The sequence below is a fragment of the Stomoxys calcitrans genome, chromosome 4, assembly GCF_963082655.1.
Source record: "Stomoxys calcitrans chromosome 4, idStoCalc2.1, whole genome shotgun sequence".
Classification (NCBI taxonomy): Eukaryota; Metazoa; Arthropoda; class Insecta; order Diptera; family Muscidae; genus Stomoxys; species Stomoxys calcitrans.
This window is the reverse complement of record NC_081555.1, coordinates 157,768,588-158,050,626: the sequence shown is the minus strand read 5'-3', so window position 1 is coordinate 158,050,626 and position 282,039 is coordinate 157,768,588. Positions and strand designations below refer to the sequence as shown.

Here is a 282,039-nt window from a genome sequence, read left to right as displayed (position 1 = left end):
TTTAAAATTTCAGCGAAATCGGGTATCAAATAAAGCTCTTATGGGATTCAGTCCCCTTATCGGCAGATCGGTCTATATGGCAGCTATATCTAATATAGTACGCTCAGAACCATATTTAAGTCGGATGTTGGGAGGTCTTAACTTACTCACTGTTTCAAATTTCAGCGAAATCGGGTAATCTTATATATAAAAATCAATTTGTGTTTGTTTGTAGATTTGTTTTTTTGTATGTTTGTGTGTTCCTTATAGACCCAGAAACGGCTGAACCGATTTTCTTGATGGTGCATAAAGACGCCGTGGTGAAAATAGGGTACTACATTTTTTGATATCTGAAGGGGAGGGCGGACCCTCCCCCTTACCCTAATTTTCAGATATGCCAGATCTCGGAGATGGGTGGTGCGATTTAAGCGAAATTTTGTGTGCTCTCATATAGTGCCCTGAAAATAAAAATTTGGTATCCAAAATTCGGATGGGGTACCTAGGGGGACTGCCCCACCCTAAAACCTACGAAACATATATTTAGAGCAATCACGACAATATGGGACTCAAATTAAAGGTATTAAGGATAAGAAAACGTATTTGATATTTAATTGCCAGACCAAGTGCTAGGGGGATCATCCCAAGCCCCAAAACACCCTTAAATCGGACATATTCTTGGACCATGGCGATATGGGACTCAAATGAAAGGTATTAACGTGTAGAATACGAATCTGATATCCAAATGTGGGACCACGATTCTGGGGGTCCACCCCTTCCCCAAAATACCCCCCAACCTGGACTTATTTACTGACTATGGGAATATGGGGCTTAGATAAAAGGTATTTGAATGTAGAATACGAATCTGATATCCAAATATGGGACCAAGTGGTTGGGGGCCGCCTCTCACCAAAAACATCCCCCAACGGGGGAAAATTTACGACCATAGCAATGTGAGGCTCAAATGAAAGGTCTTTGGGAGTAAAGCACGAATCTGATATCAATATTCGGGAAAAGTGTCTATGGGGCCACGCCACCCCCACAACACCACCCAAATAGTAAGTTTTTTCTGACTGTTGCAATATGAGGCTGAAATAAGAGGGTTTTTAAAGTGGAACACGAACCCGATATATATTTTCAAGGCCAACCTACTGAGTGGCAGCCCATCCCCCAAAACACCCCCCAAGCCGGTCATGTTTGCCGACTATGGAAATATGAGGCTCAAATTAAAGGTATGTGGGAGTAGACCACGTATCTGATATCAACTGTCTAGCGGACGTCCCACCACCATAAAAACCCCCAAATAGGACGTATTTGCTCACCAAGACAATTTGGGTCTTGAAGAGAGTGGAACTAAATATTCACAGTTTTAAGGGCCAATACCCCAAACCGGACATATTTGCTGACTTTTGCAATATGGAGTTTAAATGAGATTAGAAAACGAATTTAATATCCAATTTTGAGAGCAATGGCTATATGGGGTTCAAATAAATGATATGTAGATATATGAGAATAGAGCACGTTGCTGATATATTTTCCGGGCTTAGTATTTGGGGGACCACCTCAATTCCCAAAAAACCCCTTAATCGGGCATATTTACTGACCATGTCAATGTGGAGCTTAAATGAAAGGAATTGGGGGGTAGAGCAAGAATTGATACCCATTTTCGGGACCAATTTTCTGGGTGTCTACCCCTTTCCCAAAATACCCCACAAACAGCATTTTTTTAGTGACCATCGCAATATGGGGCTCAAATAAAGATATTTGGGAGTAGAATACGAATTTGATATCCAAATGTAGGACCATGTATTTAGGGCATCACCCCATTCCCAAAAACCCCCAAAGTGAAAAAATTTTTCGACCATGCCATTATGTGGCTCAATTGAAAGGTATTTGAGATTAGAAAACGAATTTGATAACCTATTTTGGGGCCATGTGTTTGGGGGCCGCCTCATCCTGTAAACTTCTCTTAAGGCAATGGCAATATGGGGTTTAAATAAATGGTATTTGAGAGAAGAGCACGATGCTGATTTTTTGTCATGGCCAAGTACCTAGGGGACCACCTCTCCCCCGAAAACACCACTAAATTAGACATCATGAGAATATCGGGCTGAAATGAAGTATTTTAAGAATGGAGTACACCTTACATCCAAACTTAAATTCGTAGACCAATAAAGATCATATGAGATTCAGGTAAAGGCACTTATATTGTTAAACTGTTAGTCAAGTTAGCATGGTATTTCACAAACAGATCATATAAAGCAAACATATAAAGTAAAAGAAGGCGCAGCGGAGCAAGCCCGGGTCAGCTAGTATCAGATAAAATTTAATCTCCCGATTTAACTTCTTGAGCGCCCTAAAAGCCCACTTATTTTCCGACTGAGCTGAAATTTTGCACGTAGTGTTCTGTTACATTTCCCACCAATCCTGTCAATTATCGTCCAAATCAGCATATAACCGTATATAGCTCTCATTTAAACCGATCTCCCGATTCGACTTCTTGAGCCCGTGGAAGCCGCAATTGTAGTCCAATTCTGCTGAAACTTTGCACCTTGAGTTCTGTTGAAATTTTCCACGTAGTGTTTCGTTACGAGTTCCAATAATCATGCCAAGTATGGTCTAAATTGGGTTATGATTTAAATTGTCGCCTGATTTGGTAGATATTCGGCGTGTAGAAATGTTTACCATAATCCATGGTAATGGGTCCGCCTGGCCGAAGTTAGAACGCTTTTTCTTGTGATTTCTTCCCTGTTGGGGCGAATTATCAAGTCTTCAATTAACACCTGTTTTCTTTAATTACAGATGCTGTACCACAAAACACTGCATTCGAAGATCAGGCTGCTCTCAAGGAATCTAAAATCGTAGGAGGTTTAACGATATCCATCTATGATGCCTACTATCAAGCATCACTGCGTTTGGTATCGAAGGAGAGAAGCAGAGGTTACGGTTATGGACACCTATGTGGAGGTTCCATTATAACTCAGAGAGTGATATTAACAGCAGCCCACTGTGTAATTGAGTAAGTACATAAATGCATTTTTATTGAATGATTACTGATTAATTTTTTCCCAAAGTGGCAATGTAGATCCCCCCACCGATCGCCGACCTGGAGAATTCCAAGTGGTGGTAGGCACGGCCAGTCTGTATACCAAAGACCAAAATACTTTGCAATACAATGTGCAAGAGATTGCCAAACATACATCGTTTAGTACGGAAACTTTGCACAATGACATAGCCTTGATATTTATAAATGGTTATATTCCATGGACTTGGCCCTCAGCAAAGGCCATCAGTTTAAATACAGTGCAGGTGCCAGAGAATACAAAGTGTACCATAAGTGGTTGGGGTAAAACGGAAACGGTAAGATTGAAAATGTCGCTACTTTTGCTATATTTTTTTAAATTTTTAAATTCTCTTCTTTAGAATCTCATTCCCAGCACTCTGTTGGGTGCCTCGGTTCCTATCATTTCATATGCTGTCTGTTCTAGAGCATATACCAATATACCACTTAGCATGATCTGTGCCGGTTACATGCAGAACGGTGGTGTTGACTCTTGTCAGGGAGATTCCGGTGGCCCCATGGTTTGCAATGGCAAACAGGTTGGCATTGTGTCTTGGGGTGTGGGCTGTGGCATACCCAATAATCCAGGGGTCTATACAAATGTATCGGTTTTCCAGGACTGGATTGTAAATACCAATAGAACTTTTAATTACACATTGTATAGAAATAGTGCCAAAGCTCTAGGGAATTGCTATGCTGTGATTTTCTTGTTACTGAGTACTTTACTTGGCTATAATTTGTTATAGTTTAGAAATAGGAAAGTAATTTTATATTAACTTAACTGTATATATATGTAAATATTCGTTTAATCTATTTATATGAGATATGTATGCTGTGCTGTAAAAAGCCTATTGAAAGTATTGTTCTTGTTGAAAATGAAAGGTGCTAATTTGAGTTTTATGAAACTTTACAGGGTACATAGTTAAGTGTTACAAAATGTTGTTAGAAGAATAAAATTTTTACATGACAATATCAAAATATAATATTTCGAAGGAAACACAAGTCAAAAAAGGCGTTAAGTTCGGCCGGGCCGATCTTTGGATACCCACCACCTCGGGTGTATATGAAAACCCCCTTTTGTCAGCATCCGGTGAAAATTGGATAGCTAAAGCACCCAAATTCGACACGGACATTGAGTGGTCTATTATATTTATATGACACTATTCAATTTTGTAGAATAAAATAGGGATGCCCAAAAAGTAATTGCGGATTTTTTAAAAGAAAGTAAATAAATGCATTTTCAATAAAACTTAGAATGAACTTTAATCAAATATATAATTGCCATTTTGTTCGATAACCTTTTGCCATCTTCCTGGCAAATTTAGTATTCCACGCTCATAGAACTTCTGGCTTTTATCTGCAAAAAACTGAACCAAGTGCGATTTTATAGCCTCATCATTGCCGAAAGTTTTACCATTTAAGGAGTTCTGCAAAGATCGAAATAAATGGTAGTCAGATGGTGCAAGGTCAGGGCTATATGGTGGATGCATCAAAAGTTCCCAGCCAAGCTCACTCAGTTTTTGCCGAGTGACCAAAGATGTGTGCGGTCTAGCGTTGTCCTGGTGGAATATGACACCTTTACGATTGACCAATTCTGGTCGCTTCTCCTTGATGGCTGTATTCAATTTGTCCAATTGTTGACAGTAAACATCCGAATTAATCGTTTGGGTCCTTGGAAGCAGCTCAAAATATACCACACCCTTCCAATCCCACCAAACAGACAGCATAACCTTCTTTTGGTGGATATCAGCCTTTGAAGTGGTTTGAGCTGGTTCACCATAATTGGACCATGATCGTTTTCGACTAACGTTGTTGTAAACAATCCATTTTTCATCTCCAGTTATGAATTCATTGCGTTTAGGGTGCATATCACAAGCGTTGATTTGGTTTGTTAAATGAATTTCTTTCAATACATGTGGTACCCATATTAAAATTGACGCCAAACAAACAAATGTAAACAAAATTTCGCGCACTTTTTTTCTAAAGCTAGCTAAAAGTAACAGCTGATAACTGACAGAAGAAAGAATGCAATTACAGAGTCACAAGCCGTTGAAAAAATTTGTCAACGCCGACTATATGAAAAATCCGCAATTACTTTTTGGGCAACCATATTAGTCTTTTTAGCAGATATATCCAATCATAAACCGATCTGAACCAAATTGAGGTCGGATATCGGGAGGCTCAGAAAAACTCACTGTTTAAAATTTCAGCGAAATCGGGTAATAAATAAAGCTTTTATGGGCTTCAGTCCCCTTATCGGCAGATCGGTCTATATGGCAGCTATATTTAAACATAGTGCGCTCAGAACCATATTTCGGTCGGATGTTGGGAGGTCTTAACCTACTCACTGTTCCCGATTTCAGTGAAATCGGATAAAAAATAAAGCTTTTATATAATTCAGATCCTTTATCGCCAGATCGGTCTATATGGCAGCTATATCTAAATATAGTCCAATCTGAACCATGTTTAGGTCAGATGTGGGGAGGCTCAAAATAACCCACTGTTTTAAATTTCAGCGAAATCGGGTAATAAATGAAGCTTTTATGTCCTTCAGACCCTTTATCGGCAGATCGGTCTATATGGCAGCTATATCTAAATATAGTCCAATCTGAACCATGTTTAGGTCAGATGTGGGGAGGCTCAATATAACCCACTATTTTAAATTTCAGCAAAATCGGGTAATAAATAAAGCTTTTATGGGCTTCAGACCCTTTATCGGGAGATCGGTCTATATGACAGCTATATCTAAATATAGTCCAATCTGAACCATGTTTAGGTCAGCAAAATCGGGTAATAAATCGGTCTATATGACAGCTATATCTAAATATAGTTCGATCTGAACCATATTTGGGTCAGATATCAGGAAACCTTAAACTACTCACTGTTTCAAATTTTAGCGAAATCGGATAAAAAATGAAGCATTTATGGGCATTAGACTCTTTATCGAAAAATCGGTCTAAGTAGCAGCTATATCCAAATATGTTCCGATTTGGCCCGTTCAAGAACCAGCGTGCATCTAAAAGACGTATCTGTGCCAAATTTCAGCTCAATATCTCAATTTTTGAAGGCTGTAGAGTGATTACAACAGACGGACGGACCGATACACGGACATCGTTAAATCGTCTTAGAATTTTACGACGATCCGAAATATATATACTTTGTAGGGTCGGAAATTGATATTTCGATGTGTTGCAAACGGAATGACTAAATGAATATACCCCCTATCCAACGGTGGTGGGTATAAAAATGCATTAAGTAAGGCAAGGCTGAACTATGGATACCCACTGCCTCGAGTATAGCATATGTAAAGAACATTTGGTTAAAATCCGGAGTGATATGCACCATTTATGAACCCTTTGTAGTAGCCTTGGCAGCTACATTGAGATCCCAGTGACTGAGATCTGTTTTCGATAGCCTGAACATAATATTGTTCCGCAGGCGGAGATCTGGGCGATCACTGAGTGCGTGAGGTGGTGTGGTGTTAACGCGACGACGTCAAGTGTGAACATCTGTTAAGAGGCCCCTATTTGAGGCCATAAATGACTCGGGCACTGGGTGGTTTTCAGGGGAGGTCCCATTCGATCATCGTTCGCCCTGGGGTCGTATCAATAAAAAAATCTTTAACAAACAAGACAACACTAACACAAATTTATTCCTAAGTGGGAGGTAGATGGAAACCTCCAGTCGCCCTGACCTACCGTGGTCATTGGCAATCCAGTGGCAACAATTGTCCACCTATGGATTAGCATCGACCTACGCCTTTTCATCCAACCAAACTACTCTGTCTAGATGCAATGGGACTAAATTTTCTCTCCCGTCTCTTTATGGGCACAATAAAATAAAAAGCGGCCTACCTTTTAACAGTCAGATGAAAACTGTGGCGTTTGCGGGAATTAACGTTCAATATGGGTTTCCTAATAGGAGAAATCTCCCTTGGGCTTAACTCAGTCACTTGCACCAAAATAACCGTTGCCCCTTGTCGTCCGGGAGGCTTTATCTGTAAATAACTGGGTTTAAAACACCCTTTAAACTTAAAGCTTACTTTGGTGTATTTACTTATTTCCCACAGTGTTGATTAAACAGCAAAACGACTTACTTTGATACACAAAACACCCACGGGAATATTCTAATGCAACAAAAAAAAAACGTTTTCTTCAATGACCGTTGTTCAAGACTTTATTTAAACAACCAACACTAACCTCGTTTTTTCTACAACTTTGAATTTAAAATTTATTTTTTTCTAAATACACGAATTTTAGGTATGATATCACGCACTTGCCTGAATAACCCTCTTTTATAACCTCGTTCTCACTCAATCATAAAAATTAGCCATCTTGAGTCAATACCCATATTGATTTTATTGCATTAACTCTGGTTTTAGAACATTCCTAACTCTTAACTCACATTTCAATTCTCTTAAATCATTTGTATTTGGAGCGGTTAGTTTATGTAAATGATAACCGCTTTATAGTCGTACAGCCGCCCAACAACAATCGCAGCCAATGTAGTAATTTGCCCTACGCAATGGCAAATGATAAACACACTGGCAACTCTACGCATCAGCTGGGCAAAAACCATCTGTTTACATCATGGCTTTTGGCATAAGATAATCGTTCCATTATTTTTCCGTAAAAATTAATTAATATTCATCTTCTCCTCTAGGTACCGGGAACCCTGCTGCGGTGGCCTGACTGGTGCTGTGATTGCGGGTTCGTAAAACACATCCTCTTGGGTATGGATGTTTTCATAAATCCTGAAATCACTTGTATCAGGTCTGCAATCTTCCAGCAGGTTCCCTTGCGGAGCTGGGGGTTAGCCATCGGCCACATATGAAGAGGCAGCCGCCAGCTCTCCAACAATTGCCCGGGGAAGCCGCCGTGAAATTAACACTGCTTCCTCCAGCCGGTAAGAATGGGATCCAGTAATTGATCATTCCAATGAGAAACAATTAGAACATTAAATAAAAATAAAACTTGCGCATGGCAGACCACACGTGCAACATTGTTGTCGCTGTTGTGTGGTGTGCCCAAGTTAATCCCACCTCCTTCTGTCGCAGGAAGGCATTAGGAGTAGGGAGTGTAACCTGAACGTTTGGGCGCCACGCAGGCGTGAAGGCCTCTATATGGGGGACCTCCACTCAATTTTTTTTTCTCTTAAACACATCATGCGCAAATTGCCCATTTTACTGTCTTTACGGACAATAAACTGATCACCAGGGCAATAACAGCCAAGACAGTTCAACCATCGGCCAGCAGTCGCTCTACAATTCTAATAAGCCAGTGTGGAACTGAAACTCACCATTCGATATTTGCATTGCTCTCATACTTTGAAACGCAGAGCATGGGCAGACCCAATATAGAGTGGGAGAAATGATATGGTTAACTTGTATGTCCAGATGACACGGAATATCCGTGAACAACCATGACCATTCACAATAGATCGTATGCATATTGTTTGATAGTTCCGAGCTATGTTTTTGTATGTCAGCTGTTTAAGCTAAACTCGCTCAAACAAGAGGACTGCTTGGTTAACCCGAAGCCTTTCGCGGCTACGCAGTCCGAGTTAAGAGCGTGGACTACGAACGCTGTGGAACAGAGAAACGTTTGGTAGGACGACGAAAATCCTACGGGGCGATCCGGATCGTGAAAAGACGAGGCTATTACTGAAAGGAAGTAAAAGAAGAAGGTCAGAATAGCTTTCGGTATCATAATTGTTCGAGCTTACTTATGCAAAATCGGTGCGGCAAGTGATAGTTTGTGTAGGGCTTGCGTGGAAGATGATGAGAGTATTTTCTATGCCATTGACCGGTTTTTGCGTCTAACAGATACCGGCATTAAGGTGGGAACAGAATACCAGCCAGAACCAAGGTAGGGGCGTGGCATGGAAAACAATTAAATATTTTGTAAGAAGCACGAATTACCTAACTCAGATTTCCTTTTTCGATGTTACTTTTTTAGCATTTAGAGCGCACAACAAGCCGATTACTGGCATAGGTGTTTGCCCATAGTGGCATAAGGCGGATTAATATCCGCACCCTCTTTTTCGAACCTAACCTAACTTTAGCTAGCAAATAAAAAATCAGCCAAAACAAAAATCAGCTGTTGTTCTGCAAATTTTCATTGGATGTCGTTCACGTACTTTTGATTGCAAATTTTTTAGTAAGAGAGTAAAATGGGTCTTACTGTCCTGCAAATTTTTACTGGAAAGGTACGCGAACAGACCTAATGTCGCTTTTTATCAAAAATTCACAATAGGGCTTACTTCGGCCATATTCTAAACAACTGGCTGCAAGTGTTGTACATGTGGCTGTTTTATGTCACATAAAAAAAACTTTAATAGCGCGGCACATTGTTAACTCTAAACCAAACTCTACACCATCATCGAAGGGCCTACCAGAGACTACTGTGCCAAATTTCACATAAATAAGGTAATAAATTTAAATTAGGAGATCAGTATATGTAGCTTCATCCAAATATAGTCCGATATAGACCATATTCGGACCGAATGTTGAGGGGCCTATGAATTTTTCAGCGGAATCGGTTAAAAGATGTACCTTTTTAGAGCTAGGGCTGGGCAAACTATCGATAATCAAAACATTCGATGTTTTCGATATTTCTAATAATAAATATCGATAATATCCCACAACGAATATTTCAAAAGAAAATGAAAAGTAACAAGTAAAAGCGTGCTAACTTCGGCCGGGCCGAATCTTATATACCCTCTTCCATGGATCGCATCTGTCGAGTTCTTTTCCCGGTATCTCTTTTTAGGCAAACAAAGGATGAAAGAAAAGAATTGCTATAATATTGGAGCTACATCAAGTTATGGTCCGATTCGGAATGTTGGAGACCATAGTAGAAGTTATTGTATAAAATTTCAGCCAATTGGAATAAAAATTGCGACCTTTAGGGGCTTAAGAAGTAAAATAGGGAAATCGGTTTATATGGGAGCTGTGCCAGGTTATAGACCGATTCAGACCATATTTGACACGTATTAAAGATCATGAGATAAGCCATTGTACAAAAATCGGATAAAAATTGCACCCTGGCTCAAGAAGTCAAGACACCAGATCGGTTTTTATGGCAGCTATATCAGGTTATGAACCAGGTTATAGACCGATTCAGACCATATTTGACACGTATTAAAGATCATGAGATAAGCCATTGTACAAAAATCGGATAAAAATTGCACCCTGGCTCAAGAAGTCAAGACACCAGATCGGTTTTTATGGCAGCTATATCAGGTTATGAACCGATTTAAACCATATTTGGCATAGCTATTGGAAGTCATTGCAAAACACGTCATGCCAAATTTCAGCCAAATCGGTTAACAATTGCGCCCTCTTGCGGCTAAATAAATCAAGATCCAAGATCGGTTTATGTGGCAGCTATATCAGATTATGGGCCGTTTAAAAAAAAAAATACTTGGCACTATTGTTGGAAGTCATAACGAAATACCTCAAGCAAAATTTCAGCTAAATTGGATAGGAATTGCGTCCTCTAGTGCCTCAAGAAGTCAAGACCACAGATCGGTTTATATGGCAGCTATATCAAAACATGAACCGATATGGCCCATTTACAATCCCAACCGACCAAGAAGTCGAATAGGAGCTATATCAGGCTGTCAAGTAGTTTCAAATCACTTCTGTAAAATGTTTACGAAATCGGTTAACATTACGCCATAGAGGAGCTCAAGATATCGATAATTTGTATTTGTGCATCATTATGAGCTTTTTAGAATATATAAACGTATGGTGTCTAGGTTAGGTAAAAGGAGACGCGCCTGGTAACCGCTTCATTCGGAGACCTCTGGTCCATTGTGTTCGTCTTAGAAAGAAATGAAAGAGTAAGTCGAAAGTAGGCTGAGAAAGATAACCGAAAAGCAGGCATAAAACCCGAAAAGACTCACAGACTAGAGACTCGCGTTGGCAGCCATCCCAAGTCCTTACAGAAATCCAGAATGACTCGGGGGTCGAAGAACTGTAGAGAGCTTAGTGAAGAGAAGAGGTGTACACCCATAATCTTACGCCTTCTACCCGCCATCGCAGGGCACATGCTCGACCGTCTTCAATTCCTTCTCATCCACCCATGGACTTTCTCCATTTGAGCATGGACTTTCCATTAAGGAAAAGGCGCAAATTTCTCGCATGTATATGAGTGCTGTTCGATTTAAGTTTATGCTCAATCATGAGGGTCCTTCTTTTTATAGCCGAGTCCGAAAGGAGTACCGCAGTGCGACACCTCCTTGGGGAAAAGTTTTTCCATCTGCACAGATCCTGCAGAAATCCTCACCGTCCCAAGCCCATCTGGATATTAGCGACTTGACTTCACTATCAAGACTAACACCAATAACTCAATGTCCCGCATGCCCAGCTCAAGCACAATCGATGTCCTCGTTTCGGAAAACCTCGGCCACAGGGCCTTGGCAATCTCGAATTTCCCAGTGCCAGTCCACTCCAAGTCTGCGCATTCATCTTAGTAGGCATTTAGTGGGAGATTTACCATTGGCGTCGCACTCACAGAGTCCATCCTCGGTCTAAACCTGGCCACCTCCTTTCTCGCCACCTCTTAATGGCCTGGAACATAATCTGACAGCGGCCCCAAAACGTTCGAGACATTTCACGCATCCCTGACAAACTTCGACTTTACAAGACCCGCAGCCGGGGCCTTCAGCGCTGCCTGACTGTCAACATAAATTCTGCCAATCTGAGAGGGTCTGCGCTTCGGACCCAGGATTACATGCAGGGCCCTGAGGATCCCAAAAACCTCAGACTGAATGAATCAGCACCAAGACAGAAGTCTTTGTGATTCCCTTATTCTTAGGAAGTCAACAAAAACCCCTTCCCCAGTGCCCCCATCCAGCTTGGACCCAATCGTTTAAACGGTTGGAACCAAGAAGGGTGGGGCGACTCCATCCCAAAGCTTCCTCCCCGGGTAGACAACCTCCAGATTGTCATCGAAAAAAGATGCGCCCGGCACAGTCAGTCGCGTTGCCAATGCCTCATAGTCGTGCCACGCCCGCGGCTTTCCGCACAACAAACGAAAGACCGAAATCCGAAAAACGCTATAACCCTTAATGTCGCACACTGTACATACAGGTAAGCGCCGCGATAGCCAAGTTGATAGCGTGCTCTAATTGCCAATGCGGTCGTGGGTTCGATTCCCACCAGATGCCTTGGTCTACCGCTGCTGTGGCATTACAATGGACTTAAAATTGTCTAAGTGAGTCTGTGAAGAACCGCCACTCTTGCCTAACCTATCATATAGACAGGTGCAAACGTCTCAGATCAAGTTTCGCATTCACTGCTGCTCTTGGAGCACTCCTCCTCGCCCTCTATTTTAGTGCCGCCACAATACTCTGTACCTTCTCCATTATACCGCGTAGGTCCCACACCAGGCTCCCTTAGGTGTGGATCGGCCAATCCAGTGGACTGTCGCTGGCCTATGGAGGCCACCGTAGCGCAGAGGTTAGCATGTCCGCCTATGGCGCTGAATGCCTGGGTTCGAATCCTGGCGATATCATCAGAAAAAATTTCAACCTTGGTTTTCCCCTCCTAATGCTGGCAACATTTGTGAGGTACTCTGCCATGTAAAACTTCTCTCCAAAGAGATATCGCACTGCGGCACGCTTTCGGACTCGGCTATAAAAAGAAGGGCCCTTATCATTGAGCTTAAACTTTAATCAAACTGCACTCATTGATATGTGAGAAGTTTGTCCCTGTTCCTTAGTGCATTTGTCCCTGGCCTACGTCCCCAACCTACCTTTCGAGTGAGGCATAAGACTAATATTTTGTTACGAACGGAATGACAAAGCTAGTATGCCCCATCCATAGTGAACGGTATTATATAATTACATTTATAATCTGTTATGATTTCAAACTACACTCATTTTAGCAATGCGATCTATGGTAGAAGGTGTATAAAATTTGCTTATTTTTGTACCCACCACCATAAGATAGGGGGTGTATTCATTTTGTCATTCCGATTGCAATATATCGAAATATCCATTTCCGACCCTATTTTATAGGGTATATTTTATAGATTTCAGCGTAAAAATCTAAGACCATCTAGCCATGTCTGTCCGTCTGTCAGTTGAAATCACTCTACAGTCTCTAAAAACAGAGATATTGAGCTGAAACTTTAAGCAGATTCCTTTTTTGTCCATAAGCTGGTTAATTTTGAGGATGGACTATATCGGACTATATATTGATATGGCCCCATATAGACCGATCCGACGATTTAGGGTCATGGGCCCATAAAAGCCACATTTATTATTCGATTTTGCTGAAATTTGGGACAGTGAGTTATGTTAGGCCTTTTAATATTCTTATTTAATTTCGACCAGATCGGTTCAGATTTGGATATAGCTGCCATATAGACCGATCTCTCGATATAAGGTTTTGTTCCCATAAAAGGCGCATTTATAATCTGATTTCGCCGAAATATTGGACAGTGAGTTATGTTAGACCCTTCGACAGCCCTCTTCAATTTGGCCCAGATGGGTCCAAATCTGGATATAGCTGCCATATAGACTGATTGCTCTATTTAAGGGTTTGGGCCCATAAAAGGCGCATTTATTGTCCGATTTCGACGAAATTCGGGACAGTTAGTTATGTTAGGCCCACCGACATCTTTCTGCAATATGGCACAGATCGGTTCAGATTTGGATATAGCTGCCATATAGACCGATCTATTGATTTAAGGTTTTAGGCCCATAAAAGTCGCATTTTTTGTCCGACTTCGTCGAAATTTGGGACAGTGAGTTGTGTTAGGCCTTTCGAGAGCCCTCTTCAATTTGGCCCAGATCGGTCGAGATGTGGATATAGCTGCCATATAGACCGATCTCTCGATTTGAAGTCTTGGTCCCATAAAAGGCGCATTTATTATCCGATTTCCCCGAAATTTGGGACTGTGAGTTGCGTTAGGCTCTTCGACAACTTTCTGCAATTTGGCTCAGATCGGTTCAGATTTGGATATAACTGCCGAAATTTGGGACAGTGAGTTGTGTTAGGCCCTTCGACATCCTTCATCAATTTGGCCTAGATCGGTCCAGAGCTGGATATAGCCGTCATATAGACCGATCTCTCGATTTAAGGTTTTGTGCCCATAAAAGGCACATTTATTATCCAATGTCGCCGAAGTTCGGGACAGTGAGTCGTGTTTAGCACCTCGATATATTTCTGCAATATGGCACAGATCGGTCCAGATTTGGATATAGCTGCAATATAGACCGATTTCTCAATTTAAGGTTTTGAGCCCATAAAAGGCGCATTTATTTTCCGATGTTGCAGAAATTTTGAGACAGTGAGTTGTGTTAGGCCAGTCGACATCCTTCTTCACTTTGACCCAGATCGGTTCAGATTTGGATATAGCTGCCATATAGACCGGTGTCTCGAATTAAGGATTTAGGTCCATAAAAGGCGCATTTATTGTCCGATTTCGCCGAAATTTGGGACAGTGAGTTTTGTTAGGCCCTTCGACAGCCCTCTTCAATTTGGCCCAGATCGGTCCAGATTTGGATATAGCAGCCATAAAGACCGATCTCTCGATTTGAAGTCTTGGTCCCATAAAAGGCACATTTATAATCCGATTTCGCTGAAATTTGACACAGTGACTTATGTTAGGCTTTTCGACATCCGTGTCGTTTACAGTTTAGATTGGTCTGTATTTGGATATAGCTGCCAAAAGGCCCAATATTTTGTTCTACAAAATTGAACAATGACTTGTACTTATATCCGTGTCGAATTTGGTCCAAATCGGACCATATTTATATATAGCTGCTATGGAGGCATAAATTCTGGATTTTTCGACGGATGTGGTTTGCATATGCACCGCAGGTGGTGGTATTCAAAGTTCGGCCCGGCCGAACTTAACGCCTTTTCTTTTTAATTTTTTTCGCTTTCTTTGAATTGATTTAATCGTAGTCATTTAACTTGTATAAATACATTGATGAGTAAGAAAATGGTTTAAAAAAATTTTAATTTGGGTGTTAATATCTCATCGGTGAACGATAAGAAGAAAAAAATGAACGTCAACCGATTTTGTGTCTTTGTACGTATTCAAAATTGACCTCTATTTCACCTTGGTATCTGAAAAAGTTATAGCCTAAATTGATAAAACTTGCCTAGACCTTGTAAGGGCCAGTATTACATTCTCGGAAATATAAACGTAACACCATTAGTAAATAATTGTTATATTGACGCAGTAAAGGGTTATAAATATTCAGGTGGAAAAATCAAAGAATTTCGCTGTCAGCCAATTGCTGCAATCACATTTGTTTTAAGATAAGATTAAGCCATAGATGTTAATGACTCGTGGCGAAAAAAATCCCTCCAAAAGCATGCGGGTATCTCTTTACTGACATCGATTATCTCTGAGCATTAAATGGGAATTCTATTATTATTTATTATGGGAAAGGTTATAAATTAAAAATTTTTAGTTCTTCTTTGGAAGAGAAGCTCTTGCCAATCATTTGCGTTTGAAGCGTTTAAGTGAAAGGTAGTGCATAATGGGCTTTGATAAATTATCATTGTTTTTGGGTTTGACCATTGCCATAGCTGCGATAAGTCGTCATTCAGGTGAGTTAGAGGACTTTTGCTATTAGAGGACTTGGTTACTAATTTAGAGTCTTTTTTTCATCTGTGTATTGCAGTAAGCGCTTCGGGGGATGTGTTAAGATTTTTCAACGAACAGGGTCCTCGCATCATCAATGGCACAGAGGCTACATTAAATGCCACCAAACATCAAGTTTCTGTAAGACGTCGTTTAAATGATGGCTACTTCTATGGTACTGGCCATATTTGTGGTGGTTCTTTGATATCCGAAAATGTGGTTCTATGTGCTGCCCATTGTGTTATAGAGTAAGTAAAACGACTAAGGTTAGATGGAGAAAATTTTACTTGTTATGCAGATAAGTAGCTGTATGGATCACATTGTTGAAGTACTTTGAACCACATATAAAGAGTGATTTTTTTAAGAGCTATAGCAAAGTTTTTCACAAAAAGTTCGGTTTTGATCGGACTATATTTGGGCGTAGCTGCCCTTAGACCGACCACCCGATCTCCAGATATAGGGGTTTGAGGCCATAAAAGATCCATTTATTACCCGAATTCGATGATTTGGCACAGTGTGTTCTGGTAGACCCCTTCCCATTCCTGTCAAATGTGGTTCAGATCGGACAATATTTGTATATCGATCCCCCGATATTTTGTAAAGAGTCTATAAAAGGAGCATTTTTCATCCTATTTCGATGAAATTTTGCACAGCGAGTTTCGGTAAACCTTTTTGTTAAATATCATTCAGATCGGACCATTTTTTGCCATATAGACCGATCTCCCTACCGGGTTGGGTATTTATCCGGTAGAAACCCATCTCTAAACATTCAGAAAATGTATGAAATCTTTATTTGAATCTTAGTACGGTCCATATAATTTAATGTTTGAAGACTATATCATGCCAATGTTGACCAATTTAGGGATACTCTTTCCATCATTTCGGCCTGTATCTCACGAATAAATGCTTCAATGTGGTCTTCCAATGCGTCAGTTGAAGTGGGCTTGTCTGTATATAGTTCATCGAACTCGCCTCTCAATAAGTCCATTGTTACGCGAGCTCTGTGGCACCGTCTTGTTGACACCACATATCATGCGAGTAGAGCTCTTGTATTTTAGAAAAAAAGTGGCGTATCTTCTCACGATAGCGCTCACAATTCACAGTTGCGTTACGATTCGCACCAACTTTGAAGAAGTACGGTCCAATGATGCCACCAGCCCATAAACCGCACCAAACTGTGACTTTTTTTGGATGCATTGGTAGCTCTTGTAATGCTTCTCGCTGATCTTCACTCCAAAATCGACAATTCTGCTTATTTACGTACCCACAAGCCATGGAAGAAGCGCGCGAAGAATTTTCTTAACAGAGTACAAGTGTTGTTCGTTTGTAAGACGATTCATGGTTTAATTACAGACCAAGATGTTTGACAGTGAAACAAAACACGAAACGTGCATGAGCTGTATAAGCCAGTGTTGCCAAAAAGATAATAGTTAAAAAATCACCCTTTACCTATAAGCAGAAACACAAAAATTCTCATCGGTTTTAATACCTACTCTACTCCTGTGAAATGAGTTCAAACAAAAAAATGAAAAAATTAAATAATATAAAATAAATAAAGAAAAAATATATACATATGCAATAAAATTAAAGAAAAAAGAAAATAAAATAAAAAAACAAAATAAATAAAATAAAACTTTTCTAGAGGGAACATAGCCCATCCCCCAGAGACCGAAATCGGGTAATAAATGCAGCTTTTATGGGCTAAAGATCCTTAATCGGCAGATCGGTCTATACGGCAGCAACACTCATAGAACAAATTTGGCTGAAAATAGCAAACACTGTCTGCTGAATATTAGTAGTTTATATTGTGCTGCTTTTGTTGCAGTAGTTCTGCTAATACAGCAGTAGTACCGCAATTTCTGAGTAGTGGTACTACTGCTGTAATAGCAGGCTGCTGTTTAATTTTGAAGGGGATGTAAGAAGAAAAAATAGAACACATATGTAAATGAGTGTCTCAATGGATGTTTATAATCACCACAGAATGTTTACTTTCCATAACCTTTTTAGTTTAAATTAAGATACAAAAGCCCCCATGCCAGTCATGTGCACATTAGTAGAGCAATAACAAAAAATGCGAGTTAGCTCAGCCACATTACGAAATGTATACCAATGAATGGATCAGTTAGCTTCTTTACAGTATTATTTTACAAATTAAAATTATCTCTTCCAATAAAATTTCTAAAAAAAATATTAAACAAGTAAAAAGGCGTTAAGTTTGGTCGGGCGGAACTTTGGATACCCACCACCTCGGGTATATATGTGAACCACCTTTTGTCATGATCCTGTGAACAATGCATAATTTATGCCCCCCATAGCAGCTTTATCGAAATATGGTCCGATTTGGACCAAATTCGACACGGATATTGAGAGGTCCAACAAGTAGAAGTCATTGTTCAATTTTGTAAAACAAAATATTGGTCTTTTTGGTAGCCACAGCCAAATATAGGCCAATCTGAACCATATACTACACGGATGTCGAAAGGCCTAACATAAGTCAGTGTGTAAAATTTAAGCGAAATCGAATTATAAATGTGCCTTTTATGGGCCCAAGACCTTAAATCGAGAGATCGGTCTATATGGTAGCTATATCAAAATCTGGACCGATCTGGGCCAAATTGAAGAGGGCGGACGAAGGGCCTAACACAACGCACTGTCCCAAATGTCGGCGAAATCGGACAATAAATGTGCCTTTTGTGGACAAAAAACCTTAAATCAATGGCAGCTATATTAAAATCTGGACCGATCTGGGCCAAATTGCAGAATGTGGTCGAAGAACCTAACGAAACTCACTGTTCCAAATTTTGGCGAATTGGGACTATAAATGCACCTTTTATGGGCTCAAAACCTTATATCGAGAGATCGGTCTATATGGCAGCTGTATTTAAATCTGAACCGATCTGAGCCAATTTGAAGAAGAATGTTGAAGGGCCTAACGCAACTCACTCTTCCAAATTTCGGCGAAATCGGACAATAAATGCGCCAATTATGGGCCCAAGACCTTAAATCGAGAGATCGGTGTATATGGCAGCTATATCCATATCTGGACCGATCTGGGCCATATTGCGGAAAGATGTCGAGGGGCCCCACACAACTCACTGTCCCAAATTTCGGCGACATCGGAAAATAAATGTGCCTTTTATGAGCCCAAAACCTTAAATCGATAGGTTGGTCTATATGGCAGCTATATCCAAATCTGAACCGATCTGGATCAAATTGGAGAAGGTTGTCGACTGGCCTAACACAACTTACTGTCCCAAATTTTCAACAAAATCGGATAATAAATGTGCTTTTTATGGACCTAAGACCTTAAATCGGCGGATCGGTCTATATGGGGGCTGTATCAAGATATAGTCCGATATAGCCCATCTTCGAACTTTACCTGCTTATGAACAAAAAAAGAATCGTGCAAAGTTTCAGCTCAATATCTCCATTTTTAAAGACTGTAGCGTGAATTTAACAGACAGACGGACGGACATTACTAGATCGTCTTAGATTTTTACGCTGATCAAGATTATATTGGGTTGCCCAAAAAGTAATTGCGGATTTTTTAAAAGAAAGTAAATGCATTTTTAATAAAACTTAGAATGAACTTTAATCAAATATACTTTTTTCACTTTTTTTCTAAAGCAAGCTAAAAGTAACAGCTGATAACTGACAGAAAAAAGAATGTAATTACAGAGTCACAAGCTGTGAAAAAAATTTGTCAACGCCGACTATATGAAAAATCCGCAATTACTTTTTGGGCAACACAATACATACTTTATAGGGTCGAAAATAGATATTTCTATGCGTTGCAAACGGAATGATAAAATGAATATACCCCCATCCTTAGGTGGTGGGTATAACAACATATACACATGTAATAAAATTAGAGAAAAAAGAAAATAAAATAAGCACAGTTGTTAGAAGTCATAACAAAACACCTCATGCTAAATTTCAGTCAAATCGGACGAGAATTGAGCCCTCTAGAGGCACAAGAAGTCAAGACCCCATATCGGTTTTTATGGCAGCTATATATAAAAACATAGACCGATTTAGCACATTTACAATTCCAACCGACCTACAATAATAAAAAGTATTTGTGCAAAATTTCAAGCTAGCTTTACTCATTCGAAAGTTAGCATGCTTTCGACAGACAGACGGACGGACACGACTAGATCGACTTAAAATGTCATGTCGATCAAGAATATATATTCTTTAAGGGGTTTTAAACGCACATTTCGAGGGGTTAAAAACAGAATGACGAAATTAGTATGGTGGAGGGTAACAAAAAATTAATAAAATGTAAAATATTGCAGCGAAAAAATAAGAACTAATATCATAGAATTGTGTTTTATCCTTTAAACTATTGCAACGGAATTCTGTAGCTTTGCATTATCTTTGTCCTCTTTCGTGTTCATCGACGTCTCTATCCTCTGTAGTATACGTTAACTTTCAAGAGTATTCCTCTTATTTTCATTCCTTTCTCTGCCAAGAATTCTGACAGCTTCAAAGTCAATCTTGTGTCCCGTCTCTTTAATGTGTTGTGATAGAGCTGTGCTTTCTCTGCCTTTCTTGGTGTCTGCTTCTTGTTCTACCATTAGTATCTTCAGTTTTCGTCGAGTGGTGCCCACATAACACATATTGCATTTTCCCCGTCTTTGCCAATGCACGTCAATTCGTTGGAGTTTGACTGCTTTGGTCCAGATCGGTCCAGATTTGGATATAGCTGCCATATTGACCGATCTCTCGATTTAAGGATTTGGGCCCATAAAAGGCACATTTATTGTCCGATGTCGCCAAATTTGGGACAATGGATTGTTCATCGGTTCATATTTGGATATAGTTGTCACATTGACCGATCTCTCGATTTAAGGTTTTGGACTCTCCGAAATTTGGGACAGTGAGTTGTATAAGGCCTCTCGATAGCCCTCTTTAATTTGGCCCAGATCAATTCATATTTGGATATAGCTGTCATATAGACCGATTTCTCAATTTAAAGTCTTGGCCCCATAAAAGGCACATTCATAATCCAATTTCGCTGAAATTTGGGACAGTGATTTATGTTACACTATTCGACATCCGTGTCGTATACAGTTCTGAACGGTCTATATTTGGATATTTCTACCAAAGAGACCAATATTTTGATCTACAAAATTGAAGAATGACTAGTACATATTAGACCTCTCAATATCCGTCCAAATCGGACAGTATTTCGATAAAGCTGCTATGGGGGCATAAATTATGACATTTTTCACCCGATTATGACAAAAGGTTGTTTACATATATACCCGAGGTGGTGGGTATCCAACGCCTTTTAACTTGTTCTCTATTAATTTGGGAATATATGCTACACTGTGAAAATAAGTATTTTCCGATTATTTTTCATATCTGTATTTTTTGGGGTGAATTGCATTCTGAATTCGAGTCTTTATAAGTGAAGGTGGAAAATTGTTTAATTTTGATATGGTTTCTATTTTTTCTATATTGCGTATAATGTATTGCTCGTCACTATGGTCTACAACTTTGTTGATAAATTTAGTTGTTCATCATTCGTCTAGAAGCCGTGTATCAGTGTATCAATCTGTAACTATTTTGTTCTCCTGTCTTATAATCTTCATATCCAAGAATGGTATTTCGCCATCTACTTCTCTTTTCAATGTAAATTGAATTTTTATGTGATATGTGTTAAGTAGCCTTAGTATTTCCTGCTCGTTCTGTTTTTTGATTACTCCCAAGAGTAGAGAAGAGAAGTCCACGTATTTCGTTTAAAACTTGATTTCTATATTTAGGCTTTTTAGTTACCCCAACATTTCGTCCAAAAGTGTGTCTAACTATAGTCGATGAGAGGGGGTTTCCCATTGGCATGCCATATGTTTAATGGTAAATAAAATATTGGTTGCCCAAAAAGTAATTGCGGATTTTTTAAAAGAAAGTAAATGCATTTTTAATAAAACTTAGAATGGACTTTAATCAAATATATAATTGCCATTTTGTTCGATAACCTTTTGCCATCTTCCTGGCAAATTTAGTATTCCACGCTCATTGAACTTCTGGCCTTTATCTGCAAAAAACTGAACCAAGTGCGATTTTATAGCCTCATCATTGCCGAAAGTTTTACCATTTAAGGAGTTCTGCAAAGATCGAAATAAATGGTAGTCTGATGGTGCAAGGTTAGGGCTATATGGTGGATGCATCAAAAGTTCCCAGCCAAGCTCACTCAGTTTTTGGCGTGTGACCAAAGATGTGTGCGGTCAAGCGTTGTCCTGGTGGAATATGACACCTTTACGATTGACCAATTCTGGTCGCTTCTCCTTGATGGCTGTATTCAATTTGTCCAATTGTTGACAGTAAACATCCGAATTAATCGTTTGGTTCCTTGGAAGCAGCTCAAGATATACCACACCCTTCCAATCCCACCAAACAGACAGCATAACCTTCTTTTAGTGGATATCAGCCTTTGAAGTGGTTTGAGCTGGTCCACCATGCTTGGACGATGATCGTTTTCGACTAACGTTGTTGTAAACAATCCATTTTTCATCTCCAGTTATGATTCGTTTTAAAAACGGATCGAATTCATTGCGTTTAAGGTGCATATCAAAAGCGTTGATTCGGTTTGTTAAATGAATTTCTTTCAATACATGTGGTACCAAAATATCAAGCTTTTTCACCAGTCCAAGATTTTTATGTGGTAATGAACGGTTGATTTTGGTATATTTAACTTCTCTCCTATCTCACGCTCAGTTACATGACGATCCAATTCGATTAATGCTTTGATTTGGTCATCATCAACATAATTTGGCCGACCTGAACGTGGCTCATCTTTAAGTGAAAAATCTCCAGAACGGAATTTGCGAAACCAATTTTGACACTGCCTTTCTTTTAAGGCTTTATCACCATACACATCTCGTAACTTTTTAGCAACCTGCTCGCGTTTTTTCCTTTACGGAAATAATAAAGAAAAATATGACGAAAATGCTCCTTTGTGGGCTCCATATTAAAATTGACGCCAAACAAAGAAATGTAAATAAAATTTCGCGCACTTTTTTTCTAAAGCAAGCTAAAAGTAACAGCTGATAACTGACAGAAGAAAGAATGCAATTACAGAGTCACAAGCCGTTGAAAAAATTTTTCAACGCCGATTATATGAAAAATCCGCAATTACTTTTTGGGCAACCAATAAAATAAAATAAAACAAGTAAGAAGGCGTTAAGTTCGGCCGGGCCGAACTTTGGATACCCACCACCTCGGGTATATATGTGAACCACATTTAGTCAAAATCCAGTGAAAAATGCATACCTTATGCCCCATAGCAGCTCTATAGATATCATCCGATTTAGACCAAATGCTTATAAGTACAAGTCATTGTTCAACCGAGAGATCGGTCTATATGACAGCTATATCCAAATCTGGACCGATCTGAGCCAAATTGAAGACAAATATCGAAGGGCCCAACACAAGTCATCGAAGGGCCCAACACAAGTCATGCGCTTTTTATGGGCCCAAAACTTTAATCGAGAGATCGGTCTATGTGGCAGCTATATCCAAATCTGAACCGATCATGGCCAAATAGAAGAAAGATGTCGAAGGGCCTAAGGCAAATCACTGTCCCAAATTTCAGCAAAATCGGATAATAAATGTGGCTTATATGGGCCTAAGACCATAAATCGGAGGATCGGTCTATATGGCAGCTATATCCAAATTTGGACCGATCTGGGCCAAATTGACGAAGAATGTTGAAGGGCCTAACACAACTCACTGTGCGAAATTTCATCCAAATTGGACCGATCTGGGCCAAATTGACGAAGAATGTCGAAGGGCTCAACGCAACTCACTGTCCCCAATTTCAGTAAAATCGGATAATAAATGTGGCTTTTATGGGCCTAAGACCATAAATCGGAGGATCGGTCTATATGGCAGCTATATCCAAATTTGAACCGATCTAGGCCAAATTTACGAAGGATGTCGAAGGGCTCAACGCAACTCACTCTCCCAAATTTCAGCAAAATCGGATAATAAATGTGGCTTTTATGGGCATAAGACCATAAATCGGAGGATCGGTCTATATGGCAGCTATATCCAAATCTGGACCGATCTGGGCCAAATTGACGAAGAATGTTGAAGGGCCTAACACAACTCACTGTGCGAAATTTCATCCAAATTGGATATAGAATGCGGCTTTTATGGGCCTAAGACCCTAAATCTGAGGATCGGTCTATATGGCAGCTATATCCAAATCTGGAACGATCTGGGCCAAATTGGCGAAGAATCTTGAAAGGCCTAACACAACTCACTGTGCCAAATTTCAGCAAAATCGGATAATAAATGTGGCTTTTATGGGCCTAAGACCCTAAATCGGCAGATCGGTCTATATGGCAGCTATATCCAAATTTGGACCGATCTGGACCAAATTGACGAAGAAAGTCGAAAGGCTTAACGCAACTCACTGTCCCAAATTTCAGCAAAATCGGATAATAAATGTGGCTTTTATGGGCCTAAGACCATAAATCGGAGGATCGGTCTATATGGCAGCTACATCCAAATCTGGACCGATCTGAGCCAAATTGAAGACAAATATCGAAGGGCCCAACACAAGTCATGCGCTTTTTATGGGCCCAAAACTTTAACCGAGAGATCGGTCTATGTGGCAGCTATATCCAAATCTGAACCGATCATGGCCAAATAGAAGAAAGATGTCGAAGGGCTCAACGCAACTCACTGTTCCCAATTTCAGTAAAATCGGATAATAAATGTGGCTTTTATGGGCCTAAGACCATAAATCGGAGGATCGGTCTATATGGGAGCTATATCCAAATTTGAACCGATCTAGGCCAAATTGACGAAGGTTGTCGAAGGGCTCAACGCAACTCACTGTCCCAAATTTCAGCAAAATCGGATAATAAATGTGGCTTTTATGGGCCTAAGACCATAAATCGGAGGATCGGTCTATATGGCAGCTATATCCAAATCTGGACCGATCTGGGCCAAATTGACGAAGAATGTTGAAGGGCCTAACACAACTCACTGTGCGAAATTTCATCCAAATTGGATATAAAATGCGACTTTTATGGGCCTAAGACCCTAAATCGGCAGATCGGTCTATATGGCAGCTATATCCAAATTTTGACCGATCTGGACCAAATTGACGAAGGAAGTCGAAGGGCTCAACGCAACTCACTGTCCCAAATTTCTGCAAAATCGGATAATAAATGTGGCTTTTATGGGCCTAAGACCATAAATCGGAGGATCGGTCTATATGGCAGCTACATCCAAATCTTGACCGATCTGGGCCAAATTGATGAAGAATGTTGAAGGGCCTAACACAACTCACTGTACGAAATTTCATCCAAATCGGATATAAAATGTGGCTTTTATGGGCCTAAGACCCTAAATCTGAGGATCGGTCTATATGGCAGCTATATCCAAATCTGGAACGATCTGGGCCAAATTGGCGAAGAATCTTGAAGGGCCTAACACAACTCACTGTGCCAAATTTCAGCAAAATCGGATAATAAATGTGGCTTTTATGGGCCTAAGACCCTAAATCGGCAGATCGGTCTATATGGCAGCTATATCCAAATTTTGACCGATCTGGACCAAATTGACGAAGGATGTCGAAGGGTCCAACGCAACTCACTGTCCCAAATTTCTGCAAAATCGGATAATAAATGTGGCTTTTATGGGCCTTAGACCCTAAATCGGCGGATCGGTCTATATGGGGGCTATATCAAGATATAGTCCGATATAGCCCATCTTCGAACTTAACCTGCTTATGGACAAAAAAAGAATCTGTGCAAAATTTCAGCTCAATATCTCAATTTTTAAAGACTAGCGTGATTTCAACAGACAGACGGACAGACGGACGGACATGTCTAGATCGTCTTAGATTTTTACATTGATCAAGAATATATATACTTTATAGGGTCGGAAATGGATATTTCGATGTGTTGCAAACGGAATGACAAAATGAATATACCCCCATCCTTCGGTGGTGGGTATAAAAAAAAAAATAATAAAATAAAATACAAAAATTAAAATAAAATAAAATAAGAATTTGAAAAAAATCAATATAAACGTAACTCTCTTTAGTTAAAAGTCGGGATACTTTTAGAAACAATCGTATTCTGTTGTAACATTTCGCGTTGTAGAGGTTCGCTCCGACTAAACTTAACACATTTAATTTTTTTGGTTTTATTTATTTTTAATTGATTAGTCATTACCCTGCATCAAAATAAAGATAAGTAAGAAAATGTTTAAAACTCGCATTTGTGTATTTCGACGTTAAACATTGACCCTTTTTTTTGCCTAAATAGATAGAGCTTACCTAGACCTTGATAGGGCCAATATTTCATTCTCAGATATGTAAAAGTACCAACATTTGTATATACCTGTTATATTGACTCATAAATATTTAATTGGAAAAATCTGATGTCTGCCAATTGCAGCAATCACATATGTTTTAAGATAAGATTAAGCCATGGGTGTTAGCGGATTGTGACACAGAAAAAAGTCACAACAAAGCATGCGCGTACTGATTATCTTTGAGTATTTAATTGATATTCTATTGTTATTTATTGTAAGAAGTGGAAATGTTCTTATATCATATTCTTTTAGTCATGTATTAGAAAATTTAAAACTAAACATAATGTTGACAATGTCGAATAGCAAAAAGCCCTTGACAATCATTTGTGTTCGAAACGTTTAAGTGGCAGGTTGTCCACAATGGGTCTTAATAAATTATCGTGGATTTTAGGTCTAACCATTGCTGTAGCTACCATAAGTTATTCGGGTGAGTTGGAGGCGTTTATCATTGGGGGACTATAGTATTGATTTCGAGTTTTTCTTTGCAGCATGTGCTTCTGCACCTACAGATATGTTGAGATTTTTCAACGAACAGGGCCCTCGTATAATAAATGGCACTGAGGCTACTTTAAAGGCCACCAAACATCAGGTTTCGGTTAGAAGTCGCTATAAAGATGACATCTTCTATGGTACAGGTCATCTTTGTGGTGCTTCTTTGATATCCGAAAATGTGGTTCTGTCTGCTGGCCACTGTTTTATAGAGTGAGTAGAAGTTTTAGTTTTAGGCAAGAAGGGGTAAATTTAGCCTTAAATGGAGGCTGCAAATAATAAAATAAAGCAAAAAAGTAAAAAAAAATAAAAATAAAGTAAAATAAAATAAAGATAGACAAAAAAAGGTAAAATAAAATAAAAATTAAGAAAATTAAAATTAAATAAGTTAAGAGAATAAACAAGTAAAAGCGTGCTAAGTTCGGCCGGGCCGAATCTTATATACCCTCCACCATGGATCGCATTTGTCGAGTTCTTTCCCGGTATCTCTTCTTAGGCAAAACAGGATAAAAGAAAAGATTTGCTCTGCTATTAGAGCGATATCAAGATATGGTCCGGTTTGGACCACAAATAAATTATATGTTGGAGACCTGTGTAAAATGTCAGCCAATTCGAATAAGAATTGCGCCCTTTGGGGGCTTAAGAAGTAAAATAGAGAGATCGATTTATATGGGAGCTGTATCGGGCTATAGACCGATTCAGATCATAATAAACACGTATGTTGATGGTCATGAGAGGATCCGTAGTACATAATTTCAGGCAAATCGGATAATAATTGCGACCTCTAGAGGCTCAAGAACTCCCAGATCGGTTTATATGACAGCTATATCAGGTTATGGACCGATTTGAACCATACTTGGCACAGTTGTTGGATATCATAACAAAACATGTCGTGCAAAATTTCATTCCAATCGGATAAGAATTACGCACTCTAGAGGCTCAAGAAGTCAAGACCCAAGATCGGTTTATATGGCAGCTATATCAAAACATTGACCGATATGGCCCATTTACAATACCAACTGACTAGTGTAGGTCAGAGAAGAAGTATTTGTGCCAAATTTCAAGCGGCTAGCTTTACTCCTTTGGAAGTTACCGTGCTTTCGACAGACAGACGGACGGACGATTTAAGTTGAGTTTATCAATGATAAGGGACATTTTTTATAGACAAGTCCCAACGGCATACCGCAATGCGATACCTCTTTGGGGAAAATTTTTTATATGACCATGCATGGCATGGTACCTCGCAAATGTCTACAGCATTAAATTTTGTCCGATGTTCTCGGCAGGATTCAGCGTCAATGGCAGGCATAGGCTACAATGGCACGAATCCGATATCCAAATTCAGGGCGAAGTGTCCCAACCCTAAAACGATATTAGAGTGTTAAAGAAGGCAGCGGAGCGAACCCAGTTCGGCTAGTAGCTTCCATATAAACCGATCTCACGATTTGACTTTTTTATCCCCTATAAGCCGCAATTTTTGTCCAATTTGGCTGAAATTTTGCACGTCGCATTTTACTATGACTTCCAACAACTGCGAAAACTGCGATCTAAATCGGTCTATAACCTGATATAGCTGCCTGATGTGGAAGCCGCAATTTTTGTCCGATTTGGCTAAAATTTTGCATATACTGTTTTGTTATGACTTTCAACAACTGTGTGTACGGTCCAAATTGGTCTATAACACGATATAGCTCCCATATAAACCGATCTCCCCATTTGACTTCTTGAACCATTGTATGCCGCACATTTTGCCCGATTTGGCTGAAATTTTGCATGTAGTGTTCTGTTATGATTTCCAACAACTATGCCAAGTACGGCTAAATCAGTCAGATCGGTCCAGATTTGGATATAGCTGTCATATAGACCGATCTTTCGATTTCAGGTTTTGAGGCCATAAAAGGCGCATTTATTGTCCGATGTTGCCGAAATTTGGAACAATAAAATCTTGGGGCCTTCGACATTCTTCTTCAATTTGGCCTAGATCGGCCCGGATTTCGATATAGCTGTCATATAGACCGATTCGCCGATTTAGGGTCTTAGGCTCATTAAAGCCACATTTATTATCCGATTTTGCTGAAATGTGGTACAGTGAGTTATGTTAGGCCCTTCGTCATCCTTCTTCAATTTGGCCCAAATCGGTCCAGATTTGAATATAGCTGCCATATAGACCGATCTCTCGATTTAAGGTCTTGGGCCCATAAAAGGCGCATTTATTGTCCGATATTGCTGAAATTTGTGACAGTGAGTTGTGTTAGAACCTTCGACATCCGCCTTCAATTTGGCTCAGATCGGTCCAGATTTGGATATTGCTGCCATATAAACCGATCGGCCGATTTAGGGTCTTAGGCCCATAAAAGCCACATTTATTATCCGATTTTGCTGAAATTTTTGTCAGTGAGTTGTGTTAGACCATTCGACATTCATCTTCAATTTGGATGCGATCGGTCCAGATTTGGATATACCTGCCATATAGACTGATCTCTCGATTTAAGGCGCCTATAAAAGGCGTATTTACTGTCCAAGTTTTGGACAGTGAGTTGCGTAAGGCCACTTGACATCTTTTTGCAATTTGGCCTAGATCGGTCCAGATTTGGATATAGCTGCCATATAGACCGATTCCTCGATTTAGGGTTTTGGGTTCATAAAAGGCGCATTTATTGTCCGATGTCGCCAATATTTGGGACAGTTAGTTGTGTTAGGCCCTTTGACATTCTTCTTCAATTTGGCTCGGATCGGCCCAGATTTGGATTTAGCTGCCATATAGACCGATCTCTCGATTTAAGGTCTTGGCCCCATAACCCGATTTCGCTGAAATTCGTCATTGTGACTTATGTTAGGCTTTTCGACATCCGTGTCGTTTATGGTTGAGATCGGTCTATATTTGGATATGGCTGCCGAAAGGACCAATACTTTGTTCTACAAAATTAAACAATGACTTGTACTTATTAGACCACTCAATATAGGTGTCGAATTTGGTCCAAATCGGACCATATTTCAATACAGCTGTTATGGGGGCATAAATTATGTATTTTTCACCGGATTATGACGAAAGGTGGTTTACATATATAGCTTAGGTTATAGTTCACATATATAGGGTTTTCCATTAAGAGGTTTTATTTTATTGGGTTGCCCAAAATGTAATTGCGGATTTTTTAAAAGAAAGTAAATGCATTTTTAATAAAACATAGAATGAACTTTAATCAAATATACTTTTTTTACACTTTTTTCTAAATCAAGCTAAAAGTAACAGCTGATAACTGACAGAAGAAAGAATGCAATTACAGAGTCACAAGCTGTGAAAAAATTTGTCTACGCCGACTATATGAAAAATCCGCAATTACTTTTTGGGCAACCAATATTATTCAAGGAAAATTGCCTTTTTTGAGATAAGTGATAGGATGTTTATTTTGTAAAAAAGAGAAAGGTTTGTCGTTAATGAAAAAGAAAATCAGCCAAATGGTCATTATGACCACGCTTTCTACACAACCCAGCAGGTGGTTCAAAATAACACCTCTTGTGGGAACACGCTTTACATATTTCGACCGATTTATACACATAAAGACGTAGTTACTACAATTTTTAGAGCGCACAAAATGCAGTTTACTGTGTAAGGTGTATGTCTATAGTGGCATGGGGCGGAGTAATATCTGCACCCTCTTTTCCAACTAACCTAATCTACCACAATTTTCCACCGATTTACTTAGGTATGGAATGTTTTATAACTCATCCCAAAGCCTCTGCTTTATTTTAACAAAATCGTTTGAAAATAGCATATTTGGTCAAATTTGAGTCATGTCCAATGTCTTAATTTCCTTTTTTTTTCTTTTTATAGTCAATTTGCATACAATGGCACTTATTTGCCAGCGTCTGATTTTATTGTGGTCATGGGTAATTTGAACCGTTTTGAAAAGGATAACAACACTCTGGTATTGGATGTTACAAAAATTGTGAAGTACCGTGATCCCTTCAATGTGACCACATTTGACAATGATTTGGTGTTGCTCATGCTCAACGACACAGTGCCTGCCAACCATTCAACAATTGAACCGATTGTGCTCAATGAAGGACCACTAAAAGAGGGGACATTGTGTCAAGTTACCGGATGGGGTAAGACAGAAGAAGTAAGCATAATTTCTTTTTTACCAATTTAGTCTTTTGAATAATATATTTTTTTTTCTTTGTTAGGGCTATCTCTCCGACTATTTAATGACTGTAGATGTGCCCTATATAAGTTATGATGAGTGTCGCACTAAATCTAATTACTCCACCTCCATACATGAGAATATGCTGTGCGCCGGCTATATGGAGGGCGAGCGTGATGCCTGTCAAGGTGATTCTGGTGGTCCTTTGGTATGTGAAGGCCTTCAGGCTGGCATTGTTTCATGGGGCACTGGCTGCGCTTTGCCTTTAAGACCAGGTGTATACACCGATGTGGCCTATCATAAGCAATGGATTTTGGAAAAAGTGGCCGAGAATAATGGTACCTTGCCGAAGTTTGCAAGGGCAAGTGCTATGACAAATACTAACATTTCATTGTTCCTTGTTTTGTTTATGGTTGCTATAAATGTGATTCTTTCTAAACTTTAAGAACATATGAATTTGTGTAAATATATTTTCGGAAAAACATGCGAACCACAATATTTGAGAAAAATATTGAAATAGAATAAAATAAAAAAAAATTGATAATTACATCTTAAATATAACAAGTAAAAGCGTGCTAAGTTCGGTCGGGCCGAATCTTATATACCCTCCACCATGGTCGCATCTGTCGAGTTCTTTGGGCAGTATCAGTTTTTAGGCATACTAAGTATAATTAATAAGGATGGAATGGCAGCTATATCAAGTTATAGTCCGATTCGGGGCTCAAGAAGCGAAATCGAGAGATCGGTTTATATGGGAGCTGTATCAAGCTATAGATCGATTCTGACCATATTGCATACGTATATTGAAGGCCATGGGAGAAGCCGTTGTACAAAATTTGTGCCAAATCGGATAAGAATTGCGCCCTCTAGAGGCCCAAGAAGTCAAGACCCAAGATCGGTTTATATGGCAGCTATATCCGGTTATGGACCGATTAGGACCATACTTTGCACAGTTGTTGGAAGTGATAAGAAAACACATTGTGCAAAATTTCAGTCAAATCGGAAGAGAATTGCGCCCTCTAGAGGCTTCAGTCAAATCGGATAAGAATTGCGCCCTCTAGAGGCTCAAGAAGTCAAGACCCAGGATCGGTTTATATGGCAGCTATATCAGATTATGGACCGATTTGGCCCATTTACAATACCAACCGATCTCCACAAATAATAAGTATTTGTGCAAAATTTCAAGCGGCTAGCTCTACTCCTTCAAAAGTTAGCGTGCTTTCGACAGACGGACGGACAGACGGACGGACATGGCTACGGACATATATAAACCTGACCTCATAAAATCGGCACTTAGTTATATATATAGCCGCTATATAGGCAATAAATTGGTAATTTTTCATCCGATTTCACCCATTTTTGTGAAGTGTGGTCCAGATTGGACATTTTGAAGATAGCCTACCTATAGACCGACCTCCCGATCTTCCGATATAGGGTACTAACCGAACCGGGCCCACTCTGCTTCTCTGTCTTTAACTTTCCCATATCTTTTAAGGGTGAAGTCGCTTCGCCCTGTATGTGTTTATCGAACTTGTGCCATTGTAGCCTATGTCCGCCAATGACGCTGATCGCCTGCGTTCGAATCCTGGCGAGATCAACCGACCAAATTTATACCGGTAGTTATTGCCTCTTAATACTGTCAATATTTGCGTGATACCATGCCATGAATGGCCATGTACAACATTTTCTCTAAAGAGGTGTCGCACTGCGGCACGCTGTTCGGACTCGGCTACAAAAAAATGATAAGGGACCTTTATCATTGAATTTAAGCACAAATCGAAAAGCACTCATTGATGTGAGAGAAGTTTAAATTAAGAAAAATTTTTACTCTACTCCCAAATGTCTTTCTTTTGAGTCCTTTTTTTCACTACTGGCAAATTTATCCGGTTTAGGGGGTGTTTCGGAGGTGGGGTAGCCAGCTAGACACTTGGCCCTTAAAGAAAATATAAGATTCGTGTTCTACTTTCAAATACATTTTATATGAGCCCCATAATGGCATGATCGGTAAATGAGTTCTGTTTGAGGGTGGGGTGGCCCCCAGGTCTTTGTCTCGAAAATGAGTATCAATGGTTCGAAAACACAATCAATTTCCACATCAAATAGTTTATATATAAGAGGGAGGTATTTTCGGGTGGGGCAGTTCCCCGAACACGTGGCTCTTCAATTGGATATCAATTTCTTTTTTTTCTCTCAAGCACCTTTCATTTGAGTTCTAAATTGTCGTGATTGGTCTATATACAAATTTGGAGGGTTTTGGGCGGCCCTCGAGGCACCCGACCCCAACAATAGAAACCATGTTTTGTTTAGACTGTAAGAGTGAAAAAAAAATCGAACGAATCGCATTACGTTCTCCGAGATCTAGTGTTTTCGAAAATTAGGGTAATGATAAGTGTTTTTTAGGAGAGGGATGGTACCTCAGACATTTTGAATCAAAAATGAATATCAAATTCGTGCTCCACTCACAAATCCCTCTAATGTGAGCTCCATATTGCCATGGCCGGTAAATATGACTTAGAGTTGAACGCAAATTGTAATGTCTCATTCGCAATTTACTCCCAAATACCTCTCATTTGAATGGTACCTCAGACATTTTGTATCAAAAATGAATATCAAATTCGTGCTCCACTCCCAAATCCCTCTAATTTGAGCCCCATATTGCCATGGCCGGTAAATATGACCTAGAGTTGAACGCAAATTGTAATGTCTCATTCGTAATTTACTCCCAAATACCTCTCATTTGAATCCCGCCCCCTTACCCCAAAAACGCTAACGGCTAATATGCCCATTTCGGGGTATTTGGGGGTGAAGCGACCACCCATTACTAAGACCCAATTTGTTATGCTATATTTGTAAACTACTATCGAATACTTTTCATTTGAGACCCAAATTGACATGAACATCGAATATATTTGTTTAGAGCAGTTTTTGGTTTGGGGCAGCCCGCTGGGTACTTAAACCATATATTCGTTTTCTAGTCTCCAATACCTTTCATTTGACACCCATATTGTGCCTATCGGTCCACTTTTGGTTTTGTATAGCTTTTTTGGGGCAAGGGAGCGGGATCGCCCCCATCTGATATCTAAAAATTATATAACCTATGATTCCTTCCAGACAAACTTACACAATCTGTGAAAATTTTAAGAAAATCGTTTCGGCCGTTTTTGATTCTACAGAACAAACAAACAAACAAAGTCTCATAATCAAGACGGGTCATATGCCCATTTGGGGTGTTTTTGGGGGATGGGACCCAATTTTGAATACCATATTCGTATTCTACTCTTCAATACTTTTCGTTTGATACCCATATTATTCTTATCGGTCCACTTTTGATTTTGGGCGGTGTTTTTGGGGTAACGGGGGAGAGTCCGCCCCTTTCCGATATCAATAAATTACGAAGCCTACTCCTTCTTCCCGACCATATTCGTAATCTGGCCCTCTCTATAACTGTAATATTCACCGTTTTGCCCGCTGTCCTTCAGACACAGAATCATTACGCCCTGACTGAATATGCTCTTCTAACTTTAACAGCCAGCGTTGTTTTGTGACACAAGAACCCCTGATCCATTGTTTGTGCATCATATCTACTGTCTCTCAATCACGCCGTGAGTGAATCAAGTCTCTGTGAATGAATCGGCCAGTGTTTTGCACAGTGTTCCTCAAATACAGAAGCCACTGAGTTATTGTTTGTGCACATCTATCGTTCGTCTGCACACCCCTCCCGGTAATGTAGAGTCTCATTCACGACGTAAGTGAATTTTGTCTCTGTGGCCATATTAACCACCGTTTCGCCTAGCATCCCCCAGACACAAAAGCCACTAAGCTTAAACTGAATAACGGCATGAGTGTATCACGTCGCTATGACTCTTGTAGTCAGCGATACTGCCAATGTCCATCAGTTAACACACATTTCCCGCTGACCTAGAGCCTCTGAAACTGGAACAGCTAGACCTTTGCCTAGCATCTCTAAGGCACAAGAACCAATGAGTCATCATTGATAGATTGAGCCAAGCTTCAAAGTGAAAAGAACTACGCTACTAGAAACAAGAAAAAGCGAACTTAATTCGGGCGGATCGAAATTTATATACCCTCCACCATGGATCGCATTTGTCGAGTTCTTTTCCCGGTGTCTCTTTTTAGGCAAACAAAGTATATTGAATAAGAACTGTTATGCTATTGGAGCTATATCAAGTTATAGTCCGATTTGGACCATAAATTAATGCTGAATATTGTGGAACTCATTGTGTAACATTTCAGTTTATTCGGATAAGAATTGCGCCTTGGGGGGGGCTCAAGAAGCAAAATCGGGAGATGGGTTTGTTATGGGAACTACATCAAGCTATTGATCGATTCAGACCATATTGGACACGCATGTTGAAGGTTATAAGAGAAGCCGTTGTACAAAATTTCAGCCAAATAGGATGATATTGGCGACCTTTAGAGGCTCAAGAAGTCAAGATCCCAGATCGGTTTATATGGCAGCTATATCAGGTTATGTACCGAATTGCGGCATACTAAGTTATTGAAGTCATAACGAAACACTTCATGCAAAATTTCAGCCAAATCGGATAGGAATTGCGCCCTCTAAAGGCTCAAGATGTCAAGACTCCAGATCGGTTTATATGACAGCTATATCAGGTTAAGCATTGATTTTACCCGTACTTGGCACAGTTGTGGGAAATTTTAACAAAACACCTCATGCAAAATTTTAGCCAAATCGGATAAAAATTGCGGCCTGTAGTAACTCAAGAAGTCAAGATCCATGATCGGTTTATATAGCATCTATATTAAAACATGGACCGATATGACCCATTTACAATCCCAACCGACCTACACCTCTCAGAAGTATTGGGTTGCCCAAAAAGTAATTGCGGATTTTTCATATAGTCGGCGTTGACAAAATTTTTCACAGCTTGTGACTCTGTAATTGCATTCTTTCTTCTGTCAGTTATCAGCTGTTACTTTTAGCTTGCTTTAGAAAAAAAGTGTAAAAACAGTATATTTGATAAAAGATCATTCTAAGTTTTATTAAAAATGCATTTACATTCTTTTAAAAAACCCGCAATTACTTTTTGGGCAACCCAATATTTGTGCAAAATTTCAAGCGGCTAGCTTTACTCTTTCGAAAGTTAGCGTGCTTTCGGCAGACCATGGCTAGATCGACATAAAATGTCATAACGATCAAGAATATAAATATATACTTAATGGGGTCTGAGACGAGTATTTCGAGGTGTTACAAACGGAACCTCCACCCATCCTGTGGTGGAGGGTATAAAAAGCGTTCTAAGCGTTTTCAAATCTGCGTCATTGACAAACTCTCCCCAGCAACCAGAGGTAAACCCATATTGTTACAATTGATTTGATCCACCCTATGGTTTAACTTTCCCTGCGTTGTTTGGCGAAAAAGAAAGAAAAGCTTAACATTTTCAAATTATAACGGAAATATCACTCTTATACCCAGAAGCTTTTTAAAAGTTTAAATTTGAAAGACTCAAGAACCCAAACTTTTTAACCTTCTCGAAATCTGGAAAAAAAAGCTCGGAATAACTGTGGAATAAAATCACTTCACTGCGATTAGATATTGCCATGGCAGCAGAGAATGAACGATAAGAGCAATAGCGTGGACATGAAATCAAATGGCATGGATCTAAGGCCAATATGGATTGGGCGATTGCGTGATGCGTAAATAAATTTAGCAACATAAACAACTACTTTCGACTTTGTTTACTATTGCTAGATTTGTTTACTATTTTCTACGTTATTTCATGCGCTGGTCGAACTTATCTTGGAAATTCCGGCTAATAAAAAGAGCTGAACACTTTAGTGAGGTGTGTTTTTTTTTTTGCTTTTAGGAGGACAATATCGAATGATTTTGATAATAAATCGAAGGCTGTGCTATTCTTAGGAAATACGAGCGAAAAGATAACAAAAACTTTCAATCTTCTTGAATAAGTTTGCGATAGGCACGTGCGTAAAGGCAAAATTCACCAGAATTTAGTGAATCAAAAAAAGATATTAGAAATAAATTCGTAAACGTTAAGTGGGTTTGTACCTGATAAATATTCAGGCACTTGTAATGGCTTGTTTTGCTACCGATTACGATAATGAGGAATATTTTAGACCCCCCATGAAGGCCCATCAACTTTTGTAGTTGTTATACCACCATAGGATGGGGGTATACTAATTTCGTCATTCTGTTTGTAACTCCTCGAAATATACGTTTAAGACCCCATAAAGTATATATATTCTTGATCGTCATGACATTTTAAGTCGATCTAGCCATGTCCGTCCGTCTGTCTGTCGAAAGCACGCTAACTTTCGAAGAAGGTGCTTGAAATTTTTCACAAATACTTTAGTGTAGGTCGGTTGGGTTGTAAATGGGCCAAATCGGTCCACGTTTTGATATAGCTTCCATATAAATCGATCTTGGGTCTTGACTTCTTGGGGCTCTAGAGGGCGCAATTCTCTTCCCATTTGACTGAAAATTTGCACGTGGTATTTTGGTATCACTTCCAATAACAGTGCCAAGTACGGTTCAAATCGGTTCATAACCTGATATAGCTGCCATATAAACAGATCTTGGAACTTGATTTCTGGGCCGCTAGAGGGCCCAATTCTCATCCGATGTGGGTGAAATTTTGCATGAGGTGTTTTGTTATGACTTCCAACAACTGAGCTTAGTATGACGCAAATCGGTACATAACCTGATATATATGCCATATAAACTGATCTTGGATCTTGACTTTTTAAGCCTCTAGAGGGCGTAGTTATTATCCACCACCATAGGATGGGGGTATACTAATTTTGTCATTCTGTTTGTAACTCCTCGAAATATTCGTCTAAGACCCCATAAAGTATAAATATTCTTGATCGTCATGACATTTTAAGTCGATTTAGCCATGTCTGTCCGTCCGTCCGTCTGTCTGTCATAAGCACGCTAACTTTCGTAGGAGTAAAGCTAGGCGCTTGAAATTTTTCACAAAAAAATTTTTTTAGTGTTGGTCGGTTGGGATTGTAAATGGGCCAAATTGGTCCATATTTTGATATAGCTGTCATATAAACCGATCTTGGGTCTCTAGAGGGCGCAATTTTTATCAGATTTGACGTGGTGTTTTTTTATGACTTCCAATAACTGTGCTAAGTACGGTTAAAATCGGCTGATAACCTAATATAGCTGCCATATAAACCGATCTTGGGTCTTGACTTCTTCAGTTTTTAGAGGGCGCAATTCGTAATCGATTTGGCTGTAATTTTGCACGTGGTGTTTTGTTGTCACTTCCAACCACTGTGCTAAGTATGGTTTAAATCGGTTAATGACCTGGTAAAGCTGTCATATAGACCGATCTTGGATCTTGACTTCTTGAGCCGCTAGGGGGTTCAATTCTCATTCGATGTGGCTGAAATTCTGTATGAGGCGTTTTGTTATGACTTCCAACAACCGTGATTAGTATGGCGCAAAACGGTACATAAACTGATATAGCTGTCATATATACCGATCTTGGATCATGACTTCTTAAGCCTCTAGAGGGCGCAGTTATTATCCAAGTTGGCTGAAATTTTGTACAACGGCTTCTCCCATGAACTTCAACATACATGTGAAATATGGTCTGCCCTGATCTATAGCTTAATACAGCTCCCATATCAACCGTTCTTCCGATTTTGCTTCATGAGCCCCTACAAGACGCAATTCTTATCCGAATGGACTGAAATATTACACAATGACTTCTACAATGTTTAGCATTCAATTCATTTATGATCCGAATCGGACTATATACTGATACAGCTCCAATAGCATAACAGTTTGTATGCATTATTCTTTTTGTGCATAAAACGAGATACCGCGCAAAGAACTCGACAAATTCGATCTACGGTGGAGGGTATATAAGATTCGGCCCGGCTGAACTTAGCACGCTCTTACTTGTTTTATTAAGCTTTTGTGAATAATTTGCCTTTGCCTAGCCAAAGCAAATATAGTTCATGTCAGATTTTACTGCTTACATTCATCTGTAATATTAACATTATGGTAGGGTAGGGTGTACATGGATCCACGGAAAGTTACCAAAGCCATGTATTAAGTAGGCTAATTGTACTACGACAAGCCTGGGAAGGTTAGGTTAGGTTGAATGGTTCGCCCACCGAAAGTGAGTTCACTTGGAGGCCAGTTTGGCCTATTGTGGTACCCTAGAAAAAGAAAGGGAAGAAAAAGGAAAATGTGAGAGCTCCTACTAGAGATTATACTCGAATAAAAAGAAAAAGACAAAAGACACGAGGAGTGGAGAAAACCCGAGCGGGAGGTGAAGAACCGCCCTTCGTTACGCAAGCACGGAGCTACCTACGCCGGAGCCTGTCCAACCCCTCCTTCGGAACCAATCTATTCCCTCAACAAATCTCAGGAGAGATACCAGAGGTACGTTCGCAAGTTCACCCAGATCACAGAAGAAACGGCTCCCCAGAAAGAAAAGCCAACGTTTCCACAGACCCGGACAGGAACATAGTCTCCTCCTCATCCTCATACAGGCAACTCCTACAGAAGTCATTGTGCCGTATCCCCATGGGCGCCGCCATGCGGGCTATGGCACAGTGGCCGGTTATGACCACTGTCAACGTACTCATCGACCTCTTATCGAACGCTAGCAATTCCCTCGTTCTCCTTCGTTCGATGACCGGCCATAGCTCCTTCGCAGTTCGGCAACCACCCACCGGAAGAGACAAAATAAAAATTTACCTTTTAAACTCAGATCCTTCTTCTGTTCCTGTGGTATCACATTGGACGAAAACATTCAAGTGAGTCTGATGGCAGTCTGCCACTTAAACCTAACCTAACTCAGATAGTATTTAAATTATTTTGCAACAATCAAATCGGGAATTGATTGCGGGTTCTATGGTCTCAAGGAAACATATCGGGATATCGGTATTTAAGGGGACCTATATCAGTATATAGGCCGGTTCCATCACGGGTGCTGGAAGTCCTAGCAGAAGTCTTTGTGCCAAATTTCGGCCAAATCAGTTTAACATTGGGGTTTCTAGGGGCTCAAGAAGTTAAATTTGGGCATCGGTTTACTTTATTTTCATTGGATATGACCTAACTTTTGTTCCATTAGTCGAACGTAGAATAGCATTCCAAGCGCCTCGATCTTCTACGTTATTCTAAAATCTCTGACTATTTCGTGGTGTGTCCCACCACTTGATCTTACCATCGAGCTTTTGGTCTCCCCGGCTTGCGTGTACCACAGTACCTTTCTGACAACATGATCTGGCCAACGTAACCATTGAATGAAATTTTGCACGAAGTATTTTGTTATGATATCCAACAACTGTGCTAAGTATGCTTCAAATCGGTCTTTAACCTGGTATAGCTGCCATATAAACCGATCTGGTAACTTGACTTCTTGAGCCACTAAGGGACGCAATTCTTATCCGATTTGGCGGAAATTTTGCATGACGTATTTTATTAAGACTTTCAACAACTGTCCCAAATAAGGTTCAAATCGATTCATAAACTGATATAGCTGCCATATAAACCGATCTGCGATCTTGACTTCTTGAGCCTCTAGAGGTCGCAATTATTATCGGATTTGCCTGAAATTTTGTACGACGTATGGTATCATGAGCGTACGTGTTTATTATAGTCTGACTCGGTCTATAGCCTGATACAGCTCCCAAATAAATTGATCTCTCTATTTTACTTCTTGAGCCCCCAAAGGGCGCAATTCTTATTCGAATTGGCTGACATTTTACACAGGTCTCCAACATATAATTTAAATGTAGTCCGAAACGGACCATGTCTTGATATCGCTCTAATAGCAGAGCAAATCTTATCTTTTATCCTTTTTTTGGCTAAGAAGAGATGCCGGGAAAAGAACTCGACAAATGCGATCCATGGTGGAGGGTATATAAGATTCGGCCCTGCCGAACTTAGCACGCTTTAACTTGTTACTATTCCCTTGTTTCTCATAGCAGTTCTCAGTTTTCGGGGGGCGGGTTACCGGCCCAGCGCCCCAACCGCATGGGGTTTGTGGGATTGCACACATATCCCTCGTTGTGGCGAGCCGCTTGCTCCAAGATCCGATGCTCGCCGCCAGCCGCCCCTAACCTAGGAACAGACGCTGATGTTGGCCATTCATTATTTGAAGGCGTCTTGTCATCTCGAGTATCATTGGCACTCAGTATTTAATTAAGAGCAAGTGCCACCTGAATCCTCACTGAGATTCTCCTCTCGAAAATCGCTGACTGCCCGCGGCCGCATTTGCAGCTACTCCCCATAAAAACGGAGCTTTCCACCATCCGCAACCTGTGGACGCGCCCGGTAGCTTTCAGTTAAGCTTCCAGTGATAACGATGGGCACCACACAAGTCTCCTCACTGAGGAGGAGCCTGTGTGGTGCTCATAGTTATCCCGTATGATGCCCTTAGGGGCTCATAAATTCAAAACTGGGGATTTGTTTATATGGGGTCTATATCCAAATCTGAAACGATATAACCCATGTGCAATCGCCAACGACCTACGATAATCGATAAGAAATATCAGTGCAAAATTTCAAGTGGATACTTTATTCGTTCGAACGCTATCGTGGTTTCGACAGAAGGACGGACGGACATATCTATATCGACTCAGAATGTCAAGGCAATCGCAGATCAATATTTCGAGATGTTATAAAAGGATTGTCTACATAAGTTTACACCTATCCCATGGTGGTGGGTTGTAACTATGGGAAATTCTGTTTACTAATTTCCTTTGTCTCCAGCCAATTTATGACCTTGGGTATGGTAAATTACTATTTATGACTCAATTACATTTTAATTTGCGAGTTCTTTTTTTGATAAGGCAACTGTTTACAAATTTTATTTTTATATGCGGTATATGGATAGTAAATTTTTGCCGGATTTAGATATTACCAATAGACAATGATAAAGTTGGCCAAATAAAACTGTAAACTAAAATTAAGACAAACAAGTACGTAACGTGCTTTTGACCGACAGACAGAGGGGCGGATATGGCTGAATCGACTTAAAATGTCAAACCAGCAAAAATCACAGTTTCCACGAACCGAACAAGGATAATCAAGGGACCGGTGTATATGGGAGCTATACCAGGTTATAGGCCGATTCGAATCGTAGTTGGCACAGTTGTTTGAAATCAACGGAACTCAATATGCAAAATTTCAAAACGGTCATAAATAGCGACTTGAAAGGGCTCAAGAAATCAAATCGGGAGATCGGTTTATATGGGAGCTATAGTGAGCGATTTAAACACAACGTGCAAAATTTTAGCCAAATCGTACGAAATTTGTGGCTTCCAGGGGCCAAGGAGTCAAATCGGGAGATCGGTATATATGGGAGCTACATCAGGTTATAGACCGATTTGGATCGTACATGGCACAGTTATTGAAAGTCGTAAAAGAACACCACGTTCAAAATGTTTGTCAAATCGGACAAAAAGTGTAGTTTGTAAGGGCTCAAGAAGTCATAAGGGGAGATCGGCTTATATGGGAGCTATATCAGGTTATAGACCAATTTGAACCGCACTAGACACAATTGTTGAAAGTCATATCAGAAAACTATTTATGTAAAATTTCAGGCAAATCGGATAAAAATTGCGACTTGTAAGGGCTCAAGAAGTCAAATCGGGAGATCGGTTTATATGGGGGCTATATCAGGTTATGGGCCGATTTGGACTGTACTTGGCAAAATTGTTGAAAGCCATAACGGAACACCAAGTTCAAAATTTCAGCTAAATCGGACAACAATTCCGGCTTATAGGGGATTGCAAACCGGGAGATCGGTTTGACTTCTTGAGCCGATCTCTCGATGGTCTATATCTGAACCGATATTGCCCATTTGCAATCCCCAACGACCTATAACAATATTAATAACTTGGGCAAAGTTTCAAGCAGCTAACTTTACGCGTTCGACCGCTATAGCGACCGCGTAACCACCCCATCCTATGGTGGGGGGTATAAAAAAGACCACCTTTAAAATTTCAGGCATCGGATATTAATTGCTACCTCTAGAGGTTCAAGAACTTCAATCGTGATATTGGTTTATATAGGTGCTTTATTAGTTTATTGACCAAATTATTGGAAGTCATAGTAGAACATTGCTTGCAAAATATCAGTAAAATTGGGCGTTAATCGGTAAATCGGTTTATACGGCATCTATGTCGGGTTATGAACCGATTTGGACCATACCCTGCGCAGTTGTTGGAAGTCACAACAAAACACCAAATGCCAAATCGGATAACAATTGCGACGTTTAGGTACTTAAAATTTCAGGCGCCTAGCTTTTCTCCTTCGAATGTAAGCGAGCGTTCGACAGGCAGACAGACGGATGGACTTAGAATGGCAATACAATCAAGAATTTCTTTACTTCTAGGGTCTCAGATCAATATTTCGATGAGTTACAAACAGAATGACGAACTCAGTACATCCCTATCCGAACCCAGGTGTTCAGCGTCATAGGCGGACATGCTAACCTCTGCGCTACGGTGGCCTCCGATTGCTCTCTCCTCTTTTCTTGTCAAGACGCTGGAGAGGTGCAATGGTGCACTTGGATGTACTGCAACATGGGCTGCTGCCTGGGTGTGAATGCGGGGAAGATGGAACTGGTTCGTTGTTGTTGTAGCAGTGTGTTATAGACAGAGGCGGCAGCCCTTGCCCATGAAGAACTCCATCGAGTCAATCCGGTACGTATAACCGGCTGCCATGGGATTGTGGAACTGGTTCCGTTCACGCGAATGCGAAAGATACCGGTCTTTAGGCTACCCACTCTGCAGAGAATGACTTTACAGTTATCGCAGTCGGCGGAGTTTTTAGGGGTGATTTTGGATAGCAGACTGGACGGGAAAGGTCTTTGCGGGTATCGTGGGGAGTAAGTGGGTTTTAAGGCCCAGACTTATGCATTGGTTGTTCTCGGCGGTGGTGCGGCCAGCTTTGGCCACGTTTGGTGGCCGGTGATGGATTAAACGTCATGATCGCTCTGAGATTTGTGTCTGGGAACCATAGCGACCATTTGGCCATTAAAGTTAATGATGGGTATTAAGCCGTTGTATAGAAATTTTTTAAAAATATTATTTTCAGCAAACTCGGAGAACGGAGAGAAGGATTTTGTATAAACACACAATTTATGTAATACTGAGATGGGTGGGGCGATTTAAGCGTAATTTAGTTTGTTTATAATAACTCAAGAACAGAAATTTGGTATCCTTATTTAGGGTGGGATTTCCAGGTGGGGCGCTCCACCTCCAAAGCCCAATATGACAATATGAGTTTCAAATGAAGGGTAAATGAGACTAGATAACGAATTTGATATATGGGGGTCCACTTCACCCCCAAAAATACCACCATACTGGACGCATTTACCGATCATAACAATATAAGGCTCAAATGTAAGAAATTTGGGAGTAGAGCACTAATATGATATCCACATTGGGGCGAAATATCTGACAGGCCGTACCAGCACCACCAAACAGGATTTGTTTTCCTGGCCGTGCTAATATAGAGCTCAGATAAAATGAGAGAGTGAAAGAAGACGCAGCGGAGCGGTCCCTGTCCCGCTAGCATATTATAAAGGGTGATTTTTTTGAGGTTAGGATTTTCATGCATTAGTATTTGACAGATCACGTGGGATTTCAGACATGGTGTCAAAAAGAAAGATGCTCTGTATGCTTTGACATTTCATCATGAATAGACTTACTAACGAGCAACGCTTGCAAATCATTGAATTTTATTACCAAAATCAGTGTTCGGTTCGAAATGTGTTCATTCACCGTAACGTTGCGTCCAACAGCATCTTTGAAAAAATACGGTCCAATGATTCCACCAGCGTACAAACCACACCAAACAGTGCATTTTTCGGGATGCATGGGCAGTTCTTGAACGGCTTCTGGTTGCTCTTCACTCCAAATGCGGCAATTTTGCTTATTTACGTAGCCATTCAACCAGAAATGAGCCTCATCGCTGAACGGTGAATGAACACATTTCGAACCGAACACTGATTTTGGTAATAAAATTCAATGATTTGCAAGCGTTGCTTGTTAGTAAGTCTATTCATGGTGAAATGTCAAAGCATACTGAGCATCTTTCTCTTTGACACCATGTCTGAAATCCCACGTGATCTGTCAAATACTAATGCATGAAAATCCTAACCTCAAAAAAATCACCCTTTATATAAAATTCAATTTGTGTCTGTTTGTTTGTTAGTTCCATATAGACTCAAAAACGGCTGAACCGATTACCTTGAAATTTTCACAGATTGTGTAGGTTGGTCTGGAAGCAAACATAGGCTATATAATTTTTTGATATCGGAAGGGGGCGGACCCTCCCCCTTAACCCAAAAGTACTGCCCAAAAATAAAAGTGGACCAATCGGGACAATATGGGATTCAAATGAGAAGAGTAGAGTACGAATTTCATAATAAAAGTTGGGTCCAAGTACATGGGGGCCGCCCAGTCCCGAAATCCCTAAAAGTAGGTTTATTTGACGATTATAACAATATGGGACTCAAATGAAAGGTATTTGGGAGTTGATTACGAATATGGTCAGGAAGTAGGAATAGGCTTTATAATTTATTGATAACTAAAGGCGCGGACTCTCCACCGTTACCACCAAAATCACAAGTGGGCCGATAAGGATAAAATGGGTATCAAATGAAAAGTATGCGGGAGTAGATAACGAATCTGGCATACAAATTCATGTCAAAGTATAGGGTTCCACCCCACCCCCACAAAAATGCCCAAAATGGGCACATTAGCCAATCACGGATATATGGGACTGTTAATTCCGTATAGACTGAAAAACGGCAGAACCGATTTTCTCGAAATGTTCGCATATTGTAAAGGTTGGTCTGGAAGGAAACATAGGCTATATAATTTTTCGGTATCGGAAGGACCCTCCTCCTTATCCTAAAAACGCAACCCAAAATCAAAAGTGGACGGATCGGGACAATATAGATTTCAAAAGAAAGGTATTGGAGAGTAGAATACGAATGTGGTATTAAAATTTGAGTCTATGTACCCATCGGGCCGTCCCAACCCCAAAACTCCGACATATTGGGCGTTCATTTCAATATAGGGCTCAAATGAAAGGTATACGGGAGTAGATTTCGAATTTGGCATACAAAATCAGATCGAAGTATTGAGGGTCACGCTACCCCTCAAAAACGTCATTAGACCCATTATGACACTTGGCTGAACCGATTTTCTTCAAATTTTCATAGATTGAGTACGTGTGTCTGGAAGGAAACATAGGCTATATAATTTTTAGATATCGGGTGGAAGCGGACGCTCCTCCTTACCCCAAAAACACCACCCATATCCCAAAGTGGTCCCATGGGCACAATAAGGGTATCAAATGAAAGGAATTACAGACCAGAAAACGAATATGGTATTAAAATTAGGGTCCAAGTACCCAGCGGGCCCCCCCCCCCCCCACAAAACTCCTCTAAACAAATATATTCGAAGTTCATGTCAATATGGGACTCAAATGAAAAGTATTAGGTAGTATGGTTGCCCAAAAAGTAATTGCGGATTTTTTAAAAGAAGTAAATGCATTTTTAACAAAACTTAGAATGAACTTTAATCAAATATACTTTTTTTACACTTTTTTTCTAAAGCAAGCTAAAAGTAACAGCTGATAACTGACAGAAGAAAGAATGCAATTACAGAGTCACAAGCTGTGAAAAAATTTGTCAACGACGACTATTTGAAAAATCCGCAATTACTTTTTGGGCAACCCAATAGCCTACAAATATGGCATAAAAAATTAGGTCCAAGTAATGGGAGGTTGCCCACCCCCAAATACCCACAAATGGGCATATTAGCCATTCATGGCTATATGGGACTCAAATGAATGGTATTAGGGAGTAGATTACGAATATGACATTAAAATTTGTGTTCAAGTCAGGGTGGGGCCTTTCCTACGTCAAATAGGTTAATTGACCCATTTTGACAATATGGGACTCAAATGAAAGGTATTTGAGAGTAGAAAACGAATTTGATATCCAATTTGTTATCTGTTTTCAGTGCAAAGTGCCGGTGGCCGCCCCAGCCCCAAACCACCCTCCAAACGGTTCCTATTTACCGGCCATGGCAATATGGGGCTCAAATTAAAGGGATTTGGAAGCGCAGCACGAATTTGATATCCATATTTGAGACGAAATGTCTGAGGTGCCATCCCTTCCTTAATGAGAATATTACCCTGAGAAAGAACCTTACCACCAAGAATCGAGAAGGGGCAAATTCTCACGCATCAATGAGTGCTATCCGATTCAGGTTTAAACTCAATGATAAGGGACCGATCGGCGTCCCGCAGTGCGACACCTCTTTGGGGAAAATTTTTTAAATGACCATGCATGGCATTGTACCTTGCAATTGTCGCCAACATTAAGAGGGGATAATTACCGCTTTGTCCGATGTTCTGGCCAGGATTCGAATGCGTTAAGAGTCATAGGCTACGAATTCGATATCCGCATTCAGGGCGAAGTATCCCCACTCTCAAAAGATATTAGAGAGTTAAAGAAGGCGCAGCGAAGCGTTTTTCATAAATGTTATAGCTTTTCATAAATTGCTATATATAAAAAGTTTCATTGGGACAAAATTTAAATTTTTTCATGAATATCATGATAAAAGACATTAATATCATGACAATTTTTTTTAGTGTACTTTATCTCAAAGCGTCAAGTGATATGTTATAATTATCCGACTGCTAATGCAAATTTCAATAATTAAATGTGATATTGAAGCCTTAAAAACAAAAACAAAAAATGTCCATATTGATTTCAAATGAACCTTGCATAGAAATTGCCTGTATAATGGGATTATTCATATAATTATTAAATTTATTGGTTTAAATTTCATTTGACTATTGATTTCCATATCACCTGAAATATTCACACGCTGAATATTCTGGCAATAATGACAATATTTAGTATAGATTTAATGGTGTATTCTAGCTTCAAGTATGCAAGTACTCAGTTGGTTTTGTGGTTTAATGTGTTCGAGGCTCTCAATACGTTTATAAATTTTCTTATCATGGAGAAAGAATATCGGAGAGTTGTTTTTTTTTTTCGCTGCGTTTTGTTTTGAAGAACCGCACACAAACAAACGACGATTTGGCATTGGTAATGAAATTCGCAAATCCAACCGTAGCTTCCATAGCTTTCTTTTAAATTGGGACCTTGTGCGAAAGTCAATTGCCGGTGAAGCGTAAGAGCAATTGGAAGTGTTGGCAGGTGTTGGTATTGTGTGGCTTTTCGATTAATTATTGGACTTAATTGAAGTTAAAAGTTTTAAAAATAAAAAAAAATAACAAAAAATTTGTGAAAATGTACAGTCAAGAGGATTTGCGTAAAATATTCAAAATTGTCCTGGTTGTTATGCTGTGCTGTGAGATGCAACCCAGTAAGTTGAAATGAAAAAAGAAAATATTATAAAAAATTGGTGATATTCAAAAATTGAAAACAGTTTGTGGTAATTCTTCAAGACATTACAAATTCTTCAAGACAAAGTGCAATATGGTATTTTATAATATGTAAAGGCGTTTATATATGCAATTTTTAAATGTTAGAAAGAAAGAAGGCAGAAAACTTCTTGAATACACTTTAAAAGGTGATCCAACGTTGTTTATTGCAAATAATAAAACAAAAAGTTTTTGTAGGAATTTTTAATATTTTTTTTTATGAATGAGTGAATGTAAATTTGCCCCTGAACATTCCATTAAGGAACATGGGCAAACTTCTCACACATCAATAAATGCTGTCCGTTTTAAGTTAAAACTCAATGATCAGGGACCTCCTTTTTATAACCGAGTCCAAACGGCTGCATATGACATCTCTTTGGGGAGAAGTTTTTATATGGCATAATAACTCACAAATGTCGCTAGCATAAGATGGGGATAACTAGCGCTGACAAGTTTTTTTAATATTCTTGCCAGGATTTGAATGCCTGGGTTCAGCGTCATGTATTTTTCTTGAATATATAAAGGGATAAAATTTTTTTAAAATTTGGCTTTTTTGTGGAAAATATGACAAAATGTTGTAAAAATCATATTCCCAAAAATTTAAAAAAAAACTCCCCAAAATGGGGAAATATGTTTGTTTTATATATCATATATCATTTTTTAGTAATTTCCTTATTTCTCTGACGTCTGCCATTCAACAGTAGCAAAAGAATTGAAAAAATCGAATTCCCAAAAATTTTACAAAAATCCCCAAAATCCCCTTGCATGGGAAATATGCCTAAAAAATGCAAATTAGTAAAATACTTATACTAATGATGTATTTTTTAGATAGGATTTCTTCAAAATTCTTTGTTTTGTGTGAAAAACTGTGGCAAAATGTTGTAAAAGTAAAATTTGCAAAAATTTCCCCCTCCCTTTAATTTGGGTAATATGTAAGAAAAAATATGATTTTTTAGTATTATCAATATTTTTCGGACATTTGCCATAAAACTGTAACAATATAGTTGTAAAAATCGAATTCCCAAAAATTTTACAAAAATTCCCAAAATCCCCTTAAATTTGGGAAGTTGATTAAAAAATTAAAACTACTGATAGTAGTGATGTATTTTTTTAAAAGGATAAACATGTCTACCAAATTCTTCTTCTTTTGTGTGAAAATTTTATTTGCAACAGTCAAATTCTCTACAATTAAAAAAAATCACCAAATCTCCCTAGAGGCAGACATATGTTTGAAATATTAAGACTTTTAAGGTTTTTCGATATTTCTCTGACGTCTGCCGTTCAACTGTAGCAAAACAATTGAGAAAATCAAATTCCCAAAAATTTTACAAAAATCGCCAAAATCCCCTTGCATGGGAAATATGCTTTAAAAACAATTTAAAAAAAAAAAATACTGATTGTAGTAAAGAATTTTTTAAACTGGATTTCTTGAAAACTCTTCATTTGGTGTGAAAAACTATGGCAAAATGTTGTAAAAATAAAATTTGCAAACATTTTACAAATATTCCCAAACTCCCTTCTATTGAGGTAATATGTTAAAATATTATGATTTTTTTTAGTATTTTCTATATTTCTCTGACATTTGGTATGAAGCTCTGCAAAAGACTTGTAAAAATCTAATTCCCAAAAATTTTACAAAAATTCCCAAAATATCCTTAACTCCGAAAACATGCTTAAAAAGTGAGAATTTTTGTATTTTTTTATATTTCTCGCATATAGTCCAAAATTTTGGCTTATGTTTCTGCATTTTCAAATATCTTTTATATAAGGACAATATTATCCCAAAACGGTCTATTTGTCCCCTTGAGAGTATCTTGGCACTCAACCCTGGCACTTGATTCCAAATTTTGTAATAGCATGTATCTCCGTTATAAAGTCAACAGCTAAACAGGTGTCCCTTTAAATTATAGAAATTTTGAATGGTTTGAAAACAGAAGTCAAATTTTTCGAATAGTACTGAAAACCCTTTTAGGAGAAAGCCGATTGTCGGTGGGATGCTAAGGATTCTGATTTTCCCTTCCCTCACTCTTTTTCCTAAAATGTTATGGAAGGGCGGCAAAAAGCTATAGGAATAGTTATAAAGAATTTCCAACAAGTTTACAAAAATCTCCAAAATCCCCTTAAGTAGGGAAATATATTTGTTAAAATCCGATTTTTTTATTATTTAAGATATTTCTTTGACGTTTGCCATAAAACTGTAGCAAAAGAATTGCAAAAATCTAATTCCCAAAAATTTTGCAAAAATCCCCAAAATCCCCTAAATGGGGAAATTTGCTTCAAAAAGTGAATTTTTGTCTTAAAAACCCTTTGGCAAAACACCTTTGAGTTTCGGTGCTCAATTATCAGTATCCAGTAAATATCGTCATTACATTTGTAAAACTTTGAAATATTGTTTTAAAACCCCTTAAAATACATCCTTATTAACAATAAAACATTATTTAATATTTAACCTATTTCTTTGACGTTTACCATAAAAGTGTAACAAAAAAATTGCAAAAATCCAATTCCCAAAAATTTTACAAAAATCCCCAAAAATGGGGAAATGTGCTTAAAAATGTGTGACTTTTGTGAAATTTCTATATTTCTAGAATTTCTGCTTTAAGAGCACAAATCTTGATTTTAGGTGCCTTGTTTACCTTAATATCGTCATTGTATCTGACGTTTACCCTAAAACTGTAACAAATCAATCTTAAAAATGGAGTTCCTATAAATTTTCAAAAATCTCCAAAATCCCCTAAAAGGGGTAACATGCTCTAAAAAGTGGAATTTATTGTGAATTTTAAATTTATTTACAATTTTTACTTTAAGAGCACAAATCTTCAGTTAAAGTGCCTTGTTATACCCTCCACCATAGGATGGGGGTATACTAATTTCGACATTCTGTTTGTAACTCCTCGAAATATTCGTCTAAAACCCCATAAAGTATACATATTCTAAGACACCAGATAGTATATATCCGTCTGTCCGCCCGTTCGTCTGTCGAAAGCACGCTAACTTTCGAAGGAGTAAAGCTAAGTGATGGAAATTTTCCACAAATACTTCTTATTAGTGTAGGTCGGTTGGGATTGTAAATGGGCCAAATTGATCCATGTTTTGATATAGCTGCCATATAAACCGATCTTGGGTCTTGACTTCTTGAGCCTCTAGAGGGCGCAATTCCTATCCGATTGGAATGAAAATTTTGCACGACGTGTTTTGTCATGATATCCAACAACTGTGCCAAGTATGGTTCAAATCAGTTCATAACCTGATATAGCTGTCATATAAGCCGATCTGGGGACTTGACTTCTTGAGCTTCTAGAGGGCGCAGTTTCTATCCGATTTGGCTGAAATTTTGCATGACTTTGCATTATGACTTTGAACAACTGTGCCAAATAAGGTTCAAATCGGTTCATAACCTGATGTAGCTGCCATATAAACCGATCTGGGATCTTGACTGCTTGAGCCTCCAGAGGTCGCAATTATTATCCTATCATCAACATACGTGTTTATTATGGTCTGAGTGGGTCTATAGCCTGATACAGCTCCCATTTAAATCGATCTATCTATTTTACTTCTTGAACCCCCAAAGGGCGCAATTCTTAGTCGAATTGGCTGAAATTTTTTTTATCCTTTTTTTGCCTAAGAAGAGATGTCGGGAAAAGAACTCGACAAATGCTATCCATGGTGGAGGGTATATAAGATTCGGCCCGGCCGAACATAGCACGCTTTTGCTTTTTTTATCTAATTTAGCTAAAACTTTGCATGTTAAAAATTTCCAATATTCCGATTTGACTTCTGGGTCAAATGTAGGATCCCCCTATATCTCAATTTGAGTTCTTTAGCAGTTGCCAAGTACAGTTCTCCAATTGCATGATATTTTTGTCTTATGTGCTTCTATTCAGACGTTCAACAACTACCAAATTCATTAACAAGTTCGAACTGGATATGTTGCCAACCAAACGTTATCAGCTGATTTCTTGGATCGAAAACAGCTGATATCGATGAATTGGTGATCGAATTTAGCACAAACAAGTTAGCGAATTTGACAGTTAATAAAAAGAGAAATCGTTTGCAGAACTCGCCGAATGCAATTTAAGATGGTGGCTATACAAGATTCGGCCCGGGTGCAATTAAGTAATTTCTTCTCATTGGTTCTTTCTTTTTTACAGTTGAAATAATCACATTATATAACTTTGAGCGGATAAGAATAAAAGCTCAGATTTCGATAACGATATCTGCGATGTTTATTATTCAGCCTACTAAACCCATAGTAACCCAGGGGATAGTATTGACAATTATTCTGATAAGGCCATATCTGTTTTGCACTTTAGAAAGGTATTTGGGAGAAAAAAAACCAAATGTCAATGGCAATGAATGTCACGAAGTCACGATGTCATTATCTACATGTAATGAATTTTGAAAGACTAGCTAAGTTTTTAAGTCGAACATTTTTTGTTCAAATGAGATGATTAGAATTTATGATACTGTGGAACACAAACAAAAAGTACAATAAAAACTGAATAGGTTATTTGAATATATAGAGAAAAACCAAAAATAGAAGACACTTGTATGCCATTTACATTGTGTAGTAACTTTAAAAGATGAACTTTTTTTACTTCAAGAAATATTTCTTCTGTTGTCAAAATCGGTTTTAGGAAAAAGCCGTTTGTCGGTGGGGTGTTATGGATCCTGATATTCCCTTCTCTTACTATTTTCCCTTAAAATGTTATGGGGGAGCGGCAAAAAGCCGTAGGGGTAGTTGTAAAGAATTCCCAGAATGTTTACCAAATTCCCCAAAATTCCCTTAGGTGGGGACATATGATATGATTTAAATACGATTTTTTTTTATTATTTAAGATATTTCTTTGACCATTGTCATCATCCTTCTAAGGTTGAGCTTCTTAAACAAGTATTCCCAGAGTTTGGAAATCATCTAAAAGTAACTGCAAGTAAAAATGGGTTTTCATGTACCCAAATTTGTGGCGGTATTTAATTGATATAGTAGCGAAATTTGAAAATAAATTTGTGTGTTCTTTGCCAATATTGATCCCATTCGCTAGCCATTGTATTGGATCAATCTTCATACCGATTAACATTCATTCAGAGTTTCAGAAAGCAGTAAATAGTCCTATTCCTAAAATTAGCTGTAAAAGGCTCAATAATTTTGTAGTTTCCACCAGTTGCTAATTGGTCTGAAAATTTTATTTCTTTGTTTTGGTAACTATGAGCTTGTTCTATATTTTTATTTTCTATGCAACTCATTTAATCCTCCTCATAAATTGGCAACAATTAAACCTTTATCATTGACTCTTTAATTTTATTATACAAAAATGGATTTTTGAACTTTCCCACCATTTGAAGTAAAGAGGCAACTTCAACTACTTTTATGATCCCGCTTGTGTTTCGATAATGGAAATTTTCCATTGAACTTCAGATAATAGAAATTGGGTTAGCAGCTCTAATCGGTTAAAAACATACTCATAGTTATAAAATCTCAAAACTTCAGTAGTTGACAAAGAAGAAACAAGAACCTGGCAACAAACTCATGAAAGAATCGATTGATGGGCCTGAACACTGACTAAGACTAAATGAACAAAGAATTTTTTTTTTAATAGCAAATAATGCAAAAAAGGTAAACAAATAATAAATTAACTTATCGCCAAGCATTAGAATGAAGAAAAAAAAGGAAGAGAAAACGAAACGAAAAACCAAATCTAAATTTTTAATTAAATCGAGCAAACACTTGAAATGTTGTGGCAAGGGGTGAGGCAGAATTTTTGCAAATATGCATCTATTAAGCGTATCGTATGATATTTTTATTGAAATAGCTATAAACAAGTAAGACTGGTTGTTGCCAACTCAAGGCCCCTTATGACTTCATGGGGGGTTTGTTGTCGTCCATATAAAATAGGGGTTTATCTGTCAATTTGTATAGGCAATGAGAAGATAACAAGGGCGTCATAAAATAGAAAGCCTTTTGCTTTGGGTAATTTGATATTTTTATATGGTTTTTCTCTTTCGTTTTGTTTTGCAGGTGACACCCAATTGGATACCTATGAAGATCGAATTCTATATAATCGCCATGATCTCAATGGCACAGAGGCCTCTTTCAACAATACCAAATATCATGCCTCCATACGTCTAAAGGAAAAGGATCAACATTATGGTGTGGGTCATATGTGTTCGGGAGCCTTGATAGCTCCTTCGGTGGTGTTGACAACAGCGAGTTGTGTTTATAAGTGAGTATAATTGCATAAAAAATAAAACAAATAGTATAAAAATAAATAAAAAATAAGCTTAATAAAATAAAATAAAATAAAATAAAATAAAATAAAATAAAATAAAATAAAATAAAATAAAATAAAATAAAATAAAATAAAATAAAATAAAATAAAATAAAATAAAATAAAATAAAATAAAATAAAATAAAATAAAATAAAATAAAATAAAATAAAATAAAATAAAATAAAATAAAATAAAATAAAATAAAATAAAATAAAATAAAATAAAATAAAATAAAATAAAATAAAATAAAATAAATTAAAATAAAATAAAATAAAATAAAAAAAAATAAAATAAAATAAAATAAAAAAAAATAAAATAAAATAAAATAAAATAAAATAAAATAAACTAAAATAAAATAAAATAAAATAAAATAATATAAAAAATCAAAATAAAATAAAATAAAATAAAATAAAATAAAAAGAAATAAAATAAAATAAAATAAAATAAACTAAAAAATCAAAGTAAAATAAAATAAAATAAAATAAAATAAAATAAAATAAAATAAAATAAAATAAAATAAAAAATCAAAGTAAAATAAAATAAAATAAAATAAAATAAAATAAAATAAAATAAAATAAAATAAAATAAAATAAAATAAAATAAAATAAAATGAAATGAAATGAAATAAAATAAAATAAAATAAAATAAAATAAAATAAAATAAAATAAATTAAAATAAAATAAAATAAAATAAAATAAAATAAAATAAAATAAAATAAAAAATCAAAGTAAAATAAAATAAAATAAAATAAAATAAAATAAAATAAAATAAAATAAAATAAAATAAAATAAAATAAAATAAAATAAAATAAAATAAAATAAAATAAACTAAAATAAAATAAAATAAAATAAAATAAAACAAGTAAGAAGGCGTTAAGTTCGGCCGGGCCGAACCTTGGATACCCACCACCTCGGGTATATATGTGAACCACATTTCGTCAAAATCCAGTGAAAAATGCATACCTTAAGCCCCATAGCAGCTCTATAGATATCATCCGATTTAGACCAAATGCTTATAAATACAGGTCATTGTTCAACCGAGAGATCGGTCTATATGGCAGCTATATCTAAATCTGGACCGATCTGAGCCAAATTGAAGACAAATATCGAAGGGCCCAACACAAGTCATTGTCCCAAATTTCGGCGACATCGGACAATAAATGCGCTTTTTATGAGCCCAAAACTTTAAATCGAGAGATCGGTCTATATGGCAGCTATATCCAAATCTGAACCGATCAGGGCCAAATAGAAGAAAGATATCGAAGGGCCTAAGGCAAATCACTGTCCCAAATTTCAGCAAAATCGGATAATAAATGTGGCTTTTATGGGCCTAAGACCATAAATCGGAGGATCGGTCTATATGGCAGCTATATCCAAATTTAGACCGATCTGGGCCAAATTGACGAAGGATGTCGAAGGGCTCAACGCAACTCACTGTCCCAAATTTCAGCAAAATCGGATAATAAATGTGGCTTTTATGGGCCTAAGACCATAAATCGGAGGATCGGTCTATATGGCAGCTATATCCAAATTTAGACCGATTTGGACCAAATTGACGAAGGATGTCGAAGGGCTTAACGCAACTCACTGTCCCAAATTTCAGCAAAATCGGATAATAAATGTGGCTTTTATGAGCCTAAGACCATAAATCGGAGGATCGGTCTATATGGCAGCTATATCCAAATCTGGACCGATCTGGGCCAAATTGACGAAGAATGTTGAAGGGCCTAACACAACTCACTGTGCCAAATTTCATCCAAATCGGATATAAAATGTGGCTTTTATGGGCCTAAGACCCTAAATCTGAGGATCGGTCTATATGGCAGCTATATCCAAATTTGGACCGATCTGAGCCAAATTGACGAAGGATGTCGAAGGGCCCAACGCAACTCACTGTCGCAAATTTCAGCAAAATCGGATAATAAATGTGGCTTTTATGGGCCTAAGACCCTAAATCGGCGGATCGGTCTATATGGGGGCTATATCAAGATATAGTCCGATATAGCCCATCTTCGAACTTAACCTGCTTATGGACAAAAAAAGAATCTGTGCAAAATTTCAGCTCAATATCTCAATTTTTAAAGACTGTAGCGTGATTTCAACAGACAGACGGACAGACGGACAGACGGACGGACATGTCTAGATCGTCTTAGATTTTCACGCTGATCAAGAATATATATACTTTATAGGGTCGGAAATGGATATTTCGATGTGTTGCAAACGGAATGACAAAATGAATATACCCCCATCCTTCGGTGGTGGGTATAATAAAAAGAAATAAAATAAAATAAAATAAAATAAAATAAAATAAAATAAAATAAAATAAAATAAAATAAAATAAAATAAAATAAAATAAAATAAAATAAAATAAAATAAAATAAAATAAAATAAAATAAACTAAAAAATCAAAGTAAAATAAAATAAAATAAAATAAAATAAAATAAAATAAAATAAACTAAAAAATCAAAGTAAAATAAAATAAAATAAAATAAAATAAAATAAAATAAAATAAAATAAAATAAAATAAAATAAAATAAAATAAAATAAAATAAAATAAAATAAAATAAAATAAAATAAAATAAAATAAAATAAAATAAAATAAAATAAAATAAAATAAAATAAAATAAAATAAAATAAAATAAAATAAAATAAAATAAAATAAAATAAAATAAAATAAAATAAAATAAAATAAAATAAAATAAAATAAAATAAAATAAAATAAAATAAAATAAAATAAAATAAAATAAAATAAAATAAAATAAAATAAAATAAAATAAAATAAAATAAAATAAAATAAAATAAAATAAAATAAAATAAAATAAAATAAAATAAAATAAAATAAAATAAAATAAAATAAAATAAAGTAAAATAAAATAAAATAAAAAATGATATGATATGATTTCATTTAGTACCCCTTTTGACAGCAATTCTTTCTACTTTGATTCCCGTGGCCTGGCCATAAATGGGAACGACTGCTATCTCCCTGTTAAGTTGGCATTCCAAGGTCTACTGTGACCAATAGAATTATAGGGGTTTCAGATAGGCAAATCCATGGGCTTTTTAGAAGAACACATCAAAGTTCGTGGTAAAATATTGTTTCGATGTGTGTTTAGGTGGAATAGTTAGATCGAGTATAAGTGCGAAGTTCGGCCGGGCTGAATCTTAGAAACCCACTACCATGGGGGACACACGTGCATTTTTATATCCTATACCACCTCTGTGGTGCAGGGTGTTATAGCTTTGTGCATTCGTTTGCAACGCTAAGAAGGAGACGAGTTAGACCCATTAATAAATATATCGTTCGGCTTAGAATCACTTCCTGATTCGATTTAGCTATGTCCGTCTGTCTGTCCATTTATTCTTGTAATCGAGGTACAGCTCGTATTTGTTTTCCGACTGTCGCAAATTTTTGCACAAGTCACTTTTTTGGTTCAAAGACGATCGGTCCAGATTTTGATATAGGTCCCATATATATCTTTCATCTGATATATCCTATAAAGACTGTAGAAGCCACAATTTTGGTCCGATATTTACAAAGTTTTGTACGAAATGTGTGAAGAATTTCATAAAAATCGGTTCAGATTTAGATATAGCTCCCATATATATCTTTTATACGATATGGCCTTTGAAGACTATAGAAGCCACAATTTTGGTCCAATCTTTGTTTTATTTAATGTTCCAATACGTTTACGTTTCATAAAAATCAGTTCAGATTTAGATATAGTTCCCATATATATCTTCCATCCGATATGGCCTATTAAGGCTGTAGAAGCCACAATTTTAGTCCGATCTTTACAATATTTTGCATGAGGTGTTTAATTTGACATTCAAATATGGGTAAAAGTTCATAAAAATCGGTTCAGATTTGAATATATTTCCCATATATATCTTCCATACGATATGCCCTCTTAAGACTACAGAAACCACAATTTCGGTTTGATCTTTATAAAAATAAGGTGTTTTTATTGAAATCATAGTACGTGTGGTAAGTTTTATCAAAGTCCGTCCAGATTTAGACATATGTAGCTCCACATATATATCTTTCAATCAATTTAAGGCTCTAGGAGCCACAATTTAGGTCCTATCGTAAGAAAATCTTACAAGGTTCAATTTATCTGCAAAATCATGCAGAATTAAAATCAGACTATATTTCAACATAGGTTTCATGCATTCAAAGTAGTACGCAGACTCGGTGGTGTAGGGTATATAGTCTGCTCCGCCCGACTTTTGCCCTTCCTTGCTGGCTTGTATGTACATCATTTCTGCCAAATCAGGCAAATTGAAACGTCTAAGTGTAGTAGAAGACTAATCCGGAGATCGGTTTATATGGAAACTATATCAGGTTGTTAACCGGACAAAATGACTAAATTAGTATAACCCCATGATAAGGTGATGGGCATAAAAATTTGAATTTTTTTAGCCGTTTTTAAGAGATTTTAAGAAATTTTGCAAGAGATTTTTCCAGTGTTTCTGTTTAGGTTAACCACGTATTGAACATTTTAAAACCGGGTTTTGTTAATTTGAACCGGGTTTGAAGAGTTAAAGTTAGCAAACTCTAAAAATTGGTGTTGGCATATTTCAAAAACAAATTCGATTATTTGTCAATGTTTGCCTAAAACTCATACCAATTGCTTTCAATCAGTTTAGGTTCCATATAAATGGTTTAGGCCTATTAGTATTTTTCAGTAAATAGGGTGTATACCCAAAATAGTTATCAGATATCTGTTTTGCCATTGAATGCACAGAAATTTAAAAAAAAAACATTATTTTTATACTATAACAAATAATATATGTATATAAATAATTCTGTTTTTCAGCTATGATGAAAATAAACCTTATCATCCATCCGAGTTGAAAGTGGTTTTAGGCTCGATGGCACGTTATCAACGCCACGAGCAAACCTTAATATATAGCGTGACACACAGTTATCAACCAGCAACATTCGATGCCGAAAAGCTACGTGACAATTTAGCCATACTGATGTTGGAACGTGACATACCCGCTGTGAATGAACACATCAAACCGATTACCCTGCAACCGTACAACACTAATTGGTATGACAAAGAGAGCGATAAGCAATTTAAGGTTACCACCTGGCTAAAGACACCCGAGGTAAGAGGCATCAACAAAAGAAAGTTTTACATAAACATATTAAAAATATTGTTTTCATTTAATTCCCCCACTAGGGTCTCTTTTTGAATCCCCTCATGTTTTTGGATGCCACTCATGTGGGCGATAAGGAGTGCAAACAACAATATGGTCATCTATATGGACCTGGCATGTTGTGCATGAAGACCTCAACGCCCATGGTTTTAACAGATGTCGGTTCTCCCCTGTTTGTGGACAACAAACTTATGGGTCTGATGAGCTTTACCATGGGCACAGATGACTCTGCGGTCTATACAGACATTACCTATCATTCCAAATGGATTGCTGAACATATTGGCAATGGCCATAATCAAAACAGTTCAGTATGGGGTATGCTGGGATTCCTAACACTCACCTGGATTGCCGTGAGACGTTCCAAATATTTTAAGTTGTAATTATTGTTATTTGTTACGTTACGTCAAAAGTAATTTTGTTAGAAAAAAAGATCTCGTTGAAGAAGAAGAAGAATTTGTTATGTTTGTTAATTTAAGCACCTTAGATGTTAGTAAGAGTACAAAGAATCTGCCAAAAGCTGTTTTCGAGTATAACAGTATTTTTCTTTAGCAAATAAGTTATTGTAGCTAATTTAAATTGGAAAAGATATTCAAAATTTTTTACAGTAAAAAAAAGAGCAACGAATTGCAATTTTACAACTTATAACAATGTGTATGGAGTTTTTATTTGAACTTGAGGGAGTTTTATGTCATGCATGAATTACTAAAGGGCCAAGGGTACGGCCAAACGACTGAATGAATTTTAGGGAAATTGACATCAATCGAATATTTTTGCAGAGATGTGCGGAATATATATGAACATAAATATTTCGAAAAGAAAAGCCACGAAAATGAGCAACTAATTTTTAATAAAAGAAGAAGAAGCAGCAGAAACACAGCCAATTGTTGTTTGTTTTTTTTCTTTAGCGTTCGTTATATGTGTGAATGCAATGTGATATTGTGGGAGCATGAGTTAAGTGAGAGTAAGAGAAGCAACTTGTAGATGTGTGTGAAAAAAAAGTATAATGGACACTATAATGGAGAGGGTGTTGTAGGGGTCTGATGTGTGTGGCCTACTATGCTTGTAAGCAAGCATTTTATCTTTTTTAATTGTTTTGTATATGTATTGCGAGCATGCACAACAAGACAAACAATCTTAGAATTACAGTACAAGTCGTATGGAATATGTAAAGGGGGAAGTGGGTGGGTGTCACTTATGTGTATTTAAATATAAAAGTAACAGTAATGAACGATTCTGTTCAGTCAAAGTAATTGACTGGCTATACTACGAACTCAATAAATGAAATAGTTGGTGGACAGTTTAAAGAAGTAATGGGACGATACAGTATTTTGTAATATGTGATAGGCTCATGTCTTTATTAACTAAAAAAAGTCAATTTCGTTTTGTTTGAATGTCCATACGGACTCAACAATGATGTTACCGATTTTCTTGAAATTTTCGCAGCGAATAATGCTTTTTTGATAAAAAAACGGGATATGCGGGAGGTTGCCTAGTCACCAACAACCCTAAAGTGTATATGTCAAATTTGGGGTTTTTAGGGCTAAAGCAACGAAAGGTGTAATCATGACAAAATTATGTCTCATGTATGGGAGGTATAACGAATCTAATATAAAAATATGGCTTCACGTATCAAGTGCCTGAAGGTCATAACGACATCAAAAACTTCCCATCGTGACAAGGGCCTTAGATAAAAACTATTTCCAAGGCATTTGATAGGGTCTGACACGTTGCACTGATATCAAAGCTTGTCGCATTTTGTGCCGGTAATGGGTTCGTTAGATTTATTTCAAGCTTTCTCAGGCATAACACTACGAGTCATCCTTCTTATTTTTATACCCGCCACCGAAGGATGGAGGTTTATTCATTTTGTCATTCCGTTTGCAACACATCGATATATCCATTTCCGACCCCATAAAGTATGGGTTGCCTAAAAAGTAATTGCGGATTTTTCATATAGTCGGCGTTGACAAATTTTTTCACAGCTTGTGACTCTGTAATTGCATTCTTTCTTCTGTCAGTTATCAGCTGTTACTTTTAGCTTGCTTTAGAAAAAAAGTGTAAAAAAGTATATTTGATTAAAGTTCATTCTAAGTTTTATTAAAAATGCATTTACTTTCTTTTAAAAAATCCGCAATTATTTTTTGGGCAACCCAATATATATATATTCTTGATCAGCGTAAAAATCTAAGACGATCTATCCATGTCTGTCCGTCTGTCCATCTGTCAGTTGAAATCACGCTACAGTCTTTAAAAATAGAGATATTGAGCTGAAACTTTGCACAGTTTATTCTTTTGTCCATAGCAGGTTAAGTTCGAAGATGGGCTATAACGGACTATATCTTGATATAGCCCCCATATAACCGATCCGCCCATTTAGGATCTTAGGCCCATAAAAGCCACATTTATCATCCGATTTTGCTGAAATTTGTGACAGTGAGTTGTGTTAGGCCCTTCGACATCCTTCTTCAATTTGGCTCAGATCGGTCCAGATTTGGATATATTGTAGCTGCCATAGGGACCGATCTCTCGATTTAACACTTTGGGCTAATAAAAGGCGTATTTATTGTCCGATGTCATCGATATTTGGGACAGCTCGACATACTTCTGCAATGTAGCACAGATCGGCCCAGATTTGGATATAGCTGCCATGTAGACCGATCTCTCTATTTAAGGTATTGGGCCCATTAAAGGAGGATTTATTGTCCGATGTCGCGGAAATTTCGGACATTGAGTTGTGTTAGGACCTTCGACATCCTTCTTCAATTTGGCTCAGATCGGTCCAGATTTGAATATAGCTCCTATATAAACCGATCATCCGATGTGGCTAAAATTTAGCACTCTTATGTCTTCTTACAACTATGCCAAGTACGGTCCAAATCGGTCTATAACCTGACATAGCTCCCATATAAATCGATCTCCCGATTTGAGATCGGTTTATACAATAGCTCAATATTTCAAAGTGTTACAAAGTATACCCCATTCCTATGGTGGTGGGTATAAAAAATGCCAGCGAAGTCATAAATGGACACTTAAATAGTACCCTTGTACTAAATTAGTACCCTTGTACTAAAGTAGTACCCCTTGTATTAAAATAGTACCCCTGTACTAAAATAATGCCCTTGTACTAAAATAGTACCCTTGTACTAAAATAGTACTCTTGTATTGAAATATTACCTTTGTACTAAAACAGTACCCTTGTTCTAAAATATTACCCTAGTACTAAAATAATATTATTGTACTAAAATAGTACCTGTACTTAACTAGTTTCCTTTTACTAAAATAGTACTCATGTGCTAAAATATTAACTCTGTACTAAAATAGTACGCTTGTACTTAAAGAATCCCCTTGTACTATAAAAGTACGGTTGTACTAAATAGTATCCTTGTACCAAAATATTACGGTTGTACTAAATAGTATCCTTGTACTAAAATAATAGCCCTGTACTAAAATAGTACCCTTGTACTGAAATATTACCCTTGTACTAAAATAGAAGCCTTGAACTAAAATTGTACCCTAGCACTATTATAGTACCCTTGTACAAAAAAAAAATACCTTTGTACTAAAATAGTACCATTGTACTAAAATAGTACCATTGTACTAAAATAGTACCCTTGTACTAAAGTAGTACCCTTGTACTAAAATAGTATCCTTGAACTTAAATAATACCCTTGTAGTAAAATAATACCTTTGTACTCAAATAGTACCCTTGTACTAAAATAGAAGCCTTGCACTAAAATAGTACACTTGTACTAAAATAGTTCCCTCGTACTTAAGTAGTGTCCTTGTACTAAAATAGTATCTTGCAATAAAACAGTTCCCTTGTACTAAAGTAGTGTCATTGTGGTAAAATAGTACCTTTGCACTAAAATAGTACTCTTGTACTAAAATGGTACTCTTGCACTAAAATATTACCCTTGTACTAAAATACTACCCTTGTACTTGTACAAAAATAGTACCCTTGTACTAAAATAATACCCTAGTACTAAAATAATACCCTTGTACCAAAATAGTACTCTTGTACTGAAATATTACCCTTGTACTGAAATATTACCCCTGTACTAAAATATTACCCTTGCACTAAAATAGTACCCTTGTGCTAAAATAGAACCATTGTACTATAATAGTTGCCTTGTTCTTGTCCCAGGGCGCCGCGGTAGCCGAGTTGGTATCGTGCTTGGATTACCAGTGCAGGAGTCGTGGGTTCGATTCCCGTCAGAATGCCTTGTTCTTGTCCCAAGGCGCCTCTGTAGCCGAGTTGGTATCGTGCTTGGATTACCAGTGCAGGGGTCGTGGGTTCGATTCCTGCCAGAAGCCTTGGACTGTCGATACTGTGGATCACAATGGACTTAAAATTGTCTAAGTGAGTCTGTAAATAACTGCCACTCTTACCTAACCTAAATAGTATCCTTGAGCTAAAATAGTACCATTGTACTAAAATGCTCTTGTACTGAAATATCATCATATCATCATTTTATCATTTCCTGTGTTCATATGTTTAATTCATAGAAATCTTTATTCACAATAATGCCAGAAATTTATATAAAATACTCAACAAGGGGACCATTACCAAAATCGAGCTCTTACTACAGCCAATGGGTGATGAATTAGCCCTATGTGGCAAGACAATGGTATTATTTGGTGTAGTTGTATAATTTGCCATAATGCCACGATCTTGAATTGAAGCAGTATTATTACGGTACCAATCAATATAGTCGGCAACATTGGTATAAACACCAGGATAATCGGGTAGAGCGCAGCCAATGCCAAAGGACACTATACCAACCAATTTATTGTCACACACCAAAGGTCCACCCGAATCACCGATACAAGCATCACGAATACCCTCCAAATAACCGGCACACATCATACCAGGCAGAATTGTGGTATGGCCATAGTTATTAGCGCAGATATTGCGATTGATAATGGGAGCCTCAAGATGTCGCAATTTTCGGGAAAAATGACCCTGGAAATAGTAATAAATAAAAAAAGAGTGTAACAAATTTGAAAAGGTTTGCTGGGTAGCTTTTTACCTTTTCCGTTATACCCCAGCCGCTTACAGTGCAACTGGTGCCCTCTCTCAGATTGGGCTTATCATTTAATGGCATTATCGAAGCTCGTTGGTAGTTCAGAGGAATCGATTCATTGAGAACCATAATGGCTATGTCATCACGATATGTAGATGTATTGAAACGGGGACCTATTATGATGCTACGAACTCCTATTTTAAGACTTCCTGTTTTCTTAAGACGATCGACATTGCCCATAACTACGACAAATTCATTGGGTGCACGGAAGAGTTCCCTTTGTTCACTGGGAAAGAAATTGAAGTCGAAAAAAATTGAGATCATGTTTTCTTAAATGATAAAATGTGATTTAAAATGAATAGGAATTGCTTTCTCTAGAGGAATTCAAATTGGGAGATCGGGTTTTTTCTTCAGGTAGTAGACTGATAAGGTTCGTACTTGTTGTGGTGGGTATAAGAAAGCTATAGAAGGTTATTGTTCACTTACTCCCAAATGCAGTGAGCGGCTGTTAAAACCAGATTACGTGCTACCAAAGTACCACCACACAAATGGCCAGCTCCAAAGAAAATGCTATCGATATACTGATTACGTACAGACACCTGATAGCGAGTACTCTCCCAATCGACCTCAGTGCCACTGATGATGCGTGACTGCCCGCTAGTAGGCAGTGCATTTACTGTCATTAGGAAAAATACCAAGGATAATAACCCCACAAGTCCTTGCTTATAAGTCCTCATAATTTTAAAAATCGGCGATAGAGTTTTTTTGATTTCCGAAGTGAGCACTAGTTCAAGTATTATTGAAAAACTTACTAAAATTTTCATGGCTGAACTTTCCTTTTAAATATCCCAGAGTTGATTGAGAATAACGTCTTGTGATCTTTTCACTTTTTCCACTTATTGCGTACTTGCTACTGTTGCAAATAATTAAAAATCTAAAGTATTTGTTGTAGATTTTTATTTAATATGAACTCGAACTTGATATTGAATCCGATAAGATAAAAGATAGTTTGATGTAATATTTGGTTCCTATTAAAAAATGACTTAAATAAATGGTGATGACATTAGTGGATGCCTTCATTAAAATTTTCAAATACTGGACGCCACAAGTAAAATAAAATAGGCAAGAAAACATCAAGATCGGCTGTGAGGCAGATCAGTCTATATATAATAGACTGTCCCAAACTACATAAGGGTACATTCAAAGGGATCCAGTTTAGGATTTTAGGTCCTAGACTGAATTTTGTTAGCAAAGTTGACATTTTTATGACAATTATGATTTAAACATGAACTGTAATCTTCGCCATTGCCTTGGCTATGATGCAGTGTACGGTGCGACTCAGAATTTCTCCCTGATTCGACTTAGCCATATCCGTCTGTCCGCGTCTGCTTTCTGTGCCGTTTGTCTGTCTGTATTTTTATACCCTCCATCATAGAATGGGGGTATACCAATTTCGTCATTCTGTTTGTAACTACTCGAAATATTTGTCTGAGACCCCATCATCTCATTATTCATATTCTTGATTGTCGTGACATTTTATGTCGATCTAGCCATGTCCGTCCGTCCGTCTGCCTGTCGAAAGCATGCTAACTTTCGAAGGAGTAAAGCTAGCCGCTTGAAATTTCGCACAAATACTTCATATTAGTGTAGGTCGGTTGGGATTGTAAATGGGCCACATCGGTCCATGTTTTAATAGAGCTTCCATATAAACCGATCTTGGGTCTTAACTGCTTGAGCCGCTAGAGGGCGCTATTCTTATCCGATTGGAATGAAATTTGCACGAAGTAGTTTGTTATGATATCCAACAACTGTGCCAAGTATGATTCAAATCGGTGGATAACCTAATATAGCTGCCATATAAACCGACCTGGGGTCTAGATTTCTTGAGCCTCTAGAGGGCGCAGTTCTTATCTGATTGGAATGAAATTTTGCACGCCGTGTTACGCTTCCAACAACAACTGTGCCAAATATCTTATCTGATTGGAATGAATCTTTGCACGACGTGTTTCCCTATGACTTCAAACAACTGCGCCAAGAATGGTTCAAATCGGATGATAACCTGATATAGCCGCCATATAAACCGATCTTGGGTCTTGATTTGTTAAGCCTGTAGAGGTCGCAATTCTTATCCGATTGGAATGAAATTTTCGCGACGTGTTTCGCTATGACTTTCAACAACTGCGCCAAGTATGGTTCAAATCGGATGCTAACCTGATATAGCTGCCATATAAACCGATCTTGGGTCTTGACTTCTTGTCGCAATTCTTATCCGATTGGAATGAAATTTTGCACGACGTGTTTCGCTATGACTTCCAACAACATGTGTGCTAAGTTAGGTTCAAATCGGTTAATAACCTGATATAGCTGTCATATAAACCGATCTTGGGTCTTGACTTCTTGAGCTTCTAGAGGGAGGTCTTGACTTCTTGAGCTTCTAGAGGGCGCAATTCCATTCCGATTTGGCTGTAATTTTGCATTACGCATTTTATGATGACTTTCAAAAACTGTGCCAAATAAGGTTCAAATCGGTTCATAACCTGATATAGCTGACTTATAAACCGATCTGGGATCTTGAATTCTTGAATTGAAGTCGCAATTATTATAAGATTTGCTTGAAATTTGTACTACGGATCCTCTCATGACCATCAACCTACGTGTTTATTATGGAATGAATCGGTCAGTAGCCTGATACAGCTCCCATATAAATCGATCTCTCTATTTTACTTCTTGTCTTTGCCTAAGAAGAGATGCCGGGAAAAGAACTCGACAAATGCCATCCATGGTGGAGGGTTTATAAGAGTCGGTCCGGCCGAACTTAGCACGCTTTTACTTGTTTTATATCCAGCTGGATATAGCATTTGTTACCAAATCATTACGAAGTTTTCCATACATCTCTTTTTATACCCACCTCCGGAGGATGGGGGTATATTCATTTTGTCATTCCGTTTGCAACACATCGAAATATCCGTTTTCGACCCTATAAAGTGTATATATTATTGATCAGCGTAAAAATCTAAGACGATCTAGCCATGTCCGTCCGTCTGTCCATCTGTCTGTTGAAATCACGCTACAGTCTTTAAAAATAGAGCTATTGAGCTGAAACTTTGCACAGATTATTTTTTTTGCCCATAAGCAGGTTAAGTTCGAAGATGGGCTATATCGGACTAAATCTTGATATAGACCGATTCGCCGATTTAGGGTCTTAGGCCGATAAAAGCCATGTTTATTATTCGATTTCGCTGAAATTTGGGACAGTAAGTTGTGTTAGACCCTTCGACATCCTTGCTCAATTTGGCCCAGATCGGTAACGACTTAGATATAGCTGCCATATAGACCGATCCGCTTATTTAGGCGCATAAAAGCCAAATATATAATCCGATTTTGCTGAAATATAGAACAGTAAAAATTCCTTCAAAATCCTTCATAAATTTGGCCCAGATCGGTCCAGATTTGCATATAGCTGCCATATAGACCGATCTCTTGATATAAGGCTTTTGGGCCCACAAAAGGCACATTTATTGTCTGATTTCGCCGAAATTTAGGACAGTGAGTTGTGTTAAACCCTTCGACATCCTTCTTCAATTTGTCCCAGATCCCAAAAATTTGGGACAGTGAGTTGCGTTAGACCCTGAGATATCCTCCGTCAATTTGGCTTAGATTGGTCCAGTTTTGGATATAGCTGCCATATAGACCGATTTCTCGATTTAAGGTTTTAGGCCCATAAAAGGTGCATTTATTGTCCGATGTCGCCGAAATTTGGGACAGTGAGTTGTGTTAGGACCTTCGACATCCTTCTTCAATTTGGCTCAGATCGGTTCAGATTTGGATATAGCTGCCATATAGACCGATCTCTCGATTTAAGGTTTTGGGCCCATAAAAGGTGCATTTATTGTCCGATGTCGCCGCAATTCGGGACAGTGAGTTGTGTTAGGACCTTCGATATCTTTCATCAATTTGGCTCAGATCGGTTCAGATTTGGATATAGCTGCCATATAGACCGATCTCCCGATTTAAGGTTTTGAGCCCATAAAAGGCCCATTTATTGTCCGATTTCGCCGAAATTTGAGACAGTGAGTTGTGTAAGGCTCTTCGACATTTTTCTGCAGCTTGGCCCAAATCGGTCCAGATTTGGATATAGCTGCCACATAGACCGATCTCTCGATTTAAAGTCTTGGCCCCATAAAAGGCGCATTTATAATCCGATTTAATTGAAATTTTGTAGTGACTTATGTTAGGCTTTTCGGCGTCCGTGTCGTATATGGCTTAGGTCGGTTTGTTTTTAGAGATAGCTACTAAAAGATCAATATTTTGTTATACACAATTGAACAATGACTTGTTCTTATTAGTATTTGGTCCAAATCGGATTATATTTCGATATAGCTGCTATGGGGGCTTAAATTATGCATCTTGTTCCGGATTTTGACGAAAGTTGGCTTACGTATATACCCGAGGTGGTGGGTATTCAAATTTCGGCCCGGTCGAACTTAACTCCTTTTTACTTGTTTAATTTAAGAACGTACGCCATGAATTTTGATAAAAATCGGTACAGAATTGGCGAAAGTTCCCATATCATCCTGTTTACATTTATAAGGAGTTAATTACTACAAATTTCAACCGATTTGGGTAAAATTTGGTATAGAATGTTTTGTTTTATATCTGAAAGCCTCTGCTTAATTTCTTCAAAATCGTTTCAAATTTGTGTAAAGCTTCTACAATAATTTTCAACCTATAGTCAGTCACTACAGACCAATAATTTAAATTATATTCTAATGGTTATGGGCATATAAAATGGTACCCGCAGCAGATATTAATATTGTATGTTTCTCGTGCTATAGGAACGGTTTTCGTCAACTGTGCGGTGGCAGATAAACAAGTAAAAGTGGATTTTTAAAATATTTCAAAATATTGTTTATTACATTGAAATATGCATACTCTACTCTTGTATGGTTGGTTGACTTTATTAAATTATTTGAAGCATACTTTTAGGGATATTTCAATATATTGAGCTTTCTAGCTATAAAATTATAGCATTCAACACATGGAAATAAAATTATAATTGCGGGTATATTCGCTTTAGCTTAAATTGTTTACCCTCTTTAAGAGGGAGGTTACTGTTCAAGCCATAACGTTTGCTACACCTCGAAATATATATATTCTTGAACGTCTTGACATTCTGAGTCCGTCCGTCCATCGGTCAAAATCACGATTGTCGTCGAACGAATGACGTGAAATTTAGCATAGATACTACATACATGGGTCATATCGGTTCATATAGTCCTTATATAAACCGATCTAAGCCCTTAGAGGGCGCTGTTGTTATCCGATTTGGTTATAATTTGGCACATTCATTTCTCTTATACATACATACATACGTGCCAAGTATAGTCTTAATCGGTTCATAATCTGATAGAGCTGCCATAAAAACCGATTTATCAGTATAAATTATTGTGCCAATAGAGGGCGCAATTTTTATCCAATTTGGCGAAAATTTTGACTAATCCTATGAGCTCCAATATAAGTGACAAGTATTACCTGAATCGATCCAAAACCTGATATAGCTTCTACCTGATAAATAAGCCGTTCTCCCGATTAAACTTCATGAGCTTCTAAAGGGTGCAATTCTTATACGATTTAGCTAGAGCTTCGCGCTATGATTTCTGCTATGATAACCTAATATAGCTCCCTTACAAATCAAATCGGTCCATAACCTTATCTCCGGTTTGACTTCTTGAGCCTCTAGAGGGCGCCATTATCAATCAGCTTGGTTAGAAGACAAGTAGTGTTTTGTTTGACTTAACTACTGCGGCCCTTGATAGGAGCTATTAAACGATATATTTACTTATAAATTTTTATTTTTGTTCCCTACACCTTAGGATGTGGGTATACTAATTTCGCCATTCTGTTTGTAATACATCAAAATATTGAGACCCGACGAAGCATATATATTATAGGCCGTCTTGACATGCCAAGACAGTATTCGTCCATGTCCGTCGGTCAGTCTTTCTGTCTGTCGCTAACTTTCGAAGTAGTAAAGCTAGGTGCGTGAACATATAAAAAATCTCGAAATTTTTTTAATTAAAAATCTAATTGAAAACAAAAATATTTTCAATTAAAAAAATTAATTGAATCAATGATTTTTGTAATTATTTTGCTTGTCTGTCTGTCTGTCTGTCGAAAGCACTTTAACATTCGAAGGAGTAAAGCTAGGCGCTTTTTATACTTTTTATTAGTGTAGGTTTGTTGGGATTGTAAATGGGCTAAATCGGTCCATGTTTTGATATAGCTGCCATATAAAACAATCTTGGGTCTTGACTTTTTGAGCCTCTAGAGGGCGCAATTCTCGTTCGATTTGACTGAAATTTTGCACATAGAGTTTTGGTATCACTTCCAACAGCTGTGCTAAGTATGATTCAAATTCATAATCAAATTCATAAAATCACAATTCGGTTCATAATCTGGCATAGCTGTCATATAAGCCGATCTTGGATCTTGACTTCATGATCCAAAAGAGGGCGCAATTCTCATCCGGTTTGGCTGAAATTTTGCATGAGGTGTTTGGTTATGACTTCCAATAACTGTCCTAAGTGTGGCGCAAATCGGTATACAACCTGATATAGCTCCCATATAAATCGATCTGTGATCTTGACTTCTTGAGCCTCTAAAGGTCGCAATTAGTATCCGAATTGGCTAAAATTTTGTAAAACGGGTTCTTTTATGATCTTCAACATGCGTGTCGATTATGGTCTGAATCGGTCTATAGCCTGATACAGCTTCCATATGAACCGATCTCCCTATTTTACTTCTCGAGCCCCTAAAGGGAACAATTTTTATTTGAATTGGCTGAAATGAATTGGCTCTAATATCTAAGCAATTCTTTTCTATTATCATTTGTTCGCCTAAAGAGAGATACCGGGAAAGAACTCGGCAAATACGATCCATGGTAGAGGGTATATAATTTATTTTGTATTATATTTTCTTTATTTCATTTCATTTTATTTTATTTAATTCCATTTTATTTTATTTTATTTTACTTTATTTTATTTTATTTTATTTATTTCCATTTTATTTTATTTTATTTTATTTTATTTTATTTTATTTTATTTTATTTTATTTTATTTTATTTTATTTTATTTTATTTTATTTTATTTTATTTTATTTTATTTTATTTTATTTTATTTTATTTTATTTTATTTTATTTTATTTTATTTTATTTTATTTTATTTTTTTATTTTATTTTATTTTATTTTTTTTATTTTATTTTATTTTATTTTATTTTATATTATTTTATTTTATTTTATTTTATTTTATTTTATTTTATTTTATTTTATTTTATTTTATTTTATTTTATTTTATTTTATTTTATTTTATTTTATTTTATTTTATTTTATTTTATTTTATTTTATTTTATTTTATTTTATTTTATTTTATTTTATTTTATTTTATTTTATTTTATTTTATTTTATTTTATTTTATTTTATTTTATTTTATTTTATTTTATTTTATTTTATTTTATTTTATTTTATTTTATTTTATTTTATTTTATTTTATTTTATTTTATTTTATTTTATTTTATTTTATTTTATTTTATTTTATTTTATTGTATTTTATTTTTTTTCACTTTATTTTATTTTATTTAATTTTTTTTTGTTTTTTTTTTTTAATTTTCTCCCACTGTTCGGTCTCAGATGAAACAAAATACAAACATTACGACTTTTAATCGCACACACATCTATCTTGCGCCCCCACAGCACAAACTAGGACATTAATTAAGTGTTAATTAAACATTGAAACCGCAAAATTCGCATTGGCCTGGCCATAATTTTTGGTCATAACAATGCCACAACACCATTAATTGCCAAGAAAATTTGTTTATATTACCCCCAAAGTATGCTTCCCAAATATGGGCAATGGAACACAAAATCACAAAAAAACCATTTGGGAGGCAAAAAAAAAAACACAAATACTGCTTTACTTCCACGATTCAAGTCAAGAAAAGGTCAATTTGGAAATAGATAAAGCACGTTTTGGAAAAAAAAATTAAAAAACAACGCATCTCCATTATGGACTTTGTTGAGTGGCGAAGGTGTTATGTTTGGAGTTGGAGTTAAGTGCAACACCATAAGGCGCCTTATGGCCACTAAAAGAAGCATGTTGAACAAGTGACCTGCTCCAAAATGGGCATTACTAAGAGTAATGTTGCATTTATCAATTCGGAACAATCAAATCTCAGGTTGCCACAAGTTGAAGCAACTAACACCAGTGGTAGGAAAGAAACATATGTTGCACGATGTTATTACTTTGTTTTTTTTTGAGTTTTGGGTAATTAACAATTTGTATTGACTTTATTTTTTTTTTAATGATTTTCAGTTGTAAGTCAGAGTGGGAGGGAGTTAAAAAAACTATTTTTTTATAATTGAATATTTATAGCAAAATGTTAGATAAAACCTTATAATGGCTAAATTTTTGTAACCAACAGTGTGGAAATATTTTAATTTTAAAATAAAACCATTCAACCATGCCTACTCCACTAAGGCTTCCTTTATACTTTTCTTTAATGTAGTATGCAGAACAAGTTTTTATACCCCCACCATAGGATGGGGGTACTAATTTCGTCATTCTGTTTGTAACTATTCGAAATATTCGCCTGAGACCCCATCATCTCATTATTCATATTCTTGATCGTCGTGACATTTTATGTCGATCTAGCCATGTCCGTCAGTCCTTCCGTCTGTCTGTCGAAAGCACGCTAACTTTCGAAGGAGTAAAGCTAGCCGCTTGAAATTTTGCACAAACACTTCTTATTTGTGTAGGTCGGTTGGGATTTTAAATGGGCCATATCGGTCCATGTTTTGATATAGCTGCCATATAAACCGATGTTGGGTCTTGACTTTTTGAGCCTCTAGAGGGCGCAATTTTTATCCGATTGGAATGAAATTTTGCACGACGTGTTTTGTTATAATTTCCAACAACTGCGCCAAGTATGGTTCAAATCGATCCATAACCTGATATAGCTGCCATATAAACCGATCTTGGGTCTTAACTTCTTGAGCCTCTAGAGGGCGCAATTATTTTTCGATTTGGCTGACATTTTTCATGACGTGTTTCGCTAGGACTTCCAACATCTTTGCTATGTTAGGTTCAAATCGGTTCATAGCCTGATATAGCTGACATATAAACCGATATTGAATCTTGACTTCTTGAGCCACTAGAGGGCGCAATTTTTATCCGATTTGGCTGAAATTTTGCATGACGTGTTTTGTTACGACTTCCAACAACTGCATTAAGTATGGTTGAAATCGGCCGATAACCTCATAGATCTGCCACATAAACTGATCTGGGGTCTTGACTTCTTGAGCCACTAGAGGGCGCAATTCTTATCCGATTTGGCTGAAATTTTGCATGACGTGTTTCGTTATGACTTCCAATGACTGTGGCAAATATGGTTCATATCGGTCCATAACCTGATATAGCTGACATTTAAACCGATTTGGGATCTTGCCTTTTTTAGCCTCCAGAGGGCGCTATAGTTTTCTGATTTGGCTGAAATTGTGTACAACGGCTTCTTCCATGACCTTTAAAATATGTGTCAAATATAGTCTGAATAAGTTATAGCCTAATACACCTGCCCTAGAAACCAATCTGCCTATTTTACTTCTTGAGCCCCTAAAGGGCGCAAATTCCCAATCGATTTGGCTGAAATTTTACACAATGACTTCTTCTATGGTCTCTAACATTCTACAGCAATTCTTTTCTTGTATCCATTGTTTGCCTAAAAGGAGATACCGGGAAAGAACTCGACAAATGCGATCCATGGTAGAGGGTATATAAGACTCGGCCCGGCCAAACTTACCACGCTTTTACTTGTTTTGACTTCTTTCAGTGGGTCAGAACCCACTATGCTTTGCCAATGTGGTTGTTTGAGGCCTTTTAAAACAACATTTTTTCCCTTATTTGATTTTAATGAATTTTTTGTCAGTGTATCCTTGTCTCAGCTTTTTTTTTGCCATTTTTTTCCCTTCACTGACATCTCAATTTTCCTCAGTCCAATGACAGAACTTCATTTTGGACATTTGCCATCATTCAAAAAAAAAAAGACATCATCATCTTTAGCATTATCATCATCATCATCGCCTTGGTCGCCCTCAGCAGCATCGTCATAATAATTTTGCCAAAAAAGTCATAAATTTTTCATTTGAAATGCTAATGTTTTTATTTTCCAACCCAAACAAATAAATGCTACAGATAACTTAGGCCATAGACAAGTTCTTTTGAAGTTGGGCGTGTTGCAGGTGACTTAGGTTTTTTTTCCTACACCCGCTGGAAAATTATGATGAATTTTAAAAATAGTTCACTTTGTGCGATTTTATTCTTGGGCGGCTATAATTTATATTCCGAAATAAAAAATGTCAAGAAAAAAATGTATGCCATGGTTGGTGTTTTTGAAAGGGGTGATGGAGGGAAAAAATAGAAAAATAATTAACCTGTCACATTAAAAAAAAATTATGAGTGTCTAGCAATCTTAGTTGGGCTATTTAAAAACACAAGTCATTGATTTAGTAAATGAAAAGAACCATTAGGAAATTTAAAAAAACCATTAAAAATATGGTTAAGTATGGTCAAGGATTTCGGCACTGGGCCACTGTGCAAGATACAAAAAAAATATGGTCAAGGATTGTATAACAGGGCCACTGTGCAAGTTGCACTTAAAAATTGTTATTTGGTTGATGGCATCGGGGCTTTTTTGCTCTGGAAGCTGCGAGCCGCGTTCCTAATCCACTATAGTGATATGGTTTATGTTGTTAGTGGTCTCTTCATAATCTCTATCTTCTCTATTACCGTGTCGGTGGAAGAGTGTGGGGAATATATTCTCCATTGTTCTTCCGTCCATTGCCACTTTCACAATTTTGTGTCCGAGGAATCATTTTAGAGTCTGTCTCCACTGACTTTAACCTTCATTCTTCAAATGTGCTTCGGATGTGGGTTCGATTGCCATCAGAGGCTTTGGTCTGTCGCTACTAGTGTAATTAATATAGCCAAAAATTTCTTTCTTAAAGGAGTGTTAACATGATGATCTAAAATTTGTATACCCGCTACCGAAGGATGGGGGTATATTCATTTTGTCATTCTGTTTGCAACACATCGAAATATCCATTTCCGACCCTATAAAGTATATATATTCTTGATCAGCATAAACATTTAAGATGATCTAGCCAAGTCCGTCCGACCGTCTGTCTGTTGAAATCGCGCTCGTGTCTTAAAAAATAGAGATCTTGAGTTGAAATTTTGCACAGATTCTTCTTTTGTCCATAAGCAGGATAAGTTCGAAGATGGGCTATATCGGACTATATAGCCCCCATATAGACCGATCCGCCGATTTAGGGTCTTAGGCTCTTGCCAAAATTTGGGACAGTGAGTTGTGTTTGGATTTAAGGTTTCGGGCCCATAAATGGCGCAATTATTGCCCGATCTCTCCGAAATTTGAGACCATTAGTTACGTTAGGCCCTTCGACATCCTTCTTCAATTTGGCCCAGATCGGTCCAGATTTGGACATAGCTGTCATATAGACCGATCTCTCGATTAAAGATTTTGAGCCCATAAAAGGTGCATTTATTGTCCGAAATTTTTCGCCGAAATTTGGGAAAGTGAGTTGTGTTAGGTCCTTCGACATTTTTCTGCAACTTGGCCCAGATTGATCCAGATTTGGATATAGCTGATATATAGACCGATCTCTCGATTTAGGGATTTGGGACAATAAAAGGCGCATTTATTGCCCGATTTTGCCACAATTTGGGAGAGTGAGTTGTGTTAGGCTCTTTGACATATTTCTGCAATTTGGCTTAGATCAGTCCAAATTTTAATATAGCTGCCATATAGACCGATCACTCGATTTAAGGTTTTGGGCCCATAAAAGGCGCATTTATTGTCCGATGTCGCCGAAATTAGGGACAGTGATTTGTGTTAAGCCCCTCGAGATACTTCTGCAATATGGCACAGATCGGTCCAGATTTGGATATAGTTGCCATATAGACCGATCGCTCGATTTGAGGTTTTGGGCCCATAAAAGGCGCATTTATTGTCCGATGTCGCCAAAATTGGGGCTGTGATTTGTGTTAAGCCCCTCGAGATACTTCTGCAATATGGCACAGATCGGTCCAGATTTGCATATAGCTGCCATATAGACCGATCTCTCGATTTAAGGTTTTGGGCCCATAAAAGGCGCATTTATTGTCCGATGTCGCCGAAATTTGGGACAGTGAGTTGTGTTAGGCTCTTCGACATCCTTCTTCAATTTGGCCCAGATCATTCTAGATTGGTCCAAATTTGAATATAGCTGCCATATAGACCGATCTCTCGATTAAAGGTTTTGGGCCCATAAAAGGCGTATTTATTGTCCGATGTCGCCGAAATTTGGGACAGTGAGTTGTGTTAAGCCCCTCGACATCATTCTTCAATTTGGTTCAGATCGGTCCAGATTTGAATATAGCTGCCATATAGACCGATCTATGGATTTAAGGTTTTGGGCCCAAAAAAGGCGCATTTATTGTCCGATGTCGCCGAAATTTGTGACAGTGAGTTAAGTAAAGCCCCTCGACATATTTCTGCAATTGGGTTCAGATCGATCAAGATTTGCACATAGCTGCCATATAGACCGATCGCTCGATTTGAGGTTTTGGGCCCAAAAAGGCGAATTTATTGTCCGATGTCGCCGAAACTTGGGACAGTGAGTTAAAGTAATTCCATCGACATTCTTCTTCAATTTGGCTCAGATCGACCCAGATTTGGATATAGCTGCCATACAGACCGATCTCTCGATTTATGGTTTTGGGACCATAAAAAGCTCATTTATTATCCGATGTCGCCGAAATTTGGTACAGTGAGTTAAGTTAAGCCTTTCGACATATTTCTGCAATTTGGCCCATATCGATCAAGATTTGCATATAGCTGCCATATATACCGATCGCTCGATTTAAGGTTTTGGGCCCATAAAAGGCGCATTTATTGTCCGATTTCTCTGAAATTTGACACAGTGACTTTTGTTTGTCTTTTCGACATCCGTGTCGTATTTGGTTCGGTTTGGTTTATCTTTAACAATTTGGTTTAATTGAACAATTACTTGTACTTATTAGTATTTGGTCCAAATCGGAACATATTTCGATAAAGCTGCTATGGGGCATAAGGTATGCATTTTTCACCGGATTTTGACGAAAGGTGGTTTGCTTATATACCCGAGGTGGTGGGTATCCAAAGTTCGGCACGGCACCTTTTATATGTTTTTTTTAATATTTTTAAAATTCTCTATACCTTACCATGGACTGACTGTATTAATAAATTCTTTTAGTAAATGCCATCCGGCAAAGAATTAATACCCACCTCAAAAGAAGAGAAAAACAAGCAAAAGCAAGTTCGGCCGGGTTGAATCTTGGGAAGGCACCACCATGGGTTCTGCTAAAATATGGGAGCTATATCTAGTTATGAACTGAATTGGACCATTCTTCGTACAGTTGTTGGGAGTCATAACAGAACACTTTATGCAAAATTTCAGCCAAATCGGATAAAAATCGCTGCTTGTTAGGCCTTAAGAAGTCAAATCGGGAGATCGGTTTATTTGGGAGCTACATCAGGTTATAGACCGATTCGGACCGTACTTAACACAGGGTTTGGAAGTCATAACAGCACATCACGGGCATCAACCATCAACCAAATCGGACAATAATTGCGGCTTCCAGGGGCTCAAGAAGTAAAATCAGGACATCGGTTTATATGGGCCCTATGTCAGGTTAAAGACCGACTCGGACCGTACTTAACACAGGGTTTGGAAGTCATAACAGAACATTATGTTCAAAATTTCAGCCAAATCGTATGAAAATTTGGGCTTTCAGGGGCTTAAGAAGTCAAATCGGGAGATTGGTTTATATGGGAGCTATATCCAAAACTGAATGGCCCATTTGCAATCCCCAATGACCTATATCAATATTAAGTATCTATGCAATATTTCAAACGGCTAGCTCTGATCGTTCGACAGCTATCGTGATTTCGACATACGGATGGACAGCCGGACATGGCTAGTTCGAATCAGAATTTTGAAACGATCAAGAATATATACACTCTATGGGGTCTTAGACGAATATTTCAAGGTATTACAAACGAAATGACTACATTAGTATAGCCCCATCCTATGGTGTTGGGTATAAAAAATTAGAAACAAAACAAATTGGAAAATGATAAAATGCTGACATAGACCTCAGGGCCCCATGTTTTGATTTGCCAAAAGACAATCGTGTCAACACTCTTGTTTGGAGGTAATTCCACATGAAATGCCGACAAACAGATTAGATGTAGCATACACACACACACACCCAAACATATAGCTTTTAGAACGCCCATCATAGGAACTTAAACATAAAGAAGGAAAAGCAATGCCATGCATATATGCTCGTATTTCACTCCGATATCCATGGAGATCAACCGTCCATCCGGTTAACCAACCACAGGGGATTCGGGTCTAGCAGCTAGTCGAATGTCAACTACAAATGTGATATGCCAAGTAAAACAAATACGAATGTCATCAGAAGTTCCCATTTTCATAAAAATAAAGAAAAACCCTAAACAAAATCGACCAAATCAAAATCTAAGAGACTCTTTCTACTATAATTATATTGGAAAATTTCTTTACGAAATCTTTGGATAAAGACTCTGTTCTGGTAGAATACTCAGCAGACGCAATTAATTTATCCAAAATATGCATGCTATTGGTCTTGGGTTGGCCGGCCATTTCTCCTTTCCATGGAGGGAGTGTTTTGTGCTTAACATCAAATAGATTCCCTTTAGTTAAAAACGCACCATAATTTATGGACTATAATGGGGAAGCATGCCATCGGTGGTCTAGCGACTAACGGCCCTGCCTCTACATCAACGGCCTGTTTGTCTCGTGAATAGGTCTACTTTTGTTGTTTGTTGTCGTCCGAAAAGAAGAGGGCCAAAACGCCCACACTTAATTCGCCATAAAACGAGTTCTGCTTTTGATACAATTTATTATAAAATAGAAATTATTTAAATATTTCCTTGAGCAAGGGAGATTTGTTTCCCGCTAGAGGTTTTCTCTTTTGTTTCGATTTGAATTTATTAACGATCAAAAATTTAAAAATATTTAATAAATTAAAGTTTAATTGACAGGAAAAACCAAAAGTCGAGTAAAATTGGATAAAAATAAAATAAAACAGAATTAAATAAAATGAATTAAAATAAAATGAAATAAAATAAAAAAACAAAATAAAATAAATAAAACTAAACAAGTAAAAGCGTGCTAAGTTCGACCGGGCCGAACCCGAACCCACCACCATGGATTCCTCAAAAAAATATATACAAAATAAATTTAGTTGAAGGCCATAATTTTATGCTACACTTCTGTCAAAGCAGCAAAAATTAGAGCTTCTAGGAACCGGATGAAAGAGAGACTGGTTTACATGGGAGCTATATCAGGTTATAGACTGATTTGGACCGTACTTAGCAAAGTTTTTAAAAGTCGTAACAAGACATCAGCTTGTAAGGACTCAAGAAGTCAAATCGTGAGATCGGTTCATATGGGAGCTTTATCCGGTTATAGACCGATTTGGGCCGTACTTGGGACAGTTGTTGAGAGTCATGACGGAGCACTACAAGCAAAATTTCAGCCAAATTGGACAAAAATTGCTGCTTGTAAGGGTTCAAGAAGTCAAATCGAGAGATCGGTTTATATGGGAGCTATATCAGGTTATGAACCAATTTAAACCGTACTTAACACAGTTCTTGAAAGTCCTGACAGAGCACTACATGCAAAATTTCAGACAAATCGGACAAAAATTGCGGCTTTTAAGGGCTCAAGAAGTCAAATCAGAAGATCGGTTTATAGGGGAGCTATATCAGGATGTAGACCGATTTCAAACGTACTAAATACAATTGTTGAAAGTCATAACAAAACACCACATGCGAAATTTTAGACAAATCGGACAAAAATTGCGGCTTGTAAAGGCTAAAGAAGTTAAATCGGAAGATCGGTTTATAGGGGAGCTATATCAGGTTATGGACCGATTTGAACCGTACCAGGTACAGCGGTTGGAAAGCCTTTCAGGACACTATCTGCAAAATTTTAGCTAATTCAGGAGAAAATTGTTGCTTTCAGGGGCGCAAGAGGTCAAATTGGGAGATCGGTTTGTAGGGGAGCTAAATATATCAGGTTATAGATCGATTTGAACCGTACCTGGTACAGTGGTTGGAAAGCCTTTCAGGACACTATCTGCAAAATTTTAGCCAAATCTGACAAAAATTGCGGCTTTCAGGGGCTCAAGAAATCAAATCGGGAGATCGGTTTATATTGCAGCTCTTTGACACCATGTCTGAAATCCCACGTGATCTGTCAAATACTAATGCATGAAAATCCTAACCTCAAAAAAAATCACCCTTTATATACAAATCTGAACCGATATGGCCCAACTCTTAACCGATCTATGCGAAATTTCAAGCGGCTAGCTTTACACGATTTTCTTGAAATGTTCACAGTTGGTGGGCCCTTCCCCTTCCATAATTTCCAAAAACGTCAGACCTCGAAAATGTGTTGTGAGATTGAAGCGAAATTTTGTTTAGGTATCCAAATTTGGTGTGGGGAAACGCCCCACCCCTAAAACCCGCAAACGTGGCATATAGACAAATTATGACAATATGGGACTCAAATGAAAGGTATTTGGGAGTAGAAAACGAATTTGGTATTCAATATTTAGGCAAAGTGTTTGCGGCGCCGCCCCACCCCAAAAACTCTTCCAAACTCTTTCAAAACGGACATGTTAACCGACCATGGCAATATGGGCCTTAAATGAAAGGTATTTTGAGGTAGAACACGAATCTGATATTCACCATCGAGACCAAGGGTCAGGGGGGCGCCCCACCTTAATAAGCCCCTAAATAGGACTTGTTTACCGACCATGACGATATAGAGATAAAAAAGATAGTAGAGGGTGAAAGAAGGCACAGCGTAGCGGGCCCGGCTCAGTAGTATAAATACTAGTATACAATAATATGCATCAGTCTGCCATACTGTATCTAAGACACGCTTCACCAACATGTCGCCTACAGTGTTTAATAGTTTAGCATCCTATTGCAAGCATTTTTCAAGAGATAGACCAAGACCAAACCGTGCAAAGCACGTTAAAACGCATGAAGTTCGTCCAGGTCGAACTTTGCTTTGCCACCACCTTGGATTTATACTTTAACTACATTTCGTTAGAACCCTGCGAAAATGCACCATTTATGAGACCATTGCATATACATCGAAATATGGTCCTACCTCGACCAAACCCGACACGGACTTCGGGGGGTCTGATAGAACGGACTGTAGCAAATTTCAGCTTAATCGGGCAATAAATACGCAATTTATTCGTAAATACTATCCATCAACAAGACCTTTAATCGGAAGATCTGTCTATATTTGGTCTATATCCAAATATGATCCGATTTTAACTGTACTCGTCACTGTACCGTATTGAACGTCAGCGGGTATTAAATACGCATTGGCACAGTGTATGGCAAATTTTGCCCATGAAGTTTCACTAAGGAACAGGGGTAAACTTCTCACATATCAATGAGTGCAGTCCGATTCAAATTTTAAACTCAATGATAAGGGTCCTCCTTTTTATTGTCGAGACCGAACGGCGTGCCGCGGTGCGAAACCTATTGGGAGAGAAGTTTTTTCATGGCATAGTTCTTCACAAATGTTACCAGCATTAGGAGTCTCGCCAAGATTAGGGGTCTCGCAAAGATTCGAACCCAGGTGTTCAGCGTCATAGGAGGACATGCTAACCTTTGCGCTACGGCGGCCTCGACAGTGAGTGTGTTAACCGAGTGCTAACAGTGAGTGTGTTAGCACTCGGCTTTTGTAGACCTACGACCTTACATTGTAGGATAGCACAGATGTCGAGGGGAACACTCTATTCCAATTTTTGAGGGAAATGTGGCAATAAATGCCGCTTCTTTGGGGCTAATGGTCTATTAATCGTCAGTCCATCTCCGACCTGCTTATGGTAAAAAATATTCGTGAAATTTTTTGAGTTTATTTCAAAAGAAAGTTACTCATAATGGAATTCAAACATAATAGTGTAACCAGAAAGTCACAATCGGTTATTGATGGCGAACTGGAGCACCTCAAAATGAACAAAATGTTTTTGTATCGCACCATAATTTCATATATGGGGGCCACCGCAGCGCATGTCAGCTTATGACACAGAACGCTTAGGTTCGAATACTGGCGAGAATATTAAGAAAAACTTTAAGCGGTTGTTTTCCATTTTAATGATGGCGAGGTACTATGCCATACATTAAAGCCATTTAAAAACTTCTCCCCAAAAGGGTGTCGCACTGAGGCACGCCGTTCGGACTCGACTATAAAAGAGAAGGCTCTTTTCATTGAGCCCAAACTTGAAACGGACAGCTCTCATTGAAATGCAAGAAGTTTGCCCTTTTCCTTAATGGAATGTTCATGGGGAAATTTGGATTTTTTTTTTTGGCATAATTTGAGAATATAAGTAGTGGCAGCGGAGAAAAAGCCTATCACTACAAAGAAAATACATGCGGCGGAAAGGACAGCTAATATGAAAGGTGTCAGACTTGTGTTTGTTATTATTTGATTTAAGTACGACTTATGAATGTATGGCCCTTGAAGCCTCCATACCTAATAATCCACACCATATTAGGTGTGGAACTAATATGGCCGTAGAGTTATTCTAACCAAATGCAGAAACGCTTCCATTGCAAAAATCTCCGATCATTGAAAGAGAAATAAACGAAAAATTTTGAAATTAAATAATTTTCGCCCTAACAGGTAAAAGATTTGAAAAAATTACTTTTTACTCAAAATAATATGGTCGTTTGAATTGGTAACACTTCGTGTCAACAACTCTGAAAGATTCATACTGGCCGAAATTACAATACATAACTTGTCTTTTTTAGGTTAAGTTAGGTTAGGTTAAAAAGAAGGCTATATTGACTTCATTCCATTAATAGCCTCGTCTTCTCACGATGTGGATCCCCCCATTTGATTTTCGCCGTCCTACCGACCGTTTCGTTGTTCCACAGGGTTGCATGTGCATTTGTCGCCCACGCTCTTAACTCGGACTGCGTCGACCCAAAAGGCTTCGGGTTAACCAAGTTTATTGAAGGCAGTCCTCTGGCCTTCACCGCCTACCCTTCGTCTGCCCTTTCATTACACCTTACTCCGTTATGGCCCGGCACCCAAACGATGTGGATTTTGCCTTCCTCAGAGATGGCGTTAATCTCCTTCTTACACTGCAAGACTGTTCGTGACCTTACCGTCCTGGTTGTTATTGCTCTCATGGTAATTTTACTGTCCGTAAAGATGACCAGACTCGACGTCCTCACGTTAGCACCACACCACCTCACACATTCCGTGATCGCCCAGATATCCGCCTGCGGAACCGTATTATGATCAGGCTGTCTAAAACAGATCTCAGTCCCTGGGTTCTCAATGTAGACCCCCAGACCCATGATAATATGATCTTCCAGATGGCAGATGGATGTATCCGTCAATCCAAGACTTTGCCAGTGTCTGCAGTGCTTCACACTTGACCTCAACGTTCATCTCAGGTATCCGATCGATAACCTCTTCCTTTCCTTCCAGCCTTTCCTATCTTCGCCTCGATGGTATGAGCTGCTTCCATCCTCAATCCATGCTCCCATCGCCTTAAGTCTCATAGGCGCAGTGGCTGCCTCACACTTAATCTGTATGTCAAAGGATGGGATATCTAGAATAGTCTCCAGTGCCCTAGTGGACGTGGTCCTTTTCACTCCACCTACGCCAAGACAACGTGTTCTCTGAACCTGTTGTATGGTCCTTATGTTGCACTTTTTCTCCACACCAGTCCACCAAACTACTGAGGCGTAAGTAATTTTTGCTCTAATCACACTCCTGTAGAGCCAGTGGACTATCCTCGAATTCAGACCCCATTTCGAGCCTACGGTCGTCTACATAGTGCCTAAAATCTGTGAGCCTTCTCAGTACGCTCCTGAATGTGACTCTTCCAATTCAGTCCAATTCCTGTCCAAGATCATACCTAAATATTTGACCTTGTCAGATATCGAAATCGTTTCATAGAGGAAAGGGGGTGCGTTAAATTGGCTCACCTTCGTCTTCCTCGTGAACAGGCATAGTTCAGTCTTCTGAACTATGCCTGGGTCTGGCCCAGTCATATGCCATATGCAAGACCCTTTCAGCCCTTCTGCATAGCTCGTTCGGATCCTTACTCCGTTGAAGTATTATAACATCGTCAGCGTAGCAGACATGTTCAAATCCCTACTCAGTTCGCATCCGTAATAGGTCATTTATGGTGGTCATCCATAGGAGTGGTGATAAAATGTCCCCTGTAGCATGCCTTGTGCCACTTCTCCCTTATATTTATGTCATGGGACACACAATTTATCCACCTGTTCCTTAGCATATGGTTTATCCAGTCACTAAAGACCGGGTCCATCCGGCACTGGTCTAAAGTTTGGATCAGTGTGTCGGTCCGCACATTGTTAAAAGCCCCCTCGATGTCAATGCATACCGCCAGTGTGTATGTTTTGACATCGTGCAGGGCAGTCTCAACCGATCTTCTCTTGACATAACCATGCTGTTTGTATTTGAGCAGTTCGCTGGATGTCCTACTCTTAATTATGATATCCACAATACGTGACATGGTTGTGAGTAGAAAGGACGTAAGGTTTATAGGTCTGTAGGTCTCGCTGGGCTTGGGTATTAATACCACCCTTGTCTCCTGCCAGGGTTTTGGAGTCCCAGACACGTTGTGAAAATATTGCCCAGATGGGGCGTCAGATAGTCTGCCTCCTTCTGTAGTAACGGCTGATATATTCCATCAGGTCCGGATGACTTAAATGGTTTGAAGCTCTTAAATGATTCCTTCACCATTAATTCCGTAATTATATTTGTCTTTTTTTAATTTTTGTGTATTTTTTTTTATATTTTTCCCTGGAAACTCTGTGTTCTGTTCGAAACAACCTCAAAATGTTTGGCTGTTCTAGCAACATGTTTCCATGTTTCAGCAACATTGCGTAGTCAAGACACTAACCAAAATGATTTGGTTAAAATGCAACTCACCTATCAAAACGCAAGCAATGTGTTGGGCATTTCCTGTTGAGCCGAACACGAATGCGGCAGCACAAAAACACGAAGGCGGCAGCACATAAACAAACGGTCAACCCTTTTCACTTAAAACATATGCGAAATTGTAAACAAACCACGAAAGGAAATTCACACACGCACACACAAATAGTCAAACGACAGCACTGCTCTCAGTAAGCAGCGACGTTCGCACATGTGGCAGGCAGCATAGAAGCCAAGCAACATTGATGACAAATCGTTGTTGTGTCTGGCATACGGTGGCATTCAGTGATAAAACGCGAATGAAGCAACAACGTGGTAACGTGGTTGCGGACGGAAACGTGGTTCTTTTCGATTTCTCGCGTTATTGGACATCCAGGAAAACTTACAAAATAAACAATCAAAAAAAATTCCCAACGCCAATGAATCATTTTGTTGTGAGGAAAATGAGCACGCATGGTGAAGTGAGAGGACAATGTAGAAAGTGTAAATGATGAGATGAGAGCCCCGCAACAGTTGTTGTGGTGTGAGATATTTTTGCTGTAAAGTGCAAAAGAAGAAGAAGAAAAATAGAGCAAGCACAAGAAGAGGCGAATCTTCTGCTATGCTTGGCCCCCCTCATCTCATTTAGGGAAGTGAGTGCCAAGTGAGTGTGCGAGTGCGTGTGTTTGTAAGGCCCCCTTAACTTTAGTGTGTGCGTCTGGGGAGACAGAGCATTGAGTGCTCATTGGGGATCAGTGGCGGACAAAGTGTATCATTGTGAAATATCGAGTGGCCACGTGAAGACACAACGTATTCGTGTCGATCGGTCGAATTGGTTTTTGGAAAATTCTTATTGGAAACGGTAAAAGGCCTAGAAAAGTAGCGGATAAACGAACAAGCCCAACAGTAACAACTTGAAAATTATGTGACGTTAAAAATTAATCGAGCGTAACACTATTAAAAGAAGAAGAAGAACAAGAAAATTAAACAACAACAACAAACGAAAAAAAAAACCAAAAGAATTAAATGTTGCAATACAAAAATTGAGAAGCTAATCTAACTGCTACAGTTTGCTTTGGGAAAATTCCAAACGGTTTGTAGCAAAGTGCAAGTGAGTGTGAGCGAATTTAGGGGGATCAACTGGGAAACTACACAAATTTATACATTTTTTGAGTTGAAATTTTTGATTTTCTTACAAACTTTCAGTGTCTACGTAATTTAAAAAATTATATTTTTTTTAATTTATTTTAAATAGCTGAAAAATATAAAAGAACCCCATATCTTTGGTTTTGTGTTCGTAGACATTGCTAAAAGCGTGTGCCAGTTCGTCCGCACGCATGTCTGTCCGTCCGTCCATTTGACTAACGTTCTGTCAGTTAGTAGCAGGCCCAAAGTGCTTTCAGATGAGTGACTGTGGAAGTGTGTTTTGTGTCGTTGCTGCAGTCAATGCCGCCGCTGCCATCCACTAAGTTCATACGGCTTGTCTCGCGTTTCTGTGTGTGTTTTTTTTAGTGAGGGATTTTACATACGACCCATCTCCCCCCTCCCCCTATAGCACAGCCCCAACAGCAGCCAAAATATCATCATAGCCTAAGGCAACAACTACAACAAAATCACAACAAAATATAACAGCAGACAGTTGTAGTAGCAGCAACAGCAGAAATACGGCTATCGACAAAATTTTCATCAACCAGAAAAACAAAAAAACAGAAAAACTCATCCTCTTCACCGCCTCAACAACAGAAAAATTGTCATCGTTCAGCCAAGCGACAACAACAACAAGAAGAAAAAAAATTAAAAGAAAATCAAGAGAAATATTTAAAAATAACTGCAGTTTTTATAAAAACCGAAACGAAACAAAAACCAAAACAGAGCAACACAACAACAACAACCACAGCGAAAATAAAATAACAACAACTATAAAAGCCATGTAGAGATTTTCTTTCCTCTTCTTGGGGCTGCTAGCATATGAGAGGAAAACAAAGTTTGTGTTACATGTAAAAAAAGGCTGAAAACCAAGTTATGAGAAAAAAATAAATAAAAAATTTTTAAAAATTTAAATTTTTTTTTCAAATTCTTCAAAAATTCAAATTACAGTGCCTAAAAAAATGTTGCAAATTTTGAAAATATAATTTATTTTGTAATATTTATACCAAGAGTGAGTTTTAACTTCAAAGAAAAGAAATTTTTCGATTTGAAACTTATTTTTCACAATGAAGCTGTGGAAAACCAAAAAACCCATCAGCTGTGTTTCGGGCCGCAGCGGAGCTCTAAAGAACGATGAAAAACATGACTCCACCAATGGTGCTATGCAATTGGCTCCTATGTTGTCCGGTAAGTTCTCAGTAGTTGTATAACTTTTTGTTATTAAAATTAAATTTATAAAAATTTATACTCTATTTTTTATTTAAATTAAAGTTTTTTAAAATAGTTAAATTTTAAAGAATGCAATAAAAAAATTTTATGACTTTTAAACTCTTGGGGTTTAGTTTCACTTAATTCAAGACAAAAAAAATTGTTTAGTTCGGCCGGGCCCAACTTTGGATACCCACCACCTCGGGTATATATATAAACCACCTTTCGTCATAATCCGGTAATAAATGCATAGGCCAAATTCGACACGGATTTGTAGAACAAAATATTGGTCTTTCTGGTAGCCATATCAAAATATAGATCAATCTGAACCATATACGACACGGATGTCGAAAAACCTAACATAAGTCACAGTGTCAAATTTCAGTGAAATCGGATTAAAAATATGATTTTATGGGGCTAAGACTTTAAATCAAAAGATCGGTCTATATGGCAGCTATATCCAAATCTAGACCGATCTGGGTCAAATTGAAGAGGGCTTCCGAAGGGCCTAACACAACTCACTGTTCCAAGTTTTGGCGAAATTGGACAATAAATGCGCCTTGTATGGGCCCAAAACCTTAAATCGAGAGATCGGTCTATATGGCAGCTATATCCAAATCTGAACCGATCTGTGCTATATTGCTGATATATGTCGAGGGGTCTAAGCTAACTCACTGTCCCAAATTTTGGCGAAATCCTACAATAAAAGCGACTTTTATTGCCTAAAAACCTTAAAGCGAGAGATCGGTCTATATGGCAGCTATATCCAAATTTGAACCGATCTGAGCCAAATTGCAGAGAGATGTCGAGGGGCCTAACTTAACTCACTGTCCCAAATTTCGGTGAAATCTGACAATAAATGCGTCTTTTATGGGTGCAAAACCTTAAATCGAGAGATCGGTCTATATGGCAGCTATATTCAAATCTGAAATTGAACTGGGATGTCGACTGGACTAACACAACTCACTGTCTCAAATTTTAGCAAAATCGGATAATAAATGTGGCTTTTATTGGCCAAAGACCCTAAATCTTCGGATAGGTATGTATGGAGGCTATATCAAGATATTGTCCGATATAGCCAATCTTCGAACTTAACCTGCTTATGGACAAAAAAATCTGTGCAAAGTTTTAGCGTTATTTGTTTAAAGACTGTGGCGTGATTTCACAGACAGATGGGCAGACGGACGGACATGGCTAGATCGTCCTAGATTTTTACGCTGATCCAGAATATATATACTTTATAGGGTCGAAAATGGATATTTCGATGTGTTGCAAACGGAATGACAAAATAAATATACCCGCATACATCGGTGGTGTTTATTGACATTTGTTTTAAATCTCTGGATATCAAAGGTGGGAAAAACAATAGCCGAAAGTCCACATACGAACGGTTCGGGCAAAATAAGAATTCTCTCTATAATGCATTGTGCGGTCCTCTGGCCAATCAATTACCAACGTGTGTGAGTCCTGGAGTGTCTAATATCCCTGACAAACATCTTTACATCGGGAATAAGAAGACGAATATTAGACGAAGAAACACCATGAAAATACCGATCGAACAGCGCTAAACAATCCACATTGCGACGATGTTCAAGGAGGGCAATAGAGTTGGATACCCTACTCTCCCCAATCAACGCCATCGCTCTCCTCTGTATAGTAGCTCCAGGGATGATTTTGAAGCTCCAGCCCATGCATGTAAGTTGTACTCCATTTTCGGCCTTATGAAAGTGCTGTAGATGTTAAGAAGATCAGATGGAGTGTAGTAATTCTTACACCCTTTTAAGGAAGCCTATACACTTGAATGCTTCTTTCGACACTTCAAATACATGTTTAGCCGAACGGTCATTACTTTGTATTTTCATGCTCTGAACATCTAGAGCTTCCGCTTGCTCAATGGATCAGCGAATCGTTTGTGTGACAACAAGCAGCTCTGAGTGCATTAAAATCTAATCGATTCATTCGACCCCACTCAGAAATGGCCAGCAAATCCTTGCAGAGTATATCATCCATAACCCGCCTCTTGTTCTGAATCTCTCGAAGACTCGACCTGTGGTCGAATGACAGAGTTTAATGTCAACCGCAAAAGAGTAAATCGGATTGGTTATATACTGTAGTTGTCAGACCTATAATGTTATATGGTGTTGTGGTCTGGTGGACGGCGCTTCAAAAGTCCACCTACTGCTCAATATTTAACCGTATCCAAAGGATGGTTTGTTTGTGCAACAATACCGCACTGAGGGCGACACCATCTGATGCACTGAACTTAATGCTACATCTTATGCCTCTGGACATTGTGGCTACACAAATTGCAGCGACCACTGCCGTCAGGTTAGGGGAGCTTTCTCATTGGTCATGTGGCGGTTACGGACACTGTGTTATCCTTGGTACAATATTCGATGTTCAAGGCAGTGTGGATTACACTCTAACTGAGCCGCTTTTTGATAAAAAGTACTGTACCACTATTCCTGATAGAACCGATTGGAAACTACGATATCCCTGGTAACAGAAGTTACTTAGACTTCTATACGGATGGTTCCAAACTAAACGACCAGGTGGGCGTTGGGGTGTACTCTAAAGATCTAGAACTGGTCATATCGAAAAGAGTATCTCACCACTGCAGTGTGCATCAGGCGGAGATCCTTACAATTAAGGAAGTGGTGGAATGGACATATAATGTCAAATATCTTCTCAGATAGCCTGGCACCCATTAAATCCCTGGAGAACGTATTTCTGAACACAAAAACCGCCCTCGACTGTCGCAGATTTTGTCAACGAGATGGCTGAACAGTTCAAATTTCGCCTGTTCTGGGTGCAGGGCCTCAGAGATATCCCAGGGAATTGTAAAGCGGAAGATCTTGTGAGACTAGGAACTACCCTACACATTCCGGGGATACTGGAATCTGTGGGTAGCCTCTAGCGACATGTATGCTAAGTTGGACCAGTCCCGAAGGACAACAAATCATAGATGGCCACAAAGAGAGGGCTGTGACCATTCCAAACCTATGTGGCCTAATCTAGACTTGAAGAGGTCTACCGCTTTGCCGTCATCGGCTAGAACAAACGTTTCAGTCATTGTGTCCGTCATGACAGGTCACTGTCTGATCGGAAAACATGCTGACAGACTGAAGGTTGCCAGCAACTATTTTTGCAGAAGCTGTGAGGACATCGAGGAAGAAGAGACTATAGAACACCTTCTGTGTGTGTGTCCCGCACTAGCAGTCGGAAGGAGTTCCACTTTAGGTTCTTATTCCTTTGAGAACCTGTCTGATTTATCGGATGTGAACATTCGCAAGTTATTGGGCTTTTTAAAGCGATCTGGAGGGTTCAACGGTAGGAACTAGAAGGCATCTTACTTCTTCTGTTCCTGTGGTATCACAATGGACGAAAACGTCTGAGTGAGTCTGATGACAGATTCCACTTAAACCTTACCTAACCTAGACCCCTCGAAATCCGTTCCCAGTTAAGATCGGACAGTATTTGAATATAGTTCCCGTATAGAACGATCCCCGATTTAAGATCTTATCTCATTGTGAAATTTGTGCAAGACCCTTCGATATCCATCCAGAGTAATCATTGGTCACCCGATTTCGCTGAAATTTGCCACAGGGAGTTATGCTAGACTAGTCGATATCTGTGCCGATTGTGGTGAAGATCGGACCCTAATTGGATATAACCCCCATTAAAGACGATCCCCCGATTTAAGGGCTTGGGCTAATAAAAGGCGCATGTACTGCCATATATCGCTGAATCCATCCCCGTTCTTCCTTCTAGCGAAGGAAGCTATATTATGGCTATATTTGAATATAGCAGCCATATAGACCGATCTTCCGATTTAAGTTTTTGGACCCATAAACGGCGCATTTATTAACCATATTGAACGTGTTTCGGGAAGCGTCATTCTGCAGACTCTTTATAGAACCTACACCACCACTGTGGTACAGGGTATTATAACTCATTGAGCATTTATTTGTAACACCCAGAAGGATGAGAGATAGACCCATTGATAAGTATGCCGATCGACTCAGAATTACTTTCTGATTCGATTTAGCTATGTCTGTCCAAGTTAATTTGTGTACAAACTACAGGTCGCAATTTTCATCCGATCGTCCTCAAATTTGGCACAGGCATTTTCTTGGGCCTAGAGACGAAGCCTATTGGATATTGGAAAAATTCGGTTCAGATTTGGATATGGCTCCCATATATATTTTTGTCCTATTTGGACTAATATTGCAATTATGTGGTCATTTCTTAACCGATTCCATCGAAATTTGGCAGGAAGGATTTTTTCTTGACTCTAAACATTACTTCATAGAAATCGGTTCAGATGTCGATATAGCCGCCATATCTGTATATCGCCCGATTTTTAATTCTAGAGCCCCTGTAAGCGCATTTATTGATCAATCATGCCAAAATTTTGTGTAATGCTTTCTTCGACGACTCCTTCAATATCTGTAGAGTTTGATCGAAATCGGTTCAGCTCCCATATATATGTTCGTCCAATTTTGAGAAAAATTGCAATAAAATGCCCATTTTTTAACCGATTCTCTCGAAATTTGTCAGAAAGGATTTTCTTATGACTTTTAATATAATCGGGGAATTTCATAGAAATCGGTCCAGATTTAGAGATAGCTGCCGCATATGTATATCGCTCGATTTTCACTTCTTGAGCCACTGAAAGCGCATTTATTGATCAATCATGCCCAGATTTTGTGCAATGCTTTCTTCGACGACAGCTACAATATCTATAGAGCTTGGTCGAAATCGGTTCAGATTTAGATATAGCTCCCATATATATGTTCGTCTGATTTTGAGAAAAATTACAATAAAATGCTCATTTGTTTACCGATTCTCTCGAGATTTGCCAGAAAGGATTTCCTTATGACTGTTAGAATTACTGTTGAATTTCAAAGAAATCGGTTCAGATTTAGATATAGCTGCCATATATGTTTGCCGCCCGATTTTCACTTCTTGAGCCTCTGAAAGCGCATTTATTGCACAATCTTTTCAAAATTTTGTACAATGCTTTCTTCGACGGCTTCTACAATATCTATTGAGTTTGGTCGAAATTGGTTCAGATTTAGACATAGCTTCCATCTATATGTTCGTCCGATTTTGAGAAAAATTGCAATAAAATGGTAATTTGTTTACCGATTCTCTCGAGATTTGTCAGAAAGGATTTTTCTTATGACTTTTAGTACTACCGATGAATGTGATAGAAATCGGTTCAGATTTAGATATAGCTTCTATATATGTATATCGCCCGATTTTCACTTCTAGAGCCACTATAAGCGCATTTATTGACCAATCTTGCAAAAATTTTTCACATCGCTTTCCTGGACGACTACCTCAATATCTAAAACGTTTGGTCGAAATCTCTTCCGATATAGATAAAGCTCCCATATAAATGTTCGTCAGATTTTGGGTAATTTGAAATAATGTTGTCATTTGCTAACCATAGTGATTACAGTTTGAACATTGAATTGAATTGTTTTATAACAAATCTGAAGACATCTCCTCAGGTCCATCAAAATTGTTTCAGAATTATATATAACTTCCACTTTGAACTTATAGGGTAGGTATAGGGTATTATACAGTCGGTACCGCCCGACTTTGGCCTTTCCTTACTGGTTCCTTCACAAATTCACCCCTATTATAGACAAAGTTATTCTTCTAAAGCTTGCTGGACATACCCAAGCAATATTACAATACTTCACTAATGTACATCGTATTGCCAAATAACAAAGTGCAAGATTGATTTATTTAATAATTTAAATGAGACGTATTAAAAATTTTTCTTTTTAATGTCATACTCATATACTTAAACTCATATTTAAATGTTATGCACATACTATCCAATGGAATCCCATTGTAATGTCAATGTATGTGTTTAATTCCTACATGGCAGGAGAACAAAAACTTTTTTTAGAAAAGAAAATTTAATTAAATTCTTAATTGCGCGTACGAATGCCATAAATTCATTAAATGCAATTCACACATACGCAATAATCTTTAGCACATTTCATTTGCTACTCACACTCTCGTATAAATGCGAGAAAAACTGCAAGACTGCTCATATAACAGGCGAACACTTGAATTCATGACATAAAGCCAGGCCACCATTAAAACGTGATGCGGTCTACCCTGAAAACACATCCACTTTGAGCGATAAGCACATACACACGCACACACACTTATCCCTGGATCAACACACATTTGAACACTTCATACGCAATGCGTGCCCAATACAAAACCATTAAGAAAGTACGTTGTTGTTGCCATCTTTTCTTAAAATTTGTAACGAAAATTCATCATTAACTCTTACTCTCTCTCTCACATACACACACACACCAACACAAGCCACCCAACTCATCCACTCAAAATCAGGAAGTTAAGAAATGCAAGTGCATATTGCATTCTTTTCGCTAAATTAAACGACATTCCTCATTTGGTGGATGGCGGCCAGTGTTCCCGCAACGACTCTATGATAGACCATCGTTTTTCTATGTTCCTTTGAAACTTTGTTGTGATGATGACGACGACGACAATGACGTTACAGACCAAAAAGAATCTCTTTTTGATTTTAATCAAATTGTTATCGTCTATTTTTGTTTCCTATTACATTGGGTAGCGCTGGCTATAGTAAAGACGAGGGGTGCATGCTAAGTAGCTGGAAAAAAGTTTTGTCTACATTTTTGGGGAAGCTAATTGGTCTGAAAAAGCTTTTATTGTTGTCTACATAACATAATTCATAATTGATAATTGTTTCTCTGTTGATTGAAAGTAGTCAGCTATTATAATTTAACAGATTTTAAAAGACCTTTTTGCTTTCTATGCACTTTTAAAATAAATATATTGTATTGGGTAGCTGACACGTAGTGTTACCAATTCAAGCAACAAAATTTTTTTGGTATGAAAATATTCTATTCAAGGTCTTGGGCTCATCAAAGCCATACTTTTTAATTGATTTAGTTGAAATTTAGCACAGTGAGCTTTTACAACATTCATGCTCAATATGGTCAGATCGGTGTATATTCAGTTATAGCTGCCTGATCTCCTGATTTAGAATTTTGAACCCATAAAGAAGCATTGATTATCCGATTTAGCTAAAATTTGGAACAATGAGTTCGGTTATGCCTCTCGATATTTGTACCGAGTATGGTAAAGATTGGTCTATATGTTGGTATATCGGTCTTACAACCCGATCTCTAGATTTAAGGTCTTTAGCTCATAAAAGGCGCATTTATTAACTGAGCACGCTCTTACTTGTTCATATTAAATTTATAATTTTTATACCCTCCACCATAAGATGTGGGGTATACTAATTTCGTCATTCTGATTGTAACTACTTGATTCTTGATCGTCGTGAAAATGTATGTCGATCTAGCCACGTCCGTCCGTCTGTCTGTCGAAAGCACTCTAACTTCCGAAGGAGTAAAGCTAGCCGCTTGAAATTTTGCACAAATACTTCTTATTAGTGTAGGTCGGTTGGTATTGTAAATGGGCTATATCGGTCCATGTTTAGATACAGCTGCCATATAAACCGATCTTGGGTCTTGACTTCTTGAGCCTCTAGAGTGCGCAATTCTTATCCGATTGGAATGTAATTTTTCACCACGTGTTTTGTTATAATATCCAACAACTGTGCCAAGTATGGTTCAAATCGGTTCATAACCTGATATAGTTACCATATAAACCGATCTTGGGTCTTGACTTCTAGAGCCTCTAGAGTGCGCAATTCTTATTCGATTTGCCTGAAATTTTGTACGACGGATTCTCTCATGACCATCAACATATGTGTTTATTATGGTCTGAATCGGTCTATATCCCGATACAGCTCCCATATAAATCGATCTCTCTATTTTACTTCTTGAGCCCCCAAAGGATGCAATTCTTATTCGAATTGGCTGACATTTTACACAGGTCTCCAACATATATTTAATTGTGGTCCAAACCGGACCATATCTTGATATCGCTCTAATAGCAGAGCAAATCTTTTCTTATATCCCGTTTTGCCTAAGAAGAGATGCCGGGAAAAAAGACTCGACAAATGCGATCCATGGTGGAGGGTATATAAGATTCGGCCCGGCCGAACTGAGCACGCTTTTACTTGTTTTATATGTGAACTTCGAATGTTTGTTCTTTGCCGCAATCTGCTATAGGTTTTTTTTTTTGAAATCCCATCATTTTCTTGTTAATTCTCCACATGAAATTGCATCACCATCATGAAATAGAAAAGGGAAGTCGGTTTTCATTAGACCACCATTAGAGGCAAAGTTAAATCAAGTTGAGGGGTTTGTTTCTTACTCGCCTCTGACTCCTGTTTGTTTTACTCTTCGTCATTTTGGTTGGTGTTCCCAAGTACTTACTCGTGCACACTGTGCCACATTGGGTGTCATTTCGAATTTAATTTAAATTTATGGCCATTTATAGGCTTTGGGCTTTTGCTTGCTCGTACTACTGCAAGCTTTGTGATGTACTCGTTCGCTCATCAGAGTTGATTGTCTTTATGGGATTGTTTATGACCCCCGGCTCGTGTATGAGTCGAGGCGATTTCAAGTGAATTGCGTCAAGCAATGCAGCAAAGCTATCAACATCATCCGCATCCCAGTTGCCTCCAACTCTACGAATGAAACCATCCATCCCTCCCAGAGTATTAACATTTCTATTAATGGGCCATTTGTCTGTGCCATGTCATTAGACGTACCGAGCAAATCCAACAAAGACGGCGAATGCAAGCAACTGATATTGAAATTTATATGTCTCAGATTTGTCCCAATCATAATTTACATGACATTTTGCTTTGTTGTGGTGGTGTGCGTTTGGTGGGATGGTAGTGGTGTTTATTGAAGACGGACGGACCTACGAAATGCCCCAAATGGTTAAGATTAATGGGCTTTTGTGTGCGTGTGTGATTTGTAAACGCGTTACGCATGCCAATTGTCATATTAAGGCAATTTGATTTGAATTTGATGATGTAAGTAATTTGGTTTGAAAATGCTAAAATAAGAAGGAAAAGCACAGGGAAATAATTAATAAACAGTTTTGGGAAAACTATATGCATTGGTATATAAATATAGCAAATTTTAGCAGATCACACTGTAGACCGAGTCCAAAATAAAATCCCAATTTGCTATAATAAAAATGGATATCAATGTTGTTAGTATACCTTCAAAAATATTGCAAATATAAAATTCCAAAAATAGTTATAGCATCTCATATGATGCCAGGAATTTGGAATTTGTATCCGCATACAATCACCCATATGAATTTTGGTTATAAAAATGCACACGGGAAAGAAATTCAAAATGAAATTCACAAACGTTTTGTGGGTAATTTGTTTTAATTGGGTAACCAAGTGTCGTAGTTGCCATCGTTGTCGCCTTCATATGTGAAATAAATTGTTTTTGTTTCCCATTTTACAACAACAAAACACCCACCAAAAATAAGAGCTCACGCAAAGTAAATCTAACCGGACACAGTGTGGCGACAATTTTCATGTTATCTGGTCATTTTCGGTTGGGCGATGGACAATGACAATTTATTTGTAAGTTTAAATTTAATTAATCATACAACATGGTGTATTGCGAAAGTCAAAAGTGTGACATTTGTTGTGATATATGACCCATGACGAAGGTCCTTGGGTGACTGACTGAGCTACATGGTAATTGGAATTTTAGGATAATTTAATGATGCAGAGAAGAAAAATGGAAAAACAAGAACGACAGTGGGAAAGGGAAAATATTAAACAAGTAAAAAGGCGTTAAGTTCGGCCGGGCCGAACTTTGGATACCCACCACCTCGGGAGTATATGTAAACCACCTTTTATCAAAATTCGGTGAAAATTGCATATCATTGTTTAATTGTGTATAACAAAATATTGGTCTTTTTAGTTGTTATATCTAAAAATAAACCGATCTGAACTATAAACGTCACGGATGTCGAAAAGCATAACATAAGTCAGTGTGTCAAATTTCAGTGCCATCGGATTAAAAATGCGCCTTTTATGGGGCCAAGAATTTAAATCGAGAGATCGGTCTATATGGCAGCTATATGCAAATCTTGATTGATCTAGACCAAATTGCAGAAATATGTGGAGGGGCTTAACTTAACTCTTTGTCCCAAATTTCGACAAAATCGGACAGCAAATGTTTTATGGCCCCAAAACCTAAAACCGAGAGATCGGTCTATATGGCAGCTATATCCAAATCTGGGCCGATCTAAGCCAAATTGACGAAGAATGTCGAAGGGCTCAACGCAACTCACTGTCCCAAATTTCAGCAAAATCAGATAATAAATGTGGCTTTTATGGGCCTAAGACCCTAAATTGGAGGATCGGTCTATATGGCAGCTATATCCAAATCTGAACCGATATGAACCATATTGACGGAAGATGTCGAAGGGCCTTAGATAACTCACTATCCCGAATTTCAGCAAAATCAAATAATAAATGTGGCTTTTATGGGCCTAAGACCCTAAATTGGAGGATCGGTCTATATGGCAGCTATATCCAAATCTGAACCGATCTGAGAACCTATATCTGGGCCAAATTGACGGAGGATATCGAAGGGCATAACACAACTCACTGTCCCAAATTTCAGCAAAATCGGATGATAAATGTGGCTTTTATTGGCCTAAGACCCTAAATCGGCGGATCGGTCTATATGGGGGCTATATCAAGATATAGTCCGATTTAGCCCATCTTCGAACTTAACCTGCTTATGGACAAAGAAAGAGTTTGTGCAAAGTTTCAGCTCAATATCTCTATTTTTGAAGACTGTAGCGTGATTTCAACAGACAGACGGACAGACGGACGGACATGTCTAGATCGTCTTAGAATTTACGCTGATCAAGAATATATATACTTTATTGGGTCGGAAATGGATATTTCGATGTGTTGCAAACGGAAGGACAAAATGAATATACCCCCATCCGTCGGTGGTGTGTAAAAAAAAAAGATTGAAATAAAAGATGAAAAATAACTATAAAATAAAATAAAATAAAATAAAGTAAAATAAAATAAAATAAAATAAAATAAAATAAAATAAAATAAAATAAAATAAAATAAAATAAAATAAAATAAAATAAAATAAAATAAAATAAAATAAAATAAAATAAAATAAAATAAAATAAAATAAAATAAAATAAAATAAAATAAAATAAAATAAAATAAAATAAAATAAAATAAAATAAAATAAAATAAAATAAAATAAAATAAAATAAAATAAAATAAAATAAAATAAAATAAAATAAAATAAAATAAAATAAAATAAAATAAAATAAAATAAAATAAAATAAAATAAAATAAAATTAAATAAAATAAAATAAAATAAAATAAAATAAAATAAAATAAAATAAAATAAAATAAAATAAAATAAAATAAAATAAAATAAAATAAAATAAAATAAAATAAAATAAAATAAAATAAAATAAAATAAAATAAAATAAAATAAAATAAAATAAAATAAAATAAAATAAAATAAAATAAAATAAAATAAAATAAAATAAAATAAAATAAAATAAAATAAAATAAAATAAAATAAAATAAAATAAAATAAAATAAAATAAAATAAAATGAAATGAAATAAAATGAAATGAAATAAAATAAAATAAAATAAAATAAAATAAAATAAAATAAAATAAAATAAAATAAAATAAAATAAAATAAAATAAAATAAAACAAAATAAAATAATATAAAATAAAATAAAATAAAATTATATAAAATAAAATAAAATAAATTTCAAATTTTCAAATCGGATTAGAATTGTGCCCTCTAGTGGCTTAAGAAGTCAAGATCCAAGATCAGTTTATATGATAGCTGTATCAAAATATGACTGATATGATCCATTTACAATCCCTACCTACACTTATAAAATGTATTTGTGCAAAATTTCAAGCGGCTAGCTTTACTCCTTCGAAAGTTAGCGTGCTTTCGACACACAGACGGACGGACATGGCTAGATCGACTTAAAATGTCATGACGATCAAGAATGTATACACTTTATGGGGTCTTAGACGAATATTTCGAGGAGTTAAAAACAGAACGACGAAATTAGTATACCCCCATCCTATGGTGGAGGGTATTAAAATCCGAAGATCGATTTATATAGAAGCAATATCGATGCACAGACCAAATAAAACCAATGTTAATAAAGACAGTTGGAAGTCGTGAGAGAAATCATTGTACAACAAGTTAGTCTAATCGGATGTAAATTGCGCCTTCTATAGGCGCAATCTTTCTTAAAGGCTACATTCAGCGTCGGATTGCTTATTTTTGTTTAGTTTTGCAAAAAAAAAAAATAACATTTGCGATTGTATCCATTGGAAAAAATATAAATCGATATTCAGTCAAACAATTTAATATCGATATTTTGCCAGCTCTTGCTCTTACGTAGAGTAAACTGTCCATCGGGGCATTAACTACCAGTACGGTAAGTTCACGAACAGTCTTGGAGTGTAAGAAGGAGTATGACGCCCTCTATGAGAATGGCACAATCCGCATTGATTAGGTGCCGGGTCTTAGCGGAGTAAGGGGGAATGAAAGAGCACACGAAATAGCAATCTGCGACTCCATAAAATACCTATATTCTTCACCATCACGACATTCTGAATCGATATAGCCATGTCCGTCCGTCCCTCTGGCGAAATTAACCTTCGAACGAAGGAAGACATTCTCCTGAAATATTGCACAGATAATTGCAGATGTAGGCCGTTGGGGAATGTAAACATGTTATAGCCTCCATATAAACGGATTCTCAAGTTTGACGTTTTTAGCCCCTAGAAGCTTACTTTTTTGTCCGATTTAATGTCTGAGTTTTTTGTTGTAACCTACAACATTCATGGTAGGTATGGTCCAACTAGGTATATAATCCGATATTTTTCTTTAGGAATGGCGAATTTCGCTCGTAGTGTTGTGTTATGACTTCCAACAGGTTTGCGTACTTTTAGGTTAGGTTAGGTGTAAGTGTCAGTCTGTCATCAGACCCACTTAGACTGTTTCGTCCATTGTGATACCACAGGGACAGAAGAAGGAAAATTGGTTCTAGTTTCTAGCGTTGAACCATCCAGATCGCTTTACATCAGCTAAATCAGACAGGTTCCCAAAGAAATGAGAACCTAAAGTGGAACTCCTTCTGACTGCTAGTGTGGAACACATATACAGAAGGTGTGCTATAGTCTTTTCTTCTTCGATGTCCTCACAGCTTCTGCAAAAGTCGTTGCTTTCAACCTTTAGTCTGTCAGCATGTTTTCCGATTAGATAGTGAACTGTCATGACGGACACAATGACTGAGACGTCTGCTCCAGCCAGTGACAGCAAAGCGGTAGACCTCTTCAAGTCTAGATTAGGCCACAAAGGTTTGGAATGCTCACAGCCCCATCTTTGTGACTATGTATTATTCGTTGTTCTTCGGGCCTGGTCCTGAAAACTTGGCTTACACGTCGCTAAAGGCATACCCACAGATTCTAGTTTCTCTGGAATGTGTAAGGTAGTTCCTAGTCCCGCAAGCTCGCCCGCTTTACAATTCCCTGGGTTATCTCTGTGGCCCGGCCTCCGGGACAGGTGAATTTTGAACTGTTGAACCATCTCGTTGAGAGATCTGCGATAGTCGAGGGCGGTTTTTGTGTTCAGAAATACGTTCTCCAGGATTTCATGGCTGCCAGGCTGTCTGAGAAGATATTTATACCAATCGGCGTAATGACGTTATATTTTAGCCATTTCACCACTTCCTTAATTGCAGGGATCTCCGCTTGATACACATTGCCGTGGTCGGGTAATCTTTTTGATATGACCATTTCTAGATCTTTAGAGTACACCCCAAAGCCCACCAGTTCGTTTAGTTTGGAGCCATCCGTATAGAAGTCTATGTAACTGCAATTACCAGGGATATCGTAGTTCCAATCGATTGACAAAGCTCTCCTGGGCGTCTAGTTTGAAACCATCCGTAGGGGATATCGTTGTTCCAGTTTGTTCTATCAGGAATATTGGTACAGTACTTTTTATCAAAAATCGGTTCAGGTAGGGTGTAATCCACACTGCCTGGAACATCGGATATTGTGTCAAGGATAAAACAGTGTCCGTAGCCACCACATGATCAAAGAGAAAGCTCTCTTAACCTCATGGCAGTGGTCGCAGCAATTTGTCTGGCCACAATGTCCAGAAGCATTAGATGTAGCATTCAATTCAGTGCATCAGATGGTGTCGTCTTCAGTGCGGATGTGATCCACAAACAAACCATCATTTGGAGTCGGTTGATTATTGAAGTGGCGTCCACCAGATCACAACACCATATAGCATTATAGGTCTGACATTGCGCACAGTTAACCTTGCCCAAATAAATAGTTCCCATATATATATCAAAATTCCGATTAGATTTCTATGGCCCCTAGAAGCTTCCATAGTTGCCTGATTTGGAAAAAAGTTTTGTAGGTAAAGTGAACATATGCCCTTCAACCAAGTTCATTTGCAGACATTTTTAGCAGAATCCATGGCGGTGGGTTCCTAAAAGTGGATCCATCAAAATTGGTTCAGAATTAGATATACCTCCCACTCTGTACTTATAGGGTAGGTGTAGGGTATTATAAAGTCGGCACCGTCCGACTTTTGCCTTTTATTGCTGGTTTCGTAATACTGATGTGCTACTATCCATATTTATTTGCATACTATTCTTATTCCCATCCTTGGCGTAATTTATAATGTTTTTCAATAAAGTGGCGCCTTTTCAAATTCCTATTGAACTACGTAATATGAAGCTGAAAGCAAAAAATGGCTTCTTTGGCAAGTCAATAAAACCAACATAGCATGCAATTAATCACTTCATTGGACAGAAAAAACAATGCATGTCTCCCATAAAAACACAAAAAGAACAAATAAAAATATTCAAGTGCACTACTGCAGTACTCTGAATATAAAAACATTTATGACTCCATAATGACAGATTTCTCAAAAGAACATGACAAAAATGTTACCGATCACCATGAAGTAAGAAAAATAAAAAAATCCCACTCTTGTACAAGGACTTCACACATAACATGCCAGTTCAAAGAGCCTCCAGAGATGGGAAATTATCTTCACGATGACAAAGGGTAATTAAAACATTGAGTTATGCGAACATCAACACAAACAAATTGTTAAACAACCAAAGGGAGAGTGAGAGAGAAAGAGAGCGGTATGATACAAGTAAATTTTATGGTTTTAATGACATTTCCTTGAAATGTAGTATAGGCAACAGCACTTCGTTATAATAAAATCTCAATTAATTTAAATGTTGAGAGCACATCATGTATAAATCCTCAGTGGAGGAGTTGAGTATTTTATGACATTGGTATGATGATCATACTCGTAGTTAAACAAACACCAGACAGACACAAGGGAAGACAAGGGATTTCATTGACATACCATTTCGATGGAGTTCAAATGTTGTGTAGCTGAGAAAACAATTGACATCTGGCCTCTGCATTGGTGCAATACATTCGTTTCGACTACTTCTACCATTGCGGTAATGGTGAGTGAAGACACCATACCAACTCACCCAGCTGAGTTTCAAACGTGTAGGAGTTGACATATAGTTAATACTTTGTTCAATACTTTCTCATGTGTACATATGTTGCATGTTTGGACTAAAGGCAGATTTAACTTCTTTTTACTATGTAAAAGTGTTTTTGTGCGGTAGTAGTATTGGGATGGCTGCCCTTATCTGTCAATTTAGATAAATAGAATATTGCATTACAAATGTATCAAGTATTTGTGAACTCTTTGACAATTGCTACCAGAGATTACGAGGATAAGACAATAAGTGGGGATTATATTTATGATATGTTTTTTCAGCTGTGAATTTTGTATTCTAGCACTAGCGGCTATTTGCCGTTAACAATACCTTTAAATTTTGGACATGTGATTTGTAAGAAGAACGGGCATATGACAATATGAGGATCAAATGAAAGGTACTTAGAAGTAGTATACGCATCGAATAAACAAAATGTATCCACGATTGTCTGGGGGGCTGTCACACCTCCAAAATCACCCCAAATCATACATGCAGATCCAACGGGGCAATATGCAATTCAAATGAAAAGTCTTCCGAAGTATGTGAACTACAAATCATTACTAATAATGGATATTGCAACAAAAACAAGTAAAAGCGTGCTAAGTTCGGCCGGGCCGAATCTTATATACCCTCCACCATGGATCGCATTTGTCGAGTTCTTTTCCCGGCATCTCTTTTTAGGCAAAAAAAGGATATAAGAAAAGATTTGCTTTGCTATTAGAGCGATATCAAGAGATGATCCGGTTTGGACCACAATTAAATTATATATTGAAGACCTGTCTAAAACGTCAGGCAATTCGAATAAGAATTGCACCCTCTAGAGGCTCAAGAAGTAAAATAGAGAGATTGATTTATATGGGAGCTGTATCGGGCTATAGACCGATTCAGACCATAATAAACACGTATGTTTATGGTCATGAGAGAATCCGTTGTACAAAATTTCATTCCAATCGGATAATAGGCTCAAGAAGTCAAGATCCCAGATCGGTTTATATGACAGCTATATCAGGTTATGAACCGACTTGTTCTTTATTTGACATAGTTGTTGAAAGTAACAATAAAAAACGTCTTGCGAAATTTCAGCCAAATCGGATAGGAATTGCGCCCTCTAGAAGCTCAAGAAGTCAAGTCCCCAGATCTGTTTATATGACAGCTATATCAGGTTATGAACCGATGTGAACCATATTTGGCACAGTTGTTGGATATCATAACGAAATACTACGTGCCAAAATTCATTCAAATTGGATAAGAATTGCGCCCTCTAGAGGCTCAAGAAGTCAAAATCCAAGATCGGTTTATATGGCAGCTATATCAAAACATGGAGCGATATGGCCCATTTACAATACCAACCGACCTACACTAATAAGAAGTATTTGTGCAAAATTTCAAGCGGCTAGCTTTACTCCTTCGGAAGTTAGCGTGCTTTCGACAGACAGACGGACGAATGGACGGACGGACATGGCCGGATTTCGCTTTTGGGACGAGCTCAATGATAGGAGATTTTTGCAATGGAAATGGAAAGTCAGAGATCACAACTTACACCAACCACTGACGAATGCGTTTCGTCATTTGGTTAGAGTAACTTATATTAGGTTTGGAGGTTTCAAGGGCCATACGATGGTAGGTCGTACTTATATCGAATATACCGCGAAAACGTGTCTACGATGTAAGCACGACTCTAACACATGTCTGACACCTTTCACATTAGCTGTTCTTTTCCACTGCATATATTTTCTTTGTAGTGATAAACCTTTTCTCTATACAGCTACTTAGCTTCCATGGCATACTCATGACATTTGTCTGCATCTTTTGGAAGTTGTATTGATGGCTACTCGCTGCTGCTCCGTGTGCCCAGGTTCAAATCCCTGTCGGACTCTGTCTAAATTTTATTTTCAAGTTATTTTGCCTGTTAGGGTGAAGATCATTTAATTTCACAATTTTTCATTTGCTTCTCTTTCGAGACGAACTCAATGATTGAAGATTTTTGCAATGGAAAAGCCGGAGATCATAACAAACATCAACCACTGTGGGAAGCATTTCGTCAGTTTATTTTTGATCGTCATAAAACAGTAAGACCATGCAACGATGTTCCTGTGTCTGTCCGTCCGTCTGTTTTAATCACGCTACAGCTTTCAAAAATTGAGATATTGAGCTGAAATTTGGTCTTACGCCCATAACTGCTGTATTTAATATCCGATATTGCTGAAATTCGAACCAGCGAGTTGTTTTAAGCCTCCCATCATCCGACCTCAATATGATACCAATAGGATCATATTTAGATAGAGCTGTCATATAGAACTATCCTCTCGACGGACGAAGATTACACTATACAAGAAACTGATACCACCTGTGCTGTTATATGGTTCTGAAGCATGGGTACTTGTGAAAGCAGATGAGGCAGTGCTTGGAGTATTTGAGAGAAAGATTCTTCGTTAAATATATGGACCAGTTTGCGTAAATGGAGAATATAGGCGACGTATGAACCACGAGCTGTATGACGACGATAGTATAGTTACACGCATCAAAATACGTCTGCGTTGGCTAGGTCATGTTGTCAGAATGGATGAAGAAGCTCCAGCAAAGAAGTCTTTTGAAGGCAAACACGGTGGTACACGCAAACCGGGAAGACCAAAAGCCCGATGGAAAAATCAAGTTGTGGGAGACACCTCCAAACTTGGTGTCCGAGGTTTTAGAATGAGCGCAGAAGATCGAGGCGCTTGGAACGCTATTCTACGTTCGGCTAGCGGAACAAATATTCTGTCATAGCCATTTAAAGTAAAGTATAGACCGATCTTTAAATTTAGGGTTTTAATTCCATAAAAAGCGGGTTTATTGCCTGACTTCGATGAATTTTTTGTCCTCTATAAGAGTTGTCGGGATTTGAATTAAAGATGATGTAGATTAGCTCATATTTGGATATCATTAGAGATATAATAGTGGAGTTATAATAAACTAGGATGATTAATATCTTGTGGTGGGTATTCAAAGTTCTTAACATGTTTTTTCTAGTTTTTCAATCTAGTCATAAGGTTGTCATCTTTAGATAATCTTAACAAATATTATTACAACAATATCATGTCAAAACATCATGAGGAAAGCAAAAAAAAAAACAATCAATCTATCGTTACATACTCGCTTACATCAAACTTGAGAACTTCTTTGTTTTTTTCCAAACAAAATTTTCCTTGTTTTGGTCATTCATTACTTAATTCATTCAATTCCATCAAGAATCATCCACAACGATTGTTGTTTTTATTTTTATTTTGTAATTATTGTGACATTTCCAATGAATGTTCGTTCGTTCGATTTTGCTCTCAGCTCGATTAGAAGTGATCAATAGTTCAATTTGGATTTTCAGTTTGCTTCAATAACAGCCAATATCTCGTAATAAAAGTCAGTGGAACGAAGAAAAAAAGCTGGAGGAGGAGGAAAACCACAACGCCCACTCAAAACAAATGGCAGCATGACTTCTTTAGCTACTATGCGTTAGCGTTATTATAGGAAGCCAAGAGCGATATTTTTAAATGTGTGCCAAGTATGCCATTTAATTGAGGGACAAATGTCGTCTTATTTTTGCTTCTTCTTTTTTTTTAAAGAAATACTACAACAGTTTTATGGGAAAATATTTTGTGTAATTATTTTTTTTTATAAAAATCATTGAAAAAAGGCGACTATTTCAAATATTTCTGGGAGTAAGAAATACTTTTGGGAGAAGCCATTTGATGACATTTCGATGATATATGGGAATTTCATAAAATTTCTGTGTGAATTTTAATGGAATCACTTTAGAATTCTCAATTAATACAATAATGTCAAAGACAAAAACTGTGATCATACAAGCAGAACCAAATGTATATTCAATAGGCTTATTTGGCAATGAATTGAAGAAGAAATATTTGCTCTCGAACACTGCAAGAAGTACCTCGGATTTATAAGTTTAAGAAGTATCTCGGGCTTATAAGTGCAGTAAATTGTTTAGAAGCCATTGGGGCTTTAAGATTTAAACGGCAGAACTACCAAATTCGCACTTTATATATTGACAGGCAGATCAAAACTTCCATATTGTGAAAAACGTTTCATTTAAAGAGAAGGAACAAGAAATACAACATTTAATCCTCCCATTAAATGTCCAAAATATAGGGAAATGAAAATGCATAAATGCTTGGCCATGCCCTCAATGAATCAAAATCAAAGAACATCTTCAACCCAATGAGCAAGTACACAACCAACAACCATTAATCCAAACGGCAAAAACAATTTTTGATGAAAATACTAGCATTTTAAATATTTGAAGGATTTTTCACACATCATTAAGAAGCGAGTGAAAGAACATGAATGCGATCACAGCAGCACTAGCATAATGAAAAATGGGATATTCAAAAATTTAAACAGTCACAAATTAAACTTCGAAGAGAAATTATTAGTCGAGTCGAAGTGAAGTCAAACGACAGAAATCTGTTCCCTAGGGCGCTAGCAGAGAGACGAAGTGTGAGAACGGAATGTCAGCCGGAAAAAGCATTTACCCTTAAATGTATAGAAAAACAATATGAGCTGAAAGCAGAAGTGAAAAATCTCATAATCGTAAAAGTTTACATTGCCAACAACATCATCATCATCCTCATAAGCATCGACAAAAATTTAAATCCTTTGGCTAGGAAAAGATTTCATCAACACCCTGTCAAATGCTTTACCATTCTTTCTCTGGGGGGAGTGGGAGAAACAATTGTTGAGGCATACTGCAAGCAGGAACAGTAGAAACAATTCATGGCATAGCTTCCTGAAGATATAAGGGTGTTACGAAAAAAAAAAAAAATTTGTAAATTAATCAAAAATCGAAATCTATAAAAAAATTATGTGAGTAGTAGGGGACAGTAGGAATTCGAGTAAAACAAATTTCATAAATTAGGCATATTGAAAAGCAAGAAAGCTTTTTACTTCATATGATGTTTATTAAAATATAAAGAATTTCAATATTCAAAGATTTTGAAAATTATTTTACGTTATCATTTTTTCCCAAAAGGGGAAGAGTCGAGCTAATTTGACCAAGGCAAAGAATATCACAAGAAATGAAGGATTTTTATGTCATACAAGCTGGACCGGGCCCGCTCCGCTGCTTCCATTTTTACTTTATATGGAACAAAATTTTTCTTGGAAAACATTTTTTTCGACAATTAAAGAGCTTTTAGTGAAATACCATGCTACGAAAATAGTATATCGCTTGACAAACAATATAAGTGACAATATAAGTGCGTTTATCTGAATCCCATATGATCTTTATCGGTCTACGAATTTAAGTTTGGATGTAAGGTGTACTCCATTCTAAAAAAATACTTTATTTCAGTCCGATATTCTCATGATGTCTGATTCAGGGGTATTTTCGGGTGTGAGGCGATTCCCCAGACACTTGGCCCTGAAAAAATATCAGTATCGTGCTCTTCTTCAAATACCATTTGCAATCTCTACATTGCCATTGATTTTGAGGGGAAGTTTACAGGATGAGGCGTCCCCCAAACACATGGTCCCAAAATTGGTTATCAAATTCGTTTGATAATCTTAAATACCATTCATTTGAGCCACATATTGGCATGGTCGAAAAATGTTTACCCTTTGGGGGTGTTTTGGGGAAGAGGTGATGCCCTAAATACATGGTCCTACATTTTGGATATCCAATTCGTATTATACTCCCAAATACCTTTAATTGAGCCCCATATTGCTATGGCCAGTAAAAAATAGCTGTTTGTGGGGTATTTGGGGAGAGGGGTAGACCCCCAGAAAATTGGTCCCGAAAGTGGGTATCAATTCTTACTCTGCCCCCAATACCTTTCATTTAAGCCTCACATTGACATGGTCTGTTTAATATGCCTGATTTAGGGGTGTTTTGGGGAGTGGGGTGGTCCCCCAATCACTAAGCCCTTAAAATATATCAGCAACGTGCTCTATTCTCATATATTTGAACCCCATATTGCCAATGGCCTAAAAATTGGATATCAAATTCGGTTTTCTAATCTCCAATTCCATTCAATTAAACCCCTTATTGAAAAAACCAGCAAATATGTTCGGTTTGAGGTATGAGCCCTAAAAACTTTGATTATCGAGCTTCATAGTCTTGCAGACCCAAATTGTCTTGGTGAGCAAATATTTGCTACTTGGGGGTTGTTATGGTGGTGGGATGTCCCCTAGACAGTTGGTGCCGAATGTTGATGTCAGATTCATGTTCTACTCCCAAATACCCTTCATTTGAGCTCCATTTTTCCATAGCCGGCCAACATGACCGGTTTGGGGGGTGTTTTGGAGGATGGGGCGGCAGCTCAGTGATTTGGCTTTGAAAATATATTGGGTTGCCCAAAAAGTAATTGCGGATTTTTCATATATTCGGCGTTGACAAATTTTTTCATAGCTTGTGACTCTGTAATTGCATTCTTTCTTCTGTCAGTTATCAGCTGTTACTTTTAGCTTGCTTTAGAAAAAAGTGTAAAAAAGTATATTTGATTAAAGTTCATTCTAAGTTTTATTAAAAATGCATTTACTTTCTTTTAAAAAATCCGCAATTACTTTTTGGGCAACCCAATACATCAGATTCGTGTTCTATTCTTAAATACCTCTTATTTGAGGGTGTTGTTATGGGGGTGGGGTGGCTCCATAGACACTTTTTCCGAACATTTATATCTCATATGCTTCGTGCTTTACTTCCAGAGACAGAGACCTTTCATTTGAGCCCCATATTGCTATGGTCGTAAATTTGTCCTCTTTGGGGTATGTTCTCGGGTATGGGCGGCCCCCCCAAACACTTGGCCCCTCATCTGGATATCAGATTCGTATTCTACACTCAAATACCTTTTATTTAAGCCCCATATTTCCATGGTCAGTAAATATGTCCAGTTTGGGGGGTGTTTTGGGGAAGTGGTGGACCCCCAGAATGTTTGTTTCAAATTTGGATATCAGATTCGTATTTTATTCGAAAATACCTTTCATTTGAGCCCCATATTGCCATGGTCGATAAATATGTCCGATTTAGGGATGTTTTTGGGGGTTGGGGTGGTCCCCCAAACACTTGGTCCGACAATTGGATATCAGATACGTTTTCTAATCTTAAATACCTTTCATTTGAGTCCCATATTGTCGTGATTGGTTTATATATATATATATTTGGTTGGGTTTGGGGTGGGGCGGCCCCCCTAGATACCCCATCCTAAATTTGAATACCAAATTTTTGTTTGTAGGTCACTATTAGAGAGCACAGAAAATTTCGTTTAAATCGCACCACCCATCTCCGAGATCTGGCGATTCTGAAAATTAGGGTAAGGGGGAGGGTCCGCTCCCCCTTCAGATATTAAAAGATATAGTACCCTATTTTCACCATCAGTGAAAATTTCAAGTGAATCGGTTCAGTCAATTCCCGATTCATTCCCTTAGTCAAATTAGCTCGACTCTTTCCCCTTTTTGGGAAAAAATAACAACGTAAAATAATTAATTCATTGACCAGCCATCCCAGGCACAAAAATAAATAGATTTTAGCATAATTTTTAATAATTTTAGTACTGGGGCTTGATGTACATTACTGGTACATCCTTTTATCCATATGCAAATACAATCACAATATTTACTTCACTTTACACCACTCAGTAACATTTTTGAGCCTACAAAATGTGTGCTGGATGGATTACATGGATGCTTGTATATCAGCATGGTTGAATGTTGTTCACAATAACAACAACAACAACAAATGTTCAAATAAACAAACACTTTGGCGGTTTGGCAGCATGAGCATCAACATCAGCATCGGCAATGTCGGCAACACCACCAGCCTCAACTGCAACATATCCCTTATGTGCATAAGCAATAATAATCATAACAATAACAAAAAACCAAAAACCAAAAATAATGCAACCAAAAGCTAGGCAAGTGCATCATTTCGTCATAGGCTGTAAGCTGTGACAGCAGCATCAAAAAGGCGGATAGGCCCTGCCATGCATTTCATACATCTCAGAAAAGGAGAACCCTTAGGAACGAACAACTGTAAAAGCAATTGCCTGTACAAATGAGGGAAATATCATTGGGACCAACAATAGCAGCAGCAATACTGGCAGCAACAACATCGACTGCAGTCATCAGAAGGCCTAAAACAAACTGCAGAAGCATCATTAACAACGCAAATAAAGAAAGCAACAACAAGGCCCAAGAAGCAGCAGCAGCAGCAGTAGGAAAACAACAACAGTCAACCACAACAAGACATCGACAATTTAAATGTCATAACAACAACAATCAGAATGTCACTATATCGCTGTGCGATATGATGGTGATGGTAGGGAGATTTTATGGTAATGTTAGGAAAAGAATTTAATAAACAGTGGGCTAATACATATGGGAGAAAAAGGACGCAATGATGTATAATGAGGCATATATGATGGATTTTGGGAAAATTAGTGTTCCTACTGTTTCCATCTACTAATATATGTATAATTTTTTTGAAATTTGAAGTGGATACCGCCATTTTAGAAGATTGGAAAATTAAGTAAAACATTGTGTCTATGTCCTATGAAATTCCTCTCGAAAAGAAATGTAAGTAGTTGGGAACAGTAGGAATTTATTCAAATGAATTCTGACAAATTGAGAGGATTGTAAAATGCCCAAAGTCATGGAGCTGTATGATTTAAACTAAATATATATCAACATAAAAGGTTTTTCTGCTTGACAACAATTCCTGACAGATAAATGAGTTTGACTGGTAAAGGCCTGTAGGAATTTAATATTTCGAAATTACTTTACATTTAAATGATAATGGAAAATTTAAAATATAAATATTCTCCATTTGGGTAAACCATAGCAGCAACTGTTATTATGTATGTTTTGGATGGCAAACATTCCAACTGTCCCCAACTACTATAAAATATTCAATTTCAAACATTTCAGGGGTATTCCAAACAAATTGGACTGAATGAAAAGTGACCACAAACAATTTACATAGTTTATTTGATATTCCTTTAGAAAAATAATAGAAGTAGTAGGAAACAGTAGGAATTTAATCGTATGAAATCTGACAAATGAAGAAGATTAAAGTCTTCAAGTTGAATACTTTAACCAAAGTGCATACTAACTACAAAAACTAAAGTTCCCATAAACATTCCATTAAGAAACGGGGGACGTTTGGTTGAATGAAGTCAACCAAAATCTGATAAATATGAAGTATGAGTAGTTGGGAACATTAGGAGTTTGGACAACCTTATTCTGATTTGAAAAGAAAGTTACTTTACATTTAAATTGTACATAAAAGTTTTTAAATATAAATATTCTACAAATGGGTATACCACCGTAACATTTGTTATTATGGATTTATAGAGTTTCAAACATTCGTACTGTCCTCATCTACTACTAAACATCAAATTTAAAATATTTCAGGGTGACAGAAAACAAATATGACTGATTTAAAAGTGATAACAAACCATTTTCATCTATTATTTGATTATACCCTACACCACTACGGTGGTACAGGGTATTATAACTTAGTGAATTAGTTTGTAACACCCAAAATATAAGTTTACCGATCGACTCAGAATCACTTTCTGATTCGATTTAGCTATGTCCTTCTGTCTGTCAGTCAGTCTGTCCATGTTAATTTATGTGCAAAGTACAGATCGCAGTTTTCATCCGATCGTCTTCAAATTTGGTATAAATCTGTTTAACCAATCTTGCCAAAATTACACAACGCTTTTCTTGACGAATATCTGAAAAGTTTGCTCGATATCGGTTTAGAATTAGATATAACTCCCATATATATGTTTGTCCGATTTTGGGTAATTTGCCGTAATGTTGTCATTTGTCAACCGTAGTTTTTATAGTTTGAACATATTTGTCCGCGAGGTCCATAAAGTTGGTTCAGATTTAGATATAGGGCCCACATTGTACTTATAGGGTATAGGGTATTATACAGTGGGCACCGCCCGACTTTCTTTAGAAAAATATTTGAAGTAGTTGGGAACAGCAGGAGCTTAGTCGAACAAAATCTGATACATTGAAAAACACCACAAGCCTAAAAGTCGAATACCGAACCAAATTAAATATGAAAACAAAAATTCTTTCCTACTTCAAAATGATACATTATAAGAAAACGAGTTTGAGTAGTTGGGTCAAGAAAAAATACTTAACTTTCAATTCTACAAATGGGTATTCCACAGCTTCATATTTTTTATGGATTTTTTGATTGCAAATATTTCTCTTCGGCTTCTTTACCTCTTGTGGGGTTTTGTCCCTTTAATCAATTTCGTTGGTGGTCTTGCTTCTACAGCTTTATCCTTCTTCTTGCCGGGCTATCATTGATAGGACTCGTTGCGCTCCTCTTATTCTGCACCGTCCAAAGCGTAGGCACGTCATTTGATGTCGTAGAAGTTTCTGCTATTCTTGGTCCTCCGCGGTTATATAGTTTTTGTGGTTGCTTGCTATGATGCCCAAGAGTTCCTCGATCCCTGACATACAATTTTGGACATCCCTGCTGATATTTTTTGCATTTTCCGAGCGCTCTTTCCCCTAATAGTTGCATCTTCAATATGAATACTGGTCTAGAACTGGTCCTGCTTTTGCGTTACTCTCTTCTGGTATGCAGTCTAACGCCATACCTGTTACTTCTCTTTTTTATAGCCTCCTCCTTTCTAATACCACGAAATATTCGTCTATTTTATATATAGCTGCCGTATAAACCGATCTTGGATCTTGACTTCATGAGCTATTAGAGAGCGCAATTCTCATCCGTTTTGGCTAAAATTTGGCATGACGTGTTTTGTTATGACTTCCAGCAACTGTGCTAAGTATGGATCAAATCGGTCGATAATCTGATATAGCTGTCATATAAACCGATCTGGGGATTCTAGAGCCACTAGAAGGTGAAATTACCATCCGATTTGACTGAAATTTGGCATGACGTGTTTTGTTATGGCTTCCAACAACTGTGCTAAGAATGGTTTAAATCGGTTCATAACCTGATATAGCTGTCATATAAAGCGATCTGGGGTCTTGACTTCTTGAGCCTCTAAAAGACGCAATTCTTATCGGCTTTGGCTGAAATTTGGCATGACGTGTTTCGTTATGACTTCCAAACACTGTGCCTAGCATGGTTCAAATCGGTTAATAACCTGATATAGCTGTCATATTATTCGATCTGGGATCTTGACTTCTTGAGCCTATAGAGAACCTAATTGTCATCCGATTTGGCTGAAATTTTGTACAACGGCTTCTCCCATGACCTTCAACATACGTGTCAAATATGGTCTAAATGAATCTATAGCCTGATACAACTCCCATATAAACCGATCTCCCTACTTTGCTTCGTGAGCCCCTATAGGGCGCAATTCTTATTCGAATTGACTGAAATTTTACACAATGACTTCTACCATGGTCTTCGCCATTTAATTCAATTATGGTCCAAATAGGACCATAATAGCATATCAATTCTTATCTTTTATCCTTTGTTTACCTAAAAAGAGATACCGGGAAAAGAACTCGACAAATGCGATCCATGGTGAAGGGTATATAAGATTCGGCACGGCCGAACTTAGCACGCTTTTACTTGATTGCTCTCGAAACTGGACCGGAAGGCTCCTTGAGTATTTACCGGTGATCGGAGTACTTTCGATCTCCTTTCAAATATCGACTCCATCTCTCCAGCTGCTGTGTTGATTGGTGTCTCCGTTTGATTGTGTCCCAACTTAGAGACACTAACGGAGTCCGAAAATGTAATCGACCTTAATGTTGACTCCAAGGTTGCCTTTGCAAGCATGAGGTTGACGCAAAACCTTATGAGTAGTTGGGTTCAGAGCCAGATCGAGCAATAATCTGGATATCGTATCCACAGAACCTTCATTACCAACATAATGGTCACGAGGCACAGAGCGTTCTCTAAGCCCTGCCAGGGGTTTAGCGGGACAGTGGCAGTGGGGGCCACGCTATGTCATGGGAGCTATCACTCCTTTCAATTCAGCTAACAGAATACCGCAGCTGTTAGCCCCTAGTATCTGTCCAAATAAAAATCATATTCCAGTGTAAGTGCCAAGGTCACTCCCTAGACTGTACTCCCAAATCCCTTTACTTTGAACCCCATATTGCCATGGTCGGTAAGTATGAACCATTCGGAGGGTGTTTTGGGGCTGGGAAGTCCACCGGCACTTTGCCCTGAAAATAGATATCAAATTCCTTCTTTACTCCCAAATACCGTTGATTTGAGCTCTATATTGCTATAGTCGGAAATAAAGTTCAGTTTAAGGGGTGATTTAGGGCGTACCCCCAAAATTGGATATCATTTGAGTCCCATATTGCCAGAATGGGTCAATTAATCTATTGGACGTATTTTAAGGAGGAAAAGAGCCACATTAACTTGAAGGTTAATTGTAATGTCATATTTTTAATCTACTCCCAAATATCTTTCATTAGAATCCAATATAGAAATGGTCGGCTGATATGCCCATTTGGGGGTATTTCGGGGTGAGACGACCTCCCATTACTTGGACCTAATTCTTTATGCCATATTTGTAATCTACTGCAGGCTACTTTTCATTTGAATCCCATATTGATAGGAACTTGGAATATATCTGATTAGAGGAGTTTTGGGGTCAGGGCGGCCCGGCCCGCTGGGTACTTGGAACCAAAATTAAAACGTTATTCATTTTCTAGTCTCGCATACCTTTCATTTGATACCCATATTGTGCCCATCAGTCCTCTTTTGGTTTTGGGGGGCGTTTTGGTGTAAGAAGGAGGGTCAGCCACCATCGGATATCTAAAAATTATTTAACCTATGTTTCCAAACAAACCGAGTCTCATATAGTCATGATAGGTCATATGCCCATTTGGGGAGTTTTTTGGGGGGTGGGGTGACCCCCTACACTTCCATCTGATTTTGTATGCCAGATTCGTAATCTACTCCCGAATACCTTTCATTTAAGAACCATATTGATATGGACGACCAACTTGTCTGCTTTTAGACATTTTGGGGTTAGGGCGACTTCCTGGGAACTTGGACCCAATTTTAAATATCATATTCATATTCTACTCTTCAATACCTTTCATATGATATCCATATTGTCTTTATCGGTCCACTTGTGATTTTGGGTGGTATTTTTGGGGTAACGGGGAGGGTCCGCCCCCTTCCGATATCAACAAATTATAAAGCACATATCTTCTTCCTGACCATATTCGTACTCTACTTCTGAATACATTTCATTTGAGTCCCATATTGTCATGATCGTACAAAAAACCTATTTTAGGGGGGTTTGGGGTTGGGGCGGCCCCCCGGTTACCTGGACCCAATTTTTAATATGAAATTCGTACTCTACTCCTGAATACCTTTCATTTGAGTATCGTATTGTCCCGATCGGTCCACTTTTATTTTTGGGTAGTACTTTTGGGGTATGGGGGAGGGTCCGCCCCCCCCTCCCGATATCAAAAAATTATATAGCCTATGTTTCCTTCTAGACCAACCTTCAAAATCTGTAAAAATGTCAAGGTAATCGGTACAGCCGTTTTTGAGTCTATAAGGAACAAACAAAACAACCCGATAAACAAACAAACACAAATTCAATTTTATATGTATTGGTTGCCCAAAAAGTAATTGCGGATTTTTTAAAAGAAAGTAAATGCATTTTTAATAAAACTTAGAATGAACTTTAATCAAATATACTTTTTTTACACTTTTTTTTCTAAAGTAAGCTAAAAGTAACAGCTGATAACTGACAGAAGAAAGAATGCAATTACTGAGTCACAAGCTGTGAACAAATTTGTCAACGCCGACTATAAGAAAAATCCGCAATTACTTTTTGGGCAACCCAATATTCTGAAACTATTAAAAATATCTTTTCCATTTACCCACTGTCCGCCTCTTCCATTTCATAAATGTCAAGCATTTTGAGCAGCAACATTAATGCCAAATCCAGTCGTCGCCCTTAGACGATGTCAGATTTCTGGATTTTCTTCTGCTTCTGTTTATTCGCCTTGCCCTTAATGTTTGTTAAGGGAGTATGGCCTATCCCCTATCTACCAATTAAACTCAATGACACCTTTTACATCCTAATGCTGCTCAACTCCTTAACAGTATGCAACAATTTTGTTCTTTCCATTTGAGATATCATTAATTTTGTTATTCTAGAATTCCGACCATTAAGCCCTCTTTTGCTGTTGTAGAGTAATTTTCAAAAATATCCAAACGAAGGGAAAAAAATTTAACCAAACAAAAGTGAAATTCCTTTATTTCCTCATCTTGGCCTTCTATTTCCCGAAAAGTTGTCGACAAAAAGGGGCTTGCATGGGTGGGTAGCGGAGTCCATGACTATGTCTATTTTTCTCTTTTCGTTTACTTAAATGAGCAGTCCCATTTGAATAAGACCATGATTTCAGTGTTCCCGAAAAAAAAAAAAAATTGGTAGCCAACGTAAATGACAACCATACTAAATACTAAAAATATCTTTGGATTGTCATTTGTTTTGGCCCATTATTTCATGGATAAGACTTTGTCTTTAGGGATTACAATTGTCGAGAGCTCCTGCAGCGGTAGAGACGCCAAAGGAGTTTGGGTTTTGTGTTGCACCAGACTGTATGCGTCATTGTAATTATTATTGCTGTGCAAATTTTTATTTAAATTTCTGTGGACACGTGTTAATTAAAGATGCAATAACAACAGTCAGTCAGGCAGATAGGCAGCCAGAATGCCATCCACCCCACCAGCTAGCCACAGTCAGACCAGCCAACAAAACCAACCACAAAAAGGCAGAGGACATGGTTGCTTAGCTCTTGAGAATTTACAACCATATGGGGGTTTCCATAATATGCCAAACTTGTTTGAAAAACTCGCACTCATTCTACGGCAATATGGGCCATAATATACTACCAAAAATACCACAAAAATCTGTAATTGTTTTTTTTAACAGCTTTTTGCAGTATCATAAAAAGCCTTAGTTACAAAATGAGGATAAATGTTTCACGATGCCTTCGCATTACCAAATGCAAATTTGCCCATGAACACTCCATTGAGGAAACGGGGGCAAATCTCTCACAAATCATTGAGAGCTGCCCAATTCAATTTTAAGCTCAATGATAAGGGACCTCCTTTTTATAACCGAGTCCGAATGTCGTGCCGCAGAGCGTTACCTCTTTGGGGAGAAGTTTTTACATGGCAAAGTACCTCACAAATGTCGCCAGCATTAGGAGGTGATAACCACCGCTGAAAAACTTTCTGATGGTCGTGCCAGGATTCGAACTTAGGCGTTCAGCATCATAGGCGGACATACTTAACTCTGCGCTACGGTGGCCTCCTGCCATCATATAATAGGTAAAAAAATGTCTTCGTTTTTTTTTTGCTTTTCTCACAAATTTTCAAAATTGGCACTAGTGTCTGATGCATTGCAGGTATGCCTTGTTGCTGTGATAACATTTTATTGCGTGGTGGTTGTTTCGGCATTGCAGTCTCTGACATTCTTTGTTGTTTTTGTTGTCTTTATCTGATGTTGCGTTGATGATCGCGTATCGCATTTGTTTTCGACAGATGTCATTAATAGAGAAAATTTGACTTTTGCAGGCCTTTACTATATGAAATTTGCAGGCCGTTTACTATATATGTATACCATGTTTAAGATTTATTTCTCCAAAAGAGTTTATTGTATAACTAGAGCACAGTTTAAGCATCTTTTGCTAACACTTTCTTACCTTTCTTACAGAGGCCTTCAGTTTCGATGTGTTAATGATATTGTGCTATAATGTGCCTATGTAGTAGATGCGGACAGTAGGAATTTCTTTCTTTCCTTTCCCCAAATGGAAATCACTATAAAAATGTTTCTTTCTTAGAAATTTCATCTTTCAACAAATTAGTGCAATAGTTTTTAGAAACAAAACTTAATTTAAAAATAATACAAACTACCATACAAAAATAAGAATGCTGGAAATCTTCTCAGAAATGTTGCTGTAAGGAATATGGGCAGAAAAACATGCAGCAAACATGCAAACTCCCAACGACACTGTCAATTAGTAAAATTTTCATTGCATTTAAAAACTAAATTAATAAACGCATCAAGTTGTTAGTCATTGGAAATTATTTCGAATGACTCAAGTCAAAATATTTTGTGAAGAATATCAAACAAAATATTTGAGTTCACATAAGTGAAAGGGCAGATGAATATACATAAGCAGATGATTTTTCTGATTTTTTTGATTTTTTGTTGTTTTTGTTGAAAATGCCACCTAAATAAATATTGATCCTTTGCATGGCTACAAAGTCACAAGCAATCGTTTAACCCCAGTCAATGATTGACATGTACACTTTGTTCCTAAAATTGACACTTTTTCTCAGAGCCTTAAAAATAGACCATCATCATCATCATCATCATGGTAGTTGCAGTGGAGTTTTTCCTTTATGATAATGCATTGCATTGACTATCAACACCAAATATTTTGGAGGCATAAAAATAAATGCGTCGTTAAACCACTCTACTCCACTTCACTTTTCCATCAGCAACAGCAGCAGGAGGAAGTAGGAACATGTCTGCATATGAAAAGGCAATTTGTCATTGGCCTTAGCCCAGCCAGCCTTAGAGTAGAGGTACTTTGGCTGGGCAAACCAAACCAAACCAAAATTAAATGAAATGAAATGCTTTGGTTCGTGTATTAATAGGCGTTTCAGGGATTCGTTAGGCCCAATTTCATTTTGGAGGGCTTATCCTCAAATGAATCAATAATTAATAATCCAAAAGAGCCCAGCGACGACGGACGGCCACTCGCAGACCCTCAAAAAAAAAAAAAAAACACCCCTATTTTTAACATGGATGCAGTACTCTCCATTCCCATTCAAATGGTAAGCCAGACAGTATGATAAGGGTTTTTGGCTCATGGTGATGGTGAAGGCGATGATGGCTCTGACGTTTGGCAAGTAAAGGAGCGTAGAGCTCTTTAAACTGCTGCTGCTGCTGCTGGCAACAACTCATTAGGAATTCAGACAAAATGTTATGTTTATTAAATTATGAAAATTAAAGAGCGTTAAATTTGATCAGATAACACACAAATTTATTTAGACGAGACACAAATAATATCATCAAATATTTGATGATGATAAAAACAAACAACAGCTATGATTGCAGTAGCCCCCCCTTGGATGATTATCATTTGATCATGACATTTGCCTTTTAGAAAAGGGGTTACTTTGATGAATCTAAAGTTGAATGACCTTTTGCAGAGGTCTGCTTTAGTAATATTGGTTTGCTTTGTGGGAATCACAAAAAGGGGAAAATAAATGTGTGGCACTATGTAACATTAAATGCCATTCTGGTCTTCATTCTTCATTCTTCATGTATGAAAAGTATAAAAACATTCGCACATGATAAAATTTTCCATGTGAACTTCTGCTATGACCCCTTCGGTGTTGCCAATGTAACTTTTCCTCAAAGGTATAAATCGTTCAGGGAACTTTACGATTGTTGCATTGCCAACATATCCGTTGCATAGTGTCATCTGGTTAATGTTCAAAATTTCCATATCATATCCATAACATCACAATCATCTTGTGTGCTTTCATATAATTCCAACTCTTTGTCCATTTCTTTGAGTTCAATGGGAAAAACGCTTACACTTTATGTTAACAAAGGCCGAGTGACTTGTCCATAGTGACTGTTTTAAGGGAAGAAGTCAGCGGGCGGCTATCGGGCCCGATCCCCCCTCCCCATACATACTTATTAATGTTTTGTAGTTCTAATATGGGGCCCATCCTAAGTCCCTAATTGCTTTTCTTTAAATCTATCCCTTCTTCGCTTAGTTTTTCATTTTAAGTTTCGCTTTCAAATCGGTAACCATATTCATCCTTCCATTTTAGATTGTCTCTTTGTCTTTCCCATCACTGCTGCTGTCTGCAAAATACTTTGTATTCTCTTTTTTTGCCAGCTGACGTCATTCTTCTTTTTGAACCATGGAAATCTAGAAGATGGTGTTATTGATGTTCCTGCTACTACGCTTTGACTCCGGCGTTTTGGTGCATTTTCACATTTCATTCACTTGATATCGCCTCAAATCAGTTGACTTAACAATTTGCAACCATAGCATTAAGGCATAATGCAAAACAAGGAAAGGGAAACCACACTCAAACTCACATACCTATGTGCACACACAGACAATAGGAATTGGCAAAACGAGCCGTTTGGCATTCGTACTTGGAGCATACTGTCAGAGATCAAGAAGTGCGTTAACATTTCATTGTGCGACTTTGATGTCGTAGATGTAAGAAAAAAAAAACAATAAAATACACTGAAAGAAATACAATAAAAAATTACAAAAAAAAAATAAATAAAATGAAAAAATAAAATAAAATAAAACAATATTAAAATAAAATAAAATAAAATAAAATAAAATAAAATAAAATAAAATAAAATAAAATAAAATAAAATAAAATAAAATAAAATAAAATAAAATAAAATAAAATAAAATAACATAAAATAAAATAATATAAAATAAAATAAAATAAAAAAAATAAAACAAAATAAAATATAATAAAATAAAAAAAAATTAAATAAAATAAAATAAAATAAAATAAAATAAAATAAAATAAAATAAAATAAAATAAAATAAAGTAAAATAAAATAAAATAAAATAAAATAAAATAAAATAAAATAAAATAAAATAAAATAAAATAAAATAAAATAAAATAAAATAAAATAAAATAAAATAAAATAAAATATAATAAAATAAAATAAAATAAAATAAAATAAAATAAAATAAAATAAAATAAAATGAAAAAAGATAAAATAAAATAAAACCAAATAAAATAAAAAAAAATTAAAATAAAATAAAATAAAATAAAATAAAATAAAATAAAATAAAATAAAATAAAATAAAATAAAACAAAATTAAAATAAAATAAAAAAGATAAAATAAAATAAAACCAAATAAAATAAAATAAAACAAAATAAAATAAAATAAAAATAAAATAAAATAAAATAAAATAAAACAAAATTAAAATAAAATAAAATAAAATAAAATAAAATAAAATAAAATAAAATAAAATAAAATAAAATAAAATAAAATAAAATAAAATGAAATAAAATAAAATTAAAACAAGTAAAAAGGCGTTAAGTTCGGCCGGGCCGAACTTTGGATACCCACCACCTCGGGAATATATGTAAACCACCTTTCATCAAAATTCGGTGGAAATTTCATACCTTATGTCCCATATCAGTTATATCAAAATATGTTCCGATTTGGACCAAATACTAAAAGTACACTAGCTATATCTAAAAATAAACCGATAAGGCGAACCATATACGACACGGATGTCGAAAAGCCTAACATAAGTCACTGTGTCAAATTTCAGTGAAATCGGATTATAAATACGCCTTTTATGGGGCCAAGACCTTAAATCGCGATATCGGTCTATATGGCAGCTATATTCAAATCTCGACCGATCTGGGCAAAATTGAAGAAGGACTTCGTAGAGCCTAACCAAACTCACTGTCTCAAATTTCAGCGACATCGGACAATAAATGCGTCTTTTATGGCCCCAAAACCTAAAACGTAGATATCGGTCAATATGGCAGCTATATCCAAATCTGAACCGATCTGTACGATATTGCAGAAGTATGTCAAGGGGTTTAACTTAAATCACTGTCCCAAATTTTGGCGACATCGGATAATATATAAGCATTTTATGGGCCCAAAACCATAAATCAAGAAATCGGTCTATATGTCAGCTATATCCAAATCTGAACCGATCTGGGCCAAATTGAAGAAAAATGTCGAAAGGCATAACACAACTCACTGTCCCAAATTTCAGCAAGATCGGATAATAAATGTGGCTTTTATGGGACTTAGACCCTAAATTGGATGATGGGTCTATATGGCAGCTATATCCAAATCTGGACCGATCTGAGCCAAATTCACGGAGGATGTCGAAGGGCCTAACACAACTCACTGTCCCAAATTTCAGCAAAATCGGATAATAAATGTGGCTTTTATGGGCCTAAGACCCTAAATTGGCATATCGGTCTATATGGCAGCTATATCCAAATCTGGACCGATCTGAGCCAAATTGACGGAGGATGTTGAGGGGCCTAACGCAACTCACTGTCCCAAGTTTCAGCGAAATCGGATAATAAATGTGGCTTTTATGGGACTTAGACCCTAAATCGGATGATCGGTCTATATGGCAGCTATATCCAAATCTGGACCGATCTGAGCCAAATTGACAGAGGATGTCGAAGGGCCTAACACAACTCACTGTCCCAAATTTCAGCAAAATCGGATAATAAATGTGGCTTTTATGGGCCTAAGACCCTAAATCGGCTGATCGGTCTATATGGGGGCTATATCAAGATATAGTCCGATATAGCCCATCTTCGAACTTAACCTGCTTATGGACAAAAAAAGAATCTGTGCAAAGTTTCAGCTCAATATCTCTATTTTTAAAGGCTGTAGCGTGATTTCAACAGACAGACGGACAGACGGACAGACGGACGGACATGTCTAGATCGTCTTAGATTTTTACGCTGATCAAGAATATATATACTTTATAGGGTCGGAAATGGATATTTCGATGTGTTGCAAACGGAATGACAAAATGAATATACCCCCATCCTTCGGTGGTGGGTATAAAAATAATAAAATAAAATAAAATAAAAAAAATAAAATAAAGTAAAATAAATAAAATAAAATAAAGTAAAATAAAAAAAAAAATAAAATAAAATAAAAAAAGAAATAAATAAAGTCGGATATATTGAGGCTCAGAAAAACTCACTGTTTAAAATTTCAACGAAATCGGGTAATAAATAAAGCTTTTATGGGCTTCAGTCCATTTATCGGCAGATCGGTCCATATCACAGCTACATCTAAATATAGTCCGATCAGAACCATATTGAGGTCGGAAGTTGGGAGGTCTTAACCTACCCACTGTTTCAAATTTCAGTGAAATCGGGTAATAAATTAAGCTTTTGTTGGCTTCAGACCCCATGCCGGCATATCGGTCTATATGGTAGCTATATCTAAATATAGTCCGATCTTAACCATATTTATGTCGGGTGTCAGGAGACTAAAAATAACTCACTGTTTCAAATTTTAGCGAAATCGGTTAAAAAATAAAGCTTTTATGGGCTTCAGACCCTTTATCGGCAGATCGGTCTATATGACAGCTATATCTAAGTATAGTCCGATCTGTACCATATTTGGGTCGGATGTTAGAGGGCTTAAAATAACCCACTGTCTAAAATTTCAGCGAAATCGGGTAATAAATAAAGCTTTTATAGCCTTTAGACACTTTATCGGGAGATCAGTCTATATGACAGCTATATCCAAATATACTCCGATCTGAACCATATTTGAGTCTGTTGTCGGAAAGCTTAAAAACCCACCAGTTTAAAAATCAGCGAAATCGGGTAATAAATAAAGCTTTTATGGCCTTCAGACCCTTTATCGGGAGATCGGTCTATATGACAGCTATATCCAAATATAGTACGATCTGAACCATATCTAGGTCAGATGTCGAGAGGCTTAAAATAACCCACTGTTTAAAATTTCAACGAAATCGGGTAATAAATAAAGCTTTTATGAGCTTCAGTCCCCTTATCTGCAGATCGGTCTATATGCCAGCTATATCTAAATATGGTCCGATCTTATCCATATTCAAGTCAGATGTTGGGAAGTTTGAAATAACTCATTGTTGCAAATTTCAGCGAAATGTGTAATAAATAAAGTTTTATGGCCTTCAGACTCTTTATCGGGAGATCGGTATATGGTAGCTATATCTAAATATAGCCCGATCTGAACCATATTTTTCGGGAAGCCTTAAACTACTCACTAATTCAAATTTCAGCAAAGTCGTATGAAAAATAAAGTTTTTATGGGCATTAGACCCTTTATCGGAAAATCGTTCTATATAGTAGCCATATCCAAATATAGTCCGATTTTGTCCGTTCAAGAACTTAGCCAGCGTGCATCAAAAAGACGTATCTGTGCCAAATTTCAGCTCAATATCTCAATTTTTGAAGCCTGTAGAGTGATTACAACAGACGGACGGACAGACACACGGACATCGTTAAATCGTTCTAGAATTTTACGACGATCCGAAATATATATACTTTGTAGGGTCGGAAATTGATATTTCAATGTGTTGCAAACGGATACTCCCTATCCTACGGTGGTGGGTACAAAAATGAAATGAAATAAGTAAAACCATGATAAGTTCGGCCGGGCCGAATATTGGAAACCCACCACCATGGACTCTGCTAAAATTTTATACAATCTAAATTTAGTTGAAGGGCATAATTTTATTCTACATACCAAACCTCTGTCAAACCAGCAAAAATAAAAGCATCTAGGTCGAAAATCGGTTTACATGGTACCTTTATCTGGTTATAGACCGATTTGGACCGTACTAAGCACAGTTATTGGAAGTCATAACGGAACACCACATGCAAAATTTCAGTCAAATCGGACAATACTTGCGGCTTCCAGGGTCTCTAGAAGTCAAATCGGGACATCGATTTATATGGGAGCTGTATCTAAATCTCAACCGATATGGCCCATTTGAAATCTTCATCGACCTACATCGATATTATTTATCTGTGCAAAATCTTAAGCGGCTAGCTGTACGCGTTCGACCGCTATCGTGATTTCGACAGACGGACGGACGGACAAGGGTAGATCGACTCAGAATCTCGAGACGCTCAAGAATATATATATTTTATGGGGTCTTAGACTAATATTTCGAGGTGTTACAAACGGAATGACTGGATTAGTATACCCTCTTCCTATGATGGTGGCTATAACAAGTAAAAGCGTGCCAAGTTTTGCCGGGCCGAATCTTATATACCGCATCGAATTTTTCAAGTTCTTTGAATGACTTTTCAATCATATATGAGCTAGATAAAGTTATTGTTCAATATAAACCGTACTTGCGATGGCTTTTAAAGGTTATAAAAAAAAATACCACATCCAAAATTTTAGGTAAATCAAGTAAGAATTGCACCCCCCCAGTCGCTCAGAGTGTCATGTTAAGAGATCGGTTTATATGGCAGCTATATCAGGTTATCAATCGATTTGGAAGTCAAACCAAAACGACGTATGCAAAATTTCAACCAAATTTAATGAGAACTGCACCCTCTTCAAGCTCAAGAAGTCTAATCGCGGGATCGGTTTGTGTGGCGGCTATATTAGGTAGTCGACTGATTTAGACGCAGCTGTCGACTGATTTAGACGCAGTATAACCAAAACGATATGTGGAAAATTTCAGCCAAATCGGACAAGAATTGCGCCCTTTAGAAGCTTAAGAAATCTAATCGGGAAATCGGTTTATAAAGGGTTATATTTTAAGAGCTATCAGAAAGCTCTTCTTTATTTGAATCAAATTTTGGCACACTCTTGCCAACATTTCGGGGGGAATCTCACGAATAAATGCTTCAATGTTATTTTTCCAATGTGTCAATTGATGTGGGCTTGTCTGCATAGACATGAGCTGTAATATAGCCCTACAAAAAAAAGGCGTCAAATCGCACGAAAAAATAGGCGTTAAATCGCACGATCTAGGCGGCCAATTGACCGGCCCCGAACGTAAAATAAAATGTTCACCGATCTCGCGTCTCAATAAGTCTCTTGTTACGTGTCCTCTTCTAATTGCCTTTGCCTCGGAAAGCTTCGCGGGTTGCAAGGTTCAAAACAAAAGTATTGGGTTGCCCAAAAAGTAATTGCGGATTTTTCATATAGTCGGCGTTGAAAAATTTTTTCACAGCTTGTGACTCTGTAATTGCATTCTTTCTTCTGTCAGTTATCAGCTGTTACTTTTAGTTTGCTTTAGAAAAAAAGTGTAAAAAAGTATATTTGATTAAAGTTCATTCTAAGTTTTATTAAAAATGCATTTACTTTCTTTTAAAAAATCCGCAATTACTTTTTGGGCAACCAATAGTTTCATAAACGTATTTAACAATTTTATTTAATTCAGACTTTAAATTTACTTATAAATTTAATCAGTGAATCGTTTAAAGAGACCAGGCAAGTACAACAAAACACAGCAGCCGCGAATCAATCAGTTAACGTGAGGTTCAGAATAGAATGCCGCCATTCCCAAAAGTACCGGTTGTCTTTGATGGTAAATTGTGAATGAGTTAGTGTAATTCAAATGTCTGGGATTTATGGCTGTATCGTACCAGGTGACTCCCTGTACACTACAACTATGGTGCCTGGGATGTATGGCCGTTGGGAACCAGTAGCATCCCTCTGCCTACGAGTGTCTGGGTTCTATGGCTGTATAAAACCAGTAGATTCCCTGTACACTACCACTTGAGTGGAGTTAGGCTGCGTTTGTGTGGCTGCCACTGAAGCTGTCGCATACTTGCAGTGGCTGTCCACACACGACGGCCCAAGCCCAACTGAGGTGGTGGTGATCTCTCGAAGAGTAGAACATGCTATTGATTCATAAGTATCTGTGATGACGGAGTATGAGTATCTGTGATGTCGGAGTATGAGTATCTGCGATGTCGGAGTATGAGTATCTGTGATGTCGGAGTATGAGTATCTGTGATGTAAGAGTGTATAGCCAAACATTGTTGTAGTGATGGTATGAGTAAGTTTAATTGAGTATCATCTCTCAGTATAAGAGAGTTAGATATTATTGCATAAAACAGGGTTTGAGGCAGCCATTGCCATTTGCTAGACAGGTAATTGGTGGTTGTTGAGTGTTGTTGTAATTACCAGCTAGTGAGTATAAAATGAGATGAAATATAATTAAATGGAATTAATATAAATGTAATTCATATAAATGGAAATAATGTATAATTCATATAAATGCAAAAAGTAGAAATAGATAAATAATGATGAATACATGTAACGATAGTTTCGTTACACTGTGTGGCATGTCTTGTTGGAACCATATTTCATGCAAGTCAAGCTCTTGCATTTTGGGCAAAAAAAGTTGGATATCTTCGCACAATAGCGCTCACCATTCACAGTTACGTTACGATCATCATTGAAGAAGTATGGTCCAATGTTACCACCAGCACATAAACCGCACCAAACTGTAACTTTTTCTGGATGCATTGTTAGCTCTGGCATGCTTCTGCCTGATCTTCAATCTAAAATCTAAAATTCTGCTAATTTTCGTACCCATTTAGCCAAAAATAAGCTTCGTCGCTGAAGAAAAAGAAGCGTGCGATGAACTTTCTTAACAGAGCACGCGTTGTTCGTTTGTAACACGATTCATGGTTAAATTACAGAACAAACTGAAGATGTTTGACAGTGCAACAAAACACGAAACATACGTAAGCTGTTTAAACCAGTGTTGCCAAAAATATAAAAGCTAAACAATCACCCTTTATGGCAGCTATGTCAGATTATGAATGGATTTGAACTATACTTAGCACGGTTGCTGGTAGTCAAACCAAAACGAAATGTGCAAAATTTCAGTCAAATCGGCTGAAGAAGTCAAGACTCAAGATTGGCGTATATGGCAGCTATAGCAAAACATGTGAGAAGTTTGCCCCTCTTTCTTAGTTTCTTAGTGAAATGTTCATGGGCAAAATTTGCATATCAAAACAAAGACTTACTTGCCCAAAAAGTAATTGCGGATTTTTTAAAAGAAAGTAAATGCATTTTTAATAAATCTTAGAATGAACTTTAATCAAATATACTTTTTTACACTTTTTTTCTAAAGCAAACTAAAAGTAACAGCTGATAACTGACAGAAGAAAGAAAGCAATTACAGAGTCACAAGCTGTGAAAAAATTTGTCAACGCCGACTATATGAAAAATCCGCAATTACTTTTTGGGCAACCCAATACAATCCCAACCGACCTACACTAAAAAGAAGTAATTGTGCAAAATTACTCATTCGAAAGTTAGCGTGCTTTCGAAAGACAGACGGACGGGCAGATGAACGGACATTCGTTATGGAGTCTTAGACGCATGGTGTTACAAACGGAATAACGAAATTAGTATACTCCCATCCTGTGAGGAGGGTAAAATAAATTTCAAGCAAATTTTTTAGGTAGTGCGCCTTTTAGGGACTCAAGTGATCAAATCGGGAGATCGATTTATATATGAGGACTATATCAGTTTATAGATCCGTTTGGACCACACATTGCACGTATCTTAAAGGTCATAAAGGAACACCAAGTGCAATATTTCATCAAATCTCGAAAAAATTCGCACTCGTGAGGTTCAAATTGGGAGCTCGGTTAATATAGGAGCTATGTCACATTTTAACCATCTTTGGTATAGCACTTGAAGATTAAAGAAAAGATATTTGTGCCAAATATAAGGCCAATCTGATAACATTTTCGATCTCTAGACGCGCTTAAAATTTTAAATCGCAAGATAAGTTTAAGTTTATGTGGAGCTTTGTAAGGAGAACTTTAATACCAAAAACTTTTCTCTCACTGCATGACGCTAATGTCTATGACATTAGCGAAAAAGGAAATAAAAATACAAAAACCTCCCACTTCCATTATTAAAATGCCACCGATAAAACTGCACCAGTCGCCCAGTCTAATATAAATTACACTCACACATACACATGCACACTTGTACACACAACATCCAAAGGCATAATTCATTTTCATTTCATCTCCGTTTTTATGCGTTTATTGAAAATCCTATACCATCATCATGATTACAACGGGTGATACTGCAAAAACTCTTCTCCACATTGGTGGCGATGACTTGTTGACTTTGTGGTATTTGACTTAATATGGCGACGCGTCTACGATTACCCATTCAGGCTGGCTACCGACCGACCGACCGACACACAGAGCCCATTGGGGAGTAAAGACAAGCAGAACAACAAAGAAAAAAAAAGAGGCAGCAAAGCAATAAAAACTCCAAATGCATGCAATCGCATTTCTTAAAGGGATTATTATGCGAAAACTGTGAAATTTGGTATGAAATGAAGAAAAATAAAAAAAAAACAACCATAAAAACACCATAAGATGCTGTTCGCTGGAGTTTTCTTCATAAATCAATTTTAGCAAAAAAAAAAAATGCCAGAAACTGAACTACAAGGAAATGCCGCCACTATTGTCACTAGTCTATATTGTCCTTACATTACTTGTACAACTATGTGCCATTCGTATGACAATGATAACTTTTCAGAGTTGTCGGCTCACGGAGCACTTGCGTTGGGCCCCAAAAACGGTTGAAATTATGGTTGAACTATAGTTGAAGTTGAATGGGAGATTAACCCTAAAAAAGTCATTTGTTTAAATTAATTTGCGAAAGGACAACAATGGGACATACCAGCACAACCTACCACATAGCATTACATGACATAATTGTTAACAATGCGCCCATGCTCTGCTTAGCCCCTGCCCTTGCAAAAAGAAGCAGGAGGGCTAACCTCATCCATCCGTTTTTTTTCCACGCCACATGCATTCATTCATCCTGTCTTTACTTTGAGTCAAGCATAAAAGGAGTTCATTTTTTTGAGTTAATTTCTAAGGAGGGCATTACACAAAGTGCCATGGCAAAAAAAGGGCTAATTTATAAATGAGTGTGGAGGGGGTCAAAGGTTTTGGGGAAATGTAATGATGTAAGTGGTATTTTATGCAAAAATAAATAAAAACGAGTGAAGTTAAGGCAGTGACGAATTTTTTATACACTTCTCCAACGGACATCAATGAAATATAGACTAAAGAAAAATTAAAAAAAAAAAACTAAATCCAATGACATTTTCCTTAATCAATGAAATATAGACTAAAGAAAAATTAAAAAAAAACTAAATCCAATGACATTTTCCTTAAAGGTCTCTATATTAAGCACGTATTTCATAGTGAAAATCAACTAACCTAAAATTTATTGGTTTATAAAAAAGTTATTATGAAAAATATTGATTTTTCACAGTGAAAATCAAACTAAATGAATTTTTTTTAAGATGAAGTTTTTAAAGATTTCTAAAGTACATTTTGTTATAATACTTCCGAGACACGTGAAATAAATTTGCAGTTCCTAGCTAGATATTTATCGGTTTATTGTAGAAAAGCAATCACCATATTTACATATAGGGATTCTTCAAATAAAGATTCTTCAAAGAGCGTGCTAAGTTCGGCCAGGCCGAATCTTTTAACCTCCCACCATGTATCGCATTTGTCGAGTTCTTTGCCCGGCATCTCTATTTAGCCATACATAATAATGGAATAATGGAAAATAATTGTTATGCTATTGGTGATATATCTGGTTATAATCCGATTCGTACCATAAGTAAATTGAATGTTGAAGACTATAGTAGAAGTCATTGGGTAATATTTCAGTCCATTTGGACAAGAATTGCGCCTTGTAGGGGCACAAGGAGTCTATTCGGGGGATCGATATATATTGGAGTTGTATCAGGCTATAGATTGATTAAGACCATATTGGACACGTATGTTGAAGGTTATGGGAGAAACCGTTGTACAAAATTTTAGCCAAATCGCATAAGAATTGCGCCCTCTAGAGGCTTTAGAAGTCAAGATCCCAGATCGGCAGCTGTATCTGGTTATAAAACGATTTCAACCATACTTAGCACAGTTGTTGGAAGTATTAAAAAAATCCTTCATGCTAAATTTCAGACAAATCAGATGAGAATTGCGCCCTCTAGAGGCTCAAGAAGTCAAAACCCAAAATCGGTTTATATGGCAGCTATATCAGGTTATGAACCGGGTTATGAACCGATTTGAACCATATTTATCGCAGTTGTTGGAAGTCATAACAAACAACTTAGTACTAAATTTCAGACAAATCGGATGAGAATTGCGACCTCTAGTGGCTCAAGAAGTCAAAACCCGAGATCGGGGTATATGGCAACTTTATCAGGTTATGGACCGATTTCAACCATACTTAACACGGTTGTTGGAAGACATAACAAACAACTTCATGCTAAATTTCAGACAAATCGGATGAGAATTGCGCCCTCTAGAGGCTCAAGAAGTCAAAACCCAAGATCGGTTTATATGGCAGCTATATCAGGTTATCAACCGATTTGAACCATATTTATCGCAGTTGTTGGAAGTCATAACAAACAACTTTGTGCTAAATTTCAGCCAAATCGGATAAGAATTGCGCCCTCTATTGGCTCAAGAAGTCGAGACCCAAGATTGGTTTATATGGCAGCTATATCGGTTTCGAACCGATTTGAACCATATTTATCGCATTTGTTGGAAGTCATAACAAACAACTTCATGCTAAATTTCAGCCAAATCGGATGAGAATTGCGTCCTCTATTGATCAAGAAGTCAAGATCCAAGATCTGTTTGCCTGACAGCTATATCAGGTTATGGACCGATTTCAACCATACTTAGATCAGTTGTTGGAAGTGATACCGAAACACTACTTGCTTAATCTCAACCAAATCGGATAAGAATTGCGCCCTCTATTGGCTCAAGAAGTCGAGACCCAAGATTGGTTTATATGGCAGCTATATCGGTTTCGAACCGATTTGAACCATATTTATCGCATTTGTTGGAAGTCATAACAAACAACTTCATGCTAAATTTCAGCCAAATCGGATGAGAATTGCGTCCTCTATTGATCAAGAAGTCAAGATCCAAGATCTGTTTGCCTGACAGCTATATCAGGTTATGGACCGATTTCAACCATACTTAGATCAGTTGTTGGAAGTGATACCGAAACACTACTTGCTTAATCTCAACCAAATCGGATAAGAATTGCGCCCTCTATTGGCTCAAGAAGTCAAGATCCAAGATCGGTTTGCATGGCAGCTATATCAGGTTATAATCCGATTTAAATCATATTTAGCACAGTTGTTGGAAGTCATGACATACAACTTAGTGGAAAATTTCAGCCGAATCGGATGAGAATTGCGCCCTCTATTGGCTCAAGAAGTCAAGATCCAAGATCGGTTTGCATGGCAGCTATATCAGGTTATATGCCGATTAAAACCATATTTGGCACAGTTGTTGGAAGTGATACCAAAACACCACGTGCATAATCTCAACCAAATCGGATAACAATTGCGCCATCTATTGGCTCAAGAAATCAAGACCCAAGATCGGTTTATATGGCAGCTATATCAGGTTATAGACCGATTTAAACCATATTTGGCACAGTTGTTGAAAGTCATAACATACAACTTCGTAGTACATTTCAGCTGAATAGGATGAGAATTGCGACGTCTATTAGTTCAAGATGTCAAGATCCAAGATCGGTTTGCATGGCAGCTATATCAGGTTATAGACCGATTTAAACCATATGTGGCACAGTTGTTGGAAGTCATAACATACAACTTCGTGGAAAATTTCAGCCAAATCAGATGAGAATTGCGCCTTCTATTGGAGGCCTTTCTACTCTTATGATAGGGGTTTATATCAAGATTTAGTTCGAGAAAGCCTATCTTGAAAATTAAGCTGCCTATGGTAGAAAAAAATCGATTTAACGAGGTTACAACACAAACTGGTACTGGACGAACAAGTTATGTGGTCTTACAATTTTACGAATTTCGATGTATACAAACGGAATGACAACATGTATATCCTCATCCTTCCGAATGTGATACCCAAATTTGTAGTCAAGCAACCAGGCGGTACGTCCCACCTCAAAACCCTCGAAACGGATATGAATACCGATTTGTACAACATGGGTCTTAAATGAAAAGTCTATTCAGAGAAATAAGTTTGCTGATATAAGCAAAAACTGGCTGCTGACATTAACATTAAAATTTTTTTACCTTTGAAGGAAAAAATTTCAAATATTTGAACTTCAAGACAATAGTTATGGCATTTTCTACATACATATCAGTATACATTGGTGGCAAAAATAAAAAAGTGATTTTATAAGATATTTTATCTGCTGAGGAAATTAAAAGCAAGTAATAACTTGCTTGGTTCGGCCGCGCCGAATTCGATCCAGACATAGTTATTTTGGCATTTCAGGAAGGGAATAAGATTTAGGCATACGAGGAGTACAACTCCGGCCGTATGCGGGACTAATCAAAGGTACCAGCAAAAAACCCACCCTGCATCATCCCGGTGGATAAATTCTAACTCGAAACAGCTTTCGCATTACTTCGAGGTGGACCCCATATCTGGTGATTATCGATATCACCTCCGTTGCGTCTGGGTCCAGACCTCCGCATTTATACTCTACGCTAAATACTGCGCAGGAAACCGATTGATCTTCGTAATATTTGTTCGTTGTCGCCTCCCAATTCCTCTCTTTCTCCAGGATCCTCTGGACTTTTGTTCCAACGTCGCCAATCGCTGTTTTCAGTTTCCTGAGTTCAAGACAAAATTTCAATGATATTTACTTCACCGTCAAAAAATTCAATGAAATTCTCTCCAACGGCAAAATGCCGAAAGACTGCTTTATACACCCTACTTTTTATGTTACTCACTAACCGTTTTGTCTTCACTTGCAATGGTTTCAATGTTCATCCGCCAGTTTTGTTTCTAGGCTTTTATTCCAATGCCTCCTTCGTTATTTGCAATCATAAATTATCATCATTTAGAGTTGAAGTTAAATGTTTCATTACGTATGTTGATGGGCAAACTACCAAACAATTCCTTAGGCTCAACTTGAGGTTCATGTACACCCGTGGGGATACAGATAAGCCTCAATGGGCGTAGTTAAAAGCAAGCAAATTTCGAGAGAATCGGAATATTGCATTATTACAGCAATGGCAGCTGTCTGTAGTAGTCCGCATCTCTAGGTCGAAAAACGTGTCTGTACCAAATTTTGAGACGATCGGATGAAAAGTGCTAACTGTACTTTGTAAACAAATTAACATGGAGAGACGGTCAGACAGACAGATGGACATAGCTAAATCGATTCAGAAAGTGATTCTGAGTCGATCGGTATACTTATCAATGGCTCTATTCCTCCTACTTCTGGGTGTTACAAACAAATGCATTAAGTAAAAATACCCTGTACCACAAATGTGGTGTAGGGTATAAAAAGAACGCTAAGTTCGGCCGGGACGAATCTTTTATATCCTCTACGCTTGTCATGTTTTTTGCCCGGAATCTTTTTATAGGCAAACAAATCTATAAGCTCAAGAAGTCAAACCAGAAGATCTGTTTATATGGCAGCTTTATCTAAACATGCACTGATTTAGCCCATTTACAATCACAACCCACCTAGACTTATAGGAAGTATTTGTGCAAAATTTTATTTAATTCTTCCTAGGTTAGCGTGCTTTCGATAGACAGATAAGCGCATAAACGGAAGGACAGACAGGCGGAGACTTTGAATATCGAGACGATCGGGAATACATACTTTGTTGGGTCTCAGATCAATATTTCGATGTCTTGCAAACGGAATGGCAAAATAAATAAACCCTCGGTGGGAGTTATAACAAGTAAAAAGGATACCCACCACCTCGGGTATATATGTAAACCCCATTTCGTTACAATCCGGTGAAAATTGGATAACTTAAGCACCCAAATTCGGTACGGACATTGAATGGTCTAATATAAAATGTCACTATTATAAACCGATATGAACCATGTTAAGGTCGGATGTTATTACCCATCGTATTTGGGTAATAAATAAAGTTTAATGGGCTTCAGTTTCATTATTGGAGGATCGGTCTAAATGGCAGCTACATCTAAATATAGTCCGATCTGAACCATATTTAGGTCGGGTGTCAGGAGTCTAAAAATAACTCACTGATTCAAATTTTAGCAAAATCGGTTAAAAAATAAAGCTTTTATGGGCTTCAGATCCTTTATCGGCAGATCGGTCTATATGGCAGCTATATCTAAATATTGATCGATCTCATCCATATTTAGGTCAGATGTCGGAAGGCTTAAAGTAACCCACTGTTGCAAATTTCAGCGAAATCGGGTAATAAATAAACTTTTATAGCCTTCAGACCCTTTATCGGGAGATCGGGCTATGTGGCAGCTATATCTAAACATAGTCCGATCTGCACCATATTTGGGTCGGATGTTGGAAGGCTTAAAACTGCGCACTATTCCTTACTTCAGCAAAATCGGCTAATAAATAAAGCTTTCATGGGCTTCAGACCCTTTATCGGGAGATCGGTCTATAGGGCATCTAATTATATCTAAACATTGACCGATCTTTAAAATTTCAGCAAAATCGAATGAAAACTAAAGTTTTTATGGGCATTAGACTCTTAATCGGTCTATATAACAGCTATATTCAAATATGGTCCGATTTGGCCCGTTCAAGAACTTAACCAGCGTATATCAAAAAGACGTATCAGTGCCAAATTTCAGCTCAATATCTCAATTTTTGAAGGCTGTAGAGTAATTACAACAGATCGACTTTTACGACGATCCGGAATATATATACTTTGTAGGGTCGAAAATTGATATTTCGATGTGTTGCAAATGGAATGACTAAATGAGTATACCCCCTATCCTGTGGGTATAAAAATTCATAGAGAAAGCTCTTTATGACCTATTGTCCTTTTTTTGCATTTAGGAGGCCAACGCAGCGCAAAGGTAAGCATGTTCGCATATGAGGATGAACGCCTGGCTTCGAATCCTGGTGAGAACATCAGAAAAAATGTTCCCCTCCTAATGTTGGTAACATTTGTAAGGCACCGTACCATTTGTTACCGCAGCCATGTAAAAACTTCCTGCCAAGAGGTATCACACTGCGGCACGCCGTTCAAACTCGGCTATAAAAAGAAAGTCCCTTATCATTCAGCTCAAACTTGAATAGGACAGCACTCATTTATATGTGAGAAGATTGTCTCTGTATGTTAAAGAAATGTTCATGGTCAAAATTTTTAGTCTGTCTTTTTTTTGTATACCCACCACCGTAGAATGAAGGGTATACTAACTTAGTCGTTCTGTTTGTAACACCTCGAAATATTGATTTACGACCCTATAAAACAGATATATGTAGATAGATTCTTGATCATCTTGACATTCTATGTCGATCTTGACATTTCCTTTCATCAGTCCCTTCCTTCCTTCCTTTTGAAGTCACGATAGCAGTAGAACGAATTAAATATATTCTCTTTACATTTTGCACAGATATTTCATATTGATCTTGGGCATTGCAAATGGGCCACATCGGTTCAGATTTAGATGTAGCCCCCATATAAACCAATCTCTGCTTTTGACTTCGTGAGCCTTTAGAGACCTCACTTTTCATCCAATTTTGCTGGAACTTGGCACAAAGACCTTTGTTGTGCAGAGCATGGTTCGAATCGGTCCATAAATTGCTATGACCCCTATATAAAATTATACCCGGATTCGTTTTCTAGGGGCTCACCCCAAGAGGCATTATTTTTGTCCGATTTAGCTGAAGTGTTTTACGCAATATAAGTTTATACTCCCCAACACCCACACCAAAACACGCTTAGATAGGACCATACATAGATATAGCCGTCATTTAAAACAATCTCCTGATTTTATTTTTTTAAACCCTAGAACACTCAATTTTTGTTGGATTTGGTTGAAATTTTACCATATAATATTGCTGAAATTTTGCACGGTGTGTTTTGTTACGACTTTCAATAGTGATAACAAGTATTGTCAAAATTGGTCCTGATTGGTTTGCAAATTTGGACTGTAGTGTTCTGTTACGTCTGTGTCACGTACAGTTTAAATCATTCTGTAAACTGATATAGCTCCCCAATAAAGCAAACCCCCGATTCAATATTCGACCGACTTTGTACGTAAAGTACACATGTACTGTTCAACTTATCCGTGGTGGTGGCTTTCTCAGATTCGGCCCGGCCGAACTTAGCACGCTTTTACTTGTTCTTAGTTATTTTTGTCATCATGTCAAGAACTATACTCACCACCATGAGTCGTATATCATTATAGAGGGTCTATAAGCTTGGCCTCAGCCAAACTTAAAGCAACTGACTGCACTACGTGTTTCTCTAGTGCTACCTGTCATTTGGAGATATACCACAACTGGACTGCATTTGAATATGAATGTATTGTGCCAGTTTGTTTTGGAGGGGGGCTTTATATTATCTTGATGACATTCTTGTAAGGAACTACACTTGAGTTAATTTAATTGGTTTTTCTTGTCTTGCGTGTGTTAATGTGTTCCCAAAAGCGCAAGCTTTTGCTGCAAATGTACATGGACACCAGCAACAATGGTTGCCTCAAAAATGTAAAAGAAAAACAATATGCAATGCCTTTTGGGGGTGTAAGAAGAGGCAAAATGGACAGTCAACAATGTTGGTGGGGGCACCAGAACTGTTCTTACATTTCCAAGTCCATGTAAAATGTTGCAACATTTTTAGTTGCTTTATGCTTGCATGAGTTGGGGAGGGGGATATGCAAGTTTTTTGCTAAAGTCCCTATTTTGGTTTATTTGGGGATAACTCACACCACCAGTGTGTGGTATTATTGGTCTCGCGGAAACAGGTCATGGTGTGGTGCTTTCTGGTTTTTATTGATTTTCTCTTTTCCATCCATTTAAAAGAGTGAATAAAAATTTGTTGTTCTGTCGAAAATTTTTGACATATTTTCACACCATGTTAAATGATGTTAAACATCAACGGGCGAAAAAGAGTCCATTAAAATATCATGTCGTAAAAAGATTTTATGAAAAACATGATTTTTTCTATATAATTTTTTTTTCTTTTGCCTTTGGGGGGAAGAATAAAATAAAAACATCAAGGAGATACGAGTTTGTATGTATGGGGAAGGGGGAAATACTATATATTCTTAAATGTTTATGACATGTTTATGTATGGAATGTATGAGGAAACTTTTAAAAAAATCTGTTGTCTTATACGGATTACTTTTATTTTGGCCGCCAACAACTGAAAGCAATGATGGAAAGAGCTCTTTGTTCAAGGATTTGTCTACTTCAAGGCAATTGTTTGTTTGGTGATCCCGTATATGGGGCAAGCCAATATAAGGAATATGTATTTTTGTTAAAACAACCGTAGGAACTGAAGAGTTCAAGTATATGATAACAACTTAAAAGGCCATTCAGAGCTTATTAAAAATTATTTCTCAAATGGTTCAAGTCCTTAAATTTAGTTTCATATCAAATCTTTGAAGTAAAACCAAAATTTTTTCAGCATAAAGTGTATGTGACTTCCATACCGGCCAAAATTAGTGGACTTTTACTTAACTTGTCTTAGACTTCTGAACGTCAATGTCGGTGGGAAAGACGTTAGCCGGAAGTCGATTCTACATACGAATGGTTCGGGCGAAAAATTAATTTTTTCGGTAATGCAAGATTCGGCCGACTGGTCAATCAATTACAAACGGGTGTGAGTTTCTGGCAAGTCTTGTATTCCTGCTGAAAATCCTAACGTCAGGGATAACAAGACAAATATCCCCGGAACACACGCCATGAATATAACGATAGAGCAATACAACGCTACCCACATTCCGACGATGTTCAAGAGAAGCCATAGAGTTGGATACCCTACTGTCCCCAATCAACACCAACGCTCTCCGTTGAACCCGGTCAAGTAGCTCCAAGGATGATTTTAGAGCTCCTGCCCATATATGAGAGTTATATTCCATCCTCGGCCTGATGTAGATAGTATAGATATTGAGAAGATCAGAAGAGGTGAAATATTTCTTGCACCGCTTAAAAAACCCCAAACACTTGAATGCTTCTTTCGACACTTCGAATACGTGTTTTGACCGACCGACATCACATTGTATGCACTTCATGCCCAGAACATCAAGAGCATCTGACTGTTCAATATCTTTACCGTCGATAGATATCGACAATTGCAGGGGGTCAGTGAATCGCTTGTGAGACAAGAAACATCACTGCGTTTTCTGTGCGTTAAAGTCTACTCTGTTCATTCTACCCCACTCGGAAATGGCCAACAAATCCTGGGAGAGTGTCTCATCCATAATGCGCCTCCTGACCACAATTTCTTGAGGACTGGGCCTATGGTCGAATGAATATGAATGACACAGACTACTGTCATCGGTAAATGAGTAAACTGGATTCGAAGTCTGACCCAATAGATAGTCAATGAAAATAAGAACAAGTAAAAGCGTGCTAAGTTCGGCCGGGCCGAATCTTATATACCCTCCACCATGGATCGCATTTGTAGAGTTCTTTTCCCGGCATCTCTTCTTAGGCAAAAAAGGAAATAAGAAAAGAGTTGCTCTGCTATTAGAGCGATATCAAGATATGGTCCGGTTCGGACCACAATTAAATTATATGTTGGAGACCTGTGTAAAATTTCAGCCAATTCGTATAAAAATTGCTCCCATTGGGGGCTCAAGAAGTAAAATAGAGAGAGATCGATTTATATGGGAGCTGTATCGGGCTATAGACCGATTCAGACCATAATAAACACGTATGTTGATGGTCATGAGAGTATCCGTCGTACAAAATTTCAGGCAAATCGGATAATAATTGCGACCTCTAGAGGCTCAAGAAGTCAAGATCCCAGATCGGTTTATATGGCAGCTATATCGGGTTATGACCCGATTTGAACCCTATTTGACACAGTTGTTGAAAGTAAGAATAAAATAAGTCATGCAAAATTTCAGCCAAATCGGAAAGGAATTGCGCCCTCTAGAGGCTCAAGAAGTCAAGACCCAAGATCGGTTTATACGGCAGCTATATCAGGTTATAGACCGATTTGAACCATACTTGGTATAGTTGTTGGATATAATAACAAAACACGTCGTGGAAAATTTCATTTCAATCAGATAAGAATTGCGCACTCTAGTGGCTCAAGAAGTCAAGACCCAAGATCGGTTTATACGGCAGCTATATCAGGTTATAGACCGATTTGAACCATACTAGGCACAGTTGTTGGATGTCATAGCAAAACACGTCGTGCAAAATTTCATTCAAATCGAATAAGAATTGCGCACTCTAGAGACTCAAAAAGTCAAGACCCAAGATCGGTTTATATGGCAGCTATATCAGGTTATGGACCGATTTGAACTATACTTGGCACAGTTTGTTGGATATCATAGCAAAACACGTCGTGCAAAATTTCATTCCAATCGGATAAGAATTGCGCCCTCTAGAGGCTCAAGAAGTCAAGACCCAAGATCGGTTTATATGGCAGCTATATCAAAACATAGACCGATATGACCCATTTACAATACCAACCGACCTACACTACTAAGAAGTATTTGTGCAAAATTTCAAGCGGCTAGCTTTACTCCTTCGGAAGTTAGAGTGCTTTCGACGGACAGTCGGACGGACGGACAGACGGACGGACAGGCGGACAGACGGACGGACGGACGGACGGACGGACAGGCGGACGGACATGGCTATATCGACATAAAATGTCGCGACGATCAAGAATATATATACCTTATGGGGTCTCAGACGAATATTTCGAGTAGTTACAAACAGAATGACGAAATTAGTATACCCCCCATCTTATGGTGGTGGGTATAAAAAGGGAGGGGGAAGGGACAGAGCCTTGTGGCATACCTGCAGTCAATGTATACTCATCTGATGAGAACCCATCTACAACAACTCGTATAGTGCGATCTCTTAAAAGGCTCGATATAAATCGAACCAAGTTATTACAGACTCCAAAAGCGACAAGCTTTGATAAAAGTGCACCGTGTCAGACCCTATCCAAATGCCTTGGAGATATCTAGAGCCACGACCTTACTCCCACCAAATTGGTGGATAGAGCGACTCCATCATTCTGACAAAAATGCCATTAGATCTCCCGTAGAGCGATTTCTGGGAAAACCATACTGTCTGTCTGTCTGTTGTCAGGACTGTAAGTATCTGACAAGATGATTGTTAACCATACTCTCCATAACCTTGGAGAGCGCAGATCATATCGCAATTGGCCGGTAATTCGCAGGGTTCTTCGCCCCACCTTACTTGGGGATGGGTTGAACGTTCACAACCTTCCAACGCGCCGAGAAATCTCCCGCACGGTAAGCAAGGTTGAAAAGGTTGAGTAGTGGACGAGCAAGCGTCGAGGAACACTTACAAAGGACAAGTGTTGATATGCTGTCCGGGCTTGGAGATTTAGGACCCTTTCAACTCCACGTATTCGAAAGAATATCTGAGGCATCGAACTAGGTACACTATCAATCACGGGGAGTGGTTGATTGCTAAACGGCAAGAAAGAATTTCCTGCAAACATCTCAGCCAGTAGATTAGCCTTATCAACCGGATCAGTAAACACCTGATCATCCTTAACAAGAGTTGTGATTACCGATGGGTTGCCCTTTACTCTTTTTACGAATGACCAAAAGCTCTTGCTTCCCCTCGGAGAAGCAATAACTTTAGCACGAAGACGCTGTTCGTAAAGAAACTCTTCGTGTCTAAGTACTCTGGCACACGAAGTTCTTGCCTGTTTGCGCAGCTTTTCGGTATTGACACTTATCAACCGAGTCAGTGAATACCTGATCATCCTTAAAAAAAGTTATGATTGCCGATGGCTTGCCCTTTACTCTTTTTACGAATGACCAAAAGCTCTTGCTCCACTCGGAGAAACCATAACATTGGCGCGAAGACGCTGTTCGTGAAGAAACTTTTCGTGTCTAAGTACTCTGGCACACGAAGTTCTTGCCTGTTTGCGCAGCTTTTCGGTATTGACACTTATCAATCGGGCCAGTGAACACCTGATCATCCTTAACAAGATTTGGAATTGCCGATGGGTTGCCCTTTACTCTTTTTACGAATGACCAAAAGCTCTTGCTTCCCCTCGGAGAAGCAATAACTTTGGCACGAAGACGCTGTTCGTAAAGAAACTTTTCGTGTCTAAGTACTCTGGCACACTAAGTTCTTGGGCAGCATTTCGGTATTGACATTTTTGTTCAGACGCCAAGTTCTAAATGCATCCTCTTTTCATCTGACGGCGTCTCTGCATGTTCGGCTAAACCAAATTTTATCTTTTGGTTTAACCGATTTAAGAATTTAGTCGGAATGAACGGAATCTCATTCCTATTAATATTACTTTCTGCACCATTTCGGCAGCAGCATTTACGTCACACCATTTAGAAAACAAAGTTTCCAATTAAAATGCTGGAAAAATTCGTTGAGCTCAGCCCAACGTGCTCGTTCGTATACACAAATTTACCGCTTCGGGGCTGGGGAAGAGGCGGAGCGAAGAGCAGAATACGAAAAGGACGCTGAAATGGTGCAGTGATCGGAATTACCATTAACTTCATACTTCTCAGGGTGCGAAGTTAAGAATAGGTCAAGAGTGTTATGTTGGTGCCCTTCGACACATGAAATGTGTGTCGGTTCATTCAATAGTTGCGTATTGACCCTCCGGAGTCGTATGTCCCGAATAAGAGAGCCAAGAGAATTATGAACATTGAAATCGCCAGCAACAACGATTTCACTGTCCGGAAAATCCTCTAAAATTGTAGTAATTGAGTCAGAAAGGGAGTCAAAGCCGCTTAAGGAAACCTCCCTTTTCGAGTTTGGACTTCTATGTATAAGCCCTAAGTAAAGTACGTGTGTTCCAATCCTAAATTTAATCCAAATGGTATTAACCGGATCTTGTGAGTCCAAGTGTTGCTGCTTATGGAACACTATATCATTACGTACATATAGCACAAGGCCTCTGTGGGAGATAAAAAGAGATGGAGTGTAAAACCCTGGAATGTGAAAATCCTGTGGATCAGAATCCTCATCCACCTGGGTTTCATATCAAGCGAGGACATCAGGTCGATGATAATGAACATGGGAATATACCGCGAAAATGTTCGAACGTAACCCTCGTATGTTGGCAAAATGTATTCTAAACCCACCAAACGTTGTGTCAATCAGAAATATTAAACGTTGTCAGTTTATCGTTACATGTTTTAAACCCCCTCTAATATATCTTCAATGTCTATTCTCATCAATTGAAAAAGTTTATCTGTGTTAGTATCATTTCCGTTTCTATGCATTGCAGTTCAATGCTTAGGAAGACAATGTATTTGAGTGCTAAAATGAAAGGGAGAGACAGAGAAAGAGAGAGGGAATGAGAGAGAGAGAGAGAGAGTCAATGCAAACAAGGCAGATCATATCTAATTTATGGTGAACAGTTGTATATTTTCAATTTGCATTTGCCATTTCATTATTTCTCTGTATGAGTGGGTGTGTGTGTGTATGTGCTTGTGCACTTTTCAAATGCGCCTTCCGTTTTATGGCGAATCATGAGATTCGTTGGTAATTTTGCTATTTTTATAAAGTCTCTCCCAAAAGGGATTTATGTTGCAATGAAATTCTATGATGATACGCCTATTTTAACCAATTAAACATGAAAAGCAAAGAGGGGAGTCATAAAACTCCATTGCCATTGTGGCTGTAAAAAGCGTCTGCCTGATGATTAAATAGTTCACTTATGCCATTAACACATTCTCCCGCCACACATTAAGGATACGCAATCACAACAACCACAAAGACCTCTAAGCAAAGATAAACGGCAGACAGTCAGGAAGACAAAGGATAGACTCGGGTAATAAAGAACAGCTGAAATTAGCTATGATGTTAGGACTTCTCTACAACGTTGATTTTATTTCTGGAGGCTAATGTGTCTTTTTGTGTAATTTGGCAAAGGCTTGTCTGATTTGCATAAAATTTCATATAAATTTAATTTAATGTCATACTGTTGATAATGGAGTTAGAGAGAGAGGGAGAGAGAGAGAGAGAGTGAGTTGAGGAAGGTTGATATGACAAATTCATTAGAAATGTGAGTATTACTTGAGAGATTTATGGTTAAATCGTGACTTATGACTTATGGTTAACCTTGTTCTACTAACATGGTTGGTTACAGTATAAGGTTTCATAAGCATATGGATGTAAGATTAGGAGGCAATATGAAAATATCACTATGAGAATTTCATAAGGAAAAGGGGCAAACTTCTCACATATCAATGAGTCCGATCTGATTCATGTTTAATTTCAATGATGGGGGATCTCCCTTTCCTACCGAGCTCGAATGGCTTGCCGCAATGCGACACATATTTGAGGAGGAGTTTTTACATGGCTTCTATGCATAACTTGGCATGGTATCTCAAATGTCGCCAGCATTAGGAGGGAATAACCACCGCCGCAAATTTTTTCTATTGTTCAGCTTCATAGGCGTACATGATAACCTCTGAGCTATGGTGGCCTCCTTGAAAATTTGAGTTTATTCACATAAAACAAGTAAATACCTATTAAGTTCGGCTCGACCCAATACCCTGGATATATTCATCATCCTATTTTATTATAACTCCACTGCCAGCCATATCAATAGTTATATCCAAATATAGGCTGGCTTGCATCATTTTTGATTGAGGAGCCAGAAGTCAGGCAATAAATCCAACTTTTATGGGACTTAGACCCTGAATTGGAGGATCGGTCTACACGGCAACTATATCGAAATAGTGTCAGATCTTGACCATTTTCTACTCGGATGACGGGATGCTTAAAACAGCTTACAGTTTCAAATGTCAGCGAAATCGGATAATAAATGGGGCTTTTATAGGTCCCAAAAACAAAAATTACTTTTTTAAAACGCATACCCTCCATTTTTTCCTAGTAAGCAAAACAAAAAAAAAATCACGGCGATCGATTAACGATAACCAGTAGCGTCACAACGCACAGTGGTAGTACATCGAAAAAAATAGAGAACGGGTAGAGATAACTCCTTGAATTTTGGAACATTTAGATCTGAAGTGCTAGCGTGCAAGACTTCAAGGCCTTAGATTGTTTGGACGCCTTTTGGCGGGCCCATAAAGTTGGTCACCTCGGAATTTCGAAAATTTGTTGAGGCAGCCAAACCTTCCTTTTCAAAAAAATTTTTGAATAGTGCTCAAAAATCGCTTCAAAAAAATCCACTTGAGGTTTAAAATACCTCCACTGGTTGCGGGATATACGAATTTTAAAGCAACAAGCATCCACATCTGATTATTCAGTTAAAAGTAATACAGTTTAGAAGTCAAAAAATGTGAAAAAGTGAATGTTTTGCATTTTTTGGTAAAAAAAAGTATTGGGTTGCCCAAAAAGTAATTGCGGATTTTTTAAAAAAAAGTAAATGCATTTTTAATAAAACTTAGAATGAACTTTAATCCAATACACTTTTTACACTTTTTTTCTAATGCAAGCTAAAAGTAACAGCTGATAACTGACAGAAGAAAGAATGCAATTACAGAGTCACAAACCGTTGAAAAAATTTGTCAACGCCGACTATATGAAAAATCCGCAATTACTTTTTGGGCAACCCAATATTTTCATTGATTAGTCTTTATTGAAAAGCGTGCTAAAATACCTTAATTTTTCTACCCACCACCATAGAATGGGGGTAGCTAATCTAGTCATTCGGTTTGTAACACCTCGAAATATACGTCTAAGACCCCATAAGTATATATATATTTGATCCGATTGCCTCGACTTTCTGAGTCGAACTAGCCATGTCCGTTTGTCCGTCTGTATAAATCACGATAGCGTTCGAACGCGTAAAGCTAGCCGTTTGAAATTTTCAACAGATACTTAATTTTGACGTAGGTCGTTGGGGATTGCAAATGGGCCATATCGGTTTAGATTTAGATATAGCTCCCATATAAACCAATCTCTCGATTTGACGCCTTGAGCTCCTGGAAGCCGCAAATTTTCCGACTTGTCTAAAATTTTGCACGTAGTGTTCTGTTATGACTTCCACCAACTGTGCCAAGCACGGTCCAAATCGGTCTACAACTTGATATAGCACCCATATAAACCGATCTCCCGATTTGACTTCTTGAGCCCTTACAAGCCGCGATTTTTGTGCGAATTGGCTGAAATTTTGCATGTGGTGTTCTGTTATGACTTCCAATAACTGTGCCAAATACGGTCCAAAACAGTCTACAACCTGATATTGCGCCCATATAAATCGATTTCCAGATTTTACTACTTGAGTCCTTACAAGCCGCAATTTTTTTCCGATTTGTCTGAATTATTTTATTTATTAAATTTTTTTGTATAAATTTTTAGCAGAATCCATGGTGGTGGGATCCCAAGATTCGGCCCGGCCGAACTTAGCACGCTTTTATTTTTCAATATCTCACTGTTTACAATTTCAGCGTAATCGGGTAATAAGTGGGGCTTTTGTGGGCTTAAGACGCTGAATCAGCAGATCGGTCCTTATGGCGGCTAGGTCGAAATAAAGTCCGACTTAGCCCGTTCAAGAACGTATCCTTATGTTAGACACGAGAAGCGCAGGTGCGATAAGACATGTCGTGTGTCAAGGAACACCTGATCGCAATTCAACCTCAAGCCCACAGAGTCTGTGATCACTCTAGATCGATGGAATCTGTTAATAATTATTGCGGTGTTGACTGGCCACTGGTCTGTGTCTGTCTGAACCTTCCATACAAATACCGCTGCCGTAGCTGTAGCCGTGCCCTGCGCTGGGATGATGAAACATAGACTTAGATCCCCAACAGTTCCTTTAAGGCATCTATTATATATTGGGTTGCCCAAAATAAAAATGAAATTTTTGCGGCTTTTGTTAGTTTGTTTGTCTGTTCCGATTTTCATGAAATTTTCACAGATGGTAGAGTTTGAGCCCCCAGTGAAAATAGGGTACCACATTTATTGATATCCGAAGACCGGGCGGACCCTCCCCCATACCCCCATTTTCAAATACGCCAAATTGATTTTAACAAAATTTTGCATGCCTCCTTATGGCACCTCAAAAACACTAAATTGGTATAAAATTTTCAAGTCAAATTACCAGAGGGACGCCCCATCCCAAAACACACCCGAACGGACATGTTTACCGATTGGGACAAAATGGGTATCAAATGAAAGGTACTTAAGAGTAGAGTACGAACTTGGCATTTAAATGTCACCCTCAGTATCTAAGGGTCCCCCACACCCAACAGGACACTTTTACCGCTTTGAACAAAAGCCCGTCCCTCCATCCGTCTGTCTGACGAAAGCACGCTAACTTTCGAAGGAGTAAAGATAGCCGCTTGAAATTTTGCACAAATACTTCTTATTAGTGTAGGTCGGTTGGGATTGTAAATGGGCCAAATCGGTCCATGTTTTGATATAGCTGCCATATAAACCGATCTTGGGTCTTGACTTCTTGAGCCTCTAGATGGCGCAATTCTTATCCGATTGGAATGAAATTTTGCATGACGTGTTTTGTTATGATATCCAACAACTGTGGCAATGGTTCAAATCGGTTCATAACCTGATATAGCTGCCATATAAACCGATCTTGGGTTTTGACTTCTTAAGCTTCTAGAGAGCGCAATTTCTATCCGATTTGGCTGAAATTTTGCATGACGTATTTTATTCTTACTTTCAACAACTGTGTCAAATAAGGTTCAAATCGGTTTATAACCTGATATAGCTGCCATATAAACCGATCTTGGGTCTTGACTTCTTGAGCTTCTACAGGGCGCAATTCCTATCCCATTTGGCTGAAATTTTGCATGACGTATTTTATTCTTACTTTCGACAACTGTGTCAAATAAGGTTCAAATTGGTTCATTACCTGATATAGCTGCCATATAAACCGATCTTGGGTCTTGACTTCTTGAGCCTCTAGAGGTCGCAATTATTATCCGATTTGCCTGAAATTTTGTACGACGGATCCTCTCATGACCATCAACAAACGTGTTTATTATGGTCTGAATCGGTCTATAGCCCGATACAGCTCCCATATAAATCGGTCGCTCTATTTTACTTCTTGAGCCCCCAGAGGGCGCAATTTTTATTCGAATTGGCTGACCATTAACACAGGTCTCCAACAAATAATTTAATTGTGGTTCAAACCGGAGCATATCTTGATATCGCTCTAATAGCAGAGCAAATCTTTTCTTATATCTTTTTTTGCTTAAGAAAAGGAAAAGAACTCCACAAGGTGGATGGTATATAAAATTCGGCCCGGCCGAACTTAGCACGCTTTTACTTGTTTTTGCTTGCTTTACTTATTTCTCCCTTCAATATCAAATTGAAAGATGTTTTCTAATTGGATGAAGTGTTTTAACTCAAATAACGACTTTGCTGTAGCCTATGCTGGTTTCATGTTTACTTTACTTTACTTGATGATATGCTTTGTGGGCAGGATTTGAAAACTCCCTTGTATATCAGTTTTAAGGAGTGGAAAACTCATTCACACATCTTCATTAACACCCCTTCTAAATGTATATCTAATTAACTACCAAACTAAAAAAAAAAGTAAAAAATATTTGAACAAAAGTGATTTGTGTTATAAGGCCATAGTCTTTCAATCAACAGCTGTCAACTTAACAAAAAAAGAAAAGAATGAGCTCCTCAAAGATTTGATTGATTAGTTCATAATTCACCCTTATAAAGAAAGGCCACACAGCAGGGCAAGCATTAACAAATTTAACTAATTATGATTGAAAGGGGGCAGCTTCAGAAAAAAAAAAAACACAATTGGAGAGATACAACATTCTCAACTTGAAGGTCGTTATCATATTGAAAAGAAAAACAGATATTCAATAAATTATCAACAAATAATCTGGCCCATACATCTCCCTCAGGCAATGAGAGATTTATAATTGTTATAAATAATCTCTCAATTGAATTTGAAAAAGAAAAAAATTTTTTTGGCAATAGGGTTTTCATTGATTAACATTTCCCCACTTGTTTAAACACCCAAATTTACAGTTACAAATTGGCCTCTAGACTATTTTGTTAGTCAGCCAAGCCATATTTAGAATAGTTTCCAACATTTTTATTCATAAATTGATTGATTTGGTCTTGCATTTGTTCGGCTAGCGTAAACTAACATAGACATCATGCAATTAATTTGATTGAATTGAATTTATAGGGCAGTCATTCAACCAACCGAACGACCGTCCGGCGGACCCACTAACCAATCTACCATCCTCACTGAATCATCATCATCATCATCATCTGACATGCCAAGATGAAAATGAAAGCGAAATCGAAATCGAAAAATGAACAAGTCCATCGACACAAACAAACATGACAGAGTGTAATAAATTTTTAAACCCCGTATAAAGAATACAATGATGTAGGAAAAATCGAGGCACGAAAATGGGGTAAGAAAAACAATTTTACAATTTTAATGAATGAAAACTCAGCTAACTAAGAACAATTGGTGGCATGAAACGCAGAACAAAAGAGAATCCATAAAAAAATAATAAGATACACGCTATAAGATAAACACATATTTCGTATTTTTTTTTTTCTTAATAAATATTTTGTGTTTTTAAATTTCTGCAAATATTTGCAATGGAGGCAAACAAATTGTTTACAATTTTTTGCTGCTTTGGAAAGAATTTTCTTAATTTTTTCCTCCAATATAATGGCATAGCATTATTTCGTCAGAGAAGCACATGCTAGGCTGTTTGTCTGCCCGACTGCTTGACTATAAGGAAAAATTTCATAGTTTATATATTTTGTTTTGCACCGGAATAAGATGTATGCAAGTACTTGGAGATTATGAAGAATTCATACCACAAATATGCCATGCATACCTGTTGTACATAGAATATAGGGAGTGATGAGTACGATAATATGGGTTAAATTTTAGAAAAAAAGGAACTAATAAGAAATCTGTAATAAATACAAAGAGACATCATAAGAAGTTTAACTTAAAACAAGTAAAAAGGCGTAAATTTCAGCCGTGCCGAACTTTGAATACCCACCACCTCGGGTATATATGTTAACCAACTTTCGTCACAACCCTGTGAAAAATGCATACCTTATGCCCCATAGCAGCTCTATCGAAATCTGTTCCAATATGGACCAAATATTGGGTTGCCTAAAAAGTAATTGCGGATTTTTAAATTAAAGTAAATGCATTTTTAATAAAACTTAGAATGAACTTTAATCAAATATATAATTGCCATTTTGTTCGATAACCTTTTGCCATCTTCCTGACAAATTTAGTATTCCACGCTTATAGAACTTCTGGCCTTTATCTGCAAAAAACTGAACCAAGTGCGATTTTATAACCTCATCATTGCCGAAAGTTTTACCATTTAAGGAGTTCTGCAAAGATCGAAATAAATGGTAGTCTGATGGGGCAAGGTCAGGGCTATATGGTGGATGCATCAAAAGTTCCCAGCCAAGCTCACTCAGTTTTTGGCGAGTGACCAAAGATGTGTGCGGTCTAGTGTTGTCCTGGTGGAATATGACACCTTTACGATTGACCAATTCTGGTCGCTTCTCCTTGATGGCTGTATTCAGTTTGTCCAATTGTTGTCCAGTAAACATCCGAGTAAATCGTTTGGTTCCTTGGAAGCAGCTCAAAATATACCACACCCTTCCAATCCCACCAAACAGACAGCATAACCTTCTTTTGGTGGATATCAGCCTTTGAAGTGGTTTGAGCTGGTTCACCATGCTTGGACCATGGTCGTTTTCGACTAACGTTGTTGTAAACAATCCATTTTTCATCTCCAGTTATGATTCGTTTTAAAAACGGATCGAATTCATTGCATTTAAGGTGCATATCACAAGCGTTGATTCGGTTTGTTAAATGAATTTCTTTCAATACATGTGGTACCCAAATATCAAGCTTTTTCACCAGTCCAAGACTTTTTATGTGATAATGAACGGTTGATTTTGGAATATTTAACTTCTCTCATATCTTACGCTCAGTTACATGACGATCCAATTCGATTAATGCTTAAATTTTGCTTAAAATTTGTCAACGCCGACTATATGAAAAATCAGCAATTACTTTTTGGGCAACACAATATTTATAAGTACAAGTCCTTGTTCAATTGCGTATAACAAAATATTGGTCTTTTAAGGAGCTACATCTAACAAGTAAACGAGTGCTAAGTTCGGCCGGGCCGTATCTTATATACCCTCCACCATGGATCGCATTTGTCGAGCTCTTTCCATGGTATCTCTTTTTAGGCAAACAAAGGATGAAAGAATATTGAATATTGGAGACCATAGCAGAAGTCATTGTGAAATGTTCAGCCAAATCTAGTAAGAATTGCGCACTTAAGGGGCTGAAGAAGTAAAATACCGTTCCTCAGTAGGAATATGAAAGAATCTCTCCTAACCATTTAATACCAAACGAGGTTTCAGACAAGGAGGCAGCCTATCGTGTGATCTCTTTAATATCCTGCTAGAGAAGATTATACGAGATGAAGATGTGAGTAGATATGGCACACTAATCACAAGAGAGCATATGCTACTCGCCTATGCCGACGATATCGATATCGATAGGTCTGTCATCGGAAGTAGTAACTGCAGCCTTTGAAAGAATCGAAAGAGAGTCAGTGAGAATGGGTCTGGCAGTAAATGGAGATAAGACGAAATGGATGGTTTCAACTTCCAAAAAGCCTTGCACAACCGAGCAGATAAAGAACATGGAGAAAATTGGGAACCACAACTTTGAGATAGTCAGTAACGTTATCTACCTCGGCACCGCCGTAACCGAAACGAATGATACCAGTTTTGAGATAAAGCGAAGAATAATACTGGCAAACAGATGCTACTTTGGACTAAGTAAGCAGTTTAGAAGGAAGGTCACCTCTCGACAGACGAAGACTACACTTTACAAGACACTGATACTACCCGTGCTGTTATATGGTTCTGAAGCATGGGTACTTGTGAAAACAGATGAGGCAGTGCTTGGAGTATTTGAGAGAAAGATTCTTCGTAAAATATATGGAGCAGTTTGCGTTAACGGAGAATATAGGCGACATATGAACCACGAGCTGTATGAGCTGTATAACGACGATAGCATAGTTACACGCATTAAAATACAACGGTTGCGTTGGCTAGGTCATGTTGTCAGAATGGATGAAGAAGCTCCAGCAAAGAAGTCTTTTAAAGCAAACACGGTGGTACACGCAAACCGGGAAGACCAAAAGCCCGATGGAAAGATCAAGTTGTGGGAGACACCTCGAAACTTGATGTCAGAGATTTTAGAATGAGCGCAGAAGATCGAGGCGCTTGGAACGCTATTTAACGTTCGGCTAGTAGAACAAATATTCTGTCATCGCCAATTAAAGTAAGTAAAGTAAAAATAGGGAGATCGGTTTATAGGGGAGCTGTATTAGGCTATAAGCAGACTCATACCATATTCAACAAGTATGTTAAAGGTCATGGGAAAAGCCGTTGTACAAAATTTCAGCCAAATCGGAAAATACATGCTCCTCTTAGAGGCTCAAGAAGTCAAGATCCCATATCGGTATATTTGGCAGCTATATCATGTTATGGACCGATTTAAACTATTCTCAGCACAGTTGTTGAGAGTTATAGCGAAACACCTCATACAAAATTTCAGCCAAATCGGATAGCTATTGCGTCCTCTAGTGGCTCAAGATATCAAGACCCCAGATCGGTTTATATGGCAGCTATATCAGGTTACGGACCGATTTCAACCATACTCAGCACAGCAAAATTTCAACCAAATCAAATAAGAATTGTGCCCTCTAGCGGCTCAAGAAATCAAGATACCAGATCGGTTTATATGGCAGCTACAATATATCAGGTTATGAACCGATTTGAACTATTCTCAACACAGTTATTGTAAGTCACAACAAAACACGTCGTGCAAAATTTCAGCCAAATCGGATAGGAATTGCGCACTCTAGACGTTCAAGAAATCAAGACCCCAGATCGGTTTACATGGCAGCTATATCAGATTATGGACCGATTTCAACCATACTCAGCATTGTTGTTAGAGGTCATAATTAAACACCTCATGAAAAATCAAATCGGATAACAACTGTGCCCTCTAGCGGCTCAAGAAATCAAGATCCCAGATCGGTTTATATGGTAGCTTTATCAAAACGTGGACCGATATAGCCCATTTACAATCCCAACCGACCTACACTAATTAGAAGTATTTGTGCAAAATTTCAAGCGGTTTGCTTTACTCCTTCAAAAGTTAGCGTGCTTTCGACAGACAGACGGACGGACATGACTAGTTCGACTTAAAATGTCATGACGATCAAGAATATATATATTTAATGGGGTCTTAGACGAATGTTTCGAAGAGTTACAAACATAATGACGAAATTAGTATACCCCTATCCTATGGTGGAGGGTATAATAAACCGATCTGAACCATATACGACACGAATGTCGAAAAGCCTAACATAAGTCACAGTGTCAAATTTCAGTGAAATCGGATTATAAATACGCATTTTTTGCGGCCAAGACTTCAAATCGAGATATCGGTCTATATGACAGCTATATCCAAATCTGGACCGATCTCAGCCATATTAAAGAAAAATGTCGAAGGGCCTAACACAACTCACTGTCCCAATTTTCGGTGAAATCGGCCAATAATTGCGCCTTTTATGGGCCCAAAATGTTAAATCGAGAGATCGGTCTATATGGCAGCTATATCCAAATCTGAACCCATCTGGGCCAAATTGCAGAAAGATGTCGGGGGGCCTAACACAACTCACGTTCTCATATTTTGGCAAAATCGGACAATAAATGCGCCTTTTAATGGCGCAAGACCTTAAATCGGCGGATCGGTCTATATGGCAGCTATATCCAAGTCCGGACCTATCTGAGCTATATTAAAGAAAAATGTTGAAGAGCCTAACACAATTCACTGTCCCAAATTTGGGCGACATCGGACGATAAATGCGCCTTTTATGGGCCCAAAACCTTAAATAGAAAAACCTTAAAGCTAGACCGATCTGAGCCAAATTGAAGAAGGATGCCGAACAGACTAACACAACTCACTGTCCCAAATTTTGCCGATATCGGACAATAAATACGCCTACTCTAAGCCCAAAACCTTAAATTGAGAGATCGGTCTTTATGGCAGCTATATTTAAATCTGGACCCGTCTGAGCCAAATTGAAGAAACATGTCGAAAAACCTAGCACAACTCACTGTCCCAAATTTCGATGAAATCGGAAAATAAATGCGCCTTTTATCAGCCTAAGACCTTAAATCGAGAGATCGATCTATATGGCAGCTATATACAAATCTGAACCGATCTGAGCCAAATTGAAGAGTAATGTGGAAGGGCCCAACACAACTCACTGTCCCAAATTTCAGCAAAATCGGATAATAAATGTGGCTTTTATGGGCCTATGACCCTAAATCGGTGGATCGGTCCATATGACAGCTATATCTAAATCCGAACCGATTTGTGCCATATTGTAGAAAGATGTCAAGGGGCTTAACTTAACGAACTGTCTCAAATTTCGGCGACATCGGACAATAAATGCGCCTTTTATCGGCCCAAAACCATAATCGAGAGATCGGTCTATATGACAGCTATATCCAAATCTGGACCGATCTTGGCCAAATTAAAAAGGATGTCGAAAAATCTTACAACTCACTGTCCCAAATTTCAGCAAAATCGGGTATAAAAATGTGGCTTTTATGGGCCTAAGACCCTAAATCGGAGGATCTGTCTATATGGCAGCTATATCAAGATATAGTCCCATATAGCCCATCTTCGAACTTAACCTGCTTATGGACAAAACAAAAGAGTCTGTGCAAAGTTTTAGTTCAATATCTCAATTTTTAAAGACTGTATAAAGATTTCAGCAGACAAACGGACGGACATGGCTAGATGGTCTTAGATTTTTACGCTGATCAAGAATATATATACTTTATAGGGTCAGAAATGGATATTTCGATGCGTTGCAAATGGAATGAAAAAATTAATATACCCCCATCCTTCGGTGGTGGGTTTAAAAATTATGAAATTAATCATATTTTGTCAAGATTTTTGTCATTGATTTTTTCCTTACTTCCCTTTTCTCACGACATCATTTTTTCGCCCTTCAATATATTGGGTTGCCCAAAAAGTAATTACGGATTTTTCATATAGTCTGCGTTGACAAATTTTTTCACAGCTTGTGACTCTGTAATTGCATTCTTTCTTCTGTCAGTTATCAGCTGTTACTTTTAGCTTGCTTTAGAAAAAAAAAACGTAAAAAAAGTATATTTGATTAAAGTTCATTCTAAGTTTTATTAAAAATGCATTTACTTTCTTTTTAAAAATCCGCAATTACTTTTTGGGCAACACAATATTCCAAAAAATATTCCACAAAATAAAATTTTGGCAAAGAAAAAAAATCATATTTTTCCACAAACAACATTTTCAAAGTTCAAGACAAGGTCACGACATATTACAGAGAATGTTTGGCCCTTATACACAATATTTCCCTAATTATTTATTAATTCGCTTATTTCCATAAGCATAAGCGATAATTACTTTGAATGTTTGAAAAAACTATGCGGCACCCCTTTAATGTTGTATGCGATGTAGGGTTTTTTGACAATCCATTCGGCTTACCCTAATTATTAAACTTTTCGCCGTCATTTTCTTGAGTTCATTTAAAAACTTTTGAAATAGAAAAAATAAGAATCGTTTTTCAAACAAACTCGTAAACATTGAACGTTCACATTTGTAATGCAAAAGTTCGAGTATTGCCCGCGAAGACAGCAAGCGGATGCTTTAATGAGGCGGAACACCACAGCAAAAAACAGAAACCCGAAGGAAAAAAGCGGGCAAAAACTAAGCAGCTGATGAATGGCATGGCATGGCAGCTACCAACCCAAGGAAACTAGAACCAAATAACACTCTACTGAACTCTTTAGAGACAACATTGTATGTCTTGCTGTCCACAAGACTTGGTGGTTTCTTGCCTCTCTCTCCCTCTCACCGTTGGTAATTACCAGGAAAATATGATTTGAACTCTACTACAACTATCTACTTTAACTGCCTGTCACTACTAGCCCAGCATATTGAATGACTTCCAAAAATTATCATATAAGCAGAGAGCGAAAACACAGCCTATGTTTGTGAGTATGTTTTTGTTAAAAAAAAACTCTGACAAACTTCGCCCTTCCTTCGGCCTTTCGTAAAAAATCTTGTTTTGCTTTGGTTCTTTGGGTATATACACCCAAAATTTTGAGATTTGTTAAAACACTCTCGTGTGCTGCTCTTTAGGGGCTATGTCATTATGGTACTCCTATAGTGAAAGAGAGAGAGAGAGAGAGAGAGAGAGAGAGAGAGAGAGGATGAACGACAGCATAATGTTTATGTTTATTCAAATATTTCATCGCGGCCTAAGTATAGTATTGCCAAATTAAACGCAAAACAACTTAACACGTGAGTTAATACAACAAGGAAAAGATTAAAAATTTGGTAATTAAAGAAAAGTTAGACGATTTTTTACTAAGGCAACATTTTAGTGAAATTTTATCTAAAATAAAAACAATATAAAAGTGAAATTTTGTTGTATACCAGAAACCACAATGGAGGTCGGGTGGGAAACACAAACAACCAGCATGCACAGACGTGATTGCGGCCGAAAAAGACAAAAGTATTCTAGAGCTTAAAGCAGGGGTGCAACAAAGGCAAAGCATACCCAATATACATAAGGTGGTGAAAAAAGCAATCGGGAGCGCCATTAGCAAAATCAAAAGAAAGAAATGGGATCAACTAAAAGAAGATCTTAACAAAGACTGCTGATGAACTGGACACAAAGTCGTAATGAAATGCGTCAACATGGAGAGGTATGATAAAACAATGTTGAATATTGCAATCACTCTATTTCCTTAACACGATGCTAGAGCAGAAGACATAAACAATGGAGTAGTCGCAAAAACTCCTTCACACCAGAGGTGTACACGTGAGTCGTCGAGTCACATGATTTGTAAGTGAGATCAAAATCCAATATGTGATCGTGCGTATTGAATTGAAATTCGTCGTACGTGAGTGAAGTTCTGCTCACGACACTAATCACGATCCTCGGAACAATCTCTACTCCGAGGACACTCACGAGACACTGTGGAGAAAATCACGACTAACCCCTAAAAATATCTAAACAAGTAAAAAGGCATTTAGTTCGGCCGGGCCGAACTTTGGATACCCATCACCTCGGGTATATATGTAAACCCTCTTTCATCACAATCCGGTGAATATTGAATAACTAATACACCCATAGTAGCTTTATCGAAATATGGTCCGATTTGGACCAAATTCGATACGGATATTGAGAGGTCTAATAAGTACAAGTCAATGTTCAATTTTGAAGAACAAAATATTGGTCTTTTTGGTAGCCATATCCAAATATAGATCGATCTAATGTCGAAAAGCCCAACATAAATCACTGTCCCAAATTTCAGCGAAATCGGGGGGGTCCAAAACCTTAAATCGAGATATCGGTCTTTATGGCAGCTGTATGCAAATCTGAACCGATCAGTGCCATATTGCAGAAGGATGATGAGGGGCTTATCACGACTCACTGTTCCAAATTTCGGAGACATCGGACAATAAATGCGCCTTTTATGGGCCGAAAACCTTAAATCGAGAGATCTGTCTATATGGCAGCTATATCCAAATCTGAAGCGATCTAAGCCAAATTGAAGAAGAATATTGAATCATCACTGTCCCAAATTTCAGCAATATCGGTTAATAAATGTGGTTTTTATGAGCCTAAGACCCTAAATAGGCGGATCTGTCTATATGGGGGCTGTGTCGAGATATATTCCGATATAGCCCATTTTCGAATTTAATTTGCTTATGAACAAAAAATAATCTTTGCAAAGTTTAAGCTCAATATCTCTTTTTTTAGAGACAAAAAATGCAAATTTTTGCCCATGAACATTCCATTAAGGAAAAGGGGCAAACTTCTCACGTATCAATGAGTGCAGTCCGATTCAAGCTTAAGCTCAATGAAAAAGGGGCCTCCTTTTTATAGCCGAGTCCGAACGGCGTGACACAGTGCGACATACTGTGTCACGCCGTTCTGGTCTCGCCAGGTTTCGAACTTAGGCGTGGCCTATTTTTTAAGACTATAGCGTGATTTCAATAGACAGACGGGCACACGGACGGACATCGTTTTAGATTTTTACGCTGATCAAGAATATATATACTTTATAGGGTCGGAAATGGATATTTCGATGTGTTGCAAACGGAATGACTGAACTAATATACCCCCATCCTTCGGTGGTGGGTATAAAAACACTGTCACATCTGTCTATAGATGCATACAAATGAAAGGAGACAAATAAAAAGGCATAAAGTTTGGACGGGCCGAACTTTGGATACCCACCACCTCTGGTGTATATATAAACCCAGTTTCGCCACAATCTGGTGAAAATTGGATAAATTATGCACCCAGATTCGGCATGGACATTGAATAAAGCTTTCATGAGCTTCAGACCATTAACCGGTATATCGGTTTATATGGCAGCTATATCTAAATACTGTCCGATCTTTACCATATTTGGGACGGGTGGCCTAAAACAACACACTATTTCAAATTTCAGCGAAATCGGATAAAAAATAAGGTTTTCATGGGCTTCAGACCATTTATCGGGAGATCGGTCTATATGGAAGCTATACCTAAATATTGTCCAATACAAACCATATTTGGGACGGACGTCGGAAAAACTAAGACTATCCACTTTTTCAAATTTCAGAGAAATCGGGTAATAAATACAGTTTTAATGGGCTTCAGACCCTTTATCGGCAGATCTGAACCATATTTAGGTCCTATGTTGGGTGACCTAAAGCTACTCTTTATCTGGTGATTGGTCTATATGGCAGCTATATCTTAATATAGTCCGATCTGTACCATTTTTGAGTCAGATGTCGGGAGGCTTAAAGTAACTCACTGTTGCAAATTTCAGCGAAATCGGGTAATAAATAAAGCTTTTATGGTCTTCAGACCCTTTATTGGGAGATTGGTCTATATGGCAGCTATATCTAAATGTAGTCCAATCTGAACCATATTTGGGTCAGTTATCGAGAAGCCTTAAACTACACACTGTTTCAAATTTTAGCAAAATCGGATGAAAAATAATAATATGGGCATTAGACCCTTTATCGAAAATTCGGTCTATATAGCAGCTATATCCAAATATGGTCCGATTTGACACGTTCGAGAACTTAGCCAGCGTGCATCAAATAGACGTATCTGTGCCAAATTTCAGCTCAATATCTCAATTTTTGCAGCCTCTAGAGTGATTGCATCAGACGGACGGACAGACACACGGACATCGTTAAATTAGAATATTACGACGATCCGAAATATATATACTTTGTAGGCTCGGTAATTAATATTTCGATGTGTTGAAAACGGAATGACTAAATGAATATATCCCCTATCCTACGGTGGTGGGTATAAAAATAAGTGATTGTGTAGGGGTGAAACATTTTATACATAAGTATACGAAGTCGTGATTTTTCTCGTGAGTCGTGAGTGTATCGAGAGTCTTGAGTATCTCATGAGTCGTGAGTATCTCATGACTCGTGAGTGCCTCGTGAGTCGTGATTTTCTCGTGCGTCAGCGAGCCTGAGTAAAATGTTTGTCTCGTGAGCGACATAAGGCGAGGTGAGTGTGCGTGAGTAACACTTTTTTCACTTTATGCACTTTTGAGCGTAAAAATTCACTCACGTAATAAGTGGCATTGCAGACTGGCTTTCCTATATATGACACACGATTCAGGAATGCCACCTTCAAGTCATAGGTTGCTTGTTGAAGCCGCTTCTGCATTCCAAAGTTAAGTGGCCTGGTGTAGACTTCAAGAGGTCTACCGCTTTACTGTCGCTGGCTAGAACGACAGTCTGATCAGAAAACATCGTGACGAACTAAAGGTTGCCAGTAACGAATTTTACCGAAGCTGTGAGGAAGTCGAGATAGAAGAGACTATGGAACACCTGCTGTGTGTTTGTGCGAGTCCCTCACTGGCAGTCGGAAGGAGTTCCACTTTAGGTTCTTATTTCTTTGAGAACTTGTCTGATTTAGCGAATGTGAACATTCGTAAGTTGTTGGTCTTTTTAAAGCGATCTGCAGGGTCCAACTTTAGGAACTAGAAGGTATTTTTATTCTTCTATTCCTGTGGTATCACAATGGAGGAAAAAGTCTACGTAGGTCTGATCTGCCATCAGACTTACTTAGACGTCTTCGTCTACTTCCACTGCCACTTAAACCTAACCTAACCTATCTGAGAGACCGATTGTTCTTCTATGCCTCCACCTATGGTATAAGAAGGTATGAAGTAACGTTGGGAACTGCCAACAGTTATAAACTTGGGCCCGACCTCTGGAACGTTATTTTCGAAGAAATACTGAGGTTGGAAATGTCTGAAAACACATTTGTGATAGGATATCCTAATGATAATTGCAGCTTTCAACACAGCTAAAAATAGGGATGAGGCTCTACGCAGAGTTCAGCAGGCCATGATCAGAATAAGGCACTGGTTAAAATGCAAAAGACTACGCTACTCCTGCTCAGCAGAAAACATATCCCCAAAGAGATAGCTATGCGGATCGATGACGTCGTCGTACACAGGAGAAGGATAAGACAGAAATGAGGAAATTTTTAAAATGTTTATACCCACCACCATAGGATGAGGGTATACTAATCTAGGCATTCCTTCTGTAACACCTCGAAATATTGGTATGCGACCCCATCAAATATATATATGTTCTTGATCGTCTAGACATTCTGAGTCGCTCTAGTCCTATTGTTCTTCCTATTTGACTTCTTAAGCTGCTGAAAAATGAAATTTTTATCCAATTTGGCTGAAATTTTTCATGCACTGTTTTGTGAAGACTTCCAAGAACTGTGCCACAGTATGGTCCAAATCTGTCTATAACCTGATAAAGCTCCCATATAAACCGATCTCCCGATTTGACTTCTTAAGCCCTTACAAGTCGCAATTTTTGTCCGATTTGGCTGAATTTTTGCGTGTATTGTTTTAATTACAGGTTGGTTGGTATTGTAAATGGGTCAAATTGGTCCATGTTTTGATATAGCTGCCATATAACCCGATCTGGGGTCTTGATTTCTTGAGCCTCTAGAGGACGCAATTCTCGTCCGATTTGACTGAAATTTTGCACGTAGTGTTTTGGTAGCACTTCCAACAACTACGCTAAGTATAGTTTTAATCGGTACATGTTTTGATATGACTGCCATATAAACCGATCTTGGGTCTTGACTTCTTGAGCCTCTAGAGGGCGCAATTCTCATCCGATTTTGTTGAAGTTTTGCATGTAGTATTTTGGTAGCACTTTCAACAACTGTGCTTAGTATGATTCAAATCGGTTCATAATCTGGTATAGCTGTCATATAAACCGATTTTGGATTTTGACTTCTTGAGCCTCTAGAGCGCGCAATTCTCATCCGATTTGGTTGAAATTTTGCATGAGGTGTTTTGTTATGACTTCTAATGACTGTGCTAAGTATGGCTTAAATCGGTCCATGTTTTGATATAGCTGCATATAATCCGATCTTGGGTCTTGACTTCTTGAGCCTCTGGAGGGCGCAATTCTTATCCGATTTGAACGAAATTTTGCACGTGGTGTTTCAGTATCACTTCCAACAACTGCGCTTAGTATGGTTTTAATCGTTCCATGTTTTGATATAGCTGCCATATAAACCAATCTTGGGTCTTGACTTCTTGGGCCTCTAGAGGGCCAAATTCTCATCCGATTAAACTGAAATTTTGCACGTGGTGTTTTTGTATTACTTCCAATAACTGTGCCGAGTACGATTCAAATCGGTCCATAATCTGGTATAGCTGTCATATAAACCGATCTTGGATCTTGACTTCTTGAGCCTCTAGAGGGCGCAATTTTCATCCGATTCTGCTGAAATTTTGTACAACGGCTTCCCTCATGATCTTCAACACAAGTGTCCAATATGGTCTGAATCGATCAATAGCTTGATACAGCTCCCATATAAATCTATCTCCCGATTTTGCTTCTTGAGCCCCTACAAGAAACAATTCTTATCTGAATGAACTGAAATATTACACAACGACTTCTACGATGTTCAGCATTCATTTATGGTCCGAATCGGACTATAATTTGCTATTGCTCCTATAGCATAACAGTTCTTATTCTATATTCTTTTTTGCCTAAAAAGAGAACTCGACAAATGCGACCAATGGTGGGGGATATAAAGGGTGATTTTTTTGAGGTTAGGATTTTCATGAATTAGTATTTGACAGATCACGTGGGATTTCAGACATGGTGTCAAAGAGAAAGATGCTCAGTATGCTTTGACATATCATCATGAATAGACTTACTAACGAGCAACGCTTGCAAATCATTGAATTTTATTACCAAAATCAGTGTTCGGTTCGAAATGTGTTTATTCATCGTAACGTTGCGTCCAACAGCATCTTTGAAAAAATACGGTCCAATGATTCCACCAGCGTACAAACCACACCAAACAGTGCATTTTTCGGGATGCATGGGCAGTTCTTGAACGGCTTCTGGTTGCTCTTCACTCCAAATGCGGCAATTTTGCTTATTTACGTAGCCATTCAAAATTCAATGATTTGCAAGCGTTGCTCGTTAGTAAGTCTATTCATGATGAAATGTCAAAGCATACTGAGCATCTTTCTCTTTGACACCATGTCTGAAATCCCACGTGATCTGTCAAATACTAATGCATGAAAATCCTAACCTCAAAAAAATCACCCTTTATGATTGCCTAAAAGGAGATACCGCCCATAAAACTCGACAAATGCGACCAATGGTGGGGGGTATATAAGATTCGGCCCGTCCGAACCTAGCAAGCTCTTACTTGTTCTTATTTCATCCTTTCCCACTTTTTTTTGTACTCCCCCTCGTATACAAATGTTGCTCCCACTCGGAGGAACTTAATATAAAACTACTGCCCACTTCAAGTTGTTTTGTATTAGCTTTTTGTTTTGCGTCAAATGATTGAAGCACATGCAATCTATGATGGGCGGGGGGCAAATTTGTTATGTTCTGATATTCCCACTAATATGTGGCTTCTTCTTTCTGCGCACTGTTTTTGGTTAAAAGAAAACATAAACATAAAAAGTTGGAAATAGTAATTCGAATACAGACATTATTCCATACCCTAATAAGCCTAATGGAAAATAGTGGCACTCAATTCACATTAAACATACAGTTTCAATTCAATTTTGTGTAGAAAAGTCTAATAAGGCATTGTTGTAGTTTAACAAATTGGCATAAAACATTTGCCAATGCCTCGCTGTCACAGAAAAGGCCAATGGATCACGCTAATGTTTGAAAACAAAATTTAAAAATTGAATTTGTTTTCAGCCTACTATCAAGAGACAAGCGCCCCAGAGACACTCTGATTTCCAAAATGATTAATTTCGTACAAATTAAAATATTTTTATTTACAAAATCCAGAACTGACAGTTTTGAAATGCCTTGGCAGTTGCCGCTCACTTTTAGTTTCGTTTTCTATTTTTTCTAATTGGCCGGCCGGCGGCCATTTGTGGGGATATGTGCCCGTCTGGCGGTTTTGCTTAGAAATGTTTTTGAAGGTCGTTTGTAAATTCGATTTGAGTGGATATTAAACAGAGCCTGTTGTTCATTTATAAATCAACGTTTTTTTGCATGGGGGTTTTCTCTTGAGGAAAACAACATCCATATCAAATTGAAAGCGCTGCTGTGTGTGGGGTATGTGAATTAGATGCCATGAAGGGTATGTAAGTGGTGGTGTGCCAAAATCAAAATATTTGTTGAATACATTATAGTTTTGATATTTTCAAGTACATTTTGTATGAAAATATTTAAAAATATACATATTTGGTTTTGTTTTAATCCTCTTAAATATCGAGTGATATATAAAACAGAACCAATTTGAATTTTTATTGTGATGTAAAGAAAATTAACATAAAATGCCACGTCGAATCTTATATGCATGACCTCCAACAGGCATTGCATACAGTTAGTATTTTGACGATATTTTATATCGCATATACAATATGTATAATTGCATAGTATGCGGATATTTTGATATACTGATTCCGTTTACAAAATTTCGAAATATTGCTCTGCTACCGCCATCTACAGAGTGGTCGAACAAATGAAGATTTTCGCCTTAAATTTCTGATGAAATTTCGATATAATTGTCATATTAATCGATACTCCTATGGTTGTCAAAGCCTAATGACCAAAGATTTCTTGCAATTGAAAGGGAAAAGCCAGAGATCACAACACACCTACCACTGTGGGACGCGTTTCGTTATGGTTTAGGGGACTTATTCAAAAACATTAAGTGTGGAGGCTTCAAGGGCCATACATTGCTAAGTTGTGGCTTTATCGAACTAGCATACCGGTGGTCTGCTTCGCCACCCCCGTTTTTGATATCCCCTTTTTATACCCACCAGCGAAGGATGGGGGTATATTCATTTTGTCATTCCGTTTGCAACACATCGAAATATCCATTTCCGACCCTATAAAGTATATATATTCTTGATCAGCGTAAAAATCTAAGACGATCTAGCCATGTCCGTCCGTCTGTCTGTTGAAATCACGCTACAGTCTTTAAAAATAGAGATATTGAGCTGAAATTTTGCACAGCTTCTTTTTTTGTCTATAAGCTGGTTAAGTTCGAAGATGGGCTATATCGGAATATATCGTGATATAGCCCCCATATATACCGATCCGCCGATTTAGGGTCTTAGACCCATAAATCCACATTTATTATCCGATTTTGTTGGAATTTGGTACAGTGAGTTGTGTTAGGCCCTTCGACATCCTTTTCCAATTTGGCTCAAATCGGTTCAGATTTGGATATAGCTGCCATATAGACCGATCCTCCGGTTTAGGGTCTTAGGCCCACAAAAGCCACATTTATTATCCGATTTTGATGAAATTTGGGACAGTGAATTGTGTAAGGCCCATCGACATCCTTCGTTAATTTGGCTCAGATCGGTCTAGATTTGGATATAGCTGCCATATAGACCGATCCTCCGGTTTAGGGTCTTAGGGCCACAAAAGCCACATTTATTATCCGATTTTGCTAAAATTTGGTATAGTGAGTTGTCTTAGGCCCTTTGATATGTTTCTTTAATTTGGTCCAGATCTGTTCAGATTTGGATATAGCTGCCATATAGACCGATCCTCCGGTTTAGGGTCTTAGGCCCACAAAAGCCACATTTATTATCCGATTTTGATGAAATTTGGGACAGTGAATTGTGTAAGGCCCATCGACATCCTTCGTTAATTTGGATCTGATCGGTCTAGATTTGGATATAGCTGCCATATAGACCGATCCTCCGGTTTAGGGTCTTAGGGCCACAAAAGCCACATTTATTATCCGATTTTGATCAAATTTGGGACAGTGAATTGTGTAAGGCCCATCGACATCCTTCGTTAATTTGGCTTAGATCGGTCCAGATTTGGATATAGCTGCCATATATATCGATCCTCCGATTTATGACGTAAGGCCTATAATAGCCACATTCATTATCCGATTTTGCTGAAATTTGGGACAGTGAGTTGTGTTAGGCCCTTTGACATATTTCTTCAATTTGGTCCAGATCGGTTCAAATTTGGATATAGCTGCCATATATACCGATTTCTTGATTTATGGTTTTGGCCCCATAAAATGCTCATTTATTGCCCGATGTCGCCGAAATTTGGAACAGTGAGTTAAGTTATGCCCCTTGACATACTTCTGCAATATCGCACAGATCGGTTCAGATTTGGATATAGCTGCCATATAGACCAATATCTAGGTTTTAGGTTTTGGGGCCATAAAAGACGCATTTATTGTCCGATGTCGCTGAAATTTGAGACAGTGAGTTTGATTAGGCTCTTCGACGTCCTTCTTCAATTTTGCACAGATCGATCCAGATTTGAATATAGCTGCCATATAGACCGATCTCTGGATTTAAGGTTTAGGGCCCATAAAAGAGGCATTTATTGTCCGATTTCGCCGAAATTTAGGACAGTGTTTAGTGTTAGGCTCTTCGACATGTTTATGCAACTTGGCCCAAATCGGTCCAGATTTGGATATAGCTGCCATGTAGACCGATATCTCGATTTAAAGTCTTGGCCCCATAATCCGATTTCACTGAAATTTGACACAGTGATTTATGTTCGGCTTTTCGACATCCGTGTCGTATATAGTTCAGATCTGTATGAGGTATATGAGTATAAGGTAGAAAATTTTCACCGAATTTTGATGAAAGGTGGTTTACATATATACCCGAGGTGGTGGGTATCGAAAGTTCGGCCCGGCCGAACTTAACGCCTTTTTACTTGTTAGTGTACGGTTTAGAAAAACCCAAGTAGTCACCCAGTTTGTATGGTTATCAAGACTTGCAATAACTGCGTGTAAAATTTCAGAAATCTGTACACGGAAAAAAATATCTAATATCTCTTAGAAAAAACCAACTACCAAATTTGTATGTGAAATTTCGAAGCATTGAATCAAAGACATTACTTGTTGAAGTACGTTAGCAAGACTCTACAAGAGACTTGACAGACAAAATTATTGACATTTTGTTGACTTTCAACAATTTCTTTAGTTGAGGTAGTTGTAAAAATATGCAACTACCATGCCATTCATTACTTCCAAATCCGGCAAAGAGTGCCTTTCATCAACAAATTTTTAGTTTGGGTCGTTGAGATTTAAAACAAATTGTTGCAGGAAAATTAACAACTTTCGTTGTTGTTTTTTCGACCAAAGTTGTTTATTTTTCAAAATTATGTTTACCTGTGTACCATTCCGTATAGAAAGTACCAAAGAGTATCAAGAATAATAATACATCGGAAAATCATTAAGTCGCCTAATATATTTTGCCAAGGTATAAATGAATCACAATTTTCATCGCTTTAGCTCAATTCGTAGAGAAAGTACAATTTTGTATGGTTTAGTACCTAATGTACGATTTTGAAAAAGAAAAAATTTAGTCACTTAAAATTTATAGTCAAGGTGCACTTATATCCTAATTTTAAAGGCTTTAGCTCACTCCGTTAAGAAAGTACCATTTTGTACGTTCGGGAACCTAAATATGCGAATAAACCAGTAAGCAAAGCAAAAGTCGGGCGGAGCCGACAATATAATACCTTACACCTACCCTGCAATTATAAATTCGGGCAATATATAAATATATATGTATATGAGAGCTATATCTATAACTGAACCGAGTTTTAAACAGATCATTTGAAAATTGTTGTTACTAAGGCAATATAAGTGCAAATCCGGCGATAAATATGTATGGGTGCCAAATTTGAACCGATTTTCATGAAATCTCACATATATGTTAAGATCAGTAACAAAATAATATGTGCTAAATTTTGTGCAGATCGGTTATAAATTGTGTTTATTACAGCCTTATAAGTGCAAATCGGGCGATACATATATATGGGAGCTATATCCAAATATGAACCTATTTTTGTGAAATCTCGCAGATATCTTATGATCAGTTGCAAAACAATATGTGCCAAATTTTGTGCAGATCGGTTGAAAGTTTTTTAGCTTCTACGGCCATATTAAGTGCAAATCGGCCGATACATATATATGGGAGCTATATCTAATGGGAGCTATATCTAATGGGAGCTAAAGCTGAACCGATTTTGATGCACTTTTGCAGATATGTTAAGATCAGTAATAATCCAGCCCAAGTCAAATTTTGTGCAGATCGGTTGAAAATTATAGCAACTACTGCTATTTAAGTGCAAATCGGGCGATACATATGTATGGCAGCAATATCTAAATCTGAACAGATTTTGATGATATTGCAGATATGTAAAAATCATCAAGAAAACAGTCCGCGCCAAATTCTGTGCAGATCGGTTGACAATTTTAGTTACTACGGCCATTTTAGTGCAAATCGGGCGATACATATATATTTGGGAGCTACAACTAAATCTGAACCGATTTTTAACAAAATCAATAACGTTCGTCTTTGAGCCAAAAAAGTGATATGTGCAAAATTTCGTAATGATTGAACAACAAATACGACCTGCACTTTGATTACAAGAAAATATGGACTCACAGACGGACATGGCTAAATCGAAACCGAAACTGATTCTGAGTCGATCGGTATATATGTCAATGGGTCTAGTTCTTCTCCTTCTTAGCGTTGCAAACAAATGCAGAAACTTATAATACCCTGTACCACAGTGGTGGTGTAGGGTATAAAAATATCTTCTAGTTCCCCAATATTTTCTTTCAAAGTACTAATTTTTGTCAAGACTGCGACAATGTTTGTCGAATTGTTTGATTTTAGCAATCCCCGTTTACTATAGGCGAAGCTATTTCGTACTATTTTGTACTTCTTGGCACCAAAATGTACGAATTTTGAATGGATTCAGCTTAGCCACCCATCATATATTTTCTAGTTGTACCTACATGCCCAAATTCAGGATTCTAGCTCTATCTATAAAGAAAGTGCCAAATGGAACCAATTTTGGTACCAAAATATGAGAATGGTGAAAAGTTCAATTAGCCACCTATCACATATATTTCTTAGTTGTACCTACAGCCCAAAGTTCAGACCCCTAGTCCCATCTGTAAAGAAAGTACAAAATGGTACCAATTTTGATACCAAAATGTACGAATTGTGAATAAATCATTAGGTCATCCCTCATATATTTCTTAGATGTACCTACCTGTAAAAAAGCATACATTTAGCTCCATCTGAACAATTCTGGTATCCAAATGTCCGAATTTTTTATAGATCATTTAGTCATCCATTATGTAATTCCTTCTGGTACCTACATGCCGAATTTCAGACCTCTAGCTCCATCTGAACAGAAAGTACAAAATGGTACTAATTTTGGTACCAAAATGTACGAATTTTTGAATAGATCATTTAGTTACCCATTGTGTATTTCCTTCTTGTACTTACATACCAAATTTCAGACCTCTAGCTCCGTCTTTAATAAAAGTACCATATGGTATTAATTTTGGTACCAAAATGTGCGAAGAGTGAAAACGATCATTTGGCCATGCATCATATATTTCTTAGTAGTACCTACATACCCAAGGTCAGACCTGTAGCTCCATCTGAACAGAAAATACGGAATGGTACTAATTTTGGTACCAAAATTTACGAATTGTGAATAAATCATTTGGTCATCCCTCATATATTTCTTAGATGTACCTACATGTAAAAATTCATACCTCTAGCTCCATCTGAACAGAAAGTACCAAATGGTACCAATTTTGGTACCAAAATGTACGAATTTTGAATAGATCATTTAGTCACCCATCATATATTTCTTAGTTGTACCTGCAATTTCAGACCTCTAGCTCCATCTGTAATGAAAGTACCAAATGGTACCAATTGCGGTACTAAAACGTACGTTTTGCACAAGAATCTTCTTGGTCCTAGAGACAAGCCTATTGAAATTGGAAAAAATCGATTCAAATTTGGATATAGCTCCCATATATATGTTCGTACGATTTGGATTAAAACTGCATTTATAGCGTCATTTGTAAACCGATTCCCACGAAATTTTGCACAAGTGATTCTCTTATAAGTTTAGTGACATTTTTGGTGAATTTCATAGAAATTAGTTTAGATTTAGATATAGCTGCTATATATATATGTTCGTCCGATTTGGACTAGTATTGCAATAATTTGGCACAAAGGATTCTCTTATGACTCCCGATATTGCGATTGAATCATTTCAGAAGTTTGTCCGAAATCGGTTCAGATTTAGATATAGCTCCCATACATATGATCGTCCGATTTTGAGAAAAATTGCAATCAAATGCTCATTTGTTAACCGATTTTTCTCGAAATTGGGCAGGGGGGATTTTCTCTTGACTTTCGACATTATTGGTGAATTTCATAGAAATCGGTCCTGATTTAGATATAGCTGCCATATTTGTATATCGCCCGATTTTCACTTCTAGAGTCAATCCTACTAAAATTTTCACTTCTATGACCAATATTACCAAAATTGTACACAACCCTTTCCTCGATGCATACAGCAATATCGGTTCAGATTAGCATGTAGCTCCCATATATATGTTTGTCCGATTTTCGGTCATTTGAAATAATGTTGCCATTTGTCAACCGTAGTTATTGCAGTTTGAACATATTTGCTTTGCTCGAAATTTGATACAGGTTGTTTAATAACCCCTCTGAAAATATTTGCCGGGGTCCATCAAAATTGGTTCAGAATAAGATATAGCTCCCTTTTGGCACTTTTGCCTTTCCTTACTGGTTTAGTGCCAACTTTTTTCAAAATTTTTCCTTTAATATATTTTTTGGAGAATATTTCATTCATAGAAATCATTTGTTTGTTTTTTAGGAAAACTTTAGTATCTTTTATTAACTTGTTTTTTGATCTAAAAGATGGCCTATTTCTCTTACGATTGTTATATTGTATTTTTCTCCCCATAAGAAAAATAATTTTTCAACCAAATACAATTTCAAAGACTTTTTGTCTAATTTGCCATAACCATTTAGAGAATTCATAGTCTAATTCGAATAATAAAACAAATGCGAAATGGTTTTATTTAATTTATTCAACACCCTCTTGAGTTGCAAATGCAAACCATCTAAAAAAGAAAACAAAACACAACAAAAAAGACAAACGCCAGCCGCAACAAAAAAGCGACGAAACATCAAAGAAACGCCCGTATTCAGGCATATGTGGCATATTACACTGAACACTGATGGAAGGGACGGACATAAATGCGCATGGACGCCTGGCATTTGTCGACTTTGTTTTTCGTCAATTTGCATGCCAAGGCATTCTTTTTTTTTTTCATAAAAAAGTATAAAACAAATTTTTAAGTTTTGTTGTGCTTAACATTGAGTTTTTACGCCGGCTTTAGCTGCTTGCAAAACGTATGTATGTCCATATTCTTGGGTTATCCCACTTGCACACACACACACTTGGAACAACAGAAGCAGTGGCATGATACTCTCTCCCCCCTATACAATGCATGACCAATTTTCGGTTGGTATAATTTCCATGAAGATCTTTTGATGATAGCCAAATAGTCCAAACAACCAAACCAAAAACTGAGTGAGAGAGCTATCCATCTATTCGTTGCGAAAACTATTGGACAAAATATTCACCGAGTTGCAACCACCACCGCTGCATGGTTTTGCATATATTATCCACGCACAGCGGGTGGACTTTACCCATTGCACTGCTTAGACGGGGGATTTTTTTTTTGTTTTGGTTTAACTGCGGCCCAGTTTGACCAAGTAGCAGAAGCAGCAGCAGTAACTAAACTGCAAGTTGCAGCATAAGTGTCAGCTGCAAATTGTGCTATAGCAAATGTTTCATATGCTGCACTTTTTGCTGCAGCAACATTAGGGGTAATCACTTTAAAAAGTAATATGAAAACAAGAAAGTCTTCGATACCTTTGTTATAAAATAAAATACAGGGAACGTCAATTGTAGAGCAAATAAGTTTGCTTCCCTTTATACATTGGAAAAAAGTGCTGAAAATCAAGATACATTTGTCCAAGTGCGGATATTCTCGAAAACAGTTTTTTATACCCATCACCGAAGGGTGGGGGTATATTCATTTTGGCATTTCGTTTGCAACACATCGAAATATCCATTTCCGACCCTATAAAGTATATATATTCTTGATCAGCGTAAAAATCTAAGACGATCTAGCCATGTCCGCCCGTCTGTCCGTCCGTTTGTCTGTTCAAATCACGCTACAGTCTTTAAAAATAGAGATAGTGAGCTGAAACTTTGCACAGATCCTTTTTTGTCCATAAGCAGACAAAGTTCGAAGCTGGGCTATATCGGACTATATCTTGATAGACCGATCGGCTGATTTAGGGTCTTTGGCCCATTACAGCCACATTTATTATCCGATTTTGCTGAAATTTGGGACAATAAGTTCTGTTATGTCTTTCGACATTTTTCTTCAATTCGGCTCAGATCGGTCCAGATTTGGATATAGCTGTCATAAAAACCAATACGCCGATTAAGGGTCTTTGGCCCATAAAAACCACAATTATTATATGATTTTGCTAAAATTAGGGACAGTGAGTTTTATTAGGCCCTTCAATATTCTTCGTTTTGGCCCAGATCGATCCAGATTTTGATATAGCTGCCATATAGGCCGATCTTTCGATTTATGGTTATGGGGCCATAAAAAGCGCATTTAATGTCCGATGTCGCCGAAATTTGGGACAGTGAGTTTATTTAATCCCCCTCGATATACTTCTGCAATATGGCATAGATCGGTCCAGATTTGGATATAGCTGCCATATAGAACGATATCTCGATTTAAAGTTGTCGGCCCATAAAAGGCGCATTTATTATCCGATGTCGCCCAAATTTAAGGCAGTGAGTTGAGTAAGACCCTTCAACATACTTCTTCAATTTGGACCAGATCGGTTCAGATTTGGACGTAGCTGCCATATAGACCGATCCGCCGATTTAGGGTGTTAGGCCCATAAAAAGGGCATTTATTACCCGATTTTGCTGAAATTTGGGACAGTGAGTTGTGTAATGCCCTTCGATATCTTTCTCCAATTTGGCACAGATCGGTCCAGATTTCAATATAGCTGCCATATAGACCGATCTCTTGATTTAAGCTTTTGGGCCCATAAAAGGGCCCGTTGTCGCCGAAATTTGAGACAATGCGTTAAGTAAATCCCCCCGACATATTTCTGCAATTTGATCTAGATCGAACAAAATTTGCATATAGCTGCCATATAGGCCGATCTCTCGATTAAGGGTCTTGGACCCATAAAAGGCGCATTTATTGTCCGATGTCGTCAAAATTCTGGGACAGTGAGTTGTGATAGGCACTTCGACATTTTTCTGTAACTTAGCCCAAATCGGTCCAGATTCGGATATAGCTGCCATATATACCGATATCTTGATTTAAAGCCTTTTCCTCATAAAACCTCATAATTTTTCACCGATTTTGACACAGTGACTTATGTTAGGCTTTATGTTTAGATATAGCCATTGTAGCGCAGAGGTTCGCATGTCCGCCTATGACGCTGAACGCCTGGGTTCGAAACCTAGCGAGGCCTTCTGAAAAAATTTTCAGCGGTGGTTTTCCCCTCCTTATGCTGGCAACATTTGTGAGGTACTATGCCATGTAAAAACTTCTCTCTAAAGAGGTGTCGCACTGCGGCACCCCGTTCGGACTCGGCTATAAAAAGGAAGCCCCTTATAATTGAGCTCAAACTTATGTGAGATAGATATGTGAGAAGTTTGCCCCTGTTCCTAAGTGGAATATTCACGGGCAAAATTTGCATTTACTAAAAAGGCCAATATTTTGTTATGCTCAATTGAACAATGACTTGTTCTTATTAGTATTTGGTCCAAATCGGAATATATTTCGATAAAGCTACTATGGGGCATAAGGTATGCGTTTTTCACCGGCTTTTGACGAAAGGTGTACTTCTCATGTCTTTAATTACTAATGTTTGATTAAAAAAAAACATAAAACAATTTTTTCAGTGAGTACCCCTATTAAAATTTACTTTTGTTATTTCTGCAAACCATCCATCCTTTGTTGTTCTTTTGTAAATAGGGAATGGTTTCATTTGTCTGTCATTTTTGTGGAAATAAATCAATCATTTTCCTTGTTATATTCAATTTAAAGAAAACCAGGAACTCGGCGAAGATGTGTTGAGAGACAACCACCAAAGACAAGACACTTGGTTTATTTGCCATAAGATAAATGGGAAGGTATATAAACAATGTGAATTGCTGTTATAATTTTTTTTTGGTTGATTTATTAAGGCATTCTTTTAATGGTTAAAATCTTAGGGCCTTATTCACAAAAGTTAATGTAGATATGAAATAGGTTTATTTGACAGTTCTATAAAGGAAATCTGTCAAATAAACCTATGTATTTGAAATCTACATTAAGTTTTGTGAATAAGGCTGTTAATTTTATTTATTTATTTAATTAAATTTAAATTAATTTTAAAACTCAAAATGTTATAACTAATTTAATTATAACATTCTGAGTTTCAAAACTTTTTGTTATAATATCGATATATAATTTTCATAGCTTGTTGTTATATTTAAAAATTGATTTTATTGTCCACTCATATCTCCTACGTGTTAACTTCTTTGTGAGAAAAGTTATGATTTCCTTGTTGTTAAAGAAAACCAGGAACTTTGCCAATGATTGTTGACTAAAGTACTGTATACAAGGATTTTTTGTTTTATGCATTGCGAAAAATCGGGAAACAATAAACAATATTCGCACTGCTGTTTTCAATCAATCAATTTTTAAGAAATTTCTTAAAAGTCAACGCTCTGGCTTTAAGTTGTTTTTTATAGACTTAGAACGGCTAAATTGAATTGAATCACATTAAAATATGATGGCCTTCAATTGAACTCACCTTGATAGTGGGCTAACCAATAAACCTATCTCTTCTCCAAGGACAATATTTAGATGATATTTTCTTTAAAAGAAATTTCAGCTAATTTTATACTCTACACCAGGTGGATATACTAATTTCATCATTCTGATTGCAACTTCTTGATCGCCATGACATTATAAGTCGATCTAGCCATGTCAGTCGAAAGCACCCTAAATTTCGAAGGAGTAAGGCTAGCCGCTTGAAAATTTACACAAATATTTCTTATCAGTGCAGGTCAGTTGGGATTGTAAATGGGCCATATCGCCCATGTTTTGATAAAGCTGCCATACAAACCATTCTTGGGTCTTGACTTCTTGAACCACTGTATGGCGCAATTCCTTTTCGATTTGGCTGAAATTTTGCATGATGTGTTCTGTTATGCTTTCCAACAACTTTGCTAAGTATGATTGAAATCGGCCCATAACCTGATATAGCTGTCATAAAAACCGATCTGGGGTCTTAAATTCTTGAGCCTCTAGAGGACGCAATTTCTATCCGATTTGGCTGAAATTTGGCATTGCGTGTTTCGTTATGACTTCCAACAACTTTGTCAAGTCTGGTTCAAATCATTACATAATCTGATATAGCTGCCATATAAACCGATCTTAAATCTTGACTTCTTCAGCCTCTAGAGGGCGCAATTCTTATCCGACTTAACTGACGTATTTTGCTATGACTTTCAATAACGTGCCAAATATGGTTTAAATCGGTAAATAACTTCATATAGCTGCCATATAAGCCGATCTGGGATCTTAACTTCTTGAGCCTCAAGAGGGCGCAGTTATTATCCGATTTGGCTGAAGTTTTGTACAACGTGACCTCCAACATACATGTCAAATATGGTCTGAATGGTTTTATATCATGTTACGGACCATAATTGAATAGTATATTGGAGACCATAGTAGAAGTCATTGTGTAAAATTTCAGACAAATCGAATAAGTATGCGCCCTTTAGGGACTCAAGAAGTAAAATAGGGAGACCGGTTTATATGGGAGCTATATCAGGTTATAAACTGATTTGGACCGTACTTGGCACAGTTGTTGGAAGTCATAACACAACACTACATTTGCAAAATTTCAGCCATATCCGGCAAAAAATTGCGGTTTAGAAGGGCTCAAGTAGTATTGGGTTGCCCAAAAAGTAATTGCGGATTTTTCATATAGTTGGCGTTGACAAATTTTTTCACAGCTTGTGACTCTGTAATTGCATTCTTTCTTCTGTCAGTTATCAGCTGTTACTTTTAGCTTGCTTTAGAAAAAAAGTGTAAAAAAAGTGTATTTGATTAAAGTTCATTCTAAGATTTATTAAAAATGCATTTACTTTCTTTTAAAAAATCCGCAATTACTTTTTGGGCAACTCAATATAATCGGCAGATAGATTGTTAGAAGTCGTAACAGAACACCGCATGGAAAATTTTAGCCAAAACGGACAACAATTGCGGCTCCCAGGTGCTCAAGAAGTCAAGTCGTGAGACCGGTTTATATGGAAGCTACATCTAAATCTGAACCGATATGGTCCATTTGTAGAGATGGGCGATGGGTAAATACCCAAAAGGAATTTACCCGGTAAATTGGGTAAACACTCGGGTATTTACCCATTTATTACCAAAAGCTGGATATTAATAATTTTGCAGATATCTTGGGTATAAACACATTTTGCAAACAAATTTTGATGGTCTCGTATTATTTGTATATATTCATGATCTTCTGGTCTCATTAAATCGGATTTTATATATAGACCGATCTCGAGACATAAAGTCTTGAGGCAATAAATTGGTAATTTTTCATCCGATTTCGATGAAATTTGGCACAGTGAGTTCTGGTAGACCCCTTCCCATTTCTATGAAGTGCTATTCAGATAGGACTTTATTTGGATACAGTTGCCCTATAGACGACCGACCGATATCCTGATATTGGGTATTGAGGCCATAAAAGATCCATTTTTTACCCAAATTGGATGAAATTTGTCATAGTGTGTTTCGGTAGACCCTTTTCCATTTCTGTCAAATGTGTTCCAGATCGGACCCTATTTGGATATAGCTGCTATATAGACCGATCTCCCTATATAGGGTAATGAGCCAATAAAAGGAGCATTTTTCATCCTATTCCGATGAAATTTGGCACAGCGAGTTTTGGTACCCCTCTAAATCGTTTTGTTGAATATCGTCCAGATCGGACCATATTTGGATATAGATGCAATATAGACCGATAGTATTGAGCCCATAAAAGCAGTATTTTTCCTCCCATTTTGATGAATTTTGAAACATTGCGTTTTGATAGACCCATACACCTTTGTGTCGAACATCATCCAGATTGGACCATATTTGGATACAGCTGGAATGAAAAATTGTCCTTTCATAGGCTCGTATAAACCGATCTCCAGATTTGATTTCTTGAGCCCCTGGAAGCCCCAATTTTTGTCAGACTTGGCTGAAATTTTGATTGTGATATTTCGTTATGCCTTGCAACAACTGTGCCAAGTACGGTTCACATCGGTCTATAACCTGATATAGCTCCCATTTAAACCGATCTTCCGATTTGACTTCTTCAAGTCCTTACAAGCCGCAATTTATGGCCGATTTTGCCAAAATGCGGTGTTCTGCTACGACTTCCAACAACTGTGCCAAATACGGTCCAAATTGGTCCATAACCTGATATAGCTCCCATGTAAACCGGTCTCTCGATCATCATTGTTCGGTTCCAAGAAGCTTTAATTTTTGCTGAATTGACAGAAGTTTGGTATGTAGAATAAAAGTGTGCCCTTCAACTAAATTAAATTTGTATGAATTTTTAGCATAATCCATGGTGGTGGGTTCCCAAGACTCGGCACGGCTGATCTTAGCACGCTTTAATTTGTTTTCATACCCTACACCACTACTGTGAAATAGGGTATTATAACTTAGTGCATTTATTTGTAACACCCAGATGGAAGGGATATAGACCCATTGATAAATATACCGATCGACTCAGAATCACTTTCCAATTCGATTTAGCTATGCCCGTCTGTCTGTCCGTTTGTTCATGTTAATTTGTGTACAAACTACAGGTCGCAGTTTTCAACCGATCGTCTTCAAATTTGGTACAGGCATGTTCTTCGGCTTAGAGTCGAAGCCTATTGAATTTGGAAAAATCGGTTCAGATTTAGATATAGCTCCCATATATATGTTCGTCCGATTAGCAGTAATAATGCAATTAACTGGTCATTTGTTAACCGAAACTTTCGAAATTTGGCAGGAGGTTGAATTTTATACAAATCGGTTCAGATTCAGATATAGCTCTCACATACATATATCGCCCGATGTTCACTCCTAGAGCCATTGCAAGCGCATTTATTGGCCAATCTTCCCAAAACTTTGTACAACGCTTTCCCCGACGACTTCCACAATATCTTTAAAGTTTACTCGAAATCGGTTCAGATTTAGATATAGCTTCCATATATATGTTTGTCCGATTTGCAGAACTAATGCAATAAAATGGTCATTTGTTAACCGATTCGATCTCGATTTGGCAGAAAGGATTTTCTAATTACTCTCGCCATTACTGGTGAATTTTATAGAAATCGGCTCAAATTTAGATATAGCTCTCATGTATATATATCGCCCGATTTTCACTTCTAGAGCCACTGCAAGCGCATTTATTCACCAATCTTCCTAATAGTTTGTACTACGCTTTCTTTGAGGCCTTCTACAATATTTAGAAAGTTTGCTCGAAATCGGTTCAGATTTAGATATAGCACCCATATAGATGTTCGTCCGATTTGCAATAATAATGCAATAAAATGGTAATTTGTGAACCGATTCATTCGAAATTTGGCAAGAGGGATTTTCTTATGACTCTTAATTATACTGTTGAATTTCATACAAATCGGTTCAGATTCAGATATAGCACTCACATACATATATCGCTCGATTTTCACTCCTAGAGCCACTGCAAACGCATTTATAGACCAATCTTCCCAAAACTTTGTACAACACTTTCCTCGACGACTTCCACAATATCTTTAAAGTTTGCTCGAAATCGGTTCAGTTATATTTAGCTCCCATATATATGTTCGTACGATTTTGAGAAATATTGCAATAAAGTGCGCATTTGTTAACCGATTCTCTAGAAATTCAGCTGGAAAATTTTCTTATGATTCTCACTGACATTGCCGATGTTCACTTGGATGGTCATTAATTGTACAATTTCCTAATTATTTTCCATTTTTGTCAAAACTAATTTTTTTGTATGTCATATACGTCGGAGTTTCCATTCCAACAGACCATCTCTGCTGCCAACCCTTTTCTAATTTTCCCATTAATGCATTTCCATACATTCTTGTGTTTTCTCAGATCCCTACAAAAGAACCATAAGAACAACACAGTTTCCTAGTTAAGGCTTTGTTGTGGCTTTTCTTGGCCATATCGTTAACGGCATGGCGTTTAAAATCCTTTTTAACACCTCATAAAATCAGGGAATATCAAAAGCAAACAAACAACAAACAAACAACTTTTGTTGGCAGTGGTTTTCTCTGGCATAACAAACATGAAACGGACATAAAAACTATTTTTACGAGCCAATATGGTAATCAAATTGAATGCTCTGCTGCTGTAAGGCATAACTATAAAATTGTACTAAAATAGGGGAAAAGTCGTCCAATTTTAAAGGAAACTCCATTTAATTTGAGTAATAAGCATATTTTTTCGGGCTAGACTATAAAAAAGGGTTATAAAAGAAATATTTTTAATAATTTTATTATATAGAAATTTTTAAAAGAGAAGAAGCGAAGATTTTGTGGCATTCCCCTGCGTCCCCACATATGTCCAATTGACCTACTTCCTAAAGACTTAATGCAGTTATGTTGTGTTTCTTTTTTTCTCTCTGTATATGTTAGAGTGTATTTGTATTTTAGTTTAAGTAATTTTTTGTACTTTGTTTTAGTTTATAATAAAAATTCCTTTGACCCCCCCCCCCAGTATGTATTGTGCTGTTCCATTAAATATTCATTTAATTCATGTGTGTTTATTTTAATTTTTGTTCTGTGTTTCTTTTTCTTTGTTTCATTTATTCATTTTGTTGGTGTTGGATTTGCAGTCGATCGTGCCATGAGTCCTGCCCAATCAGAAGACTCGGGACTGGCGCCCGACAGGGGCACCACATATGCCACCATAACATTGCCACGTGATAATACCACAAATATGGGAATAACATTAGCAGGTGAGTTGATTTGTAGTTAGCACAAAAGAAAAATTGTAGAAAATATAAAAGTATATTAGGAATAATGGGGAACTAGTCCACCCAGACACGCTGCGCTGTGCCCTTTTTTACAATACAATATAAAATCATCAATGTGTATTTGCTCATATCAGAAAACTTTTATCTCTTGGTTAAAAACCAAATATTCTCAAGCCTTCATAAGTTCTTCTGGGTCTACATTCTTTTGTACCTAATCGAAAACCACTTATCGAATTCGCATTCTTCCCTCATATAAATACTTTCCATTTACGCTCCATATTGCATATTGAAGCCAATATTGTCATTATTAGGTTATACATCCGTTAAGCCCTTTTGGGGTCAAGGCCTTCTGTAACATGAATCTATATATTAATGTTTGGTTTGTACTATAGTTCTAAAGCCATTGCAATTTAGTGCTAGCTTATCATGATCGTTGGTCTTAGAGGCTGGGATAACTTCCAGAGACACTTGACGCCATCTTGACGCTACCCCTTGCATTTGAGACACCATATTGCTTTGATCTCGTCTTTAGTCGCATTACCCCCAAACAACCAACCCCAAAGCTGACATGTACACTTTGAGTATGTTAGTGGAAAGGCGACCTCATACATATCTCGTTTTTCCATCTTAGAATCATTATTCACTGCAAATATTTCAAGAAAATACATTACGTCTTTGTTGACGTTGCAACGTTGTTTTTTATTCCCACCACCATAGGATGGGGGTATACAAATCTAGTCATTCCGTTTGTAATACCTCGAAATATTGATCTGGGACCCCATAAAGTATATATATATTCTGGATCGTCTCGACTTTCTAATTCGATCTGGCCATGTCCGTCCGTTAGTCTGTCGAAATCACGATGGCGATAGAGCTGGCAAACTATCGATTATCGCAACATTCGATATTTTCGATAGTTTTAATAATAAATATCGATAGTATCGATACTATCGTTAATTTCCCATCACCTATACTTTAAACGAAAATGAGAAGCAAAAATCAGGAGATTGATTAAAATAGAAGCTATATCAATGCACAGACCAAATAAAACCAAGGTTAATAAAGTCAGTTGGAAGATATGAGAAAAATAATTGTACAAAATGTTAGTCTAATCGGATGAAAATTGCGCCCTCTATAGGCGCAATGTATGTTAAAAGATGCATTCAATGTCGGATTGCTAATTTTTGTTTAGTTTTGCAAAAAAACTAACGTTTACGATTGTATCCATAGCTATTGGGTTGCCCAAAAAGTAATTGCGGATTTTTTAAAAGAATTTAAATGCATTTTTAATAAAACTTAGAATGAACTTTAATCAAATATACTTTTTTTTCACGTACTGTTTTGTTATGATTTCCAACATCTGTGCTTAGTACGGTTAAGATCGGTCAGGAACCTGATATAGCATATAAACCGATTTCCCAATATGACTTCTTGAGCCCTTACAAGCCGCAATTTTTGTCAATTTTGGCTGAAATTTTGCACACAGTGTTCTGTTATGACTCTCAACATCTGCGCAAAGTACGGTCCAAATTGGTCTATAACAAGATATAGCTCCCATATTTTAGCAGTATCCATGGTGGTGGGTTCCCAAGATTCGGCCCGGCAGAATGTTTTATGTTTATTTATGTTTTTAAATAATATAGATATGAGCCCATTATATAATGCAAAATACGGCATCCTCTGCCCTTCGTCTTTAAACTGTCCATCAACTATATCGTTCATTGAGTGAATAGGAAAGACACACAATTACTTACTTTAACTGATCAGAATCGTTCATAATCGCTCGGAAAACATATGCAAACAACAACAAGTAACAGCGTGCAAAGTTCGGCCGGGTCGAATCTTATATACCCTCCACCATGGATCGCATTTGTCGAATTCTATGCGCGGTATCTCTTTTTAGGCAAACAGAGAATATTGAATAAGAACTGTTATGCTATTGGAGTTATATCTAGTTATAGTCCGATTCGGACAATAAATGAATGCTGAACATTGTAGAAGTCATTGTGTATTATTATACCCACCACCGAAGGATGGGGGTATATTCATTTTGTCATTCTGTTTGCAACACATCGAAATATCCATTTCCGACCCTATAAAGTATATATATTCTTGATCAGCGTAAAAATCTAAGACGATCTAGACATGTCCGTCCGTCTGTCTGTTGAAATCACGTTACAGCCTTTAAAAATTGAGATATTGAGCTGAAACTTTGCACAGATTCTTTTTTTTGTCCATAAGCAGGTTAAGTTCGAAGATGGGCTATATCGGACTATATCTTGATATAGCCTCCATATAGACCGATCGGCCGATTTAGGGTCTTAGGCCCATAAAAGCCACATTTATTATCCGATTTTGCTGTAATTTGGAACAGTGAGTTATGTTAGGCCCTTCGACATCCTCCGTCAATTTGGTTCAGATCGGTCTAGATTTGGATATAGCCTCCATATAGACCGATCGGCCGATTTAGGGTCTTAGGCCCATAAAAGCCACATTTATTATCCGATTTTGCTGTAATTTGGAACAGTGAGTTATGTTAGGCCCTTCGACATCGTCCGTCAATTTGGCTCAGATCGGTCCAGATTTGGATATAGCTGCCATATAGACCGATCCTCCGATTTAGGGTCTTAGGCCCATAAAAGCCACATTTATTATCCGATTTTGCTGTAATTTGGAACAGTGAGTTATGTTAGGCCCTTCGACATCCTCCGTCAATATGGCTCAGATCGGTTCAGATTTGGATATAGCTGCCATATAGACCGATCCTCAAATTTAGGGTCTTAGGCCCATAAAAGCCACATTTATTAGCCGATTTTGCTATGATTTGATACAGCGAGTTGTGTTAGGCCCTACAACGTCCTTCGTCAATTTGGCTCAAATCGGTTCACATTTGGATATAGCTGCCATATAGACCGATCCTCCGATTTAGGCTTATATGCCCATAAAAGCTACATTTATTATCCGATTTTGCTGAAATTTGGGACAGTGCGTTGTCTTAGGCTCTCCGACGTCTTCTGTGAATTTGGCTCAGATCGGTCCAGATTTGGATATAGCTGCCATATAGACCGATCCTCCGATTTGGGGTCTTAGGCCCATAAAACACGCATTTATTGTCCGATGTCGCCGAAATTTGGGGATAATGAGTTGAGTTAAGCCCCTTGATATACTTCTGCATTATCGCACTGATCGGTCCAGATTTGGATATAGCTGTCATATAGACCGATCTCTCGGTTTTAGGTTTTGGGGCCATAAAAAGCGCATTTATTGTCCGATGTTGCCGAAATTTGGAACAAAGAGTTAAGTTAAGCCCCTCCACATATTTCTGCTATGGGACATAAGTTATGAGTTTTGCACCGGATTTTGACGAAAGGTGGTTTACATATATAGCCGAGGTGGTGGGTATCCAAAGTTCGACCCGGCCGAACTTAACGCCTTTTTACTTGTTTCAATTCATTCGGTTAAGAATTGCGCCTTGTATGTGCTCAAGAAGCAAAATCGGGAGATCGGTTTTTATGGAAGCTGTATCAAGCTATTGATCAATTCAGACCATATTAAACACGTATGTTGAAGGTTGTACACAATTTCAGCCAAATCAGATGAAAATTGCGTCCTCTAGAGGCTCAAGAAGTCAAGATCCCAGATTGGTTTATATGACAGCTATACCAGACTATGAAACGATTTGAACCATACTGAACACAGTGGTTGGTAGTGATACCAAAGCACAATGTGCAAAATTTCAGTCAAATCGGAAGAGAATTGGGCCCTCTTGAGGTTCAAGAAGTCAAGACCCATGATCGGTTTATATGGTAGCTATATCAGGTTATGGACCGATTTGAACCATACTTGCCACAATTGTTGGCTATCATAACAAAACACGTAATGCCAATTTCATTAAAATCCATTCAGCCCTTTGGCTGTTATATGTAACGCAAAATCGCGTTTGTAAAATCTTGGCCGTTTAATAATATATATGAGAAAATAAAAATTTCATTTCAAAAGTAAAATTGCATAAAAATTCAAATAAAATGTTTAAGATTTTTGGATTTTAAGGGCTCAAGAAGTCAAATAGTCTTCAAATATATAACTTAAAAATCTATGATATTGTTGTTGTAGCATTGTGTTGTGTGTTCTATCTTTCGTTTGCTTTATTCTGCTGATTATCATGATATAGGAAACCTGCGACTAAGGTTGGGAGCGTTCAGAGGGATATGGGTATGAGTCGAGTCGATGTCAATATCACTGTTGAAAAATTTAAAATTTTATGTTTATAGTAAAATATATTTAGAAAAACATTAAAAACTTGAGGGTGTAGTTGTATCCTAAAAAAGAAAATCGATAATATTGTACTATACTCAAAATAGTGATTAATGATTTTTCCTAGCAATTAGACAAATCATCAAAGCAAACAATAACAATTAATTTGCACATTTTACACGGTTGATAAAACAAAATTAGCCACCAAAGTGGTAGTGACAAACCAATTTGGGGATTTGTTTGCAAAAAACACTGTGCAAAATTTCCAAAACCACAAACCAGCAGTGATTTCATATGTTTCCAATTCATTACGAATGACTTTTATGGTTGGCGTTTTGTTTTTGTTCGCTTTTCAGTTTCAAAACATTTCAATTTAATGTGCACGTATTAAATCAAAAGAATTTCATCTATTTTCGTTGTTAATTAATGCGTGTTTCCTTTGAATTGTAAATTAAATCATCATCAACGTTGTGCTCGTAGGTAGTCGTCGTAGTTGTCGTTGTATAGTCGTCATCATCAACATAAACTTAGGGGATCAATATACAGACAGACGGACGGACGGACAGACGGACTGGCAAACATATGTGCAAGAGTTCTGAATTCCATTTTGGCCCATGTCTGAAATGCTTCATTAAACAAAATTATAACAAATTTATGGGACACACACAAATGTGATCGAAAGTTTCTTTTTTGTTTTGTTTTTGTTTTGTTTTAGGTGAAATGCAAAACAAAAGTAATTAGCGATTGTTTAAAACGGCAACAATTAATTCCCAACCAAATCATCTTAAAAGTTTTCTATAAGGCATACAAAATTTATTTTTTTTTTATTTGGTAGCACAATGATTTATTGTATATTTTAATTTATTAGTTAGCATGTTTTACATATCTTCCTTATCAATAGTTCTGCACAGGTTGCTTGCATTTGTCTTGGTTTGCATAAATTATGGCAATTTTTACCTCTTGGGCGTAAAATTTTTTCGTCTGCATTGAGGGGCGCAAAGAAAATTTGTAAATGTTTACCAAGAAAACAAAAATATTTTCACTTTGCTCTGAGACCGTGTGTCGGTGGAAAGCCACCATTGACTTTTTGTAAAATGTCCACAAAAAGTAAAACCAAAAGAAAAAGGTAACGAATATTTTAGTATGAATCTTTTTTAAAATCGTTTATCAAACACAACAATGTTTGGCATAAAGTTCAAAAGGGCATTGAAGCCTCACCAAATTGGTCCTGCGATAACATAGAATGTACATTGGACTGTCCCATGCTATAAAGGGGAATTAGTTTTTCCAAAAAGAGAAACTTACACCCTACATTTTGGTTTCCATTGATAGCAGAATGCTAAATGCAAATTTTGCCCATGAACATTCCACTAAGGAACAGGCGCACACTTCTCCATATCAATGAGTGCAGTCCGATTCAAATTTAAGCTCAATGATAAGGGGCCTCATTTTTATAGCCGATTCCGAACGGCGTGCCGCAGTGCGACACCTCTTTGGAAAGAAGTTTTACATGGCATAGTACCTCACAAATGTTGCCAGCATTAGGAGGGAAAAACCACCGCCGAAAATTTTTTCTAATGGTCTGGCCAAGATTTGAACCCATGCGTTTAGCGTCATAGGCGAACATGATAAATTTTAGTTGAAGAGCATATTCTACATACCAAACTTCTGTTAAAGCAGGAAAAATTAAAGCTCTAGGAACCGAACAAGGATGATCGAGAGACCGGATAACACGGGAGCTATATCAGGATCTTGACCGATTTGAACCGTACTAAACACATTTATGACTTCTAACATAAAAGAACACTATGTTCCAAATTTCAGCCAAATCGGACAAAAATTGCGGCTTCCAGTGGCTCAAGAAGTCAAATCGGGAGATCAGTTTAAATTCGAGCTATATCACGTTCTTGGACGATTTTGATTTTACTTGGCACATTTGTTGGAAGTTATAACAGAACACTATGTGCAATATATCAGCCAAATCCGACAAAAATTGCAGCTTCCAGGGGCTCAAGAAGTGAAATCGGGAGATCGGATTATATGAGAGCTATACCAGGTTCTTGACCGATTTGAACCGTATTAGACACTAATGTTAGAAGTCAGAACAGAAAACTATGTGCAAATCACCCAAATCGGACAAAAATTACGGCTCAAGAAGTCAAATCGGGAGATCGGTTTATATGGGAGCTATACCAGGTTCTTGACCGATTTGTACCGTACTTGGTACTCTTGTTAGAAGTTATAAAACAAACAGTATGTGCAAAATTTCAGCCAAATCGGACAAAAATGGCGGCTTCCAGGGGCTCAAGAAGTCAAATCGGGAGATCGGTTTATATGGAAGCTATATCCGGTTCTTGACCGATTTGGACCGAATTAGACTCAAATGTTGGAAATCATAACGGAATACTATGTGCAAAATTTTAGCCAAATCGGATGAAAATTAAGGCTTCCAGGGGCTCAAGAAGTCAAATCGGTAGATTGTTTTATATGGCAGCTATATCAGGTTCTTGGCCGATTTGGACCTTACTTGGCACAGTTGTTGGAAGTTATAACAGAACACTTTGTGCTAAATTTCAACCAAATCGGACAAAAATTACGGCTTCCAGGGGCTCTAGAAGTCAAATTGGAAGATATGGGAGCTATATCCAAATCTGAATGGATATGGCCCATTTGCAATCCCCACCGACCTTCTTGAATACTAAGTATCTGTGCAAAATTTCAAGCGGCTAGCATCACGCGTTCGACCGCTATCGTGATTTCAACTGACGGACGGACGGGCGGACCTGGCTAGATCGACTCAGAATGTCGAGAGGATCAAGAATATATATACTTTATGGGGTCCTGGATCAATATTTCGAGGTGTTACAAATGGAATGACTAGGTTAGTATACCCCCATCCTATGGTGGTGGGTATAACAAACGGAATGACTAGGTTAGTATACCCCCATCCTATGGTGGTGGATATAACAAGTAAAGCGTACTAAGTTCGGCAGGGCCGAATCTTGTCCACCGTGGACCCCGTTTGTCAATTTCTTCGCCCAGTATCTCTTTAAAAGCAAACACAGGATAATGGATACAGAATGTCATATTATTAAAGCTATAACAGGTTATGGGCCGATCCGGGTCATACTTGGTTTGAATATTGGAGACCATAGTGGAAGTCATTGAGCAAAATTTCAGCCAAATGGGATTAGAATTGCGCCCCATATGGGCTGGAAAAAAAATCTGGAGATCGGTTTATATAGGAGCTGTATAAGGTTATGGGCCGATTCAGATCAGATTTGGCAAGTATGTTGAAGGTCATAAGAGAAGTCATTGCGCCTTCTAGAGGCTCATGAAATCAAATCTGAAGATCGGTTTATATGAGAGCTATATCAGGTTATGAATCGATTTGGACCACAATTGACAAGGTTGTTGGAAGTCATAACAGAACGATACGTGCAAAATTTCAGGCAAAACGCAATACTTGCTTCCTCTAGAGGCTTAAGAAGTCAAGATCCGAGATCAGTCTATATGGGAGCCATACAGGGTTGCTTTTTCAGGGGCGCAACAAAAGTAGGCCGGTCTCTGTGGCAGTCGTACAGGGTTGCGTTTTTAGGGGCGCAACAAAAGTAGTCCCTATCGGCCTACTTTTGTTGCGATGCCAAACGATGCCATATTTTTTTGCCGCTTTTTTGACATTTCTCTTCAGTAAGGTTTGCCATTTCATGATCGAAAGACATGCGAGCCAATAACGCGTCGAAATTATTAAAATTTACTACCGAAATGCGGAGTCATTGGTCTGATCGAAAAATCATCTTCAGCGATGAGGCTCAGAAGCAGTTAGGAAAGGCAAAATTCGGGCGGATACGAGTATATAATACCCTTCACCACAAATTTTTGTGGCTTCCACAGCCTTAATAAGCCATATCTGATGAAAGATATATATTGGAGCTATATCTAAATCTGGACCGATTTTTTTCAAAATCAATAGCATTCGTCCTTGAACCAAAAAAGTAGTTTGTGCAAAATTTTGTGACAGGTGGACAACAAATGCGACCTGTACTTTGATTACAAGAATACATGGACAGACGGATAGACGGACATAGCTACATCCATTCAGGAAGTGATTCTTAGCGTCGCATACAAATGCACAAAGTTATAATACCCTATACTACAATGGTGGTGTAGGGTATTAAAAGTCACAGTTAAGTGCGGTATATGGGCTGGTGGCATCATTGGACCGTACTTCTTCAAAGATGATGACAATCGTACCGTAACTGATATCCAATTTTTTTTGCTCAAAGTGCAAGAGCTTAACTTGTACGACATGTGGTTTCAACAGGACGGTGCCACATGCTACACAGTACGCGTAACAATGGTATTATTAAGGACGAGTTGGGTGATCAGTTTATTTCACGTTCGGCACCGATCAATTGGCCACCTAGATCTATATCTAGATTATTTTTTGTGGGGCTATGTTAAAGCTCATGTCTATACAGACAAGCCCGCCTCAATTCACGCATTGGAAGACAACATTAAAGCATTTATTCTTGAGATTTCGGCCCAAATGTTTTAAAGAGTATGCTAAATTGGACTAAGCGGAAGGACCATTGAGGCGTAGTCACGGTCAAAATTTGTATGAAATAATCTTCAAAAATTAAATTATATGGACCGTACTATGAATTCAAATAAAGATTTCATGCATTTTTCTGAATTTTATGCGTTTTTTTTTTGAAAAACTTCACCTTTTACATGAAAAAAAATCACCTTTTACATACCTTACGGGGCTCAGACGAATATTCCGAGGTCTTACAAACGGAATGAAGAAATTTATATGCCCCCATCTTATGGTGGAGGGTATAAGAAAGATGCGGATATTAATCTTCCCCTATGGGCATAGAGCTAAGTCAGAAATCGGCTTGTTGAGCGCTCTAAATACTAAAAAGTTACCTCGAAAAAGAAAATCTAACTCAAGAATTTTGTGTAGGACGACCGTTTCGCTGTTCCAGAGTGTTACCTATGCGTTCGTCTCCCACGCACTTGCACTTGCTTACAGTAGGTCGCCCCGGTAGGCGAATCGGTATCCTACTCGGATTACCAGCGTAGAGGTCATGGGTTTGATTCCCATCTGGAACTGGTCTTTCGCTACTGTGGTATGACAATGAACTAAAATAGTTTAGGCGAGTCTGTTTAGAAAATAGACAGCCACTCTAACCTTAGTAGAATTAATGCCTACTACTATAGCTCTCTCGGTTCTTCATTATTCCTTTACAATGTCGTCCTTTGACATCGGTTCTTCATTATTCCTTTACAACGAGAGAACCCTCTATGTTGCAGGTCGCGAAGGGCTGTTTTAATAAACCTGCCCTTGCTGTTTTCATGGGTATCACCGTAGCGCAGAAGTTAGCATGTCCGCCTACTACGCTGAACGCTTGGGTTCAAATTCTGGTGAGACCATTAGAAAACAAGTAAGAGCGTGCTAAGTTCGGCCGGGCCGAATCGTATATACCCTCCACCATGGATCGCATCTGTCGTGTTCTTTGCGCAGTATCTCTTTTTAGGCAAACAAAGAATAATGAAATGGACGGAGGAGGAGATGGAGCTACATCAAGTCCGATTCGTGGCTTAAGAAGCAAAATCGGGAGATCGGTTTATATGGGAGCTGTGTCAAGCTATAGATCGATTCAGACCATAATGCACACGTATGTAGAAGGCCATGGGAGAAGCCGTTGTACAAAATCTGTTCCAAATCGGATGAGAATTGCGCTCTCTAGAGGCTCAAAAACTCAAGATCCCAGATCGGTTTATATGGCAGCTATATCAGTGTATGGACCGATTTGGACCATACTTCGCATAAATGTTGGAAGTAATACCAAGACTCCAGGGGCAAATTACAGCCACATCGGATAGGAATTGCGCCTTCTAAAAGCTCAAGAAGTCAAAACCCAAGATCGGTTTATATGGCAGCTATATCAGGTTATGGACCGATTTGAACCATACTTCGCACAGTTGTTGGAAGTGATATCAAAACACTATGTGCAAAATTTCAGTCAAATCGGATGAGAACTGCGCCCTCTAGAGGCTCAAGAAGTCAAGACCCAAGATCGGTTTATATAACAGCTATATCAGGTTACGAATCGATTTGAACTATACTTCGCACAGTTATTGGTAGTGATATCAAATCACGATGTGCAAAATTTGTCAAATCGGATGAGAATTGCGCCCTCTAGAGGCTCAAGAAGTCAAGACCTAATATCGGTTTATATGGCAGCTATATCAGGTTATGGACCGATTTGGACCATACTTCGCACAGTTATTGGAAGTTATATCAAAACACTATTTGCATGTTCAGTCAAATCGGATGAGAACTGCGCCCTCTAGAGGCTCAAGAAGTCAAGACCCAAGATCGGTTTATATGGCAGCTATATCAGGTTATGGACCGATTTGAACCATACTTAGCATAGTTGTTGGAAGTGATATTAAAACACCACGTGCAAATTTTCAGTCAAATCGGATAGGAATTGCGCTCTCTAGAGGCTCAAGAACTCACGATCCCAGATCGGTTTATATGGCAGCTATATCAAAACATGGACCGATTTGGACCATACTTCGCACAGTTGTTGGAAGTGATAATAAAACACTACGTGCAAAATGTCAGTCATATCGGATGAGAACTGCGCCCGCTAGAGGCTCAAGAAGTCAAGACCCAAGATCGGTTTATTTGGCAGCTATATCAGGTTATGAACCGATTTGGACTATACTTTGCACAGTTGTTGGAAGTGATATCAAAACACTATATGCAAAATTTCAGTCAAATTGGATGAGAATTGCTCCCTCTAGAGGCTCAAGAAGTCAAGACACAAGATCTGTTTATATAGCAGCTGTATCAGGTAATGGACCAATTTAAACCATACTTCTCACAGTTGTTGGAAGTGATATCAAAACACTATGTGCAAAATTTCAGTCAAATTGGATGAGAACTGCGCCCTCTAGAGGCTCAAGAATTCAAGACCCAAGATCGGTTTATATGGCAGCTATATCAGGTTATGGACCGATTTAAACCATATTTCGCACAGTTGTTGGAATTGATTTCAAAACACTATGAGCATAATTTCAGTAAAATCGGATGAGAACTGCGCCCTCTACAGGCTCAAGAAGTCAAGACCCAAGATCGGTTTATATGGCAGCTATATCAAAACATGGATCAATTTGACCCATTTACAATCCCAACCGACCTACGCTAATAAGAAGTATTTGTGCAAAATTTCAAGCGGCTAGCTTTACTCCTTCCAAAGTTAGCGTGGTTTCGACAGACAGAAGGACGGACGGATAGACAGACAAACGGACAGACGGACGGACATGGCTAGTTCGACTTAAAATGTCACTACGATCAAGAATATATTTAATTTTTGGGATCTTAGACGCATATTTCGAGGTGTTACAAACAGAATGACGAAATTAGTATACCCCCCATCCTATGGTGGAGGTATAAAAATTTCAGTGTTTGCCTGAGTTTGGCTTATGGTTTAAACGGTCTGTCAGATTCTTTTAAAAATATCTCGAATTTACCTCTTGAGTCCCTCAAAACCTGGGTTTTTAGCTCCGATTTGTAAGCTACATTTTCACTACGATTACCTTCAATCCTTGAGGTTAGAGATATGAATTTTAAGGTCTGCACAGGGTACTGCTCTTTTTTTTCTTGAAATTTTTTTAAACATTACTCTATGACCGACCCTCACCAGCGATGCCTTTTGATGTGCCCATTCATTTGTTTTATATCAAACACAGGAAATGACAGCTGTCAATTGTTGTTTATCTCGTTTTAAAAAGAGGGGAAAATCGCCTATCAACAGAGCCAAGAAGAGGCCAGCAGAAAGGCGACTGATCGACAGTGAATACGCACATCAACTCAATGATTTTGCAAGTTTTCTGGCTTTTAGTAAAACCAAATGTCTTAAATTTTCTTTATGGCCAACTTACGTAGTCATCCCTCTGGTCTTTGGTTGCAACGTCTGTGGTCTTCCCAACAGACACAGTATCATCTTTCCCGAAACTGAACTGAAGCAACCTACAACAAATGTTTGTTTTGCAACTTTGTTGTTTACTAATTTCATAGATTTTGGCTGATGTCGTTGGTTTTGGTGGTCGCTTCCAATTTGTATGAAGGCTTTTTTGGTTTTTTTTTTTTTGAAAAATTGGACAATTTTCAAATCAAATTGAGGCCATACAAACGAGTGCCATTCAACCCTTTCGCTTGAGGGGATCTTCTCTACTTCTAACCAAAACAGAAACAACAACAAAAAGAACTAAACGCACCAACATAGTTTTTGACACTTCCGTCAACGCTTCTTTGTCAAACGTTTTGACTGCTGCCGCTCAGCACGAATTTCCGTTAAAGTTTGGCATTCGATGTTGGCTGGTTGCTTCGCTGGCGAGTTGTTCCAAGTACAAAGTGTTTATTGTCTGGCAAACGCATGCTGCTAAGTTTTCCATTTTTCCCCCCAACCCCAAACATTTTCCTCTTCTTTTTTTTTTGAATTTTCGATAGTGTCGTTTTTCGTTACGTTTGATTTCGTGACGCAATAGCGCGTGTCTAGAGTTTTTCCTGTTTCCTCTGTGGCATGGGGAAAGAGTAGGAAAATCTGTTTTTTCCATATTAAAAAGAGGGCAGCCGTTGTTTTGAAATATGCGTTTTTTTTTGTTGGAACATGATTTTATCAACAAATTATAAAAACATCATGCACTTGTAGTTTGTAGACTGCTCTGGGTTTCTAGAGATTACATTTTCAAGTGCAATGGATTTTGAGAGGTTTGGAAAATGTTCCATTTCAATTGACCTACCTTCATGACCCTGAATTCGGTTTTCATATTTTTTTTTTTTTTTTTTTTTGGAAGTAGATTTTTATTGGTTTTTGTTTTTTGAAGTAAAGACAGCCTTGAATAGTTCATATCTTAATTTGTTTAAAAATTCTGATAAATGAAAACTTCAGAAAACACTCTCTCATAAAGTGCTAATGATTATTATAATTTAAAAAAAAATATCTCACTTTTAATTTTATTTCCCAATAATCATAAAATATGTTTAAATATTAACATCAAAAATATCTGAGTGTCTTTAATTACTTCCGACTAACACGTGTTTTCAAAAAATGTGCTCATCATTTCAGAGGGATTCAAATGAGGTTATAAATTTAGGGCTACATGAAGAATGATACCCAACCAGATTTTTATTTCAATGATTAGAAACTTCCTTTTCATAACCATGTTTGTGCATCATGCCCTATACACCTGCAAGAGTGCTATTCGTGGGATTCGTTTGGGGGTTTCAAACTCATGTCATGCGTTGGCTGTAATTGCAATTGACGGACTTAAAATGCTATATGGTGTTGTGATCTGGTGGACGCCACTTCAACTGATACAATGAACTTTAAGCCTTTGAATATTGTGACTAGACAAATTGCTGGTACCAATTACATTCAGATTAAGGGATCTCTATCTTTACTCTGGCAGCAACTAGGAGCATGTGTCACACATTGCCTTAGACACTGAAAGAGTGGACTGGAGCTACAATATTCATGATAATAAAAGGTAAAATGCAAATTTGCCCGTGAACATTGCCTGTAATATTTCCAGATTAGAGAACAGAAAAAAAAAACAAGTAAGAGCGTGCTAAGTTCGGCCGGGCCGAATCTTATATACCCTCCACCATGGATCGCATTTGTCGAGTTCTTTTCCTGGCATCTCTTCTTTGGCAAAAAAAGGATAAAAGAAAAGTTTTGCTCTGCTATTAGAGCGATATCAACGTATGGTCCGGTTCGGACCACAATTAAATTATTGGGTTGCCCAAAAAGTAATTGCGGATTTTTTAAAAGAAATTAAATGCATTTTTAATAAAACTTAGAATGAACTTTAATCAAATATTCTTTTTTTACAATTTTTTTCTAAAGCAAGCTAAAAGTAACTGACAGAAGAAACAATGCAATTACATAGTCACAAGCTGTGAAAAAATTTGTCAACGCCGACTATATGAAAAATCCGCAATTACTTTTTGGGCAACCAAATATATGTTGAAGACCTGTGTAAAATGTCACCCAATTCGAATAAGAATTGCGCCCTTTGGGGGCTCACGAAGTAAACTAGAGAGATCGATTTATATGGGAGCTGTATCAGGCTATAGACCGATTCAGACCATAATATACACGTATGTTGATGGTCGTGAGAGGATCCGTCGTCCAAAATTCCAGGCAAATCGGATAATAATTGCGACCTCTAGAGGCTCAAGAATTCAAGACCTAAGTTCGTCAGAAGACCTAAGAAGTCAAGATCCCAGATCGGTTAATAGGGCAGCTATATCAGGTTATTGAACGTTTTGTTATTGTTTTGCGAAACAAGTCGTGCAAAATTTCATTCAAATCGGATGAAGAATTGCGCCCTCTAGAGGCTCAAGAATTCAAGACCTAAGGTCGGTTTATATGGCAGCTATATCAGGTTATGAACCGATTTGAACCATACTTGGCAGAGTTGTTGGATAGCATAACAAAACACGTCGTGCAAAAGTTCATTCGAATCGGATAAGAATTGCGCCCTCTAGAGGCTCAAGAAGTCAAGATTCCCGATCGGTTTATATGGCAGCTATATCAGGTTATGAACCGTTTTGAACCTTTTTTGGCACAGTTGTTAAAAGTCATAACAAAATACGTCGTGCAAAAATGCAGACAAATCGGATATGAATAGCGCCCTCTAGAAGCTCATAAACCAGATCGGTTTATATGACAGCTATATCAGGTTGTGAACCGATTTGAATCGTACTTGGTACAGTTGTTGGATATCACAACAAAATACTTCGTGCAAAATTTCATTCACATCGGATAAAAACTGCGCCCTCTAGTGGCTCAAGAAGTAAAGATTCAAGATCGGTTTATATGGCAGCTATATCAGGTTATTGACCGATGTGTACCTAATTTAGCACAGTTGTTGGAAGTCATAGCGGAACACGTCGTGCAAAATTTCATCCAAATCGGATAGGAATTGCGCCTTCTAGAAGCTCAAGAAGTCAAAACCCAAGATCGGTTTATATGACAGCTGTATCAGGTTATGGACCAATTTGAACCATTCTTGGCATAGTTGTTGGAAGTCGTAGCGAATCACGTCGTGCAAAATTTCATTCCAATCGGATAAGAATTGCGCCCTCTATTGGCTCAAGAAGTCAAGACCCCAGATCGGTTTATATGGCAGCCATATCAAAGCATGCACCGATATGGCACATTTACAATTCCAACCGACCTAAATTAATAGGATATATTTGTGCAAAATTTCAATCGTCTAGCTTTACGCCTTCGAAAGTTAGTGTGCTTTCGACAGACGGACGGACAGATAGACGGAAATGGCTAGATCACAAATTGTGTGGGATCCAACGCGAACAAATTTTTTGACAGTCAAATGTTCATGCAATGTTGAATATATGCTGGTTCCACTAATGCCTAAGGTTGTCTCAATCTCACGATAGGTCACATTACGATCTTGCAATTTCCGTTGGGGTACAGCATCAATGGTTTTTGGAACAACAACTGATTTTGGACGACCTCCACGAAATTCGTTTTAGAGTGATCTGCGACCTCGGTTGAATTCAATATACCATCGCTCAACACTGCTCCTTGATGGAGCTTCATCGCCAAAAATTGAATGCACTGTTGTTGAGCTAATCCACGTCGAATGTTGTAAAAAAAAATCGCACAAAAATCTTCACGATTTAATTTCAGATGAATCTTTGAAGTTACTGTAAACAACACAAATAGCGCTCGTATGTCAAAACGTTCTGAGTGCGTATAACCTCAAAAATATCAAGCTTTACGACAGAGCTGTCAGTTGGCAGATTGCAAACAAGGGTTGCCCAATTCTTACCATCGATGCCAAGACGTACACAATGGCGTTTGTCGATTGGCTGACATCGAGGGAGATTTTAGCAATGTGCGGACCGATATACTGATCCTATCCCTGCACCACTACCGGGTGGACCTGCTCCTTAGAAACTGCATAAACCATATGCTAAGGAACAGGTGGAACGTCACAGGCGGGCATTTTATCACCACTCCTATGGGTGACCACCATAAATTACCTATTATAGATGCTGACTGAGCAGGGATTTGAATCCGTATGCTATGCAGTCGATATTGTAATACTTCTAAAGGGTAAGGTACCGAACCATCTATGCAGAAGGGCCGAAAGAAAGCAGATTGCATACGGCTAGGCTAGACTTAGGGGTCTCAATGTTAACCCAGAGAAGACAGAAATCTGCCTCTACACGTGGAAGATGAAGGTGGGCCAATTTAAGGCACCAAGTTTCTCCAATAGACAGATTTTGATATCTGACAAGATCAAATACTTAGAAGTGATCTTGGATAGGAAACTGAATTGTATGTGTCATATTCAGCAGCATAACGAGAAGGCTCAAAGATGTTGGGCACTATGTAGGAGGGCCGTACACTCATAGAAATTTGTTAGTTAAAACAGCAAAAATATTTGCTGAAACAGCAGAAAATCTGCTGAAAATGGGACAGTAGTAATTTTTTGCTAAAACAGCAAACATTTCCTGCTGTTTTCAAATTTCGAAAAGTTAAACAAAGCTTGAAAATGTCTTAAATATTTAAAAAATGTTGTATTCCATCTTATTTTTCAATTTTACAAGCACATAACTATAATTTTTTCAAATTTTCTACAATATGCTCATTTTTGATTGAAATTAAATAACAGCAGGCAAAAAAACAACAACTTTTTAATATATGCTTTTGAACAAAAAATTTGCGACCAAAATTGGCAATTTTTTTTAAAATTTTTTTTCAAAGTTCAAAAATTTTGAATGGATTTATTTAAAAGTTCAAAATTTTTAATTTAATATCAGCAGACAGTGATTGCTGAAATCAGCAGACTAATTTTTCTGGGTGTAGGTTCCAAACGGGGGTCTGAATCTGGGGATAGTCTAGTGTCTTTACAGGAGTGTGAATATACCAATACTTACTCACGCCTAAGTAGTTTGGAGCACTGCGATGAGGACCACAACTCGTGATCCACTGGAGATTATTCAAGACATACAAAGACATAGACATCCAAATTAAGTATGAGGCAGCCTCTTCGGCTATGAGACTTAAAGCGAGAGGATATTGGATAGAAGATAGAAGCATGTCACGCCTTTGCTATATAATAGAGGCGACTATAGTAAACCTGGATGGAATAGAAGGACTTTCCGATTGGTCTTGGATTGACGGAACTCTGGTATTATCATCTGGGAGCTCATGCTACACAGTTGGATCAAAGCTAAAAGACAAAGTGAGCCTGGTGTCTCATTGAGAACTCAGGGACTCAGATCTGTTTTCGACTGCCTGGCGCAGATCTGGGCGATGTGGTGTAGTGTTATCACGAGGACGTCGAGATTGAACATCTTGACAGACAGTAAGCTGGCCATAAGGGCATTATTAACAAGGACAGTAAGATCACGAACAGTCTTGGAGTGTAAGAAGCAGTTTAACGCCATCTCTGAGGATGGCACAATCCATCGTCTGCTCTTTCTGGAATGAAATAGCAGACGATTTGGCAGTGAAGACCTGAGGACTGTCGTTATAAACTTGGGTAACTCAAAGCCTTCAGGTAGACTCATTCCAAATGAAAGCTTGGGTCACGATGGGAGCTACATCGAAAACTGAATCGATTTTTACCAAAGTTCATATCTTATGTGTTAGGCTAAAAAAGTGATATGTGAAAATTTTAGTGATTGATTGTATAAAATATGCGGCCTCCACCTTGATCACAAAAGAAGAACAAACCAACAAACGACATAAAAAGAAACCACGGATATAGCCAAGGATTTTCCAGACTAGGCGCAGCAAGCTCTATTTTAATTTTAGACCTAAGGTTTCTTTTGCAAATTTTTTTAGTATTCGTTGTAGATTTCCATTTAGAAAACCATTTGGTGGTTCCTTGTTTTGATCCACTGAAATTGATCCACCCTAATATACCTAACTAACAAGGAGAATATGTACTAAAAAAAATCAAGTTACTGCAGCATGTACCATGCACCCCCTTCCATTATGGCTAGCACTGCGTTTCGACCAAAGTTTCGTTGCAACTTGTAATAGTAAATGCATAAAGAACATAAGAAGTTGTTTTATGGCACCATATCCATGTTGTCTGTTAAACAACATGAATTTGGCATCAAATTTGTATTTTTATACCCTCCACCATAGGATGGGGGTATACAAATTTCGTCATTCTGTTTGTAACACCTCGAAATATGTGTCTAAGACCCCATAAAGTATATTTATTCTTGATCGTAAAGCTAGCCGCTTGAAATTTTGCACAAATACTTTTTATTAGTGTAGGTCGGATGGTATTGTAAATTGGCCAAATCGGTCCATGTTTTGATATAGCTGCCATATAAACCGATCTTGGGTCATGACTTCTTGAGCCTCTAGAGGGCGCAATTCTCGTCCGATTTAACTCAAATTTTGCACGTAGTGTTTTGGTAGCACTTCCAACAACTACGCTAAGTATGATTTTAATCGGTTCATGTTTTGATATAGCTGCCATATAAACCGATCTTGGGTCTTGACTTCTTGAGCCTCTAGAGGGCGCAATTCTCGTCCGATTTAACTGAAATTTTGAATAATTACGCTAAGTATGGTTTTAATCGGTCCATGCTTTGATATAGCTCTCATATAACCCGATCTTGGGTCTTGACTTCTGGAGTCAATACAGCGCGCAATTCTCATCCGATTTGACTGAAATTTTGCATGAGGTGTTTTGTTATGACTTCCAATAACTGTGATAAGTATGGCGTAAATCAGTACAGAACCTGATGTAGCTGTCATATAAATCGATCTGGGATCTTGACTTCTTGAGCCTGTAGAGGACGCAATTCTCATCCGATTTGGCTGAAAATTTTTTTTGTACAACGGCTTCTCTCATGACCTTCAATATACGTGTCTGATATGATCTGAATCGATCAATAGCTTGATACAGCTCCCATATAAACCTATCTCCCGATTTTGCTTCTTGAGCCCCTACAAGGCGCAATTCTTATCCGAATGAACTGAAATATTACACAATGGCTTCTACAATGTTCAGCATTCATTTATGGTCCAAATCGGATTATATCTTGATATTGCTCCAATAGCATAACAGTTCTTATTCAATATTCTATGTTTGTCTAAAAAGAGATACCGCGCATTGAACTCGACAAATGCGACCAATGGTGGGGAGTATATAAGATTCGGTCCGGCCCGGCCCGGCCGAACTTAGCATGCTCTTACTTGTTTCCTATTATTTTTTACTAGATGATGTGTTATGCTTCGCTAAGTTTGCTCTTATATAGACCATAGTAAAGAATTTGTTTCATAAGGGCGATATAAAAATGGGATGGATGAAGAAACATTTAGTATTTACCATGAAGCAGGGATACAACATTGGTCCTAAATTTGTCATCTTAACCGGTGATGTAGCTGCAACTATTATATGCCAATTGATGCTACACAACTCCTTATTTTTTTGCAATGTGATACTACAAAACCCCTTTAACAAAAACCAAACTCCCACTTCTCTGTTAATAAAATATAATCCATCTACGCAACAATTCCTTTGTATTGTTTGCTCTGTTCCAAACTGTCACCATAAATCATTGCAGATGATCATAAAACACAGTTTTCCACAATGTACAGTCCTAAAGCATCCCCATTAAATCGTTATAATCTTATTTTGTGTTTTTTGTTCAAAGGAGAAAAAGTTAATGACAAATATAATAAAAAAATAATTAAGCTCAATATTAACAAACGATTTTGATATAGTTTTATATGACGCAGAAGGCCAGTCATATGACAGATTATTGGGATATATGGGGTATGTACAAACTTTATATTTCGGCAAATATTAAAAGAATTGTGAAATCTCAATAAAACCATATATCAAAGTATTTACATTTTTTCGTAGTAGATTTGCACGTATTAGAAAAAATTGAAACATTAGAAAAATGTTTATGGAACAAAACGTGTTGAACGTATAAACTTAAGTTTTTCAAAAGTTGATACAGGGAAATTTTTAATTAAAAATGTAACTTCAAAAAAATAAACAAGGACTGCTGATATAAGCACATTTCTAACTTTTTCTGTTTTTGAAAAATTACGTATTTTTTTTATTATATTTTATTTTATTCAATTTGTTTTATATTTCATTTTATTTTATGCCATCAGATGGTTTGTTAAATGCTTGTTCTACATGGTTTTCCATGTTTCATACCCTCCATATCCAGCATCTTTCCTAATCGCTAAGGTAGTGGAGCAAAGAATATCTTTAACATATTTTCCACCATTTTCAAAAGTAAATTATCGCATGTGAATGTTGTTTTCCTTTGGCCCGACTGACATAATTATGATATTTTAATTTGGCAATAAATTAGTCAACCAACCCTTGGCGCGAGACGAGCAAGAAAAACAAATACGACAAAAATCATAGCCATGGTGATGAAAAACATTCAAATATTCATAATTTAACGTTGTCGTCCGTCAGCATGGCAGAAAAAAATCAACAAAACAGCGAAAAACGCCAAATAAATGTGAATTATACAATGTATGCTATATACTACAAAGAATAGACCAAAATGTCTAGACATGGGCTAGTGTTTACAGACATACACTTGGAGAACTTAAACATTTTTATAATTTTGAAGCTTTCAATTTGTATACCCTAAACCACCAGTGTGGTGTTTGTGGGGTATTTTGGGGAAGGGGTAGACCCCCAGAAAATTTGTCCCGAAAGTGGGTATCAATTCTTGCTCTACCCACAATTCCCTTTCATTTAAGCCCCACATTTAGGAGTGTTTTGGGCAGTGGGATGGTCTCCCAAACACTGAAAATACATCATCAACGTGCTCTATTCTCTTATATTTGAACCCCATATTGCCATTAGCCTCAACATTGGATATCAAATTAGTTTTCAAATCTCAAATACCATTCACTTGAACCCCTTATCGAAAAAGACAGCAAATGTGTCCGGTTTGGGGTATGAGCCCTAGAAACTATGAATATCCTGCTCTACCGTCTTGAAGACCCAAATTGTCCAGGTGAGCGAAATACGTCCTACTTGAGGGTTGTTATGGTGGTGGGACGTCCCCTAGATCAGATTCAAGGTCTATTCCCAAATACCCTTCATTTTTTCATAGTCGACAAACATGTCCGGTTTGGGGAGTGTTTTTGGTTATGGGGCGGCCACTCAGTGACTTGGCCTTCAAAATATATATCACATTCGTGTTCTACTCAAAAATACCTCTTATTTGGGTCTCATATTGCAATATCAGCAAATACTTCATATTTGGGTGGTGTTGTGGGGGTGGGGTGGCCCCATAGACACTTTTCCCGAACATTGATATCAGATTCGTGCTTTACTTTCAAAGACCTTTCATTTGAGTCCCATATTGCTATGGTCATAAATTTTTCTTCTTTGGGGTATATTCTCGGGGATGGGCGGTCCCCCAAACACTTGGTACCACATTTGAATATCAGACTCGTATTCTACACTCAAATGCCTTTTATTTAAGCCCCATTTTGCCATGGTCAGTAAGCCCCATTTGCCATGGTCAGGTTGGGGTGGTCCCCCAAACACTTGGTCCGACAATTGGATATCAGATACGTTTTCTAATCTTAAATACCTTGCATTTGAGTCCCATATTGTGGTGATTGGTGTATATATATATATATTTGGTAGGTTTTGGGGTGGGGAGACCCCCTAGGTACCCCATCCGAAATTTGGATACCAAATTTTTATTTTTAAGGTACTATATGAGAGCACACAACATTTCTCTTAAATCGCATCACCCATCTCCGAGATCTGGCGTTTCTGAAAATTAGGGTAAGGGGGAGGGTCCGCCCCCTTCAGATATCAAAAAATTTAGTACCCTATTTCGATCCGGCTGAACTTAATGTATTTTTGATACCCTCTGCAAAGGATGGGGCAATATTAATTTCGCCATTTCGTTTGTAACACCTCGAATAATTGATCTGCGGCCCCATATCTGACATTCTGAGACGACAAAGGTGTTGCACTGCGGCACGCTGTCATATAAATTGATTTCCCAATTATACTTCTTGAGCCCCATAGAGGGCGCAATTGTTATCCGATTTGGCTAAAATTTTTTGCACCACGACTTCTTCTGCGACCTTCATGGTATGCATCGATTCATAAGCTTATTTCCTTTCCATATATACCGATCTCCCGATATTACTTCTTGAACCCCTATAGGGCACAATTCTTATTCGATTTGGCTGAAATTTGCACAAAGACTTCTACTATGGGATATTCGAACGATTAGGTACTAAAAAGTACTAAAAAGTGCGAAATGGTACATATTTGCCCAGTGCGAACGGAAAGGACTAGAATTATTTTCTTGGGCTCAAACTAAAGAGGGTCTCAAAAACAAGTTTTGTTAAATTTTGGGAAATCGTACCGGAAGTGAGAGAAATAGTACGTTTAGTACCGCAATTGGTACTATTACGTAATTTCTTTGTAAATTGAACTAGAGCTCTGAATTTTGAAACTTAGATACACTATGACAACTTTAATTGGGTGACAATAAGTGTTTTTGGAAATTTGTACATTTAGGTACTAAAAAGTACCAAAAAAGTACGAAATGGATGAACTGTGTTCAGGGCCGATGGATAGAGGTAAAATTTTGAAATTTGATTTAAAAGACAGAAAAGATGACAGAAAAGAAAAAATGGAAAAATAGTACTGGTAACGGGAAAAAACGTTTAGTACCCCAATTGGTACCATTTGGTACTTTCTTTACAGATGGAGCTAGAAGTTTGATATATAGCAAGCCGGTACAACTAGGAAATGTATGGTGATAGGTGACTATGATCTTTTTACTATTCGTAAATTTTGGTACCAAAATTGGTACCATTTGGTACTTTCTTTACAGATAAGGCTAGAGGTCTAAAACTTGGCATGTAGGCAAAACTTAGAAATATGCAATGGGTGACTAAATGATTTTTTCACAATTCGAACATTTTGGTACCAAAAATTGGTACTATTTTGTTGCCCAAAAAGTAGTTGCGGATTTTTTAAAAGAAAGTAAATGCATTTTTAATAAAACTTAGGATGAACTTTAATCAAATATACTTTTTTACACTTTTTTTCTAAAGCAAGCTAAAAGTAACAGCTAATAAATGACAGAAGAAAGAATGCAATTACAGAGTCACAAAGTGCGAAAAAAATTTTCAACGCCGACTATATGAAAAATCCGCAATTACTTTTTGGGCAACCCAATATTTGGTACCTTCTTGACAGATTGAGCTTGAGATACGAAATTTGACATGTAGGCACAACTATGATAGATGTGATGGGAGACTAAATGTTCTATTAAAAATTCGTACATTTTGGTACGATTTGGTACTTTCTGTTCGGATGTAGGTACAACAGAGATATATGTGATGGGTGGCTAAATGAGTCCCTCTCATATTTTGATACCAAAATTGGTTCCACTTTGTACTTTCTTCATAGATGGAGCTAGAGGTTGGAAATTTGGAATGTAGGTACAACTAAGAATGTAGGTACAACTAAATGATCTGTTAAAAATCATACATTTTGGTACCAAAATTGGTACCATTTGGCACTTTCTTTACAGATGAAGCTGGAGGTCTAAATTTTGGCATGTAGGTAAAACTTAGAAATATATGATGGGCGACTAAATGATCTTTTCACAATTCGAACATTTTGGTATCAAAATCGGTACTATTTGGTACTTTCTTGACAGGTGGAGCTTGAGATACGAAATTTGCCATGTAGGTACAACTATGATATACAATATATGATGACAAAATTGTTCACAGCTTGTGACTCTGTAATTGCATTCTTTCTTCAGTCAGTTATCAGCTGTTACTTTTAGCTTGCTTTAGAAAAAAAGTGTAAAAAAAGTATATTTGATTAAAGTTCATTTTAAGTTTTATTAAAAATGCATTTACTTTCTATTAAAAAATCCGCAATTACTTTTTGGGCAACCCAATATATTAGGCAACTTAATGATTTATTACAAAACTTCATAATCTTTTAAACTGAGTGACTACATAAGTTTTTGCAAGACTTGCACTAAAAAGGGGGGTGTCGAAAACGGGGGTAGCGAAGCGGACCCTCGGGATGCTTGTATTGGATATTTGATCACGAGTCTGAAAATCTCCAAATATTATTATACTATATTTGAATGTTGGTAGAAATTTTGAGGTTTTTAGTTTTGTTTATGCTTTTATCCAACAATTGTTTCTTTTTTTCAATTTCTAATACAAAACGTCCAAATAAATATTTTCTTTGTAATTAAACTAACAGACTGTATCCAAAAATTAGGCAAACATTCAAGAAAATTGGCACTTGCACAGAAAATTATTCGTCATATGAAATTAATACACATTTCATTCGTCAAGAGGAGTATATACGAAATGTTCCCCTTAACCTAAGGTGGTCTTTGCAATTTCATGCATTTTTTTTATTAGTGGCCATTAGCTCTTTCAAATGTCTGGTGCAAAAATATTAGGGTGGCTAAGCACATTCATATTGGCAAAAGGGGTAATTTCAATTTCAGTTGCAAGTTTCTTCTTTGCTTAAAAACGAATTAGTCACTGAACTGACTCACGTTCAATGTTTTTCTAAATCACCCTTAATCTCCTTGTGTGTCTGTAACAAATCCTATACTAAATTCAAAATGCCATGCCTACTCCCACACATTACCGCAACATCATAGCGCCAGACCACAATGTAACGGAAGTGAAAATCTGTCGACGCTGTACAAATGATGAACGAAAAGTAAGCAAGAAAAAAAGTATTTTTTTACAAAACAACAAAAAAAAAAATATTATTTGGCATCAGTTTTGATTGGATTTTTTGTTTAAGAAAAACTTTTGGGACGCATCGAGTATGTTACATTTTTAATTGTATAAATTGAAATTGTACCCAAGCTGCAGCTATTCAAGGGAAAACAAAAACATGCAGCAACGAGACATAGACGCCATTACAATTTAAACAGTATTCCAGAATATAGCGCTCATGTACTTGAGGAGTGGAATAACTCAAAATATGCAATTTTTGAGTTGATTGTTTATAAATAAGTTTCCTATCATGGTTTGGCTAGTTTAAAAATTTCATATTGATATCGAAAATATTTGTTTAAATTTTCTTTGTTCATTTGCGTTTTCTGCAAAAATCGTTTTATTTGGGTTATGCCACTCTAGACATGTTCTTAAACTTACTAAGCAAGAATAGCAACCCTAGTGCACTCACTTCTGCAAGCACTCTTTTCTTCCGCCCATAGTTTTTGTGCTTCCGATTTTGCGTTTATTTACATTTCTTATTGTTTATTTTAGTCTGTAAGTTGTTGTTGGTATAAAATTCCTTATTAATGGGCCTCTGCTTTGTTTTGTTTATTTTTTCCCCCTTTTACAGAACGCAACGACCTTTCGTATCCACCTGTTATCGCAACGCTCAGTCCATTGGGTCATGCTGCGGATTTCCTAGCGCCCGGCGATCGTCTACATCAAATCGATGGCATCTCCACCATTGGCCTTACGAATCAGCACATCATGAGCATGCTGTGTGGCGGTGGCTCAGCAGATGGTCCTGCAGTTGTTGAAATTGAATATTCCCTGCCCGAATACAGTGAGTAGTTGTAGTAGTAGAAGTAGTAAAGCGAATCGAACAACATTTTCTATACTCCTGTGTCGTTTTGTTGCCAGCATGGGGTTAATAGATGTAAATAATATACATGTTGACAAAATAAATGAAATTGAATTGATTATTTTTTGATATTAAGAAATGTTGAGGGAGATTGGTACAATATTGTATCTAAACATTGGGATTACGGCAACATTTGTTGCTGTTATTACTTTAGCACCATATGTTGATAGCGTAACTTTAGCAACATTTGCACATGAATGCATGGACAGCCACATGTTGAAACACTGTGGAACGATAGTATACAGCAATTATAGTCAAATTAAATAAAGTGAATATTTTCTTCTGTATAGACTCAAAAACGATTTATTAGATTTTCCTAGAACTATCACGCAATATAGATTCAAGCACCCGGTAAATAAAAGAGTCCTTTATGTTTCTGATATGTGAAGGTGGGGGCGGACTGTCCCTTTACCCTAATGTTTGCCCCGATTTTAGAGAAATTATGTCTGCAATGTTAGGGCAACTGATAAACATTAATTTACTAAAAAAAATTTAAGTCGATCCACTCGGGGAGAACACCCCATTCCCAAATCTACCCCAAAGTAATATTAGCCGCTTGGAACAATGTGGGTATCTGATAAAAAAATTTGCCCTTCAATGTCAGGAGGTCTGCCCCAACCCAAAAACATCACTTGGGTGTATGATTTCTAACTCATAGGGATGATATTTGACAATCTGACCCAAGTCTGAATGTAAAAAAAGTTATGTTTGCCAATCGGAAAATATGGGACTCAAACGAAAGGTCATTCTATGCTAACACTGGTACTCGGTCGAGGACCTGCGTTATTTGTCATAAAAATGTTAATTATATATTTTCCCCAGAGTTGTCAACGTTGGATGCAACCGTGGTGAGATGGGGAGACGGTGGAGCATACCTGGCATCACTTTTTCTGCCTTTCGACTATCCGACACCTCCACCCACGTCGGAGCTGCAACGAGAGAAAAGCTGGTGAGAAAAGCTGGTGAGAAAAGCAATACAGACAGGAAACGAGGTACTAGGTACCACGAGGTACCACCACATTTCGTGGGGTAGTACCAACACTTATAAGCGGGACCAAGCCGAGTTCTTGAATACTAAAGACCTAATAACACTTAATATTGGTAACACCGCTACCTTTGTTGATAGGATTAGGGAAGAAGTATGAGATATGACGATATGTTCGGAAAATCTTATCGATGAGGGATTGGAGGGGACTCAGGATTGGAGGGTCTCCATGGAATACTCTTTCTCCGACCATCGCTACATTAGGTTTAGTATAGCACAGCCAGCGCCCAATCCGATAAGCTTCCGAAATAAGTTTAAACCCAACTAGACAAAATTCGGAAGGCTACTCAGAAGAAGACTTGGCCAAGATAATTTAGATTGTCCAAGCATAAAAGACATTGACGAAAATGTCAACAGGATTACGACTACGCTGATGGGGTCCTTCGAAGATAGTTGTACTCTTCGCAAAAGGAAATCAGCCCAAGAAAACCCCTGGATGAACGGAGAGATTCGCAATATTGGAAAATAGGTCCGAAGACTTTTTAACAGAGCTCGTCGTAAAAACGAGGAAGTTTATTGGGATGTGTATTACACACGGCTGAAGGAATGCAGTAAAATTAACAGAGCGGCAAATCGTGCCTCCTGGAAGCTTTTCTGCGAACAGGTTGATAGCGTTAATGATGCCGCCAAGATAAAAAAGTTTCTCTCAAAAACCCATGTTCAAACTGAAACTTTAGTAGACGACATTGGAGTGAGAGCAGAGACAACGGAGGACATGTTGAGGCTTTGATGAAAACTCATTTTCCACAGGATACGACGGGACTCACTGAGACATCGGAATCTTGGAATAATGACGTTGATCGAAGGTTTATAATTACGGAATTTATGGTAAAGGAATCCTTGAGGAGCATCAAACCATTTAAGTCACCCGGACCTGATGGAATACAGTAAGAGGCAGACTATCTGGCACCTCATCTGGACAATATTTCCACAGCATGCCTAAGACATGCATATATTCCGAAAGCCTGGCAGAAGGCAAGGGTGGTGTTTATACCGAAGTCCGGCAAGGCAAGTTATGCGACACCAAAGGCCTACAGACCCATAAGCCTTACGTCCTTTCTACTCAAAACCATGGAACGTATTGTGGACACCATGATAAAGAGTAGGACATCCAGCGAACTGCTCAAATACAAACAGCATGCAAGCGATGAGGACCACGCCCACTAGAGTACTGGAGACTATTCTAGATATCCGACCCATTGACATACAGATTAAGTATTAGGCAGCCACTGCGGCTATGAGAGTTAAGGGGATGGGAGAATGGATATAGGATGGGACCAGTCATACCATCGCGGTATAATCGAGACGACGATAGGAAACCTGAAAGGAAGGGAAGAGGTTTCCGATCGGATACCTGAGATGAACCTTGAAGTCGAGTGCGAGCCACTGTTGCCATCGGCTCAGTCTTGGATTGACGGTACCATAGTATTGCCATCTGGAAGATCATATTACACGGATAGATCAAAGCTAGAGGACAGTCTGGGCCATTGAAAACACAGGGACTGAGATCTGTTTTAGACTGCCTTACCATAATGTGGTAAAATCCGCATCATTTGGGTGCCGGGCCATAACGGAGTAAGGGGAAATGAAAGGGCAGACAATTTGGCGGTGAAGGCCAGAGGACTGCCGTCAATGAACTTGGTTAACTTGAAGCTATTCGGGTCGACGCAATCCAAGTTAAGGGATTGGGCGACGAATGCGCATGCAACATTGTGGAACAGCGAAGCAGTCTGTAGGACGGCGAAAATCCTATGGAGGGATCCAGATCGTGAGATGACAAGGCAATTACTGAAAGCAAGTAAGAAGCAGGTCAGTATAGCTATAGGTATCATAACGGGACACATAGGACTTCGAGCTCACTTATGTAAAATCGGTGCGGCAAGTGATAGCATGTGCGGAGCATGCGGGGAAGATGATGAAACGTTGGAGCATTTCCTTTGTCATTGCCCGGTTTTCGCGTCTAACAGATACCGGCACTTAGGTTGGGACACAATACCAGATATGAACCAACTTAGGGGAGTGGTATTGGAAACAACTAAGGATTTTGTAAGTCGCATGAAATTCCTAACTTAAAATTTTCTTTTTAGAGGTTACTTTATACTTTGTAGAACGCACAACAAACTGATAACTGGCTTAGGTGTATGTGCCACTATGGCATGGGGAGGATTAATATCTGCACCCTCTTTTTAACCTTACCTAGCCTAACCTAAACGAAAGGTTTGACGACAGCGTACGAATCTGATATTATGATTCGAAGCCAAGATTCAAGTTCGAAGTTCGGTATATCATTTTTCGTTTGGGTCTTTATTGCTGGGGCCTTATTTCATACCGCCTAATAAAGAGATAGGTATGCCCCCAATGAAAAAGAACATCAGCCAAATGGCCATCGTTTACAGGACCCTGGAAAAAACTTTAAATTTATACGATTTACTATCTTGAACATAAAAAGCTTTTGATATAGCTGCTATAGGTTCATAAATGATGCATTGCTCAAGTAATTTTGACGAAATGTTGTTTATACATATTTAAGCGACTTGGTGGGTATCCAAAATTTAGCCCCGCCGAACTTAATGTCTTTTTTACATGTTTTTATTGTTGTGCTTAGAGTCCTTAGTTTGCTTCGTTTATGTGTTCAGGAATTGGATGTTTCTTTTGATTAACGTTCCCATTTTTTCTGAAATTCTTTTGTTACAGGTTATGAGCCTGACAACACCGACGGATGTCAGAATCGTAAGTTTAGAACCAAAACAAGCATTTCAATGCTATCAAGCTGTCCTTCATTTTGCCATACATTTTCAGAATTTGTTCGCTTGTAAGCCCGAGACAAATCGGAACCATATGATCTAATATGAGTTATTTTCATCCATTGCAATTAAAAGTATTATTTTTATTTACAAAAACTCCATCTTTGCTAAAAATCAGACACATTTTGAATATATTTGATACATATTATCCATCAAAAATTCATTCCATCACTCCGTTTGTAACACATCGCAATATTCATAGCTGACTTCAAAAAATGTGCTTAAGACGATTGAGCGATATCCTTGCGTCTGCCGGTCAATCCGTCTGTTAAAATCATGCTACATAATTTCCAAATTCAAAAATTTAGCAGGAAAGTTCTTTAACGGGCCAAATGATTAATGATCCTGATCTCATAAAAGACATTTTTTTTATACCCTCCACCATAGGATGGGGGTATACTTATTTCGTAATTTTGTTTGTAACTACTCGAAATATTCGTCTGAGACCCCATAAAGTATATATATTCTTGATCGTCGCGACATTTTATGTCGATCTAGCCATGTTCGTCCGTCCGTCCGTCTGTCTGTCGAAAGCACGCTAACTTCCGAAGGAGTAAAGCTAGCCGCTTGAAATTTTGCACAAATACTTCTTATTAGTGTAGGTCGGTTGGTATTGTAAATGGGCCATATAGGTCCATGTTTTGATATAGCTGCCATATAAACCGATCTTGGGTCTTGACTTCTTGAGCCTCTAGAGTACGCAATTCTTATCCGATTGGAATGAAATTTTACCAGACGTGTTTTATTATGATATCCAACAACTGTGCCAAGTATGGTTTAAATCGGTCCATAACCTGATATAGCTGCCATATAAACCGATCTTGGGTCTTGACTTTTTGAGCCTCTAGAGTGCGCAATTCTTATCCGATTGGAATGAAATTTTGCACGACGTGTTTTGTTATAATATCCAACAACTGTGCCGAGTATGATATAGCTGATATAGCTGCCATATAAACCGATCTTTGGTCTTGACTTCTTGAGCCTCTAGAGGACGCAATTCTCATCCGATTTGGCTGAAATTTTGTACAACGGCTTCTCTCATGAGCTTCAACATACGTGTTGGTAATATGGTCTTAATCGATCAATAGCTTGATACTGCTCCCATATAAACCGATCTCCCGATTTTGCTTCTTGAGCCCATACAAGGCCCAATTCTTATCCGAATGAACTGAATTATTACACAATGACTTCTACAATGTTCAGCATTCATTTATGGTCCGAATCGGACTATAACTTCATATAGCTCCAATAGCATAACAGTTCTTACTCAATATTCTTTGTCTACCTAAAAAGAGATACCGCGCATAGAACTCGACAAATGTGATCTATGGTGGAGGGTATATAAGATTCGGCCCGGCCGAACTTGGCACGCTCTTACTTGTTATTTGCATTAGTTTGAAACAAAATCGACCTTGTAGCCTGCGAAACGATGATAAGTGTTGGTCGGTTTCTCTTGGGTTATTAGCAGGATTTGGTGCAGTTTTACCAGATATAAAGCTGCATTTACTGAACCCAATTATCCCGTTGTCTTTAGTTCTGCTGGCAACTCATCGGCTACAGCTGCCTTTCGTTCTTCTAGATTTTTCCTACTCTAAGATTCATATATATGTAGCTCCCACGTAAACCGATCTCCCGATTAGACTTCATGAGCACCTGGAAGCCGCAATTTTTGCCCGATTTGGATGAAATTTTGCATTCAATGTTCTGTTATGACTTCCGGTAGCTGTGCCAAGTACGGTCTGAATCGGTCTATAACCTGATATAGCTCCCATATAAACCGATCTCCAGATATGACTTCTTGATCCCTTACAAGCCGCAATTTTAACCCAATTTGGCCGAAAATTTTCGTGTAATGTTCTGTTATGACTTCCAACGATTGTGCCAAGTATGGTACAAATCGGTCTATAATCGGATTAGAATTCTTGAGCGCTTACAAGCCGCAATTTTTGTCCGATTTTGGTAGAAATTTGGCATGTAGTGTTCTCTTATGACTTCCAACATCTGTGCCATATACGGTTCAAATCGGTCTATAACCTGATATAGCCCCCATATAAACCGATCTCCTGATTTGACTTCTTGAGCCCCTGGAAGCAGCAATTTTTGTCCGATTTGGCTGAAATTTTGTATACTGTGTTCTGTTATGACTTCCATCAACTGTGCCAAATACGTTCCAAATCAGTCTATAACCTAATATGGTTCCCATGTAAACCGGTTTCCTGATCATTTATGTTTGCTTCCTAGAAGCTTTATTTTTTGCTGGTTTGACAGAGGTTCGGTACGTAGAAAAAAAATTTTAGCAGAATCCATGGTGGTGGGTTCTCAAGATTCCGCCCGGTCAAACATAGCACGCTTTTACTTGATTTTTTTCGCACGAAATTTTATTACATACAATTTTTTCGCACGAAATTTTATTACATACAATTTTTTTCAATTTCAATACAGTGATAAAACGTGTAATCGTGATTCAAAGTTAAAATTTTTCTCGCAAAAAAAACACAGATTTTTTGCATTGAAATTTTTAGGTTGAAAAATTTTCACACGAATAATTTTGGACATTTCGATTATTATATTATTGCCATTTTTAGACCGAATACAGTTTTTTCCACATATGATTATTTTTTCGTATGAATTTTTTCGCATGAAATGTTTTCATATGAAATATTTTTGTGCTTGAAAATGTTCACCACAAAATCCTAGATGAAGGCGTGCTATGTCCTTTCACGTAAGTTTTTCATCAGCGGGCTTCGTCAAATGGATCGTGGTGCTTTACATACCAACCCCATTATAATAACTTTATCCAAAGAATAGCTCTGCAAAGAACTCTTAAAAGTAAGGCATTCTCTGTGATGTTGCTAAGAACCAGTTGACCGGTTACCCGTATCGCTATTTCTGATTCGCCATAAGTCTTCATCAGCGGGCTTCGTCAAATGGATCATGGTGCTTTATATACCAACCCCAACTACAACTTTATTCAAAGAATAGTCCAGCAGATCTCTTAAAAGTAAGGCTTTCTGTGTGATGGTGCTAGGAGCCAGTTGACCGATTCTGATTCACCATGAATCTTCATCACTGGGCTTCGTCAAATGGATCATGGTGCTTTACACACCAACCCAATTAGAGTAGGTTATAGAGCACACATATGAATTTGAATAGGGCTCTTAAAGACAATTTGCTCCACAAGCGCAATAGAAGACAAGTATAATCTTACAAACCTACTCTTATTGGGTTGGTATGTAAAGCACCATAATCCATTTGACAAAGCCCGCTGATGAAGATTCATGGCGATTCAGAACTCGCGATATGAGAAGCCGATCAAATGTTTCTTAGCAACATCACACAGCCTGCATTGCTTTTATGAGTTCTTTGCTGAGCTATTTTTATACCCACCACTGAAGGATGGGAGTGTATTCATTTTGTCATTCCGTATAAAGTATATATATTCTTGATCAGCGGAAAAAATCTAAGATGATCTAGCTATGTCCGTCCTTCTGTCTGTTGAAATCACGCTACAGTCTTGAAAAATAGAGATATTGAGCTGAAACTTTGCACAGATTCTTTTTTTGTCCTTAGGCAGATTAAGTTCGAAGATGGGCTATATCGGACTAGATCTTGATATAGCCCCCATATAGACCGATCCGCCAAAATAGGGTTTTAGGCCCATAAAAGCCACATTTATTGGGTTGCTCAAAAAGTAATTGCGGATTTTTCATATAGTCGGCGTTGACAAATTTTTTCACAGCTTGTGACTCTGTAATTGCATTCTTTCTTCTGTCAGTTATAAGCTGTTACTTTTAGCTTGCTTTAGAAAAAAAGTGTAGAAAAAGTATATTTGATTAAAGTTCATTCTAAGTTGTAATAAAAATGCATTTACTTTCTTTTAAAAAATCCGCAATTACTTTTTGGGCAACTCAATATTATCCGATTTTGCTGAAATTTCGGACAGTGAGTTGTGTTATGCAAATTGCAAATTTTGCCCATCGACATTCCACTAAGGAACAGGGGCAAATTTCTCACATATCAATGAGAGCAGTCCGATTCAAGTTTTTAAGCTCAATGATAAGGGGCCTCCTTTTTATAGCTGAGTCCGAAAGGCGTACCGCAGTGCGACACCTCTTTGGAGAGAAGTTTTACATGGCATAGTACCTCACAAATGTTGCCAGCATTAGGAGGGGAAAACCACCGCTGAAAATTGTTTCTGATGGTCTTGCCAATTTTCGAACCCAGGCGTTCAGCGTCGTAGGCGAACATGCTAACCTCTGCGCTACGGTGGCCTCCTGCGAGTTGTGTTAGGCCCTCAAAATACTACTTCAATTTGGCTCAGTTCGATCCAGATTTGGATATAGCTGCCATATGGACCGATCTCTCGATTTAAGGTTTTGAAGCCATAAAAGGCGCATTTATTGTCCGTTATCGCCAAAATTTTAGACAGTGAGTTGTGTTAGGACATTCGGCACCCTTCTTCAATATGGTCCAGATGGGTCCAGATTTGGATATAGCTGCCATATAAACCGATCTCTCGATTTAAGGTTTTGGGCCCATAAAAGGCGCATTTATTGTCCAATGTCGCCGAAATTCGGGTTAGTGAGTCGTGTTAAGCCCCCCGATATACTTCTGCAATATGGCTCAGATCGGTCCAGATTTGGATATAGCTGCCATATAGACCGATCTCTCGATTTAAGGTTTTGGGGCCATAAAAGGCGCATTTATTGTCCGATTTCGCCCACATTTGGCACAGTGAGTTGTGTTAGGCTCTTCGACATTTTGCTGCAACTTGGCCCAAATCGTTCCAGATTTAGATATAGCTGCCATATAGACCGATGTCTCGATTTAAAATCTTGACCCCATAAAAGGCACATTTCTAATCCGATTTTACTGAAATTTGACACAGTTACATCTTTTTGACATCGTACAAGGTTCAGATCGGTTTATTTTTAGATACAGCTACAAAAGAGACCAATGTTTTTTTATACACAATTGAATTGAATGGCTTGTACTTTTTAGTATTCGGTCCAAATCGGAACATATTTCGATACAGCTGCTATGGGGCATAAGGTACAGCGGTCAAAAAAAGTATTCATCATTAGCAAAATTGATAATAAATTCACTTATTTTGGGTAATTGAAGAAAATTTAAAGTAAACAAATAATGCAGTTTTATGCAATAGTTTATTTTTCATAATATGTTTTAAAATAAATTTAAAAAATAAATTTAATTAGCGCAAAAAATGCAATTTTATATAATAACACCAAAAACAGAACAAAAAAAGTATTCATCATTGATGTGCTATCATCAAAGTCAAATTCAAATATTATTTGGGAATCCCCCTTTTCTGTTTTATTTAGTAAAGGAGGCTTTGCCCTTGACAGCAAATATTTAATTTCATTGAAAATATAGTTTTTGTCAAAATGGGTCGTAAGCAAAACGAGGTTTCTGATGAGGTAAAAGTTTTGATAATAAAACACCACAGGAATGGTTTAACTCAAAAAACTATCAGTGAAATATTAAATAGACCACGATCTACTATACAATCCATCATCAGAAAGTGGACAGAAACGAAAACTGTTGACAATAAACCAAGATCTGGTCGACCAAAAGCACTTTCAGTTGGAGATGTGCGTTGGCTAGTGCGGCAAGTTCAGAAAACTCCGAAGACAAATGCGACCATTCTTCGTAAAAACACTATGGAATATTTAGGGAAGGAAGTTACTACACAAACAATTCGAAATACACTCAAAAGGCATAGTTACAGAGGAAGAACTGCACGTAAGAAGCCCTTTATAAATAAAATAAACCGAGTGAAAAGGCTAAACTTCGCAAAAATGTATGTAAAACAGCCCGAATCATTTTGGAAAACAGTCATTTTTGCAGACGAGAGCAAGTTTAATCTTTTTGGGTGCGATGGAAAGGTCATAGTGTACAGAAAACCAAATACAGAGCTTGAAGAACGAAACACAGTTGCTACTGTAAAACATGGTGGAGGTGGTTTAATGGTTTGGGGGTGTATGGCGGCTTCAGGAGCGGGAAATCTTGAAATTATTAATGGAGTAATGGATCATAAGTATTACATTGACATTTTAAAGAGGAATTTAAAAGATAGTGCTGTAAAACTTGGGCTTGGTAATAACTTTCAATATTATCAAGATAATGACCCCAAACATTCTGCTTTAAATACCAAGATGTGGATGCTGTATAACTGCCCCAAAGTCATTAAAACTCCTCCTCAAAGTCCCGACTTGAACCCAATTGAACATCTTTGGGAACATCTCGAACGCAAATTGAGAACGCGCAATTTTTCGAGCAAGAGTCAAATGCAACAGGTGATAATGGAGGAATGGACTAATATAGACCAAAATATAACCGCTAAATTAGTCCAATCGATGTCAAACCGTTTAAAAGAAGTTATAAGACGCGGTGGTCGAATAACAAAGTATTAATTTTTTTAAATTATGTTATTTATTTTTTGTTTTTTTGCAATGATGAATACTTTTTTTGTTTAATTTTTTGTGTTCAGCTGTAAAATGGCCCTTTTTGTTCCAATAAATACTATTTTTTTCTTTAAAAACAATGAAATTGTGTACATATATATCACACAAGCACTACTGCATCATTAGTTTAATATGTTTTTATTCCAATTGTCTTTTGTAGACTTATTAAAAAAAAAACATTGAATGATGAATACTTTTTTTGACCGCTGTATGTATTTTTCACAGGATTTTGACGAAAGGTGTTTTACATATATACCCGAGGTGGTATGTATCTAAAGTTCGGCCGGGCCGAACTTAACGCCTTTTTAATTGTTTGAGTAGAAAGAATTGAACAAAATGGCCTACAGCCGAAAAATATCCTGCAATGGAATCTCAATAAGATTTTGACATTAAAAATGTTTTTCCAAAATATATGGAACATTTTCCAAAAAGTTTATATCAACGCTTTCATACTGCCTTAAACCACAATCTATAACATTTGTTTTTCTTAATCGTTTCTTTCTTTCATGTTGTTTTTGTCCCCATTATGGAATTTAAAATTTATTTGGTGCATTATGTTTATGGTGGTCTTATGATAAATGCTACCAATGCTACTGTTGCTGTGGTTGTTGCCTCCGCTGCCTATCTATGATGATTGACCCTTTTCGTCGGATTTGGACTATACACAAAAACATAACTCTTGCATTCATATTTTACATGTTTTTCGTTCGATAATACAACGCGTGCTGCGGGTGCTATGCTGCCACATGCCATTGGGTCTCATCTTTCAACACTCTTCAATGCACTCTATCAACCAATGAAATACAAATGTAACACCTCGACGTCGTCAAACAACAAATGGAACATGGGTCAAAACCACCATCATCGTCATCATCATCAATGGCAACAATGCCTCAACAGTTTCCCAAAATAGTTTATGTGTTACATCAAAGTTGGCTCAAATAACAGTGGAACGGGAAAGCGGTTGTCTGGGTCTAACACTGCGCGGAGGTGGAGATTATCCGCTGATTGTGACACATGTGCGGCCACATGGACCCGTATATAAAACGGGCAGGATAAAGCCAGGAGATCGCTTGCTAAGAGTGGACAATGTAAGTGTGTGATTTAGTTTTATGAGCATGTTATTAAGAAGGATAAACATTTCTAAACTATTTTCAAGAGGAATGTATTTGGTAATCCAGAAGGAATGGTTTGTAATAGGAAACAAGCAACTGGCGCCCAACGTGGTGCCATAATGAAAAACTTTAGTTTTAATTATGTTTTTATTGATGCCTTAAACCATCTTTTAATGGTTATTTCAGGTTTCACTTATTGGCAAAACCTTGGCCGAGGCACAACAAATCATAAAATGTGGTGGCCACATTTCGGGTTATACAAATCTCACCATCGAATATGATGTCTCGGTGGTGCAGAGTGTAGAATTTTCAATGGGCCCATTGCTAATCGAAATCGAGAGACCCATGAATGACAAATTGGGATTGGTGTTGTGTAATTATAATTCAGCCGCTGCTGGTCTGGCGGATCATACGAAAATCGATGAGGTCAGTCAGGCAGGTGTCTATATAGCCAGTATTTTGCCAGCGAGCATAGCGGATCGGTAAGTTGAAGTTGAAAGAATAAATTAAAACTAAAAATAAATTCCCTTTCAATCTTAGTCTTATTTAATGAACAAAATTCTAATTTTCTTTTCTCTTCTTTCCCTTTCACAACTCTTTTTTTTTAAGATGCGGTGCTCTTTCAGTTGGCGACCAAGTACTTTCCATAGATGATATCAACATAGAAAATTCTTCGTATACACCGGATGAGGTTATGACCATCTTGGATACCAGTTCAGGAAGGGGATATACACAAATGCAAATAATGCCCGCCCATGCACTGGCGCGAAGAGGTAAGATATCATAGACATGAAGAAGGGCACATATGCGGGTGGCACTTTTGCCAGCCAAAACCCCAATTCTGTTTTTCGAGTGCCATTTTCTATGATCCAAATGAAATTTATGTGGCGCCAGAAAATACGCCACTACTGTACGTTTTTATGTTAATATTTCTCTTAATGGCAATATATTGAATTGCCAATTGGCAGTGTTTTTTCCTCCTGCTGTGCTATGGGACAAATTTGTATTCCTTGTGTTGTTCGCCAAGTGCGATCTTGTAGACGAGGGTCATCCTGAGTAATGTATGTTATTTTCTTTTCTTCGATGTTTTGTGAATGTCATTTCTGTTCATTGATATTTTAACGTGAACAACATACGCACTGAGTAAAATCATATTTTTAAACACATGTGTAAAGGGTGTTGTTGTCAGCGACGTACAAAAAGCGGAAGAAAAATTTTGAAAAGCGTAAAAATTATTACAAGAAGTCAAATCGGCAGATCGGTTTATATGGAAGCTATATCAGGTTATGGAACGATTCAAACCGTACTTGGCACACTTGTTGGAAGTCATAACAGAACACTATATGCAAAATTTCAGCCAAATCGGGCAAAAAGTGCGGCTTGAAAGGGCTCAATAAGTCAAATAGGGAGATCGGTTTATATGGGAGCTATATCAGGTTATGGACCGATTCAAACCGTACTTGGCACACTCGTTGGAAGTCATAACAGAACACTACATGCTAAATTTTAGCCATATCGGGCAAAAATTGCGGGTTGTAAGGGTTAATAAGTCAAATCTGGAGATCGGTTTATATGGGAGCTATATCAGGTCATAGACCGATTCGGACTGTATTTGGCACACTTATTGGAAGTCATATCAGAACACTATGTGCTAAATTTCAGCCAAATCGGGCATAAAGTGCGGCTTGTAAGGGCTCAAGAAATCAAATCGGGATATCGGTTTATATGGGAGCTATATCAGGTTATGGACCGATTCAAACCGTACATGGCACACTCGTTGGAAGTCATAACAGAACAATATATCCAAAATATCAGCCAAATCGGACAAAAATTGGGGCTTGTAAGGGCTCAAGAAGTCAAATCGGGAAATCGGTTTATATGGGACCTATATCAGGTTATGGACCGATTCAAACCGTACTTGGCACACTTGTTGGAAGTCATAACAGAACATGTGCTATGTGCTACATTTCAGCCAGTAAGTAATCGGGCAAAAATGAGGCTTGTAAGGGCTCAAGAAGCCAAATCGGGAGATCGGTTTATATGGCAGTTATATCTAAATCTGAACCGATATGGCCAATTTGCAATCCCCAACGATCTACTTCAAAATAAAGTATCGGAGCAAAATTTCAAGCGCTAGTTTTTCGTGTTCGACCACTATCGTGAATTCGGCAGACGGCGTGGATCGACTCAGAACGTCGAGACAATACAAAAATACAAATTTTGTCCATGAATATTCCCCTAAGGAACAAGGGCAAACATCTCACATATCAATGAGTGCAGTCCGATTCAAGTTTTAAGCTCAATGATAAGGGGCCTCCTTTTTATAGCGGAGTCCGAACGGCATGCTGCAGTGCGACACCTCTTTGGAGAGGAGTTTTACATGGCATAGTACCTCACAAATGTTGCCAGAATTAGGAGGGGAAAACCACCGCTGAACATTTTTTTTGATAATCTCGCCTGGATTCGAACCCAGGCGTTCAGCGTCATAGGCGGACATGCTAACCTCTGTGCTACGATGGCTTCACGTCGAGACAATCAATAATATTGGGTTGCCCAAAAAGTAATTGCGGATTTTAAATATAGTCGGCGTTGACAAATTTTTTCAACGGCTTGTGACTCTGTAATTGCATTCTTTCTTCTGTCAGTTATCAGCTGTTACTTTTAGCTTGCTTTAGAAAAAAGTGTAAAAAAGTATATTTGATTAAAGTTCATTCTAAGTTTTATTAAAACTGCATTTACTTTCTTTTAAAAAATCCGCAATTACTTTTTGGGCAACCCAATATTTATACTTTATGGGTCTTAGACGAATATTTCGAGGTGTTACAAACGGAATGGCTAGATGAGTATACCCCCATCCTATGGTGGTCACCGGTATCTCACGAAGAAATGCTTCAATGTTGTCTTCCAATGTCTTAACATAGCCCCACGAATAGGGCGTTAAATCGCACGATCTAGGCGGCCAGTTGACCGGTCCCGAAAGTGAAATAAAATGTTCACCGAACTCGCCTCTCAATAAGTCAATGGTTGCGCATGCTGTATGGCATGCAGTACCGTCTTGTTGAGACCAAATGTAATGCATGCAAAGCTCTTGCATTTTGGGCAAAAAAAAAAATCGGATATCATCCCACGGTAGCGTTCACCATTCACAGTTACGTTACTATTCACATCATCTTTGAAGAAGTACGGTCCAATGATGCCACCAGCCTATAAACCGCACCAAACTGTGACTGTGATAGCTCTTGCAATGCTTCCGGCTGAACTTCACTCCAAAATCGACAATTCAACTGATTTACGTATGCTACGGTGGAGGGTATAAAAAAATTAACAGCGGAAGAATAGTTCACGAGGAAAAAAAATTCATAGTACAAAATTTCAGCCAAAATCCGATAAGAATTGCGTTCTCTAGAGCCTCAAAAAGTCAAATCGGGAAGTCGGTTTATATGGGAGCTATATCATGTTTAAGTAGATTAAAGAAGCAGTTGAGCAAAATTTCAGCAAAATCGGATAAGTATTGGGCTCTCTACTACTTCTAAATTTTCCATGAAGTTTCCATTAAGGAACAGGGGATACTTCTCCCATATCAATGAGTGCAGCCCGATTAAGTTTTAAACTCAATCTTAAGGGATCCCCTTTTTTATGCCGCGTCCGAAATGTTTTCAGCACAGCGACACCACTTGGTAGAGAAGTTTTAACATGGCAGGATACCTTACAAATGAGCATTAGTAAGGGGTAACCACCACTAAGTAAGGGGTAACCACCACAAATGAGCATTAGTAAGCGGTAACCACTACTGAGTAAGGGGTAACCACCACTGAGTAAGGGGTAACCACCACGGCTGGGTTTGAACCCAGGCGTTCGGCTTCATAGGCAGACATACTTATCTTTGCGCCACGGTTGCGTCCGCGCCCTCTAGAAGTTCAATAAGTAAAATCCGAGGATAGGTTTAAATGGGAGCTATATATAAATATGGACCGATATGGCCCATTTACAATCCCAACCGACCTACACTAATAGAGAGTATTTATGAAAAATTTCAAGCATCTAGCTTTACTCCTTCGTGCTTTCCAAAGACAGACGGACGGACATGGCTGGATCGACTTAAAACAAGTAAAAGCGTGCTAAGATCGGTCGGGCCTAATCTTGGGAGTCATAACAGAACACCGCATGCAATTTCAGCCAAATCGGACAAAAATTGCGGCTTCAAAGATCAAGAAGTCAAATCGAGAGATCGGTTATATATGGGAGCTATATCAGATTATTCACCGATTTGGACCATACTCGGCACAGTTGTTAAAAGTCATAACAGAACACAATGAGCAAAATTTCAGCCAAATCGGCTGATTTCCACGTATTGGCAATATTTGGAATAATGGGTAGTTTTTTATCCCCTCTGTCCCCCCTGTGTAAAGGTCGATACCACGAAAATACTTTCGGAGATACATTTGCATATAGTTCGCAATGCAATTTCTTTATCGACTCATCTTCATTCATAACGAGACAGATTTTAAAGCAATCATTTTGGGGTAATGCACGCCGTCATATTATCTATAGCGCCGTACTCGTTAACTGTTCCCAGTAAGGTAAGAAAGAAAGCATTGGCTTTGTCCTTTGCGGTTATCGTAATAGCACAGACCCCTGCTTGAAAGGCTACACAGTTGTCTGACAATTTTCCGTTTCACTCTACATCTTAGAGCCAGCAGACAAGACCAATATCTCATCATCCTCGTCCACAGTGCACACCGACCACTCTTTCCAGTCAGTTAAGCAAATTCCAGAGATACCCACGAATCAGTCTCGATGTCAGGTAGTCGTAGATCTGTCTCAACTTTCCCCCTGGACAGATCGATTTTCTGAAACTATCTGTCCATAACCGTCCAACCATATCCCTCCATATCTGCAACCTTGGCTACACACTTCCTAACGTAGAACTTAATAGGCTGCATATTCAGTATGACTTCCAAACCTAGCTTGGGTATAGACCTCTGTGTGCCATTATGTGAGAAATTTGCTCCTGTTGCTTAATGAAATGTTCATGGGCAAATTTCCATTTGTGTCTGTATACTAGTCTACCAGCCATGTGCCTCATGGATCAGCATTGGTCTCGCTATGGCCGTGAACATCGAGCAAATCCTCTTCGGGTTAATTCTTCACTTTCTACCGCACATTCTCCTGCAACAGTGGAAGACTAAAAGTTCTTTTCTCCCTTGCATCCGACATTCTAACTACATCAAGTGTAGATTATAGTCCTCTTCAGCTATATATCCTATTTCATCCACTTTGAGAAAACACTTTCAGTCTCTGATTAAAAACTCTCATTTTCCATGTAACTGGGACGCTCCCATTAAACTATGGGTTGCCCAAAAAGTAATTGCGGATTTTTCATATAGTCGGCGTTGACAAAATTTTTCACCGGCTTGTGACTCTGTAATTGCATTCTTTCTTCTGTCAGTTATCAGCTGTTATTTTTAGCTTGATTTAGAAAAAAAGTGTAAAAAAAAGTATATTTGAATAAAGTTCATTTTAAGTTTTATTAAAAATGCATTTACTGCCTTTTAAAAAATCTGCAATTACTTTTTGGGCAACCAATATTTGGAGACCCTTTTGTCAATCATTTTGTACCAGGACTTACCAGTTCCATATACTTGACTTCCTCGTATGTAGATCCATTTTCCCTTTGGCCCTGAAGTCTTCCCAGAGACCATCTGGTCGTTTCCTTGTCAATTTCGCCTAAGAATTGTCTTAAATTTTTACCCATAAGATATTGAAGGTTACTCAAATATCCATCACTCCCTCTAGCATCCCTTTACACTAAAGATTATCAACGATTTTCACTAATGATTTTTGCATGTTGCTCCACATAAATTGTGATTGTATTTGAGGGGGCTCTTCTGTGATTGTGCCACCAACGAATTTTACTCAAACAAAATAAAAAACGAAATTCCAAGGCAAAAATCAACGACAAACAAATCTCAAGAAAAAGGAAGCAAACAAATGAACGCTGAAGAAATATTGACAGCATCATTATCATCGCCAGACAAGCGGTGGTAATATCTGCAGCATCATTGCCATCACATCATAATCTAGTGGCGGTGGTAGCATGAATAACAACAACAACATACGCCAAAGAAAAACAATCATAAATGGCCATAATGGAGATATACGGCAAAGAGCAAATGTACGACCCATTGTGCATGATGTTGATGGCTTTACAAAAGCGATGGCCATAAATGCAAACACACACTAGTGAACATTATTGGACATAAGCCCGGTGACTTGAAAATAATGTGGAAATGGGTAAATGTGACCATCACTGAATATTTGCCCACTTTTTACAATCACATGGGGTTATTGCATATGTGTAAGTGTGCCCATCACTGCTTTAGACCATAGACACTTTTCATGTTCGACCCCCGCATACTTGGGAGACTCTTGTCAATATCTGGCAGTGCCATTATGGCCATGTTTCGTCCGTCCGCTAGTCTGCAGTCGACCGTTTGTCAAATGACATTTGTCGATCATAAACAAATACACTGAAAGAATAGGGCGCAAAGGCTTTAAAGAATGAGAAGATATTATCATCTTTTTAAGTTCATAACAGCTGCTTCTTTAGTATGATATATAAAAAGATTTTTTTTTGAACGAATGGGATTTTCCTTATTCGTAAGTTTGGTTATATGTATTTTTTGTGTATTATCCGAAAGTGCCAGGCTATGGGAGTCGGGAAGTCCTTAAAGTGTTCGTTTTTTTTTTTTTTATGGCCTTAACAAGAAATTTATTTGTGAAAACGACAACATCATCCAGCCACGGCGTTGAATTTTTATACCCACTACCGAAGGATGGGGGCATATTCATTTTGTCATTCCGTTTGCAACATATCGAAATATCCATTTCCGACCTTATAAAGTGTATAAATTCTTGATCAGCGTAAAAATCTGGGACCATCTAGCCATGTCCGTCCGTCTGTCTGTTAAAATCACTGTACAATCTTAAAAAATAGAGATATTGAGTTGAAACTTTGCACAAAATCTTTTTTTGTCCATAAGCAGGTTAAGTTCGAAGATATGCTAAAACGGACTATATCTTGATATAGCCCCCATATAGACCGATCAGACGATTTAGGGTCTTACGCCCATAAAAGCCACATTTATTGTCCGATTTTGCTGAAATTTGGGATAGTGAATTGTGTTAGGCCCTTCGACATTTTTCACCAATTTGGCTCAGATCGGTCCAGAGTTGGATATAACTGTCATATAGACCGATCAGCCGATTTAGGGTCTTAGGCCCATAAAAGCCACATTTATTGTCCGATTTTGCTGAAATTTAAGACAGTGAGTTGTGTTAGGCCCTTCGACATCTTTCTTCAATTTGGCCTAGATCGGTCCAGGTTTTGATATAGCTGCCATATAGACCCATCCTCCGATTTTGGGTCTTACACCCATAAAAGCCACATTTATTATCCGATTTTGCTGAAATTTGGAACAGTGAGTTGTGTTAAGTATTTCGACATCATTCTTCAATTTGGCCAGATCGGTCTAGGTTTAGATATAGCTGTCATATAGGCCGATCTCCCGATTTAGGGTTTTGGGCCCATAAAAGGCGTATTTATTGTCCGATTTTGCTGAAATTGAGGACAGTGAATTGTGTTAGGCCCTTCGACATCTTTCTTCAATTTGGCACAGATCGGTCCGGATTTGAATATAGCTGTCATATAGACCGATCTGCCGATTTAGGGTCTTAGGCCCATAAAAGCCACATTTATTGTCCGATTTTGCTGAAATTTGGGACAGTGAGTTGTGTTAGGCCCTTCGACATCCTTCATCAATTTGGCCCAGATCGGTCAAGATTTGGATATTGCTGTCATATAGATCGGTCTCTCAATTTAATGTTTTGAGCCCATAAAAGGCGCATTTATTATCAGATTTTGCTGAAATTCGGGTCAGTGAGTCATGTTAAGCTCCCCGATATACTTCTGCAATATGGCACAGATCGGTTCTGATTTGGATATAGCTGCCATATGGACCGATCGGCCGATTTAGGGTCTTAGACCCATAAAAGCCACATTTAGTATCCGATTTTGCTGAAATTTGGGACAGCGAGTGGTGTTGGACCCTTCGAGATCCTTCATCAATTTGCCTCAGATCGGTCAAGATTTGGATATAGCTGCCATATAGACCGATCCTCCGATTTAGGGTCTTAGGCCCATAAAAGCCACATTTATTGTCCGATTTTGCTGAAATTTGGGACAGTGAGTTGTGTTAGGCCCTTCGACATCTTTCTTCAATTTGGCCTAGATCGGTCCAGATTTGGATATAGCTGCCATATAGACCGATCCTCCGATTTAGTGTCTTAGGCCCATAAAAGCCACATTTATTATCCGATTTTGCTGAAATTGGGGACAGTGAGTTATGTTAGGCCCTTCGATATCCTACTTCAATTTGGCCCAGATCGGTCTAGATTTGGATATAGCTGCCATATAGACCGATCTCTCGATTTAAGGTTTTGGGCCCATAAAAGGCCCATTTATTTTCCAATGTCGCCGAAATTCGGGTCAGTGAGTCGTGTTAAGCCCCTCGACATATTTCTGCAATATGGTACAGATCGGTCCAGATTTGGATATAGCTGCCATATAGACCGAATTCTCGATTTAAGGTTTTGAGCCCATAAAAGGCGCATTTATTGTCCGATGTCGCCGAAATTTGGGACAGTGAGTTGTGTTAAGCCCCTCGACATACTTTTGCAATATGGCACAGGTCGGTCCAGATTTAGATATAGCTGCCATATAGACCGATCTCTCGATTTAAGGTTTTGAGCCCATAAAAGGGGCATTTATTCGCTGATTTTCGCTGAAATTCGGGACCGTGAGTTGAGTTAGGTTCTTCGACATTTATCTGCAATTTGGCCCAGATCGGTCCAGATTTGGATATTGATGCCATATAGACCGATATCTCGATTTAAAGTATTAGCCCAATAAACGGCCCAATTTGGAATCCGATTTCACTGAAATTTGACACAGTGACTTATGTTAGGCTTTTCGACATCCGTGTCGTATATGGTACAGATCGGTTTTTTTTAGATATAGCTACTGAAAAGATCAAAATTTTATTTTACACAGTTGAACAATGACTTGTACTTATTAGTATTTGGTCCAAATCGGAACATATTTCGATATAGCTGCTATGGGGGATGAGGTATGCCGTTTTCACCGGATTTTGACGAAAGGTGGTTTACATATATACCCGAGGTGGTGGGTATCCCAAGTTCGGCCCGGCCTTTTACTTGTATGATTTTATTTTTGCCCTATTCATCTTTGTATTGGATATTCACCTACAATTCCATCATTTTACAATTAGTTCTTAAGCACTCCCACCACCATAGGATGCGGTTATGAAGGGTGATTTTTTTGAGGTTAGGATTTTCATGCATTAGTATTTGACAGATCACGTGGGATTTCAGACATGGTGTCAAAGAGAAAGATGCTCAGTATGCTTTGACATTTCATCATGAATAGACTTACTAACGAGCAACGCTTGCAAATCATTGAATTTTATTACCAAAATCAGTGTTCGGTTCGAAATGTGTTCATTAATCTAATCATTCCGTTTGTAGCACCTCGAAATATTTATCTAAGACCCTTATTAAGTATATATATTATTGATCGTATCGACGTTCTGAGTCGATCTAGCCATGTCCGTCCATCCGTCTGTCGAAATCAGGATAGCGGTCGAGTGCGTAAAGCTAACCGCTTGAAATTTTCCACACATGCTTATTATTGATATAGGTCATTGGGAATAGCAAATGGGTCATATCGGTTGAGATTTAGATATAGCTTCCGTATAAACCGATTTCCCGATTTGACTTCTTGAGCCCCTGAAAGCCGCAATTTTGTGTCCGATTTGGCTGAAGCCATGTCCGTCCGTCCGTCCATCCGTCTGTCGAAATCGCGATAGCGGTCGAATGCGTAAAGCCAGCCGCTTGAAATTTTACACAGATACTTAATATTGTTGCAGGTCATTGGGGATTGCAAATGAGCCATATCGGTTCAGATTTAGATATAGCTCCCATACAAATCGGTCTACCGATTTGACTTCTTGAGTCCCTGGAAGCCACAATTTTTTACCGATTTGGCTAAAAATTTGCATGTAGTGTTCTCTAATGATTTCCAACAACTGTACCAAGTACAGTCCAAATCGGTTTATAACCTGTTATAGCTCCCATATAAACCGACCGTCTTCTTTGACATATTATGTTCATCTTCAAGTCTTCTGATTCCTTATAAATGCAGATTTTTTTCCTTTGGTAACCGATCCTGTTTGATCTTTGGCATCTTCTGGCGTCTCTCCTGGGCTATCCACACCTTTCTTCGTATCTTTGAAATGCTTTGATGAATAATGGAGTGAAAAGTGGATATATGGTTTCTTAAATTACTTGCGTTGACAAACTAATTAAATTAAAATGTCATTTCGAAAAAAAACTTCTCCTCTTTTTAAAGACACATACATAGATAAGAGAATTCCTTTAAACAACCCCAACAAAATCCTATGTTGAAGGAAATTATTAATTTTATGCCTAAAAAAGGAAAAAAAGAAGCAACCCATGTCCATAGGTAGACACACAGCGCATACAAATTTAAACACAATATCATATTTTTGTGGTAAAATAGTGACACACACAATCACCAATCGCAAGTGACAAATACAAATGTCAAACTTCAAAGTGTCAGTGAGAGCATGAAAATCAATGACTATCAATGGCATGGGGAAAAGGCAGTCCCCCGATCAAAAAAAAAAAAAACGATTGATTTAAATGAATTTGAACTTTAAATGAAGTGACAAAATTAAAAATTATAAAATTTCTATTCAAGTGAATGACATTTCTAGCCTCAAGTTGCCTGCCTCCAACTCACACCTCCTCCACCTCACATTTCCACCACCACTTGGCACCACATTCTCTCCCTCTTCCCAAAGCAACGACAACAGACGGCTGCATTAGTCTCACTCAGCCCTCATTTGGCTTCTTCTTTATTTTCATAAAGAAGCCTTCGGATATTTCTGTATATTTAGGCAGTATTTATTGGCTGACATTTATTCCATTTTGAGATTTATTTTCTAAGATGATCGAACAGCCGAATGAACCAAACGGACCGGCAAATGTGAACAGCTTTCAATGTTTTCTTGAATCATGTCACTTTGGGATTGATGCACTGTGGTGGGAAAATGAAGTGGAAGCTTTCACAAACTTAATTTGAGAAAAACAATTTCTTAAAATTTTATTATAATCGGATTTCATTAAATCCGATGTTCGTTTTTTATACCCTCCACCATAGGATGGTAGTATACTAATTTCGTCATACCGTTTGTAACTCCTCGAAATATTAGTCGAAGACCCCATAATGTATATATATTCTTGATCGTCATTACATTTTAAGTCGATCTAGCCATGTCCGTCCGTCTGTCTGTCGGCAGCACGCTAATTTTCGAAGGAGTAAAGCTAGCCGATTGAAAGTCTGCATAAATACTTCTTATTGCTGAAGGTCGGTAGGAATTGTAAATGGGGCATATCGGTGCATGTTTTGATATAGCTGCCATATAAACCGATCTTGGATCTTTACTTCTTGAGCCACTAGAGGGCGCAATTCTTATCCGATTTGGCTGTACAACTGTGCTACGTATATTTGAAATCAGTGCATAACCTGATATAGCTGCCATATAAACCGATCTTGATTTCTTGAGCCACTAAAGGCCTCAATTCTATCCGATTTGGCTAAAATTTTGCATGATGTGCTTCGTTATGACTTTGAAATCGGTGCATAACCTGAAATAGCACCCATATAAACCGACCTTGGATCTTGACTTCGTGAGCCACTAGAGGGCGCATTTCTTATCCGTTTTGGCTGAAATTTAGCATGGAGAGTTTTGTTATGATTTCCAACAACTGTGCCAAGTATAGTTTAAATCGGTCCATAAACTGATATAGATGCCATTAAACGGATCTTGGATCTTGACTTCTTGAGCCTCAAGAGGGCGCAATTAATATCCGATTTGGCTGAAAGTTTGTACAACGGCTTCTCCCATGACCTACAACATACATGTCAAACATGATCTGAATCGGTCTATAACCTTATACAGCTCCCATGTTAACCGTTCTCCCTATTTTACTTCTTGAGCCCTTAAAGCGCGCAATTCTTATTCGAACTGGGTGAACGAACCGATGGCTTTGGGCAGGCTCATCCTCCTGCAAAGAAAATCTGGTAACTGACACAGATAGTGTGCTGAGGATATGGAAAGAACATTTTACCCAACTGCTAGTGTCCGACGATGGCGGCGAAGAGGATAACATAGAACCAATCCCTGATGATGGTATAGAATGTTTACCTCCTAGTCGGACTGAAGTCCAGGTTGCAGTGATCCGACTGAAGAACAACAAGGCAGCAGGAGTCAACGGGTTACCACCTGAACTATTTAAGACCGGAGGCGATACGCTGATAAGGCGTATGCATCAGCTTGTCTGCGCAATCTGACTAGAAGAACGCATACCCAATGATAAGGCCACCTCTCGACAGACGAAGATTACACTATACAAGATGCTGATACTACCCGTGTTATTAAATGGTTCTGAGGCATGGGTACATGTACTTGCAGTGTTTGCCAGAAAGATTCTTCGAAAAATATATGGACCAGTTTGCGTTAATGGAGAATATAGGCGTCGCATGATTCCTACCAAAATTGGTAGGTTTTCTTGTCTTGATAGGTTGGTATGCTGACATAAATTTTTGGTAGGTTTTTCCAAGTTCATTACTATAAAAATCGTCGATGATAACCCAAAGTTCGATTCTGTGTAATCGTTAAGTGTGCAGAACAAAACCATGGATGGATGCCGAGGGGCCAAATACTGTAACAAGGGGTCTAACTGCTTCAAATTTCAGTAAAACGCCGCAAGTTCTGATATTGACTGCAATTAGTACAAATGTCAAGGGATTTCTTCAAAATTTCCTAAATTATGGGTAAGAAATTCAGCTTTAGGCCAAATACCGTAACAAGGGGTCTAACTGCTTCAAATTTCAGTAAAACGCCGTAAGTTCCGATATTGACTGTATTTGGTACAAATGTTAAGTGATTTCTTAAAAATTTCATAAATTCTGGGTAGAAAATTCAGCTTTTGTGCTTTGAATGCCTTCAATCGAAAAGGCATGCTGCATACAAATATGGTCAGATCTAGTCCATACTCAGATGTTAAGGGGTCCATGTAGCTCACTGCAATAGCAAAAATGGATAGTAAAGCGAATTTTTTATTGCATTATTACTGCAAATCGGACGAGAATATAAATATGAGAGCTATGTCTAAATCTGAACCGATTTCGAGCAAACTTTATAGACATTGTGGAAGTCGTCGAGGAAAGTGTTGCACAAAATTTTGGGAAGATTGGTCCATAAATGAGCTTGCAGTGATGTAGGAGTGGAAATCAGGAGATATAGATATATAAGAGCTATATCTAAATCTGAACCGGTTTCCATGAAATTCACCAGTATTGTCGACAGTCATTAGAAAATCCTTTCTGCCAAATTTCGAGAAAATCGAGTAACAAATGACCATTTTATTTCATTATTACTGCAAATCGAACGGACATATATATGGCGGCTTTATCCATATCTGAAACGATTTTTTTCAATTCCAATAGGCTTCGTCTCTAGGCCAAAAACATGTCCATACCAAATTTTAAGACGATTGGATGAAAATTGCTATTTGCAATTTGTTCACAAATTAACATGGACAAAAGGACAGACAGACAGACAGACGGACGGGCAAACAGACAGACGGACTTAGCTAAATCGAATCAGAAAGTGATTCTGAGTCGATCGGTATACTTATCAATATGTCTATCTCTCTTTCTTTTGGGTGTTACAAACTAATTCACCAAGTTATAATACCCTGTACCACAGTAGTGGTGTAGGGTATAATTGAGGTAAAAGGATTTAAAAACAAGTAAAAAGGCGATAAGTTCGTCCCGGCCAAACATTGGATACCCACCACCACGGATATATATGTAAATCACCTTTCCTCATAATCCGGTTAAAAATGCATCATTTATGCCCCCAAAGCAGATATATCGAAATATGGTCCGATTTGCCCAAATTCGGCGCGGACATTGAGTGGTTTAATAAGGGCAAGTCATTGTTTAATTTTGTAGAACAAAATATTTGTCTTTTTGGTAGCTATATCCAAATATAGTCCGATCTGAAACATATAGGACACGAATGTCGAAAAGCCTAACATAAGTCACTGTGTCAAATTTCATTGAAAACGGATAATAAATGCGCCATTTATGTGGCCAAGACTTTGAATCGAGAGATCGGTCTATATGGCAGCTAAAATCAAAGGGCCTAACACAACTCACTGTCCTGAATTTCGACGAAATCGGGCAATAAATGCGTCTTTTATGGACCCAAGACCTTAAATCGGGATATCGGTCTATATGGCAGCTATATTAAAATCTGAACCGATCGGGGCCAAATTGGAGAAGGATGTCGAAGGCGTTAACTTAACTCACTGTCCAAATTCCGGTGACATCGGACAATAAATGCACATTTTATGGGCCCAAAGCCTTAAATCGAGAGATCGGTCTATATGGCAGCTATATCGAAATCTGAACCGATCGGGGCTAAATTGGAGAAGGATGTCGAAGGCGTTAACTTAACTCACTGTCCAAATTCCGGTGACATCGGACAATAAATGCACATTTTATGGGCCCAAAGCCTTAAATCGAGAGATCGGTCTATATGGCAGCTATATCGAAATCTGAACCGATCGGGGCCAAATTGGAGAAGGATGTCGAAGGCGTTAACTTAACTCGCTGTCCAAATTCCGGCGAAATCGGACAATAAATGCACATTTTATGGGCCCAAAGCCATAAGTCGAGAGATCGCTCCATATGGCAGCTATATCCAGATCTGGACCAAATTGTAGAATAACGTCGAAGGGCCTAACAAAACTCACTGTCCTAAATTTCGACGAAATCGGGCAATAAATGCGTCTTTTATGGGCCCAAGACCTTAAATCGGGATATCGGTCTATATGGCAGCTATATTAAAATCTGAACCAATTGGAAGGATGTCGAAGGCGTTAACTTAACTCACTGTCCAAATTCCGGTGACATCGGACAATAAATGCACATTTTATGGGCACAAAGCCTTAAATCGAGAGATCGGTCTATATGGCAGCTATCTCGAAATCTGGACCGATCTGGGCCAAATTGAAGTTGGATATCAAAGGGCCTGACACAACTCACTATCCCAAATTTTGGCGAAATCGGACAATAAATGCTCCTTTTATGGGTCCAAAGCCTTAAATAGAGAGATCGGTCTATTTTCGAAATATTTTTTGCGACCGGATTTTCCATAACAATTTTTTGAATTTGAAGTTTTTTTCGTACTCTCTTTTGTACTGAACCACTGTGCCATGTTGACTTTGTTGCTCTTGCCGATGTGAAAGCCCTTTGGAAAAACATAAATTTTCCCTAAAAACATGTGAAGCGAAAAAACTAATCAAATAAGGGGATTCGGAAGCTTTAGACAGGAAAGTAAAACAAAAAAAAAAAACAACCGGAGGGGATACCATCAACACACTCAGGGAGGGGCATACATGCATATGGATATATGGACAGACAGACGGACAAACTCACCAACGAAAAATACTAAAAATACTTCATTTCTTATTGATGACGAGAACGAAAACAGAAGCGAATGTGTGGCGTTGCGTTTCAGCATCCAAATGTTCCATTGGCAGCTCTAGTAGGAAAATGTCTTTTCCGTTTTCTCCAAATCCTCTATGTACTGTGTGTGCTTTTGGTTTTTAATTTTTCTTTGAATTTTCTTTCAGGCCACGGCACTTTGAATAGTCCCAAATACGGTTTCAACACTTTGGAGTCACGCAAATCTCGCCAGCGTCAACGTTTTACACGCAAAAGTTCTCTGCCCCTGGAATCGGGAGGAGGAGGCGGAGGCGCGGCGGCCACAAACAGTACAGCAAGTGCCGCTGGCAGCAGTGGCAGTGTCAGCGGTCCCAGCAGCAGTGTTAGTGGCAGCAGTCTGGGGGCCAGTGCCACCACAAGCAGCAGCACCACTTCCGGCCTACATCATTCGTCGAGCATGGGCATTTGCCGTGCCGAAACATTTCCGGTGCTGTTGGATTGCAGCATGGGTTCTGGTTTGGTTTTGGGATCGCAGACACCTTGCGGTCGGGCCGTTACGATAGCAAAACTATTCCCCGACTCGGTGGCCGATCGGTGTGGCTGCATCCAAAAGGGTGATCGCATAGTGGCCATTAATAAAATGTACAATCTGGAGGTGCAGACCATGCGCCAGCTATTGGGCGACATGGGTCCTAGGCCACCACACAGTCCTGCAAATTGGTTGGAGCTGGAAATTGAATTCGATATGCCAGACACGGTGGTGCCCTCTAGCGGGGTTTTCAATGTCAAGGTATTGCGCGTGGGCAAAGCTGGTCTGGGCCTAAGTGTAAGCGGTTCTAGTCATGGAGGCTTTGTTATATCCGATGTTAAGCCAGGAAGTCCAGCACATCGCACGGGGTCTCTGCGTACGGGGGACATACTTTTGGCCATCGACAATCATCAAGTGCAACATTTCAATGTGGACTCTCTCTTAAAAGATGGCTCTCAGGGCGATTTTTCCACACTGACTGTAAAACGGGTCATGCTACCGGATTTCCTTTTTGATGCCCAGCAAAAGATACCCAACCATATATACAGCAACTGTCCCAGCAGTCCCACCGGGGATCATGATCTGTACAGCAGTGCCTATGTGGCCAATAAGTATAACGAAATGAAATACAACAATGATTGTTTATCCATGAAATCCACCACACCGCAGCCTGAATATTTTCGGGGACCTACATTGGAGGATAATACCTTGACCTCAGTGCAGATAAGACATCATTTGGCCGCACCTAATTGGGCCAACGTTGGGACAATGGGGCGTTCCTTTAATCAAAATACGCAAAGTTTGACAACAGAGTTGCCAGAGGATGAAAATAACTACAATGACTTTGGGGGCTACGATTTGGACAGATATGCCAGGTAGGGTTTTGAATTCCAGAAGAGCTGTTCTCAATTTATTTTCCTGGTATTTTCAGTGTTGATTGTGCCACTCTACCACCGCCCATGGAAAATAAGGTCTATGGCTCTGCGGCCAGTTCGCAAAGCAGTAAAAGTAGTGGCAGCTTACATCAGATTATATTCACCGTCCGTCTGGAACCCAAGGGAGGACTTTTGGGCATAACGTTAGCCGGCAGTGAGGACATTTCCAAACCGATAACGATAAGTGGCATAGTGGAAGGTAAGCAAGGTAGACACTACTGAAATAAAGGAAATAAAAAAAATTAAATAAATTTTCAAAATTAAGTCAAAATTTGATTAAAAGGAATTTTTGGAAAATTTTATTAAACCATTAACGCCCAAAAAATTTTTTAAATTTTTGTTACCCCAAATTCAATTATTAACGGTCAAAAAACTCATCTGAAAACTGATAAAAAATGTTTTCCATTAGTCGAAGTATAAAATTCGACAAAAGAATTGGATTTATGTCACTCAATGACTAAGTAGTCAAGACAAGAAAAAAACTTTGGTGAAAAAATAACAAAATAGTGTTTGAAAATTCGTACATTGGGTTACTATGGGTTAAAATTGTAAGATTTTCCAAAAATTCATTTTATAAGAATTTCTTATCTAAATTAAAGCAAACAAGTAAAAGCGTACTAAGTTCGGCCGGGCCGAATCTTATATACCCTCCACCATGGATCGCATTTGTCGAGTTCTTTTCCCGGCATCTCTTCTTAGGCAAAAAAAAGGATATAAGAAAAGATTTGCTCTGCTATTAGAGCGATATCAACATATGGTCCGGTTTGGACCACAATTAAATTATATTTATGTTGGAGACCTGTGTAAAATATCAGCCAATTCGAATAAGAATTGCGCCCTTTGTGGGCTCAAGAAGTAAAATAGAGAGATCGATTTATATGGGAGCTATATCAGGCTATAAACCGATTCAGACCATAATAAACACGTATGTTAATGGTCATGAGAGAATCCGTCGTACAAAATTTCAGGCAAATCGGATAATAATTGCAACCTCTAGAGGCTCAAGAAGTCAAGATCCCAGATCGGTTTATATGGCAGCTATATCAGGTTATGAACCGATTTGAACCATATTTGGCACAGTTGTTGGATATCATAACAAAATACTACGTGCCAAAATTCATTCAAATTGGATAAGAATTGCGCCCTCTAGAGGCTCAAGAAGTCAAGACCCAAGATCGGTTTATATGACAGCTATATCAGGTTATGGACCGATTTGAACCATACTTGGCACAGTTGTTGGATATCGTAACAAAACACGTCGTGCAAAATTTCATTCCAATCGGATAAGAATTGCGCACTCTAGAGGCTCAAGAAGTCAAGACCCAAGATCGGTTTATATGGCAGCTATATCAAAACATGGACCGATATGGCCCATTTACAATACCAACCGACCTACACTAATAAGAAGTATTTGTGCAAAATTTCAAGCGCCTAGCTTAACTCCTTCGGAAGTTAGCGTGCTTTCGACAGACAGACGGACGGACATGGCTAGATCGACATAAAATTTCACGACGATCAAGAATATATATACTTTATGGGGTCTCAGACGAATATTTCGAGTAGTTACAAACAGAATGACGAAATTAGTATACCCCCCATCTTATGGTGGAGGGTATAAAAATGTCTTGCAAGTTAAATTTAAAAATTTTTTTCTTTAAATTTATTAAAAAATTCCACCAATTACAGTTCACTTAAAATTTTCTTAAAAACCTATGGATTTTTTTTAATTTTCGTTAAAATCAACCTAATTTTTCTCCTTTTCTCCCCTAGGTGGCATTGCCCACAAAAACGGTCAAATTCTCATAGGAGATCAGCTGCTGGCTATCAACGCCGAATCCGTACAAGGAATGCCCCTATCACATGCCACAAATCTTCTTCAAAACCTGGGTGATGTGGTCGATTTGAAAATTCTACGTGCCCATGATGTGCAGAATAGTTTCGGTTCAGCAACCACGGATTCCAACAATTTGCCCCAACCTCAGGCCATATATGCCAAAGTTCAACGGAGACCCCGAAGTCCTTCGAGCAACACAGATAATGGCTCAACAAGTGGCAAAGCGGAAAAACAAAGGGTTTTCCATGTTACCCTGTTCAAAGATAAAGTATACGATGATTATGGATTTTCAGTGTCGGATGGTCTCTACGAACGTGGTGTGTTTATAAATCGCATACGTTCGGGTGGGCCGGCAGATAAATGCGGAATGTTGAAACCATTCGATAGAATAATGCAGGTGCGTAAAATGAGTTATGACATTACTATTTAAGATTACTGTACGTTGAAGGTGTTTCATACCCTTCACTCTATACCATCCACCACATTCGTCTTTGATTTAAGACCCTATTCTTATATAGGGTCTCTAGACTCAAAAACGACAGATCCGAGTTTCTTGAAATTTTTGCTATTTGTGTAGGTTATTCAAAAAGGTAACAAAGGCTATGTAATTTTTCGATATCTGAAAAGGGGGAATGCTCTCCATTACCCCCGAAACACCAACCAAACGTAAAATTATGGAGTACAAATCGGATATCCAAATTTGCCTCCAAGTTTCAAGAAAAATTTGGACCCAAACGAAAATGATCTTCGCCCATACAGGCAAACAGAAGTTCGGCCGGACCGAATCTTATATATCCTCCACCATGGATCGCATTTGTCGAATTCTTTTCCCGGCATCTCTTCTTAGGCAAAAAAGGATATAAGAAAAGAGTTGCTCTGCTATTAAAACGATATCAAGATATGGTCCGGTTCGGACCACAATTAAATTATATGTTGGAGACCTGTGTAAAATTTCAGCCAATTCGTATAAGAATTGGGCCCATTAGGGCTCACGAAGTAAAATAGAGAGAACGATTTATATGGGATCTGTATCGGGCTATAGACCGATTCAGACCATAATAAATACGTTTGTTGATGGTCATGAGAGGATCCGTCGTACAAAATTTCAGGCATATCGGATAATAATTGCGACCTCTAGGGGTCAAGAACTCAAGATCCCAGATCGGTTTATATGGCAGCTATATCAGGTTATGAACCGATTTGAACCTTATTTGACACAGTTGTTGAAAGTAAAAATAAAATACGTCATGCAAAATTTCAGCCAAATCGGATAGGAATTGCGCCCTCTAAAAGCTCAAGAAGTCAAATCCCCAGATCCGTTTATATGACAGCTATATCAGGTTATGGACCGATTTCAACCATACTTAGCACAGTTGTTGGATATCATAACAAAACACGTCGTGCAAAATTTCATTTCAATCGGATAAGAATTGTGCCCTCTAGAGGCTCAAGAAGTCAAGACCCAAGATCGGTTTATATGGCAGCTATATCAGGTTATGGACCAATTTAAACCATACTTGGCACAGTTGTTGGGTATCATAACAAAACACGTCGTGCGAAATTCCATTCCATTCGGATAAGAATTGTGCCCTCTAGAGGCTCAAGAAGTCAAGACCCAAGATCGGTTTATATGGCAGCTATATCAGGTTATGGACCAATTTAAACCATACTTGGCACAGTTGTTGGGTATCATAACAAAACACGTCGTGCGAAATTCCATTCCATTCGGATAAGAATTGCGCCCTCTAGAGGCTCAAGAAATCAAGACCCAAGATCGGTTTATATGGCAGCTATATCAGGTTATGGGCCGATTTGAACCATACCTGGCACAGTTGTTGGATATAATAACAAAACACGTCGTGCAAAATTTCATTCTGATCGGATAAGAATTGCGCACGCTAGAGGCTCAAGAAGTCAAGACCCAAGATCGGATTATATGGCAGCTATATCAAAACATGGACCGATATGGCCCATTTACAATACCAACCGACCTACACTAATAAGAAAATATTTGTGCAAAATTTCAAGCGGCTAGCTTTACTCTTTCGACAGACAGACGGACGGACATGGCTAGATCGACATAAAATGTCACGACGATCAAGAATATATATTCTTTATGGGGTCTCAGACGAATATTTCGAGTAGTTACAAACAGAATGACGAAATTAGTATACCCCCCATCTTATGGTGGAGGGTATAACAAAGTTCGGCTGATCCAGACAGTGGTTTGAAAGAAATCCTCGACATTCGGGCAACAATGAACGGTTGCCGTCAACTTTGCTTTCGAAACAATCAACACAACTTCTGAACGATTCACAAAACCTTGTGCATACCCTGAACCTACAATAAAATACACATGCAGTGGAAAATGGCACAGCCTGTAGGACAATGTGTCGAGCTTGGTTACTAACGCAATTTCTTCGAGATAAATATAACCTACGAATACACCACCTTTAAAGCTCCTGCTATACCTACAGATTTCTGATGAAGACCCCTCTTATCAAAGGGTCGAAACGTGCCACAAAACCCATCATGAAAAGTAGAACAAACGGGGAAATTTAGGAGTCGAAAGATTGTTATTTTAGAGCATAATACGAATATGATATCCCAATTTGGCGCCAGAGGTAGATAGAGTGCAGTAGAGTAGAGAAGAGTACAAAACATTATAGCGCACTGCAGTAGACTATTTGAAGGTATTGTACAGTACAGTAGACTACAAAAGAGTAGAGTAGAGTTTAGTATAGTACAGTACAGAACTGTATTGTATTGCAGAACACAACAGAAGAATATTGTACTGTGCAGTAGAGTAGAGTAGAGTAGAGTAGAGTAGAGTAGAGTAGAGTAGAGTAGAGTAGAGTAGAGTAGAGTAGAGTAGAGTAGAGTAGAGTAGAGTAGAGTAGAGTAGAGTAGAGTAGAGTAGAGTAGAGTAGAGTAGAGTAGAGTAGAGTAGAGTAGAGTAGAGTAGAGTAGAGTAGAGTAGAGTAGAGTAGAGTAGAGTAGAGTAGAGTAGAGTAGAGTAGAGTAGAGTAGAGTAGAGTAGAGTAGAGTAGAGTAGAGTAGAGTAGAGTAGAGTAGAGTAGAGTAGAGTAGAGTAGAGTAGAGTAGAGTAGAGTAGAGTAGAGTAGAGTAGAGTAGAGTAGAGTAGAGTAGAGTAGAGTAGAGTAGAGTAGAGTAGAGTAGAGTAGAGTAGAGTAGAGTAGAGTAGAGTAGAGTAGAGTAGAGTAGAGTAGAGTAGAGTAGAGTAGAGTAGAGTAGAGTAGAGTAGAGTAGAGTAGAGTAGAGTAGAGTAGAGTAGAGTAGAGTAGAGTAGAGTAGAGTAGAGTAGAGTAGAGTAGAGTAGAGTAGAGTAGAGTAGAGTAGAGTAGAGTAGAGTAGAGTAGAGTAGAGTAGAGTAGAGTAGAGTAGAGTAGAGTAGAGTAGAGTAGAGTAGAGTAGAGTAGAGTAGAGTAGAGTAGAGTAGAGTAGAGTAGAGTAGAGTAGAGTAGAGTAGAGTAGAGTAGAGTAGAGTAGAGTAGAGTAGAGTAGAGTAGAGTAGAGTAGAGTAGAGTAGAGTAGAGTAGAGTAGAGTAGAGTAGAGTAGAGTAGAGTAGAGTAGAGTAGAGTAGAGTAGAGTAGAGTAGAGTAGAGTAGAGTAGAGTAGAGTAGAGTAGAGTAGAGTAGAGTAGAGTAGAGTAGAGTAGAGTAGAGTAGAGTAGAGTAGAGTAGAGTAGAGTAGAGTAGAGTAGAGTAGAGTAGAGTAGAGTAGAGTAGAGTAGAGTAGAGTAGAGTAGAGTAGAGTAGAGTAGAGTAGAGTAGAGTAGAGTAGAGTAGAGTAGAGTAGAGTAGAGTAGAGTAGAGTAGAGTAGAGTAGAGTAGAGTAGAGTAGAGTAGAGTAGAGTAGAGTAGAGTAGAGTAGAGTAGAGTAGAGTAGAGTAGAGTAGAGTAGAGTAGAGTAGAGTAGAGTAGAGTAGAGTAGAGTAGAGTAGAGTAGAGTAGAGTAGAGTAGAGTAGAGTAGAGTAGAGTAGAGTAGAGTAGAGTAGAGTAGAGTAGAGTAGAGTAGAGTAGAGTAGAGTAGAGTAGAGTAGAGTAGAGTAGAGTAGAGTAGAGTAGAGTAGAGTAGAGTAGAGTAGAGTAGAGTAGAGTAGAGTAGAGTAGAGTAGAGTAGAGTAGAGTAGAGTAGAGTAGAGTAGAGTAGAGTAGAGTAGAGTAGAGTAGAGTAGAGTAGAGTAGAGTAGAGTAGAGTAGAGTAGAGTAGAGTAGAGTAGAGTAGAGTAGAGTAGAGTAGAGTAGAGTAGAGTAGAGTAGAGTAGAGTAGAGTAGAGTAGAGTAGAGTAGAGTAGAGTAGAGTAGAGTAGAGTAGAGTAGAGTAGAGTAGAGTAGAGTAGAGTAGAGTAGAGTAGAGTAGAGTAGAGTAGAGTAGAGTAGAGTAGAGTAGAGTAGAGTAGAGTAGAGTAGAGTAGAGTAGAGTAGAGTAGAGTAGAGTAGAGTAGAGTAGAGTAGAGTAGAGTAGAGTAGAGTAGAGTAGAGTAGAGTAGAGTAGAGTAGAGTAGAGTAGAGTAGAGTAGAGTAGAGTAGAGTAGAGTAGAGTAGAGTAGAGTAGAGTAGAGTAGAGTAGAGTAGAGTAGAGTAGAGTAGAGTAGAGTAGAGTAGAGTAGAGTAGAGTAGAGTAGAGTAGAGTAGAGTAGAGTAGAGTAGAGTAGAGTAGAGTAGAGTAGAGTAGAGTAGAGTAGAGTAGAGTAGAGTAGAGTAGAGTAGAGTAGAGTAGAGTAGAGTAGAGTAGAGTAGAGTAGAGTAGAGTAGAGTAGAGTAGAGTAGAGTAGAGTAGAGTAGAGTAGAGTAGAGTAGAGTAGAGTAGAGTAGAGTAGAGTAGAGTAGAGTAGAGTAGAGTAGAGTAGAGTAGAGTAGAGTAGAGTAGAGTAGAGTAGAGTAGAGTAGAGTAGAGTAGAGTAGAGTAGAGTAGAGTAGAGTAGAGTAGAGTAGAGTAGAGTAGAGTAGAGTAGAGTAGAGTAGAGTAGAGTAGAGTAGAGTAGAGTAGAGTAGAGTAGAGTAGAGTAGAGTAGAGTAGAGTAGAGTAGAGTAGAGTAGAGTAGAGTAGAGTAGAGTAGAGTAGAGTAGAGTAGAGTAGAGTAGAGTAGAGTAGAGTAGAGTAGAGTAGAGTAGAGTAGAGTAGAGTAGAGTAGAGTAGAGTAGAGTAGAGTAGAGTAGAGTAGAGTAGAGTAGAGTAGAGTAGAGTAGAGTAGAGTAGAGTAGAGTAGAGTAGAGTAGAGTAGAGTAGAGTAGAGTAGAGTAGAGTAGAGTAGAGTAGAGTAGAGTAGAGTAGAGTAGAGTAGAGTAGAGTAGAGTAGAGTAGAGTAGAGTAGAGTAGAGTAGAGTAGAGTAGAGTAGAGTAGAGTAGAGTAGAGTAGAGTAGAGTAGAGTAGAGTAGAGTAGAGTAGAGTAGAGTAGAGTAGAGTAGAGTAGAGTAGAGTAGAGTAGAGTAGAGTAGAGTAGAGTAGAGTAGAGTAGAGTAGAGTAGAGTAGAGTAGAGTAGAGTAGAGTAGAGTAGAGTAGAGTAGAGTAGAGTAGAGTAGAGTAGAGTAGAGTAGAGTAGAGTAGAGTAGAGTAGAGTAGAGTAGAGTAGAGTAGAGTAGAGTAGAGTAGAGTAGAGTAGAGTAGAGTAGAGTAGAGTAGAGTAGAGTAGAGTAGAGTAGAGTAGAGTAGAGTAGAGTAGAGTAGAGTAGAGTAGAGTAGAGTAGAGTAGAGTAGAGTAGAGTAGAGTAGAGTAGAGTAGAGTAGAGTAGAGTAGAGTAGAGTAGAGTAGAGTAGAGTAGAGTAGAGTAGAGTAGAGTAGAGTAGAGTAGAGTAGAGTAGAGTAGAGTAGAGTAGAGTAGAGTAGAGTAGAGTAGAGTAGAGTAGAGTAGAGTAGAGTAGAGTAGAGTAGAGTAGAGTAGAGTAGAGTAGAGTAGAGTAGAGTAGAGTAGAGTAGAGTAGAGTAGAGTAGAGTAGAGTAGAGTAGAGTAGAGTAGAGTAGAGTAGAGTAGAGTAGAGTAGAGTAGAGTAGAGTAGAGTAGAGTAGAGTAGAGTAGAGTAGAGTAGAGTAGAGTAGAGTAGAGTAGAGTAGAGTAGAGTAGAGTAGAGTAGAGTAGAGTAGAGTAGAGTAGAGTAGAGTAGAGTAGAGTAGAGTAGAGTAGAGTAGAGTAGAGTAGAGTAGAGTAGAGTAGAGTAGAGTAGAGTAGAGTAGAGTAGAGTAGAGTAGAGTAGAGTAGAGTAGAGTAGAGTAGAGTAGAGTAGAGTAGAGTAGAGTAGAGTAGAGTAGAGTAGAGTAGAGTAGAGTAGAGTAGAGTAGAGTAGAGTAGAGTAGAGTAGAGTAGAGTAGAGTAGAGTAGAGTAGAGTAGAGTAGAGTAGAGTAGAGTAGAGTAGAGTAGAGTAGAGTAGAGTAGAGTAGAGTAGAGTAGAGTAGAGTAGAGTAGAGTAGAGTAGAGTAGAGTAGAGTAGAGTAGAGTAGAGTAGAGTAGAGTAGAGTAGAGTAGAGTAGAGTAGAGTAGAGTAGAGTAGAGTAGAGTAGAGTAGAGTAGAGTAGAGTAGAGTAGAGTAGAGTAGAGTAGAGTAGAGTAGAGTAGAGTAGAGTAAAGTAGAGTAGAGTAGAGTAGAGTAAAGTAGAGTAGAGTAGAGTAGAGTAGTAGTAGCTATAGAGGGCACAATTCTTATCCGATTTGGCTGACATTTTGTATGGAATGTTTTGCTAAACCTTCCAACTCCAACTGTGCTAAGTATGGTCCAAATCGGTTCATTACCTTATATAGCAGCCATATAAACCGATCTTATATTTTGACTTCTTGAGTCTCTACAATGCGCAATTATTATTGAATATGGCTGAAATTTTGCATGAAGTGTTTTGTTTCAACTATCAACTACAATACGTCAAGTTTGATCGAAATCTTTCCATAACCTGATATGGCTCCCATATAAAGTAATCCCCGGTTATAATTCTTGAGCACCTAGAGTGCCACTGTTCTCCAGAGGTAAGAATATCCGCCTATAACGCTCAACACCTGTGCTCAAATCCTGGCGAGAACATTAGAAACAAGTAGAAGCGTGTTAAATTCGGTCGGGCCGAATCTTTTATACCCTCCACCATGGATCCCATTTGTCGAGTTCTTTTCCCGATTTCTCTTTTTTGGCTAACATATGATAAAAGGAAAAAATTGCTATGATATTGGAGCCATAATTGAACTGAATGTTGTAGATTCACCCTTAAGGGGTTCAAGAAGTAAAATATGGAGATCGTTTTATATGGGAGCTGTATCAGGCTATAGACCGATTCAGACCATAATTGACATATATGTTGAAGTTTATGAGAGAAGTCGTTGTACCAAATCGGTACAGCCAAATCGGATAATAATTGCGACCTATAGATACTCAAGATCCCAAATCGGTTTATATGGCAGCTGTATCAGGTTATGGACCAATTAAAACCACATTTGGCACAGTTGTTGAAAGTCATATCGAAACACTTCTGCCAAAATTTCAGCCAAATCGGATAAGAATTGCGCTCTATAGTGACTCAAGAAGTCAAGATTCAAGATCGGTTTATATGGCAGCTATATCAGGTTATGAACCGATTTTAACCATACTTAGCATAGTTGTTGGAAGTCAAACGAAACACCTCATGCAAAATTCCAGCCAAATCGGTTTAGAATTGCAAATGGACATGACTAGATCGACTTCATGATCAATGACATGACGATCAAGAATTTATATACTTTGTGGGGTCTCAGAAGAATATTTCGAGGAGTTACAAACAGAATGATGAAACTAGTATACCCCCATTCTATGGTGGAGGGTATAAAAATGTTAATCGATGGTTATCTCCTTATGGCTATCTTAATGCTGGCGACATTTGAGAAGTACTATGCCGTGTTAGAAACTTCTTCGCAATGAGGTGTCGCACTGCGGCACGCCGTTCGGACTCAGCTATAAAAAGGGGGCCCCTTATCATTGAGCTTAAAAATTTGAGTCGGATGTCACTCAGTAATACGTGAGGAGTTTGCTTGAGATCCTTAGTGGAATGTTTTGAAGTTCCGTCCCTGCCGAACTTGACATACTTTAAATGTTATACTATATAATTTATTTCTGATGTTTATTCCCAATTTATTTCAGATAATTGTTTTATTAAATATACTTATAGGTTTTATATTTAATATTTGTTTTTTTTTATAATATTTCAGGTTAACGATATGAAAACACAAGATTTCGATTGTTGCCTTACCGTGCCTTTGATAGCTGCTGCTGGCGACAAAATTGAAATGATTATTCAACGGACCGAATAAAGAACGAGCTTAAATTGAAGACGGCAGCGGCAGTGCCTTTTTAGCAATAGAATTAAAAATGAGAATTTACATCCATTCATAAATATTATTTATTGGGTATACAGAACAAATGTGAAGAAGAACTTTATAATTATAAGTAATATATTAATATAAGCCATCCCCATATATTAAAATGGACTAACCAAATAATTGATTGAATAAAAGTGAGTGATTAAAATATTTATTGAATCAATGGAACAGTTATACAATAAGATACAGCCATAGTATGATTGAATTAAAATGGGGAAAAGTAATTCTAAGACAATTAAAATATTTTATTGTTGCGATAAATGAAGAAATGACTATTCAATTTTTTTTAAACTTCATAAACTACTGACAGTTATATAAAAAAGTTCCAGAATTATTAAGCCTGTTTTGGGTTTCGAAAATGCAATGGGTTTCGAAAATGCAATAAGGAAGCTTGCTATATCTATATTTACAATACTATCACTCAATCTATTATATAAAAATGAAATTGTTGCGCTTCGTTTGTTTGTCTGTTCCGTATAGACTCAAAAACGGCTGAAGCGATTTTTATGAAATTTTCACAGATGGCAGAATTTGGGCCCCCGGAGAAAATAGCGTACTACATCTTCATACCCACCACCGAAGGATGGGGGTTTTGTCATTCCGTTTGCAACACATCGAAATATCCATTTCCGACCCTATAAGGTATATATATTTTTGATCAGCGTAAAAATCTAAGACGCTCTAGACATGTCCGTCCGTCTGTCTGTTGAAATCACGCTAGAGTCTTCAAAAATAGAGATATTGAGCTGACACTTTGCACAGATTCTTTTTTTGTCTATGAGCAGGTTAAGTTCGAAGATGGGCTATATCGGACTGTATCTTGATATAGCCCCCATATAAACCGATCCACCGATTGAGGGTCTTAGGCCAATAAAAGACACATTTATTATCCGATTTTGCTGAAATCGGATAATTTGCTTGGGACAGTAAGTTGTGTTAGGCCCTTCGACATCCTTCTCCAATTTAGCCCAGATCAGTGAAGATTTGGATATAGTTGCCATTCAGACCGATCCTCCGATTTAGGGTCTTAGGCCCATAAAAGCCACATTTATTATCTGATTTTGCTGAAATTTGGGACAGTGAGTTTTGTTAGGTCGTTCGTTAATTTGGCCCGGATCGGTCCAGATTTCATTATGGCTGCCATATAGACCGATCCTCCGATTTAGGGTCTTAGACCCATAAAAGCCACATTTATTTTCCGATTTTGTTGAAATTTGGGACAGTGAGTTGTGTTAGGTCCTTCGACATGCTTCGTCAATTTGGCACAGATCGGTTCAGATTTGGATATAGCTGCCATATAGACCGATCCTCCGATTTAGGGTCTTAGGCCCATAAAAGCCACATTTATTATCTGATTTTGCTGAAATTTGGGACAGTGATTTGTGTTAAGCCATTAGACTCATTTCTTCAATTTGGCCTTGATCGGATCAGATTTGGATATAGCTGGCACATAGACCGACCTCGATTTAAGGTTTTGGGCCATAAAAGGTGCATTTATTGTCCGATGTCGCCGAAATTTGGGACAGTAAGTTCAACATCTCTCTTTAATTTCACTCAGATCGGACCAGATTTATATATAGCTGCCATATAGACCGATTTCTCGATTTTTGTCTTGGGCCCATAAAAGACGCATTTATTGTACGATGTCGCCGAAATTTGGGACAGTGAGTTGTGTTAGGCCCTTCGATATCCTTCTTCAATTTCACTCAGATCGGTCCAGAATATAGCTGCCATATAGACCGATCTCCCAATTTAAAGTTTTGAGCCCATAAAAGTCACATTTATTATCCGATTTTGCCGAAAATTGGGACAGAGAGTTAAGATAAGCCCCTCCACATATTTTTGCAATTCGCTCTAGATCGATCAAGATTTTCATATAGCTGCCATATAGACCGATAACTCGATTTGAAGTCTTGGCCCCAAAAAACGCCGCATTTATAGTCCGATTTAACTAAAATTTGACACAGTGACTTATGATAGGCTTTACGACATCAATGTTGTACATGGTTCAGATCGGTTTATTTTTAGACCAATATTTTGTTATACACAAGTGAACAATGACTCGTACTTATTAGTATTTGGTCCAAATCGGAACATGTTTCGATATAACTTCTATGGGGCATAAGGTATGCAATTTTCACCGGATGAAAGGTGGCTTACATATATACCCGAGGTGGTGGGTATCCAAAGATCGGCCCGGTCGAACTTAACGCCTTTTTACTTGTTTGATATGTGGACGGGTGGGCGGACCCTCCCCCATACCTCAATTTTCAAAAACGCGAGATCTCGGAGATGCTTGCCCGGTTTCAGCAAAATTTTGTATGCCACCTTATGATATCCCAAAATTTTTTTTCCTTGATGTCTGAGGGGCCTACCCACAAAAAAAAAATTAATTAGTGAGGATCTGAAAGAGACCCGTTGCCCTGAGTATCTTGATAGCCTTCAAAATGCTTGATATTATAGGGCCAAACAAAATTGTGCTCTAGCACGTTGCTAATATTACTTCAGGGTCCGTTCCTTGAACTCCTTCTTTCAAACTATACTATGGCAATTGATAGTAGAAAACGAATTTGATATCAATTTTTGAGGCCAAGTATTTTGGGGTCGTCCCACCCCATATACACCCCCCTTAACCAATGGTAATTGGGGCTCTAATAAATGAAATTTGAGAGTAGAGCACTATGCTGATATTTTATCATGGCTTAGTGCGTGGGTGACCGCCATAAACTACATACCCCTCAAAATGGACAAATTTGTATCTGTATGGCAAAAAGGTACTCAAATCTGGTATCTGTTTAATGTCCAAGTGCTACAGGGACCTCTCATCTCACAAACTCCCCCTGAACCACACATATAACGACTATAGCAATATGTAGCTCAAATGTGTTTCTTGGGAGTAGAGTATAAATCTGATATACACTTTCGCGGCAAAGGGTTTGGCAACGGTAATCCACCACCAAAACCAAGAGAATTAAGAAGAAGACCTAACATCCAAGCTTTAATGGGCGAACCCCCTTCCCCCCATTTCCATATTTTCAAAAGCGCCAGATTTCGGAGATCGACGGGGAGATTTTCGCGGAATTTAGTACGTTTATAAAAACTCAAAAACAGAAATTTGATATACTTATTGCTTGCCCAAAAAGTAATTGCGGATTTTTTAAAAGAAAGTAAATGCATTTTTAATAAAACTTAGAATGGACTTTAATCAAATATACTTTTTTTGCACTTTTTTTCCAAAGCAAGCTAAAAGTAACAGCTGATAACTGATAGAAGAAAGAATGCAATTACAGAGTCACAAGCTGTGAAAAAATTTGTCAACGCCGACTATATGAAAAATCCGCAATTACTTTTTGGGCAACCCAATATTTAAGGTGCTATGTCTAGGGCGGCCGCTCCACCCACAAAGCCCGCCAAATTAAAATTTAAACCAATAATGACAATATTAGGCTCAAATAAAATATATTTGAGACTAGAGCATGAACCTGATATTGGGTTGCCCAAAAAGTAATTGCGGATTTTTCATATAGTCGGCGTTGACAAATTTTTTCACAGCTTGTGACTCTGTAATTGCATACTTTCTTCTGTCAGTTATCAGCTGTTAATTTTAAGTTTAAGTTGCTTTAGAAAAAAAGTGTAAAAAAGTATATTTGATTAAAGTTCATTATAAGTTTTATTAAAAATGCATTTACTTTCTTTTAAAAAATCCGCAATTACTTTTTGGGCAACCCAATACATGTGGATTCACCTCACCACAAAAAACACCCCTCAACCAAACAATTTTACCGACCATAGCAATATAAGGCTCAAATGAGAGAAATTGAGAGTAGAGCACCAATATGATATCCACATTCGGGCGAAATATCTGAAACTAGTACGGCCTAGCACCCCCAAACAGGATTTTTTCCTGACCGTGGCAGTATAGGGCTCAGATGAAATAAGAGAGTGAAAGAAGGCGCAGCGGGCCCTGTCCAGCTAGTACACTATATATTAAGAGGAACCGCAAGTGATATACAACCATAAAAAAAAGATAACTTAATATAGGCAAAATTTGTTTTTTTGCGTTTTGCGAATTCGAAAGCGAACAGGCTAGTTTATTTGGAAAAACAATTTCCCCAATTTTAAATGTAACAAAAAAAAATATTTTTTTTTTCTTAAATAAAATATATAAAGCTCAGTCTTTAAAGATTTCGGTAAACTGAAATAAATTTTTGTATCTTGATTTTCTTGTGTCAATTAAGTTTTTAATTATCTTAGAATTAGTATTTCCCTTTCAAACTAAACACAAAAAATAAAAACGCACACTTAAATGCCAAATATTTTACTTAAAAGTATACATACATAGTATAAAAAGAATTTTGTAATAGATTTAGAAAATTTATCCCTATCAAAATGTTGTACACTACACCATCAGAGTCTTAGGCATTCTCTGTCTAAGGAAGTCCCCCCACTCACTCGATAGGACGCGATTGCCCCAAAGGGATTTATTTCCATATTGATTAAAATAGTTTTTTTTTTTCCATATGATAATAACTATATTATTTGAATACATTAAGTTTTAACATGGTTTTTATTAATGTTAATCTAATCATAACATACACACACGACCACACAAAACATACAAGTATACAACAAATAACAACAACAACAAAATACATAAGCATACGTACATTAGTATATGTGACAATAACTATAATTTGTAAATGAGCTGAATATAAGAAAGTGCTTTGATTTCACTTCTCTCGATATGTAAAAGTAAAATCGATTATCGGTTTTAAACTTAAACTGTATCACAATTTTATTTTTTGCCAAATATTCTTTATTTACATCATTTAAAAAACTATTTAATAAGGTGTTTCTACGTTTTGGGTTCACCTGGAAATATGTATATGTTAGCACCTAAACCAAAACAAAAAAAAATATTTCAAGATGCTAAAATAAAAAAAAATGTGTTTTATTTGCTTTAATTTTTACTTTATACAAAAATAAAAAAAAAATAGATTAGTTAACCAAAAGAATGCGTCTTATTTATATCAATACATAAATATAACGGGAATATATGGCCGGATTTCTGTGCCTCGTAAATCCGCAAATTGGAACAGTGACCTACTCCATTATGCATTTTCGAGTATTAAGTAAAAAGGCATTAAGTTCGGCCGGGCCGAACTTTAGATACCCACCACCTCGGGTATATATGTAAGCCCCTTTCGTCACAATCTGGTGAAAATCGGATAACTAATACACCCAAATTCCGCACGGACATTGAGTGGTCTAATAAATATAAGTCACTGTTGAATTTTGTATTTCAAATTTCAACAAAATCGGGTAATAAATAAAGCTTTTATGAGCTTCAGACCCTTAACCCGCATATCGGCCTATACGACAGCTATATCTAAATACAATCCTATTTTTACCATATTTAGGTGGGATGGCGGGTGGCCTAAAACTACTCACTGTTTCAAATTTCAGTGAAATTGGATAAAAATTAAAGCTTTTAAGGGCTTCAGACCCTTTATCGGGAGATCGGTCTATATGGCAGCTATATCTAAATATAGTCCGATCTGAACCATATTTGGGTCGGATGTTAACAGGCCTAAAACTACCCACTGTTCCAAATTTCAGCGAAATCGGATAAAAAATAAAGCTTTTATTGGCAGAACGGTCTATATGGCAGCTATATCTAAATATGGTCCGATATGAAGCATATTTGGTTCCTATACTAGAAGGCCTAAAACTACTCAATGCTTAAAATTTCAGTGAAGTCGGTTAAAAAATAAAGCTTTTATGGGCTTCAGACCCTTTATCGGCAGATCGGTGTATATGGCAGCTATATCTAAATATAGTCCGATCTGAACCATACTTGAGTCAGATGTCGGGAGGATTAAAAAAACCAACTGTTTAAAATTTCAACGAAATAAGTCAATAATTAAACTATTATTGGCTTTAGACCCTTTATCGGCAGATCGGTGTATACGACAGCTATATCGAAATATAGTCTGATCTAAACCATATTTGGGTCAGATGTTGGTAGGCCTTAAGCTTCTCACTGTTTTAAGTTTTAGCGAAATCGGATAAAAACTAAAACTTTAATGGGCTTCAGACCCTTTATCGGCAGATCGGTCTATATGGCAGCTATATCTAAATATAGTCCGACCTCAACCATTTTAAGCTCGGATATCGGGAGGCTCAAAACAACTCACTATTTCAAATTTCAACAAAATCGGTTAAAAAATAAAGCTTTTATAGGCTTCAGACCCTTTATCGGGAGATCTATATGGCAGCTATATATAAATGGGGACCGATCTGAACCATATTTGGATTAAATGTTGGGAGGCCTAAAGCTACTTACTATTTCAAATTTCAGCGAAATCGGATAAAAAATAAAACATTTATTGGCATTAGACTCTTTATCGACGGATCGGTCCATATAGCAGCTATATCCAAATATGATTCGATTTGGCCCGTTCAAGAACTTAATCAGCATGCATCAAAAAGCCGTCAATATGACAAATTTCAGCTCAATATCTCAATTTTTGAATGCTGTAGAGTGATTACAACAGACGGCCGGATAGACGGACAGACACACGGACATCGTTAAATCGTCTAAGAACTTTACGACTATCCAAAATATATATACTTTGTAGGTTCAGAAATTGATATTTCGATGTGTTGCAAACGGAATGACTGAATGAACATACCCCCATCCTTCGGTGGTGGGTATAAAAATGTGGGAATCTATTCTGAATTTTGCAGAATAAGTAAAACAACGTGAAAAAATAAAAAAATGTTCACCTTTGTTAGTTTTAAGGTTTTTGTTTTTCTGATAAGACGGTGTTTGAAAAATACTACCATTGCGTTGAAGGTAACATCAACCATTGTTATCCCTTACAAATTTAAATGCGGAGAAACCTGACGACCCTCACTGAATTGTTATAAAGTTCTCTTTCTATTCTCTCAATAAAACAATCAAATCATTTACATAATTCTAATTGCGAAATTTTCCGAAATTTATTATACCCACCCCCTTAGGATGGGTGGCATACTAATGTAGTCATTCCATTTGTAACACCTTTCTGGATCGTCTCGACATTCTAAGTCGATCTTGCCATGTCCGTCCGTCCGTCTGTCGAAATCACGAAAGCGGCCGAACGCGTAAAGCTAGCCGCTTAAAATTTTGCACAGATATTTAATATTGATGTAGGTCATTGGGGATTGCATATAGACCATTTCGGTTCAAATTAGGATATTGCCCCATATAAACCGATCTCCCGATATGACTTCCTGAGCCCCTGGAAGCCGCAATTGTTGTCCGATTTGGCTGAAATTTTGCTTTGCGTGGTGTTCTTTTGCAACTTGCAACATCTGTGCAAAATGCGGTCTAAATCGGTCTACAACCTGGTATAGCTCCCATAAAAACCGATCTCCCGATTTGACTTCTTGAATCTCTACAAGCCCCAATTGTTGTCCGATTTGGCTGAAATTTTGCACATTGAGTTTTGCTATGACTTTTAACGTCTGTGCCAAGTTCGGTCCAAAACCTTATATAGCTCCCAAATAAACCGCTCTTCCGATTTGACTTCTTGAGTCCTTACAAGCCGCAATTTCTGTCCGATTTAGCTGAAATTTTGCATATAGTGTTGCGTTCCTCCAATAACTGTGCTATGTACGGTCCAAATCGGTCTACAACCTGGTATAGCTCCCATATAAAGCGGTTTATGGATTAGACTTGTTCGGTTCCTAGAAGCTTTAATCTTTGCTGGTTTCACAGAAGTTTGGTTTTTTTTTATTTAAGTCTATAAATAATAAATACCCTTATAGACTAATAACAATATATTTACAAATGTATTAACCTAAGAATTTAAATATAATACAATTTTCCTTCTAAATTTTCTCGATTTTCAGATAGGTCTATTATATCTTTCAGTTGATTAAATTGATAACATAGGTGACGAAAAGTATCATTATTGGCATAATTAGTTCTATAATAAGAAATTTTTAAAATATCTGATATGTCTGTAGAATAAAATGATGCCCTTTCAGCTAAAATTATTTTGTTTAAATTTTTAGCAGAATCCATGGTGGTGGGTTCCCAAGATTCGGCCCGGCCGAACTTAGCACGCTTTTACCTGTTCAATATCGTTATATTTAGTTTCTTATAACTGATAGTAGGCATTTATTTGTATTATTGTTTGTTCTTGCGGCATTTAAGAAATTCCAGTAAGTACTTGCGTCAATCCAGAATGCGATTTAACAGATAATGGTGACGACAAGTATGCAACGCAAAATGCATTTTGAAAACAAAAATATTGATTTCGAATTTTCACACAAAGCAATTAACCTGAGTTGCAAAAACAAAAAACAATGCGGAATGCGCCTATTAAAACGTTTTGTTGAACTCGGCCACATTGATTTTTTTTCAAGCGTTAATTTTTTTTTCTTTTTTAATTGGGGTGCTGAAGGCCGTCACATGGAGATGTGGACTTTGCTCAATACAATTTTTGTTGTTGTTTTTTAAGAGATTATTTTACAAACCGAGTAGGTGTTTATTCAAAGGCTATCAATCTGTGAGAAGCTATACTTAATAAACACTAAGCTGCCGGTTTTGCGAGAATGTCATGTTTGAGCAAGAAATGATTAAGGCAGTTTAAAATTGGCCACAGGGGTTTAGATGGTGTTGTTATTATCCATTTAACTGTAAATGACACTCACTTATTCCCCATGTTTGAGGAACTCCTTCCCAATATTCATATGTTACAATAACAATTAAGTCACCTTAATTTAGCACAACACGAAAGCTGTTAAGCATAACTACTAATTTTACCCCTAAGGCTCCCCATATAACCAGAACACACTATCTACTTTACACATAAACGACTCCTACAAACAATCCACCGCCCCACCCTCTCTATAAAACGATCTTCACTCACTTATTCACACATGTCGTTACATCCACATTTGTATGTACATGTGTGTATACATATATGTACATACAAATTCTAACCTCCTCACCCAACTCCATGTATTTATTAACCACCCACCATTGCTTCAATATTTAGACATTGCTCTCTTTCTCACTGATTTAAACAGTATGAATTGGCATGCTATTTCTCACTTATAAGCTCTTTCTTTCTCTTTTACTTTATGCAATCATATTAAAACTTAAACCAAATCATCTATGGACAACAACAACAACATGCCCCATTACATATATGTATTTTGTACTATACTTGTGGGCGTACTTTATGTATTTTGTACACTGTAAATGAACTCTCTTATTCTAACTCTCTGACTTTATCCTAGATTTACTACCATTCGTAGGCATAACGGATTTCTCGAAGATTTTTTATCCACACAACATGAATTGTTGTTGGGAATCTAACAATGGGGTCAGCAGTAAAGTCTCGCTAAGCCAGTTAATACGTTGTATGTGTGTGCCATTTAATACGTTTAAAAAACTGCTCCTAGAATCATCTATTTATCTATTCTATCTAATCTATATATATATATAAAAATTAATTTGTGTTTGTTTGTATGTTTGTGGGTTTGTAAATTTGTTTGTTCCGTATAGACTAAAAAACGGCTTAACCAATTTCTTTCAAATTTGAACAGATTGTGGGGGTGGTCCGGAAGGAGCAATAGGCTATATAATTTTTTGATATCTCAAGGGGGCGGACTCTCCCCCTTACCACAAAAGTACCACCCATGAATAAAAGTGGACCGATTAGGGCGATATGGGACTCAAACGATAGATATTCGGGATTAGAATACAAATTTAATATCAAAATTTGGGTCCCCTTCAAATAGGCATATTGGACGATAATGACAATATGGGACTCGAATGAAAGGTATTCGGGAGTAGATTACGAATATGGTCAGGAAGGAGGAATAGGCTATATAATTTGTTGATATTGGAAGGGGGCGGACCCTCCCCGTTACCCCATAAACACCACCCAAAATCAAGGTTGACAGATCGGGACAATATGGGTATCACAGGAAAGATATTGGAGAGTAGAATTCGAATATGGTATTTTAAGTCCAGGGGCCACTCCAACCTCAAAAGTTCCCTAAACATACATATTGGACGGACATATCAATATGGGACTCAAGTGAAATATATTCAGGAGTTGATTACGAATATGAAATAAAAAATTATGTCTAAGTATTGGCGGGTGGCCCCATCCCCAAAATGCCCCCCAAGTGGGAATTTTATTCGATCATAGGTATATATAGGACTCAAATGAAGGGTATTTGAGAGTGGATTACGAATATGACATTAAACTTTGTGTCCACGAATCTTGGTGGCGCTTTACCTCCAAAAATCGGCTCCAATAGATTATTTGACGCATTTAATCAATGAGGGATCAAATGATAAATATTTTTGAGTAGAGTGCGTTATTTAAATATGTGCTGGAGTGTGGCGTACAACCCTCATACAGACACCTTCTACCAAATGGATGTATCCATCAATCATGACAATATGGGGTTAAATTAAAGGCATAAGGTTGTGGACTACGAATCTGATATATTCATTCTGCTCATATATCTAGCGGACCACCTCACCCCAAAACTGTCAATCAATCATAATGATCTAACAGAACACTGTGTGATTTAATTAATGTGTGGGCACACAAATAAATGTAGGCCGCCACACTCCAAAAATTATAATGTTCGCCGTGATAGGAGGAGTTGCAAACTTTAAGATTGCAACTATTTTTAGTTCATCGATAGGCAAGACCAAACGACATGCTGCTGGGCAACACTATTTTGTTCAAAAGTTTTACTTCGTTTAATAGTAAGAACTATCTCCACAGCACCAAATAGTAGTAGCACTAACATTTAAGTTAGCGCCATCTACTGGCTGTTTTTAAATGGATTTAGTTGATCCAACTGAAAAATGCCAGTAAAATTGCAAATTTTGCCCATGAACATTCCACTAAGGAACAGGGGCAAAAAAGACAGTAAATGGCTCTAATTTGGAAAAGCCAACATGAACAGAAAGAGGTCAGAGTGGTGAAAATTAATCATATAGCATTTATCTTCGTTATGACTTCGTTGCGATTGTTTGCGGTATTATTTTTTAACTTTCTCACTCTAAGACGGGTCTTAAAAATTATACGCGAAATTTTGTTGGCACACTTACATTAACCTAAAATCAAAAATTTTATATCAGAATCTGAGTGAGGTGCCTAAGAGAGCCGCCCACATCCAAAACCCGCCAAACGGATTTATAGACCAATCACTTCAGTATGAGTATCAAATTAAAGGTATTTGAGAGTAGAAATCGAATCTGATATCCGATTGTGGGGCTAAGTGTGGGGCTCAAATCGGACATATTTACCGACCATGGCAGTCGAAATTGACTTACTTTTCTCCAACATAGCATTATCGGGCGAAGCAGAGCGGGCCGGGTTCAGCTAAAATCGGACATATTTACCGACCATGGCAGTATGGAACTTAAATGAAAGGTCTTTGGTAGTAGAGCTCGAAATTGATTTACTTTTCTCCAACATAGCATTATCGGGCGAAGCAGAGCGGGCCGGGCTCAGCTAGTTAAAAATAAAATTGCAGTAAAGTGTTATAAAATGCAAACTGATAACGCATTCTATCACTATTTCATTGGGGGAGGTTATAATGCGATTTGTTTACACTTATTATAAATAATTGTGTAGATTATTTATCTTTTTTTTAGAACTAATTGCAAGTTAAAAATAGATTTACCTTATGATTATTTACGCACCCAACTATCTCAAATATCGCTGTCGGTGTTTTTTGTTTTTTGTTTTTTTTTTTTTTTTGTCAAAGGTTGTGTTCTGTGCAACGTGCTGTCTTATTATGCATTTAAGCAAGAAAAACGCATTATTGATAAGAACAGATTTATTGGAGCGGCTTTATTGACTCCTTGATCACCTATACTACAATCCATTGACGTCAATAGACACAAGACAAGTTGTTAATAATACTACTGTTTTCATTGGTTCATGGTACTGCACAGTTCCATATGTGATACACAGACAAAAAATACATAAAGATTAAGGGCATCAAAATCTTGAGATTACGAGGCACAGTGTACAAAACTCATGTAACAGATTATACAATAATGTTGAGATAATGTGCATAAAAAACAAGAATTTTACTAAAAATGGATTAATCATGTGGCAATCTAAGGCAAAATTAAAATTATTCTAGGGTTTCCAAGGACCTTTTTGTTTTTGAGACTTCATTCGACTCCACACCAAATCTTTTTTTTTTTTTTTTTTAATTGGCTATGACAGAATATTTGTTCCACTAGCCGAACGTACAATAGAATAGCGTTCCAAGGGGCTCGATCTTCTGCGCTCATTCTAAAATCTCGAACACCAAGTTTCGAGGTGTCTCCCACAACTTGATCTTTTCATCGGGCTTTTGGTCTTCCCGGTTTGCGTGTACCACCGTGTTTGCCTTCAAAAGACTTCTTTGCTGGAACTTCTTCATCCATTGCGACAACATGACCTAGCCAACGCAGCCGTTGTATTTTGATGGGTGTAACTATGCTATCGTCGTCATTAGCTACAAATAGGCGGTTGAAGGGAAAACCTTCACTATGTGCCTCTATTCGTTAACTGCTTATGATTTTCTTGGGTTTGTGCTTACTCCAAGAGCAATCCAAATTTAAAAAAAATTTAAAAAGTTTCACAAAAATCGACAATACTGCATTTTTTTACTCTCTTTTACACAAATGTTTCCTTTTTTTAACCCTTCTTACAATTATTTTACGCTTTTTGCTGCTAAAATGTTGACATCCCTGGACATAATCTCTCATTTCCAGAGTTGCTGTCTTTGATTTTAATCCTATCTGGTGTGTTTCAGATGTAAATACAAATTTGCTCATGAACATTCCACTAAGGAACAGGGTCAATCTTTTCACATATCAATGAGTGCAGTCCGATTTAAGTTTAAGCTCAATGATAAGGGGCCTTCTTCTTATAGCCGGGTTCTCGCCGCTGTGCGACACTTCTTTGGAGAAAAGTTTTACATGGCATAGTACCTCACAAATGTTGCCAGCATTAGGAGGGGAAAACCACCGCTGAAATTTTTTCTGATGGTCTCGCCAGGATTCGAACCCAGGGATATTCATCTTCAGATGTTCTTGATAAAGTGTCAGTGCCAAGTTGTTCTAAATAGACATTGATATCATGATATTGGGTTGCCCAAAAAGTAATTGCGGATTTTTCATATAGTCGGCGTTGACAAATTCAAATTTCAAATTTCACAGCTTGTGACTCTGTAATTGCATTCTTTCTTCTGTCAGTTATCAGCTGTAACTTATAGCTTGCTTTAGAAAAAAAGTGTAAAAAAGTATATTTGATTAAAGTTCATTCTAATTAAAAATGCATTTACTTTCTTTTAAAAAACCCGCAATTACTTTTTGGGAAACCCAATATATATTTGGTGAAGAAAAAACTTTCATAAAAAGGGCCAAATGATCCGTCAAAAATTTTTGGTGTATCCATAGCCTACTCCTACACCTACTACTCCATTCTTTTTCCATCTCTACTTCCATTCCCAAACACTGTGTTTATTTTGTTTTTGTTTATGGCTTTAATAAAAAATTTCTAACAATCTTCGAGGTCAGACACTGTGACACTTTCTTTCTCCAAGACTGATTTTTTGGACTGTTGGACTTTGTTCCCCCATACTTTGGTATTAAGTTCAAAAAAACAATAACAAAGATGAGTTTTTCCTTTCAAAGAACAATTAATGGCACATTCATAAAGATGAATGGCGCACGCTGTCCGATTTCAAGCAATGATGAACTTCGAATTTTGAGTGATCATTTTTAATAAGTCCCAAAAAATCACATCAACTATGAAAGAAAAAATGTTAATCATTGCGCAGACTTACATAATTCATTTAGATTACTATTGAGACTATAGTTAAGATGAAATGACTACAAAAACAAAGAAACGCACTGCTCATTGGGTAGAATACCCCCAAAAATTTGACATAATTCTCTATATTTGATAAGATTGATTTCAAATAGTTTTCACATGTGGGACTCAGCTCTCTGCTTGGGAAGGCCGACTTATGGTTTGTGTGTGAGGTCGACCCGATGGCACACACACGAGTCCCTGAAGCGGTAGTCATTGATATTTAATCGGATTTGTTGGTCAATGATCTAGTTGAAAATGAAATGCAGCTAAGTCTGCAATAGATGGAGGGGATATACAATATGTGGAAAGAAGCTTTTTAAAAAATAATTCTCATGAAAGCTAGAAAGGTGCTATTAGAGCCAATTTTAAGCTCATCTGAATGATGATGATTTTACCCTATCATGCATCAGCCATGATAAGTATCATAACTGGAAAGTTAAATTCGTTGTGGAATTTTAAGAATTCATGTATCCACTTTTAAACAAAACAGTTTAAAGCCAAGTTTGTAAACAATTATATTAATATGGGAGTTATATCGATGTGTGGTCCCACATGAATCATTTTTATATCCACCAACGAAGTATGGGGGTATATTTATATATTCAGTAGTACCCACTTCCAACCCTATAAGGTGTATATATTCTTAATCGTCCCAAAAATCTAAGACGATCTGGCCATGTCCGTCCGTCTGTCTGTTGAAATCACGCTACAGTCTTTCAAAATAGAGGTATTGAGGTGAAACTTTGCACAGATTGTTTTTTGTTTTTGTCCATAGACAGGATAAGTTCGGTCTATATCTTGATACGATATATCCCCCATTTAGACCGATCTGCTTATTTAAGGTTTTTCTCCAATTAAAGCTAAATTTTTTATCCGATTTTGCTGAAATTTAGGACAGTGAGTTGTGTTAGGCCTCTCGACATTCACACGGCTCAGACTGATCAGATTTGGATATAGCTGCCATACACTACGATGGCTCGATTTTAGGTCTTGGACCCATAAAAGGCGGAATTTATTGTCCGATTTTTCTGAAATTTGGTTTACTGAGTTGTGTTAGCCTCTTTCACATCCTTGTTCAATACAGCCAAGATTGGTCCAGATTTGGATAAAGCTGCTATATATACCGATCTGGGGTCTTGATTTCTTGAGCCACTAGAGGGTGCAATTATTATCCGATTTGGCTGAAAATTCGCATGAGTTGTTTTGTTATGACTTTCAACTGATGTGCTTAGAATAGTTCAAATCGGTCCATATCCTGGTATTGCTGCCATATAAACCGATCGGAGGTCTTGATATCTTGCGCCACTAGGGGGCACAATTATTATCCGATTTGGCTGAAATGTTGCACGATGTTGTTTGTTATGACTTTCAACAACTGTGCTAAGTATGCTTCATATCGGTTCATAACCTGATATAGCTGCCATATAAACCGATCTGGGGTCTTAACTTCTTGAGCCACCAGAGGGCGAAATTATTATCTGATTTAGCTGAAATTTTGCATGAGATGTTTTGTTATGACTTTCAACAACTGTGCTTAGAATAGTTCAAATCGGTCCATCACCTGATATAGCGGCCATATAAACCTATATGAGATCTTGACTTCTTGAGCCTCTAAAGGGTGCAAGTATTATCCGATTTGGCTGAAATTTTGTACAATGGCTTCTTCATTACCTTAAACATACGTGTTGAATATGGTTTAAATCGGTTTAAAGCCTAATACAGCTCCCCTATAAACCGATCTCCCTATTTTATTTCTTCAGCCCCTAAAGTGCGCTATTCATACTAGATTTGGCTGAAATTTTACACAATGACTTCTATCATGATCTCCAATATTCAATTCAATTATGGTCCGAAATGAACCATAACTTGATATTGTTCCAATAACATAGCAATTCTTTTCGTTTATCCTTTGTTTGTCTAAAAAGAGTTACTGTGGAAAGAGCTCGACAAATGCGATCTATGGTGGAGGGTATATATTGGGTTGCCCAAAAAGTATTTTTTTAAAAGAAAGTAAATGCATTTTTAATAAAACTTAGAATGAACTTTAATCAAATATACTTTTTTTACACTTCTTTTCTAAAGCAAGCTAAAAGTAACAGCTGATAACTGACAGAAGAAAGAGTGCAATTACAGAGTCACAAGCTGTGAAAAAATTTGTCAACGCCGACTATATGAAAAATCCGCAATTACTTTTTGGGCAACCCAATAAGATTCGGCCCGCCTGAACTTAGCACGCTTTTACTTGTTTTACTCTTTATACCCATCACCATACCCAATAAAGTATATATTCTTAATCGTCTAGACGTTCTGAGTTGATCTAGCCATGTCCGTCTGTCGAAATCACGATAGAGGTGGAAATTTTGCACAGGTACTAAAAATCGGTGAAGGTCGTTGGGGATTGCGAATGGGCCATATCGGTTCAGAAATAGATATAGCTCCCATATACACCGATCGCCCGATTAGACTTCTTGATTTTTTTGCATTGTATGTGGATTTTGTCCGATTGCATGTAGTGTTTTTTAATGACTTCCAATTTCTGTGCTAAGTAAGTACGGTTAAAATCGGTCTATAACCTGATATAGCTCCCATATAAACCGATCTCCCAATATTACTTCTTGAGCCCCTGGAAGCCGCAATTTTTGTTCGATTCGGCGGAAATTTTGCATTTAGTGTTCCGCTATGACTTCCAATAACTGTGCCAAGTACGGTCCACATCGGTCTATAATTTCATATAGCCCCCATTTAAACCGATCGCCCGATTTGATTCCTTCAGCCCTTACAAGCTGCAATTTTTGTCCGATTTGGGTGAAATTTTGCATGTAATGATTATTATGATTTGTGATTTCCAATAACTGTGTCAAGTACGGTACAAATCGGTCTATAACCCGATATAGCCCTCATATAAACCGATCGCCCGATTTGACTTCTTGAGCCCTTAAAAGCCGCAAATACGTTCTACACCAGTCTATAACCTGATATAGCTTCCATGTAAACCCGTTTCTCGATTATCCTTGTTCGGTTCCTAGAAGCTTTAACTTTTGCTGGTTTGACAGAAGTTTGGTATGTAGAATAAAATTATGCCCTACAACAAATTTTATTTTGTATAAATTTTAAGCGGAATCCATGGTGGTGGGTTCCCAAGATTCGGCACGGCCAAACTTAGCACGCCTTTACTTGTTTTATTTTATTCAGATTTTGAGAGCCTACAAGAGTTTACCCCATAAAATCCATTGCCAAACTATTCAAAATGAACGTTGAACCCTATATTATCCCCAATATCAATATCCTCTACCTCTTATACTTCAGTGTTTTAAAAACCCTCTAAAAACTTTATTTCAATTATTTACACCATTCTTCTCAGTGTAACGCTTGACGCACATTTATTACAAAACACACTTGCCATTTTATAACGTGTGGCAAAAGTGTTGTTACAGTAACATCTGTAATGACAACAAATACCAGCGGTGGTAACCTGCAGGTGATGAGAAATCAAAACACCAAGATCACATAAACAAACAATCCCTCAATTACAAACATTACACAAAACGAGGAGGCTTTAGCGTAGCCTATACATTAAACCGCTTAAAGGCGGCAAAACTATCAATAGTTGAGGCAAAAACAAAAACACATTCCCATCTACTGATAAGGCCCCCACAATAATACTACTGATGACGATTTGGAGTCAAGGGAGAGCTAAGAGAGGTTTATTATGTTTACTCGTTAAATCTGTGTACTTTAAACCTTCTCTTTGAATGAATAGCTTTGGCTTAATGGAAGAAAAAAAAACCGAAAGAGTGCAAATAAAATAAAATAAAGAGAAGGACTGTGGTTTTAATTAACACAAGAGACTAACATAATAAACCGTTTGGGGGGCTTGCTTTGGTGGGCAATAACAAAAAACGCAATGCAGCTGATATGAACGTGAGACTCGCAGAGTACTACAGAGTAGGCGAGAGTGTGTGGTGGGCATGGAATCAGTATAAAATTCCTTGAAGCCCGTGTATAAATCTCAGTATAGCGGTGCATTTAAAGAAAGAAGGTTGTAAAAAACAGAAAAAAAGCAACCAAGAAAACAAACCAAAGTACTAATAAAAAAAAAGAAGAATAAATGACAAGATATACGCCAAAGAATTTTTATTACAATAAATTATTTTTTAAAATGAAAAAAGTGTGCGCTAATAAAAGCTGTTAAAAGTTACAAGTGAAAGAAGTTCAGAAAAAACAACTCAAGACAAGTTCTTTAAAAACCAAAAGAAACACTTAACGACTTTTTGTAAATATTTAATTAAACACAAACCAAGGAATTCGTGGCCAAGAAATTAAAAAAAAAAAATATCCCGCCACATTGAAATCACAGATTCCAACAGCTCGCAATGTATGTTGCAAATTCCACTGGTGGTCTGATGTTGCAGACCATGCTGTATTTGGCCAATCACACAAATAGAGCGGCCATGGATACTCTAATCGATTTACCCCCCTCCACCAAAGCAGGTGAGTGAGTGTTCGTTTATCTTTAATTGTTTAAACAGAAATCTCCCAACCATAATTGTGTTGAAACCCATCTCGAATGTTCCTTCCAAAAGAAAACCAACCTTGTAAGGTGGCAAAAAGAGCAGCCAAGATGAAGAAAAAAAAATTCTAGAAGATTACATTTTGCATTCGCCACTAACTATGAGGCAATGCAACGTGAATGAACAAAATTGGCACACTTGCTATCAGCACTCCATGTGCTAACAACCGGCGTTTTTTTTTGTGCTTTTCTAAATGCTCTGTCTGTCTGCGTTATTTGTGGCTGCATTTCGTTGAGGTTTATAATCTGAAACGTGTGCCTTTGTTATTCTGTGCGATTGCATTTGATTTATTTTGTGGTTTTCTCCTCAATTCCAAGGTATTATCTGTTCAGTTTTATTTGGCTGGGGGATTAGGGAGAATGATTATTGCCTCGGCTATCAACACTGCACTGTAATCAGAGTTTATGGCAAACATGGGGAAACCCGATGTTGCACTTGGTAATAAAGCGACAAATACAAATTTTTATAGAAAAATTTTTAATTATTTACTTTTATTATTTTTTCTCATAAACACTCATTCAAGTGAATGATGATTCATGCATGTGCTTTAAAATAAAAGTGAAATTTATCAATTATGTTTTCGGGGAGTCATAAAAGATCAATCTATCGCCCTAAACTTTTTTCAAGTCATTCACTTACAAGAAGACATGACTCATTGCTTGTTTCCTTAGTAAAAGACAAAAATAAAAATAAATGGTTTAAAACGTTAAAAGTCGTTACGATTGATTGGTTCGAATGCCCGCCACTTAGTTTACATAAATAGTCATGGACAAATAAAAATCGGGTCACTAAAAGTTGTTGCTCATAACAACTAGAAACGTGCAAAGTGCGGCCAGGGCCGAACCTTGAGAACCCACTACCATGGACACCACTGAAAATTTACACAAAAGAAACAAGTTAAAGAGCACATGTGTACTCTGGGGTCGGGCGGAACCCCTGATTTTTGGTCCTAATGTTAATTATAGATTAATCTGCTATCAAAATCCTTTCAATTGAGTTATTTGAGTAAGGTTTAAGATCGGTGCAATTAGTCTCAAAACGTAATTCGTATTCTACTTCCAAATATATTTCATTTGAGCCCCATGTTGTCCCATCCTGTATGTTAGTTTGTTTTTTTTTTTAAGTAGGGGATTCCCCCCAGCTAGTTTACCCCCAATTTGGGTATCGTATTTGTGGCCTAATGAAAAAGTCACTTAAATCGTGTCAACATTCGCTGACATATGACACTTGTTACAACTAAGTTAAGGGGAAGGGTCCGCTCCCCTTTTCGATATTGAAAAATTATAATGTCTTATATTCAGAAACAGATTGGTACTGGAATTTGTACGCGTGCTTTATTTGCCAGCAGAAGAAAGCGAGAGAGGGCGCATATTGAGAGAATATACATTGAGAGCATGCATTTTTCAATTGCAAATTTTTCACACAGCAGAAATTTGCAGCATGGAACAGCTGTTTTTATACCCACCACCGAAGGATGGGGCTATAATCATTTTGTCATTCCGTTTGCAACACATCGAAATATCCATTTCCGACCCTATAAAGTATATAAATTCTTGATCGTCGTAAAAATCAAAGCGATCTAGCCATATCCGCCCGTCTGTTCTTCTGTCTGTTGAAATCACGCTACAGTCCTTAAAAATAGAGATATTTAGCTGAAACTTTGCTCACTTTCTTTTTTGCCCATAAGCAGGTTAAGTTCGAAGATGGACTATATCGGACTGAATCTTGATAGACCGATCCGCCGATTTAAGGGCGTAGGCCCATAAAAGACACATTTATTATCCGATTTTGCTGAAATTTGGGACAATGAGTTGTGTTAGACCCTTCTTCAATTTGGCTCAGATCGGTCCAGATTTGAATATAACTGCCATAAAGACCGATCTCTTGATTTAAGGTCATAGACCCAAAAAAGGCGCATTTATTGTCCGATTTTGTCAAAATTTGGGACAGTGAGTTATTTTGGGCCCTCTGATATCCCTCCTCAATTTGGCAATTTGGATATAGCTGCCATATGAATCGATCTCTCGATAAAAGACGAATTTATTGTCCGATTTCTCCGAAATTTAGGACAGTGAGTTGTTTTAGGCTCTTTGACATATTTCTGCAATTTAGCCCAGATCGGTCCAGATTTGGATATAGCTTCCATATAGACTGATCTCTCGATTTAAAGTCTTAGTCCCATAAAATGCACAATTATAATCCGATTTCGCTGAAATTTGACACAGTGACTTATGTTAGGCTTTCGACATTCGTGTCGTTTATGGTTCAGAACGGCCTATATTTGGAAATGGCTACCAAAAAGACAAATATTTTTTTCTACAAAATTTAACAATGACTTGTACTTATTGGAACACTCAATGTCCGTGTCGAATTTAGTCCAAACCGGACCATATTGCGATAAGGTTGCTATGGGGGCATCAATTATGCATTTTTCACCGGACTATGACGAAAGGTGGTTTATATATATACTTGTGGTGGTGGGTATCCACCATTTAACGCCTTTTTACTTTTTTTTTTTTAAACGAGTTGTTTAATTCAAATAAGTAGAAAAAGCGAGTAAAGGCTTTTCTTACTCTCCTGCAAATTTTTAGTGGTAAAGTACGCTAACAGACCTATTATTTTCAGACCATACTACGTTTTTGGGTGTAAATGGGACAAACCAATAAACAAACTTTCTTCGTCTTATCAGCAATAGCGACACACCAACACTCTTGTAGGAGTCGAACCCAAGACTCGCGCATGAATAAGTTGTTTTTGAAACATAGTCTCCGGAGTGTCTCGGTACAGTTCTTAAATGGGCCAAATCAAACAATATTTAGATAAAGATCCTTTATGAACCACCGTAGGGTAGAGGTTAGCATGTCCGCCTATGATGCTGAACGCCTAAGTTCGAATCTTGGCGAGAACATCATGAAAATTTTCAGCGGTGGTTATCTCCTCCTAATGCTGGCGACATTTGTGAGGTACTGTACCATTTGGTATGGCAGCCATGTAAAAAGTTCTTCGCAAAGAGGTGTCACATTGCGGCACGCCGATCGGACTCGGCTATAAAATGGAGGTCCCTTATCATTGAGCTTAAAAACTTGAATCGAACAGCACTCATTGAGATGTGAGAAGTTTGCCCCTGTTCCTTAATGAAATGTTCATGGGCAAATTTGCATTTGCATCCTTTATAAACCGATCTTAAGCTTATATCAGAAAATTGTCCACTCAAATGCGTACAAATTTCGAACATAGTCAACATTTATTTGTCACCATATGGTATTTGCAATACTTTAGTCCATATAACACAAATTAAACTTCACTCTTGAAGAAGAAGGAAGAGAGATTGATGCCACTCATTCAATGTTCACATGCTTCTGGTTAGTTGTTTTTCTAGTACATGTTTTTCTAAAAATTAAAATTAACAGAATGAAAAACCACAATTTAAAACTTAACGTGTTACAAAACACGTTTATTGGTGTGTGGTTTGGCAAAGTTTTGGTTATAATTGAATGTCAATTTTTGGTGGGTTTTTCCAAAATATACATAACTCAGAAGTATTTAACTTCCCGACATTTCTGTGTGTTCGTTAAGAATGCAGAATAAAACCATCGACGTCAATGGGCCAAATACTGTTTTCCAGGGTTCTCACTGCTTCAAATTCTCTCTCTTCCAAATTTCGTAAATTCTGGGTAAGAAATGCGGCTTTTGAGTGTTCATGCCTTCAATCGGAAAACAGGGCTATATGGCAACTGCATACAGATCTGGTCCATACTTAAATGTTGAGGGGTCCACGCAACTCACTTTAACGGCGAAAATGGGTATTATTAGTATGAATTTCTGGGTTCAAACTATTAAATCGCGTTTGTTTATTAAAATCGGGGCAATAATACGACATTTATGAATTCAAGATTTTTTATCGGGAGTTCAGTATAAAGGATGCTACATCTTTGAGCTTGAGACTGTAGAGTGATTTCAACAAACAGACGGACGAACAAGTCTGGATCGTTTATGAATATAACTACGATCTGGTATGTATACCTTAGGGGGTTGAAAATGTATAACTTGATGTGTTACAAGCAGAATGGCCAACTCTCCGGTGGCATGTAGAAAAACATACACCACATTTTTGGCTTGTTGTAGAAAATTTGGTGGGTTTTGTTCGGGTCTGGTAGGATTTTTCTTAAGTTTTGGTAGGAAATAATTTTCTTGAGTGGCAATACTAGTTGTAATCATGCAAAAGATTTTGTTTTATAAACGCTGATGTTTGATGATCAAAAATTAACCAGGACAATTTTTCAACTTCCTAAAAGTAGGTTTTAGCATATTTCTTGAGTAATATAACTTAAAATGTTTGTATATCATTAGACATATTAAATATATTAGTTGTCTGTAATCTGATTGAGTTCAAATTAAATAGTCATTAAATGGTATAGATATTCTTTAGGGAAGAAGAAAATTCTTCAGGAAAGAAGAATGTTCTTCAGGGAAGGAGAAAATTGTTAAATTGTTTTTAAAAGATTTGCCATTTTCAAATGTACCAGAGAGAACATATTGTAATCATGCAAAAGATTTCCTTTTTTAAACGCTGATGTTTCATGATCAATAATTAACCTGGACAATTTTTCAACTTCCTAAAAGTAGTTTTAAGAAAATTTCTTGAGTAATATAACTTAAAATGCTTGTTTATCCTTAGACATATTAAATATATTGGTTGTCAGTAATCTGATTTCATTACATTTTGTTAATTTGTTATAATGGTACAGAAAAACTTCTTCTCTTTAATTCTTCTGTATTTCCTTCAGTGTGGGGTAGATTTAATAAATCAAATTGAGTTCAAATTAAATATTCATTAAATGGTCTAGATCTTCTTCAGGGAACATTATATGCAAATTCAGTAATCAGAAATACATCTACCATGCCCATACTTTCGATGCCTTTGGTATTACCTTAAATGTCTGCATCTACTTTGGTTTGATATGTTTTTAGTGATAGCATATCACAGAATATATGGAAAATATTCTTCCCCTCCATTTGATCCTAATCTAGTCCCAGGTTTTCTTTTTAATAATCAAATAACCATTTTCTGATTACTGATACATCAACCTCATGACCTTAAACTTAACCGCATAAACTCATGTACTTTTTCTCATGCCTCTTCGTTCAATTAATGTTTTGCCCCAATCATTTCATAGATTCAATTTCTTATTTATTGTCCAAGGTCAGTAAATACAAAACTCTCTTAGGAGATATTGATCAATTGTTGCAAATGGAGGGAATTAATCACATTTTTGCTATGCAATCATAAAACTGACCATTATGACCTTATTAAAATAAATGATGCATTTTCTTGACAACAATGTTCCAATTTGCACATGGAGACCCCAAACGAGTTTTTTTTTATACCCTCCACCATAAGATGGGGGGTATACTAATTTCGTCATTCTGTTTGTAACTACTCGAAATATTCGTCTGAGACCCCATAAAGTATATATATTCTTGATCGTCGTGACGTTTTATGTCGATCTAGCCATGTCCGTCCGTCTGTCCGTCCGTCTGTCCGTCCGTCCGTCCGTCCGTCCGTCCGTCCGTCCGTCCGTCCGTCCGTCTGTCTGTCGAAAGCACGCTAACTTCCGAAGGAGTAAAGCTAGCCGCTTGAAATTTTGCACAAATACTTCTTATTAGTGTAGGTCGGTTGGTATTGTAAATGGGCCATATCGGTCCATGTTTTGATATAGCTGCCATATAAACCGATCTTGGGTCTTGACTTCTTGAGCCTCTAGAGTGCGCAATTCTTATCCGATTGGGATGAAATTTTGCACGACGTGTTTTGTTGTTATATTCAACAACTGTGCCAAGTATGGTTCAAATCGGTCCATAACCTGATATAGCTGCCATATAAACCGATCTTGGGTCTTGACTTCCTGAGCATCTAGAGTGCGCAATTCTTATCCGATTGGAATGAAATTTTGCACGATGTGTTTTGTTATGATATCCAACAACTGTGCCAAGTATGGTTTACATCGGTCCATAACCTGATATACCTGCCATATAAACCGATCTTGGGTCTTGACTTCTTGAGCCTCTAGAGTGCGCAATTCTTATCCGATTTGAATGAAATTTTGCACGACGTGTTTTGCTGCGATATCCAATAACTGTGCTAAGTATGGTTTACATCGGTCCATAGCCTGATATAGCTTCAATATAAACCGATCTTGGGTCTTGACTTCTTGAGCCTCTAGAGGGCGCAATTCTTATCCGATTGGAATGAAATTTTGCACTACGTGTTTTGTTATGATATCCAATAACTGTGCCAAGTGTGGTTCAAATCGGTCTATAACCTGATATAGCTGCCATATAAACCGATATTGGGTCCTGACTTCTTGAGCCTCTAGAGGGCGCAATTCTCATCCGACTAGACTGAAATTTTGCACATAGTGTTTTAGTATCACTTCTAACAACTGTGCTAAGTATGGTTTAATTCAAGCCATTACCTGGTATAGCTGTCATATAAACCGATCTTGGGTCTTGACTTCTTGAGGCTCTAGAGTGCGCAATTCTTATCCGATTAAAATGAAATTTTGCACCACGTGTATTGTTATGATATCCAACAACTGTGCCAAGTATGAGTCAAATCGGTCCATAACCTGATGTAGCTGCCATATAAACCGATCTTGGGTCTTGACTTCTTGGGCCTCTAGAGAGCGCAATTCTTATCCGATTTGCCTGAAATTTTGTACGACGGATCCTCTCATGACCATCAACATACGTGTTTATTATGGTCTGAATCGGTTTATAGCCCGATACAGCTCCCATATAAATCGATCTCTCTATTTTACTTTCCAACATATAATTTAATTGTGGTCTAAACCGGATCATATCTTGAGCTCTAATAGCAGATTTTTCTTTCTTTCTTTTCTTATATAATTTTTTGCCTAAGAAGAGATGCCGGGAAAAGAACTGACAAATGCGATCCATGGTGGAGGGTATATAAGATTCGGCCCGGCCGAACTTAGCACGCTTTTACTTGTTTTTTATTTAACATTGTTACGAGGCGGGCAATTTAATTAAAATACAAACATATGTACATAAATTGTAAAGCATTTAAATAAACTTGGCAACAAATATGACAAAGCAAAACCATAATACCAATGAAGCGAAACGCAAGCCCCCAACATTACTTTCCACAGCCTAAGGAAATCATAAACACAAATCTCACATAAATCCTAAGCAAAAACAAAGCAAATACGTCAAAGTGGGATTATCAATGACCTCTTATGGGAAATGTACTTGAAGGGTTCAATCCATGAAGATTACGAACACATATTTAAATAATTTCACAGATAATAATGGTATTTGTTATTTCTTCTATAGAAGAAAATAGAGAGAGAGAGGGAGAGAGAGAGAGAAATTTGTTATTATGTATTGATTACTTTAACTACAGATAAGATTATTGTTTTTGAAGCCTGGCTCTTATATTCTTGGAATTTTTTTGTTTTTCTTCTTTAAGATGTGAATGAAGTCAAGTGCTATGGTGTCTATGGCTGTTTCCCGCTAAATGGTCCCTGGCATACCAAAACCCGTCCCATCAATGCACATCCCCAGAAACCCTCTCAGATAGAGCCTCACTTTACTTTGTATACAACGCGCGCATTCGATGACCCTAAGTATATTGACTTAAATGATCCGGAAGCTATACGTTATATGGGCATAAATCCGAATGGAAAATTATATATCATAGCACATGGTTATTTGGAGGCAGGAGATATACCATGGGTAAGTTTAAACATAGATTTAATTTAAATAATAAAAACAAATAAAAGGGCAATAGGTTCGGCAGTGTCTAGAAGTATAAATCATTGGAAGGGTTTGTCAAATTCTTTGAACACTTTCTATTTATAAGCAGATGCTAAAGATTGTAGCCTAAAGAGATAGATTAGAGATTCTCAAAGGTCGTTATATGTCATATCGGTCTATATGAGAGCCATATTAAGTTTTAGCTCGATTTGGATCATATTTTACATAGTTATTACAAAACATAACAGAATTCTTGTCATGAAAAATATCAGGTTAAGAATCTGAATCTCCAAAAGTTTGATCGGTTTATATGAAAGCTTGATCAGGTTACAGAATGATTTGCAACATACTTGACACGAATGTTAAGAGTCCTAACAGAAGTCATCATGTTCCCACTAGCAGTTAAACAAGTTAGACGGTGAGATAGATTTATATCTGGATATCTCTGCCCAAGTTATACACCTAGTATACTGTTACTCAACATAGGTTTTTGTTTAATGAGTTTATTCTGACCTTGTTAAAAAAGAATGAATTATTATCAATACGCCTAAGGAGAGTGTCTTGATCGAAACAAAACAATTAAAAGCGTGCTAAGTTCGGCCGGGCCGAATCTTGGGAATCCACCACCATTTATTCCGCCAAAATATGGGAGCTATATCTAGTTATAGACCGAATTGGACCGTACTTGGCGCAGTTGTTGGAAGTCATAACAGAACATCACATGCAAAATTTCGAGACGATCAAGAATATATATACTTTATGGGGTCTTAGATCAATATTTCATGGTGTTACAAACGGAATTACTAGATTAGTATACCCTCATCCTATGGTGGTGGGTATAAAAACTGGAGGGGAATACGATTAATGTACATGGTTATCAAAGTAATAGCTCACATTTTGAACAAGATGATATCACATGCTAATTAGAAGGGAATTACTAGTGTACAAGTTGGTTTCCGGCCACAAATGTCCAGTATTGACCAAGCTGACAGCTTAAGGTTTATTGTAGAACCGTAAATAATAATTAAATATGGAGTGCGTTGGCCTGTAAAGCCACAAATACCCCTTATAAAGTGCCCATATTCAAACGTTACCTCCACGATAGGATGGGGATATACTAACTTCATCATTCTCTTTGTAACACCTCGAAATATGCGTCTGAGACCCCATAAAGTATATATATATTCTTGATCGTCATGTAGTTTTAAGGCGATCTAGCCATGTCCGTCCGTATTTCTGTCGAAACCACCCAAACTTTTGAAGGAGTGAAGCTAGCCGCTTGAAATTTTGCACAAATACTTTATATTAGTGTAGGTCGGTTGGGATTGTAAATGGGCCAAATCGGTCAATGTTGTGATATAGTTTCCATATAAACCGATCTTGGGTCTTGACTTCTTGAGCCTCTAGAAGGGGCATTTCTCGTCCGATTTTATTGTAGTTGTGCACGTAGTGTTTTTGTAGCACTTCCAACAACAACGCCAAGTATGGTTTAAATCGGTCCATAACCTGATATAGCTGCCATATAAATTCTTATCCAATTGGAATGAAATTTTGCACGACGTGTTTTCTTATGATATTCAACATCTGTGCCAAATATGGTTCAAATCGGTTCATAATCTGGTATAGCTGTCATATAAACCGATCTTGGATCTTGACTTCTTGACCTTCTAGAGGGCGCAATTCTTATCCGATTTTATTGAAATTTTTCCCGTAGTGTTTTGGTATCACTTCCAATAACAACGCTAAGTATGGTTTAAATCGGTCCATAACCTGATATAGCTGCCATATAGACCGATCTTGGGTCTTGACTTCTTGAGCCTCTAGAGGGCGCAATTCTCGTCTGATATAACTGAAATTTTGCACGTAGGGTTTTGGTATTACTTTCAATAACTGTGCTGAGTATGATTCAAATCGGTTCATAATCTGGTATAGCTGTCATATAAACCGATCTTGGATCTTGACTTCTTGAGCCAATTGAGCGCGCAATTCTCATTCGATTTGGCTGAAATTTCGCATGAGGTGTTTTGTTATGACTTCCAATAACTGTGCTTAGTATGGCGTAAATCGATGTAGAACCTGATATGGCTGCCATATAAACCGATCTGGGATCTTGACTTCTTGAACCTCTAGAGGGCGAAATTCTCATCCGATTTGGCTGAAATTTTGTACAACGGCTTCTCTCATGACCTTCAATATACGTGTCTAATATGGTCCGAATCGATCAATAGCTTGATACAGCTCCCATATAAACCTATCTCCCGATTTTGCTTCTTGAGCCCCTACAAGGCGCAATTCTTATCCCAATGAACTGAAATATTACACAATGACTTCTACAATGTTCAGGTATAGCTCCAATAGCATAACAGTTCTTATTCAATATTCTATGTTTGTCTAAAAAGAGATGCCGCGCATAGAACTCGACAAATGCGATCTATGGTGGAGGGTATATAAGATTCGGCCCGGCCGAACTTAGCACGCTCTTACTTGTTTAATATTAGGGTAATAAGAAGTGCTTTCTAGGGAAGACATTTTGACTCAAATATGGATATTAAATTCGTGCTCCACTCCCAAACCCCTTTAATTTGAGCCCGACCATGGCAAGTATGAACCGTTTGGAAGGTGCTTTGGGGCTGGGGCGGCCACCGGCACTTTGCCCTGAAAATAGATATCAGATTCATTCTTTACTCCCAAATATCGTTGGTTTGAGCCCCATATTGCTATAGTCGGAAATAAAGTTCAGTTTAGGAGGTGATTTAGGGCGTACCCCCAAACATTTGGCTTTAAAATTGGATATTAAATTCATTTTCTACTCTCAAATACCTTTCATTGGAGTCCCATATTGCCATAATGGGTCAATTAACCTATTCGATGTATTTTTAGGAGGAAAAGCGCCACCTAGACTTGAACGCAAATTTTAATATCCTATTCGTAATCTACTTCCAAATATCTTTAATTTGAATCCCATATAGCCATGGCCGGCTGATATGCCCATTTAGGGATATTTGGGGAATGGGGCGACCTCCCATTACTTGGACCTAATTTTTTATGCCATATTTGTAATCTAGTTCCGAATACCTTTCATTTGAGTCATGTATTAATAGGAACGACGAATATATCTGTTTGGAACAGTTTTAGGGCTGGGGCGGCCCGCTTGGTACTTGGACCCAAAATTTAATACAATATTCGTTTTCTAGTCTCCAATACCTTTCATTTCATACCCATATTATGCCTATCATTCCACTTTTGGTTTTGGTTGGCGTTTTTGGGATAAGGGGAGGGTCCCCCACCATCCGATACCTAAAAATTTTATAACCTATGTTTCCTTCCACAAAACCCTACACAATCTGTGAACATTTTAAGAAAATCTCATCCGTTTTTGATTCTACGGATCAAACAAACAAACCGAGTCTCATATAGCCATGATGGGTCATATGCCCATTTGGTGCGTTTTTGGGGGATGGGGTGACCCCCTACTCTTCGATCATATTTTGATTACCAGATTCATAATCTATTCCCGAATATCTTTCATTTGAGCCCCATATTAATATGGACGTTCAATTTGTCCGCTTTTAGACGTTTTGGGGTTAGGGCGACTTCTTGGGTACTTGGACCCAATTTTTAAAACCATATTCGTATTCTACTCTTCAATAAGTTTCATTTGATATCCATTTTACCTTATCGGTCCACTTTTGATTTTGGTTGGGGTTTTTTGGGGAAACGGGGGAGGGTCCGCCCCCTTCCGATATCAACAAATTATAAAGGCTTTTCCTTCTTCCTGACTATATTCGCAATTTTCTGTCAAATACCTTCCATTTGAGTCCCATATTGTCCTGATCGGTACAGTTTTATTTTTGGGTAGTACTTTTGGGTTAAGGGGACGGGTTCCCCCCTTACATTTTATTTTAATAGATGTATATTTTATTTTTTTTTAATTCTATTAATTCATTAAATATTTTTTTTTTTTTTGTTTCTTTTAAATTTTCTTTGCAGATGATTGAAATGGGCAAAACTCTGCTGCAGCATGAACCCGAAGGCCAAGCTGCTGTTGTACTCATCGATTGGGGTGGTGGTTCAAGTCCACCATACATTCAAGCTGTGGCCAATATACGTCTAGTGGGTGCCATCGCAGCCCATGTCATTCATATGATCTACGAAGAGTTGGGCATGGACAATTTACATAAGGTGCATTTTATTGGTCATTCATTGGGCTCCCACTTGGCCGGCTATGCTGGAACGCATTTGCAAAAGGATTTCGGTTTGAAATTGGCTCGCATCACTGGCTTGGATCCTGCGGCCCCTCTATTCGGCGAGACCGATCACATAGTTCGTTTGGATCGTAGCGATGCTCATTTTGTGGATGTCATACACACCGACGCCTATGTGGTGGCTGGCCTGGGTCTTTATCAGCGCATTGGTCACTTAGATTTCTATCCCAATGGGGGTATATCTATGCCTGGTTGTGATATGAAGCTACAGGACTATATGCGCAACCGAGATAATACTCTGTTCCAGAATATGCAGGAGTATTTGGGCTGCAATCATTTGAGGAGCTATCAATATTTTACAGAGAGCATAGGCAGCAAATGTCCGTTTATGGGCATTACCTGTGATTCTTTTGAGGTATGTACAAAGATATTGGAATTTTAAACAATTTTTAGAACCTTTAGTTTTTTTGTTAATTTTTAGAGCTTTAAAGAGGGCAAATGTTCCAGATGCAATGAAAACGACAAACATTGCTTTAGAATGGGTTTCCATAGCTATGAGGATTATCGTCCTATGGTTAAGGCACGCAAATTGGATCTCAAAAAGCCTCCTGTACTTTATCTGATGACCAGTGACAAGGCTCCCTTCTGTCGTAAGTATATAACAAAAATTTCTTTGAAAATTTGTATATCTAATTTTTTCCAAATTTTCTCAAATTTCAGGTAATCACTACAAAATCACTGTACGCGTTTCCGGCCACGACCAGAGTACCACCCATGGTGGTGAAATTGGCACTCTATCTTTGAGATTACATAGCAAGAGCAAAAAACATGAGACAGAGACCATGCAATTTTCACCAGAGCCCAAATTCTTTGAGCCTGGTTATGAATACTCCAGCATGGTGGTGGGCCATCACATTAAGGATCCCGTCTACGCCAGTGTCTTTTGGGAATATCAGACGAGCTTATTCAATCCCTTGACATGGCGTCTGCTCACATCGCCGCGTATATTTATTTCGTACATAATCATAGAATCATTGGAATCACCTCATGTTTATCTCAAGCTATGTCCCATCAATGAATCATCTGCTGTTATAGCTGGAAGTGAAAATATAATGCAAGAACAGTATTGTCAACATGCCTCCTCCTCACACACACCTAAGACGATAAAATAGGGAAACAGAGGACATAGCCTGCCCAAAAACAGGGCTAAAAGGAATTTTAGTCCTTATATGTAAACAACGAATAATACCTGCCACTTTAGTATAAGAAAACCCATCAAAAACTCAGTATCTTGAAGTGAGAAAGTTTGGTTGTGCAAAGCCAAATTGATCAAAATTCAAAATTTCAACTCAAACACAGACTGACACAGAGATGAAATAACGACAGCAACGACATAGGGTGACTCCAAATTATGTATTAATAGAAAAGTAACATCTAGCCAAGCCACAAACCCAGAGGGAGATTTTTAAGGGAATTATTGATAAATAACCCAACCGAAATTTCCCCTTATTGACTTTGACCAAGCCACAAACCTAAGTACGTTTAAAAGGAAATTTTAAATTTGAAATTTCCCCTTATTGACTCTAATGGTTTGTGTATTGGCTACATTTACTGGGTTTTGGTCGTTATTAAGTCTTTTGGTTCCGTTATTGTAATTGGAAAAAATTAACGGTATTTATTAATTGGTTTATTTTTTACTCCAAAAAGTATACTACGAAACTAAGCAATGCATATTTATCCTTTTCATGGGATAACCCACAAAACACAGGGTGAGTTATGGTTTTGCAATGCAACAAAATTTTTAATTAAAATATATAATTTATTTGTTTACTATTTTATTCAATAATATAAATGTTGCATTGCATTGCTATTCCCACCAATGGTTTTTGGGGCATTTGTAAATAATTTCAGTACAAAAGAAAGAAATCATCACTAAGCTAATATTTATTTAATATTTATTATTCATTTTGAAATCTAAAGTCAAGCTTTTAAATTCAAATTTTAAATATATTTAGATATTATCATCCTTATGGATTGTTTAATCAAATAACTTAATCGAGTACCAATTAACCAAGAGTACTTAAGAATTTTTTGTTCTTACGAAAAGTTGGTTTTGCTTTTTTCGCATTTTGAGAGCTTTGATTTTAGTTGCATTTGGATGAACAGTAAAAAAGTTGCTTATTAACAACTATATGAATCAGATTGGAAGTAAATTGGATTTCTCATAGCTAAAATTTAATTATAATTATATTGTAATATTTATGAACCATTGTATTTATATACATATATATAAAAAACATAAAGAAAACTATACAACACTAATATAAGAAAACAAAGCAAATAAATACTATATAAATAATAATTGTTTTTGATTTTATTTTTATTTAAAAAACACACAATTGACAATTATCCGCAGATAATTAAACAATTACTAAAAAAAAAATTCCAAACATGTAAAGTCTTAATGATTGGTTTTTTTCAAACCTTTGAAGTGGTGGGTTTTTTAAACCGGAGAAATTACCGATTTTTCAAGGCGGTGAAATGACAAATTTTTTTGCATCAGTGAAATGACCAACCAATGAAATGACCGTTTCAAAATTATTGGTCCCTAGGTATAACATGCCTATACAAAAATAACGGGTAATATGGATAGTCAGGGGACCAGTCACTGGTCACTGGAAGCTGGTGAAATGAACAGTTTGCGACCGATTCAACGTCCTGCAGGGTGGTTCAGAATTGGATACATGTGCTGGAGTGCTTAATATTTCCAAGCCCATGAGCTGATGTTCTTGTTCGCGTACACAAATATGTGCAATAGAGTGTGTGTATTTACCCGCCACTGCTTAAGTTCATTCCGCTTCCCGATTAATCTAATATTGTGTTATTTTAGGCATTGGGAAGCTTGGAAACTCTGTGTGCGGAAAAAAAATAAATTCAAAAATTCGTCATGTATGGCAAAATATAATGACTCTCGCTTAAAAGTGTCAAAGTTGAAAATTCTTTTACTTTTCCGTGTTGTTTTTGTGGGATTTGTTTGCAGAGTTGCATTTTTTAACTCAAAGCTCAACGCGCTCATTCTGTTTTAGCCTTAAGTGTGCGGGGAAAAAAATAAATTCCTAAATTCCGCAGCCCGATTAAGCTAATATTTTCTTATTTTGAGCATTGTTTTCTTTATTTCGATCGTGTTTACACTTGATGTTGTCAAATTAGACTGTTGACACTTGAAATAAGTATACTTAGTGTGGGCGTACTTGAATTTTACAAGTACGAATTCAAGATTAAAATAAGAATTTTAAGATTAATTTTGGGACAGCCAAAATCCCTTTAATGGACACGAAGGCCTCAAGTCAAATTAATGGTAATTTCGATTGTTAATGAGCTGTAGCATTTTGTGTTCGTTTGTCTAAAAAAATTTAAACTTACCACTGGATGTTTTCGTTTGTAATGGTGTTGCCTACAGGAAGTGCAAAAATGTTGCATTTCCTGCACCGTTTCAAGTCTACGGTGTAGAATGCAGTATATTTAAAATAGCTGTTATCATTTCATTGGTATCTACATCAAAATAGCGGCGTACACTGAATAACAAGCATATTCATGAACGCCAATATTTAAGTAGACTGTGTGTAACTTTACTCATGAAACAGCTGAGTTCGGCCACGGCGAACTTTGAATACCTACCACCAAGAATATAGTCTATTACAACTCCACTACCATATCCTAAGTCAAATCCAAATATGGACTAGTCTGGATCATATTTAACTCGGGTCACGAGAACTCTAATACAAGTCACACTTTCAGCGAAATCCAACAAAAAATACGCTTTTTATGGAATTAAGACCCTAAAATGGAACATCAGATTATATGGCTGCTGTATCTAAATATACTGAGATATGGACCATATTCGGGTCGGCGGACGGAAATCTTAATACAACTAACTGTCAAATCAAATTCCATCGAAATCGGATAAAAAATGCTTCTCTAATGGGCTTTAGACCCTATGTCGACAGATCGGTCTATATGGCAGTAATAACTAAATATGGTCCGATGGGGACCAAATTCGGGTTTGAAGAAGGTAGGCTTAAAACAATTCACTATTTTAAATTTCAGCAAAATCGGGGCACGGACATCGTTAAATCGCCTTAGAATTTTACTAAGATCAAAATCTTGTATACTTTGTATAGTCGGAAATGAATATTTCCACATGTGCAAACGGAATGACTATGGTGGTGCCTATGAAAATCACAAGATTTTTGAAAATCCAGAACGAGTTGTGCGGACTAATGCACATAAACTCCCCACTGCCTTTTGGAATAGAATCCAATTTCAAGCTCTAATGACAACAAACTTCAGCTCTTTATAAATTTTTGCCAAAGTCATTCATTATGGCCCCGTTTAGATCATCTATGGTATTTCTCTACATAAGGGTGTTTCCACCTCCGCTATTAAATAGCTTAAAAATACTTGCACGGCCTCATTCATTCATTTATTGGCTCAGCGAATTTGATGTCTCCATTGTTTTGCTCCCCCTTCTTCAGAAGACACACTCGCACTCATTCACATACATAGACTCAGCCAGATGCCATGGGCAAAAACACCCCCGTCCTATTCATTTCCCATTGTATTTTTCCAAAAAGGAAGACTTTATTTTGACTTTTTCCTCCCCAACCAGGTATCATCATAAATTATTGCCCTCCGACTATGTCCCTATGTTCTGATGTTCTATTTATGGGGATTTTTGCTTTCCTCACTAATCCCAAAGATTTAAAATGTTTTTGATGATGACAAATAAATTTTGTTAAGCACCATGCCCCAGTATCACTGATGTGGCGGCTACCGAAGAGTTTGGTGAAAAGTGAAAGCCATCATAAATTCTGAATGCACTCGCTGCGATGACACCAGCTAAGAAGTATTAGCAGCAAGAATTGATTTGGTTCAGGGCAAATGGATTGCATAGTTCATGCAAAAGACTAAATTGACAATGTATTGTTAGTTGGTTGGTCAGTATAGTGGGAAAATGCCTTAGAAACGAAATAAAGTGGAAAATACCATGGCAGCATGTAATCTATTAGTCGAATGTTTTGAAATCAATACGCTTTGCGTTCCAGGGAAAAGTTGCAACATTTTTTTTTGTTGAAAATTGGAAAGAAGATATGCAGAGAAATGCCATCAGATGGGTAATAAATTTATTTAGGGAAAATTTTTTCCATAACTTTGGTTTTACAAAGAAGTACCATCTGATAAGCTATTGGGTTGCCCAAAAAGTAATTGCGGATTTTTTAAAAGAAAGTAAATGCATTTTTAATAAAACTTAGAATGAACTTTAATCAAATATACTTTTTTTACACTTTTTTCTAAAGCAAGCTAAAAGTAACAGCTGATAACTGACAGAAGAAAGAATGCAATTACAGAGTCACAAGACGTTGAAAAAAATTTGTCAACGCCGACTATATAACAAATCCGCAATTACTTTTTGGGCAACCCAATATAAATTTTTTAATTTAGAATTATTTTAATAGGCGTAGCATCACTTCGCCCAAAACGACAAATGTCATATCGCCCCAAAGATGTCACAAAGCCCAAAAACGATTTCTTGGAATGACAGAAAGCCCAAATGAATGTCTCAAATTTAAAATTTTTGATTTGGATGTTATGACATTTTAAAATTTTAATATGTCATAATATCCTAAAAGACCTATGGTACTAAGCCCAACTTTACTAATGCCATAACACCCAAATCGAGAAAATGCCATAACATCCAAAAAAAATCCATTGGATTTTTGGGCTTTATAGGTTAGGTTAGTTTAAAGTGGCAGTCTGCCATCAGACTCACTTAGACTTTTTCGTCAATTGTGATACCACACGAACAGAAGAAGAAAGATGCCTTCTATTGTAGTTCCTTTCGTTGATCCATCTATTGTAGATCGCTTTAAAAAGCCCAATAACTTGGGAATATTCACATCCGCTATGTTAGGTTAGGTTGAAAAGAGAGTGCGGATAATAATCTGCCCATGCTACTGTGGGCATACACCTAAGCCAGTAATCGGCTTGTTGTGATCTCTACAAATTAAAAAGTAACCTCGAAAAAGAAAATGTTAAGTTAGGAACTCCGTGCTTCTTAAAAAATCCCTAATTGTTTTCCCTACCACTCCCCTATTTTGGTTCATGTCTGGTATTGTGTCCCCCACCTAAGTAGGAGGTGC

General features: G+C 37.8%; 6 protein-coding genes across 12 annotated transcripts; 5 read left to right on the top strand and 1 right to left on the bottom strand.

Moving 5' to 3' along the window:
- The first annotated feature begins 15,488 nt into the window (after positions 1-15,488).
- On the top strand, positions 15,489-31,116 carry LOC106081588 (trypsin eta). Its single transcript, XM_013243652.2, has 4 exons — positions 15,489-15,614; positions 15,689-15,896; positions 30,311-30,599; positions 30,664-31,116. The coding sequence occupies exons 1-4, from the start codon at positions 15,545-15,547 to the stop codon at positions 31,063-31,065; spliced, it is 969 nt and encodes a 322-aa protein (XP_013099106.2). The 5' UTR covers positions 15,489-15,544; the 3' UTR covers positions 31,066-31,116.
- Positions 26,022-26,700, top strand: LOC131997361 (lectizyme-like). Its single transcript, XM_059368270.1, has 2 exons — positions 26,022-26,416; positions 26,478-26,700. Exons 1-2 carry the CDS (start codon positions 26,350-26,352, stop codon positions 26,693-26,695), a joined length of 285 nt encoding a protein of 94 aa, XP_059224253.1. The 5' UTR covers positions 26,022-26,349; the 3' UTR covers positions 26,696-26,700.
- A 16,675-nt stretch (positions 31,117-47,791) lies between the features above and the next one.
- LOC106082114 (trypsin-1) lies at positions 47,792-60,146 on the top strand. The gene is made up of 4 exons (XM_013244452.2): positions 47,792-48,011; positions 54,086-54,290; positions 59,153-59,447; positions 59,522-60,146. Exons 1-4 carry the CDS (start codon positions 47,936-47,938, stop codon positions 59,876-59,878), a joined length of 933 nt encoding a protein of 310 aa, XP_013099906.2. The 5' UTR covers positions 47,792-47,935; the 3' UTR covers positions 59,879-60,146.
- Positions 60,147-63,984: 3,838 nt separating this feature from the next.
- LOC106081545 (trypsin eta) lies at positions 63,985-65,354 on the bottom strand. The gene is made up of 3 exons (XM_059367486.1): positions 65,009-65,354; positions 64,529-64,808; positions 63,985-64,461 (listed from the first exon to the last, which is right to left on the bottom strand). The coding sequence occupies exons 1-3, from the start codon at positions 65,344-65,346 to the stop codon at positions 64,015-64,017; spliced, it is 1,065 nt and encodes a 354-aa protein (XP_059223469.1). The 5' UTR covers positions 65,347-65,354; the 3' UTR covers positions 63,985-64,014.
- Positions 65,355-85,965: 20,611 nt separating this feature from the next.
- LOC106081894 (glutamate receptor-interacting protein 1) lies at positions 85,966-245,535 on the top strand. Of its 7 annotated transcripts, none has more exons than XM_059367446.1 (12): positions 85,966-86,102; positions 87,391-87,981; positions 180,451-180,573; positions 206,296-206,508; positions 210,326-210,361; positions 217,821-218,011; positions 218,222-218,517; positions 218,645-218,808; positions 233,909-235,124; positions 235,181-235,383; positions 236,955-237,415; positions 245,207-245,535. In XM_059367446.1, exons 2-12 carry the CDS (start codon positions 87,861-87,863, stop codon positions 245,306-245,308), a joined length of 3,126 nt encoding a protein of 1,041 aa, XP_059223429.1. In that variant the 5' UTR covers positions 85,966-86,102; positions 87,391-87,860; the 3' UTR covers positions 245,309-245,535. The 7 variants fall into 7 exon arrangements, with proteins under 7 accessions (XP_059223429.1, XP_059223428.1, XP_059223427.1 ...); XM_059367445.1 differs by having other exon boundaries at positions 85,966-86,509; positions 86,903-87,981; XM_059367444.1 differs by having other exon boundaries at positions 85,966-86,758; positions 86,903-87,981.
- A 17,752-nt stretch (positions 245,536-263,287) lies between these two features.
- Positions 263,288-278,201, top strand: LOC106081915 (pancreatic triacylglycerol lipase). The gene is made up of 5 exons (XM_013244191.2): positions 263,288-263,775; positions 271,348-271,613; positions 275,625-276,254; positions 276,321-276,489; positions 276,560-278,201. Exons 1-5 carry the CDS (start codon positions 263,658-263,660, stop codon positions 277,009-277,011), a joined length of 1,635 nt encoding a protein of 544 aa, XP_013099645.2. The 5' UTR covers positions 263,288-263,657; the 3' UTR covers positions 277,012-278,201.
- Positions 278,202-282,039: the final 3,838 nt, after the last annotated feature.

Coding starts and splice junctions, on each gene's coding strand:
- LOC106081588 (XM_013243652.2), top strand. CDS start 15,545: ATGGGCTTTGATAAATTATCATTGTTTTTGGGTTTGACCATTGCCATA. Junction 15,615..15,688: donor TGCGATAAGTCGTCATTCAG/GTGAGTTAGAGG, acceptor TGTGTATTGCAG/TAAGCGCTTCGGGGGATGTG. Junction 15,897..30,310: donor GCTGCCCATTGTGTTATAGA/GTAAGTAAAACG, acceptor TTCTTTTTATAG/TCAATTTGCATACAATGGCA.
- LOC131997361 (XM_059368270.1), top strand. CDS start 26,350: ATGGGTCTTAATAAATTATCGTGGATTTTAGGTCTAACCATTGCTGTA. Junction 26,417..26,477: donor AGCTACCATAAGTTATTCGG/GTGAGTTGGAGG, acceptor TTTTCTTTGCAG/CATGTGCTTCTGCACCTACA.
- LOC106082114 (XM_013244452.2), top strand. CDS start 47,936: ATGTACAGTCAAGAGGATTTGCGTAAAATATTCAAAATTGTCCTGGTT. Junction 54,291..59,152: donor ACAGCGAGTTGTGTTTATAA/GTGAGTATAATT, acceptor TCTGTTTTTCAG/CTATGATGAAAATAAACCTT. Junction 59,448..59,521: donor CCTGGCTAAAGACACCCGAG/GTAAGAGGCATC, acceptor TTCCCCCACTAG/GGTCTCTTTTTGAATCCCCT.
- LOC106081545 (XM_059367486.1), bottom strand. CDS start 65,346: ATGAAAATTTTAGTAAGTTTTTCAATAATACTTGAACTAGTGCTCACT. Junction 64,809..65,008: donor GCCGCTCACTGCATTTGGGA/GTAAGTGAACAA, acceptor TTTCTTTCCCAG/TGAACAAAGGGAACTCTTCC. Junction 64,462..64,528: donor GCTGGGGTATAACGGAAAAG/GTAAAAAGCTAC, acceptor TACTATTTCCAG/GGTCATTTTTCCCGAAAATT.
- LOC106081894 (XM_059367446.1), top strand. CDS start 87,861: ATGAAGCTGTGGAAAACCAAAAAACCCATCAGCTGTGTTTCGGGCCGC. Junction 206,509..210,325: donor ATATTCCCTGCCCGAATACA/GTGAGTAGTTGT, acceptor CTTTTGTTACAG/GTTATGAGCCTGACAACACC. Junction 218,518..218,644: donor CCAGCGAGCATAGCGGATCG/GTAAGTTGAAGT, acceptor TTTTTTTTTAAG/ATGCGGTGCTCTTTCAGTTG.
- LOC106081915 (XM_013244191.2), top strand. CDS start 263,658: ATGTATGTTGCAAATTCCACTGGTGGTCTGATGTTGCAGACCATGCTG. Junction 263,776..271,347: donor ACCCCCCTCCACCAAAGCAG/GTGAGTGAGTGT, acceptor TTCTTCTTTAAG/ATGTGAATGAAGTCAAGTGC. Junction 276,255..276,320: donor TTACCTGTGATTCTTTTGAG/GTATGTACAAAG, acceptor GTTAATTTTTAG/AGCTTTAAAGAGGGCAAATG.